The sequence below is a fragment of the Rissa tridactyla genome, chromosome 4 (genome assembly GCF_028500815.1).
Source record: "Rissa tridactyla isolate bRisTri1 chromosome 4, bRisTri1.patW.cur.20221130, whole genome shotgun sequence".
NCBI lineage: Eukaryota > Metazoa > Chordata > Aves > Charadriiformes > Laridae > Rissa > Rissa tridactyla.
In genome coordinates, this window is record NC_071469.1 from 14,139,189 (window position 1) to 14,412,917 (window position 273,729).

The following is a 273,729-nucleotide window of genomic DNA, read 5'->3' on the forward strand; positions in this document are numbered from 1 at the left end:
TGATCTTATTTGTTGGAAGCATTTTTGTTACAACAGTAAGTAATGGTATTACTTGAGCAGTAGTAATTACTAGAATCAGCAGTGTAGAATCAGCTAAAATTACAGTTTACTTTTAATCTGATAAAAATCTCAGTCCTCTCCCACTCTCCCTCTGATATAAGACCTTCTTTTCATTTTTAAATCCTCCTGTCTGCTTCTCCCCTGTCCCCCCGCCAGGCACCATCGTTGACTCTGTATGATAACATGATGACCTGTCCAACTGGCATTTCTCAATGAGGCCTTGCAGATGTAATGCCTTTAATGGTCATAATTAGGGATCATTAGACTCTTGAGACTAATGTCTGTGTGAGACATTCTGATCAGCCCCACAGGTTGTTTTAAGCATAGCATAGATTCTGAATTGCATTTTCTTATAATGCTTCTAACAAGGTACGGCCCTCTAATTCTCACCTAACACTCTTTTAAAAGAAGACAGAAATTTCCGTAGTGTGTTCTGTACCATAACTCTTGCTTGTGCGTCACTTTCGTCTTGCTCTCACACTGGCTGTACCTGCCTTGCTTTACCTGTTCAAGTTTGCAGGCTTTCTAGATGCCTGGATGAACCTTTATTCTGAGCTGGAGATGCGGAGCAGTGATCGTACTGCAGCCAGGGTCCTCCAGACTGTGCTGCTGGGACGGACCAAACGGTTGCGTTCAAACTCTGTTAATAGTTTGTAATAATAGGGGACTGAATTCTCGTGTCCAATATTTTCTAGCAGGACTCAAAATGTTACAACAGACCAGGAAAAAAGGTTACTTCAGCAACTCCGAGAAATCACTAGAGTTATGAAAGAAGGAAAATTCATAGATGGCATCTCTCCTGAGAAGGAAGCTGAAGAAGCTCCTTACATGGAGGATTGGGAAGGTAAGCAGGAGCCTTTCTTACCGTTACCCTGATGCAAAAAATGGAATAAGGATTACTTATAGTCCCGAATCCTTTCAAAATTTTTTGCTAACTTTATCCTTCCTTTTCACAAGTCAGTGTTCAAAACTTTGCAAGAGGTGGTTTGTTTTCCCGACCATAATAGAAAGAAAATAGATTTTGAGGCATCCAGCATTTCCCTTAGCATAAACACTACATCATCTGCTGCCAAAAGCAGCATGTGAATATTCACATATGCTCCGTCTGCTGCTGCGTCTTGGCTGCTGCACGTTTATATCTTTCCCTTTCTTTTTTGGGCTAGATTTTGTGCAAAATCATAAAGCCCTTGGAAATCAGAATCAATATGTTTTGGATAACTTACGGTTTCTCCTTTTGATTAGTCATTCTTTGTTTGCTCCAATGTTGTGAAAGTTAACTCCAGGAAGTTTGTCTTTTAAAAATTCTTTATTTTAATGTTCTTTCCGTTCCTTGTTGTTTATTTGTTTCATAAATGTGTTTTCAAGATACCCTAGTTGACCTGCTCACTATCATAATTTTAAGTGCAGACTTAATTCCTTGCTCTTTAAGAAGCTTTCAAAAATCATCCAAAACATAAAGCATAAACAGTGGCCTCGAGTTCTGTTTTCTTAAGTTCACGATGCGTTTTCTAAAATGAAATGCACAAAGTCATTGACATATCTGTTTTTTAAACTTTATAATTAATGCCATTTATAGCAAAAGTCTTCAAAACACGAAGCAGCCAATTGGTAGACAGAAAAAGAAAAGGATCTATTTAAAGATCTAAGATATACAATTTTCACCTGTTACTCCCATAGCTTTCAGCAAAGCTCAGATACTCACTTCTGAAAGTCGGGGTTGATATACTGGCTCCCTAAAAATAAATGAAGTTTTCTCATCATCGCCCAAGAAGTCGTGTTGTGCCCATTCTTGCCATGGATGTAATAGTGTGACACATACATGGCATTAAAGAGATGACACACATACTGGCAGTGCTAAAAACAACTGTTTTAACAAACGTATGCATCCATCACTGAAGTCAGTACTACTTTTAAATGCTGGTAACGCTTCAATTTGCATATCACTTTATTCCTAAGGTTATCCAGAAGAGACCTATCCTGTCTATGATGATTCTGATTGCTTCAAGCGCAAACAAGACACAATCCTTGTAGATTACCCTGACCTTAGCCAGCCCTCTGCAGAAGAGCTGGCAGAAAGAATGGAGGACATGGAAGATGAGGACCATCTGTGCAATGAAACCCTGCTAACTGAGCTCACCACGGGAAGGGGCGGTAATGCTTTAACGCAGAAAAAGGATGAGATAACTGACATCAGTGAAGAGGAGAGGGGCCTTCATCGCAGCCAAAGCATTGAGGAGTGCTGCTGCTGTTACGACGACGATGATCCTGCTGTCATAGCGGAGAACGCTGGATTCCACACCGACAGCTGCAGTGAAGCAGAAGAGTCAACCCATGAGGATCTGTCTGTGGAATCAGAAAATGAAAATGCAGCACTGAAAAAGCAAAAAGCCTGTGATTCAGATGAAACAGGCACACTGAGAAAGCGCAACACAAAAGGACTTGAGTAAGAGGGGCAATACTGGATGTTATCTAGATGGTGAAGGTAGAGGTCATAAATGGTCGTTCATGTGGTTTTTGTTTCCAGCGCAGACTTCTCTACCAATTCTTCTACCAATTTCATTCCTGTGGTAACAGTCAGCCATATCATCTACCTGAACTGGAAGCCAATGCCCTCTTTCATGCAGTCTTGTCATGGCTTACCATGACGTTGCCAACAGCCCTTTGTCTGTGCTTTTTGGAGACTGGTATCTTGGAGCAGATTATTCCATTCAGATATTTGTGATTCTTTCCAATTCTGAACAAACAGTCCTTATCTTTACCCATTGTCATCCCAGAGTTAACCAAATGTCTCTTCTGACTTTCTCAAAAATATCTGTGTGCTACCAGTTATGAAAATTAATCAAATGTATATCTATATATGAGATGACTAGGAAGCTGGAGGAGAAAGTATGCCTTTCTTTTACCTGAATGTTAATTGATGAGCAGTTGACACATGTGACTCTTTCTCAACCATGTCATTGCTGCTGTACGCCCAAGAAACTGTTGTCACTGCAATCCACAAAATTTATATGCTACCCCAACCCACAGCTCATTTCCCAGCTTATTCCATGCTGCAGGACCAGTAGCCTAATCTGTGTTGGGTTCCAGGAAGAGCGTGAGCACGACTGAAGTGTTACGAATTGTTCTTTGTCTTTGCCATAGCTGTGGTGAAACGCCTTGGTGAAACTCACAGGTAAGTGCAGGAATTGGACCATACTTTGTCTTACAGAAGAACACTAAAAATATCCCTGGAGATTAAAAAAAAAAAAAAAAAAAAAGAGAGGAGTGAGAAGGTTTGTCCTTAAAAGTAAAGAACAGATCGAGGGTGAACCTCAGACTGAAAGAAACACCACCACCTCCAGGCCCCAAGGACCCCCCTTGGTGGCCTCCGACAGACTCCTCACGTGGCCTTAACAGCCACTAGCCTTGGGAAGGGTTGGTGTAGCTCACAGCAAACGGCACCGAGGCAGCAGGAACGGGACAGTAGGGACCTAAGGTGGCAAACAGCCGGGCCTCTGCTCAGCTGATGTTCATGAGGAAGCTCGCTGTCCTCTTCATGAAAATGGGTAAGAGCAGCATTTCTACAGCGTGTACCGATTTCAAGTCCTTGAGCTCACAGTTTGAAAGAACGTACAGGCTGAAGGTGAGTATGGATCTGGTAAAGCCAGGACTGATAGTGTAACTTTCTATGGCTGTGTGTTTTGTTTTGAATTGATATTAGCGTTAAAGGTAAAAATACAGTTTAAACAGCACTGGAAACTCCTTATGTTAAATAACCTCCATACTCGGTGTAGGTAATTAATCAAGGTATTTCTGACCTTGGGTAGGGAAAGACAGTTGTTTCAAATAAATTAAGTTTCATATTTCTGCACAGTGTGCTGTATTGACAAATATCGGAACCTCTATGACATACACAAGGTAAATTATGTGAAAAATACAAAAATCAGTCGTTGCACATACTGGTAAATAAATAAATACTTTTACTCCAGAATACCAAAGAATTTCTTTAAAAAATTTACTTTGTAAAAGCACATTCTTGCAGCTTGTATCTAAAACTCCATATAGGTCCAAAATGAGATGCCCCACTACTCGAAACAGGTCAGGACAGTCTTGTGTGCAAACAAGCGTACTGTAGTACAGGCATCATGAAAAAACATGACTGGTTAAATATTAGTTCTCAAGATTAAGACTTTTTTGTTAATTTTGATATTTTCCACTCTTCAAATCCCATATAATGTAAAGGAAATCTAGACCATAACGTGCTCAAATTCTACTGTATATCATTGGTTTGTTTAAGAAAGGCAAAGAGATGAATTAGATGTTTACGTAGGAATAAAAAAAAAACTAAATCCCTAACTAACCTTTTTTTCATTTTATGGGGACAGAAACATTCGTGTAGTGCCGCCATGTTCTACTTCTCGAAGTTTAAGTGAACAAGTCAGAAACAAAGGTTTATTTTTCTTTACAGGCAGATATAGTCTGTATATATATTTTTTTATATATATGTAGTCCCAACGCTATATATACCCAAAATGGGTATTTCTACAGCTGCTCCCAAACTTTGGATCTTTCGGACTGTCATTAGTCGGATGAAGACAGCGTTGGGAAATACACAGTTCAATGTCTACTAGGAACCCTCAGAAATTAATCACCTCAAAAGTATTTACTTTCTGAGATACTTCTAAAGCTGTATCATAATACAAACATCCTCCACAGATATTTTTTCCCTTGCTCCCCTACTTTTGAGTATAAGAAACTGTTTAAAAAGGAGAAACAAAAGCCCCAGTCTTGTAATCGTGGGGTACAGATCGACTCACTGCATGGATCGATACCACTGAAAAGTCAGCTCAAAGGGAAAAGGAAAAGCAGACGGCTGTTTGTAATAAACACAGACACTTACAGGGAGAGCGTTTAAGAGATTATTTTCTTTAACCTTTTCCACATAAAGATTTCATGTGTTTAAAATTATTTTAAAAGGGGTTTCAAATAACAGCATCTTTCATAGATATTTTGCAATAATTAATGTCAAGACAAATTAATGTCATGGTTTATGCTGTCAGTGTGAACAGTGGGAAAGGTGACGGAGTAATCCCCAGGTATCACCAATGGAAATTTTTTAAGACTATATATGTGTGTATAGATATGTGTGCACGGCTCATATATTTGCACATCTAACATTGGAAAATGCTGAGAAAGTCATAAATTAAACCTAGTCCTAATACCGCGAATCTTGCCGTACCGGGCATGTATGTGTGCCCCCGTCATACTTGGTATAAACCTCATTTTCCTGTCACTGAGCACAAGATTTTTTTATTCAAAATAAACTAGTAGTTTCAATCACAAGAAAATAATTTTACACTTTTAAGATACTGACAAAATTAACAAAGCTCCAATATTTGTCTTTTTTCATACAGGTTTTACAGTGACCCGCCATAAGAGTTTTTTTTTTTCCCTATAGACTTTGTCTCTTAGGAGAACTCCCTGTGTGATTTGCTAATTCTTGTGCAGGCTCAGTTACCCAGTATTATCGCTTAAAACACGGGCAACTATCAGCAACGTTTTGTTTTTCTAAATGCCCTGTTTAGTTGCAGTAATGACATCACAGAATTCGACGGCACATGAATAGAAAAGGTCAACTTCTTCAATGATATATGGTTTAGATCCACCTTTGACTGTGAACAAGGTTTCATGGGATACACATAAGAGCAAAATTTGGCCTCCCTTCCAAATCCACTTCCCGAAGTATTACTGCCAATACTGCCCAAGAGTTTTTCCCAATATAGTGCAACGTAAGCAGTGACCATCATAGTTTATCAATGAATACCGAAATCCATTACTTGCCCTAAGTGATGCCAAAGAGCGTGGTGAATTCACCAGCAAGAAACCACCCTACTGTCACTCCCCAGCACAAGCTACCGCCTTGCCTGCACGCTGGAGTTCCTCCACATCTGGGACCGGAGCTCGTCTGTGCTTTTGTTTGGTTTTCTGTAACTGCTCTCCTTGGATCAGATGTTCCTTTTTCTGGCCTTCGGCCTCAATGTAGTGCAAGTACAATTGACAAAAATGCTATCTTCTCACATGCAATGCAAACACATGAAAAGTTCAAATAACTTAAAAGAGCCACAGGTCCCATTTTTTGCCTTCAGGAGGAGCTCTTTCTTCAGTATTAGGAGAGCTGTATCTTAAAGGCTCCGGTTCTGCAGTTATTTTGCTAAGCTTCCATGCACGTCTCTGCAGCAGTGTCCTCTGACTGGTGACAAGCACCCAGGGTGGGAAACAGCACACGGGGAAACACGTGAACTGTTACACAGCAGGGTGACCGTGAGCATGTAACAATTGCATTGCTTAGTGATAAACCCAACCGTAATAAACCTGGTGTGGGTGTTTTTCTTACGTGGTGCCTGCTTGCGTGAATGCTAAGAGGGGCTCTCATCCTCCAGATCCAGGCAGATATCAAGGAAGAAGAAAAAGAGAAAGGAAGATTACTGTCTGAGAAACAAGCACATCTCTGATGGGCACAGTAAAAATAAACCTAGTTATACTGGCATCATGTACACCATGCTCCTCGCATCAAGCTCTGCCATGCTAGTAAAGCAGTTGCTTTCGGCATACAGCCCCCAGATCCCTGGCATCCTCAAAATCCAAAGAAGAAAGCGCACTGTTATCGGGAAGCTTAAATTCATCGTACAGGTGTCAATGAATCAGAGAGGGCTGAAAACCACTGCCGTAGAAAAAGAGGACTTCAGAAACGTGGCCTCTAGTGCGTAGGCGCTGAGCTTTGCGAGTCCCGTTCAAGGAGCCAACTGTTAGAAAGGCTGCGCTGTAAGTCATAATGGCCACCCTGAGAATACGGGAGGGTTCTCCAGTATCTTGGTCAGAAACCTGTTCTGCACTTTAAAATTCACCAACAACCTTGAACTGGGCGATGTGATGAATATCCCCCGCTGGGGATTATGCAACAGGAATGGCAGGCCACCCTACATCGAAATGAGAACATATACACAGGGATTTAACACGCTTTAATTCACAGACATTAACTTTACCAGTTTCACTGACTTAGCTTTCTGGAGTGTCCCCACATGGAAAAACCTGTACATGTTTGAGACAAGAGAAAGTTATAGATGCAAAAGAAAATCAGGGAGCTTAAAACAAAACAAGGAAATGGTAGTAACATGGATTACGAAAAAGGTGAAAAGCAGCTACCACCTGCAAGAAAGTATTTGAAGTGATATGAAATAGGAATTCAGCCTCGTGGACTTGTGCTATGTAGTCCAAAAGACAGAATAACCAGTGCTTTTGAAAACAGGGTTGTGTTTTTTTTAAAAAAAAAAAAAAAACCAAACCAAAACACAAACAAGAAAAGAAACATGACAACAAAAAACCTTGTCATAGTGTCACTGAATTCGGCAGCTCTTGAGAATCCATCATAGTTAAAGAGCCATATTCCACAAACAGCTTTTTAAGAGGACATCGGTACAAATCTTGTGAGAGCAGGCATTACTGCTGTAGCCCTACGTTAAACCAGAAGTTAGAATTAACAGTATGCAGCATTTTTATATTTTCAGCCTACATTATAAAACACTGAATCTCCAAATAAATACAGTTAGGAATGCAATAGAGTGGGCCCGATTTAAGTTATTTGCTGAGCAACTTTTCAGTTCCTGACACTTGCACAGCACCCTTGTGCTTGTTCTGGGCCATCCTCATAAACTAATAAGCGTGCAACTTGATTTCAGTCTAATTTCAGTTGCCTGATGAGAACTCTCTGTAGTAATTCCAGTGTTCCAAACTGAGGTGAAACAGTTTAGTCTTCACAATGAAGTTCCAGACGGAGACCTAGCTGGTCACCCATGGCAATAGCTAGAACACAGGTTGAGGGTCTAAGAACTTAGTTCTGGTGCCAGCTCTAAAAAGAACTCTTTGTTTGTTTGTCTGTTTGCTTTTATGAACTGCAAATTACAGCTTCACTGTCATTAAAAGGAAAATAATGCTTACCTGCTGCTCCTGGACTGGTGTTAGGCCTCACTAGCTGATGTGTAGCGTCTTCGTGAAGTGTTATTTTTAGCTTGTGGATGTTTGTTAAGTCTGATATTTACTACCCTAATCACGGATTGGCCCCAAGATGGAAGATACTGCAATAAGCATAGAAGTTTTAACAGAAAGCCCCCAAAAGGGAAAATGGTGCCATTTTGGTGAGAGCGGGCTGTATCTTTGGGCCAGGTCCTCACACCGTGTCACAGATGTAGTACACGACAGGGTATCGTAGGATGTTTCACGGGACACACTACTCTGCCAGTGATAAGATTCCTGGTTAGAAAAAAGCCCTCTGTCAATCCAGGCACATAGCACTAAAAGTTAATGATTTGGCCTAGAAAGCCTGTTGTTTTCTTAGATCAAAAGTTTCTATTTTTAGTATGAAATATTAAACCTCCACAGGTAAGGCAGCAGAAAATGAGGCAGAGACTTTAGTAGAAAACACTGCTCTATTTGTGTGTAGCACTGGAATTACTGACCTTCAGAAATAAACGTAGTGGTGCACAAAAAAGCAGTATCATAAGGCAAAACCCAAGGAAAGTGTAATATAACTACGTTCAGTTTTTCCAGCAGGACTACCAAGCACTGCTAATGCGTCAACTGAGAAAACTCTTGAAAAAGGCAGCTGCCTGTTAACCAAATCAACTTGGTACACCTGTAGCTACTGCAAAGACTGTTTTCTTTGAGCTCAAACGACATCTTTGAAAAACGTTTTTAAAATAGCTAAAAAATACCATAATATTTAAAGACACATTAGGATCAATACAGTTCTACTTCTAGACACTGAGGAGAGGAGATTCTTCCTAAGGAAGAGAACCGGATGGCGATAATTGCGTTATCTTCTGATGTTCCCAGTCTGGAATGAAAACCTCCCATTACGAGGTGCCAGAGCTCACAAACGTGTTTGAACACTGAACTTCATGGCATGAAGCAGCCCAGTATCACAAAACATATTCTGGTTTTGTGTACTTGTGAGATTTTCTGCACTGGCAAAATAAGCTATCTCATGACATAATTTTCCAAGACATCAAGACTAAAAGTCTGATAAAATCACGCTTGTCTAGACAGTGAGTGTAGCCTTTTAAAAAAAAAAAAAAATCAAAGGGAGTGAAAATAGTCCTGATGTTATTTGGTAAGTCCATGTAGGAAAGGTACGTGATTTCTTACGTGATGTTCAAGAGTGCTTAAGAGAATTAGGAAGTGCACTCTTGGTAGGGCTTTGGAAATCCCATCACCCGGACGGATTCCTGCAGCCGAAGCCCGGCAGTCTGCGCAGCCCAGACTGCATTCTGCCGGCACAGACGGAGCTGCAGGATCAGGAGCTTACTGCCTAAATGAGAGCTCAAACGTCAAAACAAGCTTAAGGAAAGAAAATTTTGAACGAATCATCTCCTTGTCATTTCACCCAATCCGTAAGCATTAAAATCAGATCGATTTTAATGTTAAAAATCTATAAAAATGTTTCTAAATTACATTCTGTTACTTCGGGAGAGTTCACTTCATAAATTACTGATACTTTTAATGGCGTTGTGCCACCTGGGATAACCTCAGTAAGAAGCCACAGATACAGGGTCAAATGTGAGAAACAGATTGCATTGTAAACATCCCATGTGAGTATAAAGGTAGTCAGAAATCATGAGACTCATTGTTTTTACATCAGATGTGCGTGACAGAGTCAAAGTCTGCGGTAACCACAGTTTAGAACAGCTGAGTCACATCCAAGAAAAAAGCCCCCAAAAGTACAAAAAAGGCAATCTGCAGCGCAATCGCCAAGTGTCTCGGTTGGCTACGTAAAAGCAGAAATAGGCAGTTGCGTTAACTGAACCACTGCAACGTGTCAGGAATAATAGTTCTAAAACAGCTGATGGTGCAAACTAAAACACAACCAACAACACATCACTGGGAGAAGGAAAAGTGCATCAGGTGGTTTGCCCTGACTGGTTTTGCTGCACATTTAGTGACCAAAAGGTAAAAAATGCAAGCCTCACTGAGATCATTGACAAGATTTCCATAGAATACAACAGTGTCAAGATTTCCTCCTAAGAGATTGGTTAGCTATTCACTTTCTACAGAGCTGGCAGAAAACCGTTCATATTTTACTGTGGTTCTTTCAGTGAGAATTAAATAGGGTACTTGGCATGCCAACACCACCTGCCATCCACCAGCGTCAGAACGCTCCTGGGAAGCCTCTCAGCGGAACAGGAATGTAGGCAGGTCCAAAAACTATTACTTCATTCAGCTCATTGGAACTGAGGCACAAAGAGGTTACAAGATTTGCACGAAGTCACACAGTCAGGTGGGATTAAAACCCAGGTGACCTGATTCCCCAGGCCTATGTTCTAACAGCTATTGGACAGCCTAGAAGATTAGGCTGATTTTAGCACAGATTTGTGACTCTTCAGGACTTTTTTTTTTTTTTTTTTTTTTTGCGTGCAGCAGAACCTAAGCATAGAATAGATGCGGGAGGATTCACTGGTACTTGCTCCGTTCTGACTCTCCAGTAGGCCGGCAAGCTTTTGTCACAATAATTTTCAAACTGCCATTGTAGACTAAAATAAAACCATGATAAGCTTTCAGTGTTATTCCGTCGAATCCAATTATAAAGTGAATTGGAAGGTGTTTTTTTTTCTCAAAAAGGTAAGCATAATTTTTCTGAACTGCGTCCTCTTCCTAAAGCAATTTAGCAAACCACTGTACTGGTTCCATTTAACGGTTCCAAGACAGCCAGCTAATTCAAGTCTCAGCAAAGGTATGGATAAACCTACCCTTACTAAAAAGAGGAATCTAAAATTTCTAGGCAGTTAAATAAAATACAATATATAAAATAACTTTTTAATGCATTTTTGTCCAATATACAGGCATTTGTGAGTATCAGCTACTGAGCTATAGTTCATAGCAAAATACAAAAACATGGAGATAGTTGTGCAAATCCTTTTCTTAGTTCCTTGGCAAGCAACAGAAGGAACTGGAAAATATCTAGATAATTCATTTCAAACACTTATCAGAGCAGAACCCTGGAAGGTACATTTCTTACATGAAGAACAGCAGAAACCCTTTATCATGAAGTAGCACATATAAGAGAAGCCTGCATCTATGGTTAGATTAATTCTAGTGCAAGATTTAGATGTAGAAAACTACTTTCTTCTAGTAATCAAAATGAGGCCTTTGGAGAAATCCGAGAGTCATCAGCCCACAATTCTAAGAAAGGTGACTGCTCTCACGTGTGCTGTCCTTATTTGCCAAGCCAAGATATTTTACTGGTGAGCCCATGCTTCTCTAAACCCAGGAAAAACCTTGCAAAAGGTATTTCAGGGCAGCAACGGGATAGTCTGGGGGAACTAGTTACAACACCCCAGGATCAACCCCAAAATCTTCCCTCTGACACCTACCACACATCGGGAGAAACTCCCTCTGCCAAACCCACAAGGCAACACTCTGTCTTATCCTAGTAAAATAATCAAAGACAAAATATTCTGATACTGGTCTAGAGTCAATCTCTTCAGGACAAGAACTCTTGTTTGCTGTGTGACATCCGGTCCTTGTTGTATCCTTACGTGAAATCACTAATAAACTAATAAAATTTATAAAAAGCTAAGACATAAGAACCAAGAGTGATTTTCTATACTAAGGACTGGATTGATTTCCTTCCTTTTTAATGGGCAACACTCAGGTAGGGGTAAGATTCTTATAGGTAGAAAAGTAGGTCTAATGCTTAGTACCTCTAGAGACCTCACTGATGTTTCTGCTTGTTGAAAGTCTCTCCTTTTGTTAATCAACAGGGAGCAAAAACCCAGAAAGTTCAAATTGATGGCATCAGTTCGCCATGACCGATAAAATCAGTGGTGTCATTTGACTCCACAATAATGTTTTTTGATCGTGCAGCTACCAGACTTTATTACAGAGCCCTTTTCACTAAAGCTCCTTCGGTTCCAGTACCTCATGAGGGCAGCCAGCTGGGAACTCTGGCACTATTGTAAGGCCACTTGAATAGCGAGAGATTTGCCCAGTAATTATTACAAAATCATTCGCACAGACTTCTTAGCATCAGGATCTGTAACAATGGCCTACAACATTACTGTTTTATGTGCCACATATTATCCTACAGAAGTAGCAGAGTGACGTCTAGCTTCTAGAAAATAAACTCCATTTTAGGGCACCAGCACATTTCAGCTCACAAAATCACTTTCAACCTTTTGAAAAAGGAGAAATAAGGCAGCACTACAAAGGGAATGTGTCTAACAGTCTGCCTCCAGGCTTGTGGACAGTTCTGCTCATTCATTTGCAACCAATGGTTTGGAAACTCTGGTTACCGAATGTTTACTGAGAAAAATTCTGATTATATTTTAAGCAAGGTTTTTTATCTGCTACCTTTTAATGTGTTAATTTACTCTATGAAAAAGCCAAAGGGCCAAATTCACCCCTCTGATAAGGCTTCTGTTGTAGGAGCATCACTGGGTGTGCACCGAAGGCATTATTCATCTGTGGAGAGATCACTCAGTAATATTGTCAAAATAAACACTTTTGAGTTGCACATCCTTGAAGAAAAGATAAAGGGATTGTGAAGAGAATGAGAAGGAACAGAACATCAGAGATGAAGAAAATTAGATAAAGGGCCAGGAAGAAACTGTTTGATGTAAACAGAGTGACAAGTTAGATTAAGAACTCTCATTAAAGCATGCAGTATTTGCCTATGAGCGACTGAGGGAAGGAATTTGTTTACAACTCTCTGCCAAAATCAACAGCAGATGCAAAAAATCATCAATGTTGGGATTTTAAATAACATTAAGTCTGCTGTATCCAAACAGTCACTAGGACTATGTGAAGGAAATGCACAGCTGGGTGCCATGATACTCTTTGTCACGCTAAGTAAAGAAGGTCATGCCCTGTCACACACTGACATGCCGGCCCTGCAGCCACTACGGCTAATGTGAGTGTGCCACTAACTACTCCTCCGTTACTTTAGTATGCATACAGCTCTGAAAATACATACCGGTGCCAAGGTTTTACTGCTGGTGAGGAGGAAAATCGAACTGTGTGAGGACTGTAACCTCAGGCATGACTGTATGTTAAGGCAGAACCTGCTGCCACTTTACCAAGTTAGGAAAACAAAATTTGGAGATGTGCTGGAAAACTTGTGCTACCACCTTGCGTTGATATGCAGTAGTGTCCTTCACCAGAAATCGTCCATCAGAAATTATACAGATGCTGAATTAAAAGAAACTGCTTTCAGAGAAATGGCGATGGTCAAGTGAATCAAAAAAATCCAGTACCTTGCTGAACAACAGTGAGGAGTTAGGGTTTTGGCAAAGACCACTAGGCACAAATCCTATTGTAACTGAGGCAGATTTAACGAGAGGCCCTAATTCTTCTTAGTCCAGGTTAACATCCCCCTCTAGTGACCTCAGTTTATGGTGGGGAATTTTTTCCTCAGCAGCTTGTTGGCTGATGTCTCTGTATGATTCTGTTTAAGATGATGGGAATTTGAGTCACCACTTTCCTCCTGGCATGCTTACAAGTTAAAAAAAATACCTGGCCTGGGAAGAACATGCGGTGAGAGAGAAGTTACACAATGTGCTGGCAGCAAAACTGTCCCGAGAAGCTGAACTCCCCGCCTTGCCCCAGCCCCTCATTCTCACCCTTGGGCAGGAGTTCGCTGTGCACGAGCTCCCTTTTCGTGCCAATTCCCTGTGGGGCCGTGAGGCAAGTCAGACCATTGTTATGATCCGCGTTAAAAATAACCCTTCCTAAACCACTACGAAAGCCAACAGATTGTATATTTGCACCATAAGACACTTTGTTCCTTTGACGCAGTGTTGTGCACAGAGAGGGGCAGAAAACTGTGTCAGGTGCCACTTTCTCAGGCTTTAAAGAAAACGTATGACTGGTGAGCCACAGAATTAAAGCTACGCAGATTCAACCATTCCTATGCTGTAGAGTTCTTGAAACACGCATCCCACCTAAATACCGGCAGTGGGAATTCCTGCCTGTCTTTGCAGCAGTCTAAACAAAAAATTCTGGTTATCATCGGACCTCGTTTTTAAAGACTGACATGAGGTAACCAAAGGCGTCAAGGGCCCTCTGTTAAAATTCAAAGTGAGATCACAGATGGGGATGTGAAGTGGTGGGAAGCCACCAACCAGAGGGGAAAACAAAGATCCACGTGCAAAGCTCAAGTATCACCCTGCAGCTCACGGCTCATAATTTTGATCACTTGTTGATCATTTCTCATTTCTCTCCGACAAAAGGTGTCCCTCCGTTTTATACCACTGCATGGAAAGGCTTCTTGCAAGAAGATGTGAAAAAAAGTGACTGTTATTTAAAGATGACATTTGACAAGCGGAGTCCATCAACAAAACACTGTCCAAAGCCAGCAGACTTTTTTACCCTAGATTTTAAAAAATATTAGAAAAAATGCTGGCAATTACTTATTTTCGTCTCTTATCTGAAATTTCCTTGTCTGTATACTGGGAAGGAGACCTGAAGGGAAACGTGAAGAAGAGAGCGTATTTCTTTTATTAGTTGAAATTATACAGTCTAAATGGCACAACCTCTCCTTATGGCTTTGACTATCTCCCGATAGTCAAAAAGGGACCGAGAGCTCCGAGATGAGCAGATTTGATCTCATTTTCTCATTACATAATCTTTGGCTGTGCAATGCAAGAGTCCATAAAGAGTAAAAAGGAGGATCTGAATACACACAGTATAAAACGCAACTATTTCTTCGCTCACATTTCAATGCCCTTCTGGTAAACTACAAATAGATTCTTTTACTTTGTGTGCCATTTAGGGTGACATTGTACAGAGCAATGGCAGAAAGACTCGTTATTTTTAAAGGCGTTATACAGTGTGCTTTCAGTTGCAGCTCTTGGCTTTTGAGATGTTGACAAGAGAAGAGAATGGCTCGTTCTTTGCTTGTGTTTTGAAATGGTATTTGTTTATATATTCCAGATAAATCAGAAAAAAAAAAAAGAAACAAAAAATCCACACTATTTTAAGCTGTTTTGTGTCCTGCCAGTGTCTCATTTGTATGCAGCATACACTAGATTTGCCTAGAAGGATTTAGCTCAGTAGCTGGCACGTTTACATTAGAGAACAACATACACAGTTTCAATCGATTTCAAGCGTTCTTACAATGGGAAATAAATACGAAAAGTGGTTGTTGCTGAAAGTTCAAAAAATGCAATCAACAAATTGTAAAATCGCAAAAGGCCAGACAAATTTAATAAAATATTTCCATTTACCTTCCTCAGCTTTACATAGCCTGTTCAAAATAATAAGATTCTCTGTAGAGAGCCTTTATCCAACTGTTTATATCACTTCATACAAAATATGCGTTCGAATTACCACAGCAATACAAGGATATAAATTCCCAACAATCGACATGCCAAATTCAACATAAGTTATGCTTTCTTGGCATCTAGAAGTTTTCCTTTTCCTTTTCTGTACTCCAAATACATTTCCATTTGAAACAAATTAAAAAGCATGTAGATGTTAAAACATAGTGACATCTTACAATTCAAGTGACTTGTGCAACATTATTTTGTGCTTTCTACTTCTCCATTTCCTCCTACTGCAATTAAAATTCATCGTGCCCTTCTACATACGTAACAGCAATGCATCAAGTTCAGTCCAGTATAGGTTTGCAACCCTTAGACTTGGCTTTATACTACACGAGATCCTTGTAAATTCAAAAAAGTGCATCTTTCTTGTGGTCTTTCTTTTACGTTGGATGATGTGAAGCTCTGATTAGTCGATGTAGGAATGCAACCTTGAGGTATGATTGCAGCCTCAGAATAATTCTTAAATGTAAAAAGAAATTTTTCGAGCGTGCACGCCCTTTCTGGATTTAAAAAAGACACCGTTATAATGGTGCTACTAGAGCCACGGTACAGTACATCATGGCACGTCTCCATAAGGTAATCAAGGACGTGAGATAGAACTTCTATTTACACAAACTTGATGCCACTTCCAGAAAAATACGACAGAAAAAAAAGGGAAAATATTATTTCCTGAATGTCCTGATATTTCAGAAGATTCCTTTTACTTTCTCTTCAGCGATAGCGTGGTCCTCCACAACTGCATTTTCCCTGACCTGTTTAGCATGGACCATAAGTGACACCAGCCGCAACTGGGAATCAGATGGCAAACGGCTTCCTTTGAGAGGACGCTCACCCGCACCCCTTTACTCACAAGCCAGCTTGCTGTCAAAACTTGAAAGGGCAATAGCAAAGGCCTGTAGTGCACACATTGGGTAGTTGTAGTCCATGGTGAACACATCCTCAGCCACGCGGCCAAACTGCATCACTATGTAGTCAGCTGCAAGAGAGGCCATAAAAAGTGACAAAGCGTTATCCTCTGGCCCAGCTCAACAAAACACAAACAAAACATGCTCACTCATCAAACTTTGCAACGCTTATTCATGCAAGTGGGTGGTCTGATACCAGAGGGAGAAGCGAGGACAGCTTGAGCGAGGAACAGTTGAGTGATAAAGGATTGCAAGACTTGTTACTGTCTTGAAAAAAAAATTACACAGATATGAAAGTATTTTTTTCAAACGCAGAGAGAAAATTGCTTCTGTATAAATTGCTCAAGTCTTTTATATAGACCTAGTGCAGTTTCACATGTACCAAGAACCAGTTAATACTATTCCTACTTAACTTCAGGCAAGTCAACAAGCAAGAATAATGGTGGAAAAGAAGGGATGATTGGGATCTAGACCTAATCATATCTCTCTGTTATATCACATTCAGAAATCCTTCCTCGACATTTTTTCCCTTTTGTACTCTGTCAGCGAGAGGAAATCTCAGCCTCATTCGCAGTTTGAACGTTTCATTGTAGAAGCATTGTAGAAGTGGGTCGGGGCAATCCCAAGCACAGACACAGGCTGGGCAGAGAATGGGTTGAGAGCAGCTCTGAGGAGAAGGACTTGGGGTGCTGGCTGAGAAGCTCAACAGGAGCCGGCAACATGCGCTCGCAGCCCAGAAAGCCAACTGCGTCCTGGGCTGCACCAAAAGAAGCGTGGCCAGCAGGTCGAGAGGTGATTCTGCCCCCTACTGCACTCTCGTCAGACCCCACCTGGCGTACAGCTCTGGGGCCCCCAACATAAGAAGGACATGGAGTGAGTCCAGAGGAGGGTCACAAAGATGATGAGAGGGCTAGAGCACCTCTCCTGTGAAGACAGGCTGAGAGAGTTGGGATTGTTCAGCCTGGAGAAGAGAAGGCTCCAGGGAGACCTTGTAGCAGCCTTCCAGTACCTAAAAAGGTGCCTACAGGAAAGATGGGGAGGGACTCTTTATCAGGGAGTGTAGTGATAGGAGGAGGGCTAACGGTTTTAAACTGAAAAAGGGTAAATTTAGGTTGGATATAAGGAAGAAATTCTTTACTGTGAGGGTGGTGAGACCCTGGCACAGGTTGCCCAGGGAAATTGTTGATGCCCCATCCCTGGAGATGTTCAAGGCCAGGCTGGATGGGGCTTTGAGCAGCCTGGTCTAGTGGGAGGTGTCCCTGCCCATGGCAGGGGGGTTGGAACTGGAGCGTCTTTAAGGTCCCTTCCAACCCTAACCGGCCTATGATTCTGTAGGGCTAACGCTACAAAGAGTAGTAATGCAAAGTGGATGTGCAGTGGGACCGGTCTGACTGCCACCAGCAGTAGCTTGGCAGTGTACGGGGACCAGAGTGAACAAAAAAAAAACCAAGGAAGGACTGTGTGATACAAGGACTTGAGCAGAGTGATGCTGCCCCACGGTCCTGCTGGCTGAAAGTACTGCAGCTTTGAGAGCAGAAACAGCTCTAAACTGTTGCTCAGTTCATAAGCTGGGCAGCCAAGGGAGAAAACAAAGCAGGCACATAGCAGAATCACCTGTCTCAAGCACGAGCATTTAAACACCCAACATGCATCAATGTCATGGCCACAAGGCAGAGCAGCATTAAGCTGGACCCACATAACTAAATTAAACTCACTCATGTAACAACAGTAAGGGCAAAATCACTGTCCGGCTGTGCATGCAGTTTCTACACATTACAGATAGAGAGCTATACTTACGGTCATTATCATGAATAATTTGGAAGTTTTTCACTGAGGCCTGTGTGACTCGACCATGGAAATTTAAAACATAGGACTGGGTGTCATCATTCCAGACTGGCGTTTTGTTATGCAGCTCAATGACACTCTCTGTATTCTTGTTCTGCCATCTTGCAAGAAGTGTCTCATGTTCCTGCACGCACCACAGATACACACTTCAGTTTAACACTCTCACAAGACAAAAAATAAATTCACACAAAAAAAAGCTGTTCATAAATCCTCACCCAAAGACTAAACTGTCACCCTCAACCCTCAAAACCATATCATCCAATGAAACAGAGAACTCTCAGTATCTTAATGCGAGTGTGCATTCGAGTCCTTTCCACAGCTTGGAAAAGGTTAGCTGCACCTTTTGTTTTCAAAATACATTATTATTTGTAGTGCTTTTGTGAGTCACAGAACTAGTCACACATCCCATTGTTCTGCAATTGTTCAAATACTGGGTTTTTTTAACCTCTAAACCTTTAGAAATTCAAAAAACAACTCTAACTGGAAAAAGAACTCAAGTAATTTTTATCGCTGACTGGTGGTACGACTTACATTTCGTGGTCTGATGGAAACTCTTTCGTGGTCCATATTCATTCCTGGTATGATCACGCTCATTTTACGAGGTCCTTTAAACCCCAAGACATTTGTTTCCTAAAAATATTTAGAAAAGAGTTCATCATGTTCTGTATTTTTGAAGTTAATTTCTTCAACAGAGGGACACAGTGGCAGCCCAGGGAACTTATTTGTTAGACAACTCAAAAAACATCTTGAAACTCCTACCTTCACTGGCACTGCCAAACATTCAAGCTTTGTCTTAGAAGCTCCAACAACAGGAAAAATGGAAATAGAGAGCTTTCCAAAAACACTCCTAGCATTGGCTGCCAGCAACCTTAATACAATTTAGAAAAAATAAAAATCCCTTTGTTGAAAAAGGATATGAACTAACCAGATTGCTTGGCTACTGCTAGATCCCAAAATAAAGTAGTTGTAATTTAAAAATCATAAAATGCAGTCACACATTTTGATGAGAGACAAAATTAAATATATGGGACCAATTCCATTTATTCCAGAGCCAGCACAAAAGCAAACAAGAAGCTGCCAGTAAGAGCATCTGTTAGCAGTGCTGTGGTTTTCAAAGTCTTCAGATATGTTCTGCTTAGAGATGAGCATGGTAAAAAACAAACACATTAGCATGAATGCAAATTTTCAAGCTACGAAGGCAGAGAAAGTGAAAAATAACATGGGCAGCAAAAACAAATCTGTGGAAAATACAAGTTCTTTCAATAAACGTGATTTGATGCCTTTGTGACCAGCTTTTCACAAAAGCGTTCCAGTACTGCACTGTCCTCTCAAAACACAACAACTAAAATCTAAATAGGCCACAAGTCTTATTTTTATCTGAGGCTTTCTTTTTTCCACAGAAGAAGCCGGGGCCAAATATTTCAGTAAGTCGTCATCTACTTTTGAAAAAGTAAAGGGCAATATTTTCCAACCCACTCAGTTAAATCTGATTGCCTATTTTAGCGTTAACTGCAGTAAACGAGACAGTGACACCTCTGAAAGTCCATCTCCTCATGTTTTGTGATACTTTTTTTTTGGTCCCATGCATTTGTTCCCCTCTACCTTTCCCAAGTGACAGGCTGTGGACACACACTAAGGAATCTCAGGAAGGAAACTCCCATTGGCTCCGTTCCCAGCAATGTACCACAAGATGCCAAGAACTGGACACCCCCAGGCTCCAGCTGGTGTGGCTCTACCATTGGGACATTCAAAAGTGATATATTAGGATGTCTCTGCTTTTATGTATTTAATAAAAGTGTCCTAATTTTAAGGAACATTAAACTTTTCAAAACATTTCTACTATTACAAGCAAAAATCCACACATGTCAACTCACTGGAAACATCTGAAAATAACAGCCTAAAATTTACTCTTGCCAAAGTTTTGTCATCCATCAGACCTTTGAGATAACTTTGGTTGTTTCAGCAAACCATCTGGAGATTTTACACAACTCATTAAAGATTTTCATGCATGCAAGAAAAATTCCACTGAGTTATTTTACTGAATACTCTTGAAGCAACCCAGGTATATTCATAAATCTGCAGAACTATATACATTAATGGAAGATTCTACCTCTTTTCTGAATCACTTCTGTCATGGCCTTTGGCAGAGAGAACCAATGTTACCAGATCAGCTGGAAGCCTATACTTGGTTCTGCATCATCGCGAGACCCAAATTAAAATGACTGCCAGCAGGTTTTATAAGCAGGAGAGACTCAGCACAGCAGAGGACAATTTCTAAGAAAAGATTCATGCTTATGCTTATTTTCCACTCACTACTGACAATTTTGATCTTCTCTGCGATGCCTTACAAGCTTTTCTTCTCATCAAGCTGCAGTTATGCTATATAGAATTAATTTAGATGCTGACTGGTTGAAGACATCGCTCAAGGTAAAATTAAATAATAGCGCTGAATCACTTCGCTCCTAATAAGCAGTGTTGTCACTGAAAAAACAGGACTATAGTCTTTGGATTTACTCAGAAACTCTAAAATCAATACTTCTGCCAAATGATTAGGGAATTGTTTCTAGTTGCACGTTACATCCATCACCAATTCTATCACACGTTTTACTGGCAAATGCTATGCTTTTGCTAAAATCAAGATATAGAATTGAAATTCTACAAACATGGAATATAGTAGGGACAAAAGAGGACCTTTAATTAAGAGCAGACCTTTCCAATCTACCCACATCCAAATAAAATTAATTCCCTTTATCTCCTGTCTCGCTCTCTACTTCTCTTTTATTTGCCTCCTCCACTACTTTGTGCGTGCAAATTCAAGACTACAAATGGCATTACTGGGGGAACATAGGCCAAATTCTGATTTCACACCATTTTAATACCACTGACAGTCTTGGTTTACATAGCCTGGTATCTGGCAGAGCCCTGTTGACTCAACCAGCACGCCAGTGATTTAAATCAGCGAAGGACTTGGCCCAGTATTGCTCAGAAGCTGCGCGCTCTGCCTGAGCCCAGTAAGCTGTTCCTGTGAGCATGTGTCACAACAAACTGCACTGACAGAACACAGAGCCTCTCCCCAGAGATGCTTTGAAAATCTTACACACTTTCATAATGTTCTAAGTGTTACGCTACAGTGACAATAGCCGCCACGACACAAGTGTCAAGGTGTATAAGGTGTAAAGGGTGGGTGCCAGGAGGATGGGGCCAGGCTCTTTTCAGTGGTGCCTGGGGACAGGACAAGAGGTAATGGGCACAAACTTGAACATAGGAAGTTCCACCTAAACATGAGGAGGAACTTCTTTCCTTTGAGGGTGGCAGAGCACTGGAACAGGCTGCCCAGAGAGGTGGTGGAGTCTCCAACTCTGGAGACATTCAGAACCCGCCTGGACGCGTTCCTGTGTAACCTGCTCTAGGTGACCCTGCTCTGGCAGGGGTCTAGTCTGGAGACTAGATGATCTCCAGAGGTCCCTTCCAACCCTGTGATTCTATATCCCAACAGCTCCCAGGAGATTCACGACTTAATTATCCCTATTTTCTTTCAGCTGCTTCCTTTTCTGGACTTGATTCACACATCCATGTCTTGTCCTTAACATATTCTGTAGAAACTATCACTCCATAGAAAGCCCAAACCACAGCACCCACTACACTGGCGCACAACGCAAGTGACTGAGGCCTGAGTAAAAACATGCAGTTTTATTGCTTTACCGAAACCTGAGTCACACCTCAGAATATCAGCTGAGGTCCCTGCCTGCAGAATCTGACGCAAACCGTGAGATGCTATGGATATAAAGGAATCCAGCACAGAAGATCCTGGTAGAAATGGTACAGTTACACCTCCCTGCTTCTCAATAAATTTTGCCAAGCAATTCTGAAATCGGCCATTAGGTGCTGCTGCAGGTTTATTAATATGCCAGCCTGCCACCAGCAAGGAGAGGAGGAAAAAATGGTTAAAAGCACCTGATAAAACTCAGCTCAGTCCTTGCACTAACTTTATTCCTGTTGCTTGAAACGTGCCCTCAGGTGAGCTCTGCAATGAGAGCTCTCAACACGTCTATCCCAGTTAACAGTAGCTGCATCCCCGGCTTCTGCCTGTATCAACGAGACCCGCTGAGATGATTCAGCAGGTCAGGCTCCGTAAGCTGGTGGAAGCGGGTACAGCTCGCTCTCCAGATGGGTACTCGATCGGATGGGCTGAGAGACAGTGAAAGGCAGAGTGGTGCTTCCAAAGTATTGTTTATTACGGTTTTTGCCTCAGGAAAAATCTCAAGGCAGGAATTAAGAGGTTACTTTAGGACACGGGTGTTTGGGGAGTGCTCTTTCCGGCTCTGTGGCGCTGCTGCAGCCAGGAACAATCATCTTACTTCAGCAAACCTGGCTAGCACTGAAATATCATTCTGATTTCCTTTTGTCCTCTGGCCACAGCACACCTGCAAGCCCGCTGCCTTTCTCCACGAGTATCAAAATAACAACAGAGTGAGAAATTTTCTTACACAAACATTAAGTGTTTTAAACTGCTGATCTCAAAATAGACATATATAAGCAGCTTATCTTGGCCACATTCTCCAAACAGTGGCCACGGTTCTTTTCTTTCCAACAGTCACACTTCTCATTACCTCTGCTGGCTGCAGCTAAGTTTTTTATTTGGTAACGTTAATGGTTCAAATGTCGTTGTTGTTGACCTAAAACAAGCAATGCTTAAATTTTTCAACATGTAACTTTTTTTTTAAACTGTTTTTTGTTTTCTCCTTGTATTTCCACTTTGCACCAGAAGATTAGTCACTTGGCTTCAGGGAATGCCCTGCTATATAAACCAGTAAAATTACCTTTATTTAAACATGTACGCTCTCTTAGGTTCCTACTGAAACTTCAGTCAAACTCTAAACTGACATCAAACCCTGGAGTCTCTTGTTAAATCCTGTTAGCTGCATTTTCTGAAATTCTCAAGAGAATTTCAAATCCAAAGGAATGGAGGGATGTGTGTCTGTCTGTCTATCCGCAACCCTAGGCCACGTGCCTGAATAATATCACATGTGAACCAACACCCTATTTATACTATACACGCAGAAAAACTGCAACCTAAGCAGCAGGAAAAGAACCTGTTAGCAGCTAACACTGCCACCCCTCAGTGCTCTCAGCACTTTGCGTGGCAAGGATGGCTCTCTGCTTTCCTTCTCACGTGCTAAAAGCTTTCAGAAGCATTGCTCCCCACAACCTGAAGCTGACCTTTCCAGGAACGCATCCTCTGCGTACGCAGGGGATCTGCTGGGATGGCTGGGCCTCGATCTCACAGAGCTCCAGGAATCCTCGATTAGAGCCCGGCAAGAACTTTGCGGAAAAGTGGTTCTTGGGTATTTTTGTCAGAAGTTGATTTGTGAAAACAGAAAGATTTCTGTAACAGTGTATGTATCAATTTTGACCGGAAGAGTTTCTTGGGCCCAGAGATTTCTGGACAGAAAGAATACTCCCACCAAAACAGTTAGTCATCCAGTAATCATGAAACAACAGCAACTGTGTTTCAAGCCTTCATTGTCTGCATTGCCCCTGACAGACACCGTTTAATGTCCTATAAGAGGCTGGTTTCTCTCATTCAATTGAATTTTGGATTTTGTTTATTTTTTTTCCCGGTGAAAAGGAGTTTCAGAGTTTTTACCCCAGTCTCTCAGCCGCAGACCGCGCTGTCCAGCTGCCTGTGCCTTGGATCAGAGAGGCCTCCTACAAAATGCCATTACAAATGGTGCAGTAATTCCACGTGCACAACTCTTTCCAGTTCCGGAGGCTCCCTCAGACGGTGCCTGAGGCTGTGAAGCCTCCTACCCCTCCCAGAGGGTTACGTAAAAGCTCCAACACCTTCTGACCAAAAGTGAGAATGGGGCAACCTGGTGCCACGCACATTTTTCACCTCTACTTTCTATTGAATTCCCTGGTTTCTCTAGTGAAGATCAGCTGTTGGATTACATCAAAGTATGAACGCTGATTTACGTAATCGTAAGCGAAAAGGAAATTCAGTGTGCTGTTTCAGAAACTGAACTGCCCTTTCTTGCACCTTTTGCTGTGAGCCGTACTTACGTAACAAATAGCAGCTAGCTCCTGACGCAGGATACTCGCCTCCAGGCTTGATGTTGTTTTCATTGGATTTACTCCATTGTCATAAACTGTAAACTTAGTTCCCATAAGATTTGATCTATTAAAAAAAAAGGAAAATCCAATCACTGTTTGTCAGTAATGCTGCCCGAGACAGCTATCCTCTACTGCATTGTAGCCCCAAAGAAAAGACGGGTAATATCGAGTACTAATAGTTGTTAATTCTGATCCCAACTAAATGCCAACTCCTGGATTAAAGGCCATAACAAAAACGTAAAGGTACAGTACAGCAGAGTGTGCTAAAGGTCCCTTATCCTTACAGCGGAGACTTCTCGTGACATCTTGCAAACTAGTAAATTCAAGAAAGCAGTGAGGAAACACTCAAGTGGGGTTATTTTGGTTTTTTGTTTGGTTTTTAAAATACGCTTACTCTTTACAAATCTGCTTTCTTAGCAGACTGCTAACTCTATTAGAATACAGAGTTTCATAAAGTTATAAATCAGATCATTCTTCCCTATTTCGATGGAAATCACACCAAAGAAGCACAAAATACAACTTAGAACATACTAAAACCACATTATCCACATTCTGTGTTTGCACTGCAATAAATAGCACATAAAGTTCCGAGATCCACACAGGCAAAAGGGAATTAGCAGCACAGTCCCCTTCCTCAGGCACAGACGATTTAAACATACATTGAGAGGCATCACGTCGGAATCAACAGCAGACTGATGTAAGATGGGGTGACAGACAGAAAAGAAACAAGTGCTTCTGAAAGAGTTCCACTACTTGCAAATAACTCTAATGAGGATCTTAAGAAACGGGCAAAACCAAAGAGATTTTCAGATTGTTTGACAGACAGAACTTCCACTCCAAGGTATTTATATCAATAGGGCCTAGACACAATCTAATCGTGGACTTCTGAAAATCCCATTAAGATAAATTGTGCTCGTACACCCTTGAGAGCCTGGCCTTGGAGCATTTAAGAGCGTCAGTCCTGCTGACTTTTAATAAAATGTTATCCTGTAGAGTACTTGAGATGTTTTGAAAACACGCCTTGGACACTGGTGAACTTTAAGACCATTATGAAATGATGTAGTCAAGCCTCTAATTAAGAAGTCATAGCGGCTTACAGGCTTCTTAATTTCAAATGAACTGTTTATTATATAAAGAAAATTCTTAGATGTATCAGTGTTTACCTCAGTTTTCCAATAAAACTCTCTCCACCCCGAGACAGGTCAGTTGGGTCTATGGAGATGAGGTAATTAGAGGTTTTACTCTTCTTTCGTTTCCTTCCAGCTAACAGAAACACCTAAGCAGTGCAAAAAAACATATTCTAGAATGCCAAAGGGGTTAGCACACATCACTTCCTGCTTTGATATAAGGAAACCACAGGCAATTTTTCTGTCTTCCAGCATCATTAGTGAAGTAACAGAAGGTCTCCAGGGACCTAGCAAAACCAGATAAAAATCTGGAAAGCGAAAGTGACTTCTCAACCACTCAGTCCATTATTTATGGTTTAAATAATTAAATTCGATCTCTTTTGTTAAATGTTTCATTCTAAGTTGCTCTGGCTCTTCCAGTTGAATTGAAAATACATGCTTTTGAGGCCACAGAATGCAGAGAGCCCCAACTGCTGACTGTCACATAAAGGTGCCATGCACAGATTATTTAAAGCCAAAGATTAGACATATGAAGAAAGGCAGTGGAACAAAGTGATCCTAGTGTTTCACTTTTGGAAGACTGTAGGGCAGATCTCAGTGAAAGTGAAAATCTATTTAAATATATTTAAAATATAAGATTATATTTTCTTTGTAAGACTTCTTCAGACTTTTAATAGTTTATTTTATATTCAGATGCAACTGGTATGCCATTCAAGTTATTTTATGACCTTTTTACCATGCTCCCTTTCCAAGTGGAGGTAATAAGTAGGGTACATCCCTCGGTCCATTCCCTTCTTGTCTCTTGTGATTCTGCATTTGACAGTGACACCCTGTGGAGCAGGTCTTATGGCAAATTCCTCCAGGTCATCGACATCTATGAGAGGCTCATTTGTGGAAGGACTGGGGGCTGAGGCCGCTTCCTAAAACAGTAAGCAAAACTCAGGTTTCCTCAACTTTGATTTACAAAGTTGTAAGCACAAAGGAATGACATTTGATAGAAGTCACACTTTAAAAAAATAAAAAACAATGGACACAATGTCTTCCCCATCCTGATTCCTCAGCAGCCGTTAAGGCAGCTTGTCAAGCTAAGGATCTCTCTCCATCCAATTGGTCAAGCCCTTGGCTACCAAAAGCCCAGGAAGCAGTTCTCTGTGCCGCTGATACTCAGCGTACAGACACATCTGGTAAAGCAGAACAGGGTGACTGCACAGGCAGAGCTCTGAAATGTCACAAAGAAAACCCTGGCTCGCCACCACACTTCTTTTGTCAGAAAGGCCATGCCCAAGGACAGTGATAGCCTTTGACAAAAGGAAGAAATGTGATAGACAGATTAAGCTAGACAGAGATATAACAGAGAGGAGAAGTGAGTGCAAGATATAAAAGAGTGGGGCACCATCAACTGTTTTTTTAGCAAAAGCTTTTGATTTAGAATATTTGAACAAGCCAAAGTCTTATTTCATTTTCGGATGGCAGCAGCGAGAACAGGGTGGGAAAATGCTCAGAAAAAAGCAATAAAAACAAAAGATCCTTCTGAGCACCTGCAAGAGGTAGAAAGGTAAATATTTACTGTTTACCTTCCCCTTCATTCAAGTTGAGGCAATATTTGCTATTCTTTTCTCCAAGTCATTATTTTCATTGCTTGCTCCTGTGAACCCTGAGAGCTACCATAGTAAATCACCTTGGAGATACTCTAGTGCATATTAAAAACAGAAGAAGAAAGCCAGGCCTATCCTGACTGCACTGTGAAATCACACAGTACATCGCAGCCTGCACGCTCCTTCTTTACTCCTTACCTTATTGGATTTCTTGCTCGTGGCAGAACCAGGCCGGGTGTTACTGTTTAACTGTGAAGAACTGGAGCTGTCTTCATCTTCCTCGTCTTCTTCTTCATCAAAATTCATGCTGCTTGAAATGCCTGAGGAGAAAGCAGTGAGCTTATATGAAGTACTAATACATTAAAGCTGTCCATACTTGCTGTAAAACATCACTTATTATACTGTGGCACCCTTAGGCTCACAGGTGAGAGAAGGTGTGCGTGAAGGGGGTTGACTGCGCGAGGCAGTGTACAAATACGTGGGTGAGGCAGCACCTGCCCTGAGAAGCCAAAACATTTCAGCAAACGAGAAAGGAAATACCATGGTTTCCAGTCCACAGTGAAGATCGAATTACTCAGTGATACAGTTAGGAATTAAATTCAGCTCTTCTTCATCCAGTCAAGTACTTCAAACACAAGACAAAATCTTAAACCTGAAATTGGAGCTGAGCGGACAACCTATCACAGCCATTTGGAAACCTTAACAATTAAAATACGAGCCCTTCTACAGCACACTTTTAACTGTTCCTATGCGATCTGATGAAGAGCAGATCTTAGACAGAGAAGAAACATTCACATCAAGGAAATGTTCTCATGCATATTTATTTCCTGTAAAAAACCAGTATCAGCCCAGGCCAAAGGAACTGCCTTGCAGCACTTAAAAATTTGACTTTACAAGAATTCAAAACCTCAGACATTTCAAAGGGAAACACAACTTTGAACATCAAATAGGACTTAGCAGCAGAAAGCGTCAATGATGGGACATTTGCCAGGCCTAGTTTTTCAAGGAGCATCATGCAGATGAAGCCACCCTGTATTCAGGTTCAAAGTCCTGTATTCAGGTTCCACATATTAGAGGCTAACTATACAATATATTTTTCCTAAAAAAAAAAAAAAAAAAAATTCAAAAAATCACTTGGTCCAAAATTTCCACTATTGGTAAGTTCAATGCAGAAGGATAAATGAAACGCAAAGATTTCTGGAGCCAAGCAGCATGGGCATAATTAACTTTTTCCTTCTGTACTTACCAGGAACATGATCCAGGGCGACAAGACTGGATTGGGAGGTGGAAGAGGACCAGGATGTATTTGCATGGGGATCTGGGAAAGGAAAAAATCCATGGGCTTGATTCTGCAAACCCTTAATCGAGTGAACAAGCCTAACTTGCCAACAGGACTCTGCACAGGGCTAAAGGCGTACTGGATTGGGGCCGTAACACTGCTGCCTTAATTTTCAATTATGGACGTTTTATCTTCCTGCACAATCAAAGTCACCTTCTACCTGCTTATACCTGCTGTCACCTTCTTTTTTAGTATTTTGAATAAAGTCAAAAAGCCCTGGATGACAGAGCTGAACGGTCATCATCCACGCTGAATGGTTGCGCCACAAACCCATCTGTGCACAGTGTGCCCGGCATGGGAGGTTTTTGGCCTACTTTTGAATTCTAACACACAAAAAAAAACCCCAAACAACCTGACTGGCACAAGTGATATACAGAGATTCTGCACAACTATTCATTCAGTAACTCAGACTCATATTCAAACAGCCTAAATTCTACCTAAATCCCTGTGCCCAGTGTGTCCTCATCATCTTGCTCAGGCTCTCTAAACTCTTCTTCCAGGAGTTCCAGGGCTACGCACAGAGGCTTTCATGTAACTTAGTCTTTTGGAATATGAGCTTGGTCTGCAACAAGCAGAGGCTGACCAAACTAACGTACAGAAACATAAACATCAGAGATAGTATCAGTAATGGTTTTCTTCAGTTCAAATTTTGGAACGGTATGAGGAAAAAAAAGACACCAAAAAAGGCATTTAAATACTTTTTATGTTATTGCGGTTTCCAATAACTTCAATGCATATCCCTTTTGACACCAGATGCACACTGGATAATGAAATGACACCAGAGTAGTACGAGCGAGTGTAGAAAAGTAAAACAGAAGCATACGCAATACAATGCTTGCATTCCATTCAGCTGCACCCTGAATGGTCTCGTTATCCACTCCCCCGGTTCCCCCAGTCTGGACACACACCACACAGCACGACAGCAACAAATTTCAATAGGATCTGGTTACGCAAGGAGGGCCTGAGTTCACAGGTCAACAGATATTCTCAAAGCCTGTAGAACTCACTCATTATTAATCACACACTCATTAATCACAAGCATTATTTCTTAATAACGACAACCATGTTCTAGTCAGCTGTGCATGGGTAATAGAGACAGTCCACCTCCTCAGCTGGCAGCTGTGCAATAATGCCATACTTCATGTGTACAGACGTAATCGGTTTATTTCTACATCCGTGCTCACGATTTCACCACCAGTATTTTGGTGGTGAAAATTCCGTGCCAGCCTTAGAAAAGTCTGCACTCATGACCTGTGGGGAAGAATGCTTCAGAGAGCTCCTGTTTCGTTTTTGAACCCAGAAATCAAATCTATTCCTTCCCTAAATCTCAAAACAGGTGTGCCTTCCGGTGGCAAAGAAGAACCAAGACCAAATTGCTCATCCCAAGTCTTCACAGAGACATATAGGAAACTGGTAAATGTGAAGACTAAATGTTAGTTATTCTGTGTTAAAATTTATGGAAGCATGTCTCTGTCCTAGTGACTCATTTGCCAGAGAGGAACTCTACATATTATGACTTCTGAAATCAAAAGGACAAATATTTCCTGCAGGAAGAAAATGATTCTAGTATGGCAATTTCCAACAGATGGAGAAATCAAATAAAACATTTGGCATTTTCTTGCAAGTGGCATATTCTATTCACACTCGGGTAGCCTATAACCTCTTGTCTTGTAACAGAACTTGTCTCGCTGGGGAAGCAGAGACACGTGCTGAGAGAGGCTTCTCTCCACAAAGTTAGTATCAAAGAGCAGCATGGGCACAAATCAGGCTACACAAATCTGATGGGACTCAGCCTTTCCCAGCAGGCCAGTTAGCGTTTATCTCTGTGTTCTCCTTTTGCTCCTATTCCATGCAAGAGAAAGACTGATGGGAGACAGCAATTCTAAGTGCTTTTCAGACCAAGGGGGACGCGCCAGTAAGGACATGCCACAAGCAGTGAAGTGGCAGTGGGAATCCACATGAAAAGCCCTAGCTCTACATAAAGTTTCCCATGAATAACGGGATACTCAAAACTTTCTAACAAGCCTCCTCTGCTGGTATCAAGTGGCAAACCGTACACACAGAGTAAAAATATTTTATGGAGATGCTGCTCATTGCAGTCTTGTCTTAATACCTTTCTTTGTGTCTCACAGAGCATAGCTCTGTTGTTAATAAAAATGAGTAAACGTCAGCATTCCCATTTTAAAAAAGCGTGTCATGTCCCGTCCTCCGCCCCCGACTTGAAGCACACTAGTGGTCTACTCTTAGCAGTGCCTGTTCTGATCAGGAGTATACTCAGACCTGGTAAAAAAAGCTCATATCATCTATTTAAGAATATGAAGCAACAAAGCAAAACAAAACAAAATCAAAACAAAAAGCCTCCGCCCACTGCTTCTTTTAAAAAATAAACAAAAAAATTGTGGAGAATAAAAATATATCTTAACCTGGAAAAAACCTCAAAAATAGAAATGTCCCTCAGAGTAAAAATCTGAGTGCTCTGACCTAATTTGAGAAGCCTGTTGATAGTTTTTAAGTCAATCAGCTTTAGTAAGTAGTGTGCCTGATGATTTAATATTCTGAGCCATGGTCTAAGGCAACACAATCACCGCACAGATCAGAACTTGTTAGTCATGCCAACATCCCTCGGACTCAAATGCCCAGGAAATACCACACTTGGAGAAAATCTGCCCATTTCAGTTGAAGTTGCTCACATCTGCAGGCTAATGTCCCAGAAAAAATGAATCTTAGTGAGAACTGCTCTGCAGACAAGAGGCAGGCATTTAGGTATGAATAGTCTATTCTAGATGAGTCAAGTTTGCACTCACATTTTGCTCTTTATACACAAAGAATTTATTCTTAAAGCATCAGAACACTCTTGGCATGAGCCATCTTTGCTTCAAAAGCTGTACGCTGAAGAAGAACAACTCCAAAGCAAATGCCTTCAGAAATAGCTTTGTGAGGATTTTAGGGTTTTTTTTTCATTCCTACAGTTAATGTCTAACGAGAGATAATAACAGTGCAGGAAGGAAGGGACGGATGCATGAATGTGTACATACACAATCTATCTCCAAAAAAACCCCCATTCCAGAACATTTGAGGACTATGCATGGGAAACGCTGCAGAATACACAGTGCTGTCATTTTCACCTCTGCGAGCATGAACACACATTATGAAAACATGAACAATATTTAACTGACAACACAACTAAAATTGATACTCTAGTTTGAATGTTGCTATTCCATACTCTTTTTTTTAACTCTCAAGTGATTTCCAGAGTTGTACAATACAAAAATGTGAACAGATGGATATGAGCATTAGCATCTGCCTGGTACCTTAACAGCAGCACTGCCCTGCAGATGGGAAAGCCACATCCCTGAGAGCCTGGAGAGCTCTTGTTCCTTGGGACAAGACAGAATTTCTTCTTTTTTTTTTAGATTATACAATAGAGCATAACAGGCTCTGAGGAGAATAAATACAGAGTAACAATCTCTGCTTAGGCTAGGGCTGAGAGTGAGAATAGAAAAAGGAATCAATGTACACAAAACAAGCAATGAAAACATGAAAGCAGCTTTGGCTACTTACCTTTTTTCTGCATTGCTGTTCTAAGGTCTTGTTTGCTTTGCTGTTGTTGACCACTAGCCATTTTCTCTCCATCATCTTCATCATGACTAGACTGTCCAACAGTGAGAATCTGCACTTGACTTCCTATCTTCTGAACATCATCTTGAAAAGCAGCTGGGCCGTCAATCCCTGTCAGACAATAGCAAAAGTCTTAGCTGTCTTTGTGTCAAGAAGTTCTTGAAAAGACAATTACTCACTCGCAAAAAGTATCTTTTCTAAGAATCAGAGATCAGAGGTTCACATTCAATAATATCTCTAGACTTAAACAAGACTAAACTATGCTCCAAGGCAAACATCTTACTTCCCACATGCTGCACTAGAGAATCTCCCAAGAGCCCATCAGGATTTCACTGTTGCCCTGCTCACCCCCAAAGCACGCTCATCCATGCACCAGAAACACTGAAAATTACACAGAAAATAAATTCACTGGAGAGGACCGACAAAGAAAACAGATGAAACTTTCATAAGGACACACAACTGGTGCAGAAACAGATAAGCATCAGTCCCAGATTATGCCATATCCCCTGATAAACAACACCGCTGTTATGAAACGACGCTTCAAAGTTTCAGAAACCTGGAAAACTCACAAGTAGACCTAGCAGGGTATACAACAGGAAAAGCAGCACATTAACAAGCCTAAATATGCCCACTGAGTTAGTAAATTGTTATACAGTTAAAACAGCAGTGTGAAAATATAAAGAAAATAATACATATTCCCTGGAACCTCCATCCTCTGTGATGCTCAAATCCTGACCTGGGCAGGGACATGCGACTAGACAGTCCCCAGAGGCACCTTCCAGCCTCAGCCATGCTGCGATTCTGTGGCTTCTGGTGACAGCCAGAAAGAAACTGTTTACCTCCTTACGGCTGTAAATCGCCTCTGAAGACAGAAAAATGCAAATACGGGGTGGGATGTGTTCTTATCACAAGTTAACTTCATTTTTTTTGTCCAGGACAGCAAGTTAAAAATTCGGATTGCAAATGTACTTCAGCTCTTAGTTAAGACTTACTGCTGGTATATATTACTAAATTAGCTATATAAAAATGCACTTTTGCACCAATAAAAATGGTAATATTATCATGTATATATATAGTAAATAACATAAGCCTGTATACTGTTGCTGTTCTGAAATTTTTGTTAATAAGCAAGCAACATTGTGGCGAAGGAGCAAGCATTACAAAGGGCCAGTTCAGTAGAAGAATATGGTGCTTCTCACACCAAACACAGCTGAATAAATCCTGTAAGAAGGAGCTGTAGGGATTGGGATTTTTTCAGACTGTGATGTGTAGCAGAAGTCTCCAAGAATACCATTTCAACCCACTTTGCCAGCAGCTGTCAACTTGCATTAAAAGACAACCGGATTATACACTTAGCATGCTTAACTGGACTTTGCCGCATTTGCTGTCGCTGCCGCTGCCACACGAAGCGCCAGTAGAAACGAGCGTGGTCCCCACCCCCGGGAACAGGAACAGCACTGGCTGTGCAACTACCCAACAAGATGCAGTCCGACACTGCAGAACTATTAAATTCACAGAGTTCAAAACCACAAGGAACTATTGACTCATCTGCATCACCCAGACCCTTATCTGGCAATTTTTGCACGAACCCTGTAAATTCTGATTTAGTTACAGTACAGCTAACAACAACAACTAACAATTGTAAATAAACAATCTGTCCATCCAACCATGGAGGACTAAATAAAGTCCGTGGGAATGTTTCTCTCATCTTGGTGGGATGACAATTTCAGACAGAAGCTCCGTGTGATACAGAATGAACAGTATAATTTCCTATGTTGCAGGTATAATCTAGCAGTGAACAGAATAGCATTTTTCTTAAAAGTTATCTCAGGATAAGCATTACAGCAAAGGCGCTATACAACAGACAAGTGGTTCCTCAGACCCACTGTGGTATTTTCACAGCTTTAACCGTATTAACCATTATCATTAAAGTGGCTGCCTAAAGTTAGATTCTTAATACTCCGAATTTCAAAAGCGTGAAGCATCCATGAGTTTAACAAGATGCTCATACCTCATGCATATCTACCTAGCCCCTCATTAAGCTTTGGACAGTACAAAGCTGATTTTGAGAACCCATTTCAAAAGGAACAAAACACCTTAATTATTCTTCTTCAAAGCAGACATTGATCTGCAGCAAATGAAATGCCTTCGACAGCATCAGACATTGCGCCGAGGCTGCTTTTTTCTGATGCCCGCAGAACATCTGCGCTCGCATCCTGTGCTGTCAGGAACATCACGTATTATTAGGCGTTAGGACAAAGGCTACACTGCCAGGTCATACTTTTAGAGAAGAAAAATCAATTTCAGTATTCTGAAGAGTGCATCACTGGTAGAGTGTGTTATTAAGCATTATGAATGGTTCCACTGGTGACCCCATTTAAGGGAATGGAAGATGTTGCCAGACAGAGAGGGAAAAAGCCGAACCTCTGCTGCATTAGAATACTGTAGATGATTCGTGGTAAATGCAGCATTAACTATTTAATATTTGTGTGTGTGCACACTTCTTCGTAGCTATATATGCAGGTGTAAAATGATATTAAATGCAAGCATACATACATATTTTTTTTGTAAGTGTATCTTTGTAAGTCATACAGTCCAAAAGGCAGCTTTACCATCATGTGCCTAATATCTAAACACACTTCCAAGCTTCTGTAATCGTGATACTCAAGGTGGATCTTTCCCGGTGTTCTCACTTTCTTTGCCTTGCTGACTCCTTTTCACTGACTTTCTGGAAGGATGGTTCACTGCGCAATAAAACAGACCATTCACGTCTAGAGTTATAAGTTTCTCGGTTTAAGGACAGTGTCAAAAAAGGCAAAGCAGCTGAGCGGGCTGTGCCAAAAAAGAAAGTCTTTACTGCTACGGTCAGCATTTTCTACAGCTTTTCCCAAAAATCAGGTAGAAAAAAAACCTGACAGAGATGTCCTTGAATACCTGCTCGGAAGAAAAGGGAATTTTTGAGAGGTAGCTGTGAAGGAGGGCAGGGAGGAAAGAAGACAACTGAAACAACTCCCAGAATACCACCCCTTTCAGTAAATGCCTTCTGGTAAACTTTGACATGGTCGTGTCTCAGATGAGACACATAGCACACGTACCAGACATGAAAACAAAGGGATAATGAAAAAAAAAAAAGCAACAGAAAATTGGCATTCACTGGCATTTCCATCCTATAAACTACTATTTATCAATGCTTGTATTCTGTTACCACCTAAAATCTTCTAGACAATATTTATAAATGGACAATACCATGCTTTTAAAAGCTGGTAATCTAAACTACCACGTAGAATGTTTTTATGACCTGAATTCATCTAAAGTCTAAGAAATTCAAAATACATTAGGTCAACATGCACTTGATTTTGATCTCAGGTATGGGACTTTTAGACAGTGGTGGGTTTTTTTTTGCTTTTGCTTTAAACACACAATGTTTACACACAGTATCTACACACACACACACACACACAAAAGAAAATACAAGATCCAATCTGGGATAAGGGGAGAAAGAAAAAAGTACAGGAAAAATAAAGAAGATAACTGCTACTGAAAGCCTTGGGAAAGGAATAAAGTAGCAAAATTTTGCTTAGTGTTTATGATATATGAGAAACAAATATAAGTTTTCATGCATTTTTTGATACCACATTATGCCTTTTTGAAACTTCAGCTTCTAAAGGATGGATGAACAACCCAAAATCCATTCAGTCTCACTGGATTTAGTAATGACAATACATTTCGAGGATATGAGGTCAAGACCTCGTTTTACTGTTCAAATCCAGCAATTAAAGAAAATCTCTTTATGTGAGAGTCACCAGGCATACATTTCTCTATCCTACATCCCCAGCAGCTTTCTGCTGAACAACTTCCAGCCATTTTGATGTGTCCTATAAATAGATGCTAGAATGAATATAGATGAGCCATCTCAGTTCTACTAGAAGTAGTTATCAGATTTCTTTCTGACAAACTAAGTAAGTACAGACGGCATGGGATGGAGGCTATAGATCCTGAAGTATATCCCTCCTCCTTGGCCCTCCAGATCCAGAAGTTGTTTTGGGGTGGGTTTTTTTTCCCCCCACAACAGGACTAGGAGAGCATTACAAATGCATTTCTGGGAATAGCTTCACAATCTTCAAAATTATTTTGCAGAAAATAAATACAGTTCCTAATCTTATTTGCAAGTGGGAAACCAAGATTGTAGTCATGCTGAACACAGGCTTAGATGAGTCTGGTAGATCAGTCTGTTAGATCAGACTTAGATTAGTCCTGTCTAAATCCAGAATCTGTAAAAGAGTAGGTCCAAATGGAAGTCCCTCTCAAAACTGGACAGAAATTAAGCTTTTCTAGACACTCCATCAGAGAAATTCTCAAAGTCATCACAGTCAAATGACGCTATAATATTACAGCAGAATAAAACAGTTAAAGACGATAGGCTAAAACCTCAATTTTGATTATTTCATTGCTCAAGAGATAATCAAGAAAGAGTATTTAAAATTTTTAGGGGGTGGAGGAATGGGGGGAGAAGGTCAAATGGGAGGAAAAGATTACATACTAGCAAGCTATCTATGACCAGGGAAAGTTCAGAGAGGCAGCTGATATGTGGCCACCACTTATAGATGAGCACGAGACCAAACATGAAGAAAGATTTTGCTATCTGACAATAGTGCACGATGCACAATGGTAGTCTTGAAAAAATTAGGTACAGATTAAATATGTGACAAACTACCCAACAAAGCAAAGTACAGGCATAAGCCTAGTGAGTCAGCTCTCCAAAACATTATTTAAGTATTTGACTATACACTACATGAATCCCCAGTAATTGGATCTTGCAGGAAAAGAATCTAATTGTATTTATATACATCATGTTCCTCTCAGCGTGTATTTATATATGCAAACATTTTGCTGTGAAAATGTTTTCAGCAACTGTTATTTCCTCTTGGTTCTTTTACATGAGCTTGTAAGTACAGGAAAGAATGATTAACTGATTATTTACAGTGAGTCTTTACTGCACCTAGGACACCATGAAAAGACAGATTTCTAAATTATTTGAAAACAACTACTATAATAAATTACAAATTTCTTCATAGGACATTTGCAAACTAAGAAAGAAACCAAAAAGAAAAGTATTGTAGATCAGAGAGAATTAATTGAGCTCACTGACTGAACGGTAAACGAGATTACGTACCAGGAAATGAACATAGCATACAAAACAAGTATTTCTGTCCCTACTTTAAAAACTGCAGGATACAAAAATTCTCGGTCCCATCTTATAAAGCATTTAAGACACAAATTCAACATACGAAGCGAAGCATATTGCTTACAGACTAAGTTTTAAGATTATGCATAAGGCCATTGCAGATCAAATCTCAAGAGTTGACCAAGATCAGGCAGAAGGTCTCTGGAAGAGAAAGTCTCAAGCCACATTTTCTGACTTCAGTAACATATAACAAGGGTTCTACAACAAGTGTGCCCTTCCTCTACAAACATGTTGACAGCAAATGCAGGCACACTAGAAAATTTTCTCCCTTTTTTTTTTTTTATTTTTTTTTTAAATGTGCCTTCAAGGGCAAGATACCAGGTTAGATAAGGCACTGTTCTGACACAGAAGCCATATCCACGTGGCTAACGCACAAGGCTGTGGCCAGCAGCTACACTGCAATTGTAATTGCTCTTCAAGAACGCTGCAGAGCAGCTCTTCCTCCAACTTAGGGATGGCAGCATAACCCTTCAAAGACCGTCTGGCCTACTCCAAGGTCAAAGACACAAAGACAGGGATTCTGTCCTCAGAGCAATCTGTTCTTATTAGCCTGACACCAGAACAAATAGAATTTCCGTCCTTTAAAGAACTTGGCTTAAAGCAAACCCTACTTCTGCTTTTATTGTCTCAAGTGATACATATTTTAAGTTTGAAAGACAAAACAACAGTTGATTATATTTTTGAAATCTGCGTTTATCAAGTGTGACCACTGAGTGTAATAACATTTACTTCCCCAACAGTGGTACAAGGAAGTGGTATTGCACATATCAATAAGTGAAAAAGGTTCTTTCTCAGAACGATTGCTTAGGAAGCTCTAGCAAAATGGCTAGAATGAAATATAATGAAATTACATCTTCCAGAAATTTAGAACTCCATTGCTTTAAAAAAAAAAAAAAAAAAAATTTAAAATATTTATCTTCTTTCTCTCTCACTGTTGGGTGAAACTCTCCTCAAAAGGAATTTACTGAAAGAGCAGAATGTTTAAAGGGGGAAAAAGCATTTTTTGGGTCTATTTTTTAGGACTAAATAACCTTAAGTATATTGTAGCTGTCAATAGTTTGTAAGCCATTTCCCAGTATATGCCTGTTCTTATAGAGGCTGTGCGTCCACTGATACGGGTTCAAGCAACTGCAAAATCACAAAGGCATTGGGGCAGAGTCGGGGGGGGGAAAACAGGTATTTTTTTAGGAAAGGGCCTCTGGAGGTGATTTAGTCCAAACTTCCATCAAAAGAAGGACTATTGCTAACACTAAATCAGGTCACTGAAAGCAAGTGCTTGAGCATCCAGCTCTGCATTCACCTTGATGAAATCTAGAAAACTGCAGCAGGAACTGTACTTTCATAAATCTCTATCCTGAGGAGGCCAAAATGACTTCTTCACAATCAAGTTCTTGTGTTGCCAAAGCACAGCCTGAAAGGGTTGTCAAATCTGGAAATAATAGGACTTTTCTTGGTGGCAACTCACTTATTGTTCCTCCTACCCTTTCTCTTTAATACACAGGGAAGCCAAGATAAATCTACTCTACATGAATGTCCCTCCCCCCATCAGAAAGGAAGTGTTGCAGTGAGCAATTATGCTGCTTATCCAACAAATGGTGCTGCTTTCTTAGCCAGTCAGCGTTAACGTAGTTGCTTGTTACATATAAAAATGGGACAGGATGCACAAATCAAAACCGACAGACAAGCGTGAAAGAGAGAAAAGAAACATGGAAGAAGCAACCCAAATCAAAACATGAAATAGCCATCCTGGCAGGAAAAGCGCTGTGTGCCAGAGCAGCTCATTCGCTTTCTGACTCTCGTAGAGACAGCAGGGATTACCCAACATGCTATATACATTTAATGTACAACGTAAGAGAAAAATTGCTGGGAAGGTATTGTTTATTTGAACTTTTAAAACATATCCATTGCTGATTTCAGTGACAAAAATTTTCGTTTCTATTGCCCATGGCAGTGAGTGAACCAGTGCAGTTCAAAGCAGGGTTTTCCTAGAATGTACTGACATGCTGTAAGTGCAAAAGTGCTAGGAAAAAAACCAAAATCAAACAAACAGACAAACGACAACAGGTTTTCACAGAATGATTCCTGAATTTTCCTATCAGATTTCACTTTGAATCCACTTCTGGCCTTGCATGGTTTTCTGGGTTTTTTTAAAGGTTCCGTTTTATCTTCCTGATTTGTTTGTGCCCCATTCATTGCTCATAGCCAAAAAAAGCACTTTATCTTGTATATCAATTAGTTTTTTCAAAAACTTATATTGGGAGGAAAAAACCAACCAAACAAAAACCCCCACACCACTACATACCTGTAATACTTTCGGGAATCTCAATTTTTAAAGAATCATCAAGGTATTTAATATCTAAAGATGCTCTGGTTTTGTAATACTATGCAGGGTGCATACTCTTCATAGGCTCCTGCTACAACTATTTTCACTTGTTCGCATTATTTTTCTGTTGAATCATCTACTGATACTGTACACCAGGTTCACTAAGATACTTAATCACCCCTCACTAGCATCACAAATCAAACCAAAATGTGATTCACTGCCTCCACTGGAAAGACAACCATTTTACATATTCATTTGTTGTATTTTGGGTTTTTTTCCAATACTGAATATTATGTCAAACAATAAACTGGGAGACCAAAGCTTTTAGAACTACCGGTTTAATGAGGTAAGCTACCACAAAATGCCATGAATTTACTGCATTTGCAGGCTCTGTCGCACAACAATGATGTCTCCTTTTAAAAGTAGGCACAGTATATACTGGATACTGCCATTAAGAATGAAACACAGTAATAATCACAGATTCAGAAAAAAATGCTAATACTGTACTACCCATCACAGAATTACAAAATGCACTGACCCCTAACTTAAAAGGCACAATCAGCTCTACATGAGCAATTAGACACATCCCTTTTCTTGCCTTATGTCAGTGTAACCTCATTAAACCTAATATTTCCCTCGCGTTTCTCTTTAGCACATTGTTCTGATCATAGTTTCATCATTCTTCAAGCCACTTAAAAAAGCATTACACATCTAAGACCAGAGTACAATCATTACACTACAGCTTCAAGAGCTATTCATGTATAATTCAACGATTTTTGCTCTGAATTAGCTTATTATTCATAGGATCTGGTCTAAAGGGTTTTTTTTTCTTAAAGCACAAAGAGCCTGGCTATGATTAGAAAGGTAATGCTCACTATAGCTAAATACTAACAGAAACCTTTAAAATGCTATTTTAGCACATAAAGTGCATTCACCTCTCAGCATCCATCCTGCTCGTTTACAGGACATACAAAGGTTACAGTCAGAGTGGAGACCAAACCTGAAGCAATAGCAAAGCTAAACGCAGAAACCTAAAACTTCCAACATTTGGTCTAATTACCAATGAACTTCCTCCAACAAAATCTCTTGTGCCACAAAAGGTATAAAACCATTTAAACCATTTTCATAAGTTAGATCTGAAGTTATTAGCAAATCCATTCAATATTATTATAAAATCTTTTCTTAAGACTCATGCTTACTCTTAAAAGTAACTGAAAAATTGATACAAGTTCCACTATAGGGTTCTGCTACCACTTGCATTTTCTTCATCCCTAAGTAGCACAAATTAGCTATGTCTGTAGTGGATTGATCAGTAAAATCCCTATGGAATTTTAAAGTCACGTTCGGTTTTACTTTTTCATCCAGTAACAAAATATTTTGCAGCTTCGCTAGGGATGCAAGACTGGAAACCCAGTTATAATCCCCTGCAAAGTTTCCGATACCAAAGCTAACACAGGTAGGATTCCAAGAGTGAAATTACACATGAATGAACAGTTAAATACCAGTGTGCAGAAGAAGTAGATGAGCTGGATGAGAAGGTGCTACGTGTACGCTCTGAACACACTTTAACTGACAGGGATATTTGTCAATTGATTTGGTTACTTGAGACTTACCCTGAAGGTAAGCTTCAGGAGAGGAGGTACTCAAAATTTTCTTTATTTATTATATTTATAGTATAATCCATGAATAACCCCTCCACTCTGTGGAAGCATACATAACATGCAATCGATGGGTGAATGCTGAAGGCCAGGGAAGACCCCGCGTAGCATAAGAGGATAAGCAGTAAGAATTGCAGCAGAAGCAGCTAACAATATTTGTTTCCAACACATAGAGCAGTATCAGCACGCACAAGTTCTCAGTCTATGTGAAGTGTCATTACTTTTACTGACACAACTTCCTTCTATTAAAATATACCAGCATTTGCCTGTTCGGGGAATTTTTCACAAAATGAATAAAAATTTATCAGCATATGAGAAAAATACTAGGTGCTACCCGCTGTGAGATAGTAAAAATCCGTGCAACTCCTTCACACTACGCACACACTTGGAGTAACTTGCCTGCCTCCAGCAGGTAGGTTGGAAGAGAGCTACCCACCAAATGCAGCCCCAGCATGGACATCACCAGCGTCCGCAGAACTGCCCTGGAAATCACACACTCAAACGATCACTGTTTCCGGCTATGTGCCTCACTAGGATTTTGTTCACGGAATGTTTTAGCCAAGAGCTCGTCAGAAAACTGCCCGGAAAACATGTGAATGTATACACACACACACGGGTGTTATACAACGCAAATTTGTAAAGTCAAACCTACTGGAGCTGATGAGCACAATATCTAAAGTTCTGAACATAGTAGAGACAGAGACACCCCCTAAAGGCACAAGAGGCGTTATATGAGATGAAACAGAGCCTCGAGGCTACGCAGTAATCATGACTGAAGTATTACCCTGCACAATGCTCAGTTACAGCCTAAGACAGGTTTTCTTTTAAACTAGTAAAAGAATTTTTACTCTTCAGCAAGAAATATTTCAAAAAAAATCCGGCATCTGTATTACTATGCTGGAGTTTTACATTAAATTGAGAAACATTAGCTTTCTGTTCACCTATTTTACCAACAATTTTTACGTTCATTAATTTTTACTTTTAATTTTAAGCCTAGGTACTGACACACACCATCTTTTTTTCAAATATATGAATAAAGCCTTTACCTCAGGGCCAGCCTCTAAAGCCTGTCTAACCTAGGGCTTCCTTTGCAGCCAGAGGAACCGCAGACATAGAGATGCTGTAGATTCAGATCTCAAGAATTAAGCTGCAGTGTGTAAAGGATTTTGATAAGGTAGGCTCAAGTCCTGCAAAATCCCTATAGATAAGCCCCAATAATCTGACCTCAATAATTACCCTTATTAGTCATTGCTATCTTTAAATAGACATGTCAAGGATATACACTATTTTCTTACTTAAGCAATAATGTTGGACAGACACAAGACAGGAATACAGTGCAGTCCAGGCAGGACCGTGTTACAAGGATGGCCTTATCCAAAAAGTACAAATTATTGTAAAGGTATTTATTAATGTCATTAGTCATTCACCATCAAATAAAAAGAAACTGTATGTGGTACAAAACCCTCTCTCTTTTTGAGAGTGCGCATATATATATAAAATTTTGAATACCTCTAAAGTAGCTCACGTTACTTCTTCCACCTAGCCTATGTAACTCAAATAGTAAATCCCATAATGGCAATGTCATTTCTACCTACCCTTTTGTCATTATCTTCCCCAACGTCACTGCAGAAAATTTTTCATACAAACAACTCCCGTATGTCGACCAGGTGGGAGAGTAACGCTGAAGTAAGAACTTGAAGAACCCCTTTGAGGATGTTATCTCCGTTTTGTTGAATCGATTTTGAAAATGCTCACTTAACCTCTAATTTGTATAGTTTAAACCTCAGGAAGAGTCTGGACAGAAATGACTGCAATTTAAGGCTGTTTCTCCAAATTACATTACATGCAGATAGTCTAAAAAAGCGCATCGGTGTAAGATGGTTCTCATTCCTTTAACACTGCGGGAAAACACCAGCATCTTTCCATCAGTACTATTTTCCTCCTCTGCAATTTGAACAGACACTCTCCTTTGGAAAAGACTCAGTTTACAAATTTTAGCCCTCCTTCACTCCCAGGTTGTACATGCCGAGACAAGACCAAGTAACTCACATTTTCCAATCTCACGAAAATGTCAAGAAATTGCTTGTAGGCAATTTTCAGAAATTCAAAGAAATAAAAAAAAAAAAAAAAGAAGTATTTTGCAGTCAATTCAACATCTGACATTCAGCCGCATGCAGCTAACCTTTGTGTTTCCCTTTTTTCTCCTTTCTGGCGCTGCCAGTCTGACAGCTCGCAGCTGCTGCCTTGGTTTTTTTAGTTGGTTTCGGAGCTTGGGCATCCACTACCACCTTTACATCTTCCTGCTCGGTCTCCTGCACTGCTTGAGAGAGTCAGGGTACCCCACCAAAAAGAAAAATAGAGAGAGAGAGGAGAGAGAAACAAAGAGAAAGAGACAAGAAGAGACAATGAATTGAAAACTCCGGGAAGGCATAAAAGAGTAAGCAGACATAGCAAAGTTGTTTGGTATTCAGACAATTCATGCAGAGAGGAGAGTCAAATAAACCAGAATTTGCAAAGCGACAGCAAAACCCTGAAAGTGTCAGATTAGCTAGGATGTATTTCCTAACTTTTTTCCTCCTTCCAATAATGTATCAGCTTCTAACTTGCAGGCCAAAAGTGACATCAGAATATGAATGTGTTGCTGAGCTATTGTAGGAAGCATTTTCATCATAGTAAAGCTCTGCCAGATTGATCACCGACAGTAGCAACATGAAGGCAGAAAAATTTTATTTAGACTTTGTAGTGCCTATGCTTAAAGCTACATCCTAACCCTGTAAACAAGGAAACAATGGAAGGTTAGTTTCAAAACACATCTTGCACAATTGTATATATGACAGTATGAGCGGAACAGCCACGCATTTTATGGTGAAACTATATGCAAGCTGAAATTAAAAACTCCTCCTACTTTGTAACATAAAGACATTAATTAATTCCTTAGAAGTCTCAACGTAATATGTATGGCATAAACTGTGAATGTCAGCATCATTCATGCAATGCTAGCTGTTTTTCAAAGTAAAAAGAGGCTTTATCATTTTCTAAAAGCATGACACACTTTGAGGTCAATATTTGAATCTGTGAAAGTAACACACACAATAACTCTTTCCTCTGGCCAGGTTAAGCCTTGGAGTGAAATAATATTGAGTTCACAAAGGCATAAAAGCAATTAACTTTGTGAAATACATAAAAGAATCACCAAACTTCACACCCCAAACAAAACAGCCTGTAGGTGGGCACCAAGAGATTTTGGTGCCAGCTGTTGGTCACCGTTAATTGCTGAGCCCCCCTGGCTTCACCTTGTGACTGTGGCTTATCTCAGAGGAACCTCACCCTGGCGCTTGAGGCGTCCTATCATCCTTTTCTTTTTCCCAAAACTGAAGTGCTTTCTTTAAAAGGATAAAAGAAGTCCACTAAGAAACCTTACTGGAAAGAACTGGTTGCCCATAACATTACTTGAAAAAATATCCCGACAAACTTCATAAACGCATGAAAAACTAAATGATGTTCAATGACACGTGGACGGACAGTACTCTTTCTTTGAAGGGAGAAATTCTCCCTAGGCTTCTGGTCTGTGAGGCAACTCTCCTGTTCACTAAATCCTTCCTGCGCAGGAATAGCAACAGAAACACCGAGGAGATTCTCAGAGGAGTAAGACAAAGAGGATTTAGCCATGTCTGTGTAGACTGTAGCTTACAAACCCCCAGCTACCCTCCCCAGCACAGCAATCTGTTACGAATAGCATTCCATTCACAACACAATGAGCATGCGAGGAACCCAATGAACACACGCTCCTTTTCTCATTACGCAGAGGAAGAGTTCAAGTTTTATAGAGAATATACATGAAAATAGTCGAGGAGTGACTAAAAGCCCAAAGAAGCAGCTCGTCACTGCCCAGCTCCTCATTCCTGTCTGTATCATACACCGATCACAAGGATTGTGGTCCCTTTGCTGGGTGTAAAGGAGCACTGGAAATGAATAAGACATAACCAAAGGAGTGCACAGGACACCAGGGGAAATGGCACACAGGAGGCAGTACCCTGGGTCCTATTTCCATGGGCATGGCAGCCTCAGACTGAGCAGGGAACCAAAGAGTCCCCACTCCACAGTCTCTAAATAGGTGTGATTTGCCAGCCCAGCAATCTATCCTATATTTGTAGCTCAGTCTCTCTTAAAAAACTAGTGTGTGTTCTTTTAATTGTTTTAAAGATGATAATCCACATTATAATTAAATTCAGTACTTTACAAATGACCTATATTAAATTACCCGATAGGTCTGTAAATCGTTTTAAATATGGCGATATTCATTCACTCAGATGAAGCATCATTTACGTGGTCCAAAGCAACGATTAATCAGCAAAGGGATGAAATATTCTGACATTGTTAATTGAAAAGGTAAAGACTTATCTTCACTATCTTGTCAGTCATCCTTTGATCTAGCAAGTAAAAGCTTGAAGCTTTTTGAATTACTTATGTCTCATAACTTTCAGCAAGAGACATCTGATTGTAAGTACAGTGATGGAGCTCCAAAGGACAGAGAAGGAAATATTTCCAGTGCTTCACTCGATAAGGCAGAGAACAAGATTTCAGTCCAGTAGCCAATTTGAGCATATACCATCACTGCTGTCTATGGTAAACAGGGCTTCCAGGCGTAAGTGACGGAGGCTGCAAAATAAGATTTAAACGATAAATGCGCAGATACTGCGGCTGGGTTCGTGAAAGAAACTGGCACAGAATTTCCTGCTTCTAAAGGATGCTTCTCTGACCTTTACCATTACATTTAAAGCACTACCTCTAAAATAAATCCAAATCTAATCCCAAAATACCATCTGCACCACAAAACCATCAGCTATGAACTATTCGGCAAATAGCAGACCTTGTCTAAGGCTCATCCACTCACTACTGTTTTCTCTTGTGACTGCAGATATCAAAGCAATTATGGAGTTCTGCTGGTCTCCTCTGCCCGTAGGCGCTAACCTCCCCAAACACCTCACGTGTCGGCGCTGCCTGCGGCAGTGCGGTAGGAAGACAAGTTTCTGCAGCACAGTGGTTCCCATCAACAGGACCAGTCAGTACCTTCATCCCTGCAGAGTGGGGCAATGGGCTGTCTTCTGTCGCCTGCCCACCTACAGAGAGAGGTCTGTGGACCTACCTTGCTCAGTGCATCCAACAGATTTAGATGTGGAGCAAAGTAAAAAAAAAAATATCTATTTTCTGCTTCCAGTGCTTTCTCCTGCCCTGGAGAGTTGCGAGAATGACCATTTCCAATACCCTCTGTACTCGCTCTGCAGCTGGTCGTTAGCATTGGAGCTTTGAACTTAGCGAACCAGCACTTCTGCTAGTCTGTCTTTGTGGAGATGAAGCAATTCGTAGACGCAGTGTTTATCCCCAGCCATGTTGTCAGGCTCAAATGTCTTCCCCTCTGCCCTTTACTACATCTTGGGATCACTAAGTAACAATCTGACAAGAATTTCCCTTCTCAGCAGGATGGGAACCTTGAGGCAAACTCTAACCTGTGTTCTCCACAGGCTCTAGATAGCCCCATAAAACAATTTACAGCTCCCCACAAGAAAGCCTGAATAAGGAAAATGAGATAAACTGGCTGCCCTAGATAATATTCACTGATATGAAAATATGATTATGTCCTGAGTTGGATGTTAAAAAGTTAAAAACAATGATAAGCAGTACCACAGGATAAATAAAGAACCTTAAATGCAGCCACACAGGGATGGAGTTTCAAAGACTGTCACTCAAAAATGTATTCGTTTCAGTACAAGAAGAAATTTAGGCAACTTTAAAAATCCCTATTGATAGTTATCTTAAACAATAGGAGACTACATTTGAAAATCTAGCCCAGTACTCCATATGCTCCCCCCCAAATTAATAAAATCTTCATTTAAAGAAAAAACCAACAACAGGTTTTCCTTTTCTATTAGAATTATTTGTTTGTACTAGAATTTGCATTTAGACAAAACAAAAACAGAAGAGCATGTGTTGTGGTGAGAGAGAATTCCAAACAGCAAATAACGCTGGACCCTGAAATCTAGTGTTTCATTCTCATTTGGCCTCATAAATTCTGAGAAAGAGTTTTGAGATAAATGGCGAGTTTTCAAATAAAACACTGGCATGAGTTTAATTTTAGTGTTATTCATCCTTGTTCATTAAATCAAGTACTGACTACTAAGCTCAATACAGTACTAGAAAAAAATACTTTTGGTGAGACAGAAAAGAGCACGGGTTGCGGTATTAATTCAGGATCTGATCTGAAAAGAAAAGAGGAACAACAAACAAATGGTCTATTAACACAGTACAAGGTGAGTGTGGAAGGACCTGTATCAAAGCAGAGCAGGGAAGTGTCCTGCATCGCCAATGGCCTGGCTGTTAAAGGTGGGGAAAAGGAGCCTCTCCACGATGCAGTTCCGAGTTGGACAATGCTGCATGTTACAGGGGCAGAGCTACAACGCACAATCAAACAAAAGGAGGCAATTTGTAAGTAAGTGAATAATCTGTGATGTAGACAACAAAGAATTGAAAAAAATATTGAAAGATATTTACCCACACATATTCACGTGAGTGAATGAATGTGACTGCCGCCTGAGATGCCCTTGTGTTTCACTGTAAGAATGGCTCGCGATTTTACTTTGTAAAGTTCTAGCCTTAGTGAATCTTGCTGCTCGTTTGGGCTGTTGTTCATTATTTAATCAACTTAGATTCTGAACTGGTCTAGCATTTCTACAGTCATCTAAAAGACACTGGATTCTAGCAGAAATATTCTGAAGATGGGCAAACCCGCTGTATTTTAGAATGCAATGAAATAATTTTATCAGTTTTACAGAGACAATAAAATTAGTTAAATAAAAGGGTCTGAATTAGGGCAAGGACTCTGGTATCTTAGGTATTATTTAATCATATGCAAAGATTTGATTTCTGCTTCAAAATGCTTGTAATCAAAGGCATTATCCCTGCAGCTAGTAATTTACAGTCAGAGTCCAGATTCCCATAAATTCCCCATAGTTCCTTGCAGTTTATGTACCTAACACTCATGTGTTGGCTAGGCTGCTTTTACAATACTCATGAAAATACTTGTAGAGTGAAACTGAATGTGAATGGGATGAGAAAAAAGGAACAAGTGTATATGAGAACGTTGGTGCTGCTTAAGGACATTATTAAAAGCTCATTGCCATAAGGAGATTTCCTCAGAAAGAACAAAGGAAGGAATTAAACAAAAGATTCTTCTTAACCCCCGCATATCTGCTGTCCAACCCTGGGGAGGGGGAAAGAAAAGGGAGCATGTGAAATGGAGAGTTAATAGCAATGAATTACACTAATAGGGAAAGCTAAAATTATCCATGAAAAACCTATGCCAGGAAGATTAAGGACAGTAAGAAATTACACAATTATTTCGTGTATCAGGGCCCTGAGGGTATGAGTAGGCTTTAATTGCCCTGATGAGCCTTCCCTGGGGGCTTCCACCCCCACGCTGCCCATGGGCCGTGGCTCTATTCCAGCTCAGCCGAGGCTACGCTGTGGATGTGCTGCTTCCCAGCTGTGTCTCCTGGGAGGACCCTGGCGCTATGCCGTAGGTGGCTCCTCTGCTCCAGGGACCCCTCCTGCGTATGCTGCAGCCCCGTCTCCCGGCCCCCGTCTCCTTTCCGCCCTGACAGGCCCCCTGGAGGGCCCTGGCCCCAGTTCATCCTTTGTGGGGGGTCTGGGACCGCTGAGGATGCCGTCAGCCGGGGCCAGCTCTGCCCGCCGTGTTGGAAGCCTGTGGGATGATGCTCCGTCTGCCAGGTCATTGTCCGTGCCGGGGTCACCCTCACCTCCTGGCCCCTGCTGCTCTTGGACACTGAGATTGTCAAGGACAGAAAATAACAGCTAGCTGTGAAGTGATAACTGAAAGTAAATATACTTTAAGTGGAACTTCAAAGAGAAGGGAGATTTTCAAGCAATTTTGAGTAATTGCCTCTAAACTTCCTTCTCAAATCTTCAATACCAAGAACCACAAAAAAACCCTCTAAAACCACTTGCTACTTACCCGCTGCTCTCTGATTGTTGCCGCTGGGTTGGTTTGTTTATTTTGGAAATGTACTAGCGCAGTAAGGACTGCTGATAAATCAAAAAGATGCTTTAAAGGATGAAGGTGAAGAGAGTGCGGCTGAACAGGAGGTTTCAGAATATATGCTTATTGGAAGTTAAGTATTTTGCCCACATGATACTTGGAGTGCTGCCTGATCTCTCAGTATTAATAGTCTTGTGCACAGAACATTCTTTGCTATCTTCAAAAAATAAACTAATATCTCCTCATTTCAAGGTCAGTGGAAAGCAGGGATGGCAAGACACTCTTTTGATGAACAGGCAAATACATGGTTTTTTCAATGAATGGTTAACTGATATCATCTTATAAAGGTGACAGCTTGATAGTCATCAGAAAACTCTCCCTCATCATTCATGGTGAAGGAGCAGAATGACACGTCAAATTTAACAATCCAGAGCTATGACTTGTCATCAGAAGTCTGTTCAACACGCCACACAGCCGTTACATCTAGATGTGCTGCCAAATGTCAAAGAAGGAAAGTAAGAAAGTAATTTTGCCTTTTTACACATGGTTAATCTAAATCTCTAAATTGGAAGTTGCCATGAAAATTACTCGGAGAGTATTTAATTGAAAACATTTTTAATTTCAAGCCTTAAAAAAAGGAAAAGTTACAGCTGCAACAAAGTGTGGTAATATTAATGAAAGCATATCTGGCACTCATTCAAATCTCTGCTTCTCTGCCTTCCTCAGTGCTGTGAAAAGAAAAATCGCTCCCCGATGGAAATTCACCATTTTCACAGAAGTAAAATTACTCTTCTCTGTAAAAATGGGCTTTCATCATTTGCATTAAATGTAATTAAATAATGTAATTAAATTGTTGCAGTAACTAGTGTATCTCTGCGTGCTACTTGGCTCCAGGAAAGCTCAGTATGTGTTTGCCATCCAGACTGAAAAGCACTGCACTCATAGCACAATTTTGCAATGTCATATGAAGCTAAAACGTTTGTTCAGGTTTTTAACAAACTTCACAAAATAAGTGGTGTAGAGATACATGAAAACAAACCAGCAGATGTGACTGAGGCATTACAGAATGGCAAGCAAAATTTAATAAAAACTTTAAACAAACAGGTAGCAATATGTCCTTATGAAGGACACCAAATAGAAAATAAACAAGAACACAAGAAAGAGAATACAAAGCAATTTGTAAGTGATCTCTCCTACACAGAAGGATTAAATTTATTCCAGTGAATAAATGACTCTGATGTCTTTTATATACAATGTAAACATAATAGCAATACAAAATATTGTTGACGGTTCTTATTTTGCACTTTATAACGATGAAATAGCAATGAAGTTGTATTTGGTACTGCAAGAGAGAGGGGCATTATTTGTAATAGTAACAACTGGAGCCAAACATCATGGAAGTTAACGGAAGGATACAGATCGCTTGAAATGGCAGGCAGACAATTTAGTGTCTAACCTACAAGCATGGTCCCAAAACTATATTAATACCTTAATTTCAGTGGGGAACAAAAAAAAGGACACTGCATTCATCATTTTACATGAACACTTCCTGTTACTTTCACATACTCAGCTTTGTCCTGGACTTATCTAGAAATGCTGCTACGAAACTATTTCTCCTACTACTGTGCCTATGTTCCTAGATGCACAGATTATAAAACAAGAGGTTCTGTTCCCATTCAATATATCTATATAATCCCCTCCAAGTAACAAAAGCAAGCTCCTGTATGCTTGGTCCTACCTGATCTACGGACGCTGACAGGCAAGTGCTGTCTTACTGCTGGCTAATTCTCCAGCTCAAACTAACCACTCGGCGTCCGGAGTGCCAACGATTCGTTTTGTCTCCAGTTGGCCTGTTTAACCTAATTCATGTCAGTGTCTGCAGATTAACTCATATACTTTGGTTGTTATTAGTTAATTAGGCAATATGCCAACAACTAAAAAGGGTTTAAAAAGATATATTACGTGCAAGTCATTTATAAGCTACAGGATCTGAAAACTTTTACCTGTAGGTGAAACATGGGCAGGAACTGAGAAAAAATGATGTGTCTGGAGACTTGGGCATGGTGAATTCTGCAGATCCACCTCCTCAGTGGAAGAGCCCCATCTCCTTAAAAGTCTCACAGCACCCAGACAAATTGCTGGTAACACTTGGCAGGAAACATAGATATCGTTTCATCCTACCAACATGTCACCTCGCTGCTTTGAAGGTACCTAGGAAAAGTCCGGTGATCCTGGCAGCACTCCTCCTTGCTGTGTGGAGACAGGCTCTCAACAGAGACATTTTGTTATTTACTAAACTGATAAAAAAGAACCTCAAAAGAGTCCTCTACCTGCTCAGTTTCATACTAAGTTAAACTGGTCCCAGCATCTTCAATCCTGAGCAACACAAGTGTAGGAAAGTGTGTTATTCCCTTTGTGAGCTGCCCCAGCTGAGCTCGGTCACAGCCCTTAATTAATATCCCTCCATCCTATCGCATCTTAGATTTATTTGCGCTTCCCTTCAGCTCCACGCTGGATGAAGCAAAATACATGTGCAGCCAGAGGACTAGCAGCAATTACCCTGTAACTCCCTGCAGAGGTTCAAACGCAGGGAAGGGCTCCTTTATATGGAAAAACTTATGATCAGCTTAACTTGTAAAATATGCTGTTCCACTATATCTACCTAGAAGGGGCTCATCAGGCTGATGTTCTATTCCAGAACAAAAGTGACTTTGACTTTTTACTCCACACTCTGATAATTATTCTGGAATTAAATGAGTTTTTATTCCAGAGTAGAGTTGCCCATCAGGGAACCATTGCCGCACAGATAACTGCAGCAGAATAAGCTATGGCCATGTAGGAAAGAAAATTTCCCAGCGCAGAATGCCTAACATCTCAGAATTGCTGAGATGTTATCTCTGACCTACTTTGCTCACAGTACCATAGAGATATCTCCACACAGGCATCCAATTATTTGTTGAAATCAACAAGTACTTTTGTGCTGCACAGAATTAGTACAAGGGAAAAAAAGAGAGTAGAGGAGGATGATAGGTGGGAAGAACTGTTCTTTTTGTCGCATTTGCAGTACAGGAATTGATTTCACAAACATGCTCATCCAAGCAATGTAGTTCATTCAGGAGACGGTCAGCTCCCATCAAAGAGTCATTCTTAACTTAAAATCAGCATGCCCATAACAGAAACAAATGAACGGAAAAGAGCAGAATAGTTCTTTAGAATCAGTCCAGCTGTCTCATGCATCCGACACTCCCACATACAAATGGTTTAATTGACGGGGAAAAAAGTGCCAACCCTGAAGCTGAATACCATCGTTAAAAATGGCCATCAAAACCTAACTATGTACCATGCAAACAGTGTAACCTAAGACACTAAGCACATTCCCAGAGAAGAACACACGAGAAAAGGACGCTTCTGGAGCTCTTACAGTATTTTCAAAAGCAACATTCCTAACAAAGGATTTTACAAGGCAATAAAACACTTTATTAGGTAATTAAATTCTCCTAAATTGACTTTTGCTAACTGCACAGTTTATTACAGGACAGCTGTCCCCAGGGATCAACAAATTCCAGGTTGAATATAAGAAACATTGGGGTTTTTTTTTCCTTCTCTGAAACCTTGTGAAATATTGAAAAGGTTTGAGAGACAAATTTAGAACAAACTGATTGAAGGAGTATAAATTTGTAAGTATTCCAGTAAATGGTGTGGTATAACATTACAGGAAGGGTCACTTTTACCTTAAGAGCACAGTAATCTCATTTAAATCAGAAAGTTCACTTTGGTGCAAATTGTTGCAAAATTTAGCTCAGTTAGTACAGATATGAAATTTGCTACCATTTATGGGACAATAATGTCTGTTTCTCTGATCTGTGAAAATTAAAACCTCGTTCAACCGACAATACAGAAGGTTTACTATGCGATGGCACCTCTGTACCGTAAGACAATATTTCTTAGAACAGTTCTGTACCTTTGATAAGCTATTGAGTAAAAGATGAAATGGAAAAAAATTCTCTTTTCTCCGATTAAAAAATAAAAAAAACCAAATTAAACTTCTATGCTAAATCAAATTCTTATGTAAGACTGGAAAGAAATTGAGTTTAATTTTAAAAATTTTCTTCCTAGACCCTGAGAAAAACATAGTAGAAGAGAAAGAAATATTACTAATGCTTTTAATATTTATTAGAAAAACATAATTAAAATAATACTAAGAGGAAAAATAATTCTCCATCTAAAATCACTTACGGTAGCCTATCTGCTTGCAGAAGCAAGGTAAAAAAGGTCCATTACTAATGAAGGCTTAACATTTAATCAATGCAATTTCCAGTTTCTAACAATAAATTCTGTAGCTGTAACCACACAAAATATTATACCAATTGCAAACTGGGGGTAGAGACTCTAAAACCTGCACTTCTCACGGCAAGACTCGTTAGTCCAGTAAATACCTGCCCATCACCTTGTTGAAAGATGTGACCACCAACTGCAAATTAAATGATAGGGCAGATGAAAAGTATAGCACATGCAGTATGCTTGATAGAGATCTGACTTGAATGACGGATAAGGGTTTTGTTTGTTTGTTTAAAACTGGGATATTGGTTGGTTTCAGTTTTTTTCCCAGAGGCAGATTCACAAAGGCATCTTAGGTTTTGGGTTTTAGACATTAAACCTTAAGTACTCTGCCAGCTAGTAGAATTCCCAACCTGAAAGCAGCCAACTGCGTTTCAGATCATTTCCTCTACTCTCTTTTTTTCCTTGTACTAATTCTGTGTAGCACAATACTCAGGGAAGGAAGCCTTTTGCTATTGAGGCTTATGAATCCCTTCTGAATCAAATTTGACTTAATGATCTGCAAAACAAGAAAATTTGACAATTGCTGTTCTCTATAACTCCTGGAGGTGTTAGCAACCTGGAACGAGATCTACAAGAGACACAATATCAAACAAGGGTTACCCAAGCTTCCCTCTAGGAAATCCTGAGGAAAAGTATGCACCTATCCTCATTAGGGGGCCAACAAGCATGGGCTATATGAGCAGAGAACTAAATAGTGAATGGTTTCCTTAGGATTTATTTCTGATTATTAAATTATCTGAAGTCTAACTATACAGAAATGGCTTTATAATTTTTTCCCTATGGCTGTAATACCTGAACCATCTTTGTCCCTTCTGGATTCTGTAATCTTTAATAAGAAAGTGTGGACCACGTTGTACAAGCTTGAAGTGTTCTTCTCTACCTACTTGCCTATTTTAGTGAGCCTTGTGGTAACACAGTATCTTTGAAATTATCATATTTAAACTTAGCTGAAATTAGTTAGTGGGTTTAATATATCATTAACACTGTCAGGTTTAAGCAAAATTATGTACAGAGGAATACACAGAGTAGAACAGCACAAGTTTTACTTCAGTAGGAACGAAGGCTGAAGACACTTAAATACTCATGGCAGAGGGGACAAGCCACTCCCTCTTCCCTACAGCACTGAAATGGCACTCCCTCCTGTTAGGCTAGCATTGCTCATTCTGATGTTTTTGTCCCCAAACACAAGTGAAGGATATAAATTAGTTGCTAAAAAAACCAAAACAACAACCTTTGTTCTCATTAGCATGGCGAGCATCATACTATGGCTTGCAGTAAATAAACATGCAATAGATCATATTCATGTACCTTGATATATGGTGCTGCTGTTGCTGTTAAGATACGATTCAACCAATGGTGCTTGTTCTTCCGAATGTTTCATTCTACGTGTTCTTGTGCGACTGTCCACATTGGACTGAACCATTAATGGCTCCTGGCGCTTTTTTTTCTGCTTCTGTTCTAGCAATGCTCGCTGAGGAAAACACAAAGAAAAGCATCTGTTACTGGACTCCAAACAGTAACAATCTATGATGAAAAACAATGGGTACCTTTACACCTCTCCAGTTTTCCAGTGGCAGCAGTTGGCAAGTGGGATACTGGGATATCAGGTTATAGGAAATCTTTCCAAAACAACCCAACCAACCCACTACTAAAATACCTTCTGCTGAAAACAGCAATTAATTAAAATAGATTTTTCTGAGCAGGCTACCAGCTGTCGGAGCTTGCTTGGGAATAACCCTTGGGAAAACAACAGTGTGACAGTAGTGGCTGTGAAGCAATGGGAGGGTAAGCAAGGGCATGAGGCAGAGATGCCAGTTTAAGTTTCTGTAAATTAAGAGCAGGTAACCTGCAAACTAGAATCAAGTGACAGTGCTGGACATGAGCCTAATTTAACAGCTATACAAGATGAACTTTAATTAAACAATTGAATTTCTCAGCTAGACCTGCTGAAACCCAAAACCTTCAGCGTCTGATGGCACCATGGGCACCTCTCCCTTTCAGGCCTCTTCCACAGCCTCAGAGAACTGAACTGTTAATTTTACTTATCCATTACCTTACCATTTCCCTGCTCCTGGACAGGGATTTTTTTGCTTTTAGAAACACAAACACTGAAGAACAGGAATGGTGCGCGGACTCTTTCAGCTCCGTAAGTTGTGTGCAACACCTCAACATGACTTCAAAACAATCAAAATCTCATACAGGATTATGTCATAAAGAGAAAGTATTTGCATTTGAAAATGAGATGCTGGTAGACATGCAAGCTGATAAAATAATGGGAGAAGAAATGTATAAAACAATATAAAATTAAACAATATAAAAGTTTTAACTATAAACATGACAAAGTTTCATAAAAAGGGGACCACAGAAAAAACAAAGCAAAAGTGAAAACCTCAAACCCCATTAAAAATTCCCTGAGATTTCATGGAAAAGATTCTGAATCACTTTCTTGTACAAATCATGTAGGAACGCAGTAGCAAAATAGGCAACATAGCACATAGTGCCATTGCTTTAGTCACAAGGGCTAAATCCATGGAACGAAAAGGAAAAGATGTAAAAACTTGATGGTAAACCTCTATTGGCTGGCACGTCTGCCAGAACCTCTTGTCCTTTCTGGTCCATCAGAGGGGTAAGAACTACATTGTAAGTCAGCTTAAAACAAGTCCAAGGCAGTGGTAATCAGAATCACTCAAACCACAGTCATAAGAAAAATTTCAATGGAAGTTAGACTTCTAAGTAAGCTGTAACCTCCACAGACCTCTCTTTTGCATTCCCTAATCAGAGGATGTAATTTTCTATCAATCAGCAGATATAAGTGTTGGTGATTTCGTTACTCCAAGATCTAGACTTCAGAGAGCAAGAAGGTCCCCCTCCAAAATCTTACCTGCCTGTCAAGCTTCTGCTGACGCAGGCTGCTCCCCTCATCATCCAGAACACTGCAAAGACAAAAGAGTACATAGTTGGAACAAATTTATCACTCAAAACAACACCTAACAGCAAGCACTGGAGTGATTCTTGCAGGAGTTATTCATATAAAACTGCCACTGTGTCCCATGGAAGTTTGCCTGCTCTAACCTGTAAAAGTTGGCTCAAGAGAATTTAAATGAAGCACATGAAAAACTGAGTAACTCTGGTTCACATAATTTTCAATAAAAATAAATATTCAGCCAGTTCACAAAGAAAGGCAAAATCCACAGTCCATAGCTTGTTTTCTCCTCCACTGTCTTCTAATGCAAAAGTCAATGTATACAGCAATGGGGTTTGATTGAAAATTTGTATATAAAGCATATAAAAAGTCAGAAGTGTAAGAGAGCTGCTTAGCAACTCAGCAGTATTTAAAATTACCTTATAAAAACTAACTGTTTAATCTTTTGCACACTGAAAACCAGGATTTACTCCTGAATACCTGAAAAGTCACACTGATTGCCAGGCACTTCAGCTTTTAGAGACTGGCAAGACAAACAGTATCGTGCACTGCTGTATTTCGTTCTGCTAATTGTTGCTAGTTGGGAGATTAGCTCCCGTACATTCAGTCATTTTCATTAATTAGATGTTAAAAATGAATGCCAGTGAAATCAGAAAATTATTTTTGTGAAGTATTTTATCAAACTACTGACTACACTTTATTTTTCTGGAGAACAAAGGTCTCTATTTTAAGAACATTATCGTTAAATGTGGAACATAGACAATTAAATCTGTTAAACTGTAATATATCATCTACAAGAAAAAAAGTGCTATAGAACGAAAAAAAATAGCCTCTTGAAAGTAGAATTCATTTTCTCTTACAACACATTTTTATAAAAGATTAGCCCCTTTTTTATAATCACTCTTAACAGTCAAAGAGAAAAAAAGAAAAAATCCAGGACAAACGAACCTGGATCCTGACCTACATACAACCAAAGTGTATTGCAGTGGAAATGTCAGAAAAAATGTGACTTCCCGTGTATGAATATATACTCTTTAGAAGACAGTAACATTACCATAGAGTTAGATAAGACAGCTAACAAAGGCATGCAGAATGCCACCTTTCCAACGCCAGCATTACCAAAGACCTAATTAGGCCTTATTGGTAGCATCAGCCTTATACAATGTATATTCGGGTTATATGTTACAAAAGGTTGATGTTCCACAGAATGAGACTATGCTGTAGAAGTACCTCAGGTATGAAATTACACAGTCTCTTGCAGAGGTAATGCATTACTCATAGTCCGCCAAAAAAAAACCAAACCACCCTCACACTCACCAAAAAAGTTCTGCTTTACACCAAGCATTCTTCGTTTGATAAATTACAGAAACAAGTTATAAAAAGAAGACACACATTCGTCCATGGTATACAATATCAGGGTTTTTTTAAGAGCGCTTCACTACAACTGCAGTACATATTAACTGCACTGTGAGAAAGTAAAACTACCCAAACGAATATCTTTGGCCAAACAATTGAGTAAAAGATGCCTAAGTATACAGTTTCAGGCTTAATGGCCTGAACAAATCCTCCTCATTTAAGGCAATGCTTGAAAAAAGCCAAAACGATGTCATGATGCTAATACAGACCACAGGAACTGCAGAGGCAGCAGTGCATATACAGCCGTAATACCCAGGGAGGTCGAGAGCCAATATTGCTCCACTCCACCAGTCATTTGCAGAGCTAAGGAGAAAACTCTCATCTCTCATCTTCTGCTTTATAAATCAGACTACGCTGACTCCCTCAGATATATTACATGAGCTATATATACACTTCTCAGACATTCCCATAAACCACTAGTTCAGTAATTATCTTTATGTGAATATAATGGGTTTCAGTATTATGCTGGATTGGCGATAATTCTAAATTCTGTATCAAGACAGGTGGTGTCTAAGCGCTCTGGGATAACTCTACCTTCCTCTGCTTTCCCATCACACCGTATCCCGGCATAACACACTGCACGGAACAAGGGAGCAGGGAAATGTCCTTGGTCAGGTTCTAAACCTTACCTGTGACTCCATGGGAAGCCACAACAAGCTAAATTCAGGTTCAGGTAAAAAAGCCCAGCTCCCTCAGGTCTCTTTATCCCCAACCTTATCACAGTAAACATGGCAGTTTAAGTAACACCATAGAAAACACCAGTCAGAAGAAGGGTGTGATTTGCACAGCATTCCACAAATGCAAAGCAACTATCAGACACACCAAAGGACTGCCAAAAAAAATGAACCTCCATCCAAAAACTGTGGATCCTGTAACGCTAAAACACCTCTCCATATTGCCCTTCTAGTGCAAGACATTGTTTTTAAAGCCTCTGAATATATGCAATCAAAGCTGACACGAAAAGCAGCATGCCTTGAAAACCAGCTGACGAGCTCGTCTGGAACTCCCAGGTCCTTCATTCTCTCACTTCATATTTTATAAAGTTCTGAGTTGTTTTCCACAATCCATTTGTAAATATGCATTAACTACAAGCCTTGCATTATTTAAGCCATAACATTCGACAACTAAAATTGAACTCCAGCTTTCTTCACGGATACTTAGCTTCAGTAGAATACAGTTATTTCAACAATTCTCGTCCTCTCCAGATTACTGGGCTTGTACTAGAATTCCTTACTCCCGCCAGACAGACACACCACCCTTCTGCATCCTTTACAGGGTAAAAAAGGCCTTAAAAGTAAGCTCGTTACCACCAACTCTGTCTATTTTAACAGCTACTCAATGCCAGTTATCAGTGAAAAGCTGCAGTTCTCTCCTTTCTTGATGCCTAAATAATCGTTATGCAAATCCAAATAAAGAGAGGATCCCATTTAGGCTATATATTCTTCCGCTGGAATGGCAGAGCGCTCTAGTTCGAGACTGTGTGTACTTTGTTAATATTTTCTACAGGACTAGTAGACCTTGGAGCTGCTCATTAGCAGCCAATATTTCACGTTCCCTGATTTTCAATGGAAGAACTCTCCAAAGACTGAGTGACTCCCAAGATTTCCCTTTAAGGGACATCAGGTTATTAACAAATAAATAAGAATAGTAAGTTTGTTTCCATAACAATTCCATCAGGCCCTCACTCCTGCTGCCTTAAAAAAACATCTGCAGCAGACTGAGATGCACGTGTGTTACCACCACTGACCCTTCTGACTCTTTCTCACGCCTCGGTGAAGCCTCGCAGAAAGATTTAGCAGACGATCTTGCCACAGCACCTGGCAGTCCCTGTACTTGGGCAGATGCTCCAGGGTCCAAGACCTGAAATGCAGAGAATCTTCCCTTTTATTTCTTTGGAATAGGAGTCTAGGAGCAGAAGCACAGCCTTCGCGCTTCCTGGTCTTTACCAGAAATCAATTGTTCTTTCCCCTGGACGAGTTGTGCACAAGAAGAGGACCCAGCCTATATCCCATCCAGTTTCAGAAGTGGCCATGGGTTTGTGGCTCAGCTGTCCAAATAACTGGGATGTCCTCAAACCAGGACAGGTGGTCAGAGACTAAAGGCCCAGCACAGTGGAAAAGCTCTGGCTGTAACATGGCAGGACCACTACAGGAAATAACCTCACTGAGAGCAAGGCTGTTAGAACAATTCTGCCTACATGTTTGATGTGATGCTAGAAAATCCCAGCAGCGGCATGAAACTCAGTCAGTCTTAATAGAGAAATATAACTTTATAATTAATGAAAATTGAATCACTGAAGAGAATGCATACATATTAGCAATCTGCTGAGCGCGCTGAAGCATCCTAAAGATCCAACAAGGTTCATTTTTACTCATATTTGAACACGTATCATGTATCCACCTGGCATCTTGGCTATGGCTTTGACCCCATTTAAAACAAAAAGCAATTTTACACGATATATAATACTGTAAACAGCACTTCAGGTCTGCAGTAATAGTCTAGTCCAAATTCGGTTAACAAATCAGAGCCTGTATACATTTCCTTGCAGATAATTATCCAGGGAAGACCCATCCATCTATGCACAACCCGAGCAATCCACCCATTAGAGCTTACTGGATGTTGGGCTTAAGAAGTCAAGCCTATAGCTATATATCTTAAAGATTTATATTGGCAGCCTGGACCAAGGTCCACAGAGACATAAGTATTAAATTTAGATAGCATTATTTTCACATTTTCTGCATGGCATTTGATTCAAATATCCCCACTTCCTATTTTCTAAAGGGAAATACATTAAATGAACAATCACCTTTTTGTCGAAGTATTACTTTTCATACCACCTTTTTAAGAGACAAAATCTATTTTACTGAGACAGTTTCAACATTAAATTCAATTTGCACAAAAATAACCAGGCTTTCAATACTGTCGTATGTCATAATGAAGACAAAAATATAAGCAAGAATTTTAGTATTTTAAACTCTTCATAAACTGTATTCCTTAAAAATTATGTAGAGGGAAACACAAGACCAATAAGGTTTTAAAGATGAAGCTTCATGATTACATGAAGCTCCACAATGTACTTCTGAGATGAAGGCAGGAGCTTCTGCAAATCAACATCTTGCTACATTTCACTGTAATTCCACATGGACCGATTTCAATTTAAGTAAAATCAGAAAAGCCTTAATTCAAACAATACATTTCACAGCAAGTACTTCACCTTTACTCTTTGAAAATGCAAACTGCTCATGTTTCAGTAAGCCATTGCAAAAAAGAATTAAGAAAAAAAGTTTTCAATTAGAATGTGCAAGACGCATGTAGTAACTGATTTTATTTATTTTTTTTAAAAAGAAAAAGTCTGCCACAGTGAAGTAGCTCTATTGTCTCTGCCTGGCAAATGAGGCAATTGTTTTTGTCCTGACACTCCTTCATAAAGGAACATTTTCCATGACAATAACTTTTTTTACCAGGACAAAGGTCCAAAGTCACATCTATCAGATCTCCGCAGCCCAGCACTAAGTGCAGTGAGAAGCGTCTCTGATCAAACAAGCAAAGACGTATACTACCACTAAACTTCCATAGGCTGTTCAAAAGTATCACCCTTGCATTTCCTCTTTCTGCTGCTTCATGACAATGTATTACTAGTAGCAACACCCAAAAACTCTATGTGAAATCAGGGACCCTTGCACAAGCAAAATGAACACGCATAGTCAGGGAACATTCCTGAAACAAACAGTTCACAGTATAGAAGGATGAGGAACTGGGTAAGAAAATATTACTCCCATTTACAATACTAAACCAGAAGCATTGGAAAATTAGAGGAGGTATTTTCACCTCGAGTTTCTTCTGCCATTTTGTCAGCTGCAATTCAAAAACAATGGATGATCAAAACAGACAGGGGAAAAAAAAAAAAGAGACATTATACCATACCAGACTAATCTTCTAGATCACTCAGACCTTTTCCATGCACTCTTGCTGTGAAGAAAGCTGGTATGTTGCTGTGTCAGGAAAAGCAGGTTACGGGATCTTTTAGAACAAGGCTGACTCAAAAGGACAAGAATGGGTGTAATGTGCCATTTGAACATTACAAAGTCTCTAAAAACATATGAAATAAAATCACTGCAAAGAGATAGCACTTGGCTTATTGGATACCATCTGTCATATTCACCCAATTACACTTCTCTGTAATCTCTCTACTTCCGTAAAATCTCTGTAGCTCCATAAAACCAAAGTACTCTGGATAATGTTACTATTAAGCCTTTAGGAACAAGCTTTCCAGCAGCACTGATGAAATGCTACTGTAAAATTCCCAATAACAGGGTCAGAGACCTGCAGGCTGAAGTCATGCTCCAGAGGGAATGGCACACAATTTGGTCCTTCAAACAAGTGAAATTCATTGAATTCCTAACCAGCGAAGCCAGCAATCTCTATAAAGTTCACCAGAAGCCTCTTGGGAGAACGTTATTATATCAGACACGCACCCTAATCGAAGTCTTTTAAATTAAACAAAACACTCTGAAACACTGTAAGGGCTCCCCTCATGCTAGGAATCATCAAGGTTTTCTGACCCCAAAGCAGTTGGTCAGTCACCTGATTTAGAGTAAAACCTGCAGCTACTATCTTTACGGTAAAATGAGTAACTTCTTTCCTGGGCCATCTAAGCAAGCAAAAGTCTGGCCACCTTCTTCATTGAGGAGCAGCCCAAGGACATTGCCCTTCTACTGCCAACAGCAGAAGGTCCTGGATTTCTCCCATCCCATATTCCTACAGCAGAGAGGGCACCAGCCCATCATTACTGGTACGCCTATCAGTTACCACTGAACCAGTGAAATACAGGCACTACAACTGCTGCAGAAACGAAGACTGCATTTCTTCATATGAAGAGGAATAAATCACTGTGAATCTCACACAGCAAATAAAAGCATGCCTGTCCAGGAATACAGCATTTCTTTCCCTGCCCATGCAGCTGCTCTGAAAGACCCTTAAAAAGACCAAAAGAGATAAAGCAAAAGGATAGGAGAAAAAAGGCAGGGATATGAGCAAAGATATCTGTATCAGAATTATCAGCACCAAGTCAGCCACAAAACCCAGGAAGATGCAGAGGATCATACGCTTTGCCAATGATCCAAATGGCACTAAGAGTAATGCCTGCAGGGCAGATGGCTGAAAGCAGAGACTGAATTTGTAGTTGCACAAATAATTACAGAACCAAATGCTTTGTTTTCTTTTCAAATCCTGGTTGGCAAACTAGCTTAAAAATCAGTAAATGAACGAGGCCTTCCTGAACTGTTGGTCCTATTTGCTTCGGTAAGGTTTATCTAAATGTGCATTGTACATTAAAATCTATGACACTCATTATGTCTGTCCAACAGTTCTGTGTTGGGGATTTAAAAAGAACAAAAACCTTTTTAGCATTAGCACTCTATATTTTTCCAGTAAGTCGATGCAGAACATTATTTGTTAATATTTTTCTCTTCCATCCCTCCTTAGTCATACGATAAGTATTTGGACCTGGGCAAGAGGTAACATCCTTATCAACAACCTGGAGGAGACAACTGAGTGCACTCTTATCACATTTGCAGAGATGCCACCAAGTTGGGGGGACCAGTCAATATATGCCAGGACAGGGCTGCCATCCCGAGGGATCCTGACAGGCTGGTGGAATGGCTCAACAGGAGCCTTATGGAATTTAACGAGGACAAACACAAAGCCCTCCACCCTGCAATGACACAGGGCTGGGTATCATCTGGCCAAACAGGCCCTGGGCTGGTGATGGACAGGGAGCTGGATGTGAGCCAGCAGCGTGGCCTGGCAGCAGAGGCAGCCGACAGCAGCCTGGGCTGTACGACAGGAGCACGGCCGTCGGATCAAGGGGAGGGATTAACATCCTTCCTTTTCTCTGCGCTGGTGAGACCCCATATAGATAAACCGCATCCAGCTTTGGGCCCCCTGGTACAAGAAGGATGTTGATGAACTGGAGCAAGCCCAAAGGAGGGTAACTAAGGAGGTCTGGGAGCTGGGCTGGAGCACTTGTCCTGTGAGGAGAAATGGAGGGAGCTGGGTTTGTTCAGCCTGGAAAAGGGACAGCTTTGGAGAGATGTAATCACAACCTTCTAATACCAGGCAGTCCAGAAAGGTTGTGCAGTCTCCATCCTTGGCATTTTCAAGACCCAAATGAATAAAGCCCTGAGCAACATGGTCTGACCTGACAGCTGACCGTTCTGTAAGCGGGACATTGGACTGGAGAAGTCCAGAGGTCCCTTCCAGCCTCCAGAAGTCCCTTCCGTACTCTGTGAATAGTGTCCTCCTTTTGGATGTCACACAGAACTGAAACACCAGTACTTCAACTGAGCTACAGGCCAGATTATACAAGCAGATTAACTGAAAGAAAATGTAACAGGAACGCACATTCATATTTTTTTTCTTAATTCTGCATAGATAATTATTAAGCTAAATTCCAGCCAAATCCTCAGCATGACCACACAATTGTATTTTTGCTCTATGTTAATTAGCACAGTTCATCAAAATACATCTCCAGTTGTTATGACTTCAGGGATATACGAAACCAGCAGAAATTGTAGAAATCAAGTCTTCTAAATGTTTCAGTAAGTTTTTTTTAAAAAATCATCAGTCAGGTAAAAATAGATTGGAAGATGGGTGAATTACAGGATATATACAACCAAGCACTGACCAAGAGCAAACAGCCCAACAGACTCTCAGTGCTGAAGGGAACAACAGGAGCTCTACAGCTACTGCAGATATGCTTTGTATTAATGAGATCCAGCTTTGAGCTCAACCCAAAAACTGCTATTCACCTTCCAAGAACAAACCTGAAGTCACTGGGAAAAAGAAACTACAGTTTAGGATCTAAAAGGTCTAAGCTGACAGCTTTCAGCGAGGACAGTAAGAAGCCAGGGAAAGATCTAATGAGAGGAAAAGCAAAACTATCCCCTAAAGCACATCACATGTTTCAACCCAAACTACAGAGCTGCCACTCTTGCCCTGGAAAGATCAGTTGAACTAATATTTGTACAGATTCATTCTCTGCAGTTACACAGAGGTGAATAAGACAGCACACAGCAGTAAATTGCAGGTAATGAAAGTAACACCGAAGGGAAGAGTGGATGGCTGGGCTACTTCTTGCCCTCCCCTCAGCCCCACACAAACTCTGAATGCAATCTTGGAAAGAAAATCTATGTCCCAAAAGAGAGAAGTGAATTTAAGAAACATGAATGATAGAGCACAAACATACAATAGCCTTTGGGTATTATGTGAATTATGCTAAAATTATATTTAAAGTAGATCGATGAGAAGTGCCTGAATAGGAGCAAATTGGGAAGGAAAAAACAAATCCTGACCTGGAGATACACTACCTGCAATGCAGATAGATCCAGATGACAAATGGCATGAGTTTCAGGAAGTGTGTTTATTGAAAACGTGTCTCTGCCAACCACAGGAAAGATCCAGCCCTAACAGTCAGTCTGATTTCTCTTTCCATACCAAAATTCAACCAATCTCAGTCGTTAAAACAGTTAAATACCTGCACAAACGAAACCAAGCCGTTAATGTACAAAGCATCCGACCACAATAAAAAGTAAATTAAATGAGCAGAAACTAGGGAAAAGTGTTGTCTGGATAAGGAAACTGCAGTTACACAGACACTGCAGAACAAGAGTTGTCCACCTGGACCTCAGAGGACCATAAGAACTCTTCCATTCCACTACTGCTGCACTGGCAAAAGATGTCACCTAGACCAGACCTCTGCCATTCGGATACGGAGAAGACTGTGAACCACTGTGATCAAGAGAAAACCTGCTTAAGATGACTGCTGGCTACTTTCCCTCCCTCTCTTATACTTGTTCTATGAAACATGGGTTTGTCCAGTTGGCAGCACAGACACCTGTAAAATGAGATCAACAAACAAGTCGTAACTCCCCTGGGAAACACCTTTGTGATGTAAGAAAGAAGAATTTCAGGTACAGTAACTAACCTAAAAACAATGCTGGCCTTCAAAATAACAGTATTGTCATGAAGTGTTTAACAAACAAAACACTGATCCCAACGATAAGGTCAACGCTGCAGGTGTTCAGTGAGGCTTCTCCCTGCAGTAGGCATGTAAACACAGGCACAAATACGTATATCAAATACGCCGGTGCTGAAAGAGATGACATCTGAGATAATTCACTAATGCAGCAACTTATTAACAGATACCACTGCCTAACCCTGTACTTAGGACAGGACAGGGAAAAGATACAGCTGTATTTATTGGATTTTTAAAGGAATAGTAAAATTAAGCTAGCAATTTATTGAAAATGTGAAGGTGAAAGAGACTACTTAGTCTCCCTTAGCCACTCTAACAATCAAAGCTGAAGAAAAATACAGTAAGAATTACAATTCTGACAGAAGATGTTCATAAAGTGAAACAGCCGAGCTCCTTTTTCCTTTTTACAGGTGGTTTTACAGTTTCTATGGAATACGGTTTCTAAGGGAAGACATGTCATTTCATGATAAATACTAACCCTGAAACAAAATATTTTGTCACTTTCTCCCCCCACACATACTATCTTTATAATCCAATCTAGTACTCTTTTGCTGGAACTGAAGAAAGCAGATTTTTCCTTTTGGTTTGAGTTCAGTCTCTGTAGTTACCTTCTGTACAAGTAGCAAATTCTGACAATCCTGGACAACGTTTTCAGTGGAAAAATAAGTTTGTCAGATCCTGGTCCCTGAGTACATGATAAGGATATCGAGAATGGTAAGATGTTGATGGCTGGCAAAAGCAACAAACACCTTTTGGCCTAGATTTTATACCCAATAATGAAAACTAAGTCATTATTTCTAAGAGCACTTTTTACAGATGAGATATTCCACACAGCCTGATTTGCATACTTGGGCCCTGATCCCAAACAATGTATATTCAATCTCATGAAAATGTTTCCACTAATTTCACATGGCATAAAAAGATGCATGTGTATAAATCCTTTACGGTTGGGATTTTTAACAATAAAGCCTGGAGACAGAGAACTGTTTTCACATTGTGCATATATAATGCCTGCACAACAGAGACTCTTTTTCTGATGGAGTCTTCCAGATATTAATGCAATCTCAGGAAAGCACAGTAATAAGGTTAGGATGGTGACTTCTCCCCCCCCTTTTTTTAAAAAAAAAAAATGAGACAGGCGTTCACTCCTTCCTAAAACATGGTAATATCTACAGTATTCAAAAATAATTTCAAAAAAACTACTTAAACATATCATCTTTTCAAATTTATCAGTTCCCTCTGAAAGGATGATCTTGTGAGTAAACACCAAAATGTGAGCATTATTCCCCATTTCAGAACTACACCAACCTCTTTCCTTTGTTTCTGTGTGCAACCAAAGGTGGGTAAGTGCAATCCACTCTCAAGACTTAGGAAGCAGCAAGAAAACTTTAGAACATGGTCAGAGAGTTTTCTGCAGGTGTGAAGCCAACAGCGACTGAGAAGCAGTGGCAGATAACCAACTGTGAGCTCTACTCACAATGAGAGTCTTAATGACTGTCCTGTGGAAGCTGGTCCCTCTAATTACCTAACTCAGTCATTATTCTGGGAGTTTACAGCAAAGGCAAACATGGTGGCCACCTGGATGGCATTGCACAGTGAATCACTCCTTTAGGGTACATTATACAGTATGTAGGAAACCACTTAAGGACTAACATTCATACACGAAGGCTTCCCAGCACAGCAGACATCAACGAGACCTGTGAGCCCATCCTACTCCACTCAACAATTCCACTCCCTGGAGAACTGGAGGGAGCTCTACCCCAGAAGGCCATGGCAGGCCACCACAACAGCGTGCTGCCAATGGCAGGGCTAGTCAGAGAAAATTCATTCCATTCCATTGTTGATCAGCTCCAGATTTTGAAATCTGACATCCTAAAATTCACATCTGCTCTAAATCAGAAAAGAAACCAAAAGCATCCAGATTTTCTACAGAACAGATAAAAGACTTACTGAACTGAGCCCCCATCAGCCCTGGCATCTCTAGTCCTACACCTGTCCATCTGCCTGACTGACAAAATAAGCAACATGGAAGGCCCCAGAAGCTACAGCGCACGCAGTGAGAAGCACAAGAGATGGGTCATGTATCATGGAGGCTGCTGAGGGGGTAGGTGGGCAAGCAACCAAAGAAATTCCCAAAGGAATTTTGCCCAATACAACTTTTCCAGGATCAGGCTTTCTCCATGAGTCATTTTAAAGCAACACATCAGCAAATTCTGATGAAAGCTTCCCCTCCCCAGCACGTATGAGTATGCAAAACAACCAGCTGATATTATTACATTATTATATGAATATTATTACATATTACTATAGGAAACTGTTGAAAACTGTTGTAACTACAGTACAGACAAAAAAAAATCTCTGCCGCTCATTAAATTTTCTAGGTGATTAAGATTATTAAGAAATCATGTTCTACACCTTTAGCCATCAGCCCAGAAAGCCAACCATATGCGGGGCGCATCAAAAGAAGCGTGGCCAGCAGGTTGAGGGAGGTGTTTCTGCCCCTCTACTCCGGCTCTAGAGAGACCACATCTGGAGTACTGCATCCAGCTCTGGAGTCCTCAACACCGGATAGACATGGACCTGTTGGAGAAAGTCCAGAGGAGGGCCACAAAAATGATCAGAGGGCTGGAGCACCTCTCCTATGAGGACAGGCTGAGAGAGTTGGGGTTGTTCAGCCTGGAGAAGGCTCCAGATAGACCTTATTGCGGCGTTTCAGTACTTAAAGGGGCTTATGAGAAAGATGGGGACAGACTTCTTAGGAGGGCCAGTAGGGATAGGACAAGGGATGCTGGTTTTAAACTAAAAGAGGGTTGCTTCATATCTAGGATGGATAGGACAAGGGAGGATTTTTTTACGATGAGGGTGGTGATACACTGTCACAGGTTGCCCAGAGAGGTGGTAGATGCCCCATCCCTGGAAACATTCAAGGTCAGGTTGGACAGGGCTCCGAGCAACCTGATCTAGTTGAAGATGTCCCTGCTCATTGCAGGAAGGTTGGACTAGATGACCTTTACAGGTCCCTTACAACCCAAACCATTCTTTCACCTTTCTCTGTGGCAAGTAACTCCCTTTCAAAGACACTATTAGGTCCAGGCACTGTGTTGGAAGAAGGTAGCGTTGGAAAGGAGGCACCAGAAGTCCGACTACTGGGAGGTTCTCTATGGTTGGAGGAGGAAAGTATACATTATCATAAGGCACATCAGCTTTTTTTTTTTCTTTTTGTTAAGTGATTTTTTTCCACATCTGTGTAATTCCCAGCCAAGGAAGCTGAACTACCACATCCATATTTCAGCCTGTGTCAGCTTCCAACTTCCTCTAGTAAAAATAACTGCAGAGAGAAAATAAACAGGAGGGAAGAGCATAACAATGAATAATAGTATATAGAAACTCATGTCATACGACATATTAGGAAAAGGAACAAATACTACTTTTTGTCACATTTTAGGAAAAAACCTAACTTGTCCCATTAAACCCATATTTCTGTATTCTGACCATACTTTATTTAACCCCAAATACGCCGGCATACATTTTTGTGTTTCAAATTGAGAAAAAAAATAGTCTTTTTAACAGAAAAATGCATTCACTATATTTACAAGTACTTGGTAGTGTCACATCAAGTAACAGTCTCAACACTTTCATGCAACGTACCTCTCTGTTGCATACTGAGATATGTACATTGCATAAATTTCAATCATCTTTGATTTTCATTAACTGTGCGCACCAATTTGAATTTATCTACCTAGTTTAGCATGTCAGTGTTAAGTATACCAAATAAATTAGTCGTATTTCAAACAGATCAAATATTTGTTATTGGAATATTTTTATTTCCATCTTCATTATGAATCATCGGAGTCCTGACTATACGACTTCTTGACCACTCTGTGACCATTTTTGTTACATCTGACAATCATGAGGCACCTTTTACCTAAGTAAATGTACTGGAGGAAATGATATTAGGAAGTAAACAGGAGCCTCGGCTTTTCTTGTGCCACACAACAGGAAGATTTCAGCTATTTAAGTCTCCTACTTCTATCATCAAAATTCTGTCACAAAACCACAAGCCGAAACAACACCTGTCCACTCAGAAAGCCCCCAACAGTTAATGGAAATTTACCCTGTGAGCTTTTGACTCCACTTCTGATATCTTCTCACACAAAGCTTTAGTTTCCAGGGTTGCGGCAATCTCTCTTGATGTAAGAAAGATCCCAGCAGCTAGAATTATCTGTCCTGATACAAATCGTGAGCACACACAAATCCACCTGGTGTGTAAAGTTTTATGCTCAAATCAACTATCAAGCTAATACGTTAAGTCAGGAAGTCTTTAATCAAATCTTCAATCAGAATCCCATGGCAAATGCAGCACACTTGAAAAACACAGGAAACTACAGAAGGTAGAGCATATAAAATACAGAGAGGGGGTTACACTTCAGGATTTTCCCCAGTGTTGTTCTATTAATATTTCAGTAAATAAGAAACCTGAAATACCCTGGCAATGCAACCTCTAACTGATTATCAAGTTATCTTCATTTGGTTCTCTCAAACTACCTCTGATGAAGTTATCATTTAGTCTACTAATTACTCTGGATTGTTCTCTCAACACCTTATAATATATTGTGTGGAGCTACAAAGAGCTATGTGAAATGCATTGCTGTAGTGATATATAAATGGAAAAATACAAAAAAGCATTTAATTACTAAGAAGTGTGATGACTTGATAAAAGTAATACATTATCTGCTCTTGTCCGGCTTGACCTCTCAACGGATAACTGGACAAGACATTATTTCCTCATGTTTAACTATATACACATAGGTTATGTCCATATTTTTTTAAAAAATGAAAACAAAAATCTGGAAAAATACAACTTTTTTTTTAATACAGTTTGGAAAACTACCATCATTAACTGGTATGACTCAGATGTCGGATACTTTCAGCATTGGGCAGTATATTGATAAAGCAGTCTTTCGTTTCAAGACATAAAATTTTGCCCTACAACATGTATGAGACACGCAAGAACGTGTGCTGCCAGCAAGAAATGAGAATTGTAGGAAAGGCTGTGGCAGAGGAGTCAGACAGCACACAGCCTCGCAGCCTCGGAGAACTGGGAACTGGTGTCCCTAAAAAGCTTTGGATTTGCAACTGAAGATCTCTGCAGTATACAGCTTATAGTTGACACGGTTATCAAATCACTGGGAAATAAAGAGCTAATTATCATGACCCATCCAATTCATATTTCTAACTGCAACTATCTTTTCCAAATTAGTGTTCTAGGCTTGAAAACATCTTCATGTGAGCAGCCTGTGTGGTCCTGTACAAAAGCCTCCATCGGTCAAGACATTTCAGACTTTAGAACACCGTTTTCACTATATTTGAAGAAGATTGCAAATAGGGTCTTATACCTGCACACCACCTAATTTTTAGGGTTCTGATCCTGAACAGACTAATAAAACCTGTTATTGTTGGACATAAATATTGCCATTTGAGCCAGTGGATCACTCAAATGGCTAAGTATTTGCAAAATGGAAGCATTCAGCATGTGAAATGGTAAACACCAAAAGAAGACGCTGATAACAAATCATTAATTTTTATCTTTGTTTTCTAAAGTGCTTGTCAAATATTCACCTTTTCCTAGAAACAGCAACCAAGGAGAAAAAAAGGACAAAAAGGGTAAGATGCTCTTTATGATTGTTTTGAAAACTCCTAGGATTTGCGCAAACATTTTACATGCAAAAAGAGTAAGCGTTTCTTTAAAGTAAAGCATGTATAAGATAATTAGATTTTAAAAGGTGTGTCGACTTTAGTTTTGGGGTTTGTTTTTTTTTCTTGAATTGGCAAGCAGCTGTCATCCATAACTCTAACAAAATATCCAAAGGCATTAGATAAAAGATTTCAGCATTTATCCAATCTACTGGTTTTTAAATTGTTCTTACCTGAGCTGAGCATTATTTTTCTCTTTCAGCATGGGACAATTGCTAAGCAAATACAGTACCACGTTTTACAAACCAACAAAGAGCTATCATACAAAACCACAAGCATTCTTTGCCAGCCACATACTACTACAGATTTGCAGTATAATTTGACCTCTCAAAATAGATACACGATACAATACCAGCATGATAACCAATAAATTAATTGGTTAATTCTCATTAAGAATTAATGAGCATAATTCTCATTAAGGTTGTGCCATTAATCCCTGCACAGAGTGTACTGAAAATTTATACTCAAATGCTGTATTTCTAGATATTGGTAGAAATTACAGTTCTCTAGAATCAGATTATAATTATATAGGATTGCAAATTGTACGTTTGTCAGTTCCTCAAAACAAAATGGGTAGCAAAATCTGCAATTCTAATGGCTGTTTTCATGCTAAATACAGATACTGAGAACACTGCAGTTCATTTACCAATTAAGACAAAAATTGTTTCCCTTGTCTTTTTCTTCTCTTTTCTCTGAGATTCAGGCATATTATGAAACCACAGAAAGACAAAGATAAATTCACTGGTGAGAAATAACATATGAAAAAACTAATGACTCTCTACTTACTGCATAGAATAGACAAACTCTCCTGTTTAAAACAATTCAAATGTACAGAAGATTGGCTATCGCTAAGTTTGGGGTTTTAGTTTTATTCTCCTTCTTTTTTAAAAAGGAAAAATAAACGATAGTCCTACACTGAATTTCAACCTGTGGATTCAATCTGTGGAACTTAAATGAATTTTCAATACTCAATTCTATTGCAAGAAGCACTGTTTCCTATGTGTTTACAACTTGCCAAAATAGCTTCAAGATAGGCAGAATAACGGGAATCTAGAATTTTGTAAATGTCACTTGCCATGTATTCAGAAAAAATGCAAATTGTTTCCCATCCCAAATGTTTTAATAATAAAATAAAAAAAGTCTGTATAAAGCCACCTCCATTTCAAATTTCAGGCACAGCTTTAGAGATGTATCACTGACGAGAGCCACGGTCTTTGCAGCAGATTTGTTTAAGCATGACAGAAACAGGTCCTGAGGTACTTCAAGATATTACAGGTCTCGGATTTTGTGCTTTCCATTTTTCAACACAGAAAACAAGCACAATTTAATTTGCTCCAGTGTGTCTTTTAAAAGGTCTAGAGATAAACCATCTTTGGTTTTGTGTAACTAAACAGATCACAGCTGAAGTAGATCAGATTAACTGCTAAAGAAAGATTGTGTTGACAAACAGTACAGAAAAGTTTATCAGCACTTTTTGTGGATACAAAAACCACAATAAAACCTACAAATCTATTTGCCAGGAGACTTTCTTAAGCTTGTGTTCAACTTGTAAAGCAACGGCTGGAAGAATAAGAGGTAAAGGGTTTTTGTTGAACAAAGAGCTGTTCAGGTGCTGTGACATCAGTAGCAAACCGTTACAGGAAAGGGCTTTTCACCATCCTTTTCATATTTTTTTAATATGTGGCTGAAGTTGCCATTTTAATTATTCCACTTCACCTGCTAGAATGCCTGTTAGCAACAATTATAGCAAAAGCAATCTCCACTGGGGACTGAAGCGCCACATACAGCCTTGTCAGTAGATGCACTTCTAAGCCTGCTAGTTCCTTCCTATCAAACATTTTCATTTAAAGTGCGAGTAAAATGTGAATAGAAATGTGTGATTATCAGACTGGTTGCTGATTTTCTAGAACAGGAAGCAAATCATACCATGCAAGTAAAATTAAATTCAAAACATTTAGGTCTTTGTCAGAAGTATTTTTCTTCTCTGTCTCCCATAAAACATGTATATCAATATTATATTTTGCATAAGATTACAAGACAGAAAGCAGTGAGCAAGGGTATCAGTATTTTCAAGAATTCTCATTTGTAGGCGTTCTGTAATAAAAATTGACCAGAGGACTCAAACTTCACATTCCTTCACTAACAATTCAGTATCCATTAATGAGGGGGTTTTGTGTGGTTTCTTAAGGAAGAAAGACTTATGCATTCGTAATGTCTATAATTTTTTTTCTTCAGTTGCTTAATTTCAACAAAAATTAAAGAGGGGTAAATCTTTCTAAGTACAACAGATTTCACGATGAAGGTGGTGGCTGGGTAGAGGCAAAGACCTTCAATAGCCTGTCTGTGGAGAGGAAGGTTTTGGGCTCAACTCAGTAATGTTATTAATAAGAATCCACATAGGGAAATATTTTAAACAACAGCTGAAGGAATTCTGGCTTCAAAAGTTGTAGTGATCCTAGGATCACTTCTTACAGGTATATGCAGAAGATCCCTTCCAACCCCAACACATTGTGAAGGAAGTTTACTGGGTTCGCTTTTTCTTGTCTACACATGCATAGTTCTTAATTTGGATTTCTTATAAACAGACAAACAGAAATAGAAAAGAAATAAAAAAGATAATCTGTTTTAGAGATAATAAGGATGGAAGTAGAAGACAAAGCAAACATAATTCCTTCCCTGATCTCACTACTGAGTTGTGAACCTGGAGGAGCCACGCTTCTGCTGTATGTGCAGTGTCCCCACCTGTAACACCGGGGTAACACGCCTCTGCCTTTGCATCGTCTCCCAGAGCTCCACACACAGAGCAGCACTTGAGGGCGAGACGCAAGACGGGCAGTGCACTACAGCACCACACCAAGGTACTTCCACACCACCGAGGGACCCATCACACCGAGCTCTCCAGCCCTGGCCACACGATAGAACCACAGAATGGTTTGGGTTGGAAGGGACCTTAAAGACCATCTAGTTCCAACCCCCCTGCCATGGGCAGGGACACCTCCCACTAGACCAGGCTGCTCAAAGCCCCATCCAGCCTGGCCTTGAACACTTCCAGGGATGGGGCACCATAAACCACCCAGTGCGTGTCAGGAAAAGGGGACAACAGTAGAAATAACAAGCAAGCACAGACTGTGTACTCTCAGATATAGGATGCTGTATCAGGCAAAGCTGGAGATCCCTTTTAACCATATCAGATGTAATTAAAACACTTCTGGCACTGTGGGAACATATTTCTAAATGCATTTGAGTAAAACAGAAAGTATCACTTTAGCTATTGGACCATTAAAAAAAAGAGTGAAAACAAGATCCCCCTTTGGGTCTAATCAACACTCACGCAGCACCAGATGTTTTTCTACTTCTCTTAGATAAATATGTATGATCGTGTATCTTCTTGTTTCTTTATTGAACACTAATTGCCCGCTGCACAAAATGTCTAATTGATGTAGCACGTGATCACTGTTATTTGCACATTTTTCATAGCTCTAATATTTCAACACACAACCCGTGAGCTTGTCTTTATCGTAGCGTACAAGGTTACAAGGTGAGCCATTTCAGCCTGCAGGATCATCCACTCAACGTCATTCAGCTTCACGCTGTCAGATTCAGAGGGCTCCATTTCCTCACTCTTTCAGGACCCAGCCAAAACTGGAACACGATGAGGGAGAGTTCGGTCCCAGAATGATGGAAAGAAAGCCGGCTGGCACAAGTTAGAAATGCATACGACAGCAACAGCTTCCTCTATGTGACCCTTCAAAAGTGTTTATCATTCTGGGGTAGCGCTGAACTGCCACCAGTGCACATGTCCTTACCTTTATCAGCCGCAGACTGGGAGCACACAGTGCTCTTCTCTGGGCTGCCGGCCTCACAACGGTGATCCCGGTGGCAATCAGAGCCTGCTCGCCCACGTCGCTGAAGCTATGTGTGCTGGCAAACCATGCTGCTCCCCAGGGAACGCATCTGAGCTCCCCTGCTCCCACGTGCTGAGAGAAGAACTTCTGCTTGAATCTGAAGTCTACTTTAGAAAGAATTTTGATGACAGTTCCTGGATGGGAGCACAGACCTGAAATCCTCATCAAATATTTATCTGCTTTATGATTATTTAGTGGTGGGTTTGGCAGTGTTAGGTTGATGGTTGGACTCAATGACCTTAAAGGTCACTTCCAACCTAGACAATTCTATGCTTCTATTCTACGATTATGGAAAGATTTAAAAGCTGGAAGATTATAAGGAAATATTGCCATTGACTTACTGACAAATTTAACTCAACCCGTATTATGTCCAGGCACTCTCCCAGCAGCACATACACTATGCTCTCCAAAACCAACATCAGCCGTTTATTTGACAGTGCATTATAGATCAAATTTTCAGACACAGAGGACTCGACGAAAAGGGAAAGAACCACAGAAACAAGCTGATTAAGTTTCCTTAAGTATTGAGTATCATTAGAATACAGAGGAAGGCATTTTGTGATGTAAAAATAAAACAAATGTCTTTCATTTCACAAAGTAAATAACTTAGGGAATTATTAATAGTGAATCAATCATTATTAGTTATTGATCTATTCTAATGGAGTGAAAATAAAAAATACAGCAATAATATCATAGCCATTATGATGAAAGATTAGCAACAAGATAGAAGGCATCAAGTGAAAAGTGAAAAGCAAAATCATATAGAACACCATCTTTCTATTTACTATTTATTGCAATACGCAGTCATGTTTGGCATTGTTAATCCAAGTCCACAGTAAACGCCATATTGCAGAGCTGGCTATAAACTAAAACCCCTTGGGCTGAATTTTCATCCCAATGCACAGAGTTACTTTGAGTATTTGCAATCCATCATGCAGTGCAGTGAAAACTTCTATGCCTCTAATGCATCTTACATTTTTCCTCAGAATAAGCTTTTTCAGATGAGAATGAGTTGTTCTTGCCAAAGAACACATAAAAACTGCAATGTCTTATATGCTGTTTGTCATTTTGACTAGGCAGCACAATAGTCATTCTCCCTTCCCTCTCCACCACATTAAGTATTTTCAATAGAAGCTTCAGGTTTTCAAAGAGGCTCACAATTAGGAAATAACGTGAGCAGAGACTCAGAGTGACCCTGAGCACTCTTGAAAATCCAGCCATAGACTCTTCAAGGCTCCCTGTGTAGCATTACATTCCATCTTTTGAAAGGCCTATAACAGCTTAATGCTAAAATACAGCTATTTTGCACATGTTCTTAAATCTTCTGTTTCAAAATCCTCATATCTTAATGGAATGCAATAATCAATAAACTGAAAGTCCAGCAACTCAATAGTCATTTCTCACGAGCTCCCAGTTGCCTTTACTATCACCTTTAATTTTTTTTTATGGCTTATATTATTTGGTACCAGTTCAATGAAATGATGGCTCTCAGAAATTATAATTTATTGTAAGCAAATTTAATTTTCTAAGCCCTAAAATCTTTCATAACAAGTCTAGAGTTCACTGGATTCTTTTGCCAGAAGTCTTGGTAAAAGAATACCAATTTATCAAACCCAAATCTTGTAAACTCAGTGACCTCCAGAGTTTTAGGATAAAATTTCACAGAACGGGCCCAGCTCACACCAACAAATAATCTGAAAGTCCAGGCCCTCTTCTGAGGTATTAGAAATACCTTCCTAAGGAATGCAACACACAGGGCAGAGACTTCCACACTTCAACCTGTATATCCCACTTTCCAGACTATGCAAATGTAATTTCACATTTTTTGCAATAGAATAATCTGGAAATCATTCTGACATGGGGTGCACAGGATTGGAAAACTTTTTTTCCTTTCAATACTACTCAGAACAACCTCTCTCTTACAAAGCCTCAGGCATATAGTGTTAAATGAATAAATAACATAAGGTCCCTGAGAATCAAAATGGGAAGGGAAACGGGAAGGAAGGAAGGACCTTTCATTTAATTTAAATTTCTCCTGTGCTGTTTTTTCTTAGTCTTTAAAATCTGTGAGTGATATTCAAGACCCAAGGAAGTAATTAACAAATTTTCAAGCTGCATCAATAGTGCCAGAAAACTACGCTATATCCTTATTTGAAGTAGTTGACATTTAAAAGGCATCTTCCAGGATGCCTCAAACTTCTAGCAATGACATGATCTTTTTGCACTGATATGATGGCCCAGTTTCTCTGGGCAATAATACAGTATTCCATAATTAACATACCTGGCATATCCAAGAAGAATTATCCTAGAATTTTGAAAATCCAGAGCCTAGATTAGGTTGCTCATAGGTGGCTAGTGCTCTGAAGAGCCAAAAATTATCATTCTCAGTTTTGACTAAATAATGATTTTTAAACAAGAAGTTACATTCAGATTGTGAACTGTGCTATAGTAGATACCCAGCTAGCCGTAAACAAGCTAACACCTATACTGGAAACAATTTAACTATGGTAGCCCATAGCTCCTCACAGACTGAATTGCATTGCTCCTCAAAGGAGTAAATCATCTGCGTTTTTGATGTTGTTGTACGGTTTTCAGTGTCTGTGTTAGCTCACAGGCAGCTCGCCCGAGTGTCTCTCTACTGCACTGCAGTATGCAGCATGGACATACCACAGAGATCAAATACAGAAGGAAAGAATTTAACCAATTCAACACCAAGCAAAGCTACAGGGTTCTCCATGTCTCCACCATTGCACAGATTTTATGATACACAATATATGCAGAGGTACCTGAGCTCTGCCTTAAGGACAAGCAATAAAACGAAGCTAGCGTTATTCCAGGGCGAGCACAAAAACTTTCTCTAAAACCTTGTACTTCACTTTTTTAAATCTGCAGAAACAGCCAGTTGTTGTGATTTAAAATTCAGTAACTTGGAACAATCAATTATCGAGGTCTGACTCACTGGTATGTAGAGACATCTTTAATGCTATTTAACTTTCCTCTACAGATGCAGTGTCCCAAAAGACACGTTATTTATCTGTATAACTAACCTCAAGTTTCAGGTAGGCGTGTAAGAGTTCATGCAATCTCGATGTCTGCAAAAGACCGTTTAATGGAAATTCACACTTCTGGCTTGAGTCTTGGGATTTGTATCTGCCAAAAATAGTGGGATGCGTTCCAAGGTACAGTAAGTGTCTTGGTCTTTCATTTGCCACTCAACCTGACCTGTGCAGTTCATTTAAGTCACTGTCCAGACAAGTTATCTATTCTTTAACTTCTACAATGTATCCAATAATTTCCTCAAATTTTCAGAAGTGAGAATTGCAATACAATGGAATGTTTGGGGTTTTTTATTACCACAGACAAGTGAAAATGCTGCTGTAGTAGCATCGGTTAGCAACAACCAGCTCTCGAAAATAGAGACTAATTTTTCTTATGCTTCTTGCTGTGGCACATGTACCATTAATGGAAATACCTAGCCTTTAGTTTTATTCATTTTTATTTCAAACCGATACCAAATTTGAAAGACAGACCTGTTTTGATCCTTTCCCTAAACATATATCAAATACTGACATATCTGTATTTCACTTGCAGATACAATTTCCAACTTAGTCATCATTTGAAGTTAATCAAGGAATTTCTTCATCTTGTAATTTCTCACCTGCAGGTAGTTAGAAATGTGATTACAATTAAAATTACCATTAAAAACTTCATGCTGTGGTTTCATTACCTGTGTCAAATGAGTTCTATTAATTATGAATTATGATATTCAGACTTGTGTTAACATGCACATCAACAGGAACCATGAGGTTTCCACTGAAATCTGCAATTCAAGACTTAATTTTGGTAAACGTCTGAGAACTCAAGTTAAACTCAACTTCATGAAAGAATGACTCAGGCACTTGTGTTGTCAGAGAGCAAGATACGTATGTCACTCACAAACAAAGTGCACTCGCACATTCATATTAATGTATTATAGATTGCTTGCCATTATTTGCTCAGCTAAAACATGAGCCCAGAGAAGGTCATGGAACCAATCCAATCCCCTTTTATGTCAATAGAAAGGCTCTTGTGGCACCTCTTTGTGCCTGCTTCCTGCAAACAACCACACAACTACATGTAAGGCAGGGGGTGGTGTTAGACACTACAGCATCCCTACCTGCAGGTGTAAGGGTAGTAGCCTGACTGCACGGAATCAGCATCCAAGATCTGCAAAGTTCTTGTACTTGCAGAAGTCATTGCTATCCTCTGCTGTATAAGGATGCATTTCAACAAAGGATGTGCTTTAAATTGGGTTGCTTTTTCCCTTTAAGGATAGATAATAGATAAATCTGTAATCTCCCAACTTACTAGCAACCCAAAAGTCTGAAAGCTACTTCTGCTGTAATCACTGAAAGTAAAGATATATTATGGCTTCTTATTAATGTAAAAGGAGAAAATACAAATACATCTAGTAAATAATTTAATTGCAGAGCAAACTGAGCATTTAAAGACCTTCCTAAATGTCACAAAGTTACGCAATGTAGACATAAACTAAAATTATTCAGTAGCTCACCCGCAATACATCCACAGTTACTGAACATGTATAAAGCAAAAAAAGCTACATTACCATCAAGAATTACATAAAACAAGATGGTGTAAAACAGCTATGTCAGCAAAAAAGTTTCATCTTTTATCACATGTACTCATCCTGTTCCAAGATAACTACTCCAGTCTTTCCACTTTCTCCCATAGTTACCTTTGCACACTCTATACACCCTTCTGCGGGAGCACATTTCCTTGTCTAGTTAAGTCAGTATCCCCTTCCTTCCCATTTCCTTAAGAACAGAATAGTCAAAAGAAGTTGATGATCATATGTCTGTAACAAAAATTAAAGCAACAAGAAGTATGCCAACAGTCACCCTCATCTTTCTGCTTGTATTTTGTGCCCTTTTGTAGCTGTCCTCTAAACTGACGCTTCTTCAGACTGAAGACCATCTTGCTGTATACCTGCATACTATTAGCGTAATACAGATGATAACAGAGCCCAGAGAGGTGTTATATTCTCAGCTGAGAGTCCTCAGAACTTGCTGGTATCGTCCTGCCACTACATCGTGGTAAAAGAGATTGCAAACCAGAGAGAGAACAGTTCTTCAGTTCCCCACTAGCCCCCCCCGCCATTTGTGTGACACAGACTATCACCCAGAAGGGCATCTCCTGATCCCAGTTACTGGCCTTCATATACTGCAGTAACAAAAGCTTCAGCAAGAGCTGAGATATTAAATAAACACTGATTTTTAACATCCAAGCTTAAAGCAATAATCTTTGAATAATCTGCTGCAGATACTGAAATTAAATTCTTGATAATCTGCAAAAAAAATAATTTTGGCTTAAAAAAATTGCACACAGTACTAACTATTGAAGTAATATAATGAGAAACTGGAATGGATTTATTCGAAAGTTACAAACAATAAAATACAAATCAAAGAACAAACATTTACAGAGAAGGGTACCATATAGCTGGCAAGACAGAATCCTATTTTCGTGAATAATCTCTAAGCAGGAAAGAGAGAAGAAAGCAAAAAAAAGAGGCAAGGAGAGCAAGACGTAGGAACAAATGACAAAAAGAAATCTGCTCATAAAGAGAAAGAACAGAGAACCATGAATTAGAAAATAAGTCATTAGTATGAGGGGAAGAGGTACAAGGAGGAAGTGTGAAAAGATCCCGCTCTCTAGAATGACAATTTTTAGTTACTAATAAAAAGTACCACCTTCCAGAAAAGCTGCTGCTTGCATGTCTAAGGAAAGACCAAAAAGCCTCAGGCATAAGAGTCAAAATTGTCCGACTCGGGGAACTGCAAGAGGAGCCATAACATTTTATATCCACTTTCTGGCTGTGATCCCAATCTGGCACAGATGGCTTCTAAATGATTGCCACTGCCAGAACCCTGCAAATGACTGTCGCTACCAGAAACCCACTGGCCTATTACGAAATGAGCTTTAGCCTTGATCTGGATGTTGACGCTGCAAAGGTGGTGGGGGGTCACAACACTATAGGACGGTGCAACTTATCTGTCATACGGCCCAAAGCGCACCCTGCAAGAGGTGGCAAAGCCCCTTACTTACATCCACCTTTGGCACACTGCAAAGCACAGGACGACCAGGTTTCGCTCCCAGCCCTGATGCTAATCTCCCTTGAGCCTTGTCCCATTTCCATTTAAGCCAATTCCCTGCAACTACCACAGGTCTCTGTTTCCCTCACTGGTAAAACTGAAGTGATACTTTATTCTCCTCGCCTCTCTTTTCTGCCTGGTTGATTTAGGCTATCAGCTTCAGGGTTGCAATTGCCTCTGACGATGCGCTTGTACAGCTCCCTACCACTGACGCTGGGCAGAGCTGGACTTTGATCTTAGCTGGAGTCTCTTATGCACTACAGCAGTAACACCCTATGTAAGAGCGCAGACCCCCAATTAGGGGAGAACTCAAACATTTTAAAAGCACACGGCTCGGCTAATTTTATACATCGCAATAACCTGAGACTAGACAGTCTAATTTAGAGCAGAGACACACGCTCTTTGTACCCTTTTCTTTAGAAAAAGCAGTGCTCTCATAAATTATCGATGCCGTTCCCCACCACAGGCAGCTGGGAGCGAGCTTGCCTGCATTGCGATGCTCTCAGTCACAAACTGCACCTTGCAGCGGGGCGAGCACTCTACCTGCACTGCTGCCGTTAGAGTGTTGAGGCTTAAATAATACACCAATACCTCAAATAAATGCACAGAAACAAGTGTGGGACATCTTCAGTCTTCAAGCCTGTTCCAGGACTTGTTTACACATCACACTTTCAGAAATTCTTATCTGCTCTAATTGCCATGATTCATGAATTTCCAGCACAGCTCTGCTCCACAATTTTCACCCAACTGCAATCCTTCACTCTGCAAATAAATAACTAGTGACTGTTTATAGCTGTGATATCTAAGCACAGCCTTAAAACTTCAGAGCAAATTCATAAAAGCTATAAACGATTGAGTATAATAAAAAATGTCACAGGTAATGTATATTATTACCATCATCATGTATATATCAAGAGGTATTATGCCACTGCAAATGCACGCTGTGTAATCTGCTTTACACAGCACCCTCCACGCGCAGTGCCAGACCCCCGGCAGCACAGTTCACAGGTTGCCTTGGGCTATGGCAGGTTTATCCGCACAAACCAAGTCTCAGTAGCATTACAGAGATGCTTTGCAGAGAACTCTGGGGACTCGCGGCAAATCTATTCCTGTGTGGACCGCACTTTTCAGCTGACAACGTTTATATATTTCTTATTAAGCAGGTTAGACGGTTTTGCAAATGCTGCTTTTTAAGTTATAGTATTGAGATGTATTGTTAAAGAAGCAGGTGAAAACATAATAACTAATAATAATAATAGGAAGTGGGACCTTACTGTGACTAAGTGTATTGACAATTTTATCTTGGCTAGCAACAGTTTCGTTTAACTACAGTTATGTAGTATGAGGAATATGCTTGCTTATACAAGACACACCAGCATAAAATGAAAATGAATATGTTAATTTCAGAAACTCTATAAATTAAAAATGAGTTCAGGAAAAAGATAGAAACCAAAAAATACATATTTTTGAACTAAAAAGCTGAACTCCTATGAATCTGTAATGCCTCCCAGGTGTTTCTGCTTTGTATTTTCTACTGGAAGCTGCTAAAGGATACCAAAGGAAAACACTACTGTGCTTGAGACCATAATTCCTAAGGAAGCTACATCTTACTCTTAATTGCCATCAGGAATCACTTTGGGGTTGGAGGCAGCTACATGAACTGCAACTGATTTTTTACTTGAGTCTAAACTATTTTGATCCTTTATAATAAAGGTCAGAAAAGCTGTTAAAATTGTGTTCAATTTAAAAAATAATTCCTAGCTTGTTGTACCTGGTGTGTAGCTTCATGTGAGTATGGACTTAATCATATGCTTGAATTTCTGTCTACAAAATGGTGTCATGAAAATAGCTGCAAAATATTTACTTTTAAAAATAATTTGTCAATTGTATTTGATACCATTAGTGAAATCAAATCTCTTTCAACCTATGACTGTTAATGTTTCAAAAGCAGAATACATAAGAGAAGAAAAAAAAGACATAAAGGGCAAAATACCAAAATTGCAAATTCACAAACAATATAAATTTTTTATCCACCTCAGCGTGAGAAAGCTAGGACTGACACTGAAAGTGTTTTTTGTTATTTTTTTGTTAACCCACTCAAAACGTTCTCAGCACCATAAAAGTGGAAGTATAATCTGTTTTGTGAGTTTTGGACATGCACGTGGATTGTTTAATGAGTTGTACAAGACACAGGCAGAACTGATTCCTTCTGGCTCATTTCACTTGTAAGGAAAAATATGACATTTTTCTAAAGAAAAAAACACTTATCTGCTTGAATTAATTCAGGTATATAGCTGCATGTACCTTCAATTTCTAGGAGGAGCAGTATAGGTTTAGGAGTCATGCTACCGTTTTAAAGTCCATGCCAAAGTTGAAACAGCTTTTGCCAAGCCCAGAGAAGGGCTTGCAGCATTTTCCAGCACACTGTACACCAGCAAGGCTCTGGCTACGTCCCATACGTCTTTACAGACTTCAGCATGCCCATCAGCCTGTGCTCTGTGCCCCGCGCTAGCAGCAGTGACATTGTGGGCTGTCACATGCCACCCGGGCCATAAAGAACGCAGGGAACAGGCCTCCAGGCTTGGACAGTCAACAACCATTGAACTCACTACAGTAAACAAGAATCTGAAGCAACAGAGCAGATAAGCTCGGGGCATTTTGCTCCCGGAAAGATGAACTATTCCAAGGGGTGGACATCAGGCTTCTCCCTCACCTCGTGTATTTCACTCTTAATTTACTTATTTGACCTAATTTACTAATAAAGTGTTTTCATGTGTAATCTCAGTCATATATGCTTTCAGAAACTATTGTTTCTTGGATAAGTACATTTAGGGGATCCTGGAGGATGCTTTAAACAAGCAAGTTCAATGAGATTTGCAGTGATATACCTCTAACTCAGGAATTAGCCCTATAGACTGAAAAAGAAGTCAACTCCATGAGAGTTTAGAAGCCTAAACAAAGACACTTCAGAGCAGAAGCATGGTTTGTTTGCCTTTTGGTTTGGGGTGGTCCTCAGCAGTTTCTGGCCATAAACATATGGTTAACATTCAAGAATAATATTATATTAGAAAAGACATGAGTATCATCAGATCTGTGTTTCTCTGAAGATCTACTGCTTTGTCTCCCTTTGCTTCTCTGAACTGCACTGAGCAGAAACAGAAGAGATGTTTTGTTTCTCTCTTCAAGGCTACTGCTACAAAAGCCCTCAGCAAACTTTTGGCATTGGCCTCTGCAGAGCCTTGTGTACAATGAGAAAACAGAGAAACAGTCACTCTGCTGCTGGGAAGAACCATGAACAGCTGTTCTTCTGGTATTTTTGCCTTCATTACAAGGCTTCAAATTGCATCAGAATGCACGCGCTAGTCATTTTTGAAGCCTTAGTGCCAATTCCTTATATCTTTCCAAAACACATGGTCTGAAAAAGCTGCCGGAGAAAGCAGCAAAATTCTTGGGTTCGTTGTAATCCGTTTTCTTTCTTTCTCGTTCTTCTGTTTATTAGAACTATCACTTGCAGAGATCAAAACAGCAGACTTCCACTTGTGCATCTTTTTTCTTCTGTATTAAGGAGTGATTTATTTGTGTTTACGTTGCACTCATTGTGGCATATGGTCACTACAAATACTGTCATCTAGAATGGGGGAAACTACAACTGATCTGCGTAAACAGCTGTCTTTCTTTGTCTTAAACCGCACTCTGTAAAGATTTTTAATTTCACGATTCTCCACCCAAAAAAAAAAAGGGTTTATGTTACTGTATCCACCTTGTTTTATTTACAATGAAACAAATGAAAGAAACATGCCTTGCTGTCTTATCCAGAACACGTTTTTAAAATGCCTCTGATGTCTTTCTGCAATAATTCAGTTTGAAAAAGAGATTTTAATGAAAACTAAAAAGCCCCACAACGTTAACGTGGCTCCGAAGAGCGGATTCAGAAGCGGCTTTACTGTTGTTCCACAGCACGGCACGGCCCGGCCCATCCCGCCGGGAGCGAACCCTCCTTCGGCTGGCGCCCTCCTCGCACCGGCAAGTCAGAAACAAACTATTCTCCGCGTGCCAGCACCAAACGCTGCCGCCGCTCCAACACCGCGCGCCGGGGGCAGGCACGGGCAGGCCGCCGCCGAGCCCACCCCGGCACTGCCAGGCGAAGGGGGACCGAGCGGGGCTCCGCAGGGCGAGCGGGGCTCGGCGCGTCCCCGGGGCCGGGCCCGGTGCCGGCGACCGCCGCTGACGCACGGGGCTCTGGGGCAGCCGCCGCCGCTGGCGGCTCCCGTAGCTTATGGCAACGGCGGAGCCAATGGCAGCCGGCCGCCGGGCGCTGCCATGGCGATCCCGCTCCTCGCCATGGCGGCACCACCGGCCGCGGGGAAGCGCCGGCCGCGCCCGGCCCGCCGCCCCGCGGAAGGGGCAGGGAGCGCCCGCCGGCGGGGGCCGGGGTCTCCGCGGCCGCCGGCCGCCACCGGCGGCGCAGCGCTCCGGTCCCTCCTTCCGGGGGGGCGCCGCGGCGGATGCAGGGAGGGAAGCTCTCCCGCTGCGCGGCTCTCCCGCTCTCCGCCGGGCTGACAGCTCTCCCCACAGACGGGCCGATGAACTTCGCCGAGCGGGACCGGCCCGAAGTTGGGTGACGGGAGCGGGACCCCCGGACCGAGAGCAGGCACCGGGGCCGGTTTGCCACCCGCTCCACCCGGCGGCACCCACCGCCTTCCGGCCGCTCCCCGGGCAGGGTCCGGCCCCCCCGGCCCCGCCGCCGAGGAACGGGGTTCCGACGGCGACCCCCCGAGGGGCAGCCGCTCCAGACCAGGAGCGGCCCCAGTCCCTCCGGCCGCCGCCCGCGCCGCCCCACCCGCCGTCCCCCGGCGGGGGTCCCCCCGCTACCTGTAAGGGATCCAGTCCGCCTGGTGCCTTGAAGTCATCTCTCCCCGGCGACGCTGCCCAGAGCCGAGGAGGGGGATGCGGCCGCTGCTGCCCGAGTCGGAACCCGCCACGGCGCGGGCAGCATCCTCCGTCCGGGGCGGGGGCGGACGGCGCGCCGGTTATCCCGGCAGCGGCCGCAGAAACATCCCCCCGGGGAGGGCTCCCAGCGGCGGGCCGGGCTGCATGGGGAGGGGGGCGGCCGGGGGCAGCGGGAGGCGGCTCCCAGCCCTTCCTCCCTGCCCGGAGCGGCGGCTGAGCCGGGCACCGGCGCGGGGGAGGGGGGCGCGGGAGGGGGCGGAGGAAGGGCCAGCGGCGGGCAGGGAAAGGCAGGGCAGCAGCACCGCGTCCCCGCCGCCGCTACCCGCCTGCCCCCCCGCTGCCGCCGCCGCCGCGCTGAGGCATCGCCAGGGCGAGGCGGGCCGCGCCGGGCCGAGCCGCCCTCCGCGCCGGGCCCGCCCCTGCCCCGTCAGCCGCGCTGCCACTGGGCATGTGCGGGGCCGCGGCCGGCGAGGGCCAGGCCGGGCGCGGCGCGGCTCGGTTCGGTGTGCCTGGCGCCGCCCCCGCGGCGGGTAACGGCCGGGCCCTGAGGCGGGCCAGGGCCCTCGCAGCCCCCTGAGGCGGGGGAGAGGTGCGAGGAAAGCTCAGCCCCAGCTCAGGCTCTTCTCAGTCCAGCCCTGCCGGCAAAATCTATAAATTTTAGTAACTCGCCCCCGAAATGGCTGAGCAGCCGTGGCCCGGGGTCTGTTAGCAAAAGCTTAACACGACCCTTAAGGGAAAATTCATGTTTTGTGTTCGCCAAGGCCGGACTGGCCCCTCACGGCGATGCAGGCCCGCTGGGACATGGTGGCCACAGCTTAACTCTGCTGGCCCTGGGGTGGCCACCAGCACCAGAAGCTGTTTGGGGAAGCCGTGGCAGAAGGCTAAGTCTGGCCGGGAGCAGAGCGCAGCCTCAGCTCCCTGAGGAACCCAGCTTTTGGTACACAACTCGTCTTACAGGCAGCCATCCACTCGTCCCAGCAAGACCAGCTCGGCTCCAGCTCTGCAGCCACAGCAGAAGTAAAGCCCATTTACACTATTGACCATGTAAATCCCTGCTCCTCCTCCCATAAGTCTGTGTCAGCTTATAGAAACAGTTTCTGACTTTGTAGAAAAAAAAACATGATCTGAAGGAACAAGGAATTAGTGAAAGATGAGGATTAATGAAAAATATAATCTCTATTTGCTTTGAATAATGGCAGTCTGGCCCCTAGTATCTCAGAAGTTTTGTTGTAGGTAACATTTGTACTGTGTATGGAGGGGATATTTAAAGAAAAGACTGTTACGAGTTAGCTTGAAGTCACCTTTTCACACAGATCAGGCATAGTGGAATAAACCACCAGAGAGTTCAGTGTGGCACCCACTGTACCCTGGACAGGCTAAGATGGAGAGGGGCACCTAAGTGACAGACGTGAAGCTGTGACCTGCTAAGCCATCCCCAAATAGCAACGCTGGGCTTTGGCTTGATGGCGTGAGCTCATGTGGAAGAAGGGTACGGTACAGGTGATCCCATTGCAAAGTATTGCAGAATTAGAAAGAAGGGTGAATGATTAAGGCTGTGGGAAGGTGCGCATTTGAGCAGAGAGTGAGTAAAAATGTTCACCTAAGAAAACAGAGATGGGGTTAAAAGTAAGTGTCTAGAAATAGTAGAGAAGAACAGTAGAAAAAGAACTTTTGTTCTGGTTTTATAGCATAAAAGCAAAGGAGACTATTATAATTTAGCAAATTAAAAACAGATTGAAGGAGATACTTTTTCAGGCAACATAACTGTATGGTAGAGTTCACTACCAAAGAACACGGCTGGGGCCAGGAAGCCAGCAAGAGTTAACAGAAGATGACATGCTTGACAGATAACAGAAATGTCACCATGTTCTTCACTGTCATAAACTTTAGAGAGGCTAATTTGTTTTAAAGCCAGAGACTGCAATTTAAACATTTTCCAGAAGTGAAAATGAGATCTACCTTTAAGGAAGAATTCTCCACATCCATGTGGATAAGACAATTTGCTGCTTTCGTGACCAGCACCAGGCATTGGCCTTGGCAGACCTCCGTTCCAGTCAGGCACAATCTGGAACTGTACAACACCACCACCTGGCAGTGTTATTAGCGTGAGGCTGCAGAAGATCCCATCTCCGGGTACTAAGCTGCGTGCTTTTTAAGCATGCCCATTTGCTGAGGCTTCTGTAGAAAAGAAGACAGATGAAAACTTGAAGACTTTCATGTCTTCGGAGTCAAAAGCTCTCAAGAATGATGATTAGAATATCTATTTTCAAAAAACCACAAGTGTAAAGTCTGATAGATGAGCTAAAGCACACACATCAAAAAGATCCCTCTGAACCTCTGACTAATATGAAATATGGAAGTCCTTTGCTGTCATTAAAACAGCCCAAGACCATGTTTCTTTTTTTTTTTTCAATGAATACAAAGCATATGGGGTTACTAGACGTTCAAAATGGGAGACGGTCAGGGCGTCCTGGAAGATGGGGGTGCAAAGAGCATAATGTCCATCTAGGGAGAGCTGACACAGAGGAGAAGAAATATCAGGAAAATTCTATGGGGAGAAGGGAGGACAATTCTCTGATGTTTTATCCGCTTTTGTAGGGTTTACTTAGGCTCCCAAACTCTTCCTCATCCTCCCTGATTCTCCATCATCCCTTTACCACCTTGAGTCACTTGTTTTTATACTGCCTCACTCTCCAGCTTTGGTTCTTTCTCAGTGGCAATGCACTGCCCCCTGAGCAGAGCAGAAAGGTTCCAACTCACCAGTCTCCTCTGGACGTCACTCTGCTTTGTCTACGTGGCACACAGAGCTAACAGGGCAAGAGTTGAAGAGGAATCCTTGCCAGGAGGATGACCACGGTGTTCATTTTGCTGTGTAACAAGCCTCAAGATTGCCCCTGAGGTGCAGATACACTCACTGACATTTCTAATGATTTTCAGCAGCCAGAGAAGACCTGGCTTTTGCAGGTGCCAGTTTCCTCAAGTACTACTACAACAAAAACTAGGGAAAAATTCCAGCATGTAACAAATAACCCTGACTTCCAATGATGATTTCTAGGTGCTATCTGTAAAGAGACTTCTCAAAAGACGTGCTTAATTAGTTTCAGATACCAGCCTGATGGGCAAGACAGTCTATTAGAAAAAGAGCACTTTCCAGGTTCAACGATGGATATACGAAACAGATGGAAAGGAGCAATGTGGTTGCAAACCTAGCTCCTCCGCCGCCAAACATGTCTCACCGAGTACCACCTTCCTCTGTGTAGTGTGCTACCTTTCCAATTATTCCTATTTTGTCCTCTACGTAAAAGAAGTGTCCTACTAATAATACAATAATAACAATGAATAATACAACACAACTGTATCTAGCAGTTGAAAACACCTGCATTTGCAACTGAAAGCCTTCTGGCAATCTGGGTAGAGAGCAAGACATCAAAGCAGGAGGACTCTGCTGAAAGGGAGTTGGGAGAACCAAAGCAAGCAGTAAAATAAGAAACTGATGTAAGCTCTTTCCTAAATGTACAGATTAATAACTTTTAAAAGTCTAATTTTGCCACGATGGGGGAATAAAGTTCTTATAATTTAGCCCATGAAAAAAAAAACCCACAAACAAATAGTAAATGTATATACTGATTTGAAAAAGTGCACAGGTTATCTCTCATAGAGAGGTTTTTATCTATCTATATTCCTATTGTTCCTCTTTCTAGAGCCACTGTTGCTTCTGCAGTAGTGAGCACGGCACTGTTCAGAGCTTGTGTGCTACAGGTAGAAGGGTCTGCGTGTTGTGTGGCTTAGAACGTTTCCTACACCTCATAGCTGCTATAGTGGGCTCGGGGTATGTATTGAATTGAATTCCTGACTCATTTGCATTTTTAGCTGACCTGAAAGAGGGTTGAATTTAGAAAAAGGAAAAGAATAGTAATGAACACCATAGATTTTCTTATTTCTAGGTCCATCCTGGGTTTATGCTGTGGTGTAACACCCATCCTAACTCACAGTTCTAACCCATTCATAAGACATGTGAGAGACTAATTCAATCTTTACTTTTTAGTTCTTTTAAAAGGGCAAAAGCTGACAGTTTCTTGTCTCTGGATCAGCTAAAGCATAGTGCTGAAAACACTCCTATCTGTCATTTTATAGCTTACAATAGCACAAACAGAACAGATTTGGCACAAGCATGTAAGGAGATTCTGGGTTTTTCTTTATTGGCGTGGACATTTCTAATATTAAGCTCCAAATGACAAGGAATAGGGATGTGTTTATGCTGGCATAACTACAGAAGCGGTTGTGTTTAGATTTTTCCATTCCAATATATCTAAAATCAGCCTATCATATTTGAAGTAAAGCCATGCCAAATAAAACTTATCTGCATTCATTACAAATCTAGAGTTGCTAACAAAGTTCATGAACTTTTCTGTATAAAGCTCAGATCAGTTGTGAGGGTATCTAGGATATTTTGTTTGTTTCTTTGTTCATTTGTTTGAAAATCAAACTGTGCAACTAACCATAGCCAGATGCAAAAGCCGAGGTTTTGTATAGTGAGCTGAAATTCAGCAAGTTCAGTGGATTTCTTCCCAAGCAGTGAGTTCTGGAATGTATTAAAACAAATTCAGAATAAACTCCAGAGATGATAATAGGGCATTAAAACTTTCACAAATCAAAAAAGAAGAAAATGCTTACAAAAAGAGAATTAAATCAAAGCCTTGAATGGTAATTTTAACCATAAACACTTCAATAATACCAAAGACATGAGAGAGATAATGCTGCTCGTGGTCATGGGCTTTGGATGAGGCTTGTGCCAAGTTCACTGTCCTTGTGCCTTAAATAGAAAGAAGACCAGGTTAAATCTTGTTTCCCTAGTAAGAAAAAAAGGCATTATTTTTGATAACCCAATTTCAACTATAACAAGAAAATTTTGTGGTAAAGGTGAAGAATTTGGAGATGAAACTCTGGGAAGGAGACAAATTGGTATATGGAAGATTTATTGCAGCCTTTACAGCGTTGATCCTCTCTATCTCTCCATGGAAGCTCACTTTTCCTTACTGTATTTCATATATTCTCATTCCAATAAGTACATTTCTGTTTCTTTATTGTGAGGCTGTGAAGCATAAATACCGATTGCTACCACACCGAAATAAAATCTATTCTGCAATAACAGAATAGAGTTCCCTCGCCACCCAGAGTGATTTTTCACTTTAGTTGCTTCAGTCTGAACTTGCCTGGCTCCACTGAGATCCTGTCTAATATCAGGTTTTTTACAGTTAATATCAAGCTGACACCTACATCTACATATTTCTGTAAAATAAGTAAGTATGAGAAAATGTTAACTTTTGAGGAGTGAAAGTTGTTAAGCCCACTTTGCCAGCACTAGAAATCAAACCTTGTACACCACGGTCGTGGTGTTTGTCACTGATGCCCTGCATTCAGCGCCTGCTGGACAAGTTTTTAGTTCAGTCTGATAGCAGGTTCTATAACAACACTTAGCATCTCTCTCAAAATCTTGCACTGGATATATCCAATGCTCTGATTCCCTACTGTAAGTAATAAACCTTGTTACTCAGGTGGAAACAAAGTCTCTTGCACAGAGACAGACTAACCTACGTGACTGCTGTACATAAAGTCACCGAAACTTGAGTAAGAAACTAGTATAATCATAATTAGAGCTCCTGTCATCTTTGGAATTGCTGTCCCATTGAACACGCTTATCTAAATCCAGTGGGACTGCTAGAAGTGGATTCTGCTTTATATTCCCTTCAGACTCCCCTTTTTACTGCCCTCTAACATTATTCCTACATCCTGATACCTAAAATGATTGTTCATGAAGGATGAATTTTCCTGTGATAGTACTTAAATACAAAATTGGATAATCCTATCCCATTTCAGCATACTATTTCACATCGGTTTTGCTTTCAAAGGTTTCTTTTTCCTTTGAAGGTTATTATTAAACCAAATTTTACACAGTAATTTTACTCTCATCTCTTGCACTGGTGCTTTTTGAACTTTTCTGAACCATTCACACTATTTACACGTCACTCAAGGCTGTTAGAATACCAAGTAAAAAAGACATATTTTCAAAAATTCTCCCTTGCCCAAAGTACATGTCTCTCTCCTATAAGACAGGTCTAGATTCACGGCAAACCAAATGCCAGTTTACGGCCTGGAAAATTATAAGTCACTTTTTGTTTGTTTTTCCCTTCTAAAAATCAAGGGTAGTTTTCAGTTCTGACACTTTTGTGGGTTTTTATTTTCACAGAATCACAGGATGGATGGCAATGGAAGGCAATGGAAGGCATCTCTGGAGATCATTTTGTCCAACCCCTCTGCCTAGAGCCAGGACAACTACAGCAGAGCTGTGTTCAGGCAAGTTTTTCATCATCTCCAAGAATGGAGACTGCAACTTCTCTGGGCGGCCTGTGCTACTGTTTGACCAGCCTCACAGTCAAAATGTGTTGTCTTATGTCTACATGGAATTTCCCGTATTTCAGTTTGTGCCTGTTACTCATTTTGTTCCTCTGAACTAAGATGCATCATTTTGCACTCAACCAGCAAGAAGGGAACATATTGCATCTCCCTTTGTCCTCCTGGCAAGTCCAGAGGACCCTGAGGTGTCTTCTCAGGACAAAAGCAGGCTCTTTCAACTCAGACTGGGAGAGCCATGCTAAAATTCTCGTTAACTGGTAGCAAACAGTAGCATGTCTTAGCCTGCTTAGTCTCAACCCCAAACTGTTTCTTCTTTTCTTTGCAGCATGGTGAGTAAGCAACTGTACTTAATACAGCAAAACCTCAGGATTAACCTGAAACTAAGTACATCCTTCATAACTGTTCTGTAAAAGCATGTATAGGCATTACTTCCAGTTAATGTAAATCAAAAAAAGTCCATTGAAATTATAGATCTTAAACTGTCTACCCCCGCTGAGGATATAGCTTTAAATGTTCATGCTTAGCTATTGGGGAGCTAGACAAAAAACCAAACAAAATCCTCTCTAATCTCAAAGAAGTTTCCAACTCGTGGATGTTTCAAACTCAGACATGACTTATCTGCCCTTAAAAGCTGTTAACTTCACCTGACAATGAGCCAGAAAATTGAAGTGCTCCCAGCAGAACTTGTAAGTAGAACCAGAAATGCTTTGCCATAAGTGTTCGTTTGGAACATCATGATAATGACCTTCTCATTTTATACCCTCCAGATTTCTTCTTCCATCAAACTTGATTACTCAAAGAAGTCAGTTTGTTTATTAAAAAAAAAAAAGAGCCACGGGTTTTGAAAGAATTAACGTTCCGTTACACTTTAGCACAGAGTTGCAATCAAATTAAAATAAGGTTGAGTTCACTGTACAAGGAGAAAAGATTTGAATGGTTTTGTTTGCAGTCAAAGCAGCTCGAAAAATAGGAAACTAGCTTTAGAATAGCTGAACGTTTTTATAACTAGAAAACATTCTACAGTCTTCAGGGTCTTCAGATGATATTTAAGATTAAATAGTATGAAGTATGAAGTTATTGTTTTCATTTGCTTGCTTTAAAATTGTGTAGTTAGTAAAACTTCTCAAAAGGAGCAGGAATAAGAATTTAAATTATTGTTTTGCTGCTCTCGTTCCAGTAGAATGGGTTAAATATATTTGAGCTTGCAATGGAAACACCTGATTTTCCTTCAGAATTTGTGCAACCTATTAGCTTGACTTACTGCAATCATCTGTACTTCTGGCCAATATATGATACTATTCATAATATGACTGCTTTACGTCATCTTTTTAATGCAATAAAATGCCGCATTCACGTTAGAGATGATAAACTGAGGCAGGAGCTAGATTACTTAGGTTGCCTACATCTATATAGAAAGTCTCTGGATAAGCTAGGAATTGATCAGCTGATCTTCTCTGAAACATCCATCTACAGTGCATACAAATTATATTCTGTGCCAAGTGCTTTCCGAGTCCTCCGCATTTGCCAGTACAAGGACAAGATGAGAGTGCATTGCTTACTCAGTGTTTCCCTGAATTACAATCTAATGCAACTGGTAATAATTTCAAATACACAGATACACTAAATTAACTTAAACAGTTGGCTGAGAATTTCTGTTTGCAAGAGCTATTAACATTATTGATTTCACCACACTATTTTTTCACTTTACCTCAATAGATGACTGAAGCTGTGGCCAAATAGTTCAGCATAAGCTAAATGTGAGACACTGTGTTCAATAACCTGGTCCAGCCTAAAGAGACATTTTTTTGTTATGTTTTAGCATATTCTTATAAAATGTTTTAGTTCACTGTTCAGCAGGTTCTCAGTGATTTGGCTGTGAGAGTTTAACAGATACTTGCCGGGCAGCTCCCAGCTTCCACCGGGCAGTTTCTCTTTGACTGGTGAAGAGGTAGCTCCCTATGTGGGCACATGGGCACTCCCTGCCTACAGCCTGGGGGTCTCTGTGGGCTCATCATGCAGCCCAGCACCCACCTCCAGCACACCTTCCCACCAACACTTCACCCCCACCCTCCTGCACCCACATGCAGGGACACCTCCCAGGGCACTGCAGATGGCCCTATCTCTTGCCAGCCCCTCTGAAAGGCAACACCTGAAGGGTCTGGCACGAAGCAGGCGAGGTCCTGCCATCTCACAGGGGAGGGCACCTGCATCAGGCCAGACCCTGCTGTGCTGCAGCCCTCGGCACAACACTTCGTTCAGAGGGGGAGAGCCCGATGCCGACCTTATCAGCTGCATCTGGCAGACCATGAGCACGTTTTTCTTATTTACTTCATCAGTGGTTTGAGCTGAGTCCCCACACCAGCAAGTACAAATCAAAGTAGTTTTTTTATGTTATTTTTCCATTAAAAAAAAAAAAGAGGTTGGAGGAACTGTTGTTTGCAAAATACATTTCCTGGCAGCCAGACAGGAAGATAAGCTTTTAAAATTTCCCTTCTAGACATAAAATGCTAAGTGTTTAAGCACCAATTAATTACTAATCAAAAAATACACTCATACCTTCAAAGAGCACTGTAAGGAAAACACAAAGGATCATTAAAATAAGACTTCCACTTTAAAAATTAAATTATTCAAAGAGAGTTTTCTTGCATGGCAGAAGATAAGGTAAAGTAACATTTCTCATGTAATTTTGGGATAAGAATTAAAAACAGGAAATAAATCAAATAGTGAAAGTGAGTTCATGTCTCTGTAGTAAATACGGTATAGAAATTACCTGGATACAAAATTCTCTGGGCCTGTGCAGTTTTTTATATAGGGAGATGACTGTATGAAATCTGTCTGTCTTCTTTTACTCCATTTTGCTTTGTGTAAACCAGTCTTCTTTTTTGGCCTCTCAGACCCTTTTCAGACAACATCTAGTTTCTCCTAAACTACTGTAGGTGGATATATTTGGATGTTGTTCTCTCTAATATCCAATGCAGGAATTGCTACTTTGACTCCTTGGGATTTCTTCACACCTCCTTATCAATGACAGTTCCATGCTCTTCTAAGCCAAGTTCTGCTGCAGCTGCACCGTCCTTGCATTTATACCACATTTTCCTCTCTGTCCTTCCAGTTGCATGGTCAGCGGAGTTCATGTGCCTGGTTCATTCCCATGCCCGTGCCAAACACGGTTATTCAGGTCTGGATCATAACACTGGTAATACAATTGTAACCACATCCTTCAAGCCCCCTTCAGGAGCAGCAAGTTATAAAGACAAACTGACTGAGTGCAGGGATAATTCCAGATTCACCCAAAATCTATTATTTATGACTAAATCAAAAGGAGACTGTGAGATCAACGCAATGTTCCTTCAGTGAATGTGCAGATACAGTACATGCTATGGAGAATGTGAAGCCAGACGGACTATCTGCATTGGTAAAAGATATGATGCATTCACTTAAAAAAAATAAAATGTGAACGCTTAGTCACAGGCCTGGATTTAGTGAGAGGTCTGGGAAGAGGAAAAAAGTAAAGGGCATGAGACAACTGAGAACTTCAGAGTCTGTTATTGCCTTGCTGCTGGTACCACCCGTCATGCCCATTCCTGCACAAATGATGCGGCAGTGTCTCAGTTTACCTTTCTTCCTCTCACAGCTCTGCCTCCTTTTCTTGGATTTAAAGAATCTTTTAAGATTCTTCAGGAAAGATCAAGGTTCAGGTCTTCAGGAAGGGATTTTTACCGTCTCTGCAGAATTGCCCCACCTGCCTCTGGACAGCACAGTTAATCTCTGAGGGCCAGCACACACTTTGGCTGGAAGATAAGCAAGAAGGAAATCTGAGACAAGGAAGAAGTAGAAAAGAGCTGGGGGGAAGGGAGTATTACAAAATGGGAGTGGAGATTAGAAAAAAAAGAAAACAAAACAACAAAAAAATACCAGACTTTTTGCATTTACTAAAAGTCTGTTCCAAAACCATGGATGGCCCTTTTCCCAGAGAGTCCTGGTATGTTTATATATGTTGTATATACGTATAATATACATCCATGTTGTACCTCTAGCAACCATAATGAAGCAATTGCGCATGCTGGATATTTGGCACAGCCGTTTTGCTGCTACACCTGCTGTGTGACTCTGCTCCCTCTCATGGAGTCCTCACCGTAACAACGCCCTTGAGAATCCACTCTGCAAAAAAGCACTGCCTCTTCCTCAGGAGCTGCTGAGCGGTTTCCTCATTCTGACATTTGCTATTTATTAATCCTTGCCTACACCGTCTTCCCTTACATTAGGAAGGTAGTAATGTAACAGCCCGTTTACAAACAGTGCTGTATTGTACTGTAGTAACAGAGGCATGTGTTGAGACACGCTGACTCTTAAGACCTAGAGAAATTCCCTTCTGTGCCTCGCAGCATGTTTTCCAATTTAACTCTCAAGCAGACCCAGTTAACAGTAAGACCCTTCCTTTATACAGAAATGTCAAAGTGAAACCAAGATTCAGTGAAAGAAATTAAGTCAAGGAGAAACAGAAAAAAACCAACCAGTCCAGAGAACACTGAAAAAGTTCACTAAGGGGGAATAGGCAAATTGATGTGGAAAAGGAGACAAAAACAGAGGGGGAAAAAATATATAAAAAATAAACCCAGAGAACAGGGGACTCAGGTCTAGAAGACAGAGTTGGAGTTAATAGACTGAATATAATCAGAGAAATTACACACAAAAGGTCCATATATCATCAGGCTGGGAAAAAAACCAAAACTCTACAATAATGAAAAGCCTCCCAAAATACCGCACATTGTAATAGGATATTGGAGTAAGTCAGTCAATTAGAAACGAGTCACAGTTGAAATATGCAAAGGTATGCAACACCTCAAGGGGGACAGAAGACGATGGTGGGTATTGAGCCTTTTTTTTTTCTATTTGGCAACTTCTTACCACTTGATGGCAATGAGTTTTGTTGCACAAAACATGCCAGCCATACAGTAAATGCGCAACACTTGAAAGGAAACATACTGCATATTTTTCTGAATGGCAGATTTGACTTCAAATTGTCTTTTAAAAATGAATCAGTCTATAGCAAAATATACTGTGTGCTAAATTCTACTGAAAGTAGTCAGCCTTACAGAATGTTGTTCTTGGAGATTATATATTTCCCTACCATTTGCCCTAGCTATCAAATATTAGTTGAAGAGTTCTTTTTTTCCCTTTACTACTCACTTTGTGCATAGAAAATCCAACAGATCTAAATGTATTATTACACCGAGGTAAGACATTGTAGGAGAGTCTGTGGCTTAGATGCAAATTTTAGTCTGGAAGGAAATAATTGGCAATAAATAGATATTTCCAGAAGTCCACTGGGATTGGTGGAAGTATTTTTGCACATTTATTCTATGGTCAGCCTAATATGATCAAGGTAGGGCTTCTGAGAAGAGGAAAACACAATTATACTAGCCGACCTCAAGATGTATTATACCATGCTCTCCTAATGTCAACTTAGCACCGCTTTCCTTGGTAAAATTTTTAATTATTTGAAATGAAGTCTAACTCTGGATGTTTAGAGAAAATTGTTCATTAATTCAAATATTTGGAAGAATCAGTGAATATAATTTCCTTTAAAATGACACCTGTGACTTAACTGTAAATGAGAAAAGAATACTGGAAAATTCATATTGGTTTTCATATTGGCATCCTGCTTAACAAAACTTCACTGTCCACTGGAGACTTCAGGGGGTCAGTAAAACAGAGGGTGCCTCTGTGCGTATTGCCCCTACCCTGAGATAAGTCTGCTTTCCTCCTTCAGTGTAGCAGTTGTAAAAAATATCAAGTCGTATGAGTATTCCTGCCTGCTTACATGACACCGGCAGGCATCGGCCAAACAAAAAATGGAGACTCTGGGCTCCTTTAACACCTACCAATCAATGATTTGTGTCATTGCATAGAAATTATTTTCATTCCCCACTGACATGAAATGAAGTCTAAGCAGGTACAAAGGGAGATGTGCCTCTGTCCCAACTGCAATCTCAAGAGCAGAATTGATGAAATATATTTATCTTAAAACATGTCAGGTTTTCAGCATTGCTAAGTTATTTCTAGAGATGCTCGAGTTACATTTCCTATCCTGTGATCAGCTGCATCCCTGAAGCAATCTATCACCCCTTTATTTAAAAGAAAATATTCATGAGCAAAGGTGGTGTTTTGAACACCTGTACCCCCTGAAGAACAAGAGAACTCCAGGCATCAAGGCAAAGCATCAAAAGAGGCAGCAAACCAGGAAACTGCAGTTTAACAAGGGCACGTGAGATTGAACTTCAGCTGAATGAGATTCTCAGTCCAGGGCCTGATTACTTGATTTTGAACGAGTTACTTCTCCCTTAGGTCTCTCTTTCCCTATGTAATGTTTACAGTGTAAACATGCAAGGCAGGCAAAGTGGGATGTGGGACAGGCCCTAGATGCATTTGTCCGCCCCAGCAGTGCCATTATCTGGATGGGGAGCTCTGTATTACAAACCCCCAAAAAACACAAAAAAGCAAACATGGGACAAAAAAGTCTAAATCAGTTTACACTAAGTTGAACTTGTAAGCCATCATAATTTAAGTAAGTTAAAATCTGTAGGGTTTCTTAAGACAGCCAGGTCACTGAAGTGCCTACGGAGCACTGGGTCTTGAGGTACACTAAACAGTGTTCCTCATCACAGGAGAATTTGTCACGTAACCAGTCAGTCCTCGTGGGCATGAGGGATTTCTCTCACTGCCTCATAAGAATCTGAGGTGGAAGAATGTAACCTACTTCATTAAAACAAAGGGAATACAGTGGTTGTAATCATATCTGCAAAGAGTAGCCAGGCTGCTGACTGTTACACAGTTCACCAGCACTGGAAACACCAGAGTTATTCTCAAGTTATTCAAACACATCCAGCTGGAAGCGGGAACTTCTACTAAGAAGCCTTGCAAAATTCCAGCAGCAGCCACTGAGCACGTTACACTGGAGATGAGTTAGGGTTTAGACTCCTTCCATACTTCATTTCCGTGACATACATGCTGAAAATTCCTCCAGGCAAAAGATTAATGCATGCAATCCTCCATAGCAGTGCATATAAATTACAGGGTTTGTGCATCAGAATAATACAGAAAACAAAGATGGAGATATAACTTCTACAGAGTTGAAAATATACTTTACTGACACCACTTCTGATAATCTATAACTTTGCTAACTCATCTTAACAATCCCCTCCTGTGCCATTATATAAAGGCACATGAAAGCTCTATGGCTCCCCAATTCCTCGCATTTCTCCAGAAGAAAGATTTGTACTTTAGCCTGACCTCTGCCATGAGTAAAAGGTGTCCATAATGGTAGCAAAAATGGAAAATGCAGAGGGAAAAAAATAAACTCTCCTTTACAAAATGTTTCTTACCCCACACGTCTTCAGGTACCTGAAGGAAGAGACCTGCCAGCCTTAATGTGTTGCCTGGACAGTTGGCTCAATGGTTTCACCTACTGCCCTCCCCATTGCAACATATCTGTCTTTGGCCAAGACATCATCAAAGATGAATCTGGAGAATGAGGGGCAAGACCTAAATGAACTCTTGTAAATTGTATTTGTATCATTGGATGACAATTCCATGTTGCTACCACCCAGCCTCCACCACCCCATCATCCAGAGATAATGCCACGTACTTTCATTCAGTCCATTCTCATCTTGCATTTAAAACTGATTTTTTTCTACAAAGTATTTCCCCATTATACATGCACAGGGAAGGAGAAAGAGCGGACTGACTTTTGCACAAGCAGAGATGTTCCAGGCCAAGATTATCATTTATTTATTGGTTTAAGCCTGAATAGCTTTATCTGAGCTAATAACTCTTCTAAGTTCGTTCTGTGTGTGATTTACTCTGGCAGACAAATTAGTAAGTGTAAAGAGATGGATAGAGCAGCCAAAATCTTTTCAATTTCAGTTCCAAGGGAATATAGCTGCTGCACAGTAGCAAAACATTGAATAAGAGAACAAAAGTTCAAAGCTAAATAATTGAAAACTTGGTTGGGTAAACCCATCTCTTTTGCTAACCAACCCTGTGTAAGTGTTTTATGAAAAATACAGAGCTGAGCTCGGTTCCTGGATAAAACCTATAATTATTTTATAAAGACATATAGTAATTGAGGATGATTCAGAGATAGCTGAAGAAATAGCAGCTGTATCAATCTTCAGGGAAACAGTTCACAGAACTACATTTTTAAAGACTCCTCAAGGGCAACTGCTAGCTATAGCCCATATGTTCATAAAAATCAAAATGAAAAAAAAAATCAATTATGATTTAAATTTAAATCAGTTTTCAAGCCCAAAGCTTTTAAATTTCTTTGTCTAAGATCGCCAGCACACAGGCTCTGTATTTAAGACCTGTGTGATCTATTGGAAAGAATGGTTGGCAGGTCACACCATTACACGTTCAGGTCTCTCCTTTAGGCCAAATTTGTGAACGTGACTGAATTTTTGCCCCTTTTCCTGCCACTTGAAATGGTATCCTAAACTTCAGTTTCCGTAGCCCGGCCAGCGTAGCAGCCTATAGCCCTTTTTTCTCCAGACTCCTCCAGGAAGGTAGTTTGCTGCCCTGGCTCTCAGCCAAGGCAGGCTTCTGCCCCCCAGGGAGACCAAGTGGCAGCTCTCTGGATGTGTCTCTGTCCCCTCACGTTTCAGAAGCAGAGCGCCCTGAAAATCGAGTTCCCCATTCCTAGCTCAGATCAATGAACTGTAGGAAGAAGCTGGATGAAAAGATAATGACAGAAGTGAAACAGAGGTCACATCAAAGATCATTTTGCAAATGAACAGATTGGTTCATCGTCTCTCAGATCATAAGACACTGCGCATAGTTATTAGTAGGAAGCAGAACTCATAAAGACAAATTGATGGGTATTCTCACATGCAAGGGATGCAACTTGGGGATTAATAGAATTGAATTTGCTGTGGCAGCATAAACATCAAATTACATTTTTGCTGTGAGAACAGCAGTGCTAAGAGCTAATACCATAGCAAGACCTCTTCAGTGTTTTTAATTGCATTAGCAATGCGAGGTCAGGTACTTGTCCTTTTGTGAGATCAACTTCATGTTATTAATCTGCAGAGAAAACTCGGCATTCAGGTGGATTTACCAACATTGTCTATGTTACTTGAAATATATCCTGCAAACCCTGTGGAAGCAGGGAAAATACTGTATGCAGCAATAAAAACTGCAAATCAAACTCCAAATTTCCAAAGGGACTAGCAGAACTTCATTGAGTTCCAGTGAGAGATGAAGATTTACATCAGCTGAGAGCTTGGTCCATTATTTCTGTAATACTACGTAAATCATCATAAAACATGACAGATGCAGCATTAATGATGAGCTTCTAAAACTTAACCAGGGTCTCCCTCGAACCTTGCTGCTTCACTCAGTGCTATATATGGCACTTCTGGAATAAACTGCTCTTTCGTTCCAAATCCATCAAATTTTCAATTTTGCTTCTCCTTGAGGTGATGGATTTTTGGCTGGGACAAACTTTATAGTCTGGTCCTGGGCTAGAGTTCACTCAGAGAGTACAGCTTTCCTCCGCTTCTCAGGAGGCGTGAAATTTGTGAGAGAGGCGGGTAATCTGATGGGCAAACAAATTCCCTCTCGCTGAGCCCAGAGGGTGAACAAGCTGACTCTGGATGAGGATGAAGGGGAAATCCACAATAATGTAGAAGGTAACGCCCAGAACCGGCTTTCCTATCCTTTGCCCTCCAGGCAGCGAGGAGAAGGGTGTGCAGAGAGCGTGGGGATGGCACTTCCACACACCTCAGCAAGACAGCAGCTGTGCCTGCAGTACCGCTGAGCAAAGGATGGGCACCTCTCAGTGCAGGAAGAAACACAGCACCTGCTTGTGCGAGGAGCCACTGTTTAAACAAGCACCAACCATTTTAGGAAGTAAAAAAAAAATAAAAAAATAAAAAAAAAAATACACTAACTGCTTCTTAATGCTTTGAATTAGAACTGCAGCACATCCCCTCTCAGACACAGCGAATTTCTCCCCTTCTCCCCCCACTCCCAGGTGGCTGAATGGCCGGTCGTGCAGAAGCGGTTACCTTTTTCAGAGGAGCTTGGGAGGCCCCGTGAAAACGGCACCTGCACTGAGGATCCCATGCATCCAGAAATCCTGCCACGCTTCGACAATGCTGCGCATCGGCTTTAAAAAAATCGTACCGTCCACAAATAAAACGAGGATTTTTTGAACTGGCGCTTGGATATTATCTTTAGAATTCTGGTTTTCACATTTTCTGTAGAACGGAGCGCTGGGAGTATTTCCCCTGTAAATGGGCAGGCTTAAGAAAGAAATCACAAATGCTGAGACTTTAGGCTGCACCTCACGAGAGTCTCAACGTGCTGCAAAAGCAAGCAACAATGTTGAGCAGCCACATAACAAGTGCGGCTGATTTCAGTGAAAGTATTCAGTATGCAGCGGTGACTGTGTGCACGGGTCACCGTGAAATAGTACGCGTTATAGCCGTGCAGCATTGGCATATTAATTCTATTGCAGACAAGAGTACTAATATGGTCAAGTCACTTACGAATCACTAAATAATTAACTTTTACCACCAATATACTTTTGATTAATCATTTTTTCCGTAACAGTTGAAAGTGGATCAGACCACAAACCATCAATATAGCAACTTTTTCCAGTACTTTGTATTTGCTTGTGAGACGAACTAGATAAATTAACTAGTCTTTTCTCAGATACAGTATTCATCGTTCAGATGAATAAGTGTCATTTAGATCAGCAACATTCTCCATTCTAATAGTTTATCTGAAAAAGAAAATTGAAAATAAAACATTTTTTCAAGCTACTTGTAAAGTGTGGGCAGTCTTGAGCTAAAAGGTGCTGACTCAACGACATTTTCATAGATGAGAATTTCCTCAAAGAAATGGAGAAAAATAGGGGATGGGGAAGAAAAAAACAAAGCACATCATAGGGCCAGATCCTGGCCCATGATAAAGCTGTTCTAGGAAAACATTGGTGATGAAGAGCTGATATAGTAGCACCTCACGATTGTCGAAATGACATTACCTCAGATTCACACCAATGCGAGCATCTGAGGGTGGTTTAGCAGGCTGCCTCCGATCCGGAGGCTAAGCCACCTATTCGGACCTAGTCACGTGTAGTAAAAGGCTGCGTTTGCTGTCAGCTCCAGGGTCTCCAAGTCGTACAAAGCTACACCAAAGGCTGAACAAGTCCAGAAAGCTTCCTGCTGCTTGTTGCAAGGTGTTAGACTTTTGCTGCAACAGGCAAGCAGCTCCTGTAGCAACTATACCTACGCCCTCCCAAATTGACATACTTCTTTCCCCTCCAGCACAAAATGGAAGTTTCACAAGTAACTCAGAGAAACGAAGCTTCTCCTAAGAACTGTTTCCTTAGGGGACAACAGCATTGCTAGAAATTGTTGCCTGTGGGACTTGACCCACAAAGAACCTAAATGGTTGCAGATGGAGCAGATTTTGCATTTTCATTTTTCTCTTACAAATTTGTAAGAGCAATATTAATAGCACACTAATGGTAGCAATTACTATAATGAATGTAACAGCTGGTACCAGCAGCTGAGCATACGTTTCGGTTTTATACTTTCCGTGTATGGCGTGAGGTGGCCCTGAGCAGTTGCAATCACTGTCTCTCACTTTTCCTCTCCGAGGATTCTATTTCCAGCAAGTCTGTGCTTGTGGCAAAAAGATGGAGAGCTACTTTTGTAAATATGTCACCTCTCGGGAGGTTACTCACAGCTCTAAGAAATAGGTAACATGTTCAAAGTATGGTCAGTCTCTCAACCTCCTCTGGTCCTCTCGATGAGTTTCACCACCAAAGCAAGTATCTTTCAGATGTGCGTCAAGCAGTTTGTTCCTCCTCTTCTTCTTTAAAGAGAAAATTGAGTTGAGGGACTCCTGCAATAGAACTACGAAGCAAGAAACAATTTTCGTCACTTGGAAATATTTACAAACAAAATGCATGTCTGGGCTCCCGCCTGCTCTACCTCTGAACAGATCCCATGAGGGTAAATGAAACAGAAACGTAGCACAGACACTACGAAAGGGCAGAAAGGAAACGAAGCCAGAATTTTAATTCGGAGTGAATTAGCTCCTGCTCTGCGGGACATGGGCATCTAGCAGCCATGAGACTGGTAGGTTTTAGTCAAACCCATATGCTGATGCCAACCTCCCCAAGGGCAATTCAATTCAGGGGTTTACCTCCAAATTCCCCAAGGTTGCCAAATTTGGCAGTCAGAATGTTTTAAACTTGGAATTCAAGCCTATTCAGATGCTTTACTGCATTCATATGCTTTTCATGCTAACACAGTCTAGGTACTGAGGAGCCTGAGGAACTTCCAAGCCTGCAGGAACTGAACCGAACGCAGGAAACAAAGGAAGCATGAAAGGCAGTGGGCACTTCTGGTATTCATTTTACATGGTGTGAAAACTTAAAAGGCTACAATGACCGTACCTGTCATCTGTTCACCTACTGAACATCCAAGGATAATATTCATTGAATCAGAATTCTTTGCTGCCCTACCTAAGATAAAAAAAGATCAGATTCCTTTTTAAACCAGGCCTCAGACTCTTAATCAACCAATCAGCCAAAATACTACAGAAGTACTTTGTTTCTCCTGAAGAGCCACATGTTCTAAAATTACCTTAGACCTTTCTCAGAAGAAAAACACTTCCAGAATTCACCCAGTTCCCAGGGTAACGTCTGCATCTGGTATCACATTTGGACTTCACCTCTTGGAAACTCGAGTCAAAGCTGACTCTCATTGTCCCATCTTCTAAACCAACAGAACTGGTTACCCCATGCTCTTGTCCTGAAGGTCTATTCCAGCTTACGCTGCCATTATGAAATGTGATGAATACATTTTAAAAACTCCTCTCTGTCAAGTGTTTAGGGCGTGAACAAAACATAAATTTTACATTTCAACTTTATGTGCATTCAGCAGGAGATTATGCAGCAATCCTCAATGTCAAAAGATGGAAAAGAGAATGTAAGGCAGAGAGTAAAGAGAATACACCAAGGTCATTTTTGAAGGGAAATTAATCTCCTAGAAGCAACAGAAGACAAAATACAGTTTTTTCATGCTAAAACACAGCTTTAGGATCTTTACTGTTCTGACATTGCTGGAATGCAAGTCTCAAAGTACAAGGCTCAGAAAAAAACAAAGACAAGTGGCATATCCATTAAGGTCTGCAAAAAACAAAGGGCCAACTTAAGGGCAATCTGTCAGCGTAACAGCAAAACAGGCACAGTTGCTGACTTCAGCGCGGAAGCAGACATTTTGAACAAATGAGAAGCTCTGAAGAAGAATTGCTGGCAGCTGTTAGAAGGACGTTAAAATAATAAAATCCTGTGGTCACAAGGGCAAGCGTTGTAGACACAGGTAAGTCATAGACTGTTTCAGGACACAGGTTTTTGAACCTGACAACTGTAAGGGACACCTACAACGTGGTCTCACATGTCTCTGGGGCAAACACATGATCACAGAGAGAGACATCCTCAGGTGACTCAGCCGCCACCGTGTCATTTTTATACACCTTTGTCTGGCTTGCCTAATCCCAAACAAATCCTCCCAAAGAAAAAGCAAAACAGAAATCCTATTTCTGCTAAAGTCAGTGAGTGCCAGGTTGTTGGGAATATAGCCCTAGAAAGTGTTGGCTAAATGTTACCACTGCTATAAAGTCTCTTTTGTTTAATTTTGTTTTCTTTAAAGACGTGGAAGAAAGACTATGTTTTTACTTAGATTCTAGAATGTCATCCAGAAATGTTATGATAGTGTGACCCCATTGCAAAATTGTGGTAAAAGCTGTACAACAGCAGCAGGTATTCTGATAAGTCTTACATCCTTGAGAAAGTATGAAAAACAAGATCAATAAATGCACGCTGAATTGTAACAGATCAAAAAATGCACTTGACATTAAAAATTAACATAAGCTTCAAGATGATTCTGCATGGCCTTTTCTATGGTGTATTTTAAAAGTACCAGCCATACCACAAACACCTACATCATGGGCAACTGTCTCACTGGGTTGTTGTGGGATTTTGCTATTCATTAAATGCTGAAAAGGGGGTGGCTCACAGTTCAGATGACATCTCATCCTTTTTTTCCCTTTCCTTTTCTTTACTGCATTATCTGCACAACAGCGGTGTCACAGCCTAGTGGAAAGGCACCGTACCGTGCATCAGGACACCTGGATTCTTCTCTTGGCTCAGCCACTGCCTGACACTGACCTTGTGCAAGTTCTTAATCCTTATTTTGTCCATTTTGTTCATTCAGGACCAGGTTGGTCTCTGCTGCTATTAATGCAGCGCCCAGGGCTTTATGTAACCCAGCCTTTATGTAACACATTAAGACACGCTGTAAATATGCAGGAGGAACGATACTCCATGCGTTGCTAACAGAGAGGAACACCCATACAAGCTCAGGGGGCAGAGCTTGCGCCTCCGTTGTAAGCTGCTGCTGCGGTCCAGCAACTCGAGGGCCCCCTGCCATGCTGTGTGTCACACCCACAGCCAGGACAGGTAATCAATTCACCAGCTGTATTATCACTTCAGACCAAATGGAAGAGGAGCTTGGTGGCAAAGATACAGCGGGGAAGGTGGTCGTGTTCAAAACCAGATTATTTCCTTTTTATTCAGGGCCTTATGAATTTACTTGTCACGGTCCTAAAGTGCTAACACCACTTTCAGACAGGTTTGTAGGGGGAGCGCAATTTTCCACAGGCTAGAGAAGAAAGAATTACCGTGCATAATAATATTAAAAAAAAATAATCAAGTGCAGCATGTTGTTTAAAGGAGTAATTCAAATGAAGCACTAATACACTTGGTCGAGTTTTTAATTCTTTTTTAAAAATTCCATGTTCCACACTGGAGACATAGTAACAAAAAGCATGAAAGAGAAAGAGAGTGAAGGAGGGATGGGGGGGAGAGAAAGATGACAATGCCACAGATCTCAGTATTGATACTGTTATTCCCAACTTCACCCTGAATATTTCAGACACTCCCCATTTAGTTGTGTTCTGCTCCGGGTTCGTTCCTTCCCTGACTGATGTTCCAGCTACTGAAAGCCTCTGATGAAGCTAGACCTCAAGGGCTTGCCTGTGGGCTAGATACTAAGGCATATTCTTTTTAAATCTTGATTTTTATTATATTCTGACCCCTGAAACAGAAGAAAGCAACACATTAAATACAACATATTTCTCAAAGCAATAACTATGATCAGCAGAGAGCTACCAAGATAATTAGGGGACTCGAACACCTCTCTTATGAAGAAAGGCTGAGGGATTTGGGTCTCTTCAGTCTGGAAAAAAGACGGCTGAGGAGGGATCTTATCAACACTTATAAATACTTAAAGAGTGGGTGTCAGGAGGATGGGGCCAGGCTCTTTTCAGTAGTGCCCAGGGACAGGTCAAGAGGTAATGGGCACAAACTTGAGCACAGGAAGTTCCACCTAAACATGAGGAGGAACTTCTTTACTTTGAGGGCGGCAGAGCACTGGAACAGGCTGCCCAGAGAGGTGGTGGAGTCTCCAACTCTGGAGACAGTCAAAACCCACCTGGACGCGTTCCTGTGTAACCTGCTCTAGGTGACCCTGCTCTGGCAGGGGGGTTGGACTCGATGATCTCCAGAGGTCCCTTCCAACCCTATGATGCTATGATTCTATGATCAGGAGTATGTCATTGCATAAATCCACCACTGAGTGACTCCCACTGGTGGGAGAATACATTTCTTGTCCCTAAATGCAGTCGTAGACCATACCTGTGGGACTGTCCATTTCATTCTCCATTTAAAAATAAAAATGGTAGAGTCTCGCATACTTTTCAGAGCCAGAAACACTCGCTGAACTGTTGTTTCTTGTAACATAAAATGCAGTTTGAAAGTTCCTTGCTTTTGTACAGCTGATTACTCCCAGTGCCCTGCCACGCCTGCTACTTGTTGTAACACAATCAAATTTTGCCATGTGGAAAGATACTGTCCCCGTGAACCAAAGAAAAAAATTCAGTGAACCCAAAACCCCTCACCCAAGATAAAAACACCACAGGTTTCAGTCTTGACGTAAGAAATCGCTATGTTGTACATGCCGTCTACGCTTAGTTTTCAGTATTCCTTACGGGTATTTGTTCTTTATGTCATTGTCAAACAAACGTCTCAAAGAGAATCTTTCTGACCTTGCGATAAGCTGACCTTGCTTTGTTCTTTAATATATTATTTTCTTGCTTGCACAGCCAATTTTCCTGCTTCTTTTGGTCAATGAGCTCTCTCATCCTTTCCCATCAGTCCTTCCATTTCTGCAGAAACCAAAAAGACACAAACTAAAACTAAGCTTTAGTTTCACTTTAAATCATTAAAGCTGGGTTTCAGGCAATTTTGTGAAAAGTGTCAAAAAGTGTAAAGTGGCTCTCTAATTAAAAAAAAAAAAAAAGAAAAACAAAAATTATGAGCATGAACATCAAACAGCATGTTTTTTCATTCCTCTATTTAGTCAAGAGCAAAGCTCTTGAGCTTTTTGTTTAGAAGATTATGTTCCTAATATCATGACTGGTATTTTTAAACATAGTGCCTTGTGACTTCAGACCCTTAAGTAACAGCCTGAGTGTCAGGTAATTTGCCGTAGGCTCTCTCGTGTGAAAACAATCTTCAGTTTTCCAACACGTTTTCACAAAGAACGTCCTTATTCCTGCAGTCAACATTTTTTGGTGTTTATATGATGTGAGAAATAACTTTTAACACCTGCAGGCAATCCTATCCGAGCTACCCACAGTGACCCACCGACTATACTGTTCCTCAGAAAGTACTCTCACATCTGTACGCAAATATATACCAATAAGTTTGCACCACCATTCAAGATAAAAACATTGTACTACCTACAATAATAGCGCTAGCCGCTGAAGGGAGTGCAGCTGCAAGCTATTTTCAGGGTATTTTCAGGGTATATTACTTCTGGATACAGAGCTGGTTTAACCTTTGCTGACAGCAAAGGTGTCCGGATGTCTGAACTACATATTCTCCTTTTTCACTGAGGTGAAGACTATGGATGACATCATGTAGCAGAGAACAGGGTGGTTTTGGCACAGGTATATCCAAAGGTAGTGGGTTTTGGCAAAGATCCTGTAAGAGTCAAAGACCTCAAGCATGTTTCACAGGAAAAGGAGCACCTTTTCTTACATACCCAATTTCACGAGGGACTGAGCTGAAAGCCCAGCTGATACTCTGCCAGATCATCCCCTAGGGTCTTCATCATGCAATTTATCCACTGCCCCAAAATCAGCAATGAAAAAAATCCATGCATTGTTTCTAAATTAAGTGACTTACTGATGTCTTAGTAACTAGCCTATTTTTATAATACAGCAGCCTAATGAATGTTGGTAGTCAGCCTGCAGAAGCTGGAGAGGAGAAAGGCAGCAAAGACCCATGAGCTGGAGCTCAAATGTCAAGGAGCACTTCTGCTTTCGGGACACGGTTATCTGAGCTGTGCGGTGCCCTTATTGCAGCCAGCATGGAGCAGTGCAGAAGTCCGCGGGAGCACCGGTCTTGGAAATGAGAACATAACCCAAATTCTGCCCTGTTACACAAGAAAAATATCATCACCAGGAAGCCTACTGAAATCAATAAACTTTTGCTAGATTTACACAGAGATAACAGGGATTAAAAATGTGGCCTCCCATAGTATATGCTTTCAGCAACGACCAGATGGATAATGTCATATACAAATATCTGACTTGTTAAAATGAGGTTCAGCAATAACAGGTTTTGGTATTCAAATGTTTTAGAACCAGGGTTCTAAATGCGTTTTGAATGCACATTTCATTCAGACTGGCTCAGTACCCTGGGACTTCCCAGTGCTGGCTCAGTGTGGTGCAGAGATCCTTTGCAAGGTAGCAAACTCCTGCAAATAGAGAACCCCCAAACCACTGGAGCAAAATACAGCTTTTCCTACACATGGTGGTAATGGCCGTAACTGATGCATTACCATAAGAATTTTCTTTTCTCCTTTACTTACATTTTTAAATGGGTTATTGTTAAATACTATGGACAGTACAACATTATACCACAACTGGAGGGGGTGATAGGTGTGGGATTCAGTTTAATTTAAGCAAGAAATCTAACTTGTGTGGAATATTATTTTAGTGCTTTTTCTAGAAACACATAGATTTTCTGCCATGGATTGTGCAGTCAAAATCCAAATGCAAGAATATCTTTCCCTGAATATCATTGTTTTAATTGTGTTCCAGTGACTTAATATTTATGCATTTAGAAAGTAACTACTGTGGCATTTTAAAAGGTTCCTGTGAATGGTAAGCTGACAAGTGCTTGCATATCATTCTAAGTAAAACTACTTCACATTGTTCTGCTGACTATAACAACTATAATTACTCTTTTATTCAAAATGCTCAACATCTTTCAGGAGAGAATACAAAATTTTCCCTTAGTGTTCTAATGAGTCTGCTTTCCACTGGAGAGCAAAACCTTAAGTAGTAGAACATGTAAATTAACAGTATTCTAAGACTTGCCCAAAATAAATATCACCCTGTCATTTGCAGTTAATTTGACTCAGTCTGACAAAGCTGAGCTATTAGGCTTCTGGGTGCTGAGCCTGGAGAGAGGAAGGTAGCAGTGTTGCAAGCTGTGGATTGTGCTTAGACAATCAGTTACTTGTCATCCTCGCCGGGCTTTTGCTTGGCTTTGTCGCTATGCTCACTATAGGCCTACGGAGAAGAAAGATAAACCTGGGTGTTCATAGAGTCATAGAATCATTTAGGTTGGAAAAGACCCTTGGGATCATCGAGTCCAACCATCAACCCCGCTCTACAAAGTGCTCCCTTACACCATATCCCCTAACACCACATCTAAACGAGTCTTAGTTCAGTCAAACTATTAGCCATTTCTTTGTCCAAAAGTTGCATTTGAAGACAGCCACAATGTTCTGAAACCCAGCCAGTGTTTTGAAGTTACTCAGCAGCTCACAGGGAGTACTTCCCTGAAACCCATGGAAATATTACTGCTTACTTCAGAGCCGAGAAGTCGTTCCTGCTCTGTTAATTTCCTGTGAAAAACTCATTATGAGTTTCTGCTGCTTCCATTAACATTAGAAAAATACTTAATTATTTTTGCATAAAAACAGTCACTTCATGCAAATCAAGCATAGGAACACAGATTTTATGGACTAAATAACATTTTCAGAAATAAGTAAGTTCATAGCCATGCTTTTAGATCAATTTGACATAGAATAAAAATCTCATGTGAACACAAAATAAGATGTAGCAGTCTCTTCAGTGTCAGAACACCCTGTTCAGGCCACGAAAGTGAGTCCTAGTGGAAATTCATTTTTGAGAAATACTCCATTACTTACACTAACAATTAGACTTATGATTATACGTTAGTGAAGTTTCAAAGAAACTTTGTGGAGGAGGGAGCCAATAGGTGGCTTGAAATTAACAGGAAAGAAATAGAACACAAAATACAAACACCTTTAGCTCAACAGTTCAATATATATTGCACTCATATTTCAAACACTGTGCATATTCCTAGTCCTCCCGTTTCCACATGGTTATAGTGAACTAGAAAAGATACTGAAAAGGAAATAAGACCAATCAGCAATTCTTTTGCTGGGAGACCTTGAGCAGGGCAGCTGCGCTTCCCTTTCTCGGTGGTGGGAGGTCTGGATGCTTTGCTCCCTCTCAGCCACTGTTGGGCAATTGCATCTGAACTCCTATGTCCCCTCTCGGTCACCCCAGTCCAAGAAAGACACTGGTGGGTGGGGTGTGGGCCCAGCCCAGGGTCTTTGAGATGGTGAGGTGCCGGGCCACGCAGCACACAAGGGCAGGCTGAGGCAAATCCTCTGGTCATGAGGGTGGTGAGACATTGGCACAGGTTGCCCAGGGGAGATGTTGATGGCCCATGCCTGGAAGTGTTCAAGGTCAGGCTGGATGGGACTTTGAGCAACCTGGTCTAGTGGGACATACCTGTCAACCTCACCTCTGTGCCTGGGAAGATCATGGAACAGATGCTCCTTGAAGCTATGGCACATGGAAGACAGGGAGGTGATTTGAGACAGCCAGCATGGCTTCACCAGGGCCAAGTCCTGCCTGACCAACCAAGTGGCCTTCTGTGATGGAGTGACTACATTGGTGGACAAGGCAGGAGCTACGGATGTGATCTATCTAGACTTCTGTAAGGCCTTTTTACCACTAGTCGCTCAGGTGAAGAAATGTATTTCAAAATTCCTGAAGAACCTCAAAGCACGTTACAGACCATGAGTCAAACTGTCACGGAGTTTCCAAAGCCCCTATTTAATTCCCATGTGCATGCAATCACCCGCCTTGGACATGCCCTGAGAGCAGTAGGCAGGTACATGCTCAGCAACCAGCATGTTCACTGTGCTGTAAGAAGTCATTTTGGCCCATCACTCCAAGATGCTCACCTACCCTCCAAAGAGCCACAGCAAATTATGTTTTCCCCCCCACGAGAAAAGAAAAATGTTTCAGTTGAAAAATACTAGAATTTGTTTCTGATCTGTGTCTTTGAAAATATGATTAAGAAAAAAGACCTGAATATTTATAATGAAGACTTCACTTGCCCCTGAAAATAGTGAGACAGTTGTGAAAAATAAATATATTTAAGGGCAAATTCATGCACTTAACTTCTCAGAAAAAGACATAGTGAAGCAAGGTGGAGAATTTCTCCTACCTCACTTTCATTTGTTAAAAACAAACAGAAAAAAAAAACCCAAACCCCACTCAAAACAAAAACCCAAATGCTTTCACTCGTTCCCCCAAGCCAAAAAAAACCAACAAAAAACCACAGTGATTGGTTTCATATTTTAAAAATAGGTCGACTAATTATGGGAATGAGTCACTACAAATGTATGTTTACATAATAGCGTATTAATGTTTGAATTGTTTTTTACAAATGCGTCAGCAAACTTTTCTCCTTTGCATGCACTCTAATGTTTTTCATTGGCCTAGACAAAGATTCCAGTTTTAAAACCTGCCTAGCTTAAGCTCAATATTTTCTATTTTTGACACACTAAGCAATCCAGATGGGTGGTTTAGAGCCTAACAAGCTTTCAAAAATATCCAGTTTCATTTATTTCTGTTCTCCCCCTTTATCACTGCCAGACTGCAAAGAGGAATGGGAGCAAAAGTGTATTGCACAGAAGATTTAAGGATTGCTCGCAAGTTTTGTTTCTTCCTTTTAAACTGTACCGCAGCTATAAAAAGTGAATAATCAAGTGGCCTGATTACCTTCTAGAGCTACAGTAATCTAATTAGTAAATCAAAATGATACACGCATGATTAAAATAATGTATGCGACAAGATCAATGTTACAGAAGGGTGCCATGCAAAAACTGTCCCTCCAGACAAAAACTGAAGTAAAAATACTTTCTCGGTTCCCAGCAACACTTAGTCTAATTTCCTTGCAGGTCAAGGTAGCCTAATTAGCTCTAAATAAGGAACACCCAGAAGAGTTTGTTCTATCGTACATTTTTTAAAGCCTTTAAACATGTGGTTCACTCGACTGAACTCTGGATTTTGAAATTCAGGCTGTTTTGGCGACCATGATGCTGCTGTTTCCCTCATATGGAAAAGCGTACCAGCTCTTCCAACACTCCAGCTCTTGGCTGATGTTTCTCTTTAAATCTCTGTCTTGGTTTAAGCCCAAGGAATAAATACTTCTATGGCATGTTTTAATTGCACATCCTTCACATCCTCTCAGCTCAGCCCTTCGCCTGATGAAGCACCATCAGGTGGCACAACAGAAAAAAAACCAGCCTGAATGCCAAATAGACAAAAGCATTTCTGGTGCTTGACTGAAATCAACACAGTACTCTGAATCTTGAGGCTTCTTCTGGAAAAGCAGCAAACAGGAACTCCCTTGCATTATGTGCCCGACCTCCATGCTACACATCTGCTGCACAGGGTTCTGCTTTCTTTAGCAAAAGCACCTCTTTATCAGGAATATTCAGAGGTTCTGCAGAAGCAAATAAGTGACAAAACCTCACCCTACATTTCTGAGTCGTCTGTGACAAGGTATCTACACCGCTGGCCCTAGTGGCCTTTGCAGTCCTGACTGCCAACAGCAGGGCTGCTAGTTAGGGGCACACATTTAGACACAAAGAGAGCCATGGCGTTCTCGGTTTGCCAAGGACAACCGCAAAAAGCAGATGTATGGTATTTCAGGCGATGTTCGTGCACACAATAATATACTATACTGAAGAAAATCATATTAGTTTCCATATGCTGGTGTCTGCAAGTAAAGGAAAAAGCACCAAACTGATAAAACTATTTCACATTTATAAAATATATCTAGAAGCATGATCCAAGAGCCAGTAAACCAGTGGTAATTAAACTGGTATCTTTCAGCTCGGGCATCATCATGCAAATAAGCAAATGCTATATTTTAGTACTTGTGAAATGCTGACATGCATGCATAAATCAGGAATCACTTTGCCAAGCTGTTCTCATGCTCTGTCAATTTAAAGTGGCAAGACCCTCATCGAGACAATCTTACAGTAACTGTCACTGGCCACAGATAATGCTGAACTTTTTCATAAACATTCAATATTTTGAAAAACCTGGATATCAACCAAAGTATGTTTTTTAACTCCAAAGGCTTAGATGATTTTGGAAATAGCATACAAAAAGAAAGAAGACAGCATGAGGCATCTTGAAAAACCAGACACGGGCTTTCGTAAGTGATTTTTGCTTTCATTCCTACATAGTGCTACTGGCTATTACTGGTTTATAACTATGACTATTTCTGATTTGTGTCTCATCAGAAACCTTCTGGGGTTTTCCTCACGTACTTTCTTTTAAGTATTTCTCCATAGATTAAGTAATTAAATTTTTTTTTCAGGATGCTATTTTTCCCAATTTACAACAGTGAAAATAAGTGTCTGCATCCTTTGGTTATAATTCAGATGATACTGATCTGTAATTTTGGATATTCTTTAAGATAAACTAAGTGCTATAATTCTCTGCACAGTTACAATTTTCAGCAGGAGGATTATAGTTTGTTCAAACAATTACATGCAAAAATGAAACTAAAAAATAAAAGCTAAGAATAGCCAATTAGTACGTATTTCACATTTCTTTTTCTGTATTCTGCAGGAAAAAGACTCATCAAACCAGAAAGAATAACTTCCATTCTAAATTCCTATTGTTATCCACCTTCCAAACATCTAGAAGCTGCATGATCGGATGTTGCTTGAAGTTGTATAAATGAAGTAAAAAAAATTACATTTTTTTCTGATATGCAATGCAGCACCATTTTATGTTATATTCTTAGATGAAGGAAACTATAGAAACTACACAGCTTGGTTTTCTGAAGTACACTGTATTAGAATCCCACATTAGAATCCCACATAAGGATTTTCCATCCCGGTATTTCAGTGCTGGTAGTCTACACAGTTTGCGACCTGGCATACAAAAATTCAGCTATTTCACTAACTGCTTTTAACCACATTGCATTTCCAAATCAGCACAATCAATCTCTCCAAATTTTCATCATTGTTAGAATGGAATAAAAGAACTCTTAACATGGCCCTACTCAAATTGACTACAGTTTTTAAACCTAAGTTATGGTGTTTAAACATGTTTAGATTTTCATCATCTACGCATCACATTATCCATCATTGTAGCACCTACGCCTTGCCTAGTGTTTACAGTTGGTTTCTACTCACACACGTAATATTTTGTCTTGGATCAAAACTCTGTGGAGTGTCCAGACACCAAATTTGCCACTGTCTTAGGTAAAACAAGTTAATTTGCAATTGGTTAACTGGCATTGACAGAACTAAAAGTTGTATATTATGTATACAGTAAGAAGTGAGAAAACACCCAAAAGCTGTGGTGGCCTTGGTGCCCTCTGAAGTCTCCGATGCTGTGGAGACAGCCTGAACCCATCAGAGGACAGTTTTGCCTTCTCCCTCACCTCTGGGCACTGAGCCTGATGGGCCAGGGCAAAGGATGTGGCCCAAACCACCCAGGATGTGGCTAGACCTCAGAGGCTCCCGTAGCGCCGCGCAGGCTGGCTACCCCAGAGTGTGCGGAGAGCTGGGCTGGCCACGGGGCGAGCGGAGCAGAGGGGGACGCTGGACACCAAGGCTCAGCGTGAGCAGTCACACATTCACACCCCTGGGCCACTCAACTCTGCCTTCTTGGCACCGCTACAACTGCTTGTTATGGTGAATATCAAATAATTAGGTTAAACAAAAATACAGGCAGCAGAAATTTAAATGAGACATTTCCAACAGACGATTTATAAGAAGAACCTGCAGTATGGTATTTCATAGGAAGCTAATGCATTTACCTCATTTCTTTGAATAAAAACATTCGCACCTGGTGTATTTATATTTAAGATTGCTTTGGGATTACTTAGTTAAGGTCATGTTTGGGAAAATGCTAAGAGCTGTCACCAGAACCAATGAAAAATATTTACAGAAAATTTTTAATACGCTTGAAAAGATAGAGACCATTTCGGAGAGATGCACACAAACTGAATGGGAATAGATCTTTTAAATACAGACAAGATTGAATATACAGTTTTATCTGTATTTTCTGACTTTTAAAGTCTTTTCAAGTCACTGGTAACAAAAATAAATAGTCAGGAGAATCATTAATTTCCAATGTTTTCCAGTTTATGCAAAATGGGTAACAGATTCAGTAACATGATTTGAACTTGAACAGAAATAGGGCTCTATAAATTTCATCTCATGCTCCTCCTTTCTCTTTCCTAGTCATATTATTCTTCCCATTAACTTTAATAACCACATTTGAACTGACATTGGCCAAATCAACTTCTTCACTGATACTTCTTAATAACCACGCTCGACGTGATCCTTGCGACTTGCTTATCTCTCTGGCACAGTTCTTCCAGTTCCAGACTGTCTGTAGAGAGCTTTCGCCTTCCTTCTCACATGCTGCTTTCTGAATCAACACATAAAGCTCTCTACTCCCATGATACACCTTCCCTTTTTCTAGCTTGGCTGAATCTTTTCTCACACACTCCTCTCTTACTGATAGGGATCCTTCCGTCTGTGACAGCCTTACTGTCTCACGTACCCTCACTGGCTCCATCCCATTTGAAGCTTCAGATTAATTTCTTTTAACCCTTAATCATAGATTGTTCATTGTTAAATTAGAAAAGCAGATTAGGACTTTTAAAACATTCCTTCAGTAATCACCTAAGAGATATCGTTATTGAATTAAGTTGTACATTTAGTGTTTGGAGTAGCCAGCAAGTTGCTTAAGCAAGAGTGAATTAAAGTTCTCAAAAAAAAGGCTGTCCTTCCCCCAAAATCCAAATTAAAAACTTATTTCTATTAAAAAACATTCTTTAAGTACTTTTGGATAAACATGAGGGAGCTAAAACACACAGCTTGTTTGAAAGCTGATTTGCATTTTACTTCCAGACCAACTGGAAGGGGAAATCAGAGGAAATCTGTGTGACCAGCCTTCAGAAGTATTTAAATCCTAGATCTACAAACTTATTTTGTCAAATGGGACCAGACATCAGGCTTCGAGTTTATTTGTAACAACTATTTATCCATAGCTATGCATTAATTGTGTCTGGCTCATGAACAGAAGGCCATTTCCTCCTGTATCATGGTTTCAGAATACCAAAATGGCTTGGTCCATATGGACACTGTGCAGGACAATGAGATGAGAGACTGACTTCTCCACATGCCTTCTCAAGAAGTCAAGACCCACCACTGCATAATCTAGTACGTTCTTCTGTGGACTGTCCTTTAGCCCTGGCTTAACGTTTGCTAGTGTAACATTTTGGGATGGCCTTCTCGCAGCATGCAGCACAGCACCAGCTCCTTTCTGAGCTATAAAAAGGTTCAAAACCAAATGCCTGAACCTTGCCCCTGTGGCAGCCATGATAGTCCATCTTTACCTAGCCTAAGAGAGGGTGGGAAAGCCGCTACCATCAGTCCAGTGCCAAAAATGAAGGGGGTTAATGGCCAAGAAAGGCCAGATGGTCCAGTGTCCCCACTGCCCTGCTACATATCTGCTTCTGCCTGGAGTGGGGGCTTAGAGATGAGGCCATGAGAATTCACCCCGCCATATGTGCTTTCACCATGTCCTTCCTCTGCACCAGCATCCTCCCTCTTTTGCTGTTGGTTTTTGTAACAACGAGCATTTTCTACATATTTCCACTCCAGACCCCTGTAACACTTCTAGACAACCAACCACCCCCCTGCAAACCATCAGCTTTCCACCTCACAGGTATTTTACTTGCCTAACATCAACCCCCACAATCAATCTTTCTGTTTCCCACTCAGACAGTTCATTAAAAGGTGCACTCAATAACCTGACATAAAGCATTTGCTATATCTTTAAAGATATTCTGAGGCAGCGTGAGTGCTGCATCCTATTCTCCAAGTTAGAACTAAGTATGCTTTGCTAACAGAGATGACTAGAAATTTTTTGTAATTATTTAGTCAAAAGTAAAACATCTTCAAAGCAGCTAAAACCAGACAAGACATATAAAAGGACTGAGGACATTTGAAGGATATTGCATTGTTTAGGTAGCATATTCAGGTGATGGATAATGGAGTTTCCATTGCAGAAAAGCTGTCATCACGCTTTTCTGTGAAACAAATAGTATTTGATTGGCAGTTTGCTAACAGACCTATTACTACAAAAGAAGTAGCAAATTCTGAGTATGCTATTTTCACATTCTGGCCATAACTCAGCTATGCCGATTACAATACCGGAGATAAAGTGATCGGGGGTTTTGGGGTGGTTTTGGTTTTGGTTTTTTTTTTCTCTAAAAAGACAATTAGGGCACAGACAGGCTTTGAATTACAAACAGCTGCTAATTGTTCTCTGGCTACAGCACAGTCTGGTAATCCACCCTGAGTTTTAAATCTGCAGTTATGACTAAGAGGAGACCGGGTTTATGGGTTGAGGTAATTCAACACTCATCACGCTGCGAGCTGACCACACATTTGGAGGTAGCACTGCATGAACCACAGAGCACACCCACTGACCCCACATATTGGTTAGCCCCAACCCGGCCTGCCATCTCTTCAGTCCAGCTGGACCATCATCCCAGTAATAAACCTCTAGGCAATCCAGTCTGAATTTTCTGGCCAGTCTCCGTGTCCCCTGCTGGTCTGGTTGGAAGGGGTTTTCAGAGATAAAAGCAATTATTTTTTCAGCCAGCAGAATTTATTCTACAGGAGCAAGAAAAATCTCTGTCTTCTGCTTATGCATCTCCTTCACATCTGTGGGGCACGGGGATAATCCCCTCTTCTCAGAGGAACAGGGCTTTTTTATCTTTCTTCTAAGGTGGAAGCCTAATGGGTGACTAGAAGAAAGGCAGAGCCCTGAAGGAGAAGCAAAGCTTACAGCTTTGTGATAGCTGGAGAACCTTTCCCCGTTAGAAGCAATCAGTCATAGTCATGCACATGGGTCACTGAACTATCAGTCTGCAAAAAGGAAAAGAGAAGTAAGCCTGTTGTCTCCCAAGAGTCACATGAGACATGGTGGTGGCAGTAGCTGATTTTGGCCCCATGGAAAGGAGCAAGAGTTGCAGAATTCCTTGGCAGTTGCAATACTGATTACAGAGAAAGGCAAGACGACTTCCCCTTTTTGAAGTTTTCACGTCAACAAACTGGGAACAAAACAAGTTTAGACTCATCTCTTATTTTCTTTATTGTTTTGCAAAACTTCCTTAGTCACAAATGACAGGCAGGCTCAGTATGATTCCAGGGTACTTAGGCACACAAGCTGCCAAAATGGTACTGGTCTCGTACCACGGGGTCCTCCAGACTTAAACACTTCATTGCTCATGCGGACAAATGAGTCCAGGCAGCAAAGCCATGAATACTACTATTTTGTATGCTCGTATCTAAGTTAGTTCTTTTGGTGCTCCACGAGTCCCAGCAGTGTATCATACAGACATACCCTCGGGGTAGCATTGCCTCTTCCTTGCCCTGTTGAAGGGAGCCTTCAGTCTCAGGGGTTGTAGTAGCAGGAACTGAGTCCCTCTGTGTAAGGAGGAGACAAAAAGCTGATGGGAGGGGGGAGTAATTTCCTAGGGCCTTTGGAGCCACCCTGCAGGCCTGCTTAGTAAGCACACATCGCCCCTGACAGACAATCGCCAATACATGGAGCAGTACAGGCAGGTTGACTTCTCTGTTCAGTATTGGCTACTTTTAATGTTCTGCACTCCTTCGCACAAGCACACCTTCTGGCCATCAGCCTATAGCAGGGGCCTCCATCTTCTGTAGTCAAATAAATAAATAGCTTCATTGAAAATTATTAAATTTACAGCGTTTTTGCCGCCAGTGACTGGAAAAGTACTCTCCATGTCAATCACTTTTCCATTGAGTGGTGGAGTTTCATTTTTGTCTCTTCTCAGGGAGCAGTCAGATAAAGTCCAGGTGCCTTTTTCACAGAAAAATACAAATGCTTCAAAAAATCTCAAGTTTGCAAAGGCTTAAGCATGAAAGTTCCTAATTTGGTCACATCTTTTTTAGTCCTCTAAACCTAAAATGCATCCACCAAACTGCCTGATAAGCCATGTGCATGCTTTACTAATCCCACTTTTCATCTTATCTTGCTGACAAAATAGGAGCACTCTCAGAATGACAAATGCTATCTCACTTCTAGAAGTTGGCATTCAAGGTGACTGAGTGAGACACAAGGAGAATTAATTTTCTCTAGTATTGTTATGGCTGATTTCTAACTCAGTGGTGACACACAAATACCCAAGACGTACATAAATGCCCGATAAAGGAAATAAAATTCTTGTCTCAAAGAATGAGATATTTCTGAAGGTGGCAATAAGAGTTTGGATGGAAGACATTGGTAGAAACATCTGAGTGAATTAAATAATGCACAGACAAAACAGCAAATTGTCTGATCTTCTTTAGAGTAAAAGTGTGTGTAGCCTGTATTCTTTATACCCTTTTTAAAGAAAGTTATTCTTAAATAGCGTAACAATGGGATTGATCTGGGTAACTTTACAAATATCGATTCATCCACAAGATGTGTAATATTCTACATTGAATTAGATCGGCTTTTTTCTGGACTTCGCTCTGTTTCAGACTCCCATGTATTTAATGAGGCTCTAATGTTCATTTTCTAACATGGCTTGATGCAATAGCGTGACTTGGACTTCTTTGAGTTTTATAAAACATCAACATGGCAGTAATGAGTAAACAAACATTTAAAAACAAACCTAAAATTTACAGCCAGCTCCTGTTCGTAGAGCCAAATTGGAGTTTCTTGTAAGCATGACTGCAGTTTCTGAGGCTACTAATCAATGCTTTCTCCTTATTATAGTTGTTGAGAGTTGCCGACAGCTTAATGAACCAAAATTTCAAGTCAATCTCAACTGAAAGTATTTCTGGTAATATAAGCACACCTGATACTGTATTTTCACGCAGCAAGAACTTTGCAGCATATTATTAATTACCATGCAACTGACACTTCATTACAGTCACAGAGCATGTTTCACCAACGGTTAACTGAATGCTTTCCAAAGTACCATTTCTAAATGGCACAGAATGACACTGAAAAACATAGATTAGACCCCAAGATGTTAAGTAACACTGCAACTAGTGTTTTACTAGGCTGAACATGATTTCCAGAATCGATAGCATGAAGAGTATTTGGTTTGCTGTTAGCATGACAGCTCGCCAGGCAAGTCACACAGCCTCTTCTCCTGTAAGGGATCAGCAACTTCTAATACAGACAAAAGGTACCGGTCGGAGTTTCAAGCAGAAAGGAGCAGCAGGAGGATCTGGGGAGCAATCAGCTATGTGTGGCTTAAGGTGGCATTCCACCTTGATTCCATGATCTGACAGTAGATTTCCTTCAGAATACAGACATTCAGTTTGTCTGCAAGCCAGCTTGGTCTTCCAGAGACACTTCAGTGCTGCCTCCCCACTTGTGTTTTCTCCAGCTCTTTTCTCTAGGGTAAGCTTAAAATAAAAGCCCAAACCTGATGGTAAGGGGTGAAAACAAGGTGGTTCTGGCACTCATAAGTGATGTGAACTGGCATATGATTGATAACATTAACTTGATAAATTCCTCCGTGCTGAGCTGTACTCTGTGTGTGACTGATACAGAGACGTTGGAGTGCCAGGAAAAAAGACATGCATTTGTGACAGATGGGTGGATGTTTTGCAGTGTTGAAAAAGAAATGACATCCTTCTCAAAATGTCATTTTCCTTCTTGCGCTGGCATCCCTGGGCGTCGTGTAGCTGCTGGCAGAATGGTCTCAGCAATGAGTGACGCCCTGACTGAGGGGAATTGCTGAATGCAAATAGGTACTGCAAAACGTACGGCTGGTTAGGTCAGGGCTGATTGGGATGACGACAGTTGCTGCCAATTACAGAGGTAATTTGTTATTCCACTGCTGCTTCCTGATCTGGAAGGCACTTACAGACTTCCCAACTTCCCAAGAGAAGGCAACTTTGCCTCCCTGTAACTAGCACTGACCTTTTGAGATAACTCACCAGGGCTCAAGGCACAACCTCTCTGCTCCACCATGCTGAAGCTTGGGGCTGTACACAGGCATCAGGAGTTCGGCTGGCTACAAGCCACGACTCCATCTGAAAGGCCACCTCCCTGCCTCTGCCCAACTGTGCTGTCTTAATTCAGCCTTTTGACAAAAGAATGACAAAAAAGAGACACTCGGTCTGTGCTTGGTTTCATTTGAAGCAAGCACCCAGGCCTGCAGCAAGGATCTGGAAGGCTCGCTAGTTAGCCAGTGGTATCCCACCCCACATGAGCTGCATTTTTTTAGGCAATATTATATTCCTTCCCCTACTTCCTCTTGGTTTTAGACTAGTTATTTCAAGGAAACATTGTGCCTAGTATAATAATGTTTTACTCCCAGTTATGCACTGCTGTAAGCAATAATAAAACAAAACAGTCACCAACAGCCCAGGTAATCTAAGACTTCTGGACTGCAAAATGCAAGCCTTCCCTGCCCAGGTTAAGTGATGCTGCCTGATGATGATGCTCACACCCTTCCCTAAGCATCCGCTGATGGCTTTTGCCACACAGAGCTGTTAGCCAAGGCTGTAGGACACTGCATCTCTGTGTGGGCATAAGTGCCGCTCACGAAGAGCGAGCAGAGCTGGCACAATCTGTTGACCTTTCACGGAATCACGGAATCTTCAGAGTTGGAAGGGACCTCTAGAAATCATCTAGTCCAACTCCCCTGCTAGAGCAGGATTGCCTAAAGCACATCCCTCAGGGCTGCATCCAGGCGGGTCTTGAAAATCTCCAGAGAAGGGGACTCCACAACCTCCCTGGGCAGCCTGTTCCAGTGCTCTGTCACCCTCACTGTAAAGAGGTTTTTCTGTGTATTTGAACGGAACTTCCTATGTTCTAGCTGGTGCCCATTGCCCCTTGTCCTGTCGCTGGGAACCATTGAAAAGAGCCTGGCTCCGTCCTCCTTAAACCCACCCTTTAGATACTTGTAAACATTAATCAGGTCCCCCCTCAACCTTCTCTTCTCCAGGCTAAAGAGTCCCAGCTCTTTCAGCCTTTCCTCATAAGGGAGGTGCTCCAGTCCCATAATCATCTTGGTTGCCCTACGCTGGACTCGCTCCAGTAGTTCCCTGTCCCTCTTGAACTGGGGAGCCCAAAACTGGACACAGTACTCCAGTTGTGGCCTCACCAGTGCAGAGTAGAGGGGGAGAATGACCTCCCTCGACCTACTGGCCACACTCTTCCCTATGCAGCCCAGGATGCCATTGGCCTTCTTGGCAACAAGGGCACACTGCTGGCTCATGGATAATTTGCTGTCTACCAGGACCCCCAGGTCCTTCTCCTCAGAGCTGCTTCCCAGCATGTCCGCCCCTAACATATACTGGTGTTTGGCATTCTTCCTTCCCAGGTGCAGGACCCTACACTTGCTTTTGTTGAACCTCATTAGGTTCTTCTCTGCCCAGCTCTCCAGCCTGTCCAGGTCACGCTGGATGGCAGCACGGCCCTCTGGAGTGTCGGCCACCCCTCCCAGCTTGGTATCATCAGCAAACTTGCTGAGGATACACTCTGTCCCCTCATCTAGGTCATTAATGAATATATTGAACAAAATTGGTCCAAGTATTGACCCCTGAGGGACACCACTCGTTACAGGCTTCCAACTGGACTCTGTGCCGCTGATCACAACCCTCTGAGTTCTGTCACTCAGCCAGCTCTCGATCCACCTCACCGTCACCTTGTCTAGCCCATACTTCCTTCCTTTGATTGAATTACAGACAGAAACACTTTGAACTAGGAGCATCTTACAAATGAAGCCTCGGTTCTCCAAGATCGATTCACTGCGTTACTTGACCTGGCCCCAGCAGCAGCGGTGGCTCAGCCTGAGGTGAGACTCACTGTGTTGCTGCTTTCTGTGAACACAGACCCCTCAGGCTCATGGTGCATCTGAAGCATTATGGGGGTGATGCCATGGCACAGCTGGTTCCCGCCCCCCTTCAAAGCCAACTAGTTACATGCTGCCTGTTCTTCCTTCTTATAGAGTCACAGAATGGTTTGGGCTGGAAGGGACCTTAAAGATCATCTAGTTCCGACCCCCCTGCCCTGGGCAGGGACACCTCCCACCAGACCAGGCTGCTCAAAGCCCCATCCAGCCTGGCCTTGAACACTTCCAGGGATGGGGCATCCACAGCTTCTCTGGGCAACCTGTGCCAGTGTCTCACCACCCTCACAGTAAAGAATTTCTTCCTCATATCTCATCTAAATCTCCCTTCTTTCAGTTTAAAACCATTACCCCTCGTCCTATCATTACACTCCCTGATAAAGAGTCCCTCCCCAATTCTTCCTCACGAATAAGCTGGGCGGAGGAAGCCAGCCAGGGTTTACTTAGTATTTCATCGGCTGCTTTTCCCCCGCGGCGAAGGGGGGAGCTGCCAGCGTGGTACCGCACGGCGATCGGAGGGGCAGCAGGAGGGCGGCCGGGTCCGCCACAGACCCGCGGGGAGGCGGGCAGCGCCCGGCCGGACAGCCCCGCCGCCAGCAGGCTCCGCCGGCCCGCTCCCGGTCCCTGTCCCGGGGGAGCGCCCTGCCCTCGGCCTCCGCCCGCCCGGCCCACCGGGGAACCCACACGACGAGGCCGGGCCGCGCCGCGCCGCGCCGCCCGGGGGCGCCCCAGCTCCCGTTCCCATGGCAACGGCGCGGCGGCGTTCCCGTGGCAACGCGGCGCGCGCGCGGCCGTTACCGGCTAACGGCCGCTCCCCGGCTAACGGCCGCCGGGCGGGTCAGGCGCTACCGCCGGCTGCCAGAGGAGGCAGGTACCGCCGAAATCCTGCCCGGGCCGCCGGGTCGGGGCCGCGGGTAGCGCTTGAGCCGAGCCCCGCGGCGGCGCCTACCAGCCGGGGCTGCCCCGCAGCGGCCGCCCTTGCTCCACAAGCGCCGAGCGCCGGTTCAGTGCTGCCCGCGGGCCCTTTAAAGAGACACTCTATTAAAGCCTGTAAGTAAAAACGGGAATTCCTAAAGAAACAAATTGCATTGCAGGAGAACACGCTGGCGTGGTGCCCCTTAGAGCCCCTGAGATCCTCGGTTATGGGGTGCAGACATGCAGTGTGCTCCCCTCCCCCTCACACAAGCTCTGCCCACTGGCATCCTTACGAGGACCCCACTGAAGTGCAAACGCCTTAGCAGTAAGTCCCCAAAGCAGTCAACAAGTAAAAAAAAAATAAATAAAATCAATCACAAAACGAGTTACATCTTCCCAGTAACATCTGCTAGTTCTTTCAATTCGGAATTTCCAGTTGCTCTCTGTTACCTCTCTGCCGAGTTGAGAAGAAAATGGACACTAAAAGCCATTAGAAGAGCAAATCCTGGCCTTTATTGAGATAAACCGGTTAATTTTAGCCTTAAGTGACTGTCTTATCACAGCTTTCCCTAACAGCAGCTTTGCTATACAGTTTTAAGTACCTCCTAAATCATATTTGGCGTCTTTCCCCCTCCCAGTAAAGAAGCTGAACTAGTAGTACACTGTACTTTAACAAAGATAGCATCTAGGTTATTCTGTCTTTTGTGGAGAGTCAGTAACACTGAAAAGAATTATAATCTAATAAATTGACCTGCCTAAATTACACATGCATTCATTTCTACCATGTTGGGGTTTTTTAACCATTCAAAAACCCATGCTGATCCAAAGCAGCAAACCACTTCATTCCACACTATGAGCCAGAGATGGCTTTTAGTGTAAGACACTTTGGAGAGTTTACCTCCAGCTCACATGAGGTACTATCCAAAAGCAAAGTGACCCCAACACATCCCGTGGGAACACAAAACCAAGGCAATTCAATATCCATGAAAAGACTTGGGAGCTGCTTGCCTAACTGCTTCATACCACATTAGTGCAGCTAAGTGGCTTCCCTTAAAAAAATGCAGCAAAATAAAAAAAAAAGAACCACAGGTATCCAAGCTTTACCACAATCAGACACGTTAGCCCTGGAGAGCCATTCTGACCTCCTGCCTAAAGAGATTCAGAGTATCGCCCAGGAATTGCTGCGCCAAACCCAATTGTTTGTTGTTAAAATCAAATCTGTCTTCCAGAAAGACAGCCAAGTCTTGATCTCGGGCATGTAGTAACACGTGGGCCATTGCACAATAGAAGATGATGTGCTGCTTCTTACAGCTAGGATGCTTCACTTTGATAGTGACATTAAAATTGCAACAATTAACTCTAATGAAATCGACAATTATGTCTTAATGCAATAACGGGCTGTAACATAATTAAGTAGAAGTTATCTGAGTGCTTTTTCCTAACGTGCACATTCAGGCCTTTACTTTGATCTATAATTTGGCAAGAAAAAGAAAAAATGCAAAGCCAGTGGCTTGGAAAGAGTATCAATAGCACTGCGCACTCAGCTCTCTTCCTCCCCTCCTACCTTTGCTGCACAGCCGATGCTCTCATGAGGCCAGTTTCTTGCTTGAAGCAAGCTGTATTTCCATTTATCTTGCATCAGGAGGAAAACGCCCCCACACTAGAAATCTTTTCAAATACAAAGGCAGAGCTTAGCACTACCTGGTTTACCAGAAGTCAGGAACAGGAGTCTTGGAGCAAGGCACAAGCAGCTGAGGTACCAAAATGCCTCCCGTTACCATGGTATAGAAAAACCTCATTACCCATTAATGAAGTTTTGCTCAGGGCACCATTAGCGCATCATTGGTGTTCCCCACTGAGCCCAGACAAAGCATTTAAATACATTACCAAGGCAGCAGGGAAGTCTGAAACAGACCACGGGCTTCAGCCAAACTTCTGATCCTCAGTGCAGTCCCTCAAGATCCTGCAGTCTTCCTGCTGACCCCGGGAACCAAGAACATAGCAACATATGTTTACCTTTAACTAGAGGAGTTTTACCTTTAACTAGAGTTAGCTTTAACTAGAGGAGAGTTGGTTTGATGCATGAGGAGTATGTATCATTCCCTTTAAAGGGTAGAGAGGAAGCTCACAAAAGTCACAAGCATGGATAACAACATATTTATCCAGATTCTCAGGATACTGAATCTTTCTTCTTAAAGACGGGCTTCTGGTTAAAAAGATCCACTTTCCTATAAAGGCATTCTGCTGCCAGGTTTATGGAGGAAAGCTTGAAAACCACAACCTCTGAAATGTTCAAAGTCTTGGAACAAAAAGTATCTAAACTAATTTTTAAGATCAGATTTTTGAAAAATCCTTACTGCCAATAATTCCCAGACCCACTAATACCGCAGTTTAGCACTAAATTACAATAATTACCATCTAGATGGCACAGTCCAAGAAGAGTTATGAGCTCACAATTTCCCCTGACAGGAAAGAAAGCAAGAACATGGGAGTAACCAAATGGCTAGATCCATTGTGTTTATTTTCTTACAAATGACAAGAAATTTCTGTTGTTTCATTCCCACAAGCCAGTTCTGCTTCACTCTGATTTCTAGGGGCAAAAGGGGGGACTAGAAGGGAAAATTGAGTCCCATCTGCACAGGCATGGCTCTAATCTTAACTGTGTATCTCCTAAGACAAATAATCACATAGTCTTCACCATATCTGGAGTGACAAGCTCAAAAGACGTATGTCTCACTCAGAAGCGGCTCCATTCTGTTTTCAGGCACTCACATCATATACTTTGAAATAACAAGAGCTCTAGTTTGGACTGTGAGCAGTTTCCAGTGCGCCCCAGAAACCACTTAGTGCTACAGCCAGCCCAGCCCTGCTCTTTTGGAAGATGGATATTCACATTTACAGTCACCTGCCATTCAGTGTGTTCCAGGGGCCAGGGCTAGCATGACCAACAATGGCAGAGGAAAAGTATCAGTTAAATGGTTTGCCTCTTCCTTGTGTTAGGCTTGATCCCTTTTTAATGGGTTATTACCTCCTCTCCTTGGATTGTAACGGTTCCAGTAATGGGGATGCGTATATTCCACCCTTCACTAGCATATCTGATAAAAGCTTTTTGTGCTAATGCCTTCATCCAGTAAAAACTGTTTTTCTTTGAATTGTGTGCCAGAAGGCTGATTCTTGGCACGGCTGAGTTATTTTTTTTATCCCAACAACAAAGTCTTGTGTATCTGAATATAGATAAACACATGAATATATACACATTGCTCTTTAATATTAGACTTGATAATCTGAGGGGAAAATTGGATGGTGAAATATTCTTGGCTGCTCCTCACACTGTTCACTTTACGTCTTCTACTGGCTGCTGTCAGAAAAATTAGTGGACTAGTCTGACCTCTGCCCTGACCTGAAACAACCCTAAATCTTTAGAAACCAGGACTCCCAAAGCTTCTATTTTGAGCACTATCTTTGCCCGCCCCCCCCCTTTTTTTTTTTTTTTTAAACAGAAATGGAGGTACTAAATGGGAGATTGAAGAAATCCATTCCCCATTAAAAATAAATAAAGTCATTGCAGTTAACATGTACAAGTCTGAAGGATGCAAGACAGAGGGAAGGAAAAAGGCCGTTCCATTGTAAAATCCACTACAGTTTCTGTATTTCCACAAATTCTTTGCCATAGACTCTGTCTCAAAGCTGAGATACTATTTTTGTAGTTTAGCCCATGAAAAAGAAAACTGTAAACATAGCACAAAGCATGCACACAACTGTAACTGCAGAAATACAAAATTCCTCTAAAAGTAAGCTGATACGGTGATGCAGCTAACATTTGCAGCACTCGCTAGCACAGCGGATGTGGTTTCGAGAGACATTTATTCCACATTCAGAAACTTGCAGAGAAGTCTCTCGGAGAACCAGCACAGAGCAAGGCTAGTACACCCTGCCTTCCCCAACTGTTCTGAACGTCCTGCCGACTACTGTTATGAGCATCTACACAGCAAAGCAGTTTTCTGAGAGTACTGGGCATTATCCATGGATCTCGTAGCATTCCAGGTAGTCAATCGTCTCTTTTATGGGCAAAGAAGTTAGAACACAGGCACTCAGCAAAAGGCTCAAAGTTAATCAGAAAACCAGTGACTAGGTCAAGAATGTAAGAAAGAGTTATAAAATCGGTCCCAGATGATCTTTTGTTTTCATCTGGAAGTACGCACTCAAGGCTTGCCTTTGAAGTATTGTGAAATTCTATTTGACTTCGACCTCAGATACATTGTGCTGAAATTATAAGCATTTCAAGGGCCTAAAATTCAACATTTGTTTTCAATTTGTCCACCTAGATCTTGTATCGTTTAATTCATTAACCTTAAGAATTAGGAATAGGCACACCTTTCAGATTACATTCCTCCGTCCTCTCAGTGTACACCTTCAGAAAACAATCCCTGTGTATATAACAGATCAGTGTCAGGGTGATAAAAAGCAGAACCGTAACAAGTTTTTTGTGTGCGTGGCTCTTGGCATAGTAGAATTTACACACAATTCTCAAAAGAGAATGAACTTGTACAGTCAAAACACACAAAATGACACGTTAATAACTGCTAAGAACTTGAATCTACTGTGGTGTGATACTTGTAAAAACTAATGTAGACTTTTTATATGAAGATACAAGTGGTACTTAAGCTGACTTAATTTTAAGACATATGTTTAAAATACCACTTTTTTTCGTCATATTTAACAAAAGAACACCTGAAAAATGCTAGTCATCAATATTTTTTTCATTAGAAGAAAGGTACAGCTAAGGAAAATTCAAATTCTCTATTGCAGTAACTATAGTTTTGTGTTCCATCAGAGCCTGTCAAGCAGAACTTAATATTTTTCATTTTAAATTATTTGTAGCTGAATACTTCTCGCATTAGCTTATTTTAGTCACCATACAGAACAGTAACCTCAAGATGGCGATATTTCTCCCTTTTTGGAGGCTGAGTTTACAGGTGGTATTAGTGCAGGAAGCATCGTCCTTCATTCTGAAGGCAGTAGGGTGGAATTTCTTTATCTTTGAGCACATTAAGGTGTAGCTGTCGCCCAGAAATTTCTGCATACCCCTCTGATAAAGGTTCTTAACTGTCATTATCAAGTCTTGCACCTTACAATAAAAGTGAACTTCAGCTAGAAAAATCATACAATTTCCAATTAATGAGAGCTTTCTGAAGTGTTTGTTTTCGCTTCGTAATCTGAAGTCCAAAAGCCAATCTGTTTTTTTTGCAATTTCATCCAGGGTCCTTTGTTTGTCATACTGAAAATGATTCACAGAACAAAACTAAAAAAAACAAGTCAGGTATTTTTCCTTACTTGGAAATATACTTAGAGTAAACCCCCCAAAATCTGCAAAGAGACATTCTGCTCAAACTAAAAAACAAACAAAAAAAAAACCCCAAACCAACCAAACAAAAAAATTTTCCCAAACTTTATAGCTGAATACTAAGCAACCATTTCAAATCAGAGGACAACAGCTATTACCAAAGTTCATTTCAGTTTTCCTTTCGAATAAACACTGCCTCGAAGGTATTTGGTGGCATTTGTGCCTCCTGTAAGGCACACGTGAACAAAAAATACCAAAATGTAAAAAACTTTTACCAAAATCCCCTTTTCCTGACTCCGTCATGCTGTCCAAGACTTTTCTTGAATTTTATAATTCCATCTAGCATTAGGCTTCACATCTACCAAAACACACTCCTCTAAATTACTCTCTGCCAAAGCTAGAAAGCCTTTACCTTTTTCCATGCTTCAAGAGCGCAGCACCACACAGAAACACTCCTGTCAAACAAATACTGTCCCATTTCTGAATTTTCATTAAATAGTAACAAAGGGAAACAAATTTATGAATGGTTTAAAATAGAACATGATCTGTCTACAGCTTTTGCACAGCTTCTTCTATCACCTTTGGCCCTTCATACTGTCGTGAAGGGCAGTAGCCCTCAATGACCTTTGGCTACGCTACTGGTGAGCAACAAAGCACTTTTTTTCTGGTTCTATAAGAAAGCAGTCTTTATGGGAGGTTAGCATTTCTGTAACACACAGGATTTCAAAAACTTATTGGATACTGAGAAAAAAAAGATTATTATTAGATCTGAGAGAGGAGAGAACTGTTCTTGTGAACCCCTCCAAGCCACAGGCAAGCCAAGCCTGAAGAGTTTTGCAGGGAAGATGAATTCTTTACAGTGAGGGTCTTCACTGGTGCTTCAAAGGTTTCCACTGACAAAGGGCGACAACAACAACAGGCTATGTTCTGGAGCATCCACGTACAAACCATGAGATTGTGAGTCAAATTTGTGCAAAAGAGATATGAAAGAGAGAGTTTTATTTCAAAACCTTATTTTCAGGCAGCTCCTACTGTGAGCAATGAATGTTACACAGCTAGATTTGGGCATGAGATACAGACTAGTTTTCTCCAGGAGCTGATTCAGCTAGAACTCAAGTGCTGGAAACGTAGAATTCTGGAGTTTCCAAGGTCTGTTTGTAACCTGGTGTCTGTCTGCAGGTTGTTCCTGTTCCTTGTACAAGGGCTTACCCTATCAAACACCCTCGAAAGGAATTGCCACCTCTGCTCTTCTGAATATTTTTGCTGTTCCTCTGTTAGCAGTTGTCTTTTTGATTCACTGTGAACTGCCTGTGTTAACCTTCCTAATGGTGAGAAGGCCATCTTTTGCACTAGAAGCAAACAAAATTTACTCAAGCTGCCACCAAACAGTATGGCTTTATAGCTGTCATTCTCACTTGGCCTTACGAGGCACACATTCAAGGAAGTCTATTGCCTGATCATCTTTTGTCGCCTGTGACAGTTTCACAGCTTTTCTTAGCTCAAGTCTAGCACTGACACAAGCCATCTTCCTTATTTTAAAACAGTATGCTATACTATACAGGCTTTCAGGTGCTTACATGGATGTGGTGTTATTCAGATGATTTCTGGCATAAGGTGTTAGGCTCTCTGCCTTCACTTGAGTGTTTCTAGTACAAATTAGTAAAATTGCCTTCAAGTCCTGAAGAGATTTAGGAGCTTGCCTTAGCTAAAGATTTTTTTTGCTTAAGGTTTCAGCTTAAGGTTGCTCTTAATAACATGACTGTGAACTGTTTGAAGAAATGAAGTATGCTTGCAATGTAGCAAAACTGTTGGAAAAGGACACTTGGGGCTAGCACCATGTCAGGAATACTTAGCTTGTTTAAGGACCTGATAAAATACTTGGCAGGATCAAGACAAAGAACCCAAAAGAAAGAAGCTTCATTAGTTCAATCATAACCCATTTGTCTCTTCAGAGCCACTCACAACAGCACAAAAGCTCGCTTCACTCGGGCGATGTTGATATCATGTTCTGCTATGGGCAAAACAGAGGAAGAGCAGTAATCCCTGCTTAATACAGTCGATACTTTTAAAATAGCAGTAAGAAGATAAAAAAGGTGAGTCAACAAACACAACAGGTTGATTCAGAAAATTAAGCAACGTAAGGATCAAGGGCTGCTTCAGGATTATTAGCAACAACCTGGATTCATTCCACCTGTGTTTATGTGGCTCAAGGGATCTGAGTTGGGGAATAGTTCTTAGGTGGACTGAATTGGCCCTTGAGCTATGCATCTCTCATAACTACATGTGAAGCTGAAGGCAACTACTTTTCTCACTTGGATGAGGACAGACCCAGACTTTAACATATGTATTTCTCAGTCTCCAAAGCTTCTCAAGCCTAACTGCAGTGTAAGTTACTGACTGTTCCAAAACTACTGCACAAAGTAGTCATGCTCTGGTGTATCAACAGACTCAGGATGCTCCTCACCTCACCAGCATAAGCCCATTGAAAATAACAGCAAACGTCTTCTTTGTGAGAAGGAAGACATCCCAACACTGAGCAGCCATCTAGTCTGTAGGCACCCAGTACTATTTCTGTGATGTTCCACTATGGATCTGGTCATGGTACTGGAGGTAATTCTATCACCTGAATCACCACAATTAGACCTGAACTTTACCAAAATAAAAGTAACTCCTGAGTTTCCTGATTCCTTAGCTTTATACTCTTGGTTTGATTCTTATTGCTACCAATTTGCAGACTCATATGTAACACAGTTTAAACATCTTTAGATGTCATTAATGTAAAAGAAAAAAAAAAACAAACCAAGAAAATATAAACCAAAATACAGCAACAAAAAACACATTGGATATAGTGTTTTCATATTCAACAGAACAGAACACACATCTAGGACAATGGGGAATGACAGAAAAGGAGCAATGTTGTTCAGACGTGGGTAACAGGCATTTCTCTTGGGTAGACAATGTCTGATTAGTAATGCTTTTGTCCTTGCATCACACCGTGCTGCTTCTACTCTCCTTGCAGGCATCTCTTAAGTCCTTTCATTTAGGAAACTGTAACTGCCTTTCCTCCCATTTGCAGCTTCCCAAATGTTTCTCCCTGTCCGGTGGGCTTTTAAACTCTAGGTACCTCAGTGGACTTTATTAGGAATGTTTGAATTTTTATTAGAAAAAAAACCTGTTTCTAATTTGATGTCTGCCAATCCACAAAAAAACCCACAAAAGAACCATTTGTCTTGAAAAACATAGGCAGAAGAAAGTCCTCTATTTGAGGAGATGCTATGGAGAAACTATAATAACAATTAAAAGTCAATTACCCAAGAGTGCAATTTAGAGAGACATCACTGGAAAAGTTGCTTTAATTAGTGTATTTGTTATATCTGTTGCTATGCTTATACTGCAGATGCGCCTTCTGCCATGTAGTGTCTAACAGCAAGGACTCCACATGGGGACTGGACCCAGGGAGTCGTGGGTTGTGGGGAGGGTTTTTTGTTTTTGTTTTTTGTGTAAAAACAAAACAAAGGTGCAACAGTTTTCACTATCTAAGCTTGAGCCCTGGGGGGCTAGCTGAAAATCTTTATGGAACATTTGAAATGGAGACATGTAAGGAATGGAGATCAAAAAACAACATCTATCTGGGGAACAGAGCTCTTTACGTAACTTGCAAAAGAATTTCATGCTTCTCTAGTGCAAGCAACAATGCCTACTGCATGGCATGCAAAAGCAGAGAACCCGCACTCACAGAGGCAGCTAGTGAGGAATCACCTCCTCGAGAACTGGATCCAACACTCTGGCTGCTATCTTACCAGTGCCAAGTAAGTGGGGATAAACATCTCCCCTGGTCTGCTTGGGTATGGTCCTTCTAATGCTGCCCAGAACACAGTTCGCCTTATCTGCAACGAGAGCAAACTGTTATCATAGCTTCTTGTCACCAGAGCTGATATTCAGCTTACAGAGACTGGGACAGACCAGTCTTTCCTGAAAAACAGCCAAGGAGTAGGTGGGCATGGGATAAGGTCTACTCTAAATGATGCATGATTTGAATCCATTCCCAGTGTAGCCCAACCACCAGCACCGGCTGGTGTCTGGCCCTGGAGCTGTACCGAGAATATTTAAAATCGTAGTCTTCTTATGTAATGACGGTGCTATCTCTTAGCTACTTTGTATGCTGAGGAAAGGCAGGCACTCAGCTGTTCAGAAAGCAAGGCTGGAGTTCAATTTGCCCAGCTTCTGTATGCTCTTGAAATATTGCCCTATGGTTAGTAGGCTTGTGCCAACAGAACCGAATCCCGTTTGCTCTTTACTGTGAGGCGTTTCCCGCATCCCTTGGCTAAATGCTCACTCTTTCTTCTGCCTCCTTTGCTTCAGGCTCCAGCCAACTGTCATCTCCCGGGAGCCAAACATTTACTGCATAAAAAACCCAACACAACTAACCCCTCTCAGTGGTTCTGTCAAGGCAACTGCTGCCTTTCAAGATGATTTCACTGACTAATTAAGCATGGAGACACACCAGACTGCCAACACTGAATGGTGGCTGCAGCATCCATCACTCCAGCAGGATTCAATCTAATGGGCTAAAAGCTACAGTTTGAGAGCCCAGAACAGCTTGTTCACTGAAATGGAAAACCCATTGTTTACTGTGCTCCAAAATTCCCCAAGTTATAAAGAGAGAAAACAAACAAAGTCCTACCTTCTCCAGCTTTGAAAACATTAATTATGAACTACCAAGAGAGAAAAAACACCTGCTCCCCTTTTATCATTAACATTTTATGTATTACACCTTTCAGTTTCCTTCCAGACATTAAAGCTCCCAAGGTCCCTCAGAGGTAGTTAAAAGGTACATGGCCACCCTAAGTCCCGTTTGCCAACAAAAACATTTAATCTGTTGTTTCCACTAGAGTTAAAATTTGTTTTCCACGCACATGTATGCTCGGCTTCCTTTGTGCATGTGTATTTTGGATAAAGTGGCTTCCCCATGTGTTTGGTAGAGTATTTTCCTTCCTGTTGACTGAGTAGTTCGTACAGAAACTTGATGCGGAAAATGACTGTGAATTGTAAGATGTTATTTGTATGGCTTCTTACTTTCTGCAATGACTTAGATCATTGTGAAGACCCTGAGAAACAGGTCAAAATATAAATTGCATTTAGTTACGCAAAGTGTAAGGCAACTAGACCAAAAAGAAAAAGAAAGTAAGTCAGGAGCAAGGATGCTATGTATCAAAACAACTTGTAGTGCCCCACATAGCTCCATGCTCACAATCTCACCCCAACACCTGAATTTGAAAAAATTTTCTCCTCTCATGGGGAGGAAATAAAGTCTCCTAAACAACAACACAGATAACACTACTTATGTTTATTAAGGGCAATAGATTGTAAGATTAAGATTGTAATTGGCCATGCTTATCCTGATCAAATGAGTACCTCTGAACACATTTGTCATAACAAAAATCTCAGAGCAGACATTTGTTTTAATGAAAATATTTTCAGACTAAAGGAGGGAGGAAGAGTTTCAATTACCCTATTTGGCATATAGGACTAGAAGGCAAATTACTGTAAGTACATTTAAGTTGCAGCTCTATTCAAAGAAAAACACCATTGATGTTTACAGAATATGCAAGGGAAGTTTCATGAAGTACTGAAATCTCACCTCAGTGTATAATTTCAAATCCGTTTAGACAGGTACAATATTACAAAAGTGCATTTTTGATTCATCAGAGCCAAAGATTTTACAATGTGGGAAAAAAAACCCCTTACAACCTATTTTACATTCATATCCCAAATGAAATGGCAAAGATAAATAGAATAACTTAATTCTTGAGCTAGTAACATTGGGTTAAACTCCATTGGAGTCAACCTCTAATGCTGACATTGGGCTCTGATAGCTGAGGAAATAATTAGTGAATTTAGACTTTTAAGAGAAAAAAATCAGAAAACTTCAGCAGAAATATCATGTTTATAAGGGTCTATTTCTAAGAAGATAGCCAAAGAACAGTTATGTGGATTGGTCAGGTTTTCACCCTAGACTGACTATTAAAAAAAATAAAAAATAACTCAACCTATAGAAGTTATGCAGAGCTAAAGGCTATTTTGAACATCTCCTGCAATGGATTACTTTGTTATGAGAATTTTAAGTAACATTTAAATGTGCTAAAGTGACAGACTCCTATCTACCTTTTTTCAATTGGGACCCTTATTCCCAGTCACAATTTTGCAGTCAGAGAGAGTAACCAATGGTGTCACTACAATAGGCAGTTAGAAAAGTGCTGCTACGCTGGAGAAGGGTCAGGACAGGGTCTGTACCTGGGGACACGTGGGAGCATGAGACACCATCGACCAGACAGGGAGCAAAGCCAACTAAGCTTCTGCAGAAAACAACATAACCAGGAAGACATCAGAGAATACCTGTAAGAAAGTAGTTTTGACTGAACTTCCCTCTGTTCCAGCCTTTCCAAATCTGTTTCAGGATTTGGATGCAAAGCAGCATGCTATAGGATGTATTCACATCCTTCCGCCCTCCCAGTAAGGGCTGCTTTTCCAGTGCTTCCAGCCAATATTAGACAAGAAAGTGCTATTTGTTATGCTGGCTTCTAACACCAGATCTCCACACTAAAGCATCTGTGTGCAGCATTACCATGCTTTTGTTATTTCATCCACATTCCCGATCAAGTTGCAAGAGCCATTAAGCACAAATTCATCCCTTGCAGACCTCACTACAGGCAGTCTTTTTGCAGGTGAGCTCACAGCACAAAAATATACTGCTGATTCACAAGCATCAACATTGCATTAATCAACAGCTAGAGTATTTTTCTATACTTTGTACAGCCTCAACAAATAGAAAGTCTGGAAACACACACAGCAGAAATGACCAAATCGCTGATATAAGCTCCAAACACTCTTTACACCTGTGCCAACACCACATCTCATAAGGACATATCTTCATGGCCTGAAGTACCTCCCTCTTAGCAGTGTTTTTCCACCTTAGTTAATTAACACCTGTTAGATAACCAGAAATAGAAAATGCTTGGAAGCTGCCCGCATCTGTTTACTAACCCCAGTCTTTGACAAAAATATAGAACTGAACTGAGTAAGTTGTTTTCTACAGTAAAACAAAGATATCTTCTCTTCACTGAGTTTATATCATGTAATTAAATCATGATGGGGAGGGGAGTTTCTTTAAATAAATAAATTCTTAAAAGGCATAAGCATAAATTCCATGCAAACCTAGAACATCTAAATACAGAAAAATACCTTGTCCGGCAAAATCATCTGTTTTCTCCAACGATTTTTGCTGCTAAATCATTTTTCCAAAGAATGATATGGTATAGCATAATATTTCTTAAATTTGCGTTCCCCAAGAGACTGCAGACAATCTCTGAAGTAGGATACAGCCAAACAGTCCAGTTGTTCTGAAAGTCTGAGCTTTTATATATAAGCCATTCACCCCTACAGCCAGTCACCCTCTCATGATACCCTCACAGGACACAGGATAAAAGGGTTATCTAGCTCTATTTTCCTGTAAAAGTTTCCTTTCCATAATTTCCCGTGAGCATTTCTCACCTACAGAAGTTTTTCTTGTTAAGTACTCATACCTATCTGATCAGTGATACAAAGCAAACGTGTTCATACCATAACCCAAACAGAAGTTACATCCCAAAATTCAAGCTCAAATAAACATTTACTTGCAGAGCAAATTTGTATTCTCTTCCTCTAAAGAGAGACTCAATCAGTTGGCTTCTTCCCAAGAAATAGCAGTGGCCTTGACCAGTTCAGCTGGGATTAATTTAAGGAGCATGATAAAGCATGGTCAACTCGAGGAGCATTTGGTTCTGGAATAGCCCTGTGTGTGTTACTGCAGAATGGTGTGAGGAGACAGATGCTCAGCTGCTATATATTGCTATTTGTCTGGAAAACATTGAAATCAGGGCTGCAACATACTGGAAATCTAATTGTTGTTTCCTTAATCAAGATCAATAGCGTTTGGGCATTTTATGTCTTTTGATCCTAGTTTAGGAACACACTAAATTGCGTGATTTAAGGTCTACTAGGTCAGAAACAGGTTTGATGATTGCTGTGGTGAGCTAGGCCTACGTCCTTACTTGCTATGACATCGAAGCCTATTTCAATCACCTGCCTGCTGACACCAGCTGTATTTCACAAATTGTTGTCTATGCTTTGATACCCTAGTTTGAGCATGAACACAGACACTTCAGCTCCTCATGCTTCTCTCTATTAGAGAATGCCTAAATGCCTGTGTTTTATAACCACAGGGAAAAAAGTACTGGGATAACTTTACTGTTGCATTTGTAAAATTCTCATTACTATCAAAGCAGAGCAGATGTTTTTGCCAGCTTAGGTTTATTGAAGTTGACTAGCAAATGTTCAATTAAAAAAGGTCATTTCCATGGTTGTGTGCAATGCTTAATGCAAATGAAGTAGCACACTGAAGTTGCTGTGTGGAGAAAATGAGTTCAATTTCACTGATAATAGACAGTAACCAACAATCCACTGGTAAACAAAAACACTGCCCTGTCACTAACAGAACACAGCAGGGTATTGCGCTAACCCTGAACCTGTTTAGGTGTTTATTTAAGCTTGCAGAGATGATAGGACAACACAAGCATACAAATCTTCATGCTTATATGGGTAGTTATTTGAGCTAAACACTGTGAGGCACAAAGGCATACTGCTGGCAGACAAGAAGCAGGGATGGCTGTTCAGGAACCAGTCCTCTTTGCTCACAACTGCGTCCATGCCCACAGGCATTCTTGGGACACGCTGGTCCTGGGTACCTCCCCACTTTGCCAGTATGGAAACATTGCATTTTACTACATCTTTTTGTCAGGATCCACATACTTCACTGGTTCCCCATCAGATGGAAGAGCCTTCCCAGTCTCCCCGGCCTGCTCACTGAGCGCAGCGCTCTCAGCTGCCAGGCCTAGGCAGGATTTAAAACACACAAGAATTAGAGATTTGCTCTAAGGTGGCTGAAAACTGACCCTAAATTTTATATTAGGATTCATTGGATGGCATCAAGACAGCAGAATATTACCTCTGTGAGAACAAACATAACATCTCTACATCACTCAATTTAAAAAAGCATAATTTTTGGTGTGTCCTTTAAAATAACCCTTAGCTCACTCTGCTGATGTAATGAAGTCAGTCCAACATTTTAATGTCAAAAGCAGTTTTGGATAAAAAATCCCTCTCCCTCCTCCAGTCTTAAGGAAAAAACAATCAAGTCTCTAGGAACAAAATCAATAACAACATTAAAGGAGGGCTGGCTGGTGGAGCATGTAAAGACGGTTTGGAAATTAGATTTTACTTTAATGCCAAGAGACTAGGCTACTACCACTAACATAGGAGGTATTCAATTTCTTCCCAGCCATAACTGAATGCACCAAATTGCAACACTAGCATAGCATGACTTTGATAAACGTTAAGGTATTTTTCATGTAAGTTACTCAAATCACTGATGCATTTGAAGTATAGGTACTGTCTGAAAACAGCAAATGAACACTTACCAAGGAAAAATCAGTGCTGAAATGCAAAATCAGGCAACTTTATATGACTAGCTGGCCTTCCAAAAATTAGCCTTTGGCATTTAGTCAGCCTAACAGCAAGTAGGAAAATGCCCTCGGTAATACAGAAGGCAGGATTTCTTGACCCACAGTCTCACTCACCCCACAGCTTTTTGTTTCTTATTATTCCTGAGAGAGGCATGTGAGCTAATTGCTGGCAGAGATTCTGCAACAACATGACGCACCACTGCCCACCTGTAGGAGTTAACATCTCCTGCAATAGCTGTAGCAATCACCAAAGAGTATATTCGCATTGTTGGATGAGCTTTCTGCCTCCTTATATCAGAGACAAGAACTGAAAGACACATGGGCCAAGATTCAGCAGTTCATTAATTTGCTGGTCTCTGATAAAAGCGCTGTGCCCTGACCCTAGTAAAAGAAGTAAATATGGGTATTTTTCTTGTATTCCCATAAAGCCATCAGAACTTCAGCTAATACGCAGTCTGTGCTTATATGACTTTACAATTCTTTTTTTCTGTCCCTCTCTCCAGACCACGGATCTGTTACAGGAATCTTTTTGCATGGCTGTTCTTACAATGTGGAGGGCAACAGAATCCAATCCCACAGCTGAGATTTCTTGCCCCTACAAGAATTAAAGTGTTAATTAACAAAAGCAAGGATAAGAGCACTGTTAAAACCGACGCATCTAAGTCTTAGCTAGGAACAGTATGGTATAGCAGACTTGTTAATATTAAATGTTTCCTCCCATTTTCTTGCCCACTAAGCAAGAGAAACATTTTAAAGACTCCAGTCCCAGCGGAACAGATGGGGAAACATACTAATTCCCTCTTGGCGTTTAAACACAAAGCAAGACAATTCACCTTTTTGCTGCTTTGGGGCTTCATTCTCACCCCTCCCTCCGTTGTTAGAGCTCTCCTGTGATGGATTAAGTGAGATGTTCCCCATGCATCAGTCTCCAGAAGAGTTGCCAAGGATTATTTCCTTTTTGAGCTTCTTCTCTTCCAGCACTCATACTGTTTCTGTGCACTGTTTTAAACACATCTCTATTCTGCTTTCTATTTTAATGCACAGTATTCAGTCTTTTAGCTAGTGATTAACATTAAGATCCCAGTATCTCCTCAGGGTGCATCCTTCCCTGCCAGGGAATCAACAGTGAGAGGCCATTCATCCCACCTGCTCCTTTGAGGAGAGCAGGACTCGGTCCTCCTCCATGACCAGTCCTTTAAGAGACACATCTGATAAAAACAAGCACCCCTCCTGCCTACCCACCCACACCGTGATGTATTCCCCTTTTTTTTTCTGTTATGCTCTGTGTGGCTTCCACTGGCAGGGGCAACATAGCACATATGCTGTGTAATGGAAAAGCAGTATATGCAGAAAGTTTGCTAGTTCTTTGACAGGCAAACACACTCGTCGACTGAATACCACTAAGAACTCAAGTCAGAGCAAGTGGTGGTCAAAGGGGACGCTGGGTACTTTTTGGCCACAATGTACCCTCAAGATGATAGAACAAGTCCTACCTTTTTTCTGCTTGCATTCATCCCTATTCATACGCAAAAGGCAGGAAAGCAAGGCCAGGCTACATGTAATCATTAATTCTTTTTATGTATATATGACCCATGCAATTATCAAAGAGATTTAAGACAAAAATACTTGTTTGACACCTGTTTGGGTGAGTCTGAAATAACCATGGATGGGAGCATAATCTTGCAGACTTGGTCCTGCTGGGCTATGAGCAGTGCTGTAATTCCTTTCCCTTCAAATACAGGGCCATCAAATTCCTCTGGAACTGCCCTGAATAAAAAAGTGAGTGCTTTTCTGGTCTGGACCCAGGCTGCAAGTCAAAGGGGCAGAGAAGGAAAGGTGTCTTTCCTTCTCTGGGACAGCAAGATATGCTTCCACCTCGTGACTGTTACTTGCTGATGCTGGAAGAATCCGCTGGGAGTGAAGGAGCACATGAAGGCACTTAAAAAAACCCCTATGAGCTAGAAAGGAGACACATTACCCAGCAGTGCCGAATCCCTCTCTGTCCCCCTCTGGTTGTGTTTCTTCCCCAACTCTGACAGGTTCAATAGCTGGAGAACGAGCACCTTTTATTGTCTACACAGAGATTTCCAGGTAAGAGTCTCATCGGTTTCAATTATTATTTCAGTGGGAATTTTATAAGCTATAGAGAACAACACTTGTCTGCTTGAAGTCTGGATAGCTGCAAGAAAAGTGCTAACCGTGAGTTATTCACATTTATTAGTCTCTAAATCATTTCACTGTCTCATCAAAAGTACTAGGTTAGAACATGCCTCTATATTTACTTATAGAGCTCCTTTCATCTCAAAGGGATTACATCAGCAAATGCTGACATGCAGCTACCCCTGGGGTGTTACTCTGTTTCCATAAAAGCCACGGAAAGACTAATAGCGCAAAGTGTGAAACCCAGTGAGAAGAGCAGAAGAGTTGTGCAGGCTCGGGCCAAGGGGCTGCCTAGCTCAGTATCCCGTCTGCAGCAGAAGCAATACGTAGACACCCAGAGGAAAGAATGAATAAGGCAAAGACATGTCTTAAAAGAAAAAGTATACTTTTCCAGCCTTCAAGTATTTTCAGTTTGGGGCATTTCCCGAGTCAAATCTCCTCCTGAATCTGTATAAGAGACCTTTGCATCCACAGCTTTCTTTGTCAAGTAGCTACACATCTGTCGCCTGCTGTGCAAAAAACTACTTCCTTTTCCTTGTTTTGATCATGTCTCCCATTAGCTTCATTTGCTGACTCCTAGGTGTTGTACTAGAAAATAATTTGAGGCTTAAGGACACACTAAAAATGGGAGGGGAGAGCAAAGCTCATCATGTGTAGGGTTCTCTTTTTTTTTTTCTACCAAATAAGAGAGAAAAGCAGACCTTGCCAAACCCCCCAAACCCTTTGAAAGCAACTATTTGTATAGAAATATTATGCTTTCTTAAAATACCAATGGAAAAAGAATGATGTGGGAAACCCCCCTTCAATTACTTGAGCTGAAGTTTGGACAAAATGTTGCTTTTAACAGCCTCAGACACGGTGAGGTTTATTTTATATTCAGAATAATTGCCCAGAATCCCAAATAAAACAAGTTGTCCCTTACACCCCCTTCCAAATGCCGGGATATGGATTCACTGCAGCTGACAAGAACGCCACTTCTTGACCCACACAGCAACCCACCCTTCCTTCCTCCCTCCCTCGTTCCTTCCTCCCTTCCTTCCTTCCTCTCCCTCTTCCTCCCTCTGCACCAGAAGAGTGAGTTTCAGTTCAATGGGCTTTACAGATAGGCCTGCCATAAACTTGTAAGCACTAAGCTGCTGGATTGTTTACCTGCTGGCACCTTCAACTACCTCTTGACTGCATCATGAAACCAAAGTTTGCTAGAAAGAGTTGCAAATGCTCCAGCTAAAAACTTTCTGGCAGCACATTCTGTCTGTAATGACAAGAGCTGTTTATTTCAATTAGAAAAATAAATGAGTTTTTCTGCTTTAGGTTTGAGCATTACGGAAGGACTTGGAGATCTCAGGAGAATCAAAATATGGATATTAATTATTTTATATATTTCAATATGGCGCCTCTAGTCTTCGAAGAGAAAATTGGCACCACTTTTTTCCCCCTATGAATAGGGGTGTTATCTTAATTTTGCAGGGAATGCGGATTACATTCCATATTACATTAGTTGCTATAACACCGTCTTGCGTTAAGTATGTGCAGAAGACATAAATGATAGATGCCTTGAAGCGTAGACTAGATTTTAGAATATTTCATCCTTCCACTTTACGTTCAGCAAATTCCTTACATCTCAACTTGTAACTTGACTTAGTTGATAGGCTACTACATCCGACAAATTATACTCCTACACCTAACTTTTCTTTACATAAGAAGTTTTCTGCTAGAATAATTTAAACTGACACTAAACCAAGAAAACTACAGTGCTCATAACATCTATAGAAAACAACATAGAAAAGTACACAGTAAACAAATCTCTAAAGCAATGAAGTGAAACTGGGAAAATCAGTTATGGAACGTAAATAATAATGGCTTCTATGATTATGACAACTAGCTTTAGTAATCCTTAGTACAGCCTGCAGAGTTTCAGAGTGTTTGTGAAAGTGGTCCAAAATAGTTCCCTCAGCCGTTTAATGCCAGCAGGAAAGCGAGTTTGGATGCATTCTCCTACATGCTAAGTATGTATCAGGCAACGTGTTGATAAAGTACCTGCCCTGTCACACTTGCAGATCTCCTGTATGAGCCACAGTGGTGTTTTAAATATATTTGCACAGCTATTAGCTTGGCTTCTTTAGCTGCCCTTATGGGAAATCTTGAAGCGCTATGTGAGCTTCACGGTTCACAGAAACAGACTGAGATATTTACAGATGCAAAGATATCATATAAAGCAAGTCTAAAAAAGGCTGTGAAACTGCTGAATAAATCTTGGTTATAGTTACAGTTATAGGCTACTATAAATAATTCTCATTTCTCGTGGAGATTAAAAAAAAAAAAAAAAAGAAATACTCAGGTGTTTCTGCAGTTTTTGTTCAGAAGCCTGAGGCAAATCATGACAAAATGCCTCACGCTCAGCCCAGGGGAATAAACAATATTCTTCCATAGACTTTGGCTCAATTGAATGAGCTAAACCATTTGCTTTTTCACTTTCTCTTTTTAAAAATTCAGTATTTGTTCATGTCTGTATAGCACATGCACGGTTGCAAAATGTGAAATATCTTTTTCTGTTAAACACAGGAGATTCTGACAGACAGACTCGCATATTACACTTCCAGCTTTTACTGAAATTTGGCACTGAACAAGGCTACTCAAGCCAGGGGAATATTTATCGCACAAGTCCAATGGGAGAGGAAATTTCTAAAAGAGCAAGGGGAGCCTGAACCAGCATTCATCAGCGTTTCACTTCAACCAAACTTTTAAAAGCTGGATTTGCAAGCCAGTGCTGCCCAGACACACCGGTGCATCTTACTGCCAGGATTTGCCTTCAAAGGCTGAGGCACAGTGTGACTGTGGATGTAGGTCCTCAGCTATTCTATAGCACGTTACACACACGTTCCCTCCCATCCATTGTTGGATTTTACCATTTGTCCTGTTCTCTTCCAATATTAGTCGCACCACTCCTCTGCACCTCTTAAACAGGACGCTGTACAAAAAAAGGAACCCCGTTTGTTTTGCTTTCAGATCCCGTGAATCCTTTTGCAACAGAGCAGGGAGCTACAGCTGTGCTGGCAACCTGTGCCACAAAAGGTTACGTGTTCCTGATAAAGCAATCAGCAACACACTGAAGAAGGTCTGTCATAGCATCATTTCCTAGAGGCAAACGATGGGGTTAGCATTTGATGCGTCTGGTAAGCAGAATGAAAGTCTTTCTCAGCATCTCAGGCATAGCACTTTCTTAGATGCCTCCAAAAGTTTCAGTAGATGTGATCAAGAAAAGGATGCAGTTTCCCCCCCCCCCCCCCGCCCCCAAATGTGATAAACCTGTTATATTGATCCTCAGCATCAATTAAAATATCCATCATATTTTAAGGCTTTAAATCTAGAGCCAATAGTACATTCATATAGAGTTTTTACAAATACCAATAATCACCATTTAGAGTTTTCTTTTATATGCCTTGGGTATATTTGATTAAAATATAAACTAAAGAGGAAAGAAAACCATGAGCTCAAATTGATTTGGAACAATTTTCCATGTCAGAAATTCCAAGGTTTTTGCTAAGAACTCATTTTAATGAAGAATTGAGAACACTAAATTGAAAACTCCGAAGTATGTTGTTTCAAGCACCAGTGATTCGTTTTGACTTGTGTTCTATATTCCATATAAATCAAAATAAGCTGTTTTGACAGCATTCCATCAAGATTATTAGCAGTAATTAATCTATTCCCACGAAACATTTCAATTTCAGCAGGAAACTAGAACTGTCAGGATTGTTGATGGCTCTGGTAGAAGCACTGCAACAGAAAGCTATTCTGTCTCAGGTGACCGTTTCTGTGTGTTTATACAAAATGTGCTTCATCTGTCTGTATTGACACATGTAAGTTGTTAATGTGGTTAGCTGTGGGTAGATTTTATATTATATACACCAAAGCGTAAAGTTCAACATTGTAAGGGAAGAAGCTTCAGATAATCTTTGTAGCTATGTTAATATCTGCAACCCCTGTATACGCAGACTTCACCGACTTCCAAGGAAAACTATATAGAAGCAATGGTCTTTGCTCCACTAGAATGAAAAACTAAACCCATTTTGATTATATTCTATTTCCAAAGACTACCCTATTCTATTTTTTATTACTTTTTGTTACTGTCTTTTCAGACTCATGTTACAATGTCTGTCTGGCCACACAGATTTTCAACACAAATGTAGAAGACAGACTTTTGGCAGCTCTCATAAATACAGACAGATATTTTGTACTTAACTGGGACAAAACATAACAGAAGCTTATAAGTTCCATGCAATAGCCAGCTCAGCTTCTTAAAAAATGGCACTTCCTTTATTTCCAGCCGTGCTCTTAAGGGGCAGAAGTGAACAGCCGAGTCCCTGGAGACAGGCTATGCACAGAGCTCTGCCGGGGAGGAATCTGTTCATAAACCTTTACCAGAGGATGCTGGATATGGTTTTTTGCCTCTCATCATCCCTAAATTACACCATCAGCCCTAAATTCCCAGTACAGACAACCTGCAGTCCCCACAGTTGCATCCTCACCGGTAAAGCAAAAGTCTAGGAAAAGATACCCTCATCACAGCCACGAGAGGGAAGTAATGTTTTTTATCACTTACACAAATGCCTAAAATGATTACTTTGTCAATTCAGCACATTGATATATAGCTTAAAGCAAACCAGAACTATCAAAGGTCACTATACACACGCACACGCATTCCCTGTAAATTTTCCAGGTTCGGCACTCCTGGTTCATGCTGTTCAGCAGCTGCCCAGCTGCGCACTCAAATGCGTGCGTGATGAGGCTCTCGCGTCAGAGCTGATTTCATGTAATTCTGAACGAGCGACTTTGCCATCACTGTTAGAAGCAGATGGTCTATTTGAAAGCTTTTGGAAGACGAGTAGCAAAGAAGAAGAAGGAAATCTATTTCTGCCCTTTGTCATCTTCCCTTACACCAGGATGGCCCCAAAACTGGGACTGCAACCTGCTATAAAGCACTGTACATAAGCAAGGCACTGCATGCATCTATACCGAAAAGCCACAAACAGCTTTTTTTTGTTGTTTTCTTTCTGAGAAACATGCTGGCAATCGTCAGGAATAGGTGGCAGCACCAACCACCATCAGTCAGGCACAGCTGTTCCTAAACAGTCTCCCCTCCATTAAGTTACCAAGCACTGTCTGTGCTGGACCTTATAAAAGGTTGCTCTGCCCAACACAGAAATTTGAACAGTAGGGAAAGAGTTTGACATTTTGCATCATTTAGTGAAATGCCAGACATCTTCAGGGCATGAGAGGGCACTCGGTGCTCCCTCTCCACCTTCTGCATCCTCCTGGGGAGATTTGCAGTCCGTGCCAGGCACCAGACCCCTCCCCATCCCTGCACTGTGGAGGTGGCAGCAGCTCTCCGCTGCAGCAAATCATCTGTCATCTCTCGTTGATGCCATATTCCCCCTCATGTCCTCAGGCTGTGTCTTTACAGCACATGCCTGTAAAGATTAAGCTTTAGAATAGCCTTAAGTGTGATGAGACCACCCTTGGAGGCCTCGCAGTTCTAAGACTCTGGTCTTAACTCATCGTTTCCAGTTAGAGCTGAAGGCAGTTGCCTAGACAACAAGTCTGATTCATCAGCAGTGAATTGTCAGGGCAACCGTCTCTGGCCGTACCTGGGATGTGCTGAACAGCACTGTTGTGCAGCAGAAACAGCTGTCAGACATGGAAGGCCACCCCAAAAACATTGCAAGTTAAAAAGGTAAAAGCTTCAGCTGGGGTATCTGTGTGTTAAGCTGAAGATGGATTCTTTGCACTTGTTCACATCAAAAAATGGAGTACTGTTACTCCACATAAGGTAAGAAAAATGTTTTGGCAAGGAAAATAGTACTATGTCATCACACTATGTATCCACATAACATGACTGTGCAGTGCTTCACGGGCTTGTACGCAGCATCCTTTCTTTACACTACCACCTTTTGGGGGCATATTACTGGTGTAACATGGGAGGCAGTTCACTGTGTTGTTTCGTGGAGAATTTCTTCTCTATTCCTTGTTGGCCTACAGCAAGGCACTTGTGTCGATTTCCAGTTTTAAATATTTCTTCCACCGTGTTTTATTTTAGAATAGTTGCACTTTAAGAACATTACTACATACTCTAAATGTATTATGGAGTGGGGGGGAGGGGGAAATCGCAGTATCGTGTAGCCATCTATTATTTAAACTACTTTATAGGCTTTTGAACATATTTGAACTTTTTTTTCCTCCAAATTTAGCCAGTCTTATGAGATATCAATTATTCATTTTCCCAGGGTATTTCAAACAGTACAATCATAATTGAATAAAATACCCACTTACTCTATTTGACTAAGTCTCTCAACCAATAAAGAAATCACATAGCACAAATTAGAATACTGGCATTGCTCTTGAGCACATATCTTTGGGTCCCTCACCTGTACTCTGCATACTGCGCTTTCTCATATCTCGTCTCTCTGGGAAACAGATTAAGGAAGAAGAAAATTACAGCAGAGAGTTTGGTTTTCTCTCCACAAACTAATGTACATCAGGAAAACTTTTCCAGTTCCAAGGTCCAGACCCCCTCCCAGTCAGCATCTGCAGGCTTGGTTTCGGAGTCTTACTCAGACTTATTTCAGAGTTACACTGCTGTGGCTCTCCAGGTTACGTCAGGCTCCCTTATTTCTATATGCATTCATCCAAATCTATGCTCTTTTTCCTAAGAGAGTGTCCCATCTGCCAAATGGGACTTGGCTATGTAACCTCGAGCACCAAGTTCACTGCAAAGACTAAAAGAGAAGACACCTCATCACTTAACTGCATAGAATTAAAAGCAGGGCTCCACATTTTAAAGTGTACTTTTGCTGTTTTAAGGAAGTGGGGTTTGGGGCTAAGGCTTTTATTTTATTTTGCTCTCTCCCAAACTTCTTACAAATTCTACTCTCTGCTAAATTCCCCCATGCCCCTGCTTCTAAGTTGCCTAAAGAAAATCTATAGATAGATATTTCATTCTCTCATATAGACCCTATTCTGCTATAATGGAGAATTTGGATTGAAATGTTCTTGTTTGATCAGGGACTGCACAAACTCATTGAAACTTCTGGTGTTAAAGTCTCCCTATTTTTAATGTGAGTGAGAGGCTGCTTTGTGAAATATTTTGCTATGGAGTTGGGGAATATTGTCACATTCTAGACTAGCTTCACTTGCCATGGTTTTTCTTATTGCTTATCATTATTTGGGTGTCAGGGTCTATTTAAGTCACTTTCAGTTGCTCCGAAGTCCATTACAAGAAGACCAGTGGGGCTGTCGGTGCCGAACCATTCACTCTTCAATACAGGGTGATGCTTGCAAGTAGGCCTCCAACAGGGCCATCTGAGCAAAGCGTACATATGACCATGACTGTATGATTTCTGATTGCCCCGTAACCCCTGATTTATTCAACAGGTGTCAAAGTATGACAAAACGGCATTGCTAGGGATGTCTGACTCTTTCCAGCTCTGTAAGAAGAATATACTTCAGAAATGCCCCCTTGCTAGTATGGACAGGGAGAAGGTGTGACAATCCAAGCACAGCAGTGAAGGTGGGTCCCCTGCCTATCCCTAAGCCATTCTGCAATTGCTACGAGGCAGACTTCCCAGGATTTCCAATGTTCCAGACTGCAATTTGAACCAAATGCTTGAAACCCAGGCATCTGGCAAGCCCAGCTCTGAAAATGCCAATCACACTCTGCTGGACACTCAGCACTTCCCTTTCTCTGCCAGCCTTTGCCAATATTGCAAAATGACTGCATAACACAAATAAATGTTTCATAATAAAAAACTACCCCCCCAAGCCCCTTTGCACCTCTGAGCCTCAGCCAGCTCAGTGTGGCCACAGCTTTGCTTCTGGCAGTGGGACTGTCCTCCTCCCTGTGTGCCTCAGGCGCTCCCGGAACCTGGGGACAGCCTGGGGGATTGGGGTGCTCTGCTTTGGAAACAGTGATTCGTGCTCAAAAGCAAGAGTTCTGTCCAATATCACATAACCTGAATGTCTCAGAAAAACATATGCCTACTTACGAGGAATTGGGGGTTTCTCATACAATCATTTTCTAGTCAATATTTTGTTGCCCAGTGGAGTACAAGAACAAGCTATAACAAGATATCTTACCAACCGGCCTCAGGAGCCACAGGCAACCAAGCACAGCATCAGCCACACCACTCCTCCTGCAAGCCACGGGTCAGAGGAACTGGAAGCTTTCAATTCTCCATGAGGACCTGTGGCTACTTTTATATTTCTCCTTCCTAGCCTGTGTGCGCAAACATGAGGTTTACGTTTTCTTGATTAGAGGATCTGGAATGCCACAGGAATGAAGAGCTGCACGCGATATTTTGAGGAGGCCAAGGAATTTCAGCACTTCTCTAAACACATTGGGCCTTTTTCAGCATTCAGACAAAATGTTACTAACCCCCTACACTTCTAAAATGCTAGATTTCCTACTCACTTATTTTGATTTTTTTTTCCCTAAATCAGCTTTTTGTTTCAAGGATTCTGAAGACTGGTCAACTAAGCTCACTCACAATATGCCAGGATTATCATTTGAAAAACACCTGGATTTGTTAACAGGCTGATGCTCTGCTTAATCACACCTTAATCAGAACAAGACTGGAAATTTGTTTTGTAAAAAGGGGTCAATACTTGCAAACTTATTGACTCAACTACAGTTTAAAAAAGTAGATTCAAGGGACCCAGGTTTAAACTCAACTCATTGTAAAAATCAAATCAGAGAAAACAAGCAACATATCTTCCAGGTGAAGTAATTACTTAATTAGTGACAGTAAAGTAATGAGCATCTCATCAGTTTGCTGTTTAAACAGCAACCAAGGCATTATCATGCATATCTGGCAAACAGGTCTTGGTGAGTTGAGAGATATATTTATGACAAAAGATAACTGGTAATAACAGAAGCCATTTCACATTCAACACACGAGAGAGTAAAAGCCAAAAAAATACTATTTTGTGACAGCTAAAGGAAGCAATTTTTTTAATGTCTTAAACGGCTTAGTAACAAATGACTTTTAGGTAGCCGGTGCAGAACTGGAGTGAGAAGACGGCTTCTTTGAAATCCAAAATACACTGAAACGTTGACCAGGTGAATGGTACTTTGTAAAATCCGCACCCTGTAGAGGACTTACAAAGAAAAACTTGCTGAGTCATAATACCAGAGTAGTAATAAGCCATGAAAAATTGTTGGTTTAGCAATTTTATCATCTGTCCTGTTCTTTTGTGCATGGTGTAGGAAACACGTGGCATTTCACCAACATCAAAGACAGCCAAATCAGATTCAGTTACGTACAGCAACAGGTACTAAATTGCTTATCCAAATCCCGTGCACAATTCACTGGATGCATACCCCATGCTATGCAACCACAATTTAAAAATCACCAAAAAAAAGTTTGTGCTGGGGCCACCGTGCCACGTGAAGATGGAGCATCAGCCACCTGCGCTGTCACTGGTCTGGCGTGCCTAAAAAAGGGCAAACCTCCATCACCACCACGGGCAACAGACCTAGGCCAGGCTGAGCTAGGCAACCCAGGCTCCACCATCCTTCCTCTGCCTTGCGATTTAAGCGGTGGAGGCTTGCCTTGGTTTTATAGCAAGACACTGCTGGCTGGAAAGGACTAGATAGGATAACTAAAAATGTAGTCTGTTTTATCAAGGGGGACGAGCAGGATCAAAGTTAGTTAAATTACATTCACTTCTCCACTATTCTCACATTTCAATGTGATGATAGTCTCAATTACAGATGACAGTTTCTATTAACAGGAAAAATGCACAGAGTGAGAAAAAAAAGTTTCTGGATCTGGCAGGTCTCAGGAAGAAATCCCAACCCCATGTTAGTAGCCTCCTCCTTCTTGCTTATAAAGGCTTGACCTGCAGGGAGGGGGGAAAGTCTGCTACATCATTAATCACAATATCTTTCAGATAGCTTGTTCTCAGAGAAAAAACAATTAACCTAGAGGCCTCCGAAAAGCAGGAGCAGCGCACCATCCCACTTTAGCATGACTGCAGGAGTATGATATAGTTGGGCAAAAAAAGCCTTTTTTTCCCCCTCCTACAAGAGCCTCAGGGAATTCAGCTTCCTCTCAGTAACTCATGCAATCTCCATAAAGCTATTTTTTGCCACAGGTGCTCAGTGCTGTGTGACTGAGCGCTCTGGAGTAACACTTCTTGGTAACACTTATTCTTGGCAACCAAACAGTCGCTTGGGGGCTTGCTCATAAAACAGGCCCCAAATGGGGGAAACGTGCAGGAAAACTGCCCAGGACTGGCTTCCCCAGAGCTTAACAATACCTTAGAGTAAAGGATAGTTCATTTTCTGTAGACATATTTCCTAACTTTGCAGGCAAGTCTGCTACAAAGAGTGCTGCTGAGCAGCTTCAGCGATGGCCGCGACATGCACTGAAGAGCTGGGCTGCCTGGCTTATAGTCCAGGGGGCTGCTAAAGACACGGGCTGTGTTTGTCATGGTGCAAATTCCAGGGGACGAGATCTAATTTCCAGAGGAGACTAATGTTTTCTGATGAGTGCCTTAATTCAGGAAGTAGGAAGAAGGTGTATTCATTCAACTAAACAGAACTTTGAGATTGATTTAATCATAAAACGTGAAGGAATTATGCCTTGCAACACCTAGCAAGGCAGCTGAATGTGATATATATTGGCAGGTAGAGGGGAAAAAAGAGAATACGCATGCAGGGTTTGAGGCAGGGGAGCTACCTAATCTTGTGGCAGCTGAATACACAAGTAGGATTTGGTTGCATGTTTGGGAGGAGGGTCCCCCATTCCCTCTACGCTTTGTTACGCCGTATTTTGAGAGTGGGGGAGAGGAAAGGCGGGTGGATGCCATCAGCACCTCTCACCACCCAATTTCCTAAACACGGTGCTGGTCTTCCCTTTGTATTGCCTTTGAAAGAAGCGCTCAGGATGCAGTCAGCACTCCCATCCAGGCAGATTTCACAGCAAAGGACAGCGCTGGAGAGCTGAGAGCAGTTTGCAGCTCTGCACATACGCACAGGAGGAAATTTGGAGCAAGCTGAGCCTGTTCCAGCTTCTGGAGCCAGGTCCTCAGGAGATGGCTTTGCTGGCAGCATCCACGCTGCTACTTGCCTTCACATGGCAGTCACTGTTTGATGATGCTGGCGCCTGCTCGTGCTCTGTTTTAGGCAGCATGGTTAAAAGAAAGAAACAAACAAACAAAAAAGAGACAAACTCATCTGCACACCTTACAGCTGATATTTCTTCAGTCTGAAACTAAACCCTTCCGTATTGACAGAGACCGTGTGCCCTGGGAACTGAGGAACCATTCCCAGAACAGTATTGCAGAGAAGGAGTCCCAGTATGCATAGTGGCCTCCCTTTCTTGCAAAAGAGTTCATTTAAAAACAAGCTTCCCCTGGGGTAACAGTGCATGCAATTTGAGAAGGCAGCAAGAGTGGGGCCAGCACGGTCCCAAGACCTAAGAGGCATTTCCACCAAAAGAAGGCTTTCCTGGGAGAGTCTGTGCAACCCACCAGCACCATCACATGCCATCAGCAGCATGCTGTCAGTTACTCACTGCCATGAAATCGTATTATTTCAGATTAAACTTAAAAAATAAAGCGTGCCAGTCTGCCATTTCCAACGGTGCCCAGTCCTGGGTATTTCAGAGACGTCAAAGGATCCTCCCTCCCATAGACTCTGCCATACAGCGTTTTGTGCTCGGTAGGTGCTTCATGGTGCTCACCTGGGGCAGCTCCTGGTACTCCCAGAGCCCCTGAGGCCCCACTCAGATTTCCAGTTCCTGCTGCCTTCGGAGCCAGGCTGCTGGCACGGGGAGCTCCTCCTCCTCCTCCTCACCTTACTCAGGCCAAGGCAAGTGAGGGAGCGTGGCTCTACAAACTGCAACACGATGACATCTCTATCCTTATGATCTAGGGCTTATTTCTGAAATGAAATTAATTTGATTTGCCCCCTTAAAGCAAAGAAGCTTACTCCATATTTTAAAATATTTTTAATTGAAAGAATAAAAGAATTACTTTTTGTTACTGAGTAATCAAGAAGTCTTTCTAATTTAAAAACAACAACAACAAAAAAAACAAACAAAAAACCCAAACAAAACCAAAAAATACCCACTAAACCAAAACACACAAAAAAGGTGAGTAATGATGTAAATTTCCCCTACGACAGGGATGCCTGGCTGCAGCCCCACCATCGCACGTGCAAGGCTTTCACCACTGCGAAGCTGTGCTTGCTGCACAACCACCACAGGGTAATACTGTTTCAGAACACGATTAACATCTCAACATAATAGCTCATATTGCTCCAGCCAACTGTCAGATAGTACGCTAGTAAAACAGCACGGATGTAATTCAGAAGGCAATCGAATCCTCCATGCGACAGCTCAGGCAAGAGCTGAACCAAAGAGCTGTGAAGATCCACCTCTCTTTCTCTGGCCTTGTCCACTGCTAAGGTGCAACAAAAACAATACCTGGTTTGGTGGGGTTTTTTATGGTCCATCACCACGGATGTAACTGCAGTAAAGTGGAAAGAAAAGACAAGACAGTAAAGTAGCAGAAAAAAAAAAGAATACAAAGGAGAGGACTTGAAAGAGATGGGAGAAAACAAACTGTCTTCCTAATCTTCATGTATTTTTAAAGGGCCATTTCCTGCACCAACACCTTTCCAGACTGAGTGATGAGAATATGGTTTTGGCTAAAAAAAAAGGCTCATCTAGTGGCCCTAATAGTCTGCTTTCAGATACCCAGAGGGTGTCTGAAAAGCATCAAAGGAAAGGTAAAGGTCCCAGTTGCAGGACAGGCTGGATGGCAGAGGTAACGCGGAGCACACCGGTAGCTCTCGGGGGCATCACAGACTGGACTTTACCATAAACATCTAATTCGAGGGACTTCTGCTCTTCTGACATCCAGTAAGAAGCATCCCTCCTACACCTGGGTAAGCAAAAGATGGAGAGCAGCTGGTTGATTTCAGCAACCAAATTCCCTAAAACATACTGCATGACACTTCTTGCTTCCTCAGCAACGTTCTCTGTCTTATATTATGAGATTATTTTTCTTTTAAATACACAGATCAGAGTACTCATAAGCCCATCTGGGGCCAGGATGGAGAGCACGAAGCTGCAGTTAAATGTCAGCCCACAAGGCAGTAACCAAAACAAAGCTGAACTCAAATTTAAACAAATCAGGACCGCTACAGTGAGATATTCCCCTGGTACCTTTGCTCTTCTCACTTCTTCTGGCAAAGCCCAGCAGCGAGGCCGCCCTTGGGCATAACATTCAGGCAAAGCTGAATTTTAAAATATTCCAACCAGCATTTAAGAACAGTCTCACCGCATCGCAGTCAGTGGGATCTGAGTACAGATTTGAAGAGCGCACTGCACAGGCATGGGTTTTTCAGTTGTCTCAAACAAAAAATAAGTTATAACTAACAGATCTGCTATAACTTAAGCATGGAAAAATTTGACAGTACATGTGGACAGAATCCAAGTAATATTAGAAATTTTTTGCATAACTTCTGTACCATATTAGAAGCCTGAATCTTATATACTTCAGAAAAGGCTCATTAAAGGGCTCCAGTATTGTTCTCTGCTAAATAATTTGCTTTATCACTCTCTCTCTCCTTGCCTATTCTTATCCAAGTCACCTACCCTGACTTTCCAACTACCTACACAAGAGTGGTGAAGAGAAACTTAGTAAAAAAAAATTGATTCGCTCTATTTTCAACACTGACATACATTGTTTCATTTTCCATAACAGAATTCAGAATTTGTGTTCAGCTGCACCGTGACTGAAACGACATCAAAAAGGTAAGCTCGGATGCTACAGCTGTAGAAAAAGAGCAATCATATGATAAAGAAGCCAGGGACCTGCAAACTCACTCGGGGCCTCATGTCACTACTGGAGCAACATACCACTACTGGAGGCACAGGGCTTCTGTCCTGCTCAGTACATTGGAATACTAAACGCATAAAAATACTAGTAGCTGCTCTTTGTGACAGAGTCTGGACCAACCAAGCAGCCGGGAAGGTAACTGATAAGATGCAGTCCTTGGCAAGATTCACAAGATCCACAGAACAGGGACTTAGGCACGTATTTCAAATCATGCAGACAATGCCACGGTTTAATGGGAGCAAAGTGAAGGGAAAGGGAGATTTTTAGCAGAAGGATAATTGTCAATGCCAAAAAATCAAGCTAAGTCAAAGATAAATGCACAACTTCCTCCAACAGTCAGCTTTATCACAGCAGGAACAGCACTCAGCATCACTCTGATGTGCCCCCACAATCTGGGGCTGTTCCCACAGCACGGCTCCTCCAGGCTGGGCTGGAATGCTTCACACAGGACGAGCAGAGAAAACACAGCAGAGCACCCATACTGTTAATCAAAGATGAGACCTTACCTAAACAACTGCATTTTTGCATACTGAGATGGGAACAGTCACAACGTCTCTCCCACACATACAACATCCTTATGTTTGGCTCAATTCAGCATCTCACTGGCGTTACATTAGCAAATCTACAGCACAATCAAGACAACAGAAAAGCCTCACTGCAACGGATAAGAAAAAAAAATGTTTTTGCTTTTGTAGACATTTTACCCTAATTACATTTTAGAGCAACCTATTAGCCCATATAGATTTTCTAGTGAGTGAATCAAATGTACATAACATACGGTAAAGACACTACAGCAAACAAAACAGAGCTTGGTCACCACATTTGAGCTTCATTTGCCCTCCCAGGCACAGACATGTCCCTTTGGGATGCCTGCAGTCCCAACATGCCTAGGAGGATGGCCGTTGGACTAATTTTGGGTTCATTTTCTCAGGAGCACAAGAGTGGCTGCACACAGCAAGGCCAGCGTTTCCCTTCGCCTTATCGGCGGCCAAGAGCTGATGCCCAGAGGAGACAATAAGCATCATGAAAATATCACTGTCTTCCCTCCCAGCCTCTCAAGCAAAAGGCAGAGTATTTCCATTTAATGATACCATATTTAAGATGATGTATTTAATAATCCCCGTAGTCAGACTGAAGCTCAACTCTAGGCGCTCCGAAAATCATGAGCAGAAATAGCTGTGGCTTAGCCTCAGCTGCCTTGCAAAGAGCATCCCTCCTGCACCAGCAGCTGATGGGAGGAGCGCACCTTCGCAGAAGGTACAACTCAGACACTGACAAAAACAATGTAATGTTATATGGTTGCTCGTTATTTTTCATAAGAGAAAGCAAATAACACCTGTGTGATACAGCTCTTTCCAAATACAAGTGGACTGTGGAAAGAAAGATCTGGCTTCTGAAAAATCTGGAACATTAAATCTGAGCTCTGATTTAAGGCCAGTCCAAAGTTCCTTTTCTTGCTATATATATTCCAAGCACGAGTAAATTGCCTTGGATCTCAGTTTGCTCATTGTTTTGGGAATCATTTTACATTTGCGAAAGGATGCATGAAAATAGCCCAGAGTCTGATACGAACATCTTTGTAGTATTCAACATCCCGTGCTCCTGAAGCTAATCCTCTTACTGTGATTAGCAGAAGAACAGAAGGGTTGTAAGGAGGGACTTAAATGGGCTTTGACCTCAACCTGGGTTCATAGCCCAGACCAGCTCCTACGCTTCTTGTGTGAGTGGCCCAAACTGAATTTCAAAATCCCCACTAATTAAATACATTTAAGGAATTGCACATTTAAGGAATTGCTAGGAAAGAGAGAAGAAAAATAAAGCATGCCAGAGAGAAACAAAAGTTTATATCGTGCGTGCTCAGGGTGAAAGGAGTGAAGTTTTTGGGGGTGGTGGTGTGGACAATGCACTTACTGGAAAAACGTGGCTGTTTGTGGACGCTGAAGAACGCACCTGGGAAGCAAACCACTGCTGCCTTCAGCTTCCAGGGCAAAATAGCAGCTTCCAAGAGAAAGTGACACTCGTCTATCAGCGTATGGATTTTAGGTGTGTTTGAAGCACAGTATGTCGTGCAAGGAGAGTTACTGCAAATGCCTTAAAAGCTTCTGTTCACACAGGGTGTTGGAGCCCAGCTCCAGTCCCATTGCTTCCCAGTTCCCTCTCGGTATTACTCGCTCATTGCTAGTAAGAGAAGACTATAAACTGTTCATTATTTAGAAGGCTTCAACTTCAGAAAGCTGCATTGCACAAGTCAGCTCTTCTGAGATTCGTTTGGACCCATCTAATTAAAACCAACTCAACCCACTGACCAGATGCATCATTTTTGGTAGATGACAATAATCCGCATGAACACAAACATCAACTCCCCTGCTCTATGGTGAGACACAGGACCTGCTTAATAATGAACAGCCACCAGCTTCCCTACTGGCCCCTCTCTTTATTTCCCCCTTCAAATTTATCTGCACCTTCCCACCAAAAAGCCTGTTCGGGTCTGAGCACACTGTTTCGCTATACAGACGGTAACTTCATTCTGAAAACTGTTTCAAAACTATTAGATCCTGTTATGAAACCCAAGTTCTGTTACTTCTTCCTAAAGCTGGCCAAGTTATATTAAAAAGTAGAACACTTAATTTGTTCAACCGAAGGTGTTAAAAAATATGACGGAGCGAGAAATTAACCGGCAACTTCAGCTTAAGGAGGTCCATACAGTTGCACTTCAATTGTACTACGTAGAGAAAAAAATTCAAGAGAGGAACAAAGTACAAATGCAGCTTTATTACTAGGACATGGAGCATCCTGCAGACAGGCAGAACGGTCTGTGTGGAGCCGGCCTCTCCTGAAATGACTATGTCTGATTAATATCTCTTGATGAGTCCCCCTGCACAGCTTCCTTACTCAGCCCCGGACTCGCAGAGAAGCAGAGCTCTCCCAGCTCTCCAGGAGCACCTTTAGCTGGTCAGGCAAATTCCCTGTGTTTTGCTAGGATTTTAGGTTCCAGCTCTGCAAAATAACCCGCATGAACATACATAGAAAAGCCGCATTGAGCGTTAAGGAATTGGCTTTGATACGGACGTTTGAACAGGATTTTTGAAGAGGATTCTAAAGCTGGAAAACTTTAACTTCAAGAAATACGTTCTGAAGGATTGCCAGCAAGCTACGAAGACAGGAGTGAATCTAGGTAAGTGTGCACAATTAACCAAGAGTATATCGATAGTTTAACATTAATATGAATGTCATCAGTGCCCGCAGGGACCATAAGGAACTATTCCATCCTGCAAAACTGCACTCACAGACAGCAAAAATGCACAGCAGGAAGGAAGATGCTGCTGGTGGTGCATGAAACAATGAGATTTCAAAAGGAACTGGACTTTCTGAAACAGAAGAGAGCTATCTCTGGAGCAATAGCATCTAACTATGACTAGAAGACTACTACCGCACATCTTGTCTCTCTAAAGACCCACAAATTGGTGCAGGAATTTGAACTGACGCATTTACCCGAACAGCAGGTAGTTGGATGTTTGACACGGTGCGGCAGTTTGTCAGAGTAGCACGACCATAACATGACATAGCAAAGGAATCAAACACATATCACAGCAAGTTTGTAAAGACAAGGAAATAATTCTATTTTTTTTTAAGCAACGTAACTCACCTGGCTGAATGTCCACGTAGCAGACTCCTAGAGACAAATTACAATTTAAAAAACTCTTTTGAAATTGATTTTGAGCTAATTTGTTGTCACTTTACACTTCAAAGATCTGCGTTCCTCTGGCAGCATCTTGGTTTTCGTACCAGCTGTTGAAGTCTTCCCCTGCTCTTGACCTTGCCCTTCAAGCATTTCAGATACATCTAGGTGTTGACTAACATCCCTCTCTTTTACAAACGCAGGCAACTGCTGGCAGAACTCACTCTGGTCATCTCAAAGCCTCATGCTGTACTCATTTTTCAGACACACAAAGAATAAACAGGTATAAATTCAGCAGGTATAAACTCAGCATGTATAAACTGACATCACTTGCTGGCCTGGGGCACTTGGGGTTAAGCTGGGGCACCAGGATGCTCTCCCATGTGAGCGGCGAGCCCTCCTCCCCATGGACCACGGGCAATGCTCACCAGGATGTCTCCCAGACCGGCAGTGCCCCGCACCTGATGGAAGTGCTGCGCTTGCCGCTAGCCAGGAGCACAAAGCCAAAGGCAACAGGCTTTCAGGGACCCAGAAACACAAACCAGTTGCCACCCCTGTTTCAGCCTTCTCTAGAAAGTGATGGTTATGGATGTAGTGAAAGAAAGAGGCGCTTGTTAACTTGATGAACGTGATCACATGCGTGAGGCTATGGTTTTAGCCCAGTGCTGTGACATTTGAAGTGGATCGACGGACCCTGCCTACTTGGGTACGGCAAAATAAAGATCAGGTTTAGTCTTTGCAAAGAACAGAATGAGCTGAATATTGTTTTTTTTCCTCTTCTCACAGAAACATCCCCTAAAATCAGTGATGAGCAAGCTTCCCCAGAGCCCATCCACCCGCCACAGCTGTGTGCGCTGCCGTTTGCTGGCTGGCTGCACGTGCAGCACCCACCACGTGCCATGTCAACAGCTGGGATTGCTCTTCTGTCCTGATTCGTTTCTGAAGGCCGGGGCCAGGGGGGGAACCTTCTCTGTTGATTTTCGGCAGTGAACATTATTTCTCAGACTTCCATTAGTAGTGACTTTTACACAAATTATATACTGGAGGGAGAAATTTTTTCTTTTTATGATAATGCAGATCATGAGAGACGCGGTTGATTTTTCGTTACGATACAATCTCATTCTGAAAGCGTCAGCAAGAGCACAAAGAGTCTCTGATAGCTCAGAGCTGCAATGTTCGATCTTCCTTGTATGGTGCACATGTTCAGGCACGGAAGAGACTGTCAGTTTTGTGGCCCAGCACTGCAAATGAAGCACTCAGCCTGTATTTTAGACATGGTAACAAAAGGCACTTGCACAGAGCATGGAATAGGACCGAAGGAGGAAAGAGAACAGCGCTAATGAGAGAGACCAGAGCAGCATTTCTTCTGGCGTATCACACACCATTCCCTCCATGGCCATTTCTGCTGGTTGCCTGTTGCCCCTTCTGCTCTGAAGAAATGCTTCAGTTGTCTTTGTATTTCAAGAGACAGTTTGCTATATTGCTATATTGCCCTTCACGCTTTCTATTTAAAAACCACACTGCTCACACTATATCTTCACAAAGAAAAAACTACATTTTTAATAGCATGCCTTTTAAAATTAGTTTAAACTTAAGAATTCCTGCTAGGCTGGAAAAAAAAAAAAAAAGAGAGAGAGAGAAAGAGAGAAAGAAAGATCATCTTGATGCTAGAATTATACCTAAACATGTCAGGGCTAACAGTAGATGGCAACGGCATTTATTCCACGTTTCTCTTTAGTAGCCATCTACCCGAGAGTAGGCGATGCACAGAAGTAGGTCTATATTGTGTGATAATGCCCTTCAACCACTGAAGTTCTCCACTTCCTTTCACTAGTATTTGAGAGAAGTAATATCATTGGTACTGACCCAAAACTAGAAACACCTAGAGCTAAGTTTCAGTGAGATGTGAAGGAAGTCTGAAGTACGCACAGATGAGGAGCCAGCCGCTAAACGGGGGAATTGTCTATTCTAGCATTGTTGATGTGGATTTCAAGGCTCACAGTCCAATTCGCAATGGAGAGCACAAAGTCTCACGCTAGGTTCCCTGAGAGGGGGCCCACTGAAAACTTCAGATGGGCTACCAAGTTTTACACACCAGTGAGGTCCATCGACGGCTATGGCCCAAGTTGTGCACTTATATAAAAGCACAGAATGAAATTATTGTGAGCGCACAAGTGCCATCTTCCAAGCTGAGTTAACTCTCATAAGTCATTGTCCATTTTCACTGTAAACTCTTAAATAAGAAGTTACATACTATGAATAAACTGAAGATCAGCAGTAACAGTGGGTTTCCCTTTAAAAGCTTACCCTTCACTCTCAACACCGAGCCGCGGGCGGTGATATTTACTGCTCCAAACACAATTCTTGCGTTCACTAGGATCACGATACTGTACATGAGACAAGTAGATTTAAAATATTTTCTCAGGTACTTCTGTTTAAGAAGCTTTAAAATTTCTCCTTTAAAACATCGTCAAAGTGGGGGCAGAAGTTTTCTCTCTCACAACTCTCTCAGGCTGTCACAGGCCAGCACGCAGCCTCCGGAGAATTCACACACCTCGGCATGTGCCACCAACAACACAAAACGTTCATCCTGGGCATGGGAGAACGCACATGAATGCACCCGCACATCATTCCTACTGTTCTGACCTGAGGAAGGAAACGTTGTTCCCAAACTCTAGGTTCTCTATGTAATTGATATTATGATACTTTATTACAAAAAAAAAGTAAAGAACATATTTCCAGCAAATTATATGTGCAACAGTGATGCATAAATCCTCAAAAGTTTATCCATTATGTGAATGTTTTATTGTGGCTTCATTTCAGGGTTGGCTGATTCTACCCCCTCCTTTTGTCCCACAGGACAATTTCCACTTCTTGTCCACCCACGTGATTTTTCCAATGGCTATAAAGGCATCTATTCCAGGAAACACCGAAGGATGCAAGATGGCAGGGGACAGAAGGCGGGTGGTGGCTAAGGGACTCCCTCCTCAGCCAACTTCTTTAGCGTGCCACCTCCCCTTAAGAGGAGACTTGTAACCACTATCAACAGGGGTTCGGGACATCACGTGCCCTCTGTCTCCTGACAGCAGATCAGCACACAGGGCTTGAGCCGGCTCTGCTGCAAACGGAGAGAGGAGCTGCTCTTGCTGTAAGCCCAGGGAGGTAACAACTGTACACGCTTTGGTATTTCATAGCTGCTACCTTAAAGAAAAGAATGAAGTAGTTACAGTTTCCCTAAGAAATCTCTTTTTGGATGAAGTTTGGAGAACAACTCCTATTTACTCATTGATGACAGCATGTCTCAGAAAAGATCAAGGTAGAGGAGTTTAAAAACCTTCCAAAACGAGATCTAAGATCGAAACCCTCCAAACCCACGACCCAAATACACAATCACAGCTTTTCAGCACAGGATAAAAAAGGCAAGACAGAAATAGCAGCTTCAAAAGGGAGCCATGAACAACGCTGCTATCCAGAACAGACCAAAAAGACAGATCAATAGAAAAAAGTTTTCAACTGTCTCCAACAGTTGAAACACCCTGGGAGTAAGTTCCCCAAAATACACTTCCAAATGCTAGCAGACAAAACCTACAGTAATCACGATCTGGTAATTTGCGAGCCTGGCATAGCTGCACTGAAGTCCTCCAGGAAAAAAAATAGAAAATAAGTATGGAAATGAAGCAACAAGGCCAGGGGAGAAAGACTGTGAATGTATTGGACTCCAGAAGAAATGTGTGGAAGCAAGTAAGCAACTTGCTTTTACTGCCTCCACAGCTGGAATTTTGTTGTGGTTTGTGGTGTTTTTTGGTTGTTTGTAGTCTTTGTTTCTGTTTTTTTTTAAAAAAAGCAACACTAACATCTTTGTTCATGTATAGGTATTCAGTTTGCTTGCAGGTTACCCATTCCTTCTGCTGCAAAACTTTCTACTGCTCCTGCAGAAAACCCTCTGGACTAGCTATTCAGCTGTGGCCCTCCTCATACGAGCTATGCACAGTCCACTGATGCCTGGAAAACCTTTCAAAATCCTGCAGTCCACCACCGGCTTGCACAGTTTCTCCAAACATGTACCTCAGGTTCCCAGTCTGCTGTATTTGCCTGTACATTTGATTTCAAACTGGTCTCCGGTGCCCATGGGTTGACTGAATTCTGCACACTTTCCTAAGTTGTGCCTTCCCAGAGCTTGGGTTTGACTACACCCATGGTATCTGAGCTCCCTCACGCCTTCATGAGCATGCTTCAGTGGTCACGTTTGGGTGGCACTGCTGAGACTTAATTTTCTGTCCATCTGGTCTCCAGCTGCTGGAAGTGCTACGAAGGAAATGGGTGTCTCAGCTCATGAGAATGGCTCTTCAGTCTTATACCAGCCAAAACCTAGTCTCCGTTTTCACTTTCCTATCATATTAATGACTCTTCTCTCTGAGCTTCCATTTCCACCAGGGTATGACAGGGAGGGCTCTGTAAAACCTCCACTTGCCACCTCCATTTCCAGAGGGCTCCAGCACAAGAAGATTTCTGAATACCCCATCTTCTGCTGCTTATTTCACTCCGGACACTGGATATTTTCAGTAACTGCTCAGCTGCAAGTTGCCTAGAGAAAGTCAACTTCACACAGGGCTCATGTCCTGCCTGATCAGTGCTGGGTACCACCAGCAACCGCCACAGCACAGAGCAGAGCCTCTTAAAAGTACAATTCTCTGCGTACAGACCGTGAACTCCTACAGGAGTGCATCAAACCCAAAGAGAGGACAACATGGTGGCTCTTACACCCACGTGGATCACAGTTGAAATCAGTGAACTGGGATGGGTGAACGCTTCCTGAAGAGCTTGATGGGGAAACGCCCTGCTAGTCCCCGTGTGGTGGCCCCAAGAGTGAGATGCTGCATGGCTCCCGGACAAAGCTGGGGAGAGGCAGCAAGAGTGCTGGTGGGCAACAGCCCAGCTGCTAAAACCTGCACTGGCACTGAAAACAGAGCACATGAAAAGGGCAGGTTTGGCTCTGCTCTGGAAGACAAGCATTTCTGCACGGCCAGTGAGCATAGGATGGTGAGCAGGTTCCACTTTGGTCAGGAGGAAAAGAAACCAAATAGAAATGAGTAGTAACGGTCCAGAAAACAGCGTATCACTGAAGGCAGAGGGTGAAAGAGTGGCATTATCTTATTATAGGAATTAGCTGGCTTACTCCAGAAGTCCTGAGTGTTTCTAGGACCTTCACAGTTCTCCCAGATTTTGTTGAAATGGCTGTCTATCCTCTGCTTTGGGCTGGCAACATTCAGAGTGACAACAAAATTATCACAGCACTGAAACAGGAGGAAGGCAAAGATGTGCCCAAGATATGGCTGGCCTTTTAGGAAGGCCAACAAGTCAGATGTGGAAATGCCACATGCGATTATTAAGAACCTTTTCATATTGTACCTGTTTCTTTTTCACATCCACACTGGTCTAGTTTGGGGGGGAGGAGGGAGTCTTTCCTTTGGTTAGGAGAGCAGCTGAGGTGAACTTTATTGAACACTTCTCATTGCATGGGGCTCCCTCACCTCCAGTTTCACAGCCAGTGTTCAGACTTGCTCTTCATTGCGCAAACTGCCTGCAGGAATGAGCAGTGGTTTCCCTGTCAAGAAATCCTGAGCAGCAAGTCTAAGGAAAGACCACAATCCCAGGGCCAAATGCTGAGATACACCACAAATGCCAGATAAACCCCACTAGAAAAACCTCTGCGTGCTGCACACAAGTGCTTTCATCTGCACGGCACAGGCTTGGCCATTTAGAAGAGACATAGCAACTCCCTTCTTTTCCACAGGTTTCTACCATCACGCATCTTACGGAGCCCAGAGGCCAAAACCTCTGTTTAATTCCCTTCACCTGATTTAATTGACAATGAGCATTTTTTAAAATGAAAGATGCAATTGTATTTGTGGGAGGCAGCACCTGCTCCATCAGCTCTATCCCTTTATAATTGCAATGCTGATTCATAGAGGCCAACACCAAGAGGAGGAACCTGGGCATTCATCCAGAGGAGCAGTCGTCGGTTTTCGCCCAGCGCTTCACAGTTCATGGTGCTGCCCCACACGTCCTTGTGCCTAAACCCCTCTGCCTTCAGGGACATAGAGGGAGGGACAAGCAAAAAAAGCACAGTGGCTTCCGCAGGTCATGCAGTAATAAGCAACAGAGCTAAGAATTGTAAGTATTATGGTTTTACTCACAAAATGATATCAGTTATGCTCTCTTTGCTGCCAGTAGATGTTGGAGGAACCCTGCCCCAAAATACTCTGCCACAGAACAGCTACCCCAAGAGCAGCTGTGACGTTTTGTGGCCACTGGTGAGGAGGAATAACCCAAGCATTACCACTTTGTTTCACAGGACTCTTGTAAATGAGGTAAGCATCATTCACCCTGCTTTACAAGCAGCAGCGTTTCTTGCCCAAAGTTACAAGTGTCCCTTGAGGAAGGAACGAATTACGTTATTTAACTTGACTAGCAAAGCTCCTACAACCCACTACACTGGAATGCAATTTTCATGAAATTTTGCAATAACTTCATGTTCTCGTCTCATCACGTAAGTAGTCGTGGGCTGATCTCAGCCCACAGGGGCTTCGCGTTAGCATGGAGGTCAGAAAGGCATCCCGCATCCCACCAGAGCAGAGCCCGGGGGTAGAGCCCATGTCCCCAGGCTTTGGCACACACCGCAGATGCTCAAAGACGCTTAAAACGAGCACCTCCCGTTTCCTTCCCTCCCTGGCAGAAAGTTCCCCCAAACCTTTTTTCTGTCGTGGCTCAGTGAGACCAAAGGTGGGGCAGTGAACATGCTCCAACTGCGAACGACACACACCGGGGATCGGGATACAAAAGAGTTATCTCCTTCTCCTGTTGCAGGCCTGGGCACAAGAGGGGTGTGGGAGGACAGGCTCAATGTGCCAGAACAACTCTGCGCCGTTTTTCAGAGAGGGAAGACTGGGAGTAAAAGCAGCAATTCACTCCTCAGCCTCCCGGCATTGAAAAAATATATATAGTATGCGGGCATCGGTTCATAGAGCTTGGATTTATTAGGAAAAAAAAATCTCAAAAAACTGGAAACTGGCCACCAAAAAATCATCTGGGGCACTGAGATACTGCATTTCTCCCCCCTAGACGCAGTATGAAAGCCAAGCACACCAGTGCAGCACACCTCCCAGGTGCAAGGCTAATCTGTCATGGTAAGGAAGGATGAAACCTGGAGAAATGGATTGCAAGCAATACATAAGGTTAAATCAAAAGGGGATAGCACTGGGAGAAAACATCCAAGAGGAGTTTTTGTGAAATTTCCGGATTGTTTACTGTAAGGTTAGGATACCAAAACTGCTGCAAACTTGGACTGCATGGGACAGAGCCGAGCACTACGGGGCCTCGATACTGCTGGTTCTGAGGACACGGCATCAGATGGAAAGCATCCTCTGTGTGGGAGAATATATGCATAAAAACATGGCCTGTTGTATAACTCAGCTTTGCATATACATAAACACATACACATTTTATTAAAGAAGACACCGTCGCCATTGCCACCACTGTATACACCTCTATATATTTTCTGCTGAGGCAGTATGAGTGTACTGAAAATGAGTGAAACTCTCTAGCTGCATGTATAAACCATATAAACCCACGCACTCGGGGAGCGTGGGCGACACCGAATACATGTTTAAGCATTGAAAACCACTTCCAAAGATTATTTCTTCAGAATATTGTGGTGGCTTGCGGTAGTGATTCAGTGAGATGCTAGTACTGCTTAGCATCTGGCTCCATTTCAGGTGTAAGACTTACACAGACAAGAAGTAAAAGTATGAAGTTTGTACCGTTTTTTTTTTTTTAATCCAAGCTTGAAGAAACTGCCAATCACAACCATGAATCACATAAAAGCAAAACTAATGCTACAATAATTTTCCACTCCCCAGAAGAGGAAAAACATGCATACATAGTTGCATTTTGATATGAAACATGGTGTGAATATTTCAGCCGTCTCAGTGAGACACCTAATTCAGCCCCCTCGGCTCTGTGGTACCCGGGCTGTACACAGCGCTCCTCACAGCTTTTGCTTGAAAATATCACTCTTTAGCCATATCCTGGCTTCCCAGCCCCTTCTTTTCCCAAGCTATAGTTTATATTTGTAGAAAACATCTAGGTGCTGGCTTTGAACAGTAGTTACTCGAGATCACCTTTCAGAAGTCTAGGCAACTGCTCGGGCAATCACTGCACCTCCGTTGCCCTGCTCAGAGGAGGGAGCCGGAGAAACCTTTGTGTTGTGCTGCTCGGGGCTGGGAGTAACCCCCAGTCCTCCCACAGCAGGGCAAAGCCACCACCCGCGTTTCCAGACAAACGCCTGCTGAACAACAGCAAACCCCGCTGCTCGAGTCGCTGAGAAACCGGGGCGCCTCGAGTGTCTTCCAGACTGTAAAAGCCACATCAGCCAAGGTTTCTGCTTTCCTGAAGAGGGCTCTCTGTCTCAGTTTATATAAACAGCTTGCCAGTTTTACAATATCAGGAAGGAAAAAAGAAAGAAAGAAAGAAAGAAACCCACCAAACCAAAGCAAGATAGACGATACCTGTTGTAACTCCATCTACTGTAAGACATGGTCATGTTGCTGCCGACACCATCCATCTCCGGCTTGGCTACGGCACTTCCAGCATCACTTGCCTTCCGCAGGCGCCGGCTCCTGGACTTGGAAATCAAGCACCTGCCCAAAGACGGGCCGACTGCAGGGATGCAAGTGGACACCTCCGGCCTTGCACAGCGGGGCCAAAATTCACCGCGGAGCGGCAGCTTCGCATCAAGCTCTGGATGCGCGGAGCAAACCACTGCCCGTGCCGGGGAGGGAGGGAGGGAGGGAGAGAGGGATGGAGAGAGGGGGAGGCTCCCAGGGTCCCCGCCGAGGGGACCAGCGGCAGGATGCTCTCAGCCACCCGGCAGACACAAAGGCGCTCAGGTAATAAACTGGAGCGAGGGTGCTAAGCTGCTTAAGAGATATTCAGCGAAGCCGTGCTGGGGAGCGGCAGCTTGCACGCCTCCTGCTCCAGCACACGTGGTTTATTTATTTATTTATTCTGGTTGCCACAGATACTGGTCCATCCCTCTGACATCAGCCATCTCCCACCCCACCACGGGTCCCCGGGTCTCGCCAACGTGCTCTTCCAGGCAGACAGTGATCACATCCCCAGAGTGCGGGGGCAGGGCCGGGAGCCGGCCGCGGTCAGGCAGCTCCGCAGGGACCACCTGCCCCCCGGGGACACGGCCCCACCGCACCGCTCGCTGCAGCCCCTGCATCCAGCAGGTCGGTGTACAGACTTCTCCAGGGGCCACACAGAGTACAGAAAAAATGCTTCGCCTACCTCATTTCAGTCGCTGGTTTTGCACGGCACACAGCCCCAGTTTGCCCCAGAGCAGGGATGTCAGTGTGACATCTGTCCAGCCTCAAATAACTCTTACGGGCTCAGGTGTCAGGCATAGCATCGAGAGCCGAGCCATACTTCCAGGCTCCCACCTGCATTTCCTCAGTGGGGACCAGCAACGTTCAGTGCTGGGGCCTGTGCCAAGAACCTGTGGGTCTCTCACGGAGGCATTTCTCACCTCCACCAGCTGCAGGCAGCACGGGGTCTGCTGTGCTCCAGGCGCCCATGCCTGCCTGCTGGTGGGCATCAGACCTTGCTTGCTCACCGAATATTTTCTGATCAGTTCTAATAACCTCAATACAAGGGGACTGAGAGACAGTAGTTCAAACTGAACCACTTTACACACACACACAAAAACCTCCTTCAATTCACTTTTGTTTTTCCTTTCAGGGGAAAAAAAAAAAGTTCAGCAGAACTTGCTCAGCATCTCTGCATTTTCAAGCTGCTTTATTACAAGCCTGCCTTCAAACTGTGCGGTGGTTTCTTGCATCTCCTCTTAAAATATTTTTGCTTGCTGTCAGCTTCCCAGTGCCACATATTTGTGAAGTTTGACTGCTGAGAAGCGCAGTGCAGTGACAGGCACACAGAGGCGGCTGGATCGTGTCCCTCTGGATGGGGGCACCCTTTATAGCTCCTACAAAAGAGCTTGGTTTGGGCAGCAGCTCTCAAAAGCAAGCCTTACTGACAATGCTCGGTGGATGCTTCCAGGACGAGGATGACATCTGCAGGGTGAGGCGTAGGCAGGCGTAGTTTGTCTCTCCAGAAGCTGGTTCAGAGCTGCCCAGACCTCACCGTGCACAGCTGTGCTCAGGACACTGCAGCCCACTCATGGCCACAGGGCCAGTGGCCCGTAACACCCTGGGCACAGGGGGCTGCTGAGAGGACCTGGCTATACCATGAGCAAGAGCGATGCTACCAGAAGTGCTGCCAGGTCAGCAGAGTCAGCCACCGGGGTGACACAGTGTGTCTATGTACATGCATAAGGGCGGGGGGACTGCTTTCAAACCGTTCACAGACAGCCTCGGTTCTTTGGCCCGTATTAGCATCTCCTGGCCCCTTCCCTCTCCGCAAGGCCAGCCAGGTGCCCAGCCTTGCTCTTAAGCTGTACGACGTACTCCCAGCTCCTAAGGGTAAAATCTCCCAGTAGAAATGACACGAGATTCCAAGCATCCATAAATAAGGACTGGAGGGGACTTGAATTAAATCAGTCCCAGTCCCTCGTCCCACAAACAAACGCATCTGATGAGTGATCTCAGGCTGAAGCTGCAGAGGCTGGTAGTGAAGAGCTCCTAGAAGCTCCCAGAGCTCCACAGTGCACCCAGCCAGAGACCTTCCTGTTTCTAGCTCAAAGGTATCCATGGACATCTGAGATCCACTTGGTTTTTCATCATTCATTTCCTTTAGCTCCAGTTAAATCTTCTTTCTCTTGAATACCTGCCATCAACCTTTTCATTTCCAGGCTTTATTTTGGGAGGGTGAATGGGCCAAACCCCTAATCCCTTCATGTCAGGATAGCAGAACCAGCCTAAGAGCTTTTTTCATGTACAGTTTCAATCCAAACCAAACCTTCTCTGAGTATGGGTGATATTTGGCCACACTTGTTTCAAACAGGGAAAACTTCATCCAGGCTTTCTTGAAACAGCAATTAAGTTGCCTGAGCCTCATTCCTCGTAACTGCATATATCCTGTGAGTTTATCATCCTGACTCCTGTTACAGATGCCATTGTTGATGTTACATATGGGCAGTGTGTTCCCATTTATAATCCCCATTGAGTGACCTGGATGAAATGAACAGTCCGGAGAGCAGAGTTAGTCACAGCACATCTCCTCCACCTACCTGCACCTGCTCATGGCTGTGCTCACACTAGGAACATTGTAAATGGGCAAGCTGAAACCTGACCATTTACTTGTCTGTTAGATTACGCAGGCCAATGTTTTCCACGCAGGAGCAGCTGAAAATCACCCTGAGGAGCCCCTGCATGCCAGGGAAGCCTCTGTCAAAAACAAACTCTTCAAGGTGCAATACAGGCAAGGAGCACAAGTTAGCTGCTGGAGCACAGGCTGTCTCTCCTTTCCACGTGCCTCACTTGAAGCATAGCTCGCTGGCACCTTGGCTCCTTCTCACTCATCCTGGACCAGAGTATTGAGCAGGAGAACGTCAACAGTGGTGGCTCAGGCTGAAACAGGTGGAAATGCAACTGTACACCCAGAGTTGTCTTGTCCCAGTGGCCTTGTTTCTTTATGCTGTTGTTGGAAATGAAAACTGTCCTGGCACGCTGAGGCGGGTTGCGAATATTTTGGGTTGACTTTGCCAAACCTCATGGCAAATACAGCCTCTCCACACGGGTAACGCACCAAAACCCAAACCCCACATCCAAGCTCCACACACCAACAGAGTACCATTTTGGCTGACCACTGCTTCGAGGACTTGCCGGTGCCAGCTTTGGCAGACCCCTCCACATGCATCCCCGGACAGGAGGTGCGCAAGAGTAAAAACAGGCGGGATCCTCATGGCTCTGCTGCAGGCGAACAACGGTTTGAGGCTCCTCAGAAGAACACTTGGGGTGGCAGATCCAGCCTCCTAGGACACAAGTGCCTCCTTGCTTACTGCATGTGGACGGCAAGCTCCCTGAACGCAAAAACCTCCCAACTCTTCCTCTCAGGACTTTCTCAACTCCTGTGCCACAAATTCAAACAAGCGCTGATGACTTTGACAGTGAAGCCTTTGCCTGCGATTAATTGTGAGTATCTTCAGCTCCTGCTGCGCCGGGCCTTTCATCTGCAATTCTTCCAGCTCCGCTTCTGCCATCCAACCCCACAACTGGCATTGCTGACAACGTTACTTCGAACTTGAAATCTACGAAAAAGCTTTGATGGGGAAGCTGGGGCACTCATAAGCTTATGTAAGGTGAAGAGACACAAATCAGATCCACGCGGGAATTCAGTCAGAAAGAGAAATGTTTTTCTTGCCATTTGCTCTGCTCCCAGCGCCGCAAGGCATGTGTCACCATGTGTTTGTGCATGGGCACATCTACACACATCCGAAATGAGTCACATCTGCTCCCTGTTTCAAGAGATTCGCCCTGCACACTGCAGATTCGGGGGCATCTCAGAGCAGGATTGTTTAATCTGGGGGGAACAGGGGGACTGGGCTTCTGGATCACAGCATGTTAATGCTGGAGCAGTAATAAATTTCAGTTCATTACAAGCATTGGAGAGACACACCACAGAACGACCATCCTCGTGCCAGCTGGGGAAAAGGTTGGAACTGTGGAACTGAGCAACCACAAAAACCTTCCTTTTTTCAGGTGTTTAGTACGTGATAGGAGGAGGGGTAACGGTTTTAAACTGAAAGAGGGTATGATTAGACTAGGTATCAGGAAGAAATTCTTTACTGTGAGGGTGGTGAGGCACTGTCACAGGTTGCCCAGAGAAGCTGTGGATGCCCCATCCCTGGAAGTGTTCAAGGCCAGGCTGGATGGGGCTTTGAGCAGCCTGGTCTTATGGGAGGTGTCCCTGCCCATGGCAGGGGGTTGGAGCTAGATGATCTTTAAGGTCCCTTCCAACCCAAACCATTCTATGATTCTATATGGCAAATGGCCTTACCATGCAAATAAACATGATCTGGAATATTGGCTTGAGCTGTTGCAATGCCACAGAAATTAAACTGGCAGCAGTGCTGAAGCAAGCAGACTGTTCCTGCATTTTCATGGTGGCACATACCATGCCACAAACAAGTGACAAAGCACGTGCTGAGTCACTGGATGGTGCCTAACAGGTTTAGCAGTGGAAAGTCAAAAAACCAACATAGAACAACTCCAGATTAGGTATTCTGGAGGTACTATGAGGCTCAAGTGTACATTTTGGGCGTCCCCAGAAAGAAGTTTTCCCAGCAAAACATGTTCACAACCAGCCATCTGTCCCCATCATCTGATGCCTGCAGCCGCAGAAGCCGCCCCTTCATTACAGCCCAGCCCAAGTCCAGAGGTGAGCTCTAGAGAGAGACAGACAGGTCTCTGCGTCCGTCCAGCCAGAAGGGCACCAGCCAGAGCCAGCTGCGGCGTTTGCTTTCCTGCTCCAGAAAGCCAGCAGCAGCGCAGGCACACTCCGTCTGTGAGCTGCCAGCACCTGCCTTCGTAACAGACAGGGCTCGCAGCTGCGGCTGTCAGCACTGCTCAGGTTGTTTTCTAGCCACGGCCAGGAAAGATTCCTCAATGAGATTACGAGTCCTTCAGCACTGCTAATTAGTGCTTACGCAAGGCAGGATTTCTGCAAGCCCTCGGGGCTGCTGCCTGGAGGGGACGACACTCCTTGGTCTGCAGGCAGTGCCCCGTGATGGGGACCTGCACCGGCGGGACACAAACTGCCCTTTCCCTGTGGTTTTGGCAAAAAAATCCTCCTCTCTTCCTCCTCCTGAGGGCCTGCCTGTGTCCCACCCCATGGCCAGCCAGTCTCCAGGTGAGAAGGAGATGAGGAAAGGAGAGAGCGAAGACAGAGGACTTCAAGCCACCGGCAGAGACCTGGCCTTCTAAGCACCACTGTGAAGGGGGACTTGTTCAGAAAATCACAGTAGCGTGCTGAGACACCCACTGCCTCCGGCACGCTGCCGGGGAAAATTCCCCGGGTGGGGTTTATGAGACACCAGCAGGAGACTATTGCAACCCAGCGTGCGCGTCAGCTCCAGAGGGACTCAGGCTGACTTGAACAAAACATGCCATTATTCAGTAACCTGACAGATTTTAGGACAGCAACAGGGAAACCTCAAGAAAAAACAGATATAAATCCTTTGACGCCTGGGCAAACACCCTTGCATCCCCCTGCAGAATAAATATCTGGGCCACACCAAGAGAGAGACTTGGGTTTATACCTAAGCCCAAACACAGTGATCCCCGGGGTTTAAGAGTGAGGTCCACAAAGCAAGTCAGCAGAGCCTCAGAGCCATTCGGACCCTCTCCTGACAGATTTAGGAGTTAAAAGCCTCAGTCATTCGTCAGCACCACTTGCTGTTCCTGCAGCTGAAGATACTTGGCCAGGAGCAATGCGAGACGCTATCCGTGTCCAGGGGTGCAGGAACGGTGCCACAGAGCCTGCCTTAGAAGAAGCATGAGATGCCTGGGAAAAAAGCACACTACTGAATTTTACCATTAAAAAAAAAAAGAAAAAAAAGAGAAAAAAGCAAAGACAGGCTGCAAGGTACATTATGTCCTACCACAGCAGGAGAAAACAGTATAAAAACACCTGTGCTGCCAGGGATCGGCTAGCCATAATGAGGAGAAACATATACCAACGGGACGGGCAGTGGAGACTCCAGGCCACCTAACATCTGTGCTGGGGACTAATAAGCCAGTGCCTTGAATAATATAAGGTTTTAAACTGGGGAACTAGGGAAGGAGGAATGCTGCTGTTTGTTTTTCCACATGCCCTCATATTACCCTGCCAAAGTAAAGCTCGTGAAAGTCAGGCTTAACAATTTTGTCTGAAAAGAGGGTATTTACAGCCTTAAGAGCATCTGGCATATTTCTGTATTTCATCTTCCTCTCAAAGGATAATGCAGCTTCTGAAAATTCCCTCCAAGAGTCATTATGATTTTACTCTGCTCCCAATATAATAAACAACTTCATCCATCAGTCTCCGAGCACTTTGCAAAGGAGCCAGCATCGCTATTTACATCTTACAGAAAGGGAAGTGAAGCAGCACGGCTTTCCCAGCCGCAGCCGAGAGACCGTGGCAGACACCCATACTGCTGGTAGTCTCCCGAGTCCCGCTCCCGCACCCCACGCATTGCAACACCCCCAAGTCCTACGCGTGCACAGGATGATACCGTGCCTCTGATAATCTCTTGCCTGGAAGTGTTTAGAGACCTGTCATCCTCCCTGGTGGCCGTGCAACCCTTGCTTGTTTCAAAGTCCTCTTTACAAGCACAAGGAACTGGCACTGCGCTCCCAAGAGCTTGACTTCTTTCTTCCTTTTGAGGTATTAGAAAATACCATATTTACTGTATACTCTATCTGCACGCTCTATTCACTCTGTAGAAAATACTATCATTACTAAACCAGAGAAAGTCCACATTAGCACGGGTTCTGGTCTGTATTTTTTAGCAGACTCTGCCTTCCTCATGGAGCATATTACTGAAAGGACTACATGCTGGTGCCATCCGTTCGCACAGCCCGAACTGCTAAGGCAATCTCTTCGCAGCTCGTTAGCTCTTTTCATGCCCTACTCATCGCTGTGATATTTGCCAGTTTCCCACATGTACAGAAATTCTTGTGCTTCAGACTTGAGATTGTGCTGATAGATGGTTATAGCGGCCTTCAGCAAAGCGTTGCTCCTTTAATACGAGTAAAGAAATGAAATCTGAAAATTGTTTTGACCATTCCGAAGTTTCCTTGGGTTAAAGAAGGTACAAAACTGCTCTGGATGCTGATTAAACAACATCCCCCTTCTTTGGGGGACTGGTGGCTCACCAAAACAAGCTTTGTCTTTCAAAAAGTTTTGTTTCTGTTAGTTAAGAGGCCCTCATGGTGCTGGTTGTAGCTGGGCACGTGATTTGAGAAGGCAGTGCTCTGCTCACGTAGATCTTAATCGTTCACACGGACCAGCTAAAAACAGAGGTATAAAAACTAGAAAAAAGCAGGGAGGAGATGGCAAAAAATGGCATAAGTGAGGGCCCAGGAGAGACAGAGAAGAGAGATGTGTCACTGCAGCAGGCAGCAGCATGGAACGAAGCCAGGCGAGTAATGCAAGACCCCAAAACACCACTCAGGTCCTGCAGCCGTATCAGGTGCTTCAACTCCAGAGATGGGTTGTGAAGAAATCACTCCTGAGTTTTAGAGGACTGAAAGAGGTGTTGACGTTCTTTTTATTCTTCATTAAAAGACAGCGGGGCGGGGGGGGGGGGGGGCCGAGAAAAAAGAAAAAAAAATTATCTCAATTCCAGCCCCCATCTACTGGGGGATTTTTATATTGCGTTCATCCTTCTGGACTGGCATCTTTGTATCTGTGAAAAGTTCCTAGCTTTACCAACAGAAATTCAGGTTCAACAAAAGCATGGGAACTTCTTAAAATATATATGTTTCTAAGAAGCCTAGACAAAACTGTTACTGTGCCTACAGTAATCCACATCAACTGCAAGGAAAAGTAAAAGTCTAAGCATCAGAAAAGATTAATGACTTCATTGCAGCTAGGTTGAAGCACGTAGCCCTGATACACGTGCACGCAGCAGCTGAAGGTATTTATAACGCGGCACAGGCAAAGAGAGGTGCTGCGCTCAGCTGACCCCTGCCAAGCGCCGTGTCCCCGCTGTCCCCTGCTCTTCCCCAGCCCCCAGAGCTCCCCCAGCAAGCTCACAGCCAGCGCTTGCCTCGTGCACGCCCTCTTCCAGAAGAATCAAACCAGAGAATGTCCTTGCTGCCGGGACTGAGCTCCAGAAGGGGAAGAAACCGAGCAGAGAGGGTGTCCCATAGCAATAGCGGGGTTGAGACCGAAGGATGGTTTCTAGCAGGAAGAGGATGCCATCTCTCAGCATCGCCTGCCTCCACCCTGCGAGACACCGACAGTTCAGAGCATCCTTCAAACCCTGGGCTCCCGCAGGAGCAATGGCATCAGCCCTGGTGCAGAACTGGGTCTTACAGCCAAACGGTGTTTTAAATCCCCACCCTGCGCTACGCGTGTCGTTCCCCTTGCTATTCCTCCACAGTTCCTGCCAGCTTCAGCATTCAGAAGCAAACTGTTAATGCTTCCTTTGGTTGTGTCCTCAGACACAACTGCCGACGCTCCTGCAGGTTTCCGTAACTACTACAGACAGCAGAGAAATTCGACAGCCAGGCAGCACTGTAGTAGTGGGGACTGTCACTGACCGGCTTCTAATACAGGACATTTTAAGCAACCATAATCTTGCTAAAGAAGAAATTCAGCACCTGGAGCATTAAAGCAGGGCTCGGGTTTTTAAAGTCTGAATCTGGAAAAAAAAAATAAAAATCAAAATATCAAATTAGCCGATTTACCCTTTTAAAAATTGATTTTTAAAGCTTAAAAAAAAATAAGCGAATGATGCTTAAAGGTTGCCTTTAGGAAGGCAACCAAACAACCAAGAGAATGTGAATTACATAAAAAATATCAAAATATTGAGATTTTACACTGAAGTCCAAGGGAGTCACACATGCCCACGTACCTGAGGCTGCCCCCCCTGCTGGGGAAGCAGGAGCTTTGTCACCTCAGTGCGGTGACATAAGCCAAAAATGAGGTGGCCACCACACCTCAAACAAATGCCATCTTCGGGAGCTGAAAAAAAACACCAGAGCAGCCCCACACAGCTGTGAGCCCTACCACGGCTCAAGGGGGTTTATACAAAACAATGACAGATTTCTTGCTGGAAAACACATACACCCCAATTGCACCTTCTGGCTTTTTAATGTCATTCTGACATGAATAATACAGTCAGATATGGAAAAAAGCCACTTGGTCCTGCTCTGGCTGAGAAGAGCTTCGAATTGCAAAATCCTTCACCAGGCCATAAAACTATAGCAGAGATTTGCTCTTGCGCAGGGCGCTGGTTTCAGAGGACCCGTCTCTGCGTATTAAGTAGCAGAAGCTTTTGGCAGGTGATCAGTTGGAAACTAAACTGCAAGCCTCATAATGTATTGATATCCTATTCATTAAAGACCAAAGTACCTTGTCCTTCCACACACAAGATATAAGGTCTGTTTCATCGTTCATCTAAAAAAAATCCGAACCCGGGCTGCAAACCACCACTGTTTGTCTCCTTGACCCTGACACACATCTCGGGTTATTGCAGTTTGGGCTCAGGGCAGCTGCGTTTTTCACTACAGCCAGCATCCTTCATTCCAAAGACACCTCTCTAGGACACCAGTTACAATTATATTCTTACCGGTTTTCCCAGAAGTATCAAAATGAGAGTCACCAGCAATTTCCCTCACAGACATGATAGATTTGAGTGCATGTTAAACATTACCACCCTTACTGCCATCACATTAGGTAGGAGAGCCTTTTTTTTCCCCCTTTCAAACTGAATTCTTGCTCCATAGTACCTACCTTTTTCAAATGATGGTCTTCTGTAAAAATCGTAGGACAATTAAAATCGAAAGGTACGTCTGGAGGTCTGTGATTCAACCTTCTGCTCAAACTGGGGTCAGCTATGAGGTCAGTCGAGGTTGCTCAGGGCTTTATCTAGTAAGGCATTGAAAATCTCCAAGGATGGAGCCTGCGCGGCCTCTCTGGGCAGCCTGTCTTCACAGTGAAAAAGTTCTTTTTTTATATTTAGTCTTAACTGCTCATTTCAACTTTTGTCTCTCACCGTGCACCACTGTAGAAGGCCCTGGCTATGTCTTCTTACTGACTTCCTTGCAGGTACAGGAATGCTGCCATTTCCCTCTCCCCCCTGCAAGCTGTCCCTTTTCCAGGCTGAACAAACCCAGCTCCCTCCATTTCTCCTCACAGGACAAGTGCTCCAGCCCAGCTCCCAGACCTCCTTAGTTACCCTCCTTTGGGCTTGCTCCAGTTCATCAACATCCTTCTTGTACCAGGGGGCCCAAAGCTGGATGCGGTTTATCTATATGGGGTCTCACCAGCGCAGAGAAAAGGAAGGATGTTAATCCCTCCCCTTGATCCGACGGCCGTGCTCCTGTCGTACAGCCCAGGCTGCTGTCGGCTGCCTCTGCTGCCAGGCCACGCTGCTGGCTCACGTCCAGCTCCCTGTCCATCACCAGCCCAGGGCCTGTTTGGCCAGATGATACCCAGCCCTGTGTCATTGCAGGGTGGAGGGCTTTGTGTTTGTCCTCGTTAAATTCCATAAGGCTCCTGTTGAGCCATTCCACCAGCCTGTCAGGATCCCTCGGGATGGCAGCCCTGTCCTGGCATATATTGACTGGTCCCCCCAACTTGGTGTCACCTCCAAACATGATGACAGTGTGCTCAGTTGTCTCCCTGAGGTTACTGGCCAAATGTTTAACCAGACAGGCGCCAGGCTCACCCCCCGTAGCGCTCTCCTCACCACTGTACCCTACCTGGAGGCCGGCCCACTACCCTCTGAGGCCAACCCGCCGGTTTCTTACCCATAAGAAGTTGTCCTTCTACCCACACTGTAAAGTCTTTTCATACAAAAACACTGTGGGAGAGAGCAGCGAAAGCCTTGCTGAGTTGAGGTAAAACACATGCACCGCTCCCCCCTCATCCGCAAATTCCATCACGTTACCACAGAAGGCAATCAGGCTGGTCAGGTGTGACTGACCCTGGTAAATTGGCACATTAGTGTGGATCGTTTCCAACCACTTCTTTTTTATGCGCCCAGAAAAGTGTTCCTAAGGAGACGCTGTGCAGCTTTCCAGGGACAAAGCGAGGCCAACTCCCTGCAGTTCCCTGCATTGCTCTCGAGGCCTTGCTTGAAGACGGGTGCAGTCACCAAGAATTCCTTCATCTCCACTAAAGATGGTTATCAAGGCACCCAGGCAGCCTTGCAGGGACGTCAGCTGGGTCTCTTACCACCTTGGATGGAGCACGCCACATCCTGGGAATTTGTATGGGTTGAGCTCTCTGAAGTAAACCCTGCCTCAATCCTCATCCACTGCTGCTGGCTCTTCTCCTCGCCCTGCCTCTCCACTGACCACACAGGCCTGGGACACCGTGTTGGTCAAGACTGAGGCAACAAAGGCACCAGGTACCTTGGCCCTCGCCGTGTCTGCTGTCGCTACATCACTCATCCCATTCAGCAGCAGCCCCAAGTTCTCCTGGTTCAGCAGGTCATGCATAACTCTTGAAAGGCAAAACCAGAGAGGAATCACCTGCAGCATATTAATTAGTAAACAGTCTGTAGAAGTAAGTCAGATTCAGTCCTAGTAATACGAAGAATTCAAACAGCAGTTGCTAAGGGATTGCTCTGATGCTTCAAGTGGGAAAACAGGTGTATGGTCTCTATTTGCACATCCAGAGCCCTCCAAAAGGGTTCAAGTTATGTCAGAGGAGGTTTAGATTGGATATTAGGAAACATTTTTTCACTGAAAGGGTTATTAAACATTGGAATAGGCTGCCCAGGGAGGTGGTGGATTCACCATCCCTGGAGGTGTTTAAAAAAAGGGTAGATGGGGCACTTAGGGACATGGTTTAGAAGTGGTTTTTGTCAGGGTAGGTTAAAGGTTGGACTTGATGATCTTAAAGGTCCCTTCCAACCTCAGCAATTCTATGAAAAGACATCAGAAATAACACTGCTGGGAAGAAGTCATGACACAGCAGCTTCTGGCAACAATGAAGCAGCCCAGACCTTCAGACTTGGCAGTGACATGCCTTCCCAGACACCTTACAAAACGTGGTATTAGACTCTGGCAGATGTTGATAGCATCATGAGGCTGGCTATTTTAATGAGGATTTGAATGATCTCGAGCTGGTTGTTCAAGAGAAAGATAAACAGGAGAGGTCTCATTGCCTTTTAATTACAAAAAAAAAAAAAATTAAGACGATAAGATGCCCAGTTCATAAAGGCAACCAGAAGAGAGAGCTGAGCAGCATCAGTGTGCAACTTGCACATCAGGAATCCACAAGACAAAAAAAAAAGAAGGGCCACCACATTCAGAATTCACGAGGTATTCTTCCCATTTCCCAGAAATACAACTGGACAAATGGATATTTTTAAAGTGGGATTAGGGAGGAACAAAAAGTTACAGCAAGCACGTGATACCTTCTAAAACCTTGAAAAGGTGGCCCTCAGAATGATGGAAACTTAACCTTTTGAATGAGAAGGATGACTAAGCAGAAGAGTACGAGGTCATATTGCCAGTGTGGTCGTTTTTAATTCCATTAAGGCACTTGATTATTTTGTAAATAATAAAAATAAGCTCAAAACACAGAATGGCTCAGACAGAATGCCTTTTTACGGTGACACAAGGAGCCAGTTCAGAAATATGGCATTCTTCCAAGAGGCAATGAAGGACAGGCACATTTCACAGTTTTCAGAAGAAATATTAGAGGACACGTGAGCTTCTACTGCTTAAAAGTCACAGCAGGTGTTGCCCGAAAGTTGCAGTAGGAAGGAGAGAAGCAGGAGAACTTTGTTTCACTTCCAAAGGTCGGCGCCGCGTTCGAGACCTCCCCGCTCCTCAGGGAAAGGCCAGGACTGGGGCCTAGACGAGAATGACCACGTTTTTTCCTCATACTGACAGTAATCCTCATTTAGATGTCTTATTTAGCTGAGCATGAAGTGTTTATACATAACTTTTTGACTGCAAATTGTACATGTTACGAATGATATACAAATACTATTTGTCTCCTGTACTTGTACTATATTGTAATTAACATGCATTTCAAGGTTTTAGATCGCAAGCATCCTTCCTGCTTTTCACACGAATTTCTCCAGAACCACTATTTATACATCATTGTTTTTTCCCTAGCTGCTGACCATCCGGATTTTACAAAGTTCACAGAACAAAATACTCTGGAATAGCACGGACACGTGGCCCCGTTTAATTATAGAGCAACAGCTTGTTATGGTTCTCGTCCTTCATTCCTACCCTGCTTGTAAAAACAAGAACTCTAACTCTGTACAAGGGTCTCGGCAAAAGCAGCATTTAAAAGCCCTTTAAATACACACGTCTGCCTACCAGTAGTGACATCTCGCGGTCGCCGATAAAACAGTTCCCTCCGCCTTCCACATTTACAGCAGAATTTACCGCAGACCCACTGTCGGGCCAGAGCAATGCGGTGGCAGCCCCTCTCCCGCCCCAGCCACAGGGAAGCCTTTAGGACACTCCACCCCCCAGGAGCAGCTGCAGAGGAGCACGGGGGCGAGCACTGAGGAGCTGCTGCACATTTGGTTCGGTTTTCTTTAGCCTTTTCCCCCCCGCTTACGCCTTCATCCTCACCCCACGTGGCTCCTACCACTGCTTTTTTACCCTACCTTCCATCCCTTGCTTAGAGGGGGATTCCACACACAACTCCACCGCTTTGTAAATAATGACAACAAAAAGATAATCCACCATTTACTCCCAGCAGATCCTTCTTCTGTAAGGGTGCTTGCCTTACCTATTCACATTACCGCTTTCTACAGTGAAGACAAACTTGCGTTACATTTGCATGGTGGATTGGATGTATGGCCCCAGACAGGTCTCAAAGACCTACTTCACAAAATACTTTTTAAAGCATATAGGCTATTCTATCACTGGAGTAAGTTCATTTTTTACATTTGTCGTTAAGAACCATGGGATGCATTCAGAGGAGTATTTGTGGTGTGCCGTATTGTCACTCTTCAGCGTCCAGTTCAAGCAAAATTAAAACTTCCTCTAGTATGCATCAATTCATGCCTAGGACTAAGAGCCCCGGAACTAAGAGGTTTTATCGCTGCCTCTACTTGCATTTTTGGTGCCTACACTTTGCTATGGTAACTCCTCCCTCTCTACAATACTTTCATGTCAGAAGCATTTTTAAAAATTGTAGTAATTTATGAAGTGCTAATGTCACTACAAATTACCGAGTACCAAATACCATGTATCTTAATACAGTTCACCAGATCCAGTTTAAACATTAGCTGAACAGACTAGCATTTGCTTTCCAGCAGCAAGGCGATGCGTTCAGTTCTGCATACTACTTGCTGGCTGGCTCAGGAACATCACTAATTACATTACATGCGTTAATGCAATTTAGCTTTTGTGGGGGACATCGTCTACCCTCTATATTTAATCCACAACAGCCTCTCAAACTCTAAAATAATTGCAGTCTTAAAAATCCCAGTAGAAAGCTCTACAGAAAGCGAGCACAGCAGGCATTCACAATGTTGTTTCTGGGTATTACACTCTCCTTCTAGATTAATCCATTGCCTTTTCCACATCTGCTGCTTCTCATTTAAAGCTCTTGATCTTCCCAGCTAAAGGCTACTACGACAGTCCTACCCATCCTCGCTTCTGCACCCGACATGTTGCACGCTGTCAGGCTAGAACGAAGGAAAGTATCAAGACTAGTTTCCTCCTTCCCTTTACCATGACTCCTTGGTGATTTTTCCTATTTCCTACTGTTCCTCATATAGCCTGAACAACAGCCTAGAAAAAAAAAATAAAAAAAAAAATAAATAGAAAAAGTGGCCTACACAGCCACGAAGTTTTAAGAACAAAACCCGATCCCTTTCAGCCAAGGGTTCCCATCGTCAGAGTTCTATGAGAATATCTGAATATTGAGCCTGTTCACAAGTTTTCTGGCCTGACAACACAGGGATTAAGACCTTGAACATACTTCTACTTACCCCACTTAAAACCCAGAACCCGCTTCGAATCTCCAATTTTAACTAAGTTTTCCAATAGGACCAGGTAAGTACGGCAGAGATGTCACATTTACAAAGTGGTGAGCACTGCATTTACCACTCAGGACGCTCTGAGCCAGAGCCCATCTTAACAATTTTGAGCCTTCAGGCTTTGGCAAAGGCCGCTGCCCTGCAGGGGAGTAACAGGGGAAACACCACCGTGCCCCCGCACTTCCAGCCCGAGTGTTTCTCTAAGTTCAGTTTGAGTGTTCCTTTGCCGTGGTTTTGGTACAGGAGGGTAATCAACTCCCAAAATCTATGCCTAAATCAAGTGAACAAACGCATTGCCTGTTTAGCAGATTCCTGAACTTGGCTTGTAGTGACTGACTTCGAAAAAAATCTCCTGTTTGGAATAAGCTCATTAAAGATTTGTAACGAGATTACGTGGCAAGGGCAGTCAGCGATGGCTACCGCTACGCCACGGGTGAAACGCTGTCACAAGCTGATGTCAGGGAAGTGTTAGCTAATATTTTTGTTTTAATCCAGACTTGATACTTTTCTAAATACCTACTTTAAATCTGAAGAGTAAGATCAAAACAGCTGCTTAAAGTGCCCTATACGAACCAGTCTCAAAAAGAGACCGTAACATCACATGAAGATTTCCCTGCACGTCCTCTCCAGCAGAAGCCTTGAAAGACACATGTAGAGGAATAAACCGCCTTAGCTAATAAACTGCGAGCAGAGTTCCACAGCAGCAGCTGGTGGTCCCACTTCTGCTTAACTTGTTTAAAAAGTTTACCATGTTTACAACGTGGCTTCGCAGATCGGAGCAGGTTGCTTAGCATCAACCACCTCAAAGCTGTTCTGCTTTCCATAGGAGGAAAAGCAAGGGTGTGGTGCTCTCCTCTCTGAATTACAGTTACATATTAAGAGATCTACCTATATAACAGTCTACTATTTTAAACCAATCTATCAATAGTGAAAGGTTAAAAAAAAAAAAGGAAAAACCTGATGAAACGAAGGTATCTGCACCTCACAAATTCAGTCTCTACACACACGCGCTGTCATCTGTTGTCTTAACTCATTCTAATGCCACGCGTTTAGTGACTTAATTCCAGAGAGCTTTACATATTTAAGAAAACATGTGGTGTTTGCTACAGGCTGTAATTTCTTACATTTGACTTGAAAAATGTAATCCATCTCCCAAATGTAATTCCACCGTAACTTCTATTTTGAATTTTCTACACATTGTTCATAAGTAGCTTTTCATTAACCAACAACAGTGTTCAAGGGTGGGGGGAAGATAGGAAGCTACTCACTCTCTCAAAGAGTATTACACAACCTCATCTAAATTATGTAAAAAACCTTAAATTCCTCTGCTATGCATGGCACTAGAGTTACTTCTAGGCTTGATGCTTTGCTGCAGTAAAGGTAACTGGAACTTGTTTAAGCACTTTTTTCTCAGCAGACATTTACAGATTTACGGCAGAGCACCCGACAGTGAGCATAGCCTGAAAACACACACACCAAAAAAAAAAAAAAAAAAAATCATTGACTGCACCATGGGCTACGTACTTTAAATCAAACCAAACATCAGCTTTTATCATCTATCATGATTTAAATTAAAATTCCTTACTTCCAATCTTTCCAGACATGCCTATCTAGCTCCCAAACGGATTCCATCACCCCCTTCTTCCCCCATCCGCAAAAAAATCAGGTTTTGGAAGAGAGTCAGAAAGAGGCGATATGCTTACCCCCTGATAATGGTTAGATCATCTTTAATTCTAGCACCTGAAGTTATACAAGGGTTTTGCTTAATAATCAAGTTTCAAAGAACTGTTGGACACATTCAGTAAGGTGACAACTGTGCAATACCACTCAGTATTTCAGTATCAGGGAACATACTCTTGAATTGTTTAAACACAATCCACAGAACTCAAAATTAAACAACCATCCACAGTTTAACTAAACAATCAGTTAAAAGTCTTACAGTTTAATAATTCACATAATGGTCAGTCTTTAGTAAGGGATACTGAAATTCATTAAAACACAACACTAGATTTTACTCTATGGGTGTGTTGGGCAGGCACATAATTGGCCATTCTTGGGTATAACCGGAAGAGTAAGGAGAAGTTTACCACAGTTTGGCAAATCCCACATTTTGTCAGTTAAAAGTGAACTGTGAGAATTAAATACTCATCTTTACATATACACAAGTTATGCTGTGAAAGCATATTTGCTTACAAACATATAAAAATACTTGTTAACTAGTTTGATAAGAAAATAATGTATAAAAGTATATAGCAAAAACATTTAATCATCTCTGACAATGGAAAGATCAAATTCATTTTTGTATCACATGAAACAAAAACAGCTACAATTTTAGGTTTCCTTAATCCCTTACCCAGAAATACAAAGGAAGACACAATTTGTTTCCGAACACATGATGTGAAATTCCTTAATAAGCTGAAATGCCTCAATCCAGAATGAGCTCAGGTATTTGGCCATATGCTAATAGTAGTAGTAATTATCCTGTAGCTATTCTGGATTCGTAAAATAAATACAGTAGACTGTTTTGGCCACTGAAATAAAACTGCAGCATAAGTGAGAGATGAAAATCTTTGCTGACAATGAAATTCAGTGTAGGTTTCTTAAGGCTAGCTGAATACTCACGTCTAATTTAACTGAGGGCAAAAAAAAGCCAATCCACCCCTTTTTTAAAAGTATCCTCTATACTTCAATATAGGTCTTTGTCATAGCTAATGAAACGGCAGAAGTAAAAATAAATTAATTCACAAGAGACAACTTATGCATGACTTCAACACCTTGTCCTACACGGTTTTGTTTCATCTCCTTTGCGAATAAAACTCCACAAGGTGCAAGCTCTTAAGGGAGAGAAGGAAGGAGCTGTGGTATTAAAGAAGCAGCCTTAGTGTTTTGTTTTGAAGTCTGCCCCAGGATGACCGAGTCTTCTTCAAGAACTATTCTGCCAGCTTCTTGGACTAAGGCTATTCTGGTGACCACTTTTAGGACATGCACATATAAGGCTAGAGCAATACCAGAAGTGATGTAAAACGATGGAAAGAAAAAAAAACAAACAAACAACAAGCTGGCAGTTGATAGCTTGGTTCTTGGGATTCTCAGAAAATAACACAATGGCAGCCTTTCTTGTCTTTTTCTTTCCGTGTTGGTTCTGGTGAAGGAGGGCACTCTTGTTCTTGAAATTTCCTGGAAAAAGATATTTCAAATTAAATTCACAGAATCGTTTTCAGTTACCTAAAAATAAATACTGTATTTAAAGTTACTGTTTTTACACTTTTATAGAGGATGGACTTACTTTTGACAATCAAACTACTGATTGAGTGATAGTTTTTTGGGGGTTGCTTTTTATAGGTTTTTAAGAAACATTACTTTTTACAGAAGGTCAATCTCAGATTTAGTTTATCAGGCTTACTTACTGGCTGATCAATAAAATCTGAGAGACTAAGGCGAAGAAATTATCTTTCAAATGCATGTTACATTCATGTAAACATTTTTCCTAATACACAGCAATATTTTATAACGGAGAGCGTTGGTTGAAGTTCACAGGTAACAGCAGGCAGAGTCTTCTCAGTGATATACGTTTGCTGGAGCTATCCATTAATGTAGGGGCATTAATTATTTGGTCTTAAGTTATCATACCTTATAACTCTGACAAGTTCATGAAAAGCTTGGTCTACATTCAATCTGATTTTTGCGGAGGCTTCCATGTATGTTACTTTAAGTTGCCGTGCTAGCTGCTGACCTTCCTCTTGCGTCACCTGTAACAGACATCAATCATTAAGCTGAAGGCTCCTGCCAACGTGTTGGTATCAGCAGACACTGCAAATACACATTAAGGGTTTATTTCCCTCAAACAATAATGCTTATTTGGCCACAGAAGAGTTTCCACACTGTCTATATAATACAACTGGCAAACAAATCCATGCAATACATCCTTTCAAATGCAAGCGAAGATGACTTAAAAAGTTTCTGCAACAGACGAACTCCGTGAAGGAATAATCCTCACTGCAGCTGCCTCACCTGCACATCATTTCTGCATAACAAGACTGATTTTTCCTTCACAAGCAGACAAGAGTCCCCCATTCCTCCTCAAAGCGGGAATTTCAGTCAACATCTGCTGAATTACTAACAGAACTGTGAATACTATTGCTAAATTCACCTTCTCCCTGTCCCAGCTAAATCTAGAGAAAAAAGTATTCAGATGCTTTTACTACTTTTAAAACAAGAACTGGTGTTTAGTTTCTGAATCCTTATAAAAACTAATTTAAAAAAAAAAATTCTATCTGTGACACAGCAAAACGTTAATACACCTAGCTTTAAAGACAGCTTGAATTACAAGAGATCTAAAAATCCGTGAAGACTTGAGGCTATCCACAGATATGAAGGAAGCCCTTGTCTACTTCTTGACTCCCTGGGACAACAGGGGAAAGGGAAATGAAGAGGAAATAATCAGCATCGTAAGGAGTTGGTATTAAATTTAAAGTGATGAAGCAGAAGGCAGGAAGCTAGAGGACCATCGCAGGAAGGAGGAATAAGTTGGTCACAGGGCAAACCCAACGGAGATCGCCACATATTTTTGGCTGAAGTAGAAAGCAGTGAGGTCGGACAGCAGAAGGCCACCTTGAGCAATGCAAGGCACGCGAGGCTCCAGCGGGAAGGTCACCCACAGGGCCAGGGAGGAAAGGGCAGCTTTCAGGGATAAAAGGAAGGGCAACAGATCTTGCCAAGACAACGGCTAGTGGAAGAAGTGTCAAAGATTACACTGCTTTCACAGAAAAATGTTAAACCAGCACACAGAGGACCGATATGATGAGAACAAAAAAAAAAAAAAAAAAAAGAGGATTTCTTTTTAATTCAGCTTTGAAAAAGCACTCAGATTATTCACTTAGATTAAGAAGCTACACAGAAATGGAAATAGATGGGAACACAAAAGCATCATTGGGAGCATTTGCAAGATACAGAACTACTTTTAGCTTGCAAAATACTTTCTTAACAGCTACACGCAGAGTTTGGGAGCCATCACGCATGGCATCTCAACATGGTTGACTCCCCTGTCCTTAGCACCCTCACTGGCATTTTATTCATACATTTACTGCAGAATTGAGGGCTGATCCCACCAAAATATCATGAAGGTCTTACAAGGAGCCCCCAGCACCATGTGCCATTAGCTACAGTAACTCAGGATGCATCTGCTGATCTCAAACACTCATGGAAACTCTGCATTTATTTCTGTACTATCACCATCTGCTGAAGCCAAAAAAAACCCCAAAAAACAACCCAACCCCAAGATGAACTGCTAGAACTGCATTTTTAACTGCAGGGCATAAAGTGAGAATGACTGGGATCCTTCAGTCCTCTACTGGCACCTGAAAACTGAATGATATTAAAGCGTTTTGCTCCACTAGCTAGAACAAACCCACTTCTACCTTCCATCCCCAAACGTTGAAATATCCCTATGCCAAAGCTTATGAAGGCTACATTTTGAGAAATATTCAAAGCTGTTTTCTATCATGTCAGTGACACTGCAGAACCCCCCAAAGTTTGCATTAGGATCTCCAGACCCTTTTATGCATCTCTGCCTCATTCACCACACAAAAGCAGGTTAAAGTATGGACATGGCAGCTTTTGCAAAACCAACCCCCTTTTCTTCATCCCAGCACAGTCGTCTGTAGCCCCAGAAAGTGACAGGCTAAAGTCTAATAAAAATAAGTAACTAGGAAGGAATGTATAAACCTGAGGAGAAACTGAATCCAGACTTCAAACATACGTGGTTACTATTTTCTTCATTATTGTATCTAAAGTACATTAGAAGTACAAGTCAAACTAACACTGTAATAAAGTTACGCTACGCTTCCATAGTATTCCATAGTATTCTGCATTTTAAAAAAATAAAGATGTAACATTAAAGCCCTTATTGCATTTGCTAGAAGACCTGTAACTGCTTAATTCCAAATCAATCTTTTTGTCAGTCTTACAAGTATATGTCAAGTAGCTTGTGGTCAATTTTAGTGACCTCAACAATGTCAGTTTAAAAAAAAACACTTGATTTTGGGCACACTACGGAAGCATTTGCAGTGCCCAAGCTCTAAATTAGAGGCCAGAGCATACCAGTTCCATTTTCATAGCTGAGGGAAATGTGGTAAGTACAAACATAGAAATACTTGAAAACAAAAACATGCATTCACATCTTTATGTTCTCCCTTTCTTCCTCCTTAAGTGTGACAAACCTGTGTCACAACAGACTTTTCAGTGTGATGGGAGAGCTTATTAAAGGTCACCGGCAAAATAAAAACTTCATCCTTTTTCTCCAAAGAACACTGTATTCTATTTGACAAAAGTAAAGAGAAGCACAGATTTTCTGTCAGTAATTCTGTGTGTATCCACGTGTGCATGTGTGTTGATTCTACAGTGAAAATATCTTAGTTTTGGTAAGCTTAAGACTGAATATGACTGAGAATCACTTACAGTGTTTCTTCTTTGTTTTGGGATATTGTACTGTTTGGTTTTGGATGTCATTCATTCACACTGTTCAGTATTTGGTAAAAGTTTCCCAAATGAAACACCATTCTAGAAGATGTAAGTGAGCAAGTCAAACATGGAAAAGCTTATTCTCCAGCTCCGTAAGTAACAGTTGTCTTACTGTTAGTTTCCATCTGAGTATCTGCAGGAGACTCCTGTGAACAACCCTCACACAGTCCTCCTTCTTCACTATTATATCTGAGAACTGTCAGAAATATATTCATTTCTGAAGTTTCTATCCTTTCCTCCACCTAAAGAAACTCTGTAAGGCTGCGTAACCTAACGCTGCATATGTATTTTGCCTGGATACTTACACCGACTGAGAACCACGTTGTACTTGTGTAATGGTTAAGTGCTTCCTCAAGTTTGAGAGGCATCCATTTCTACTTCCTTGTGGCCCCCCTACAGTGCTCCCTGGGCAAAAACACTGCTCGTTCCTGCAGAGAGCTCCATCGCTCCTGAAGACTGCAACCATGATCCTGATTTTCTGCCTCACCAGCCACCCACAAATGCTGCTAGCTCACGCTTACAGTGGGCTACCATAATGCTTTCCTGTAGGGGTAGTTCACCTGTCCACTCACTCTATTTTGTCCATCTTCCCAGATAAAAGGTGACTTTGGTACACATAAACTGTGGTTATGAAGCACTGACATGTTCAAGCAGACTAACTTGCTGTATTGAGATAACTAGCAATAAGGCATCTGATGCTGTACCTATAAAGCTCAAAATCAGGCAAGCCATGGGAAGACCTGAAAGTACAATCCACCTGCGAGAACAGAGGCATCACTGTATACGTATAAAGTCTACTACCTTGAGAAGTTATTGTCACACTTTCATACAGAGCTCCCAATAGCTAAGAAGGCAAAAAACCAAAGTCTTAATGGCATTCAGGTTCCTGTTGCAATTTGGATTTTCCTTGAAACTCTGCCATCTGGGCAATGATCAGACTTGACCCGGTTTAAGCTAGCAGTTATCTACAAAATATCAAACATATCCTGCACTGACAAGTCTACTCTTCCATCAGCAGTGGTTATTACTAAAACATCTGGTGTTCTACTGAATTGCCCTACTGTAAAAAAGTCCAGCGTCGTTTGAGTTGTACAAAATTAATCCATTGAAGAGAAAGACTGTTACACGGCATTTACTTTAAGGAAAGAACAATGATGGTGCTTCAGTTTTGGTTTCAGCCACCAACCTGTGACTGATTGGGGAATCTGGAAACACTGCTAATTTTATTCCTTCTCATACAAGGACATTCTAAAGATTAATGCTTGCTCATCCTCTAATAACTCATTTTTCTTTGTCAACTTAATTGAGGACTTCACCTCCCATACCACAAAGGAGAAGAAAATTACAAGCAGCCTGCTTAACTCCATTTAGCTATACAAATTGCTATTTCAAACTTCCTATTTCACCACTCTTCTTCCAAAAACACCTGTGAGTTGGCCTATACATTACATTACATCCACCACCATTTTAGACTACACCTTTGGTATGCCCCTAACACTTCATCAAGATCACACTACTGCCTGTGCACTTCTGCTGTACAACAAGAAACAGTTGCCACCACACCAGGATTATTAGCTATGCATCATTTGCTTCCAAATTTATGGTATCATAACAATAGTATTCTGTACTGTGTTCAACTACAAAATACAGTTCCTTGCATAAAGGTGTGGTCAGAGCCTTGGGACATCCGAAGCTTTCATACACATTTAACTCTTTTGGGTTCCAGTGTTAATTCTATTGAGTATCATTTGACAACTGAAACACACACTAAGTTACTTTAACTTAGTTTTACGCTCTCAGCGGTAGCATGTGTTCTCTATTACTCCACCGGTTTGCCTCCAGTCTTTCAGACAAAGAAGGCAGATGCCTAGTACAAGTAATTTTACTCTAAGAACTCATACCCAGCTTCCTGAATTTCTAAAAGTGCTACTTAAATTCTGAAGCTGAAAAACGTACATTAGTGACCAGACACGTTAAGAGAACAAAATGCTTCTTGTAGAACTGCCAGATAAGTAAAAGTACCGAGTGTGACCCTTCAGCCTGGCTGACCAGGTTTACAGAGTAACTCAAGTGAGGTTTGACACACCAGCAGGCTGAAAATGCAGAGGACTAGCACTTCCCATGGTTTTGCCCACACGTTACAGCCTGGGGACAGCCCGCAGTTCCCACTCGCCCCAGCACTCCGAACCGAGGTGAGGGAGTACTCGCCTCTGCTCCCAGACCTCCACACCAGGCTGCCTTCACGGCAAAGCGCAGCCAGGGCAGGATGGCCTGGCTTGTCAGGCTGAAGTTTTTCCGTGCTTGGGGAGACACAGTGGCAGGACTAGTTCTCAGCCACATCAGCAAGCTGGTCCAACTCACTGAGGGGATGCTCACGTCGAGAGCCGACACGATGGAGCAGAAACAACCCCGCTGACGGAGCAGAGGCTCTGGCTGCATTTAACATCCAGCTGATAACAGCTAACTGCTCAATGCTGCCAAAAGGCGAGGTCTCACTTTCTTGCCCCCCCCTCCTCAACTCCTCCCTGCTCTGCTCCGAGCCACAGTCCCACCCCTTCCCATGCTTTGAGCGCTGGCACTCAAGCTTTCTGCGAGCTGATTTAACTCACACAGGTCCCAGAAAGCCATTCCAGCCCCCCTGTTTTTCTCCCTGTCTAGAGAGATGATTCAACTCAAAGTGGTTCAAGTGAGAGCCAGGGCCGGCAAAGGAAAGAGCGGGAACGTGAAGTCAAGAGGGAGGGGAGCCTCTCCCTTCTGGGGACCGATTATGTCAGCTCAGCATCCCCAAACCATTCCTTCAGGCTGACTTAAGGCCAACTGAAACACACCACGTGATGGGGAAGGGGCAAGGAAGAGTTAAGAACACATAACTAGCTGTTGCAGCAAACCTAGAAGCGCTACTTCAGCTCCAGCTGTCTAAGCCCCAACTTATGGTGGAGGTCACAAATCCACCAATTTGCACGTAAATTGTGTGAGTGATAGCACCGAAAGTTATGCTTGTCAGCATCTAATCAATTAGGGCAATTAACATAGCCATAAAAAGCAAAAGGAGCTTTTGGGGGACATACGCTTTTATTTGTGTTCAGCTATAAGCAGCAAAACTGCAAAGCTAAGCAATTTGAAAATAGCTGCTTTGAGCTCGAATGTGTACCAGCCCATTACCATCTGAAAAAGCAGCTAGGAATCAGGTAGGGAGGGACCGCAGGAGAACAGCTGACAGGCACCTCTTCCTTTAAGGGAGAGCCAGATGCGGTGTAATAACACTAGGAGGGTGGAGGAGAGAGAACAAAGTTCATAAGTGTTTCTAGAAATGGATCTACAGGATTACCAGCTACATTTGCAGGTATCCTCTGAGAACTGGGGCTGATAGCAATGATGGTATTTCCCTCCCAAAGCATCTGGATGTTTGTCCTTCGACAATTACAGTCTGCAGAACAGTTCAGTTTCACCTACGTGGTTTTCATGCCAACATTTGTACGTGAGATAAAGTACCTAATGTTCCAGGGAATTTCGATGGAGGCATGATGGTAACTGGAGTGAAAGAGTTTCAGTTCTGTCTCTGGGACAGGCCGATAGTTCTGTACATGTGCGAGTACATGAAGTTACTTTTGATGAGTTTGTCAGCCACTTCTGTGAAAACTTCTTTTAAAACATTACCTTTCAGCATAGGTTTAAATTTTGTCATGACCTTTCTACTCCGATTTGGGGGTGAACAGGCTGTGACAATCAAGGAAGCATACTCAACAGGAACTTTCTTGTATTGAAGGTTTTATGTAGTATTCAAGAAACTCATTCAACAACACCACACTAACCAACTAAACTCTTCAATGTTATTTGTTTTGAGCCTAATTTTTTCTTGTTCCAGCCACTGGTTTTTGACAGAGAAAAGATTTTATTTAGCAAAGAACAAAACCCATGTAAGCACTTGTGAACAGAAACGAAGCTATGTCCTGGTACGCAAATCTGAGAACATCTCATTGTTTAAAGCTGTGGGTTTTTGTGAAACTCTTAAGATTATTACAGCAGCCTTGGGAATATTTAGTTTACTCCCAGATTAAAAAAAATAAAAATCAATTGTTTTCGCTACCAAGTTTTAAGAGTTATCTTACTGTCTCAGGAGAAAATACTGAACTTCTGAAATAAGTTGCTGAAGAAGAATACACGGTTGATGCCTGTCCTCTCCTGCTGATGTAGTAAGATGATTCTCATTTCAGCTCAAACCAGTTGATTCATGAAAATCAAGACTAACCAGGGAAAACAAATTTAAAGCTCCTTCTTTAAACCATTCAAAACTAAAACTTCTAAGCTCTCTTACAACCAGAGGTGAGGTTAAAATCTACACTAGCTGCAAAACTTTAAAATACATAAATACAATAGCAATTGTGTTGCTGTACTTCCAACTTTTAAAGCTTGAAGTCAGTTATGCAGAAGATGAGTGGCCAAGTGGAAAACGGCAAATGGCTACTCATTTATATGTAACAGCAGTGAATGGTAAAAGCAACAGCACCGAAGTCTTGGGATCGTTAGAGCTAGTGCTGGAATGCACTCTGCTTGGCACCGCGCGCTAGGGTGAGTAACAGAACGGAGGAATTAGACACGTTCATGCCTGAGTAATCAAGTCATGACAGAAAGCTCTCAACCCTGTATGTGAACAGACTTGGTCTCAACATAACCCCACTGAGTCAGACAGAAGATGTGCTGTATGTGGAATGCCATCATGCTTCTAAGATTCTTCAAGTACAGAATCTGAGTGTAGTTGTGTTTCCTGCATTGGAATTAGTTAGTATATGACTTTTTTCATTTGTTTCTTGTTCCCACTCCATTTCTGGGAGTAAAACTGTAAAGTTTCTAGAAGAAAGTGAGCAGTAACTAATAGGAAATGAGTTACCTGTCTTTGGTGGTCCAGATCTGCTTTATTACCAACTAGAATCATAGGAAACTCATCGCGATCTTTCACTCTAAGAATTTGTCGCTGAAACTTATAGATTTCTTCAAAACTGTAGAAGAAAAAAAACGTAGAGTATCAGTGTATTAATTCATGGATTCTCAGGTTCTGCAGAAGTTCAGAAATGATGAGTCACCTATTTGGACTTGCCCTGCCACGCCACACAAGCAGACAGCTGCAGGCACTCCACCAGAGAGTCCACTGTCACAGCACGACCAGTTAGAAAATCATTCAACACTCAAACTAAAAAAATCCTCGAGTTAGCAGTGTGCTACGCAGTGGACTTAGGTGGGGCTGCCGGGTGAGCAAAGCGCTTACTGTGTCTTGATCTAGAGGGATCCGGATGCCAATGCGTTGCAGAGAACCAAGCGACCACAGTCCATTCTACAAACGTTGACTTTGGAGTTCAACTCTGGCTAGAATATTCAAACTACAGTCTAGAGACCCTGGCGATCAGTATTTCGGCTGACAAGCTCCCCAGCTACTTCTAGGAATTTTGGGGGAAGCTATCAAAAGATGGAAAATTTTATTTCTTGAAGAAATAAAACAGAACTGAAAAAAAAGGCAGGCCTAAACGATCAGAAAGCTTTCCAGTTACCAACCAGTTACCAACCAAGTTATATCAGCTACTGATGCTGTTCAAGCAGTAAGGAATATTCTAGCAGTGCTTAAGGGAAGGTGAGCAAAGCAGAAAGCTTCTCTAAGGGCAGTACATTAAACAATCTATTTCTGGCCTAAACAAGGATTTTTGCAGAAAAAAAGAAAATTAAAAATCACTGCTTTCAACTAAACACTATTAAAGCTCCATCACTACAATAGGAGCTTCCGCACAGACGCTTGCAGACAATCACATATCCTTTGGAGCTCAGACTTCCCAAGCAGTGTATTTAATTCCAGGCATATAGTCTGAAGCCATCTGCCCTTAGATTTGCAAACTAAAGTTTAAAAGCAAGATGATCATCAGTAAGAAAATGGCATTTTAAAAAAATTACACAGTCAGACATGACAATGACAATCTACCTCATCTACATAAAGCAAACATGAGAAGGTGGATTAGAAGGAAGGTAAGCCACTAAGCATCGGATATGCTGTTTTCATACTCTATTCAGAAGTCTGTAGCAACTGGAGGAAGAGAGTATAAAGTTATCAACTAAGTCATCTAGATTTCTTCTTGCTTCAGAATTACTTTTGACTACACAAGCAGGACAGACACCACTAGCAGACATTTCACCGACAGGCAAGGTAAGTCTTGAATCAAATGGTTACCAGAACAAAAATGAAAACTCTGCTCTTCAGAAGTCTTGGAAGTATTTCAGAGAGGAAAGCGATACGCAGGTTTAATGTGTCAAGACCTGCTTAAAATCAAGGCAGAACCTTAGCCAAAAGAGCAAACAAAAACTTAAGATTTTCAGACAAACCAAGGAGTTCACCTGACAACTTCAAAAAAAAAAACCCACACAAAACACTACAGTCCTCTGTAACAAAAATATTAATGTTAACACAAGTGCTCAGTAAGTCTTAAATCCACAGACCCAGATCTCTGACAGAAGTGTAAAAGTGTAAGAGCACACCCAGATGAATTTATACATTTAGCAGCATTCTTAAATGCAAGATACAGATCCAATGGAAACACACTCACGTGCCATTGAGTATTTATCTCAATTCTTATTATAGAGCCAATTAATAATATCAGAAGTAACTTATTAAAGCCTAGATTGAATCTGTAAAGTGTGTGTGGGGGGGGAAAATCATGCACAAATTTTTTTGGGTCATTTTATTTCTCTTCTGTCGCAACTCGAAACAAGTGGAAGGACAGATCCCTGAGCACTTCTCCTTTATTACTACATATTTGATAAGCTCAATGAAGGAAGATCACAGCCCCAATATTAAGTGATTGTCTCTCTCTATATATGGCAGTTTCCTACTCTTCCAACGATCAGGAGCTACCTGACCAAGCTCCGTGAGCTTCTAAAAAGATATGTTTCATCTCAACTCTGCGATCAATCAGTTACGCAGGTTCCAGTCAATTCGTGGGAGTAAAGCAGAGTGAGCCCTGCCTGCAAAAGAGCGCAGAGATGGACCCTGAACTGGATACACCCATTCCGAAATCGAGAGCCTGCCACTCATCTGGCAAGGGGATATTTCTAAGAACTGATCAGACATCACAGCATGTTGCCCTTAGTTTAAACTTCTGTCACTTCTAGGAAACTAGTATTCCGGACTGTAACAAAGCGCTTGAATGGAGATGTCATTTTTTCTGTGTACGCTTTCAAGTCTCCTATTGCAAGAGACAGATACTTTCAATAAGTGATAGGTGTAAAAGAGGTTTTCATCAGTGCTGAAAGACCGTTACACCACAGAATCTATGAGTGAACACATACTTAACATTTCTGTTTGAGATTATTTCAATAACGGATAAGCAGTGATTTAAGATTAATTACAACTTGTTTGCTTTAATAACTTGACATCAGGCTTACCTTCCTCTATCAGTGACTGAGAAAACAAGCAGAAAACCCTCCCCTGTCCTCATGTACTGTTCACGCATGGCTCCAAATTCTTCTTGTCCTGCTGTATCCAGAACTGAACAAAAGCAAAACATTGATTACTGCAGTTCACGATCTCACGAGTACAGACCGAGAAAAAAAAAAAATCCTTCCTAACAGAACATTGTGAGGGCCTTTCCTGTATATCGTAACTAAGCAGACATCACTTTTCAGAGATACTACTGGATTTTTGCTAAGATTCCCAACAAGTTCTTGGACTGACTGAACAATTCAAGAGCTACCAAACTGAACAACAAAGTTTGGTGGACTTTTGCCAATTCGCAACCAACTGAAACAGCTGGAAAACGCCTAGAGAGACTTGGGGATGGAGGTTGGGAGGGTTGCTGGTTTGTCTTTAAAGAAATCACTGACAAGGGACAACTGAAACTTTTAAAACAAAGCATTTATATGGCACTTGGGAGAAGCGGCACGCAACAGCCAAGCAATGTGTTTTTCATTCCACCATGTCACCCAGGTAACTGCCAGGAGTTACATAAATTCGCCTAGTTTTGTAGGCACTAAGGCTTCAGGAATAATTCTTCAAAAAGATGTCCAATTTACTTTAAAGAGAGACACTTACACATACGTAAGACACAAGCATTTCAAATCCCGGTACCTCATTAATAAAACAAAAGTAGCTAGCTTTTATCAGCCGCACACTTACATAAAAAAACACATGCTGCACATGTTTACCTGCGTTACGTTTTATGCATACGGCTGTAAACGCGGGCACCAGCAGCTGCAGGCTGTCAGTACCATGCTTTAGCTGGGCTACTTACTGTCCAAGCGCGCAGCTCTCTCATCTATCACACACTGCTTGGTGTAGGAGTCTTCAATCGTTGGATCATAATCCGTAACAAAATAGGACTGCGGAAAATAAAACAAGTTTGTGTGTGAGACAAGCACGTAGAGGACACTCATCGAGTGAGATGCTAAAACTGTACACTTGACAGCTTCGGGCAGATGAGCAGGTTTTACCCATGTACAACCGTTTGCCACTTTATCCAAAAAGACGGCAGGTAACGTCTTCCCTATACCTACTAAACATTCATAAATTGCAGAAATTATTAGCAGATCCACTGAATTTACTGGATTCCCACAGAATTTCTAGCATTTTCTAGAGACTTCCGGTAACTCCTAGAATTTCCCAGCAGGAATCCCTAGAAACTTTTAGTTTGTAGCAGCTTTTAAGGTCTCTACTAACTGCTCGGTTTCTCTGAACTTTTGGTAGGGTTTAGAAGTTTTCTGGAATTCTCAGAAGTTTCCAGACTTCCTCCCTTGCTCCCAGAGCCAGTAACTCCTAGGAAGTGCCAGGACTTTCCCAGCTGTTTCTAGAATTCTCTAGTAGTTTTGTAACAACTTCTAGCAACAGCTCCATGCACCACAAATGGCATTTAGTTTGTAAGCTGAATAAAATTTAGTGGATCATCCTTGTTCCCAGGATTTCCCTCTTGGTTTTAATGACTTTAGGCACACACACCCTTGAAAAAGACAACTCCTGAAAGCAGAATAAGCCATGAAACACCTGTGTCACCCACTGCCTAAGCACAAGGCTCCACCAGCTACTGCCAGTCTTTATTTATCACACGAACTGCAGAGCAAAGCACATTCTGATTCATCTTTCTAGAGACTGGGTGACCTGGTATTGAATACTGGGGTATCAATACTATCTGAAGACAGCAAGTTTAGATTTCAGAGGATGAATTTTTAGCTTGTGTGCAGCCATAGCAAAGTTATCTTCCCCCAAAACCAAAGCAGACTGGCATAACGAATCTTAACTCTGATCAAATTTCTCTCCCTTTGCTCAACGCAGCAGGCAGTGGGGATGTGGATGGGGATACTGCCCCAACTGTTCAGAATCCAGCACATGGGGCACGTATGCATCCAGATGAATACCACAGTAACTGAAGGAGTACCGCCTGTGTATGTTATTCAGATCTGTAAGCCAGTAAGAATATAGAAATGCTTTAAAGCTATGTATTGGCTCCCAGCAAGCAAAAAAGGACGGGCATTGTTCTTGCATTAAGAAGATATTGCCGAAAATAGGGTGCATCTCCTTATTCATGTCAAAATTAATAGCTCTCACTGAAGCATCTTTCCCATCACACAATTTCAAAGATACCAACAAGACACCACTCCATTTCTCTAAATGTACCGAAGTCAAGTTAACAGATATCATGGGAAGGAAAAGAAGAACAAAAAAAAGAAAAAAAAGTCATAACTGAAATTACAGCACTAGCTCGCTAATCTTCTCCAGACACATCACTGTCAGCGCCAAATACAGTTAACTGTTCTTGCAGATGACGTTTTATTAATGTAATTGTATTTGTTCTTGTTCAGTTTCAATTTGGAGTTGCCCACAAGGACTGGCTGCAGTACCTTGTCCCGACTGCATCCAGTTGAACCCCACCATTCGGGCACATCCACACCAGGTTTCTGGTTTAACGGCATGGACACGGGCTCCACAGCAGAGCTCATCAATTGAGCTACAGCTGCCTTATTGGGAGGAAAACATCGCCACTTGTAACGCACCTTACCAGCTGTGTATACTATATATAACCCATGCTCACACACCACATCCTCACCATCGTGCAGTTGGCCACAAGAAGAGTACGTACAGATTGCTGTTTATCTACTCATTTAAGATTTGGCACAATACTGGAAACCCCCTGGCCCCTACAGCAGAGCCACTGAACAGCTCTGTGCATCTCCTTTGCATTTTAGGTAGACATCCGTGAACTGTCCTCTCGGGATACACCTACGCAGTCGTCCCAGTAGCTCTGCATCAATGGCACCACTGTGTAACCAGCCACCCTTAGGTAGCAATGACGTTAGAACAACCACGTTCCTCTCCGAGAAGGATAAAATCCTAGCAGTCTGTCCCACCGGAGACACCTGTGACACATGGGATGCTATAATTCACTTCTTTCTTACGGTGTTTCACCTAAGTCAAGTTGCTCATTTCTGGATAAGAAATGGTTTCTCCATTGTTTTAGAACATTTGCCCAGGCTAAGCAAACTCCCACCTCCAACCCCCACCAACACCAAACAAAAAAAAAGAACCCAAACAAACCAACAGGCATGGGATCATAAACAAAGCACACACACAAGTCCAAGTTTTGCAGCAGCAGAGTACCTATTTGCAGACAGCAGAACATCTCACCACGGAACAAGCCCCCGAAGATGCCGTTCTGACAGCAAATGATCCCTTTAACCTTGCTTCTCTGAAGATTTAAAAAGGAAAAAAACCACAGGCTTCAAAATTGCTCTTTTCTTTTGCCTGTATCCATGACTCGAAAAGTGTTATCCAGGAGCTCAAGAACAGACTTTGAGGAATTAATTTATTCCTAAACCAGAAATTAGGTCTCAAGTCTTCTGTGGCCTTCAACAAACTTTGAAAGATTCAAGAGAAATTCACTTATTTGAACATACAATTCCTATGCCTCCTCCAGCTTCAACTTTCATTTCTCTGTCCGTCAGAAGTCAGAGTTACTGTCTGACCCTTTACGTCTATAGAATAGTAAAGTACGCCAAGTTTTAAATAAAAGGGAGAATTTTAAGTCTAGTTTATTTCACCCTCGTGAATCAGTAGCTGTAGACCACCTAAAGCAGCAGGTTTATAACCAACAAGGGCAATATTTTTCACTAAGGTCAGAAAAAGAAAACAATAATAATCTCAGAGGGATTCTTCATATTTTCGTTATTATCTGTCCAAGGGCCAAGAACTGCAGCATGTTCTGTAATCTCCAGGGCATTTCTGTGATTGCCTCCACCCTTTTTGGTTTGTTATTTTTTTATTTGTGTGGGTTGTTTGTTGTTTTTGGTTTGTTTGGGTCTTGCTGTTTTTTAAAAAAAGAAAACTATACACAAAGCAAGACTGTCAGACTAGGTACAGAGACACGGAACACAGTTCCTACCTCAAAGAAGGGAACAAGACTAAGTTACTCTGATCCACCATTAGCCACATCTCACATTCAGAATGAGCAGATGCCAGAGCTCCCCATCTAACAAGCCTCTTATGAGCAATCGCTTCCCTCCCATGGAGCTGCGCTGCCAAATCTGCTGTCACAGCCGCTACAGGAGAGCTTTGCGAGGCAATTAGTGTTGTGGTTTACCTCCAGGCACCGGACTAAACTAATGTGCCTGAAATAGCTGCTGGTTTCGAAGGAGTCTTCCCAAATTGCACTGGGACTATTTGCCACAGGGAGCACATCAACCGCAGCTTGCAGGCCTTATTCAGTCAGCGGTGATTTAGGAAAATTAGATGTAGCAGACGCAGTATTTATCAATCTGAGCAGAAATGGACCTTACTGCTGCTACACAGTCAGCATTTAAAGAATTAGGGGATGGCGGAGCATATCCTGGAGTACTCCGCGAGGCTGTACCTCTACTTCTGAGGGCCATTCTGCAGCAGTGGGAAGGCGCCTACGTGGCCAGCGAGCCCCAGAACATACACCAGCGTCAGTAGCTTTGTAGAGGTCAGGGAGTTTGTGGCAGAACTGCATAGGAAGACCACCAGGAGTGCAATTCCAGCAGATGCAAACCACTGCCGACCTACTGGTTTTAAACTGACGCCGTGCCCAGACAAGCTGGAGGAGCACACACACTGTCTACCCCTATCTCTTTTATGAAAGCTGGATGTGGATATGCAAGTTCCAACACTTCAAAGCAGTTCCCCAGCTAAACTACAAAATACTATAAAGCCCCAGCAGGTGCCTGGGGTGCCAGCTGCTACAAAACACACCGGACCACTCTCTAGGGTGACCCATTACAGACCAGGTTGCCAGATCCACTCTTTAGTAGCAGTTGACCTTCTATGACAAATCGGAGGAGCTAAGCCTCCTTCTGCTGGCTCCATCACAGTTGGCCACTGCCTGCAGGAAATAATTAGAAGAAACTAAATTTCTTCTATGAAGATAATAACTTGAACATGCTCCTGTTACACCACTCCCTTAATCACTAGCAAAATCAAGGCTCTTTCCACCCACCTCCTAGAAGGGAAATAAGAAGCTGAGCCCAGTAGTCTCATCAACCATTCAATTTACCCAAAATATTATGCAACAAGTTTTCTAGGTTTCCTCTTTCTAAGGCTGCTGAGGCAATCAAGTCCAGAGATGGGAAAGCCTGCCAAGGACGTAAGACCTTTTGCAGAGGAAAAAAAAACAAAACCAAACAAAAAACAAAACAAAAAAACCCAACAAAAAACCCCATCCCCACACCACCTACATCACTTGCAGGTGGGCAACCCACCACCACAATCCCTTTCTATATCCACACTTGTCATCTTAAAATGTGTTTCAAACACAGTCTCCTGACCTTTGGAGGAGTTTCTACTTGCAGTACTCGGGAACGATGACACTACTATACCGAATACTGCTCTAGCAGTCTTTCTCCATTTAAGGTAATAGTAATCCCTAAATCATCGTTGCAATCACTCAAGTCTTTTGGCAAGGAGAACGTGTGAAAAATCTGCTTTCAGTTTATCATCTTCTCCCTTGGTTATGCTGCCTTTAATACACGCAAGGGAATTCCTCCATTAGCTGGACTCGCTTAAAAGCTCAGGAGTCCCACTCCATAAATTAGTAAAAACCACTACCTAAGTGAAGACATCTTACATGGAAAGGGGGAGAACCCCTGTGAAGTTTCACAGCTCTTCTGCAGCTTTTCTTATTTACTCTTCGTAAGGTCATCAACAGTCCACAAGCTGAAAAACCACTGGATTGCTTTGTTTTGCACCAACATTTAGGTTTTAAAGCAAGAGAGAAGTCAGATGCTACCAGCAGGGAGCTGCTATAAGCTGCAGTCCAGGGGCTGGATGCATAATGTGCTTGCTTTTATCTTTGCACAAAACTTGAAGGGCATGTAACGAAAGGCAGCCCAGCACAGTGAAAGCACACTACTATGAGTAAGTTAAAGGAGTGGTACATGCCAAAATATATTCATCCTTGCTGTGTCTATAATCTCCATTTGTATTTACTAAATATACACTTAATGTTTCAAAGACTCACTAGTTGCTTATTTAAATTTTTTTCCACATGTTTAAATTTTTGGTTTCAACCCAGTGGAGGCAAGGAAATAGAAGGGTTTCCACCCTCCAGCTGAAGTTACAGAGCAGCTCTGGATTTAAATAACATCTACAATTTCAGCATTGCAAATAGCCCCAAAATCCTTCCCAGCTATAATTTGTAAGTTGGAACTTAAAACAAACACGTTGGTGAATGCTGCACACCAAAGCTTCAGCTTTAGACTAGAGTATATTCCTAAATACCTGAAATACACGATCCCAAGACACTGATGGAGTATTTCTTTTGGCAGTTTCTCCTTTGACTACCACTAACATTATTGTGTCTTTTCTAGCTTCTTCCTCGTTTCCTCTAGACTTCAGCAATAACACTTGTTTGCTCCTGTCCCACTTGATGGATGTGAAGTCCAATTCAGGACCTGCAGTGGCATGTCTTCACACCATGGCCATAGAACAAGTATCAGCTACAGCCCTATCACACACACCACATTGATCAGACCAGAGTTACTTGATCCAGAAAGAGACAGAAACATGACCAAGTTATCTCCTAAACACCTTTTTTCATTTGAATTAGTATTTCTGACATTTTTTCCAAGTCATAGACGAAGTCAGTGCCAGAGTTTAAGACCAGAACTAGTGTCCTGGCCAGTCAGTAGGGCCCTAAGTGAACACCTTTCTACTAGAGGTACTTGGCTACATGGTAAAAGCTTTCTCAGATCACATATTAAGATCAAAACGACTGCCTGCATAAAGGGGTGTCTAACCTTCACTGCTTCGCCACCAAAATGTTACCACCTCTGCCTTTAGCTCTTCCACCCAAGCAGAGTGACACAGCAGCCAAATCTATACTAACATGACCAGTGTCACATTGTGCCCTCCTCCAGGCTGCAGAGGCGGTTAGAGACTATATCAAGGAGCTTAAATCTACATTTCCAATCCCTAGAGGAGCACAAACAGGCTCAGTGTCACCACAGACGTGTTCCTGGAAGGTGGGTGGCAGTAACCTGCCACCTCGCTCAAGCACTACACTGGCCCCGATCCAGAACCAACCTGCCCAGCAGAACTGGTAACTAAGCAAAGCAGCTGCCAGGGCCTCAGCACCTGAGGAGATTAACTGAAGAACCTGCTTTCACATAACAAAGGAGGCTCCTGAAGTAATTTCTTTAGAAATATTTGAGTTGGCTGGCCAGAAAACAAGGAAAACATGCAGGAAAAAACCCCGAACTGGCTTCTGGAAGCAAACTTAAACCCAGACTGCATTCCAGAATAAAGGAACAGACACAGCAAAACATCCAAGTTTAGTATTTTGCAGAGCCCCATCTACTCGGGTCAAAGAAAAAACAAACAAACAAAAAGCACACAACTGATGAGCTAAGTATTTAACAAGCGTGTTAAATACTTAACATATACCTCCCCAAGAGCAGGTAGTTCAGGAGGACCTGATGTTTCCACACAGGTCTAATCGGTTGGTGTTGGGGCAGCAGGAGATGGATGCTGCTGGGGTGGACAACAGGGAATGCCACCTCTGCAAAGGTCTCGGGCACTGCCCAAACCATACCAGGACAACTGCAGAGATAAGGAATAAAACACTGGATCATGCTACAGAAGGCCAGGTGTATCCTCCTCCAATTATCCCATATTCATACAAATCTTTAAGAGTTACTTTCTTTTACTTATGCAAACAGTAAGAGCACCTGTTCCTTTCTTCCAAAAAATAAATTAAAATATAGTCAGTGCTTGTAAGCAATCAGTGATGCTTCCCTCAATTTACACTGCTTCCCACTGTTCTAATGTATACTGCCAGCGTTGTTATGGCTATCCAGGGAAACAGATGTCATTTGTAGCTACTATTACTGCAATTATCCAGTGATGTGAAACACTCGATATCTGCATGAACAGTGAAAACAGACTCAAAGAGAGAGGAGAATTAAACTGAAAAGAGTTATAGTGAAAGAAAGATGTCATGAGCCAAATACAAGCTAAACCCTTTCCAAGTTAATCCACAGGTTCAAAAGTTCTTTCATTTGTTCCTAAGAACTAGCATTACACATAGTACTGATATTTATGATTAAGCATGTGCTTAATCAAATCTTAATGGTTCTGGTGAAGAAAATCATAACGGGGAACGCAAAGTTCTTGAATAACCCATGGCAGCCTCAGAGCGCATCCGTTAGATTATCAGGCAACGTGTAACCCAAAGACAGAAGAGATACAAATCGAATTCTGAATAAGATATGGTAGGATAAAAAATTAAACATCTGTGTTAAGTGTATGTAAGTCTTCCCCTTAGTTTTTTTTATGCAATGTAAGAATTATCAAGAGCTTGTGCTTGGTCTGGAAACACTAAACAAAGGACAAATTAGCCCTATTATACAGCCATATACTCCTTTCTCTCCACTCTCTGCCCTTCCATACACAGTGATCAGCAAACAAGCACATAAGAAAAAGAAAACTTAAGAAATCTGTGTTCAGTGCATAGGCATATTTATTGCATATAGCCAAACATAACACAGATCTGGTTTGTTAGTTTTTGGCCGAATTGCTACCTATAAGGCAGTTTTACCTTCCCCAACCCTGCTTGGGCTGCAGCAGCACAGCAAAACATCTCCTTTCTTTTCTCCTTTGAAGCTGGCACCCAAGGAGCGATTTACAAATCAGCTCAAGCTTACAGGTAGAAAACTGGAGATTTTCTAACTGCTAAACAGATAATTACAAGATTTTCTTGTAGGAAAAACCCACTAAGAATCTGCTCAGAGACATCAGATTCGCTTGGGGAAAAAAAAAGCATCTTTGAAACAACTCAGGCAGCCTCTCAGCACACGTTCAGATCATAGAGGTTTAAAGAATAACTATGACAACTACTTCAGTGAAAAAGATTACATGCCTTTTTGCTAACATCCTGCCAAGCTTAAACATACTGTTAGGGTAACTGTTGTAAAGTGTTAATGCAGCCTCAACACTTGAATTATGGACAGAGTGGGTACTGGTGACGGTGGGGATCGGTTTTTTTAATATATGCATTGAAATGCATGTGATCATCTTTTTAAAGACTATTTTCCTTAAAAAACTGCAGATTGAAACTTTTTAAAAACAGTTTTCACCTTTTAAACTCGAACTGAGTCTGCACTGTGCTTAACGTCTTCTTTCAGTCACTAGCTTATAGCTCTCCCCACTGTACATCAACTCGGTATTAGCAGCTCACCAGCCTGGGAACATTTGCCTCCAATTAACAATTCTCATCAATTTCTCCAATCAAACCACACCACGCACACTCACAGAGACCTGTTTGAAGCAATACACACATTAAACTTTGGCCTCTCGACAGCTTCCTGGTGATGTAGTTTTCATTACTCAAGATCAGAGAACATAAACTTTCACTGTCTGTTAAGACTTCTTTGCAATGCCCTGAATTAATGCCTTTTAATGCCAGTAAGCGCCTACAAAGATCTTTGAAGGCGGCTATGCAATTTCTCAGGTCGAAACACGTCTGACACTGAAATGCACTCTATACTGCAAGCACAGATGAGTCTTGATTTCATTTAATTTCATTTTTGCTTCACAGTAAATATGTTAAAGAACTACAAGCACACCAAGTACTTAATCTTCCTGATCTTGGCCACTTGCAATTCAAGGAATGTTTAAAATATTTGCTACGTACTATCTTTTAATCCATAAAATTTTATCAAGTTCAGACAGTTTTCAACATAGCAGCCCACACAATCTTTTCAGGATGAACTCGGTTTTTACCTCAAGAATCCCACGATCTCTTTTAAAAACAGCATATCTGATTTTAGGTATGTGTATAACCAGGAAATGGGAATATATAGCTATAAGTGAAAAGAAAGTAAGGTTACTCCAAAATTCCCCTGGTGAGGCAGAAGTGAAGTTACTGGAATACCTTTTTCTCATACACATGACATCATAAGAACACCTCAAGACATAAGGTGTAATGTAAGAGCTCTCAATTTATAAAGGTAAGTACAGTAACAAGGTAAGACTTAGAATCAATTAAAATAAACCTAAGTAAACTTGAACCTAACTAAAACAACAGACTTCAGATTAGAGGCTGAGGAGACCCACGTTTAGGGCATTTACAGTCTATAAAGAGAGAAGCCAGATCACAAGTCCTTGAGGAACATGATGGAAGAACTGAAGATTGGAAAAGTTAATTCAATGGCAAAAATAAGCTCTTGAGGAGAGTGCAGGTATTTGCATTAAACCAGAACCCTTAAAATAGGTTCAAATTGCAGAGAAATTGCTTGCTAATTGTACTTTTCAGATTGCCTGGACCAGGTTATGAACATTTAGACCCATACAATTACATTAATGCGGTAAGAAGTTTTTCTAGCCCAAACAAGCCAGCAAAACAAAGCCTCACTTCAGCAACTCTAGTGGATTTTAGTAACTTTAACTCCTACTTCACATTTTAAGTACCTGGAAAATATTCAAACCCTGGGACTCCACAGCAAGGTAAGGCCAGAAGTTTCTGAAGTTAATACCTTTCTTTTTCTGACAGTAGTAAGTAAGGATCTGTCTTAAGTAGTAAAAGCCTCTTCCTAACTTTATTATTACATTTCAGTTGTCTACAGAGCTATGGCCAGTTGTGTAGGTTTGTAACAGCTTAGAAGCCGATACGGGCTCAGACCACAGTTCAGCAGAAAGATCCAGGCAGAAAGCCTGAGGAAGGTTAAGTTCTTCACATTCTTCCTTTTAAAAATATTTGTTTAACACTGAGATACAGCTAGGTTAATTAGTCCTTTAAACCCAGAGCCTACACTTTTCTAGCATGATTCAAGTTAGGACTAAATATTTGTAGAACAGTATTTCACAATACAATTGAACTACATTAGCAACTTCCTGCTAGTGGAAGAGGGAGGTTTTGTCATCCCCACTCCAGACCTTGTCTGCAGCACGGTCAGGAGACCAGACAGTTCAACTCGCTAACTAAAAGTTTTTAAGAAATCCCCCATCCAAATACTAGCCAACTGCAGCCACCTTTAAACATCCAGACGCTTCAGGAAAGGTCACAGCATATCACTAAAAGACGCCTTTTGCCCCCAGCACGTATATATACACATAATATATGTGCGTGTATTTTTATATATTAAAAAAGTGCCGAACAGAGACTGAAGCAAAAGAGTGAAAGCTTCTAGAAGTTTTCATCATACCACTTGTTCTGTTAGAAAAAAGACACACAGAATCATTAGCACATATGTAATTAAAAGTCAAGATGACCCTCTCAGAGCCAGCAACACACCTCATTTATACTATGAGATCATTGTAGTCATTGATAGCAATACACTAGTTCCTGTCCTATAATTATTTTTTTTTTTTTTTATTACCACAGTTAATCCCATGGAATTTTTGAGCACCAACTTGGACAATATCCAACATGAAAACATTCAGCTTCATTAGCAAAGTCTGGAGTACTTTATTTTTTGAAGATTTATTGACTGATCATTAGAAGCTAATTATTTAGGAAAAAGCTATAAAATAGCACTTATATCTAATAAGAACTACTGTGTCAGAAAATAAGCACAGTTCTAATGGCTTTATTTGCCCAAATTACATATTTATTCAACTCCAACCTTTTGGCCTGAGACTAGACAGTCTAGACTCATTTCGCCAACTACAGACAATTACTATAATCTTTAAGTCTTGGAAGTGCCAAGGAATGCTTAAATGGAGCTGTGTTATTTAGCCATCTATTTTCATTATCAAGGCTAATTATTACTAGCCTTCCCCCATTCTCCTCATCCAGCTCAGTAAAATACACGAAGTAGTCATCTCTGAGTCATGAAAGTTTTAAATAATGAAAAGAGTTGGTTGCCTACCTATGAAATAATGGCAAAAATCAATTAATGAGAACACACTAGGCAACTTTCCCTTAGAAAAGGGTATCCGCACAGCTTGCAGGTGTCAAGCTATCAACAAAAAGCTCATGCTAAAAAAGCTGCAATGGTGCTAGCATGCTAAATACACGCTTCTAACACAGCCAGTTCTTAAGTTTTCCTCACACCACTGCAGACACGGCGTGAAAGCCACACCAAACCAGGCCGATCCACTCCATGCGTGCAAGCCCCACGCCGCGGTCCCACCAGGCGGGTCCCACCCGCCGTGCCCCAACACCAGGTACTTCCGCACATCCCTATCAGCCATCACACTGTATTCTAAGATGAAAACATGCTTTCCGCCTCCTGGAACCATTTCTCAGAATTTTGTGGCTAAGCACTAAAACCTCAGATAAAGGGAGAATTTGTGCTGGTCAACAAGTGTTTTTTGCACATGATCTGTCCTTTCAGATTCAGCAGCTCCTGGCAGGGCCAGCACAGGGACCACAAAGGAGAACAGAGCACCTGCGTGTCAGTCACCCCCAGGTCCAGCAATAAGCTCCATAGCCTTAATGTCTCCTCTGCAAAGAGAAGTTTTTCAGAAGATTGACATTCCAGCATCAGGTTTTAAACCCAGACACATTGAGAGAAGTATTCATAACCTTAGTTTGGGATTTAAAGCCAATTAACAAAAAGCTTAAGACTATTTTTTAACCTTTTCTCTAACCTAAGGTGTCGGGTTAACCTGCCTAATTGTGAGAGAGAAAAGAAGGGAAGGGGGTCTCTTCCGAGGCAGAGCAGGCTGTGTAAACCTTCGCACTCTAAGGACAGTGTGTTCAGATCTTCCCAGCACACAAGCAGTCCCTTTGTTTCGTTCAACTGCTTGGGCACAGCGTTCGACAGATCTGATTCTGACAGAGAGGAAGGAAAAAAGGCCAGACTTGTCAACTTAGCAGAGCAATGTGATAAGTTACTCCGCTCTCGAAGCAAGACAGAGAAATCCTACCCCGTCGCAGCAGATACCCGACACAGACTTCAGTGATGCAGCTGACCTGAAATCCTGATGAGGCATGATGCCTGTCAAAAAGCACAAGTATTTTAAGCAGAGGCTGGTCTCACAGACGTAGACACTGCCGCTTCATAAGTAGTGGTTCAAATTAATACCGCTAGTTTAAAAAACTCCAGGTATCTGTAAGAACAAAAGATTAGAAATCCAATATACAGAGTTCAAGGAACCTGCAGCATGGACCTGCGTAACTGAAACAAATCTTCAGCTTGACAAACCACTTTGAAAAAGGAATACTGAGTATTTTCCATCACAGATACCAGCAGAGTACAATGGTTTTCTTTCCAGACTAATCAGTGCTGGCAGAGAAGTTAAATCTTAATGTCCTTGGAGAATATCTTCATAGTTTCTCTTACAACCACCAGCAGCAGCTTTCAAGACCAAAGGTTATTGCTTTATTACTCCTTCACATCTGACAACAGTGTAATTCAGACTGGTTTTCTCATCAAGCGGTAAGTTGCAGCACAGTGCATGAGGACTGGTTACAATAGGAAATGTAGCATTTGCTTCTGAAAGGTCAGAAATGAAAGCCACGGGCACTGGAACTTTTACATTAGAGACAGTTAGCTTAAGTTCCTAGAAGAAATAAAAGAGGTACTGGAGAAAATATTACTGTAAAGAGAAGAAAAACAAGCAAAAACCCCCAAACCACCAGACACATGGTTGGGAAGGCTCAGAAGTTACTGTTCCATGTTTTGCGTCAGTGTCCCACAAGATAACCCAAACATACTGTCCTGCAGTAGCTCCAGCCCTTAATGTTTTATTTGTCTTCGAGGCCTGTGCACATGCCAGTGCTGCGCTTCCATCCATACCTCAGTGGCACAAAGTTGTTCAGAATCACCACATTCACTTTTAAACCAGCGAATTTGCAGGCTAACACCTGAAGTTTTCATACAACCTAGCATTTTCTGTGCACCTCACCCCCAATCCGTACTTGCTTATGCTTAGCTCCAGAGTACCAGACTGGGCAGCGCTGATTTTACCTGAATTATTTTTACAGCACGCACAAGGTCGCCTCCACATCAGAATCACAGGAGGAGCTGGGGGGAGATGCTTTCCAGGCAGAGGATGGATGATGGATGGATGGCCCTCCCTTTCATCCCACGGAGCAAGCGGCTGCCCTCAGGCACAGCCCAGCAGCGCGGCAGCCATGGAGCAGAACCATTCCCAACGGGAACGCTTACTAGGGAGGGCTGACAGAAACAAATTCTTGAGCAGCATTATCCTCCCAATTAAGGAAGGCTTTAAAAGCACAACGTGAACCGACGTTGTTGCAACTTACATATGGGGAAACGCGTACCGACTCAAATTCCAGGAACCAGAAACTATCGAGTGGTTTTACAGTTGCTAATCCTGACATGTGAGCAAGATTTCATAGTGCAGAACTGGTTACAAGCGCTGTCTTGCTAAAATCAGCTTGGTGTCTGATCTACAGGGAAAAGGAAGAGATCCTAAAGCCCCAGTAAGCACAATTCAAATGCTTTTAAGCGCTGCCAGAATTTTCAGCCTCAGCAATTTTAGATTTTAAAGTCAAAAGAGTGAGTGTCAAATGGAAACATGCTTATGTTCTCAAATTTTATTAAAAATGCTTTCGCCTTCAGTATTGAGTCTACATATTTAAGCAAGCACCAATTTCCATCTAAAAAAAGCATATTTAGCAGCAAAACATTTGCTTATACTAAAACCAACCACTGCGTTTCTTCCCTTTCATCTCTGCACCTGCAGGTGTAGTACCACTCTTAGTCAGCATCACCCCAAATCACAGGGCAGGGAAACATGTAGGAAACCCAGAGTTCACTTTTTGCTTGGAATTATCATAGATAGCACATGGAATAGAGAAAAATAGAGATAAAGAGAGATAACCAACATTACTTAACATCTATAGCATTAACAATGTTAGATGAATATTTCACATGACCTTTGAGCTAGAGGCTCTAAGCGGTTAAGTGCTAATCCTGTCTTTTATACTTTTTGAGAATTTATTGTATTAATAGCAAGGACTGTTTCACCTCAGTAAGAAAATAACTACCCCCAAATCAACAGGTGCTGTTATAACCGAGGCCAAAAAAAAAAAAAACCCCAACACACATCTCTTGTAAGGCACTATCCTCATCCAATTAACAAAATCCAGCAACACAGTTCAGACAAGCTAAAGATGGAGCGTTAGCAGACTTGTTCTCATGTTAAGATCTGCTTCATACTATACGATGCCACAAACTACAGTTTTATGTGCAAATACCTACTTTCGCATTATGAAAAGCCACATCTATTATGAACCACATCAAGAAGCTGCAAGCAAACATTCAGCTGAGGTGCTACCTATTTAAACCCCACACACAGTCAACAAGTGTTTTTACAGTATGGCCATTTATGGTAGCAGTAAAGAAGGCAAATGAGAGGCTGGAGCAGTTTTACACTGAGCAGCATCGTTTCCCATGGTAGAGCTGATTCTAAGTAACAGATGAAAAACATGATTTGCATTAAACACCACATCCACAGACGATCCCTCGTTATTTAGGGAATTCACAGTTTGAGCCAGAAGCATTTGGTAGAGTCACACAGACCTTAGGATCACTGGAAAGCAAGGTCTAGTGTTTTTTTTCTCTAACATCCTGTTTAGCAGTATGTTAGAGCAGGTTCCGGAATAGTTCTCTACCCACAGTTTGTGAGTGAGGTTTCTCCAAGGGGAAGGAGAGCTTAAAGATGAAATTGAGAGCAAACTCTATAGACAGTCTCATTCAGAAGCACACAAACTGCTAAAAGGAAATAGAGCTTTATTTCTTTGAAGAGCTGGATGTTCAGGAAAAATCTGAGCTCCCCAGTGAAGAGCTTTTCTCAAGGAACGGTGGGCATTGCAATTCATTGTTTGAAGCCAAGTGCTGCAAGTATGAACCTGGCCACACATGCTGCGATAGCACAGCACCGAGACGCTCATTCTCCACTCTTGGTTCTGTCACCCAAAGCTTGTAAACACAGCTCTGCTTAAGTAATTGGCTAGCAAATTAATGCTGCAAATAGGGCTTTAACATCAAAATGCCCTTCCTCCAGAACAGCAGCAAACTCTCTCGAGACTATTAAATGAATCTATAGAACTTAAGACCATCGAGAGGATACAAACCCCCATCAGATCTAGAAATGCTCATCCTCCTTTCTGCGTTCTTCCCTCGCTCCTTACCTAACCCTCACATTAAAAACCTCGGGGGAACCATCTCGGTGTTCAGAGACACAAACCTTTCAAAGAGGCTATTTCGAGTATTGCCTTGGCTGGTGTCCCACAGCTTAGCAGACTCCCCCACCCAAAGGTCGTTCCTGTCTGTTGATGGTCTCACTTGTTCTTTCACACCCTCCACTTTAGGGAAATGCCCCTCCCAGCGAGAAGAAGGCAGAAGCAGGCCACGGACAACAGATCTCAGCTCAATGCCATTAAGCAAAATGTTTTCCTCCTCATCCTTCTGCAACACTATAACTTTCTTTGCTTAAACACACCTGAGCCCAGTCTTCTGTTGACATTTCTTATTAAGAGGAACACAGCTATATCTTCAGAGCTACCCACATGTATCCACACAAAACTTCGCAGACAGCTTTTTACCAAATTTCACTTGACTCGATTTAATTATTCTCTCCCTCTCCTGCTATTCCTGTTTTGAATAAAACAGTCTTGTATTTTAGCAGGCTTTCAAGTTTCAAATGAGATAAGCTATGCGTGCCACTAAGAATTTAAAGCATTTGTGATTCTCCTACACTGTACTCCTGTTGACCAGTTCATCATCCCACCCTCAAGATTGGCAGGCTTTTGGATTTTTAGGCTCATTAAAGGTGTGAGCTTAAAAACCACAGGTTCAAATTCAGACACTTCAGTTTAGTAACAGCATATAATCAAGATTTGCTCTGGGGGTTTCCAGCAAGGTGATTTCCCTTCTGTCCCCTGTGTGCTCTCATTCTTACAAAGAATTTACATAAATTCTCAAATAAACTTGTTTTCTAAACTCAGGAGCTGCTGTCAGCCTGCACAGAGCAGACAGACCACATGAGCTACTTCATTTGCATCAGAGGATAGATGCCAACTTCTCTATATAATATTCCTTTACAGACATGAGTTGAGGAGAAAAGCATCACTATGCAGAAGACACAGGGGCACATCATATGAATACAGGTCACGAAAAGCATCAGTAAACATATTATCTAAACCATGTACAAGTATGATCAAAGCGAGGAAGGACAAGGACCGATGAAAAATAACTCGATGATGCTAGTCGTGTTTCTCCACTTAAGACAAGTTGGTCCCAGTACCTGCCGCTATCTCTCTGGGGTTTTACAATTACTAACTTGTACTAAGTCTTAAATGAAGTAAGCTACCTTCTTCAGGACAGATTCTGTGAACAGCCACTGCTACAAAAACAACTCAGTAATTTATTAATTCCTGAGATAATTTGCCTTTAAAAAAAAAGAATTACTTATACCAATATTCTCAGAGAGATAGCAAGCTCAGAAGAGAGGCTACTCTTTTCCAAATCCAACAGACAGCATAGAAAGTATTATATTTCTACACAGGCCAGTAGCAACTTAGAAGGAAAATCCTTTTCATTTATCATCTTAAAGCAACAAATTCAACTTATACTATCAAATGCCATAATTGGCTACACTACATTAGTTTTCAGTCTTTCAACTTGACTGATCCCATAAGATTTTCCAGGAGGGAAGCTGTTATTCCTGAAATGTAACCTTGTTCTTCTCAGATGCCTTGCAGACCCCTTGAAAGCAACCCATTCATTCCCCACCTCATTTCTGGAGGCCATAACCCAAGGGGAGGCTGATGCTACGGTGCGGAAGGCACAGCACCAGAAGAATTAGCGATTCCATGCAGAGTGCAAGAAGAAAGAAGGCAACCCTAGAGTTTCTGTGGCATGAAATAGAGTAATTATAAAATCCCCAAACAAAACCATCAGAAACAAAACAAACTCAAAAGTTCTCCTCTCTCCCAGCAAGTTCACATTGAGAGAAACTGAGCAGCTAATAGATACATTACCTGAGCCTGATTCATAACATGTACACAAGTGAGGAAACACACCAAACTAGCCAAAGTGATTGCATGCCGCGTCCCTCTAGTACTGTAAGAGGTCAGCAGCACTGGAAAAAGTGGCTTTATCGTACATCTACCGGGGAAGACAGCTTAAAACATCTTGTCCTGAAAGAATGAACATACTCCATCACCTAAAAGCACTCATTTTCATGAAGAAAAATCATCTATACAGTAATTTCTAAATTCAAACTGTAACGTGGAACATTCTTCCCTGGTCAGACAGGCACACACAATAAAATATGATTTTAAGTAGAGAACACCATTATTTCATTGCTTTCTTAAGCAAAGAACTTAAGCAAACGCTTTGTTTGAAGGTACAGAGAGGCAGCAGCACAGCGAATGCCATCTTAAAACGTGTGAGTGATGTGCAAAGACCTTTAGTTTGTTTACTTTCAGAAGAAGGTTTTAGAGTGCATGGGCTTTGATCAGAGGGGGGTTTTGTTGTGTTTTTGGTTTTTTTGTTTTTGTTTTTGTTTTTTTTTTTTAAAAAAAAAAAAAAAACCTACTGCTATTTCCGCTCCCATATTCTACCGAGTTGTGATCTTGTGGTAAAGGCATTCAGTGAAGAGAAAACAGAGCGTGGAATGTACAGGCAGCCAGCCTTTTGCACCGAAACCACAGGAAAGCACATTAGTTTCTCTCATTTTATAGATTAGAAACAGGTTCTTCAACTTCATCCTACTTAGAATAATGGACTATTCAGTGTTGTTCAGATTTCCAGTAATCACAGGTGAAGTCTCCGGACAGGCGTTACATCAGTAGGACAAGCAGCAGCCCTTCAGAAGGCCTCACCTTCTTGCTGGTTAACTCATACGTAGCCAAGTCTGAACGTAACCTCCAAACGCGGCACTACCACCACACAGCGCTGCCAGCTTTTAACATGCTGCAAAGCTAATGTTATTTACAAGGGCAGGATGGATGCTACCAATTAAAGGCAAGTAGTTTCTCTTTTGAGCTTTCTCTCAGCATTAGAAAGTACTTTAATTTAAATCTTAAGTCTTCTAGACTCATTTCCTGTGCATGTGCTAAAATCAAACTTTTCATAATGACCAAAACTCAAAGCTGATTAGATGGGCCATTTGCATTACGAACTTGGTGAACAGAATCAATACCACACTACTGTGTTGGTTTGATGGCGTTGTATTTTTTAGAACGAAAGTAGAGTTACAAAGTCCCCTACAAATACGTTTCGGCACTGACAAACTATATGCTTCAGGTTTAGGAAAAGATTGTCAGATCTGAAGACAAGACGTAAGAACAAATCTAGGGATATCTTCCTATGAAATATCTTCCTATGAATCACTACAGCAGCCCACTGCTAGGGGAGGAGGCTGCCGCTGCTTCGCAACAGCACACGCTTCAAAGCACTAGTGTGGAAGATGACAAAAAGTCGGTGCTCCAGCTCCGAGGTCTTCAGTCAGCAGTAACAGAACCTGGATACACACAGGGCTTTGCCCAGGAGAATCAAGTACTGAGAGTCCCTTTCACTAACCACATTTCATGTATTTTCCAGGCCTAGGAGAGACCAGAGGTATCATAATCCATTCAAGGAAGAAGTTACAGAAATATGACAAAATACCTAATTACAGGGGGCCTACAAGAGAGATGGGGAGGGACTCTTTAGCAGGGAGGGCAGCAATAGGACGAGGGGTAGCCGTTTTAAACTGAAAGAGGGGAGATTTAAATTAGATATGAGGAAGAAATTCTTTACAGTGAGGGTGAGGCACTGGAACAGGTTGCCCAGGGAAGCTGTTGATGCCCCATCCCTGGAGGTGTTCAAGGCCAGGCTGGATGGGGCTTTGAGCAGCCTGGTCTAGTGGGAGGTGTCCCTGCCCATGGCAGGGGGGTCAGAACTAGATGATCTTTAGGGTCCTTTCCAAACACAAACCATTCTGTGATTCTACAATTAAATAGCGTTAAGACATCACATTAGCTGCTCACAATAACTACTAGCGCTGGGGAAAAGCTGAGATACTTTTAAATTTCTCAGGCTACTCAATTGGCATGGAAGTACCCGTGTACAAAACAGCTAAAGTACATGCAGTGCTGTAAATTTTTAAGTTCAAACATAAACTGTTCAGCTGTTACAGAACTCAGTTTCCATTATCTAGTCTGAAGCAAGTGGCTGCAGCTTAAATTATTCACCTTCTGCAACCACCCTGAACGAATTCTTCCAGCTCACCACCTTCTCCTCACACAGGGAGGCAGCCAGTGCCTTCTTCGGGAGATCAAGTCAAGAGATGCAGGGCTTTTATTTTCTTCACAGTATTTGTAAATTGAAGAAATGCACAGAACACAGAATTTCAAGGTGCAATTTTAACTCTTGAACTAGGAAAATCCCAAACTCTTAAACCTTGAGTAAAATGCCTAACTCGGAGAGATTTTAAGACCCGGGTCACAGTTCCTCTGAACAGACATCCAGTCAGCACAGATCAGATTATTTCCAAATTCTGCTCAAAGTGAACAATTCTATTATCATTTTCCTTTTTCAGGAGAAGACTTCTGGTGTGTCAGTCGAAATATTCAAATCCTCCCACAAAACAAGTCAAAGCAGCTATGGAGGAGGGGAAGCCACTATTAAAAATGTGTGGAATGCAACCTACTTGGAAGAAGGGAGATAATATTGGGACAAGGAAGTCGACTACTTCAGATCTGAGGCTCTTTTCCCATACAGTCTCACCAACACAGATACTGGGCAATTTGAAGTTTACAAATATTAGTGAAATTCATCAACCTTTGTAGAACATACACAACTAAAAATTAGTTTCACAGACAAAAAAAAAAGTTAAATCCTTCAGTTACCTGATACATAGTATATCGATTCTAATGGATGCAAGAACTTCTAGGTAGCAAGAGGAAAAAGTTTTCTTAACTACTTCAAAAGCTGAGCTTTGAAGTCTTTTTTTTAAATGGAAAGAAGTTAAGATGCATGCATCAATATATTTGAGCGTACCTTTCCAGCAAGACAGAAACAAGGTAGAAACTCCAAAGGAGACAAAACATTTTCTATATATAGTTGGTATATTTAGGCCACAGAGCAGGAATTCAGAAATTTTGCAGGTTTAAAACATCCTTGTTAAAAGTAAAACATTCAATTCAAAAATGTCTCCTAGCACAAAGCAATGCTCTCAGAACTAACACTCGAGGGGATCAAAGAGCTAATCCACTCACAGGCAATAAACCAACGTTCAGCCTTAGTGGTCTGAGAGATGCACAGGCACCTACTGGAGCTACATGAAGTCAGAAGACCACAATAGCTTGAATTCTCAGAGCTGCCTTTACATTTCTAGATGAACCTGAAAGAGAAATCAAACCTCTTGCTCCATTAGCTGATCTGACACAGTCTAAACTCTGAAAGGCTTCAGCTGAACACCTTCTTATCAGATAAGAGGACTCACTCATCAGTATTACACACAGGAGGCATTTTGCAAGTCTTCTTGTGTTCGCTCTACACGATAAGAGACTCTTAAGCTTCATTCTCCGTCTTGCAGCAGAGCTGGACCAGGTTAACTTCCCCCCTGTTGCACAAGGCTTCACGCAGTTGTACACACGTCTTCCCCGGTGGTTAACCCGCTGCAGAAGCTGCTGCCTGTCCCATCCCTCCCCCACGTGCTCTGCCTGCACAGGGGTCTCAGCGTTAGCTACAGAGAATTTCACCTGGGTTTTTATGATCCTTTTTACAGCATCGCCCCAACAGCTGAAGCTATGTAACAGAGCAAGTTAATGAACTGCGTAACTGCTAAAAGCGGAAGCATCTTAAATTACCTTTATTGCTGAAGACCTGTTTTCATGTAATATTTAATGCTAAAATCATGCTCAAGAACTTACAGTAAGCCGCCCAATTCCCTCCTGATGATTTCTTTTGGAGAGTGCCTCCAGGTGATTAATCCTCCAATAATCCAAGTACAGAATACTGCTTAAATGTTTAGTTATCGCAGCAATCAAATAAGATGAGAGCTTTAAGGTTTTGTACTTTGGCAGTATCACTTGTGTAACATAAAATAATATTGTACCAAAAGCTAGAGAAGTAGTTAAGCCATACACGAGATCGTACAGCAATTTAGTATACCTTTTCCCTTAGTTTATGGGAAGAGGCTTCGGGACTTGAAAAAGCTAGAAGAACAAGCATCCAAGCCAAAGCTAAGCAGTCAGCAGCACTGTTGGTTGGTGACAACCTGTTAAGAGCCAGCATTAAAAGCAGCCAGGCAGGACATTCAAAGTGGCCCATCCACTGGATGCCACACACAGAACACTTCATTTCTAGAAAAAGAAGAAAAAACAAACCAACACACACACACAACCTACCCCTACAGAAACAAGCTGTATTTCCACAGGTTAAAACTTCTCATCTTAATACTCTCAGATGGTAAGGCAAGACATGTTTGGTTTCATTGATAAAGTTGCTTTACCTTGCTTGTGTGCTGAGAAGGATTTTGGCCTCACGCGTTTACTTTCAAACTTGAGGGCCTGTAAATCGTTTATCGTGGCATACAACCCACCAACAAGGTTTTCCAGATTCACTGCAGCACTACAGGAGCACTGCCGAGCGCAGGAGGATATCGTCTCTACCCATGGTATTTTAAGACCCCAAGCAGGATCTCAAGTTGAGAACTCACAGCAAGGTGAGAACGTGGTTCGTGGGGAGGAGGGACATCAGTTAAAAGAAAGTCAAAGTACGGGAAAACAGAGGGATACAGCACATATACTTCTGTCTTGGAAATCTCAATCAGGACATACAGTCAAGATCCAGATAGATTTATTTGGAGTCAGGAGAGGCAGGAAAAAGATGCAAGGATCATACGTTTCTGCAGGACTTTGAAGACAAATAACTAGGGGAAAAAAAAAATCCTAAAAAGCAACTGAAATTGCAAGACAAAATTAAAATACACTTATAATTGCATTCTCAGTATTGCTGGGTCATGCAAAGCCAGAATTCTTTTAAATGCATCACCATTACTTATTTTTTTGGGTTAGACTTCTTAGTGTGAGCTAGCAGAGGAAAATATTGTATGCATTTATAACAAGATCTCTGTTCTTAAGTAGTAGAACTGGTAGCACATACACAAGTATATCATCAACAATTACTCTTCATACATGGTTATAAAAGACTTTCATAAAAGCAGAGCCAAAAACAGAAATACCATTAGGAAAACAATGGATAAGCCCTCTACCTGAAGCAGTGCATATTACCGTAATCCCATTTACTTTCTTTACACAGAATTAGGTCTAATAACAGAAGAAGTTTAGCAGATCGCTTTTCTACCCAAAGATGCCAGATTTTTCACACAGATTTACTACCAGCATCCTACCATTTCATGGTCTACTTACTGCGTAAGACGCAAAATATTCAGATTTGCTTGCAGGTTTATAGATTTAAATCTGCTTAAATGAGGAATCCTGAAGACACTCTGTGGTATGAGCTGAGCAAGTTAGTTTTGTCAGAAAAACTCAAAACTACAGTGCTTTTAAAATTTCACCTTCTCTTAGCAAATATAACTAGTGACTCAACATATTATATCACTACGGTTACTGAATGCTCAGAACAGGACTGGAAAAATAATTTCCTTACAAGTTTTGGGGAAGCTCAAGTTTATTTTCTGGCTTAAAAGACTTGAGGAAGGTGACACAGATGATAGTTACGAATGTGTGTACCTAAGGTTAATCTGCTGAGAAATAACACTTCTCATAGGTTTTCTGCATAAAGATCTTTGCAGAATACTTTGGTTATTGGTGTAACACTGATTTTTTTTTTTTTTTTTGCTTGAACTGTAGCAATTTATGTGTCAGTGCTAACATCTGGTTAATTATTAATGCACGCCGGTCCTAGCAGCTAGTACTTTATGCTATCTTTAATAGCGCCCTTTTGCATACATTCCTACTATCTGAACTCACTCCTATCTAGATTCACCAGAAACTGCAGTTTATTCTCTGGACACGGCTGAGAAGCCGGGGCAGGTCTGGTTAAACGCGCAGGGCTGCCAGACGAAGCTGTCTGCAGAGCCGCACAGCCAACCAGACCGGGTAACCGATCCCGGGTAAAAACATTCCCTGGTTATTTTTAACTCCGAGTGCTGATGGAGTTTCAGTGAACTAGATGGAGTAAATAGCTATAGTGGTAAATCGCTATGGCAGCGCAGGGACCTGCTGAGCATTTTTCCTTACTGCTAGTACTAGCTTATTGAATCAAATCCTCAATTACAGCAAAGCCCTGTTCTTCAGGCTTGAAGAGTAAAAACACTTCCCTAGCCATGTGTCTCCCCACTGGCTGTCCCTTCTCAAAAGCCAACCACCAACTTGCCCTCGCTTTTAAGGCCCTTCAGCTTCTCCAGCTGCACCAACACCGCCCCGACCTGCCACAGCTTCAGCACGGCCCTCGCCATCCATTGCGGTTTTGGGGAGCTCCACCTAAGCTTCTGGAAATCCACCTTCTCCTTTTCAGGGCTTTGTGAGCACATTTGTATGTTATGAAAATTCACCACTGAACTTAATCACCCAACAGCATCTCCATCTCTCAGTAGAGCTGACGGCACTTCCCCACGTAAGGGGAGAAGCGTACCACAGCCCTCCTGAGGGTCCCCCACCCAGCTCGGGTTCCGGGCTCCCAGTACACCTGAGGACAGCTAAAGTGCAAGTTCTCCAGCCTTTCCCTTTCCAGCAGCAGATAAGAAACCCTGACCTCACTTTAATGACTGGCAGCCTTGTGCACAATGCTTGATTAGCCGCAAGATCAAGTGCTTCAAACGTGAATACGTGACCTTCTTTAACTTAACCATGAACAGCCCTTGCACTGCATTCCAGCCCACCCTCTTAGAAGCAACCTAGTAAAAGCACGCGATCTATAAAAAAAGTAATTTTAACCTCATGGAAGTTCCATCTAGCAGTGCTGCATATGAGGCGGTTTATACATTGGGATGTGACTAGCTTCAGTATAGGCACGGTGTGTCATCGAAGGAGAGTAAGTAAGAAAAGGCATAGCAAACAGATTAAGTAAACATCCTTTTTGTCTGCCGTCTACTTCAAGTAATTAAGTCATCAAAGGAGGAAAGAAATATTTTTCTTCTGCATCACCTGTTCCCACAGAGCGCCTTACAGGCTATCCCAGACCCAAGCTGCAACCACCCTCGTGAGATAGAACATAAAATGTCAAAGAACAGAAAGTAAAAAAGAGCCAAGGACAAAATTTGATCACAATCACAGGGCATCTCTCTATTTGTAAAGAAAGATATCACTCAAGACAAATAGGTAGAACCTCACCCACTGCTCAGATAGAAACAATTCACCTAGGATCCCACTCAAGTTCCTACATTCGTAGTAACAGCCCACCGCTACTATCTGTCAGCATCTCAAAACAGAACTCCAGCAATTTGGGGAGGCAAAGCATTTGCCAGGCAAACAATGCCTTCCGGTATTATTTACAATTAAGCTTTTCAATCTGGATCCCATTCAGTCTCCCCCTTTCAGTAAACATTCATCTCAGCTGATCAAAGTTACATACAGAAATCTTTGGATGTGTTATATGCACAGCAACGGGGAAAAGTAAAAAAAAAACCAATAAAACCCACAAAGGGAGCAATTACAGGTGTGATTTTAGTTTTAATCCTGGTTTTACATACTTCTTGAAATAGAACACATTAATAGTAATGGTTGCATTTACCTGGATGTTACATTTTCCTTTAACAGTGCTTATTGCCACAATTGAACACAAGGCTACCAAACCAGTGCAGTTAAGCAGCCCGAACCGTCAGAACCAACGGTGAAGTTATCTACTTGTGTCACACCAGTCTAGACCCGAGTGACTCATTTCGGAAGGTCTGCAAAAAACCTAGCTTCCTACCAGCTAGCCAGAAGACTGCTACATTTCACTCCATGAAGCCAGTATTTATCTTCAGGTACATCAAGGACCTCACTCACATTTTCACTGCTGGTAAAGCTTTCGGTAAATGCAGACGGGTTGCATAAGGTATGCAAGCAAGAGCCATTCAGGTCCTTCAAAATTCTACCAATAGAAGGGCTTTACTTATAAGAGCCACCCTTTACCACCACTACTGAATACCGGAATTCAAAGTTCCAGCCAAAACCTGAAGCAGGAGCCTCTCCCTCTAGCCGGGAAAGGAGGACCAGGGCTACGTGCCAGCGGCTGCCTATTCATCACCAGGGGTGCAAAGGGCACGGCGGGCAGCAATCCGGGAAGCTGTACCAGTACTCCTTGTGCAAGTGGCAGTAGAAGACAACCTGATAACCAAAAGGTAGGTCAATATTTACTTGCCATATAAGCAACTGCTGCTAGCGGTTAACACATGGAAAGGTGCTTTGACTGCAGTGTGGTTTAAGTTATCTCAAAGGAATTTCACTTCAGGAAAGTATTATAAATTCCTCAGAATTGGAATGATCAGCATCTTAAAGTTTAAGCACTACTCCAAGTTTATGCTGGCTTTTGAACCAGCTCAGTTCCACCCTATATATACATTAATACCTGGCATCCCTGCTGGGTGAGTTACGATGCAGTATACCATTGCTCGCTACACCAGAACACTAACATGCAAACCGATGCTTCCTTCCCGCCCGCAAGTTAAGCCTGAAGTCATCTACTACATTTCCCAGGCTGTAGATCCACAACTAACCCAAGCGAGACATTTTTTGTTGGATACAAGTGCTGTAGGAAACAAGGAGCCAAGCAGTTCAAGTTTCACAAGAAGTGCGACAACCAGCCCTTATTATTCCAGGTGACTGCACCACAAGTGCTTTGTTTTGATTAGGATTCTTATTTCCCCACCTTCCCCCAACACACGCACCACCTTTAACCTCAATAGGTGCCGACAATCAGCCACTTGCTCTCCTAAACTGTATTTTGTCACCTTGCATTACATTGGACTACTTACCGTAAGAAGGCCCCACGCTTTATCAAAATGTAAGCATACCAGTCCTAGCGTAGCCCCGCATGAATCTGCAGCCTGGAATTCATGGCATTTTATTCCTTTGATTTCCTTATGCACTTACTTGAAGAACTTTATTTTTTTCCCTGACGGTCAGCAACAGTTAGTCAGAATACCTCGAAAAGGCAGGGGGATTTGCACATCCCCCAAGTGCAGCACACAGAAGCGGTCCGCTAAGACACGGGGGTCTGTCAAACATGCAGCGTGCCGGCTCGAACACCAGCTGCATTTTCAGTTGTTGCTTTTCAATCTGCTTTACTACTCTATTTTAGAGCTTTACCGTAAAATTCCGAACCAGCTACTTCCTTGCCCAACAGCCATATCAGAGATAAAAGTTACTTTGACGTAACTCACCTTCAGCTTCATCAACAGTTAATGAGAACTAACAGTCTTGTGAAAGTAGCAGCTTGGAAAAGGAGAGGAAAAGAAAAAAAAAAACGAGTCTGAACAGCTCTCACCACCCATCTGCAAGCCATATACGCTTGCTTTCAGACAAGTGTCTGATATTAACATTAAAGAGTCAACAAATCTACATCCAACTCGTTTTACTCGCTAGTTACTAGAACAGTGAACTCAGCTCCAATCATAATTTGTTACTGACAGTTTAAGAGCAATAGGAAAAATATTTGTTTTACAAATTTAGCAGTAAGAACTAAGCTTGTAAATACAGTACGAAATCAGTAAACAAAAACCCAAACAAGAAGCCCCAAATACTGGACCCCTACATACATTTTATATCACATTAAGTGCCTTAGCAGTCCCGAATGTTTTTGTGCATTACCAGAGTTAACGTTAAGCTGATGGACAAACTAAGCTCAACTCAGCCACTCTGAATTACATCCAGTCAGTATTATCTCAAGGTTCTAGTGACATTTATTAACTAATACATTCTTCTAAGCCAAAGTCTACTCAGTATGCAAAAATATACATGTCATTGTCACAAAATAAAAGCTATACCTTTATGAAGAGGAAAATCAGTATGACAAATAATTTTAACAATTCTGATCAAAAGCATCCACTATTTTGTGGAGCAGATTTGAAAGAATAAAACATTAGCAGCTTTCTTGCTGTATAGTGCTAAAACTAGCTATACAATGTTCAGTTTAACCCAAAAAAAAAAAAGCATGAAGTAAATGGCAACTGCAGGGTAAAAAAAAACATGCAGACGGTGATTAGGTATTTGCTAGGCTGTACTCCCTTTGAGCAAGGAAACCTGAATATTACAAAGGGCTGAGTGAGAAGGGAATGTGGGGTATTTTGTGACAGACCTCTGCATGACAGCTGGAGAAAAGCTATTGTGGCAACAGCTGTGTGCTCTGCACAGCTCATACTCCCAAATACCTCCGCCCGCCGAGAGGCCAGTTCACCGCCTGCAACGCAGTTCGAAAGTTTTCTGCCCCTTGGGATACGAGCATGATGGATTATTTGTGTATGTTTCAAATAAGAGATGGAATGCATAGTTCCATCACTTACAGAATACCGTGGTGCAATGCTGAACGACCATTCAGTGCTGCTTTCCTACAGCTAATAGCTGCAAGGGATCCCATTAACTCTCCTCTACAATTAAAACGTCTTCACTTCCTGCCTTCACAGTGCACAGACTCGACAGCAGTAAGTTCATATATCATATCCTGATTTAAAGGAAATGATTTGATATTTCCAGGATGAAATCCTGGCCCACCAACAGCAATATCAGGCTCTGTTTATCTCCCCAGAGGAAGAATTTTGAGGAACGCACCAGTCACCTACACGCTGAAAGCTTTCATCTGCTGATCTGTACTCTAAAGTTGTTAGATGAACTTCTGAAAGTGAACCCAAGATCACAAGCAATTATACACAAGTGACCGGTTACATCTCATGTACCATTCCTACTGCGCTGTGCTAATTAGCACAACGATGCCGAGCCCAGTATGCGACAGAGCTTTTGTTGTCAGACACGGGTTTGTTTGCTCAGCCTCCTCATAAAAACATTGTTGTTTCAGCTCAGACTGAGGCACAACCACCTTCAGGAACCGATACCCTCGCACACAGGAGCGAGCACTTTACGTGCTGATCACTACCATAATAAGAGTCCAACGTCAGCCATTACTACTGTTGGAAGAACGGTCTTTCCCCACCAACACCTAAACAAGGCTGGAAAGGATGCGCTGTGCTCAAATACCAGAAAGCTGGCAAAAGAAAGAAGATGAACTGGTTCTCTCTATGTTCTCTGTTCCTCATGTTGTCATTGATTTAATCCGAAATGAAGAACGAGTTTTCCCATTTTCAAACACAAATTTCTCTTAGTCTTTCAAAAATACAACATAAATCACAGCACATGCTTTCCCCTGATACCCTATGACCACCATAGTCTTGTTTACTGGAACATAATCGGCAGCAGCGAAGCAAAAGCAAGACTAACTGTACTTGAGTACTGATTTACTGAAAATTAAATACAGGATTACAGGAAAGCAAGTGTAAAAATATTTGCTAGTATCAGCAGGAAGAAACTTTCCTTTTTAAGCTTCAAAACCGAGTCTGCGACAGCCATATTTTAAAGACAAGCAATAAAGAAGCAAAAGAGAACTGAAATCCTTCACTGACATCAAGATTTGTCATGTGGCAAGAGCCAGTACTATTCCATGTTTTAGTGAAGGCAACTACGAGTTTGTTACTTAATCCTAAAAAATTCCAAAAATGAAGCACGTGACTTGCTTGTAAACAATTTTAAAACAATTCAGAGCAGTTCATATGCAGTCTTAAAAGACAAACAATGTATTTGGCAATACGCTTGCCATACAGGAACTACACTACTGGCTGTATGGCATCACACACACTCAATAACATCATAAGCTTTAAGAGCCCAGGAAGATACTGCAGCATACAAACCGCACACCAAGTCTCATCTCCTGCTGTACATAACCTCATAGCGAGCATGGAAACAACACAAAACTCTTCTCTAAGGCACCTGAGGTTCTGCGCAGAAGGTCTTTATTTCCCAGCTACTACTTCTTTTTTCAGAAGGTCGAATTTTCTGCTAAACATCACTTTGTGGTGGCAAGATTTTTATCTCAAGATAAAGCGGCTGAGAGGGCAAAAAGACGTAGATAACTTAACAGAAACTGACAATAAGTTGTTTTGAAAATATTCACCCTCAACGTGCCAGCTTAACACTACAGCGCTGCTCCCTCACCACTCTTCCAAAGTCAGCTATTTCTTTTTCTGCTATTAATTTGAAGAGATCCTTATATGTGACAAAGCGGACACAGTTCCTCTTTTGCAGGTATTTGCTGGAAGACAAGTGTCAGTGGCCGCACTTGAGCCCAAACTTTTATTTCTATAGGGCTGTAGCTCAAGCTTTTACTTTAAAGAATTAATTACTACCATCGCTCAAATATTGAAATTATCCAGTACTCGGCAGAACCTTACTGCTATTAAAATAAGTGGACATACCAAGGCATCAAGCATGAACTTCTTTTTTTTTTTCTCTTTATGCCTTTAATAGAAATTACAGCCCTTTGTTTTGTGAAGTTAAAATTATCCAAAAGCCTTTAACATACCAGGGACTCCAGAGATCCATTTGCCAACATTTTCCAAGACAGCAGCATTTCAAAACAGAACTTAAGCCATGCCCAGCTACCCACTTTACTGACACAACCGGATGCCCAGACGAAGGTGCAGGCAATACCATCTGAAGCAACAGCACCACATTTGAGTGAATGGCACTCTAAACCACCTTCAGTCAAACACAGAAATAAATTATCTCCACAATGAAGGAATTCAATCCACACGCCGAAAGGATTGCAGTTATTCCTGCCCCATCACCTTCAAACAGATCAGCAAGTCAGTATCGTACCAGTATCTGACCAGCTACCTACACGTCTGATAAACAAGGTACTGCTACAACAAATATTTCCATCTCAAATGCACCCTTCAAACTAATTTCCAAATAACTAGTTCTCCCGAAGTGTCAGTTATTTTAATGTCCTGCACAATACTGGATCTTCCAAGCATTCACTATCCCATACTTACACGGATTTTGAAAGTGCCGTTTCCTACGTGGCTATTTAGTCTATGCTGCAGAGCTCAAATTCTCCACACAACATTACAGCTAACAAACACGTGGATGCATGCATTAGTGCAGAAAATCCGAAGTAAAAAAAATAGTCTATTTGCTATCAGATCATCTGTTCTAACAAAGTATTTTTTGAGAATACCATTGCCTCAAGCGTTGAAGACAAGTTTGCCTTGCTGCCAAACAGCCTGTCCTGGGGGCAGGTAGAGTATTATGGCCTCTCCTCAGTGGAATTAAAGAAAACAAATAAAAAGTCATTCTCTCCAGATTTGCTCATCCTCAGCAATACCAGCAAGTAGCCATCTCCTCCTTCCACCACGAGCAGACAGAGGTAGATTAATAACGCCCCCACGACAGCGCTAGAGACGCTAAAAGCAACAGGGCAGAAGATGAAGATAAATAAAAGGGGTATGGCTGAATTAGCAGCGGAACAGGAAAAAAGGCTCTGCCTCATGAGACTGATACGCGCGCTTTACATCACCCGTTCTGTCATGCTTTTTACTAAAAATGAATAAGGGCGGGGGGGGGGGGGAAGTTCAATTATCTAGAAGTTGAAGCACCCACAGCAAGAGCTCAGAGGGGCGCTGGGCGACCGAGCGGGCGCAGCGTGTCCCCCTCTCCGCACACCCCGGCTCCCTTCGGAGGGCTACCGAGGCTCGCTCGCCCCTCGCCGGGCCGGCACACCGGGCGGCCGCTCAGCCCCGGGGACGGGGTGTGGGGGGGGGATGTCAGCTATTTCGGAGCCGGACGCCAAGTGTCACCGCTGCCCCGGCCGCCGCCGCTTCCCGGGCGGGGCGCGGGGCCGGTCCCAGCGCCTGCCGACCGCGGCCACGCCGCACCCCCAGCGCTGTGCCCGCCCCGGCGGCGCCGGCCCCCGCCGGCGGCGCCCGGCGGGCCGGGGCGGAGGCGGGGGGGGCGGCGGCCGCCCCTTTCCCACCCTCCAGAACCTTCCCGGGGTCTCGAACCGCGCCGGGGGGAGGCGGGTGCCGCGCCCCAAACCGCCGCCCAGGGGCCCCTCAAGGTCACGCCACCTCCCCGCTTCCCAGCGCGGCGAACCCCCCCGCTGCCGCCTCCGGGAGCTGCCGCCCGCCGCGACGGCCCCGGTCCCGGCCCCCCCCGCCGCGCTGCGCGCCGGGCAGCGCCCAGGCCCCGGCGCCGCGGCCGGGCGGAGCGGTTCCCCCCACACACCCCGCCGCCTCAGGCGCCACGGCGCCTCACCTGGATGAACTGGATGGTGAGCGCCGACTTGCCCACGCCGCCGCCGCCCACCACCACCAGCCGGTACTTCTCCTGCCCCGGGCCGTCCCTGCAGCCCGCGGCCATCGGGGAGCCGAGCCGAGCCGATGGCGGCAGCGCCGCCGGGTCCGGCGCCTATCTCTCTCTCTCTCTCTCTCTCCTCCTCCCTCCCGCTCTCCCTTCTTCTCCTTCTCGTCCTCGGGCCGCCGGGGCTGAGCAGCCGCAGGCCCCGCCGCCCCTGTGCGCCGCCGGCAGCGCCCCGCCGTGCGGAGCCGAGCGGAGCGGAGCGGAGGGAGCACCGCCCGCCCCCGCAGCCAGGCAGCCGCGGCTACAAATGGCCGCCGGGGGGCGGGGCCCGCCTCATCGGTATGCTAATGAATGGAATATATTTATGAGGGGGCGTGGCCCGGGCCGCCCCGCCCCGGCGGAGCCCGCGGCGAGCGGGACCGGGCGGGAGGTGCCGGCGGTACCGGCAAGATGCCCGGATCCGGCTCCTCGGCACCACACCGCCTTGTTGTTAACGTGGCAGCCCCTGGGCCACCCCTCTCCCCCCCGCCCTGCCCCCAAAACGGGGCGCGGAAGGGGGAATTACTGATTTCCTCATGGGATTTACTGGGGCGACCGCCCTCCCGCCGCTGAGTGCTTCATCAACATTAACGAGCCCCTTTGAATACCCACGAGGTGGGAAGGGAGGTTTTCCTGCCCCTACGTGCAGATGCCGAGCCAAGGCACAGAGAGGTTTAAAGCCAAGGCACCATTACTGTCAGGCACAGACTCACCAGGAGAGAAAAAGGGGAAAAAAGTGACAGGGAATTTAGCCCTTCCCCACTATTCATCAGGTCTTCTTACGACCATTTACCCATTCATTTAGGCCATTCAGATCAAGGTCACCCTCTGCCCTGAGTGTCACCCACCATTGGGTGTCACAGTCCATATTCATCCTTTTCTATACACTGTCAGAGCACTCTGGTTGCAGTCTGTGGTAAATTCACCTTGGTCTTTCACATCTCTACTACCTCTGCTGGGGGCAGACTACTGCTTTCAGTAGTGGCCTACCTATTTTGGTAATAATTTACTCTCCGACATGTTTCTGGACATCCAAAACACTAGGCAGATGGCCATTGCACGTACCACAAAGAAGCAGAACTTTTGCCAGGAAATTCCTTCTTCCCTTCCTCTCCCTCTCCCCTTTCAGAAAAGAAATGTATCAGTAAAATCATATAATTTTTACATTTATAAACATACGTACAGCCTTTTGCCAGCACAGAACAACAGTCAGTTGTGATTGTGTTCCCGAATGGCATAGCTGCACCAACAAGTCCGTAATGTAAACACACTCCTCCTGCCCGGAAAATAATGAAAACAGAAGTAGTGGCCATGTACAAAAGCTTTGTTGAAGGGACTTGCCCAGTACAACACTGGAGCTGTCTGGGGAGGCAGGGACAGCAATCCAGGTAGCCGTCTGCTCATTCACCTAAGAAACCCAGACTTTCTGTGTTTGACGCCTTTTACATCTGGAACAAATGAGGGGAGAGTCCCACAGGCAGGAGCCTCCTTCCCTATAGCGCCCTGGTTAGTTACCTGTCTGCCTGACGCAGTGACTAACACAGAATCATAGGTTGGAAGGGACCTTAAAGATCATCTAGCTCCAACCCCCCTGCCACGGGCAGGGACACCTCCCACTAGACCAGGCTGCTCAAAGCCCCATCCAGCCTGGCCTTGAACACTTCCAGGGATGGGGCAACCTGTTCCAGTGTCTCACCACCCTCACAGTAAAGAATTTCTTCCTAATATCTGATCTAAATCTACCCTCTTTCAGCTTAAAACAGCTACCCCTTGTCCTATCGCTGGCCTCCCTGATAAAGAGTCCCTCCCCATCCTTCCTGTAGCCCCCTTTAGGTACTGGAAGGCTGCTATAAGGTCTCCCTGGAGCCTGTCTCCCGGGAGAGAAATAACATATTGTGGAGCTAATTAAGAACTAATACGATACCATAAATACACATGGGGTAAATCAATGATGTACCCATAATCTTAATTCTACCATTTCCTAGTTTGTCATGCTGAATTTCACAGCTCTTGCGCTGGATTTCTCTGCCTATAAAAGCAAAACTGTAAAACCAGAACCAACATAATAAATAACATATTTCAACACTCATTCTGGCTCCGTGGAAGGGAAGAGCGTTCAACACACAGGAAACAAACAGATACCACATGAGTTAATGGGGTAGCTGTATGAGAGGGAGAGGAGGCAAGCGGAGGGAAGCATTTTGCCACTGGGATTCACTGCATTTTGGAAGAGGACACATTCCCCCCTGGTTTGGTATTCTCCTGTAGTGATAAAGCCGCTTTTTCACATCCGTTTCCTTATTGCCCTGGCTGATGAGAAATAAGGAACAACTCACACAGGAGAGAATACATAGTCTAAGATTTTCCAGTTTGGAAAAGCGATAAGTGAATGGGAGACATAACAGAGGTCTAACGTCCTTAGCAGCATAGAGAAGTTGAAGAAAGAAAGTCTCAAAATAGGAGAACTAAGGGACACCCAGTGACAGTATGAAGAAATGAGTTTAAACAAACAAAAAAGATATTGTTTTCTGCAGACACGATCATCGAACTGTGGAAGTCGCTGCCACAAGGGGCTGTGGAGGACAAAACTGCATCTGAGTGACAAAAGGTTAGACAAAGTCACAGAGCATAAAGCAGCTACTAAGCGCAGCGTTCAGGGACACAGTTTTGACTCGGGAAGTTTCTGAACCACGGGCAGCCTGAAGGCGGGTTGGCTACGAGAAATAAGCTACTTCCCACGTGGCCTGGTTCTGGTGCTCTTTCCTACCAATCACCTACGGGCCACTCATCAGGAACCTGTGCCAGTATTAAGCCAGCAGGACAAGTCTTCTCTCCTAATTCTTAATTGCATTCTCTAGTTTAAGAAAAAACAAAAAACAAAGTGAAGACTATGACGAAGTGAAAACAGAATTTGAACTGCTACTAGTTCACCAAGCGTTGAGGGGTTTTTTTAATAAGAATACGGTTATGATCTCATAGATGGCTATTAGCACACTAACCAGTAAACTACACTGTCAGAAATGGCACTGACATGAAAAGCAGACTTTAAGTGAGTTTTAAGAACACACTAATCTCTGTGCAAACTATTGCAGCAGGATATCTGATTTCTTGGTTTAAAGATACAGAGAAAACCAAACATTTTTATTTTCCCTTATCTTTTTTTAGGTTTGAGTTTCATGATGCACCCTTTTAAATAGCTATTCTCATTGATGTCACTATCCAATCTTATGAATTCTACAAGAAAATCTTGGGGGTTTTTTAAACACTGACAGATATGTTAAAGGATTAAAACAATTAACACAGTAAACCATTACTTTAAAAAGCACTATTGCAAAAAACTATTACTGTTAAATTCTTTGCATTTGTTATTTTTGGTAATGAAATCCAGTTTCACAAATCGATTGGTATCCTTGCAAAGCACAAGGTTGTGATCAGAGAAAAACAAGAGATGGACAGCAATTAACGAACAGCATTTTTTTTTTTTGTAGTTTTATGATTGCATCTAAAGATCCCGTTAAGAATTGCTTTCTCTTTGTTGCATAAACATAGGTAGAGGGAGAAAGTCTCAGGTACAGAGATATTATAGTCTAAAACCTTGGGTGTTCAAACCTACATGCATAATAGTAATTTTATACATGGAAAGGGTTGTCTTGTACTCCCCGTGCTGTCAGTGGACAGAAGCTGGGCCCTGCAGAGGAGGGTGCCAGGGCAGCCAGCGCAGAACCAGCCCTGGAAGTGCCAGTCTCTACCCCCTGCACCCTGAGCCCCAGCAGAGGCTCAGCACTTTGTCTTCCCTCACCAGCAGCTCTTGCTTTCAGGAGACAGGGAGCTTACATGTCATTAAAGACATGGAGATGAGGATACAGCGGATGCCAGGTTTCATTTCAAGATCGGCTAACCTAGGAAAGGCTGAGTGGTGAGGAGCCTAGGAGGTGAAGATGAGAAACTTGCAGCTGATACAAGGCGGCGGGGGAAGATGATTCAAAAGGGGGTTTTGTACGGTCCACGCAGTCAGGAAAATAAATTTTGCAGCACCATTTTGCATATCCCTAGGGAGATAGAAAACACAGGGTTTCATAACAGAGAGGAAGAACTCAAAATACCAAGGCCTGAGATGATGAAGACATGACCAAAGTTTTGATGAAACGGCTGGGAAAGAAAGTACAGCTTTTAGAACCGTTACATAGAAAGAAGCTGCGTCATTTCAGGTCTAGCTTGAATATGCATATTTTAAAAGAGGCAAAATCAAGAGTGACATCCAGATGGCAAGCTTAAAAGAAAGAGCACCACAGCGCTTTATATAATGACAGGGAAAAAAAAGATTTCAGGAAGTGCTTGGGGGAAAGCTCCAGAACTTTATTTTACATTGGCAGCCTGGCAAAGATGTGGGTTTGGAAGGTTAGAAGACGTGTATGCAGTAAGTGACATATTGAAAGCTAAAAGTGCTCTGTGAGAACATAATAGCTTATTTAAAAGAAAACTTGTTCACAGGCTTATCACAGAAAAAAGTTACAAAATCTTTGGGACATGAGTCAGCATGGTAGGCAACTTTAACACCGAGTTACACCAATAATTTAGGATTATATGTACACCTAAGGGTGGTACTGGTTTATTTACCTTGCTCAAGTGGGCCTTAAACATGACCCCAGTATGGCGCAAACACTGTGAGCTAAGGAGATCCACGTGCTGCAATTCCCACCAAGAACTCCACCGCTGACTATAAGAAGATGGGAGGAAACTGGGTTTCTCAAAGCCATAAAACAAGAAACTAGGGAGAAAAATTATAAACAATTTGATTTTCCTTGGGATAAGACTGTAAGACCTACTTCAAAATAAAACGGGCAATAATTTTTCCCATGTATAAAAAAATATGAAGTATTTGTTACACTTACAATGAGCACCCAGAAACTAAAAGAAAAGATAAGCCATTTCTCCTCAGACACACTTACCAGTTTCTATCTGAGTAAGAAGTAAAACTATTTTCAGACAAGTAGCTACAGCTTTTTATAAATGTTCATCTATTTTTGTATCTACCTATTCCAGTAAAGTAGTCTGTAGTAAACACTTCAAAATGTATCATTTTCTCTGAAGTTTGAAATTGATCTACAAAGGAAAAATACTATGCCTCCCCCCCCCTTTTTTTTTCCTGTAATTTCTAAGATGGGCTTGTCAATTTTTATGAATTATTTGATTACTTTAGCAAGTCAGATGTGTTTATCTTCAGTAGTAATTACAAAACAATAACATCGCAAGAGAAAAGAGTAAAATAAACTGTGTAGCAATAGGAGTTTTAGACAAGATTGTTTAAGTTTATGGTGGTATATGTTTTCCCTAACACTTACATAACTGCACTGAGCAATTAACATCTAGGCAAAATTTTTTTTATTTTTTTTTTTTTTAGAGGATGCACCAGCATCAGTTCTTCAGTGAGCAGGTCGGGTTTTGCACAGCCAGGCATTCAGGCAATCCTCTAGCAAATCTTGATTATTTTTTTTCCCCACGTATATTTAGGTGTTCTGTACTTATATATTTTTACATATGTATTTATTTATATATTTATTTTGTGATATTGCTAGGATAAAAAAGAAGCAGGAAAGAAACTCAAACTAGTACCTTTTAGACACTCCCCATACACCCCCAAAAATGTGAAAGCGAGCCCAAAGGAAAATTTCTCCACAAATCACCTCTAAATTACTACTTGCAAGAAGACTCTTACCCTATTGGCCTCTTTCCAGATAAAGTGAGTCACTAGGGGTACCACCGCTGGTCATGATAGGCAGCAGAAGCAAGCTCAGGGCAGGTGGCATTTTCTTGCTGTTCAGCGCAAGGGCCCTCTGGAGCACAGCGGCCATGTCCACGCTGCACCATGAAGCGTGGTGCCTTCAATCCCTTGCACCCTAAACTTATTTCCGTCTACTGTGGTCACCACTGACCCGTCTTCTTTGCAGAATGGGACCACGCTAGAGTATTCCCTGGAGGCTGGCGAGCCCCACACGTGCCCTCAGTCGCTGTTCGTGCCCCTTGCAGAGAGCTGCCTGAGGCCACCACAGGGGTCTTCATGGTGTCTTCTGAGCGCGGTCCCTGGGCTGGAGGGATGGGGCAACACTAGGAGGCTGGCTAGGGCATCCCCAGCATCCCAGAGGAGCTTGTCTTATGGTGCCTGTGCCTTGGTGGATACCCGCATCCACAGTTTCCCGGTACAGGGGCCACGTTGAGCGCTGTCTCTTGGGAGCAGGCAGCTGCCATGGAGCACCAGAACGTGCCCCCGTTGAGAGGGCTGCTGCAGAGCCCTGCAGCTCCTGGCTTGCTGCAGTGAACCCGTGGGTGGCGAGTTCAGGGTTGAGAGGCGAGGTAACACCTGCAACTCTCTGTCCCCGCGCTCTTCTCAGTCTGCGTCCCCCACGGCAGCATGTGCCACCTGTGTGAGGGCAGTTGGGGGAATTCGTGACCTGCTGGGCTCACGTTCGCACCCCGGGGAGCTGCCCCTCTCCCACGTTGCGCGGCAGGAGAGCCCCCTCCAGCTCGGCAGACAAATTCTCTGTACCCACCACCTCCACAATCTGGGGGCTTCGGATGGGAATGAACCAGCAGTGCTGTGGAAGACAATCCCACCAGCCACAGCTGGATTTCCTTGGCCAGAAAAGGAGCTACCTTAGTTGATGCACACAGCCACTGCATGTACCACAGTATGACCAGCACCTCTGCCCTGCACAAGACACAGAAACTGGGTTTTATTTTTTCTTCACTGCCAAAAGGCTGAACACTCATACAGGATATAAGACATTTCTTATTTCCCCCTAATGCTCATAAGCCTATTTGCTTTCTTACATTTATGATGTTTCCACAGAGCGATGAGAGAAAGGCAGGATAACAAAAGAGATAGGTCTTGTGTAGGAAATGCCTGGATATCCAAAACAGCCTCTGAATCTCAAGCTTGGGAGCAGCCAGATTTTCACACACCTTGCGGTCATGCATGATCCTGTTGCCCCAAAATGGAAAGAGGCAGTTAGGTTCTACCACCTGCCCCAAGAAACCTCTGCCACTCACTTTGTAAAAAAACCTGAGGGTTTGTGGGCACATCTTAGTTGGCTTCTATTGCTTTCCTGGCGTTGGTAAGAAAGTGCAACTAAGAGAGCTGCAATGTCAAAGCCATATTTCCACTACTCACACAAAGCTACTGCACCAGCACTGCTCTTCTAGATCCACCTAATTGGAGAAGTTAGGCTTAAATAGAGAAAGAAAGGCTGAGAAATTACTTAAGTAGATTGGACTAAATTAGCTGGACCTGACAATATCTGTTGTAAAGTACATGGTGAGCAGTCTCACAGGCATTGGTGGTTACCCTCAGCACTTTATAGAAGACGAGTGAGAAGTCCAGGAGACTGAAGAGGATAAATACGCTAAAAAGGGAGGAAAGGAAGAGTGGAGAATTATGTATCAGTCACTCAAATCTCATTTTCTGGAAAGATATTAAAACAAATAATTAAACTATTTGTAAATACCTGGAAGAAAACAAGGAGGTAACTGACAACCAATATGTTCTTCTCCAAGATCAAATTGTGTCAAATCAAAATATTTTTCTCCTACGAACCAGTAACAGGCATTTGAGTAGGAGGAAGCAGTATGCGCTCTAGATCTTGATTTTAGTTAAGCTTCTGATACCGTCTTTCATGATGTGCTTCTAAACAGGCTGGTTCCCCATGTTATGTTTGATGGCAGCGCTAAAGTGGGGGCAGGGCAGGAGGGAACACGGGACTCACTGATTTTCAGTAGTTCATTGACAAAACTGAGGATAGTACCACACAATTACCTGGAAGACCTGATCCAATCCAGTATTATTAAATATTTCAGTAATAACCTAGATGACGAAACAAGAAAGCACATGTCCTACATTTTCAGAAGCTGCACTCTGGAGGAGAAAACAAGACTTCCAAATGACTACAAGAATTGAAGAAAAGTTCTAGAAAGAGAGAATGTAATTCAGAAATAACACATGCATTGTTCCGCATGTAGACAAGAATTTGTTGGTTATTTGATTGCAATTAGGTATGTTAGAAAAGAATGAGAAAAAAAAATTACTTTCCTCTTCCCTGGCGCTTTCCCTCACTTCTTGGTATTGTACAACACCTGAGCTTGAACTCCCTCATTTTAGTCATATACTTTCAGAAATATCCTTCCTTACATTTTATTTCTCTTGCTAACTTACAGTATAATTTCCACAATAAAGGCTTGTATTACCATTTTAGTACAACTCCTTAGTATGATGACCTACATTTCATTTTCTGCATGTTTCCTTCTTATGCTGAGATCAAAGGAGAGCTAATGATTGAGGCACTCTGGTCTTACTAAAATTCCTGTCCTCCTTTTGCACTAAGGTGGTGTGTGCTTGTGTTCCAGAGCATTTCTTTAGCAAACTGCCAACTCTGCTGTTTCCTATAAACTCACTTTTCGTAAGGCCGCTCACTTGCAGCCTCATTCTATTTCCCTCTACCCTTCATGACCCATTCCCATGGGTTAATTTTCTGATGTGATTTTTCTAGAATTCAGTATTTCTGTACCTCAGCCGGATGCAGAGAGCCGTCTGGATAATTCTGAGAACTCTAAATCTACACAGGAGCAAAACGCACTAGGAATCATTTACTGAAATGCATGACCTTGAAATAGCATAGTTCCATCGCACAGATGGAGTTTACCAGATGTCTGAGACTATGAAACGATGAGATTTAAAAGATTCAGTACTTCAGAGTGGTTTAAACAACTGAGATTGCAGTATAGGATAGAGATACTGGAAGTATATTTAAACAAGCATGTTTATACATGGATCCATGGTTTTAGTGCCCAGACTAATTTCCCCACCCTGCCTCTACAGAGTGCACTTACCTGTACAATGCAGGTACGTCCTCAGGGCAGTGAAAAGTTTGGTCTTCATTGATATGAAATGGGGGGTTCTTCCTCGAACCATCAGAACTGGTCTGGTGGTGATAAACCCTCTGTTGTTGGCTGTCCAGTGTTTTGGTTCTTCAAAATGTCACGTTCTGACCTCCGGGTGGCGACTGAAATGACCGAACATCCATATCCCATATAATGTGGGATCAGCATCTAGCCAGAAGAGCTGTCCTTCAAAACACTCACATCATCTTCTAAATTTCCAGTGCTAAAATACAGCAGTAAGGATTCTTCACCTAGGTGGTGTCTTACAACAGCACTGTTGTTAGCAATGGGGTTTGTACAGCAAGGTCCTGTCTGTAGAGAGTTCACAGATATATAAATATTATTCTTTCTCTGTCTGAAAGCTGCCTGGGGACATGAATTTCTTTCAAGGAGATATTATTCCTGTCCCCACTCTCTTTTTCTTTGTCACCAAAGTGCCAGGTTTGTTCATACTTCCAAGACGCTTCAACAGTTGAAGCTTTCTTTGCTATTTTGGTCAACTCTTAGCTACTGACCATGGTTGCCTATTAAACATAACAGGGCATCTCTACTGCTAGGAAATAAAGGACAGGGTAGTCTGTGTTTCCAAACGTCACAACTTGCTGAAATCACTGCTATTGCTTCGTGAAACTCTGTTTTCTCAACCTACAACAATTTGCCTCAGCACTGTCATTTCATTGTGTAAGGGTTACTTGCAAGTGAACGGGTGAAGGTTAAGCAGTTCATTTTCTTTGGACATGAGAGTTGAAATGCCAGTGTAAAAACCCTGGAAAATGTGACCTTTTTTCTCTTGTGTACCATTCTGCCCATTTTTTCTTCCCATTCTGCAGGCAGCTCCTTGTTGGCAAGCTCCCTCTCATTTCCTCTGCTGGTCTTGTCCTCAGATTCGTCCACCAAGTCCTGCAGCCTAGTGGTCTCATCACACTCCCTGTACATCTCAACACACGATGAAGGATGAAGTCAACTCGCTTTCCACTCTCTTCCCATCATTGACACACCAAGGAGGTAGTTCTCAGGGTACGGGGTATTCTGAAGTACTGCTTAAAGACCTGTAAGGGTGTTTTCCAAAAACTCAACAGACACTACCCAAGTGAAATTGTTGCCTTCTGGCTTGCCCTAATTTAGGTGTGGGGAAATAGGAGTGGAAGAAGAATTGCTGGAGGTGAGAAAATAGGCTGTTTCAGAGTTTCAGCAATTCCTTTTCCTCTCCTTTTCCTCCTGCCGCAATCTACCTACCTCAAGGGAACCCTGTATGTGTAGCAAAATACCCTATATTCAGAATACCTTCTGTTTGGCTCCAGAGGCACTTGAGCTTTTGCTTCAAAGGTGATGTTAGCAGACTTACTTTGCCAATTTATTTATTTTTTTGGCCAGTGAGGCCTATTGCTAAGAAGAAGAAAAGCACTTGTTCAAATATGTGAAATTAGTTTGTACTGAGATTTCAGCTGAGGAATTAACATTTAATTTTTCATATTTGTACAAGTTGTTTTTTACTACCAATTTAAAGAACTAGTATTAGAGGATCACACTGGTGGATTCTGTACCAACATGTCGTAAGACCCAGTTTCTGTCACATGGAAATTACCATCTAAATAGACAGAAGAAATATTATTATCCCATTTGCAGACAGGGCATTCAAGCACGAACACGCTAAGGAATATGCCTGAGGATACACAAAAAGCCTACATCAGTCAAGTGAGCCATACTGGGGAATAAACAACACAAGCCCTTTACTTATTCCTTCTCCAGACACTCTGTATCTTCCTTTAAATCAACCTATTAATTCACCACCAGCAGCACCGCAGGTGAAGAAGCTGTTGAAATAGATTTTCTTTTTGTTGCCATTTTTTAGGTACATGAGAACAGGGGACTGAAGTCAATATGCATCAATGAAATCAATATATCTGCTGTAGGAATTAATTAATTTTAAGTGTATATATATATAATAAAAAATTATGTCATGCCTATTTATGCTCTTAAGTCGCTGAAAATCAAAATCTATCTGAAAAGTGAAAAATACCTGGCAATTGAAAAATGGGGAAATTAAGGTAAAAACAAACAGGCCAGCTTGATAACAAGTGCATGATAAACAGACATTTTACTGAAAAGGAGACTTTTCAGATATTTCCGTGACATGTTGTTGCCACTTGAAATGTGGTGCCTTCTGGTGCTGTCTCAGAATATCTGGCAGAACATGTTGTATGTAATCAGACGCTATTTTTTCAATGTATAATTTTTTTAAATTCTGTCTTCTCCGATAAGCATCGTGCAAGACAAATGTTCTACTTGCTAAATAATTTCCCTCAGAAAATCGAACAAACACATCTCCATAGGATTTTCTGTTACTAGCAACTCTGACTCCCATTTTTAAAAGTCCATAATACAACAAAGCAAAAATTTAAGATGCTTTGGCTCACTATCAAATCTTCTATTAAGTGAAAAGGTATAAAAAATATATTTAAAAAAAGTAGGAATCACAAAATAATAATGGAACAAATGGTAATAATCATTAAACCTAAATCATTGAATCTAAATTCATCTTTCTATTAGTTACACAGAATAAAAACAGTCACATTGAGGAGCTTACACTGAAATGTGGGCATTCACCACTCACTGAACCACTCCTGTGCTTAAAATGGCACTTTCCTTTACTACCTTGTAGTAAATGAATGCTAATCAGTAATATTCCAGCAAACTCCTACCCAACTAAATAATTTCTTGGTTCCCCAGGTAGAACCTGTGCGTGGACATTTTCCAAAAGCATTGGCAAAGCCAGAGCCTGATTTTAACCAGCGATGTTTTAAAAAGCAAAGGGCAAAAAGGAAAGGGGTGAAAATGAAAATCGGCAGAGACAATGCTAAGTAACACATTTGGTGGTGATGAGAGCATTTGTAAGATATCTGACCCTGAGGTCACCACATCTTCCCTGGCCGTGGCGGAGCTTGCGCAGGAAACCAGCAGCTTTTTCTCACATTATCACGTCGGCGGGAGCTGCTTCAGGAAGCGCAGAACCCGCCGTTCTCCTGGGTTCTGGCGTCAAGTCTCGTGCATTAGATTTGCATTTCTTCAAAACAGCTTATAAGACGCAAGCAAATATTTGCGCACTTGGCTCCACACAAATGAAAACATTGAAGTTCTTGGTTGAGCACTGCCTGCTAACAAGGAACGCACTGAAATAGGAGCGGATCAGGAGATTAAATTCAACTGTGCCGAGGTCGCTACAGCTGAGGTATGCACTGCCATACTGTTCTGGACAAGATGCAGTCTGGTTCCCTGCACCGAACATCCATGCACGAGGTATGAAGCTCTGCCTTCCTGCAAGTTGTCTTTCTTCCTGCCGCGTCCCACCCCAGCCATCCTCTCGGGTACAAGGCCTCCCAACCACAAGCTTTTTGCTTTTGATAGTATTCCCGCCTCACCTATTCCTTATCCTGTTCCAGGTGACACCATGGGCCCGCTGTCCAGGCCTTCTCCCAGCACTAAGTTTGGTCATGGATGGAGAGGCAATGAGAGGCTTCGTATTGCAGTTCGAATCATAGACTCATAGAACTGTTAGGGTTGGAAGGGACCTTAAAGATCATCTAGTTCCAATGCCCCTGCCATGGGCAGGGACACCTTCCACTAGATCAGGTTGCTCAAAGCCCCATCCAGCCTGGCCTTAAAAACTTCCAGGGATGGGACTTCCACCACCTCTCTGGGCAACCTATTCCAGTGTCTCACCACCCTCGTGGTGAAGAACTTCTTCCTAACGTCCAGTCTGAATCATCCCATCTCTAGTTTTAATCCATTCCCTCTAGTCCTACCATTACCCGAGCTGCTAGTTATGGCAGCTCCTCCAGGAGGATGCTTAGAATGAACTGGCTCTACCTGGATAACCCTTTGCCTGGAGAAGAAGATAAAGGCATTGAGTTTCTGAAAGTCTTTGTCTCTGTAATTACTTTGTCCCTCATCAGCTGAAGACTCTGGGCCAGGGAGATGAGCTGGGACCAGTGGACTGACTAACAGCAAGGTGCAAAACTTCAAAATGAAGCTCACTGGCACGACCACCTCACCTCCACTGCACTGCATGGTGATTGCCCCTCAGAACCTTGTGACCTCTGAGTCCCACCAGCCAGCAGCAAAGCAGGCTGTGGTGGACAAATCCAACATGGGCAAAGTCATGATCAAGGATCCCAAGGCCATTCTCCAAACCTTTTCAGTTTGGACTGCATGAGTTAAAATTCAAAGCGAGTGCTGAAACCTTCTTTCCAAGTAGGATCATTCATAGCATGAAGGTGCTTGCCTATCGTGTGGAAGAGGCTGACACCCTTCTGTGCTGTTGGGTCATGAAGCTGTACCAAACAACAGTGGAGGACCGGGTGAGTTAACCACATGCTATGAAATACTATGAATAAGCGGAACGTGCTTATTTCTTTGACTGCAATGTGGCAGGTCCTGATTGACAGACTAGACACAAATGTGCAAACTGCACAAGCTGCACAAACCTTGATGACTGCTGTGTCCTCCACAGCGTCTGAAAGGAATTAGGTGAGCCATTCCATCTGGACCAAAACAAGGACTAGTTTCTTCAGCAGCTTAGTGCCTCTCTTCTGCAGTCTGTGAGTACCTGGAGAGGCCAGATGACCCCCTACATCTAACCATGACTTCATTAACGGGGTTAACTGAGACAGGGTGAAGTCCAGTTAACTGTAGACGACTTTTCTATCCTGTTCTGTTTCCTAGAGAAGGCGTTTATGTTTGCCTGATTTACCCCTTCACTCCCCAGGGGACCTCAATCCACAGTTCTTCTGGGCAAGCATGGTTACTCTGACTGTGCCTGCCCTGGCCCTCTACGTCTTTTTTTGACCTTTCGATCATTCTGGCATGCGGCTATGACTGCTGCCTCCACAACCCTCAGGAAACATCACAGGCTGAGGGCTATGTGTTTTGCTGGAGAAAAATGCAGCTGACAAGCGTCTGTGCCATGCAGCTCAGGAAAGGGGGGAGGGTGAGGAGAGATGTGCTTGCTGTCCACTTCTTGGGAGGCGGTGGAGAGAATGGCAGAGGGCTTGCACAGAGCTGCTGCATAAGCAGCTCGTATAGATGGGGGAGTAAGACTTGACAAGGGCTAGAAAGGCAAGTAATGGAATCAGCTGGCTGGATCCTGCAGGACAAAAAAAGCACCCTTTCACCAAGGAAACCTTCTTTCCTCCTGTCCACAGTGACACAAGATGTTCTGTCCTGTTCTCCACCCTTTTTGTCTCTAGAGAAATTGGCCATTTACCCATTTACATAAGCATTTGGCCAACCGCTTCATGGCGTAGCAATGCTTTCTGAACTTCACAAAAGGCCACCTGCACTCTACATGTTGTAAAGCCTCTCTGTTTCATGGAGAGGAGATGCCCCAACAGTGACCATGTGGTCTGGAGCCTGCTGACATTTTGTGTTCTTTCAGCCTACACCAAAAGAGGTCTCTGAAGAGAGGGGGACACAGCAGACATTACTCTTCCTTGTGCTCCATTAACTGGCCTACCTGGTGCTTCAGCAAGCGTGAAGAACAACAGAAAGTACACCAAACAAAGCAGGGAAAAGATTAAGCAGGGGAAGTCTTAGGGACGATGAAGAAGTGAGTTGCAAAGGTTAGAGAGCTAGCAATCAACATGAAACATGAGGGGCCTGACACATTTTGGGCCTTTGTATATCTTGAGAAGCACTCAGAGTGTCACAGGGTCTCCTGAAGAACTTCAGTCCATGCTGAAGGATTTTCTGATGGCCCGCTTGGCTGCTTTGAACACTTAAGGAGTGGGCACACAGTAAGTGCCCACCTGAAAGTGGTTTGGTTTCCCCTAGAAAGGATAAAGTTTGCATGCACCAAAACTGGTCTGTGGTCTAAACCGGTGGGCAGCAAGTGGGGACAACTGGGGGCATTCACTCTAGAGCCACATCAGCACTCCAAGCCAAACTGCACATATATCTGCAGCCGATGGCTGTCATTGCACAAAACACAAACGTAGCTGCTGCTGTAAGGAAGTTACAAACCAAGGACATGACAGAGATTACACAGAGCAACCAGACTCCTGACTACAGCTTGGCACCAGATCAGATCACAAGAAGGCCAAACCAAGTATTGCCAGGAGTATCAGCCATCCCCAACGGGACTGGGAGACGATGAGACCGTGGCTTCAGCCGCAGCCCACAGCAGTGAGGATCGCTGGCTGGCCGTGGCCAAGGATCCTCCTCCATGGCAGCACTGTGCCCAAGGCAGGAGGAAGCAAGCCCAGCTTGGTCCTCAAGAGGGACATGAGAATCACATCACCAGAAGTCATTAGATGATGAAGCCAAAAGGTGTGGTTTGTTCGTTTTGTTTGCATTTACCTGATATTAGTGAAATAATAGAGAGTCACGTTAGTAATGGCATTGAGCTTTTTACACTTAGGCCCAAGGTGATAAAGAGACTTTGGCTTTCAAAGACTTTCATCAAGCTATGCCTTTGCAGTTGCTGAAAATGTTTCTCAGTTTGCTGAAAGCAAGATTTCACACTACGTGTTTGACCAAACTTCCTTATAATTCCTGCTGTCAGAAAAGTAAAGTCATTTCCTATTTCATTGTGGGAAATCATAAAAACAAACCTGTCATTCATCCATGCCCTACAGGCTTCTCAGACTCTTTTCTTTCAGCACTTGTCTTACTCCTGGAGAACCTTTCTAGATAGTTGGGCAATGGAGTGTTAATGCTTTCTGGGGCAGAGATTGAGGAGCAGAATTGTTTCCAGAAAGAAACAGAACAATGTCTAATGCAGACAAAACTTCAGGTTTCTTCTTTGTTGACCTTTTAATGTGGTGTATATCTGAGCAGGGATTCACCCTCACCACTTCTTTCTTTCATGTCAGTCTGGATTTAATAACGAGAGGCACAGTGCAAAGACCATCATTTGGAAATGGATTGAACAAGGTTATAGTCATTACAACCACAAGCAGCATGATTGTATTATTTTTGTGTTTCAATATATAAAAAAAGCTGCCCTAGGGATAACAGGCAGATCTAAGTAACGTACACGTAACATATGGGCTCCTGCTGCGTATTTTTGACACTCCTTAACAGTGAGAATTAAGATCTATGGCTCTCATCTTTCAGCTGATAACATCAAGACAGGCTGCAGTGACTACACAGAGCCTTCCTGAAATCAAATTGGTCTCTGAACAAACACAGCAGTTCATGTGGGAACTACTAAATAAGAACAATTTAGAACTGCAGCTTAAACTGCAGCGTGTAGAGAAACAAGCACTATTTACTGCAGCAGGTGAAGCTGTAGCTGATAGTTGTCTCTGACTTGATTCTGTGATAAAGGGTCATGCTTTTATGAGGGGTATGGACAGGAACTACCAACAGCAGCTCATAGCTATGTAAAGAGGTAATCTCCGGTGGAAAAAAACCCAACCGTCACCAAATAATTAATCTTGCATTCCACTTGTGATCTCTCCCACACAAATGGGGGAAGGTGTGTCATGATTCAGATCACTGCCAAAATCGCACGACGTGGCATTTCTCAGTTTAATTGTTTCAACAGATCATTTATTTTTTTTTCCTGTAAGAATGAGTTTGGTTTGAGCTCTCAGCCTTGAATACTAGGGTGAACTTCATTAAACGCAGTTGACCTTCACTGAATGAGTAACAAGACCCCCAGTGCTGCGGGAAGTACACCAGACTGCACGACTGCTCTCCGGGCAGCGAAGCCAACACCGCACGTTGCCAGTCACAGCTGTGCCCTCCCGTCTCCTTCAGCACGTGTCCAACACGGGACATCAATGGTCTGTGGCAAGTGGTAAGAAGAGAAGACTGTAAGCAAGACCCCCGAGAAAGCTGGATTTTGTGGGAGAAAGCCCAGGGGAAACAGGTTACCCACTATGGGGAATTTGAATCAGACAGACTTCTACCATTTTAATCATGAACCATAAGAACAGCCATGAGGATGTTTTTATGTTCCGGGAGTCTCATGAGAACATCCACATGCAGCATCGAGAAGAAGCCCTTGCGTGCCTGCCACATACCTTACTCACATGTATAATTTACTCGTTTCTTCAGTCTTTTTCCCTTAGAAATGGCAGAAGTGGCTTCCTATGTCCCTAGTTTCAACTCAGCACTTACATATTAAGGATGCAGTAGGTATTTTAAAATAGGTCTGGCTTTCTTGACAGTAAAAATGAAGACAATGAATCCCTAGTTAGACAATTACCTGCTTAAAACACTGGATAGACATCCAAGGCACCGAAACGCTTTCTAGAGAAATAGACAAGTGTATGTGCGTGACTACTAACTATTGCGTTTTCTAACCTTGCAATTACCATATTAAAAGAAAAATACACGGCAATACAAAGTCAGTTATAGAAACAAATCAGTGTAATGGGCTACGGTTTCCCAGATTTTTCCCTACTGAGTGATAAACATGTATTTGTACCACTTACTGATACACTACATTGAGATTAAGGTGAATTTGATTCGGTTTCAGTACTGGGTTCCGGAGCTCAGAGTATCCATGGCAAGCACAACGAATGAGGAAGTTGGAAACTACAGCAAGGTAAGCAAAGTACTCAGCAATTCACCCCGAGAGTGCCATTTTATCTACCCCTTAGTTAAAGGATTAATGCAACACTGATTGAAATTGGTGAGGATTTTACTGCAGAGTTAATAAGAATTGCGAGCTATAATTTATGACAGAAAAAAGGGCTCCTGCAATCACTATGGAGGTCACGGGAAGAAATAGAAGATAAATTTACCTTTTAAGTGTCCTACTGTTTATCTGAAAGTAATCTGTAAGTTCACACAAAATGCATTAGTTCTCTGTAACTGATAAAAAGAGGCAATTCCCTTTCACCTTTACACTGAGATAGCCTTCCACTGCAGGGCAAGCCGCAGGTCACATGCAAAAGAAGATTTCTTCTAGGCAACACGGTGCCACTCACCTTATCTTAGTCGTCAAAAATGGAACCTGCACTGTCAGAGAGTCCCCAGGACTTTCCTTTGACATTGCCACAGAGGTTGGGTTCCAGCTTTTAGAAGCAACATCCACACTTCACCGTTGCAATGAAATGTTTGGATTTATTTCAATAAAAATAATAAAATAATAAAATCATACTGATAAATATAAGTACACAAGATAGGAAGTATTCTGTGGTCCAGCAACCATTATCTATATTTATTTAACATTTTAAAATGCCAAGCCTAGGAGAAGTGAAGCACAAGGACTGAGATTCAATCCATACTTCCTTACAGGACAAAACCTCCTGTTTTAATTCCAGACAGAACTTCTGCGAAGGTAGTTCGCACTAGTTACTAGTGAACTTGGACTTTGCCCTTCCTTAAATAATACATATAAAAAACATGAACAACACAAATAAGAACCCTCCCTCACCCCCGGCAGTAGCTGAAACAGAAATAAGCAGATTTCTGTAGAATGAGTAGAATGAGAAAAGCAAATAATAAACCCAGGGCACATATGACAACGCTGAACAAATGTGGAAGCAGAGCTGCAGTCTGGTTTACGGTAGCCCTTCACCTCTACTTGAAATCCTGGAAGAGACAGCCATGACTTAGCTAATAGACATGTTAGGGATAAAGAATGGATTCACTTACACAGGATTTGCAGTGACAGTAATTTATTCAATAAAAAGCAGCTCATGCCTACCCTGTCACAAATCTCTGGTAAACAGATTCTATTTATCTCTCCACCTACTTCTTATTCTTTGCCATTCATTATTCTCTCCACAGTCAAGAGTCACAGCATCTGATGCATCGCTTCACTAGCACTTGTTTCTTCAGTTAAAATCTCACGAGAGACATCCCTCCCTGCAAAAGCTCAATCACCACTCAATAGGATTACCGCTGACCTCCCTTCATGGCCTCCCAAACCCCTCACAGCTCTCCCTTACTTCGCCCTAGGCTGGTGACAGTAGAGGTCTAATAGCAAGTCATCTTCCCCTTCACACTGTCTTGGAGTCCACTTCTTTCAAAGAATTCCTTTGCTGGCCTCCTGCCTTTATGTTCGTGTGTCCCAGCTTCAGTGACTGGCACAATCTCAGTTCCATCATCGCTGTCATTTCTCCCTTTCTTTACTTAAAGCTTTCCTAAGCATCTCTTCTTGCTGAAACCCCTCACCTTTGCCATCGTCTCCTGTCTTCAGCTGCAACATGCTACAAATGAGATTTTGTTCAAGCGCTTTGGAGACAGAATTACAGTTCATGGAAGGTTTTTGAGATCATAAATGTTTAAGATCAGAGATCATGTATCAGTCTAATACAGTGTCTATTAAAATATGTCCTCAAGATATGTTTGATGCATCTGTAAAACTGGAAATAGCAATAATACTAAGGAAAGGGGTAATTGCTGAGAATTTCCAAGAGCTGTAGCACATGCCAGGGATAAAAGATAGAGATGACAGTAATCAAGGTTAGACTCGTCTGTCTGCCCCTCATAGTGAGATTTTGCATTCAGCTCTCCTGACGCTCACCACCACCAAGAGGACAAAATGGGAACCCGTAAGTTAGGGTGAATAGCTAATAGGTGTGATGGGAACATCATTTGAGGCGTGTAGTAGCTTGTTTTCCTTAAGCAAAGAGAAGAAAAAGGTATTGTGTATTAGAAAACTATGGAAGTGTCCTGGGGCTTCTCCTTGTACACTGTTACTCAAACATAATCTGTACCCCAGGGTCTTTCCTTAGGCATTGTCAAACCTAGAGAGAGAGGACAAGATGTAAAAGTTTGGGATGTCACTAAAACCATGGTTAAGGGCCAAATGAAGGAGAAGAGCAATGGAGGAAAGGACTGGAAGGTGGGAAATAGTGTCATATGTTAAAATAATTTTAAATTAAAAAATACCCCAAACAACAGAGAGTGGGAAGCTAGTGAACATGAATAGAGTTGAAATGTAAAAAATGAACTCTGAACATCAAAATACTCCAACATATAATAATGATCACTCCAATGTGTACATAGGAGGAACAAAGCGAAGACATCAGAGCAAAAGAAATGGAAGAATGTAAAGGAGGCAAGAAAGTCTAAATGAAGTGTCCATTTCCATACTGAACTGTTTCACAATTTTCCCACTTTCACTAAAATAGATCACTACAAGCAAGTAATATTTTCCAGAGGGAAGCTGGTTAGTTTTTTAAAAAATAAAATATTATCAGCTCTTGCTATAAACAATATCTGTCTCTGTGCCCAGATATTTTGCCTTTGGGAGCAAAGCAGGTTTTCTCCCCACATCTGCTGTTCTTGGAGAGATTTTACAGCATTCCCTCATAGTGCCTCCCCACAGTTCCAGTGAAGAACTTGGTGTAGTCTGGGGCTATGGGCAGGTCATGATAAATTTTACAGAGAGGAAAAAAAAGATGACAAATCTGATTCTAGAAAGTTAACTTTCAAGTCATCTACTGACAGTTCCCACACGACTGACAGACTACTGTTTTAATTAAGTTGCTGCCTAGGTACATCAGACAGAAATTAGGATTCTATTTCTGAACACAAAAAGGAGACAAATAACACAATTTTCATCACTTCTAATAAGAGAAGTAAAAAATCCTAGCCAAATCCTGTGCCCAGCTCAGACAGTTTCAGTGCAGAAGCTTATGGTCCAGGTTCTGAGGCAGTGGAGACACCAAACAGAAAAGGACAACAGGGACAGGCAAGAAAACAGGCAACAAAAAAGTGAACTGAATATAACAAGAAACCAGGACTTTGAAGACACAGCTCCTTGTTTGCTCACCCTCTGTCTTCTAAAAGCTTTGATAATGGTCCCCGAGTGTTCAGTTTGACATCGGGCCTTTTCATTCTTTCTGTTTGGTTTTATTCAGTGGGAGTCACTTAAGAGTTAGATAACAGAAAGTGATACTAAAGGTTATGAAAAAAGCACGAAAGCGCTCAAATTTTAAACAGACTTGCAAGTGAGCCTTGCCCATATCTCTTCACTGGAGGAGAAAGGTGGAAACCTGTGTTGTACATCACTGATAAATTCTCACCTGATGTAAAAATACCCGCACTAAATAAACTCTCAAGTCAATCACACTTAAGAAGTTCACTGGAATTTTCTTCTTTTCAGTTGAAGGGTCTTCTAACTTCTGCAGTTCATTCAGTATGAGGTCCCATAGATCTACAGACATTAAATAGTCTTCCCTAATTACTATCAACCATTACTTCTTCACTATTCATCATTTTTTTTCATACTCTGGTAGATTACTTGTCCTCATTTTAATCAGTCAACTCATCCCATGAGTCAGATTGTGTATAAATGTCAAGTCAATACTTAATTCTGTTAAGGTTGAAATTGAAAACCTTATCTCATAACCCAAACTACATTTTACAGTCTGGGCTCTGAGTCAAAGTCAGGTGACATGAGGGAAAGCTCAGAGAATCGGAAGAAATTCCTGGAACATTTTGTAAGCGAGTGACAATAAATTGCGTGTCCCACCAAATTCCACCTCAGGTAGATCCCTGCCACCCTACACTAGGGAGTGCTGTCAAAGGCTTACCATTTCCAGTAAAGATTATTGTGTTTTAGTAGGGACTTAAGGGATATTCCGCATCCATTAGTGGCCTGCTCAGTGCTGAAAGGCTTAATGAATTGCTTGAGATATCTAGAATAGTATATTATCACTCACTTATTGGAAAAGTACCAGGCAGATTGTCAAATGATTCTTTTTTTATTATTTTTTTTTAATTAACAACTAAGGAGACACTGCTTTTAACTGCAGGAAAATTCAGAAACTTCAGTAATCATTAAATACATAGAGATCACAAGCCATAGAGAAATTAAAAGGAAACATATGAAGGTGCCTTCAGTAGGTCCTGAATCTATAAAGATTTTCTCATTTCAAAGCTTCAAGAGAACACCATTTTCATGGTTTGACAGGAAGAGAAGAGTGGAGACTTGTGCTCCTGCTTAGATGTTTGCTGGGAACTCAGTCTCCAGCGTGGTGACTCTTTTCTTGATGGTTTTGATAGATGTAAGATTGAATTTACAGCTAAATTAACTTCATAATATTAGTAAATGAGACTGCACTGTTCTATATTTATAGTCTTCTCGGAAATGTGAGATTCATCTGCCCTTTCTGAGACAGACATCAATGAACAAACTAAGAACTCCAAGCCAAACATTTTCCAGAAAAAATAATTTTCTTTTTTTAGGTCCATATTATTTTACTTATTTTAGACATAATCAAGTGGAGGTACTAAAAACATGGGCTTTTGAGCTGCTGAGTACCCTGCGTTTTCTGTGAAAGATATGCTGAAATAAGCCATGTAAGATGCATCCCTGGATGGGACCTGTTTAGCCTCGGAGAAGTAAGAACCATTTGATGACTCCTCACAACCCCCTAGGACTGCTTTACAGGCACGAGTAAGGAAAATGCAAATAAAACAAAACAAAACAAGCTGATCTGGAAACATAATAATTTCTCATTTGAACAGACCCTACAGCAGAACAAGTGCAACCTTTAGAAGCATCACCACCACACTTGGGCATTCACCTCTCTGGAAAGTGTCCCTTTTCTGGTGACCGTTGCGCCCCATAACTACTAACTCAGGTCATAATTATCTGGGGAAAGATTGCAGTTTTTAAAAAATTGCTGGTTTTAAACCAAAAGCTAAAACATTAAGAGAGATTCATAGACTTTTAAAAACCATAAAAAACATTTCTCAGATACAGGTCTTCAGGTTTTAGCATGGACTTCAATAACTGAATTCCTAAGAAGGCTTGAGGCATGACTGGAATGACTTTGGCAAGATTTCCCATCCTGAGCAATTGGATGTGAATTTTTACTCCCCAAACACAAAAAAACTCCGCTATTGACTAAAATTAAAACCAACCCCTCCCTCATTTTTTACCCATCACTAACTAAGAGAAACAGGGTGAGGTTGAAGTGTTCTTGCAGCATGGCAAGAGGGATACAGAGCAACAGAAAGGGGACAAAAGTCATCATTTTGTTATCCTCCACACTGGCAACCACACCCCTGTTGCCCAATATCCTGCCTTCAAACCCACATCCCACTAGGGGGGAGCACCTCCAGCTCAGACCAACCTGTGCTAGGGGGACTACAAGAACTCCTCTGCATCAGAGCATCATTAGGTGAGTTTGGGATTTGGGAGAGGGCAGAGACTGTTGGAAATCACAGTTGCCTCTCCTGAGCAGTGAGATTCAGAAGGCATTTTTTTCTTCTAAGTAGAATGCTTTAAGAGGATTTTTAAGACCTGTTTACGAAAAAGAGGAATGGTTCTCAATGTTCTCCTTTTCGTCTTGCTATCCACCAAATGAAATACAAATTAACTCTAATCTGTAGCTTCCAATTTACACCTGCTTCTTTGATGCGCTTAGCACTGAGGAAGAGAAAGTCCAGGCTGCCACCACCCTATGGCCGGTGAGAAGGTCAGACGTGGAGCTCTGCCAAACTTGTGCCACCGTTCTGCCTGCTGAAACCAGCCGGCAAACTTGGAGTCACCAAGGGTTAAAGCACCCGCCGGGACACAGGCTTGACTAACTGCTGTTATCCAAACAAATTGGCAGCAACTCCCTTTTCCACTGAAAAGAAAGGCTCCTGTGTTAGTTTTGATAACTTCACCTTTCATTTAACAAGTCTACTCAGTATGAAATGAACTGAAATGAGAATCCTGCATTATGGACTTAAAGCCGCCGGCTTTTTCATCAATTTTTTGTTTTTTAAATGATACAACTGGGCAGTACAGGGGTGCAGTACATTAGGCCTTAGGCAGCACCTAAGAAAGATGGGTTTCTAAGTCAGGCTCTCAGTTTGATCTGCTTCCTGCTTCCCAGCTGCTATATTCACTGTCTGTTTTGTTTAGCTTTTGTTGTAGTGTCTCGTCAAAGGGTGAATTCCTCCGCCCAGAGGTTGTCTCCCACTGTGTATGTGTGGAGCCCAGCAAGATAAACTTCCATCCAGGTCCTGCTGAAATACAAGGAATCTGCTAGTTTGATTGTAGCTGGGGATATACATCACGGAAACAATGGGATATAAACACTGACTTTCATTTAAAAGGGCTTGGAGAAATCAGTAAATTCCTCTTTGAGAACTGGTACTTGAAGTAAGAATTTCCAAAACATAGCACACAAACCCAAGGAGAAATGCAAGCCTAGCTAGAAACCTGAGCGTGGCAGGAGGTACTTGTCCGAGTCCTGCCTTGGGTAGGGTGGCGTGTCCCTGGGCCCTCCTGCACACGTAGGTGATGCCAGAGGGCCATGGAGCAAAGAGAGAAGGAAGCTCACCCTGAGCAAGCGTGGCAGCGTAATCATGAGAAACAACACCCCAGCGAGCAAAGGAGGGTGTTGGCTGTAGGAGCACGGGCTGACGGTTTCTGCTCCAGTGGTTCTCCTGTGCTCAAGGAAGGACAACCAGCTTCTCAAATAAACAAGATCTGTTCCTAGCAGTACCTCTCTCGTTCAGCAGTTTCTCTTAAGTGAGAAAATCAACAAGATCCTGATTATTTGGCTAGATACGCACATCAAAGAAGTATCAATATTAACATGTTAATATTAATATCAATATTAATAATTTTTTTAGTGTAGCAGAAAAAGTAATGTCAGGACAAATAAGCCAAGAAAGATACACATGTGCTGTTTTTGTCCCTGAGTGATAGCAAAAAACAGGTGGCACAAATCCCAAACCCCCACTATTTAGAAAGCTTCTCTCCCTTGATTATCTGCTGCACTGTGACTTTTATTCTGCCTCTGCTGCATCAGCTCACACGTGATCAGTCAAAAAGAAACAACACTGATTTTCTGAATCTGTAAACACCAAAAGCTCTCCACGAGCACAAAGGAATGAAGAGCCACGGGTTCATGCAGCAATCCAGACCTGCAGAGACACCACGTAATTCTGCTTCTTTTTTCTCCCCTAGCAGGACGAAAACTAGATTTCCATCCTGAAAGAAGAGTCACCAAAGGGCGTGCTGGGAGACCCAACGGACCGTTGGCACCCAACGTCTGATTCAGTGCAAAGAATGCAGACCTGTGAATCACGACACCCAGCTGAACAAGCAGCGACACGGCAGGAGCCAAAAGATCTCCAAACATTTCCACTCTATCCGATGCCTTATCATTAGCATATAATGAACAGAAAAAGATGATGTGTTTGAGACAGAAACACAAACCAGAAGGTGTTGTGCCAGCCTGATGCCTCCAGCGCTATGTTTCCCCACCGAGGTAGCAGTCTTCAGGCTAAAGACTGCGTGGGCAGGGGACGGAAAAGAATCCCAACTGCGGTACCTTACAGGTAGGTGGAGGATCTGATTCACATTGCAATCATTTGTAATAGCCTGCAGCCACGAGGCCAAATACTTTCATCTCCTCGGATCTCATAAGCTAAGCAGTGTTAGCCAGATCACTGTTTGCAGTGGAAGGTCTCCAAGTGGCACTGGCGCAGGCAGGAAGCGATGCTGATGGGAGCTGGGCTCGACCCAGCGCTGGGCCAGAACCGCAGGACGAGGCTTGGAAGGAGTTACTCTGGCAGTGTCGCCACTTCTTACGCTGGGCTGTAAAGGGCAGCCCTGGTGATGTGCGGTCTATAAAGGCACCAGCCCACTTTCCCTCTGAATGGGGCTTCCTGATACCTTGGACAAAGTCCAGCCTATGCAATTGCGTCCTAACCCCCTGCCGCAGCTGCAGCTGGAGACAACACGGCTTCTCCCCGCTAGCAAACCCCATGCAGGTCCCTGGGCTTGCTTTATTTGATCTAATGCAGTCCAGAACTACAACGACCTGCCGTTCTAATTAACTTTACAGATTTAACAAGCTAAAGCTGCTAAACTTGGTCTGAAGTCTCAGACTGATTTCAAGAAAACACAAAGGATATGCTTAAGGAATGCGTTGGTTTTCTTGAGCTGTTGTTTCCAGTTGAAAATAATGTGTCAATAGATAATGCTAAGTTTGAAATAAGAATCTTTGCATATGCTTCAGCCTATTTTGTCTATTTCGGGAATAGCTAAAGAATTCAAGACTGAAAAAATAAATACAAGCAAAATACAGTTGTCTCCTTGTTACTGAAACAAACACCAAGTCATATATTATCATTGTCATAAAAAAGACTTCATCAGGACAAAGAGACTCAATGCTACAGCCTGCAGCAAAGATACCATTAATAAAATAAATCACATCATTCACAACTACAAGTGCTTCACTTTAAAGGCAAAAAATAGGGAGAATGGGACTGTGTGTACTTGGATGAAACAGTACAATCTGTATCAGTGTACTGCACACGTCAACACTGCTCATACAATGAATAAAGAGGAAATGCAACACAGCCAAATAACTTTATTAATCTTCTGCACAATGACCTTCTACTAAACTCATATAACCAAAAATCTACATACTATATAACCTATCAAATTGCTCCCCCGTGAATAAATAAAATTCCACATGAAAAAAAAAAATGAGAATAAAAGCTCAATTACTGGTATTTTTTAAGGCTACTGGGCAAATAGTTCAATAAAATACAAGATGACTTGGGGCCAAATAGGAGCACACTGAAGTTTTTCAGCATAAGAAGCAAACTGATACCCCTCCTGTTAATACCAATTTCAGCCAAATTTGACATACTGCTTCAGATCATTTTTTTCCCTTCATGCAAATCAGCTGGGTGGAGGACAGAAACCCAAGCAAATAGTCACAGAGAGAGGAAAAAATGGATACAACGAAGGAGTAGCCAGCTGACTAACAAGCGCATCAATACTGACCTGCCACTCAGCCCATCCATAACTGTGAATCAGCCAAAACGCTGCTGCTTGCCCAGAGGCATACAGAAAGGGAACTAGAAAGTCTTATTAAAGCAGAAGGAAAAGCAGTGTGGATATGAGCAGGTGATGGAGATACAGAACACAAATACGTAGGAAAACTACACTAGCTCTGCTGTTAACAGAAAACTTGCTTTTCTCAAGGATTTTATGGTTATGCTTTTCAACTCGGAAACTAACAGGCCAAACCCCTCATCCTGCTAAGGAGATTTGGTGGCAATATAAAGTGCACTTTTAGATGAGACAGAGGTTTCCGCATAGAGCATCCAGTGTCCAAGGAGACTTGGTGCCAGCCATCCTACAGCCCCCTCAAAGGAGGAAGATACGATGTGACAGGAGCAGGGGTGATGTGAAACATGGCCAGTCTTCCTTTAACACCAACAATTTGAAGTAGGTTAATTTTGGAGGCTGATTTTTTTGGACAGGAGAGGTTCTGAATTGCAGAAATACAATAATCTCCTTCCATTAGTTCTGAGGTATAGACTGGGACTTAGCAACATCGATTTTGTTACTTACATGCTGTCAACATGAAATGTGTAAACAAATACTTTTAAAATACTAACCAAACTCCCAGACAGTTCACAGGCACATTCGGAAACAGTGAGAAAATTTTAAAAAAAGTCCAGAGGAGTTGCTGAGAAAGCGGGATAAAATTGTCAAAAGATGACTTTACTTGAAAAGAAAGCTCTGCATGAAGTTTGAAGGCATAAGTAAAAGCTGAGGGCACAGCAAGCTCAGGAAAAGATGCCATCAATTAATTCTTTAAACGAGGAAGGCTTCTAAACTTTTCTAGATGAGCCCCATCAGGAGACAGAACAGGGCAAACATAACCCATCTTTACTGCCTTGCAGGGATGTAGGGAAAGAGACGGTCATTCAAGTGTCTTGGGTCTGGGACACTACAAGCACACGGGCACACGCAATTTCTGTGCCCAGCAGCAGAGGTAAGGGCACCCACCGGGCGCCTACGTACACACGCGTGCAACTCACCCCCAGAACGGCTCTGCTCTTCACCCGACCTCTTTGTACTAGCAACAGCCCTTCCCAGGAGTGAGAAGAGCCCCCAGCCCAGAGTAAGGGAGCAGCCAGGGGCGTCTTCGTGGAGGAGAAACAACCCTCCAAACCTCCCACCTGCTCCAAAATAGGATAAATGTGTTTTAGCTGCATTGGCTTCAGATGAATTAGAAAAATAAGGAATAATTAAAACTGACTTTAAATCAGTAAAGCAAAGAGCTATGATTACATGAATATATATGGACAATAGATCTGCTACAAAAGGGCCTGTTTCAAAGTCCATAAGGAAAGCTATTTCAAATAGGATTCTTCACAGCAGCATTCCCTTTTATAGCACAAGAAGAGATGTGCGGCTGTATTTAGGATATCCAAGCAGAAAGCCCAGAAGCAGAGTAAGAACCAAAGAGTTTTTATGTCAACAGAAAGGTATACTTTTTTCTCCTCTCCTTTCTTCTTCTTTACACAAACACATTATGCAGTGCCGAAAAAAAAAGAGAAGGAAATGAAAAGAAAATGGATCAGTTGAAGCCTCCAGGAAAGATAACCTTCAAAGGAAATTTAGCGGAAAATTGAAGAAAATAGAAGCTGAGATTTCTCTTATACCTCATGGCTACAGAAATAGATAAGTAGGAGAAAAGGCTGCAAGCAGTATTGCTCCTTTTTGTGACAAGAGAGAAAGCCCCAGATATATTCAATCAATTCCAAAGGGAGAAAGATAATGAGAAATTAGAAATACCCATGAATAGGTTTGAAGTCTACTGCTTCTGGACACACATCATTGACAAGAACATGCAATTTCGACACAGATGAGAGAGAGCGGGAATCAAATGATCCATATGTGACACACTTAAAAACTCATAGAAACACCCAAGCAAACTTTTAGAAGTTACCAATGTTATCAAACCTCCATTAGGCTTTCAGAAACTTTTCCCTTTTATTAGAGATCTATCTGTGAATAAGTAAAAAAAACCTATTACTTCATCTAAAACCCAACACTCCTGAGATCGTGGCATCTGAGTATAGCTACACAAACGACCAAAAATCAACACTTCCTTCCATCAATTTGTTGCTGCCTGCACGGGAGAGGGAGAATCTGGAAAAGGAAAAAATCATGGGAAAAATCTGAGGCAGAAACATTTAACATTAATATTTCAGTTTGAAATTACGAGCGATTCCAAGAGACAGAGGTTGTTTTGTTTTGGGTGGGTTGGGGTTGTTTTTGTTTGTTTGGTGGGGTTTTTTAGCAGAATACAGGCTGATCACTGGGTGAGCAGAGAGATTGGGTCAAGAACTCCGGTGTTCTCTTGGCTATACCATCTTGATTTAGCATCAGGGAGAGACATCAGCATTTTCTTTATGGTTTCTGGGCTTAATTAATTTGCTTGTTACAGTGGTGTGTCCCTGAAGTGGGGGAAGCCTGCTGGAGGGTGAAGAAGGCAGAGAAAAAAACGTTGAGATTGCCTTCTTTAAAATGAGGGGGGAGGAGGAGGGATTAGCAGAGCCCAGAAAACAGGCGCTGCTGGTTTGTGCAAATATCCTGCCCCCGCCCCCTGCCTGAGACCAAACTGTCCCACCGCTGGGCAGCCTCTGGTACTTGCAGAATTAAAGTTCATCCCAACAGCAGGAATCTTAACAAACCGTAGCCATGGAAACAAGGCACTCCTACCAAAAAAAAATAAAAAAAAGCTTTTCTGCAACATCAAGGGACTTGTTGGTTACACCTCATTTTCTTTCATGCATTTCCACTGTAAACAAGAAAAATGAAGCACCTGCAGTTTTAAGATGACATTTGCAAATGACCTGAATCCTTCAAAACAGTCAGGTAAGGCACCCAGTTGGAGAAATAGGGGGCACTCCTCCCGTTGTCCAGCTTCCTTCCACGGATCCCGGCCTGTGATCAACGTTGTCAGCAGTCTCGCAAAACAAATAAATCTTTAAACAATAAGCTACAGATTAAAAGCCTGAGAGCCTTCCCTGTGGCCCATGCAGAAATAAGAGCATTACAGAGAGGGCTGGAGACCAGTGGTGCAGAAAGTTAAGCCACCGAAGACATGAGTTCATATTTGATGCATGGGTAGAGGTGAAACGGGCTTACGGCCCTCAAACACTTCAGGGATTTGTTCTTGCTGCAGCGCTCGCGCCGTAGCTGTTTCCTGATGATCAGTCTAAGGACTGGAATAATGGATGTGCCATGGGCAGAAATAACTGAGGCTCAACAGCCGCGTTGTCTGGAAATCTGCACTCAGTACCTGCTTTGTCTGTTGTCAAAAGTACCATAAAGGACCTGTCATCTTGGTCTTTAAACGCCAGCTACCCTGGTGAGATTAGTGTAATACTAAACCTAGAGTGGATCATTTCTACCGCTGACCAGTGAAAGATGTGTATTGCCCTTTCTCCTTATTTCTTGCAGAATCAGATAAAGTGTCTGCATCGGCTGGTAACCATCCCTCTCAAGAGCGCAACTATATATTCCCCAGGACATCCAGAGGTATATAAGCAGCACAAGGACATGTGCTGTAGGGGACGGTGTGTATGTAAAGTAAGGTGTGCTGTCCCTGACTTTGCAAAATGAGAAAGGGAAAACACAGGCAGTCCACGCATAGCTGCCATTGATGGGAAACAGATTCCACGCCAGCGTGATTAGAAAAGAATTTCCAAAAAACAGGGGAGTCAGTTGTCTTCTTCAAGAAGCTGCTGTTTCTACTGACAGCACACACAGCAAAAGGGAGAACCACAAGTCATTTTGGCAGCGGCCAGCCCTACACCATGACCTCGCCCAGCTCCAAGCACAGGAGAGGAGAAACCCAACCAGAGCCAGCGGCCGGGAGCAGCAGCGCTCTCCGTTTCTTTCATACGCACAGACGGCACCATCACGCACAGCCCAGTCCTCAGGGGAACCCACCGTCACATCCACTGACTCCAGAGCTGCTGCTGCTCAGGACCTCAGGTGCATTTGCCTGGTGACATAAGAATAATTTCATTTAAAATGTACTAACATCTCAAATCCAACTGGCTATGAAAAAGGAACACTGTCACAGGACTCCTACCTTGTATGAGGCATCGGATCAGTAATACCAGGTTCTTTTCTATTAAAAACAAGGCAAAAAAAATAGAGCCAACAATGTGGGTGCATAAATGGATTTTCCCCTACAGCTGACACTGAATCTAAATTAAACTAAATTGTTTTCATAATTTGCAACCTCTGGTTTCTCCATAATTACAATGTTGTGAAATGAGCAGGAACAGCTAGTGTATACCCACAGGGAAGAATTACATTTAGTGACCCTATAATGATCCAGGATGAAGAAGATGCAATAAAGGAACCCACGGTATTCATTAATGAATAAGGTCAGTAAGAAAGTAGGAAGCTAGAGTTAATGAATGTATATAGGATTTTGATGTAGAAGCTGCAGGCAGAAGTAGCCAACAGTTTTATTCTAGCCATGGTCTTAGTCATAAAACACTTCGTTAGAGACAATCATCTTCTAAAAAATCCCCAAACTCTCCCCATCTGCAGAATGCTGGACAAAAAACTATTTAAAAATATTTTGCCTTTAAAATGCAATGTAAAGAGATGTTATTAGCTATTACAGATGAAATATTACAGATTCTGCTAAAAGCTAATCTTAACCTCATCTGATTGCAGAATTGCTGCTTCCATCAGTTTTTCCCTTGCACTGCTGAAGTGTCTTTCTGTTGACCATCAAAATTTAAACAATTTCTCAGTGATACTGTGTTCTGCTTTTTTCACCTGCTGTTATTCTGGAGCTATTCAGTGTTTATTAAAAAAAAAGTATAAACAATCCACTAACACAGGTGACTGGAAAATTACAGAATTACAGAAAGTTATAAGGAATTTCCCTTCCTACACACAGTCTTCCCTTGTTTCTTTCTCACAATCCTTTGCTCCGTGGAGAACGAGAATATACATAACACTGGATAAAGACAAGGTCAAAATCATCTGAAACTTATATTATGGTATCACTCAGATAACCCAGTCGTAACTGATGGCACAGCATATTGTGGTCCAAACATGTCTAGCACATGTTACGTACATACCACCCCTGTCTCCATAAGCTCATCTGACAATCTAGATAAGACTCAAACCACAATTTTACGGTGGGAAGAGCGCATCTAGTTAACACAGTATTCTGGCTCAAGCACAATTTGAGGGGTACCTCGTGGGAAAGGCAAGTTCCCCTTTGCCACCATAGTTTGCACTAATTAAATTGCGGTTGCACGTTTGCACCTGTGACTGATCTGTACCAACAATAATTTTGATTTGTGTTCACGCTTTGACATGCAGGTACAAAAGCAGAGAATAAGCTTTAGCCTGTGCCAGCATCATTAAAGAATGCAATATTTCATACGTGCGAACTCTATCCTGCCTACTTAACACTCCTACCTTACAGGATTAAATATACACTTGCTTCTAGTGAATAATTGCATCTGGTATCAAAAACTTGACGGTGTACTCTAACTGCCTGATAAAACCTAAGAGAAGGATGAGCATCATAGCTGCTGTTTTCTTACAAGTCCATCGCTGAGCAACTACATGCGAAAAACTTCTCCTCACCCTCAGGGACTAGGCATCCACCTGTGTTCTGAGCTGCTAGAAAAGACTAATTAAGAAAATAGTATTTTAAAGGCTTTTCAAAAAAATCTTATTTTTAGAAAATTATTCTTAGAAAATTTTCCTTCATTATTAAAAGTAATGTTCTGTTGATACAAAACAGTATTAAAAGCAGCAAACAACTGGATTAACACACATTTTCATTGTGTGCTAAATCTCCTCACTGATAACTAAAGAGAGTAAGACTTCTTTTAGAAAAGTTGAAAGCACAGGCCCTTCTTAGAGTCAGAGCTACCAACAGAAGTTAATAAGTATCTCCGAGACTCATTTAATCTCTCAGCAATCTGCTAGATGAAGGATTGCGAGGCCATTTATTTTGCAAAATCCCATTAGTTATTGATAAACTCTTTTAGACGAATGGTAATTTTGAATGATTCACCTGAACAAAATAACGCGCCCACACTTTCAAAATGCCATTGGGGTGAGGTCAGGCAGAGAATGAATCTGCCAGTGCAAATGAGTGCATTTGTCTCCTGCCAGGGTCCTTCACTTTGGGCACAAAAAGTATTTCCATTAATGGCTTGACAGAGATCGAGAAAATGGATTGATTTTTCATTTTCAGGAAGATTTCAAGGAATTTAGAATAATAGATCCTTTTAAAAAGCTTCAGATGCTCTGAGAGTACGTGAGCCTGTGCACGCAGGGGGAATTGCACCGCCCTGTGGGTTTTACTGATGTAGGAGAATAAAGGACCCTCCTTCTCTCAGCTATATATTGGTACATTATGTACAGTTGTGAACGTTTGTGGAAGTAAACATACTGTACCTGGGTTTCAAAATACAACACAGTCCTTGGCAGAGACCTCTAATCCCCTTTGGATGAGGGCTGCAATGCTTTTATCTAGAAACAGGCTTTGCAGAACAAATCAACCATTATACCCTCCCGAAACATACTCCTAAACCAAATCAATCTTATTCATTTAAAATTCAACCCTGCATTAAACCCTCTTTAGCAAATTTGCAAGTGGTACCAAAGGTTGGTTCTAAGGATATCCACTAAGGCCCTGGGACTAACTGCTATTACAGCCATGGGTAGTACCAGCAGATATTACAATAAATGCATCAGAGGGAAAACCATTTATGACCTGCCCATTGCCCTCAGATCCATTCCTCCTTGTCCTTCTCTTGTGGGGAGCAACAGCCCAGCCCCAGCCGACCCCGAGCCTCTCGGGCTCCACGTTTCAAGAGTCCATCTTGCTTATATTGCTAAGAAGCTCTAAGCTAAGAAGCTCCAACTGGGACACCAGCAAGCCTCCGTGCCACTTCAGGACCAGCCTCTAGCAAATGGCAACCTTCCCTGTCTGCCTTATTGATGATCTGAGGTGCTAGTTCCAAATCTAGCACTGAAGAAACTTGAATTAACACTCAGTTACAGCATTGCTGACGTTGCAGTGTAGCTATGCATGAGCTTATATTTCCTTGGATGCAAACTGCAGGGCAGAGATGATCATCAGTCAGCGGTTACAGATCCTGTTTTCATCCCACACCTCAAATTCTGCATGGAGAGAACTAACACAAGACCCATTTCTCTAAGCAGCTGCTTAACTTATGAAGGCTGAGGTTTAGTGGAACTTCAAAGAGACAGGTATCTTTTGCGCAGTCATAAGCACCAGAATTTATTTCAGGCACAGGAACATAACATCTATACGGCAGTCAAACAAAAACGCACTGGATTGCCATTGCGCAATCTACGCAGTTTGGCTGGATTTTGAAGTGGTTACATGGAGCTCATCTACGTGAATGGCACCATTTCAACATACTTTTCAGATGACTGAACTTCACTTGATAATCTATAATGTTAGAGCTACAACACATTTAAGACTGTCACCAAAAAACACAGAGAGAAGTGACTGTAATACCTGCAATTGCTTGCATCACCCAGGAAAACTTTCATCACGATACAGACCCGCTCCACAACAGGACCCTGTTGTCACTGTCATTCACGCTCTTGGTGTAGCAGTGGTTTAGAGCAGAAGCCTTCATGAATGAGCACTGCCAGGAGTTTAGTATCAGCATCATTTCTTTAGATGTCGTATTTCCAAGATCCCAATTCATCAAATGCAATTTCAGGTTATTTTAAAATCTATTGCGTACTGCAAAACATGAAGTTAAAAAGCCACACCTGGAATCCAAATAACTGCAGTGATCAGGCACAACATATTTTAGGCGCACAAAGTATATATTCCCTTGCTTTGGAAAGATTTGGGCACTTAATTAGCGGAGGACAGTGCCACTAAAGGATTCCTGAACAATTCCGCGATACTAATCTTTTTTACGAAGATAGTTATAGGATAATATCATACAAAGCTGAATAAATTAACTTCCCCAAAAGCTTATCATAATCTAATCAAGCAGAATCAGATAGACCTTTCAGGGGCCATTTAAGAGTTCTTTGGAGAAAGACTTGACTCCACTGCTCTTCCCCTTTTCAATGACTACAAAGTCCTTCTGTCTTTCCTTGATCAAAGTATGTCAATTTGCAGATTCTCTTTACAATAGCAAGATCTGATCCTCTAAACTTCTCTAAATCAGCTTGGTTTTTTGCAATCTGAAGCAATCGAAGCTTGATGCAATATACTGAAGCACACAATCATAGAATAGTTTGGGTTAGAAGGGACCTTTAAAGGTCATCTAGTCCAACCCCCCTGCAGTGAGCAGGGACATCAGCTAGAAAAGGTTGCTCAGAGCCACGTCCAACCTGACCTTGACTGTTTCCAGGGGTGAAGCACCTACCACCTCTCTGGGCAACCTGTTCTAGTGTTTCACCACCCTCATCGTAAAACATTTCTTCCTTATATCTACCCTAAATCTACTCTCTTTCAGTTTAAAACCAGTATCCCGTGTCTTAACTCTACAAGTCCTATTAAAAAATTTGTCCTTGTCTTTCTTAGAAGCCCCCTTTAAGTACTGAAAGGCCACTATAAGGTCTCCCTGGAGCCTTCTCTTCTTCAGACTGAACAACCCAACTCTCTCAGCTTGTCCTCATAGCAGAGGTGTTCTGTCCCTCTGATAATTTTTGTGGCCCTCGCTCAAGACCTGCTCCAATAAGTCCATGTCTTTCCTGTGCTGATGACTCCAGAGCTGGATGCAGTTCTCCAGGTAGGGTCTCACTGGAGTGGAGTGTAGGGACAGAATCGCCTCCCTTGACCTGCTGACCATGCTTCTTTAGATGCAGCCCAGCATACGGCTGGCTTTCTGAGCTGAAAGCACACATTGCCAGCTCATGTCCAGCTTTTGCCAATCTCCTCAGCCCCCAGCCTGTCTTGATATCAGGGTACCCCCAACCCATGCTCAGGACCTTGCACTTGGCTTTTTTGAACCTCATGGGGTTCACATGGGCCCAATTCTGGAGTCTGGCCAGGTCTCTCTAAATGGCATCCCATTCCTCAGACGTGTCAACCACCCCACTCAGCTTGGAGTCATCTGCAAATTTGCTGAGGGTGCACTCGATCCCACTGTCGATGTCATTGATGGAGATATCAAGCAGTACTGGTCCCAGTACGGACCCCTGAGGGACATCACTCATCACTGATCTCCATCTGGACACTAAGTTGTTGACCACTACTCTCTGGACGCGACAATCCAGCCCATCCATGAACAGTCCACCCATCAAATCCCTCTCTCTCCAATTTAGAGAGAGGGATGTCGGGGTGGGGGGGGGGGGAGGGGGCAGTGTCAAAGGCCTTACAGAAGTCCTTATAGATGACATCTGTAGCTCTTCGCTTATCCACTGATATAGTGACTCCAAGATAGAAGGCCACTTGGTTAGTCAGGCAGGACTAGCCCTTGGTGAAGCCATGCTGGCTGTCTCGAATCACCTCCCTGTCCTCCAAGTACCATAGCTTCTAGGAGGATCTGTTTCATGATCTTCCCAGGCACAGAGGTGAGGTTGACAGGTATCTTTCACTAGATCAGGTTGCTCAAAGCCCCAGCCAGCCTGACCTTGAACACTTCCAACCATACAACTTCTCTGGGCAACCAGCTCCAGTGTCTCGCCACCCTCACAAGCAGAGGCAATTCCCTCAGCCTGCACCTGTGTGCCACGTGCCCCAGCCCCTCCGATCTCGAAGGCCCTGGGCTGGGCCCACACCCCATGTCAGTGTCTTTCTGGACCAGGGAGACCAGGAAAGGACAGAGGAGTCGAGATGCAGTCACCAAAGCACCAAACAAGAAAAGAGGAAAGCATTTTTACAGTTATTTGCTTGGGTGAGTGGTGGTGGGTTTGGTTTTTTTCAAACAGGGGGAAGAAATAGGGGATGGGAAAGAAGGGCTCACACCAGCCATGGCAATCAACATAGTAATTGTTGATGCCAGGAGATGGAATGAATGAGCCTGGAGGATGGCCAAGTGCGGAGGCTGGACCTCCCAGCTAATGGCACACACTGGGCCAGGTGCTCCTGCGACATCTCTGCCATGGCATCATAGAGGGGAGCCCTGGCACGGCATAGTGGTGCCAGGGGAGCCATGCGGGAGGTGGATCCACTTCCATTAGTTGTTCTTGATCTTCAGATGGATCCACCTCCATGGGCTCCACACCACCAGACAGTTAGTACAGCTACTTGCCCATTTATTGACTAGGAAGAAAGTGGGGACTGTTGACCAGGTTTTCAGAAGCAGAACAGCAACTGAGCTTTTGTACAGAACTTTTCACCAACAGATCTCAGAACACTTCACAAAGGTGGCTGCACATCTCCACTTCGCAGTTATGAGAATAAGGCCCCAAGGTGATTTCCTGGACATATGAGAAAAACTGTGGAAGTCTGTGTGATTTTCAAGACCTAGGCCCATGTACCATCCATTAAATACTGCTATAAAGATCAGTTACAAGCTTTAGAAAACATGGCTGCCCCAATTACAAGCCTCAATTATAAACCCCAATAATTTCCAAGAAAACTGGTAATTCAAAAATACATTGGTAACAAAAAAGCAAAGGTTAAACAAGATTTGCAGCTTCATTATCTATATGCTTTAATATATATAACTTGGGAAGTTAGGGATTACTTTATGCTTCCAGAAATATAAGAATATATTTGTTAGGGCTTGCCTCTTCATGCTCTACAGTAACACATGAGGAATTAGCTGGAACACACACAATTCCTGAATTTTCACTTAATTAACAAATGCATTCCATAGTCTCACATGATCTGTATTTTCCATAAATAATAAGCTTAGCTGATTAACTGATAAATGTCTTCATCTGCTTTTAGCATCTGCATGCTGCAAGAACAGGTTTCTTTGGCATTCCATACCTCTCTCAAAGTGACAGTGTTTCTACGGCAACGTTCACATTTATTAAGGCTGGATATAGTATCACTGCTGAACTTGTGCGCCTGAAGTGTAAGTGAGAACAGGCGTAGGAAAAAAACACCTGTTCTTACTTATGGAGCAGGCATACAAACCCTGGAATAATTATATCTCTTGTTAAAGATGCATTAACATAGCGTTACATGCTTTAAAATACAAGCACTGAAGTATTGACAGGTCAAACACCTTAAGGTTTTAATAGCTTATTTTCTTGCACCTTTATAAAAGAAAGTTTAATATGGCATTATGGCATTAAAAAAAAAATAATCTCATATAGGAATCCAAGGCAATTCCTCCTAATTTGAGAAAAGGTTTCCATGATGGAAACATTTATATTATATAAGTAAACTACAAGAAACAAACAGGGTTTTTTAATCACCTTGTTGGTCTCTACACATTAGAAAGTTAGGAGAGATATAGCCACATGCATCATGGGACAATGCAGTATGGCACAGGGAGCCAGCTACCACACGTAGGGTGAAATCACTCTTCTGAGACAACTGCTACCAAGCCTATGTCAGATGAACCAGAAAAGCAGAATGCTCCTGCAACAGGGTTTTTACTGGCAGGTAGGTGCTCTCTGAGCAGGTGAACACCTGTCTGAATGCAACCTAGTAAACCAGGGAAGACTGGATTTACAGAAACAGGGGTTTTAAGAGCGGGTGCAGCCAGCGAATAAGTAGAGATGAAGGGTGAGCTACAGGATCCTTGAGGATGACCACATTTCAAAGAACCACATCTACTGTAGAATAAGAATTCACTCTTTCTCCTTAGGAAAATAATACATGTCAATATGGATCCAATTGTAAGGAGCCAGTGAACGCCATCACTTTCTACATGGTGACAACATCAGCTATACTAACCAAATAAACTGGGACACTTGCCTTCCAGGCTGGTATCAAATCTGTGCGTAACACACAGTAAATTAAGTGGAGCATTTCAAATTGCAGTTTTCAGATATTAGAATATCGTAAACAAGCAGAGATGCTGCTTAAGACCTAATAGATCGAAGCCTGGAGCATAGCTGCCATCTGGCACAAAGAACTGTACACTTGGTCTTTGTGACAAGATGTCTCATCATGTAGAGTGGCCTCCTACTGACAGGCACAGGAACAGCCTGAAAGATGTCAGAGCATGGGATAAGCTCTAGCACAGGCACATCCTTCTCTGCCAGCAGCCGCTGAATGAGGTAGGAATGACATAGATAAGTTAACTGTTGAATCACAGAATCTTCAGAGTTGGAAGGGACCTCTAGAGATCATCTAGTCCAACTCCCCTGCTAGAGCAGGGTTGCCTAAAGCACATCCCTCAGGGCTGCATCCAGGCGGGTCTTGAAAGTCTCCAGAGAAGGGGACTCCACAACCTCCCCAGACAGCCTGTTCCAGTGCTCTGTCACCCTCACCGTAAAGAAGTTTTTCTGTGTATTTGAATGGAACTTCCTATGTTCTAGCTGGTGCCCATTGCCCCTCGTCCTGTCACTGGGAACCATTGAAAAGAGTCTGGCACCATCCTCCTTCAACCCGCCCTTTAGATACTTGTAAACATTAATAAGGTCTCCCCTCAGCCTTCTCTTCTCCAGGCTAAAGAGTCCCAGCTCTTTCAGCCTTTCCTCATAAGGGAGATGCTCCAGTCCCTCAATCATCTTAGTTGCCCTTCGCTGGACTCGCTCCAGTAGTTCCCTGTCCCTCCTGAACTGGGGAGCCCAAAACTGGACGCAGTATTCCAGTTGTGGCCTCACCAGTGCAGAGTAGAGGGGGAGAATGACCTCCTTTGACCTGCTGGCCACACTCTTCCCTATGCAGCCCAGGATTCCATTGGCCTTTTTGGCAACAAGGGCATATTGTTGGCTCATGGATAATTTACTGTCTACCAGGACCCCAAGTGAAGTGAAGCTTGGACACCAACTTGGAGATCAGCTTTGATTTGGTGTGACCTGTTGCCATTCTGGTACCGCGTGTCCAGGCTCAGTCCTAACTAGGAATGAAGCTGGCACCAGGTCCCAGTCCCAGGTGCACATCACACAGACCTAAGAGCTGGAGGTCCTCGCAGCCACGTTGCAAGTGAGGCACCGAGACAGTGCTCTGGTTCCCAAATTCAGCGTGTGTCCCACCAGGAGTTCAAGTGCATACCGCAAGACTACAGCTATAGACGCAAAGCAGATTCACACCTAAACCCATGCACTACATTATTAAAACAGATGAATCCAGTGGGTTTTCATTGTGCCCACAGGTCCCACATTCTTCTGTTTTACAGGTAAAAAAGAGAATACTTTGCAACAAGCTGGGAAACCTCTGAAGTGACAATGCTACCCTCCAGAGTCTGAAGGGGTTTATGCATGCCTGCACCCTTCATTCACTCTTCCTGGCCTCAAAAAAGAATCTACTGCTACATGCTGTATGCTTCTGCATATGAACAACCCTTTCGCGTGTTTCAGCAGGCACAGCTCAAAGAGGAAATTAGCCCCCTAGCACCACTGAATTCAATGGATATTGGAAAGAATGACAGAATCGCATCTGAAAACCAATTAAAAGCAGGGATGCCTATGCAACACGTCATGTTAGTTTTGGACAGTACATGAGATCTAGAGTTGTCAGCCACATAAGTATTTAAAATCAAGGAAGGAAAAAAGTAAAGGTCATAGGCAATCTCATCTAGAGTGAAGTTTCTACACATTAATAAAATATTTACGATTTCTTATATAAAGTATAACCTAAGGACAACTAAGTAGAAATAATTATTTATTCTTGCGTCTGAATATGAGTAACAGCAAAGTTATTCTAAAAGATCAGACTAAAAACTCATTGCTGAATTTTGAAATTCAAATTATCATTTCTGTAAAAGAAAATGGTTTCCTAACATTTCTAAATACAGGAGTTACATGACATTTCCAAAATTCGGAAGCAATTAAAATTCGAAGCATGATAAAATTTTTACAACTCTTTATGGTACTGTAAGATCTTAGAAAGAAGAGACCACATTTTTAATGAAAAGATGCTAGTGTGACCACCTGTTGTAAAAGTCTAGACCTTTGATCAGATATTACAGGGCAAACATGAAACATCAAACCTGAAAAACGTGAATAACATGTAGGAACAGTGAGAAACACTATTCTGCTCTTGTGTTGGATAGGCTTAGTTTGTTCTGCTTCCTCCAAATGAAATTCCAGTGAAAGAAAGAGCAAAATAGGGGTTTGCAAGCCACATAAACTGCAGATTTTATACCTATGTAAAGTAACTGTTTCTGACAACATCCAAATTCATACAACTCAATTATAAAATGTCTACAACCTATAGCTATAATAATTATGCTAATCTTCCAAAACAAAAGAACTCGCATTTTTGCTAGCAGCTCCATTCTATTCTTGGCAACTGTGGATCATTCTGGTGAAATATATTGCACTGATGCAATCAAAAAATGATACTCAGCATTTCGAAAAGGTTAAAATTACAAGCTACAGAATACACAAAAAATCAGGTGAAATATCTAGTGAAATAAAATGGATATTTATGGCTTTGCTCAAACAAAAAAATGTACAGGCAAAGTCACAGTTACAATTTCCTGTATTTCACCTATATCCCTCTCTTAATGAACTCATTATCGTGTCTTTCAAACAGGAGATCCTCCCTAGGCCAGCTGTACACAGCCAGATCTATCTCATCATGCTTTAGAAAAGTAAAATCTCTAGAGAAAAGGCAGTGTTGAAACAGATGTACTGTATTAGTAATCTGAGCTGTCAGCATCACCGCGCACTGGTTATACATAGCTAGGCAACCTGAAAACATACAAAAAACAACTGAAAGTAACCCCAAGAGTGGACCAAAATTACTCTGTATCGCTTTTATGACGAAACCTGCAGCACATCCTTTACATTCTTCCTCTCAATACTTTTTAAAAAAACCTCTATCAACATTTATTAGCGGTTGTGAGACAGCACCCCCTGCTGCAGCAACACATGAAAACTTAAAAAACTACCTTAATTTGTGACAGGGTGCAGCTAACTGATAGGTATTACTATGCGGATTACCCAAGATGTGGCTTCACTGGCTGGGTCTCTCCTCAACACTTTCCTCCAGCTGCAGCACTGTGCCAAAAAGCGCATGATGCAGAGCAAACGCCCCTCACGTGAGGCTTCACATTTCTGAGCGCTGTATAAAGGTACCTCTACAGAAACCACTTACAAATCTTTTTAAAGCTCAATATACAAACGAGGTTCCCCTATGGCCTGATTTGTTTTATATTACCTACCTTTGTGTTTTCTTGGGATGACCCCTTCCTCTCCTAGATAACCGAGAGTTGCCTATATCATGCCTGCCACCAGATAATTGTTCCTGTTTCTCGTGTATCATCTAAATAAGACAAATATAAATTCTCATTGGGCCCTGAATAAAGAAATCTGGCCCTGACTGGAAGCAGTTCCACATTAGGAGCAGGGGCACAGGAGAAACCAGCTCCCTGCTACGCCAGCACTGCATCACCCAAGGATTTTCAAGAACTTTTAATGGAAAAGCAGCAAGTTTTCTTGCTCCATTTATACCTACTGGGAATTTATTCCCATTCTCATACAAGATTCTGAAATCTCAGGTGTGGAATAACACTACCTTACCCAAGCATAGTGTATGCAATGCATACTTATTGCTGCTCAGAAAATAGATTAGTAACCTCCTTGTACAAAGCTTTGAACTATACAGCATAGCCACAGCTTTTACTGAGTCTTGCTGTAATGAAAAAGCTGTAAGTGGATCCTAAAGTAGGACAGTCTGTTTAAGATACTCCTTTGTATATGCAGAACAGTTCTCTAGTATCTAGGAAATGTTTTGCACCCCACTGATGTTGATCAGACACTTCAAAAACAATTACTTAAGAGCTCCCGTTCTCCTTAGAATGGCAGATTTTAAAGTGATCAGTGGTGTATCTGTGGTTCTCAGCTCTCCTATTTGCTCACAAATGCTAATCCTCAGGGAACCACAATAATCATACATCAACTTTCC

The 273,729-nt window shown here is 42.3% G+C and overlaps 3 protein-coding genes across 10 annotated transcripts in view; 1 reads left to right on the top strand and 2 right to left on the bottom strand.

Moving 5' to 3' along the window:
* The window catches only part of RIC3 (RIC3 acetylcholine receptor chaperone), a 21,398-nt gene extending 18,081 nt beyond the window's left edge, over positions 1-3,317 (top strand). For 3 of the 4 annotated variants that reach the window (XM_054200876.1, XM_054200878.1, XM_054200879.1), the window contains 2 exons: positions 756-904; positions 2,017-3,317. In XM_054200876.1, coding sequence (XP_054056851.1) covers positions 756-904; positions 2,017-2,507 — 640 coding nt within the window. In that variant the 3' untranslated portion in view covers positions 2,508-3,317. The remainder of the gene's footprint in view (positions 1-755; positions 905-2,016) is intronic. The other variant, XM_054200877.1, reaches the window with a different exon arrangement.
* An 11,947-nt stretch (positions 3,318-15,264) lies between these two features.
* On the bottom strand, positions 15,265-151,710 carry TUB (TUB bipartite transcription factor). Of its 5 annotated transcripts, XM_054200138.1 has the most exons (14): positions 151,648-151,710; positions 128,338-128,427; positions 56,458-56,509; positions 54,885-55,047; positions 43,365-43,499; positions 31,900-32,067; positions 28,246-28,317; positions 27,198-27,319; positions 26,133-26,324; positions 25,441-25,553; positions 24,227-24,341; positions 18,695-18,793; positions 18,116-18,287; positions 15,265-16,389 (listed from the first exon to the last, which is right to left on the bottom strand). In XM_054200138.1, the coding sequence occupies exons 4-14, from the start codon at positions 54,997-54,999 to the stop codon at positions 16,256-16,258; spliced, it is 1,437 nt and encodes a 478-aa protein (XP_054056113.1). In that variant the 5' UTR covers positions 55,000-55,047; positions 56,458-56,509; positions 128,338-128,427; positions 151,648-151,710; the 3' UTR covers positions 15,265-16,255. The 5 variants fall into 5 exon arrangements, with proteins under 5 accessions (XP_054056113.1, XP_054056110.1, XP_054056111.1 ...); XM_054200135.1 differs by lacking the exons at positions 128,338-128,427; positions 151,648-151,710 and adding an exon at positions 86,631-87,015; XM_054200136.1 differs by lacking the exons at positions 28,246-28,317; positions 128,338-128,427; positions 151,648-151,710 and adding an exon at positions 86,631-87,013.
* A 30,580-nt stretch (positions 151,711-182,290) lies between these two features.
* On the bottom strand, positions 182,291-231,342 carry RRAS2 (RAS related 2). Its single transcript, XM_054199800.1, has 6 exons — positions 231,008-231,342; positions 199,583-199,670; positions 198,738-198,840; positions 196,204-196,312; positions 188,427-188,545; positions 182,291-187,973 (listed from the first exon to the last, which is right to left on the bottom strand). Exons 1-6 carry the CDS (start codon positions 231,110-231,112, stop codon positions 187,886-187,888), a joined length of 612 nt encoding a protein of 203 aa, XP_054055775.1. The 5' UTR covers positions 231,113-231,342; the 3' UTR covers positions 182,291-187,885.
* Positions 231,343-273,729: the final 42,387 nt, after the last annotated feature.

Bases quoted from the DNA above. Each gene is read 5' to 3' on its own strand.
- TUB (XM_054200135.1), bottom strand. From the start codon at position 86,668: ATGACTTCAAGGCACCAGGCGGACTGGATCCCTTACAG. The intron at 55,048-56,457 runs GTAAGATTTTGG...TGTTTTCCTCAG, and splicing joins AGCAGAAGCTTGACAGGCAG to CGAGCATTGCTAGAACAGAA. The intron at 28,318-31,899 runs GTAAGTAGCCAA...TTCCTTTCCCAG, and splicing joins AACAGCAATGCAGAAAAAAG to ATCCCCATGCAAATACATCC.
- RRAS2 (XM_054199800.1), bottom strand. From the start codon at position 231,112: ATGGCCGCGGGCTGCAGGGACGGCCCGGGGCAGGAGAAGTACCGGCTG. The intron at 199,671-231,007 runs GTGAGGCGCCGT...TATTTTCCGCAG, and splicing joins TCACCATCCAGTTCATCCAG to TCCTATTTTGTTACGGATTA. The intron at 198,841-199,582 runs GTAAGTAGCCCA...GCTTTTGTTCAG, and splicing joins GAGAGCTGCGCGCTTGGACA to TTCTGGATACAGCAGGACAA.